The sequence below is a fragment of the Balaenoptera musculus genome, chromosome 8 (genome assembly GCF_009873245.2).
Source record: "Balaenoptera musculus isolate JJ_BM4_2016_0621 chromosome 8, mBalMus1.pri.v3, whole genome shotgun sequence".
In the NCBI taxonomy this organism is placed as follows: domain Eukaryota; kingdom Metazoa; phylum Chordata; class Mammalia; order Artiodactyla; family Balaenopteridae; genus Balaenoptera; species Balaenoptera musculus.
Genome location: NC_045792.1, coordinates 54,325,241 through 54,613,598, shown reverse-complemented (window position 1 = coordinate 54,613,598; position 288,358 = coordinate 54,325,241). Strand labels below are relative to the sequence as shown.

Here is a 288,358-nt window from a genome sequence, read left to right as displayed (position 1 = left end):
TTTGCCATAAAGAGGGGTGAGAGAGGATGGGCTGCAGGAGGAGGAATCGACTTAAAAACTGCTGTCTAGTCACACTCCCAGTTTCCCTTCTTAGAAATCCAACCAGAAGTCGATGGTTCCCTCCACGCACACACACAAAAAAGTCTGTTGCTTTCTGTCTCCTCTCTTGCCACCTTTTCTGCCCAAGCCTGGCTCTCTCCTCTCTGTCGGTTCGTCTTTCAGCCAGTCTTTCCCTGCTTCAGATTCCTGGACTCCCTCTCACTAACGTCTCTGGACCTCTGTCACCCGTTTTAAAAAACGGGGGGATGAACTCGAGAAGAGGGAACCCTCACCACCCAATCTCTTTCTCTCTCTGCCCCTCCCTCTCTCTCTCTCTCAACACAAACACACACACACACAACACACACACATACACACACACACAACACACACACATACACACACACACACACTCCAGCGACCTCCAGATGTTCCCGTCCCTGCGGCCATCTGCTGAGATGGCTCAGGCGGTCCGCGGAAGGGGGCAGGGACCCGGGATGCAAGAAGCTGGGAGCAAGGCCGACTGGAGTGGGCGGGAGCTGCGTGCGCACTTTTGAGACGCTCCCTATGGTGGAACCCGGGCTGGGCAAGGGCTCTGCCGGCGGGCGGGGGGCGGAGCGGGGAACGCGCCGGGAAAGGCCGGCACTTTGGCGACACTCCCTAAATCGCCCGGCGGCTGGCCAGAGCCACCACTGGGCGCGGGGCGGGCGGGGGAGCGCCCAGCGGCGGGCGGGGGCCGGGGGGCCGGGGGGCCGGGGGGCGGGCCGCGCCGCGCTGAGAAAAGCGCCGGCCAGAGGGCCCGCGATCGGGCCGCCTGGGTGAGCGTGCCGAGGCGGCTGCGGCGCAGGCTTCCAGGTGGGTGCGGGTCCCCGGGCGGAGAGGGGAGTCCGCGCAGCGGGCGAAGGACAGGAGCCCCCCCCCCCCCAACCTCGCAGTTCCATCCCGCGAGCGGACGGTGCTGGACCCAGGGGCGGGGCCGGGGCCCCTCAACTTTTCCTGGACCCAGGGCGTCGGCAGCGGCGGCCTGACGCCCGGGACTCGGCCAGAGTGGGGAACCCGGACCTAGAAGGGGGCTTCCAGGAGACAAAGGCTGTGACCGGGGGCCGTGGGCGTGGGCCGGCGCCTCTGGGGTCTTTGTGCGGACACGTGCATCTCGCGTTTGTGGGTCTTTGTGAATTTGGTCCGGGGACATGCATCTGCCTGTGCCTTTGTATGTCCGTGATTTGAGGAGGCTGTTTTGCGCCTGTGTCCACGTTTCGTGGGCCCGCGTTTGGTTGTGAGTGCTGGTGGGCGCATCGTTGTGTCCGCGTACGTGGTCTGTGCCTGTCGACGTGTCTGGGTTGGGTGTCCGTGGAGTATGTGCGCGCCGAGAGCCAGACACCGCCCCAACTCCTCGCTCCCTTGCTGTCCACCCGGGCCCAGACTTGGCTTCAAACTTTTCTCCCGGTTCCTCGGCAACAGAGCCCGTCCTCCTCCCCCTGCAGCCCGGGCGGGGGGCGCTGGCAGCCCTCCCCTCATTCACCTCCAGGGGTCCTTAGAGCCGCGAGGGGATGGGATAGGACTGGTGGGTGGGGCAATCGGCAGCGCCTGAGGACTGACCCGAGCCGAGGCTGGGCAGAGCGTGCCGCACACGCCAGCCGAACCGGCTGGGAGGAGAGAGGTAAGCAGCCGGTCCTGGCCCCCGATCGGGGGCTGAAGAGAAGAGAGGAGCGGGCAGCTGGTGTTGCCCGCCCCACGCTCCTCGGAGAGAGTGTATGTGACCGAGAGAGATGTGTCTGCTTGGCGGAAAGGCCAGCCACTGCCCCCGGCTCCGCTTTGAGATCCGCTCTCCGTTTGTATCCTGCCCCGGGAGGGGGGCGGGGGCGGGGGGTGTCGAGCCCTCCAATCCCGTAGGTGAGAAGGCGACGACGGCTGCCCGCGGCGCCGGCTCCCGGGACCTCCAACTGGGCTGCTGGGAGGAGGAACATTGCACACACTATAGTTTCGAATGGGATGTCCACTGGCCCACAATATGGCACTGGGCAAGTTGCTCAGCCTCTCTGAGCCGCAGTCACCTTGTAATGGAAGGGGCTGAGAACTCCCTCTCGGGGCAGAGCGTGCGGTGGAGATAACCAACGCAGGCAGAGACGGCCTGAGGTGCAGTGCCCGCCCACACTTGGCCTGGGTGAGGAGGTGACTCAGGAGCTTCTGATCCTCCCTGCCTGCTCTACCCTTCGGATAAGTCCAGACTTGCAGAGTTCAGGTCTGACCTGAGAAGGAGGGCTCAGGCTGCCGGGAGCCTCCTTTTGATCCTGGGCGGCAAAGATAACCCTAACACCTTCCCTCCCCTGCCCCTACCCCGCACCCGCCCCAGTCTCTAACCTAGAATTTTGCTTGATGCTGCAGACGTGAAGGATGGGCACAAGCCACTCGCCTCACTGTGGGCACTTTCCTTTCCCTCTTTGGGCCTCAGTTTCCCTTCTGGAAAGGGAGGTGCTGACAGCCTCTCTCCTCCCTTCCTGTTCTGGCTGACTGGTTGAGATCCTACAACCTGGAAACACTTTGATATTTAACACCTCCATTCTGACTTGACCAGTTCCCAGGCACTAATTTGCTCTTTTGAAGAGGGAGAGGGGAGGTGGCTTTGAAGTTAGGTAGGGATGAAGTAAGGTGGGCTGGAGCCCCTGCAGCCCAGGAAGGGAAGGCTGGAAAGCAGCAGGCTGGGGAAGCCAGGTGAATACACCCGGGAGGGAGGCAGAAAGTATCTCCCACAGAGGGAACTGCCCTGCCCGGCTCTGTGTGTTCTGAAACAGGGCAGGGGTGGTCAGCATTGTGGACTGTCAGATGCAAGGTTGGAGAGGGAGGGTTGGAATTCAACTTGAGGCTGGGAAGGAAGGCAGGGGCCAAATATGAGGGCCTTGAATGCCAGACTTAGGAGCTGGGATTTAGGCAGTGGAGAGCCGCTGGAGGGTTTTTTAAGCTGGCATGACAGGGTGGGGTTGGTAATTCTAGGAAACCTTCCTCTGGCTTGTGGGTGGTGCTGGAGCCTGGGAGACCAATCTGGAGGCTAAGTGCTCCAGCCTCTTAGAGTCAGAAGGAGATTTTCACTTACTTCATTGCTTCCTAGCTCTGTGGCCTTAGGCAAGTAACTCTACCTCTCTGATTCTCAGTCTCCTCATCCTTCAAATGAGGTTAGTAATTCTGGTCTCACTGATCTGTTGTGAATGTTAAATAGGATAATGAATTACATGTGCTAATAAAATGAGAAGAGGTTTGTAGTCTGTATTACATCATGCAGACATTTGTTGGATTGCACTGACAATAGAAGGCAGAGCCAGCATCTACTATGGTTCTAAACTTGATATCAGCCCCCGGGAAAGCCCTAAGTATCCTGCAAGCTTGGACCACTGGTAACCTCTCCTAAGCAGAGGGAAGCTTTTTGCCTAGGACATTTCACTCATCTGGTTTATCCCGTTCACATTGCCAGGCCCCACACAGGAGAGGAGATGGACGGTCAGATTTGGAGACGGCTACACAGCACAAAGTGTGTTGTATCTTGACGGGGCCACCCAGGGGCCACTGGAGCCCAGGGAGAGGGTGACCTTTTACTGGATGACGGGCAGGTTAGACTGGGAAGACCTCACAGAGGAGGTGACTTTTTTTTTTTTTTTTAACATCTTTATTGGAGTATAGTTGCTTTACAGTGTTGTGTTAGTTTCTGCTGTATAACAAAGTGAATCAGCTATGTGGTTGCCCACTCTCACCACTATTATTCAACATAGTTTTGGAAGTTTTAGCCACAGCAATCAGATAAGAAAAAAAAATAAAAGGAATCCAAATTGGAAAAGAAGTAAAACCATCACTGTTTGAAGATGACATGATACTTATACATGGAGGTGACTTTTGAATCGAATGAGTGAGAGTTTGCATGGAAAACAAAGAAAAGAAGGGTGTCTCTGTCATCTTCATCCGAGGGAACAGCCTGTGCAGAGATGTGGGGCCCGATGAGTAAGACAGGCCTCTAGACTGGCAAGCTGTCTTTGCAGGATAGGTTTTAAACCAGGAGCAGTGATGGGGTCCTGGTCTTCTGTCGGGATTGTACTCTGGTGCCCAGCAAGGCCGGCAGTTGGAAGCAGAGGGCCAGGAACAAGGCTGTTGGAGCAATCCAGGCCAGGAGGTCTCCTGAACCTGACCTGCGCAAGGTCGGGGGGTGAGGGAGGGGAAGACAGTGAGCCACCCACCCAGGGGTAGCTGCTGAGTCTCATTCTGTCCTCATTCTGTCACAGGTAACACAACTGCTTCAGCCTGCTTTGGCCTCTGCCACCTTTCCAAACTCCCTTACCAACTCCCTGGTAGAGCCTGGTCAGTGCTTGTAGCCCAAGCGGGATCCTGGATGGTGCACTGGGAGAGAATCCAAGGAAGAATCCATTTTGGAGTCTTCTCTGTCCTCTGCCCCTGTCTTGCTTTCAGATCTGCTGGTGTCACGGCTCCTTTTTCTTTCCTGGCCCCGGAAATCACCCACTGGGGGCAGGAACCCACATGCAGTGAGCACCAGTGTGTGCCAGGCCCAGGGCTGAGTCTTCACTTTACCTTGTGTAATCATCCCAGTGGCCTGCTGGGAGCAGTACTAGGTTTCTCACCATGTTACAGATGAAGACTCAGACTCAGAGGGGAGAGAGCCTCCTGGCAGGTGAGGTATGGTGGGGCTGGAACCTGGTGCGCCTGACCGTAAAACCCGTTTCCTCTGCCCCATACTGCCTGCCCGTGTGTCCACACACGCCTCAGACCAAAGGGAACTTGCGAAGCTTCAGAATGGAGAAAATAGTATTGGGAGCCTTGTCTATTTCCCTGTAGATTATCCTCCAGGGATGATGTCATGGAGGAGGCTAGGCACTGGCTGTCAGAACACCTGGATTCTGAGTCCAGCCTCTGACCCCACTGGCTGTGTGACTCTGGGCAGATCACCGAACCTCTCTGGGTCTCTACACAGCTGTAAAATAGATACAATGCCATGTAACCTGCAATCTTGCAGGGTGACTGAACAGATAAGAGTTGAGGAGGCATTGGGAAGGTTGAGAGGTATCCTTTGGCGAGGTGGTAGTATTCTAAATGCCTGGTATATCTTCATATAGTACCTGCTCTGTGCCAGACCCGGCACTCAGGCCCAAGGACATAAAAGTGAACCTAACCCCATTCCTGCCCACAGGAGGACAGACAGGTAAGTGTAATTATAGTCCAGCACGATCCACACGTGCCCATTTGTAAGTTGGGGCACAGCCATATAAGGAGCATTGGATCTGGAGCTCAGACATGTAGGTCTGAGACCTGGTTCCTCTCCTCCTCAGCTGAATGTCAGTCTCCTTGTCTGCAAAACAGGGACAGTAATCCTCATGGTCAAGGGCTGTGGTGAAGCAGAAACGAGATGCTGCTGTAGAAGTGCGTGGCGAGCTGACGTGTTTGTACAGATGTGCGGCATTAGTGCTTCTGTTGGGGGAGCCGGCCCGCAAGGCTCCGGGAGTTTGGCCCTGACGTTCTTTTTGCCTTGCGTTTCCAGAACTGACTAAGCCACTGGGGGCCGGGACGTTAATGGAATTTCCACCTGGGGATTTCGTTGGCGTCAGCTTGAGGGAGCTCACGATGAACATAAGTAGGGTTGGAGGCATCTCAGCATGGAGCAGCCGGTGGAGACAGAGCCCGTCTCAGGTGGGAGCTCGGCCCCCTGCCCACCTCGCCCCTTGGCCAGGGACTCCCCCTTGAAGTTGTGGTGAGGAGCTGGCAAATCTAGGGGCCAGAGATGCTGGGATACAGCACCACGGGCAGGCAGCTGGAGCCAGGAGGACCCGAGCTGGAATCCCTAACCCCAGGGAGCCCTCCTCAGAGGAGGAGGGAGGTTGGGGCCTTGTCAGCAGGCACCAGCACGGCGACCAGAGGATGTTAGCACAGGTAGTCACAGACCCGCTGGGTGCTGGCACCTCTTTGGGTAGCTGGGTAGGGAGGAACAGAACAAGGAATAACACGGTCATTGCCTTCAGGAAGCTTAATAAATCATCACCATCATTGTCTACTATGCGTTCAGCACTCAAGGCGTGGCAGTTGAGCTGACTATTTCACACGCTGTCCCCTAATGCTTTCACCAACCCTGTGTTGTTGCCCCCGTTGAGGACACTGAGCCTCAGCAAGGTTGAGACGCGCCCAAGGCTAGTAGGTACAGAGCTGAATTCACATCCGGGTCTGAGTCCCGTGGTTGACTCTAAATTCTGGGCTCTTCATTCATCCAGCGTGTTTGCCGGGCCTGCCAGGCCTGGCCATGGCCCCAGGTGGGGGAAGGGATGAACAGGTGAAGAAGGCAGGGTCACTGCCCCAAGCTGCTCACACTTCAAGTCAGGAAACGGGCGGGTAAATAACGGCAGAGAATTTACCTAGTGTGTGTCTGAAGGAGGTGTGTTGATAGTGTGGTGTGAGAGGCCCGGGGAGCAAGGAAAGGAGGGGGGCGTGGCCCAGGAGCCTGAGTGGACAGAACGGGCTTTGTTCCACTGGCAGGGCCGGGGCAGGCCTGGGGATGCGGCAGTCCTGGCAATAGTGTGAGGCATCAGAACCCAGGTCCTGGGTCTTGCTCTGCCGTTTACTTGCAATCACTGCCCGTCTCTGGGCCTCAGTTACTCGTGATCTCCGAGGGGCCTTCCAGCTCTCCAGCCCTGGAATTCTCTGAGTTTGGAAAAGTACGAGCAGAGGCTGAGAGTTGTCCAAAGGCCACCACCATAGGTTCAAATCAAGAGGGGAGTTCAGCCGAAGGAGGGAGGAAGGTGGGGACAACTTGCAGATACCTCTGTGCCAGAGAGAACTTGATTTCTGTAGGTAAAGTAGAAGTCAGGTGGTTTTTGAGAAGGGGGATGATGTAGCCAAAGCTGTTTTAGAGGTTCTCCCAGCAGGGTCTGGAGTGTGGCCGTGGGGAGACCTGCCTGGGGCCTGTTAGGGCCACACCGCTGACTCTTTTGACCTCACGGGCCATCTGTAAACTTTCCTTAGAGTCACAGTGGGCCCAGCCAGGAATAACTCATGGCCCTTGCCCAGAGGACCTTATGCTATATCCCCCTAACCAAGGGTGGGTACAGTTACTAAGCCTTCGTCCTGCTGCTCTTGTGTTCTATAACCTGGCTGATCAGTAGATGCCTTTCATCTGCAGGTCAGGGTTTGGAAAGTAAGTGATGTGTCCTGGGCCAGAGATCCTCCCTGGCCTTCCGTGGTGAATACCTGTCTGCCTTTCCCTTTCTCCCGAGGGTAGATCACAGGGTCCCAGAGGGAGGGAGGGAGGCAGAGTCAGTACTACACAGAAAAGAAAACTGAGGCTCCAGGAAAGAAAGAAAACTGTGAAGGTCACACAGTTAGTAGCAGATCCGGAACTAGAGTCCTGATCTCCTGGGTCTAAGGCAGGTGCTAGTGATCTTGTTATGAGTTGTTCTCCTGTCCCTGTTGCAGATTTGTAAGCCCCATGAGGACAGGGGCCCTGGGATCTCCCACCCTGACCCCAACATACACCTCACATGGCCTAGCACACTGCCTTGCACTTAGCGTTTTAGTGCTGTGGTTGATTAATTCTGTCTGCAGTGGCTATGGTATTATAGGTGGTATTATAGGTAGAATGAAAAGGTACAGTGTTTCCATTATGTGGCTTCTACCCCTTGGGGCCTCATTTCTCTACTGGGGCATTGGTCTTCTCAGTCTCATCTTCACAGCCATCCTCTCTGAGCCTGATAGGACCATCATTAGCATCCCAGGTTCACAGCTGAAGGAACTGGTCCAGGTAAAGTGACTTGCCCTGTTCACACTGCAAGTTGGTGTCCAAGGCCTTCTCACTCTCTAAGAAGGCCTTTCGTCTCCGTGGAGCTGAGGCTAGTGGTTTTTGTGAAGAGGAACTCACATGACTCATCCCTTCCCAGACCCAGCAGCCCTGTTGAGAAACAGCATAGTCATAGTGTGGCTTCCTAGGGAAGAACTGCTTTCCAGCAGGGCAGTGGTAAGAGCTTTGTCATGTTTGATACATATTTGCTGGAGGAAGGAGCAAGAGAGATGGGGTCAGGCCCACCCACTTATCCCCACCCCACCCACTCCCATCTGTGGAGGGAGGCAGGGGGTCCCCACTGCACCCTTCGCCTGTGCTGGGAACCCTGCTTGGGTGCCTTACTCCCACCGTTATGTTTCATCCTCGTGACAGGCCTGTGAGATGGCCCTTAACATCTCTATTTTACAGATGAGGAGACTGAGGCTCAGATTGTGGCTAGCCAAGATCAGAGAAAGCAGAGATGGCCATGAGGCAGTCCTATTAGGAAGCTTCATTACTCAGTGTGTTTTATAGATACTTTTTACTGTAAGAGAGGAAATAAGACGAGAAAAGGAGATTAAGACATGGTTAAACCACTCAAAAGTTCTACCATCTAAAGAAAGACCACTACTGGGTTGACATTTTCTTCTAGACTTTCTAAAATTACGATTTACAGTGTTTTTTTTTTTAATGCATAGTTATACTTTTCTTAGCATGCAATTTATCCTTATGATCTCTAGCATTATGGCATCAGCCCCCTCCTCCATGAGGTTGCAGACTCTTCTGAGCACTATTTTTGTTGACTCCATAAGATCCCTAGGAGATTCCACAGGCATCTTGAGTGGGCTGGAAAGCCTGGTCCTGGAGTCAGGAGTCAGAGCCTGAGCATCGCGGCCATCACCTCACTGAGGACCCAGGGACAAGTCACTGCATGCCCTCTGGGCCACAGCTTCCTCATCACTAAAGTGAGGGATTGCATGCACTGCTCTGCAGCCCTCACAGCTCAAGTGAGCAAAGGTCTTTTGGAAATTATCAGGGGCTGTGCCCCCGGCAGGGGTTTTCCTTATCTTCCCTCAGTTTCCTCCTGGGAAAGTTCTGCCCTCCCCTTGGCTCCTGGATCTTTTGCTCCAAGCAGCAGTGCCAGGCCCCAGCGTCTCGTGAGACACTCACAGGAAGGCACCCCACCTCATGTTACCCCAAAGGGGACATTGCCTCTAAGCAGAACAGAGGCACTGACCCTCAAAGACCACTAGCCCACACCTCTGCCTCTGCCCCCTTCTGGGTCCAAAGTTGTGAGGCATCTCAGAGATTTCTTCCTTCTCTTCTCCCAACAGCGTTGGACGGCCCTGAGAGGCCCCTGAGCTCCGCTGTGACCTCAGGAAAGCCCCAGAGCCACTGAGTATTAGAAAGCTTGGTACCTACCTGTCCCAGCAGCCGATGGCAGCTGGAGCGTGGCCCTAGGACTCTGGATGCTTAGCTCTTCTTTCCCCAGCAACACACAGAAGTACACGTTCCACTTGAACCAAGCCAGTTATGAGGTTACAAAGGCCTGAGTTCACCTCCTGGCTCTGCTACCTTCCTCTTGCCACCCTCGGTTTCCTCCACTGTAACATGGACATAAGACTGCTTACCTCCTGAAGTGACGGGATGGCATAAGGGAACATGTGTCCAGCACTTAGTGAGGGCAGGCTCTGTCACTGTCAGCACTTTCCACTTAACGTCCAGGCCTAGCACAGAACAGGGGCCCAGGGAGAGGTGTCCACTGTGCAGGGCTGAGCAGGGACCTTGTCCACGGTGCCCTGGGAGCATCACAAGCGCAGTTACCCAGGCGGGTCTCAATCTGCACTCCTGCTCCCTCTGTATCAGCTGTCACCACCATTGCCTCAGTGGCTCAGTGATGACCACTCAGCATGTGTGCACAGCTCTTCACAGTTTGCATTGCACTACAGTGAGAGTTGCGTCAACGTATGTGAGGAGGGCAGGAAATACTGCCTTGTGGTACAGAGGACGAAGCCGAGGCCTGAGAGGCCCCCTCTCTAGAAGGGGAGGGGAAGCGTTGGGCTGTGTTACATAAGCAGGAGCTCATGAGGGGCCGTTTGGCACTTAAGAGGCACATTGTATAATCACCTTTGGGAATCAAAGGGTAATCTTAGGGCCTTTTTGTGCGTCTCTGGTGTTTGTTTAAACCCCAGGAAGGGTGGGTATGAGCCGATCAGCCTAGCAGGGAAGAGGAGGCCCTAGGTGGTAATGAACCCCTGCGGTGAGAAGCTCACCAGGGGAACAAAGGGGGTGTGAGGTAACTTAATATGTTCCTTTCAGTTCCAGACACTGGAACACTCTGTCCTGCCTCAATTGGGACCAAGCCCAGGATGCACCTGGGCCGGGTTTAATCCTCAAATTGGACTCTACAGCAGAAGGGGGCAGGAGAGGAGGGGCCCACATAGGGGGGCAGGGGAGAATAGCCCCCCTTCTCCCTGCCTGTGCTCCGAGCCCAAGTGCAGATCAAGTGGCTGCCCCTTTAAAGTTTCATGTAGGGCTAGTAATGCTATCCTGCTGCGCCCTCCACACCCACCCCCAGTCCACAAGGTGGGCAAGTCCCTGGTCCACCCCTCCCTGAAGACCAGGGGGAGGAATAGGTGGGGGGAAGATGGGGCAGGGGGGCAAGGGTGCAGAGCTGAAGAACCTACTAGAGTGAGGCTTAGTTAGCGCCTTCTGTCTCCCGGGCTGAGTGGCTGCTTGCAGAGGCAAGAGTGTAGCCACAGACTGTCCAGTTAGAGGCTTTCACTGCTCAGCCCTCTCTCTCATCCTCCTGCGAGCGCCACTGTCCGAGGAGCTACAGACGTGCATGGGTATGAGGACTGAAGGTGACAGTGTACATGTAGTGCCCGGCATCAAAGGCAGCTGCTGGTACAATTGTCCAGGGAGAGAAACTGAAGCCAGGGGAGAGGCAGTGGCTTGCATCGTAGCCTGTGTCGGTGGGAAGAGCCCCTCTTGGACCCCATCTCTCCTGCCAGTCCTGCTGGAGGCAGCAGATGAAAATAGAGGAATTGGGACTGAGCGGGCCTGGGTTCTAATCCTGCCCTGCTTTTTACTGGTTTGGGGTAAAACCCTTTTCCTCTCTAAGCCTCTATTTCTTTATTTGTATAATGGGAGAACCAGCCCAGCTGCCTGCCCTAGGTTAAAGGAAGGGCCAAAGAGGTGTAACAGCTCTAACAGCTGGGGGGCAGGGCAGGGCAGGTCAAGGGGGAAGGGGCTTGGCACAGGGTCCCCAACTGGAATGAAGGATCCTGCCTCTGGAGGCCAGGCCGGGTGAGAGGGCTTAGGACTGTGGACCCAGCCGCTGTTACCCACAAAAGGAGTGAGGTGGGGACAGTCACTGCAGACCCCCCTTGCAGGAAGAGGCCTCTGTCTGGGAAGCTGGAGGGCGGGTCTCAGGCATGGCTCAGCCACTGCCAAACCACGACAGTGAGCCATGCTTCCTCTGTATGCCATTGGGTTCCACTCCCACTTACTTGTGGCCATGCATGACTTTCTGAACCTCTCTAAGTTTCAGTTCCCACAAGTATTGCTGCCTTGCAGTTTTTGTGGTTGTGAGAGTTAAGTGGGACCGTGCAGGGAGGCAGCTAGCACAGCACCCAGCACATAGCACCCAGCATGTAGCATATGCTCAGCAGAGGTAAATGGAGTACCCTAGCCCCTAAGCTGTGACCCCTCCGCAGTAGGGCCTGGGTCAAGATGAGCCCATGAACCCTAGACCCTCAGAGGTGGAGAGGTCAGCCAAAGACCCATCCTGTCCAGTGCATTTCCAACTGCGTTCCTTAACATCCAAGGAAGGCTCCAGGCCCTCACCTTCACTTCAACCAGAACAGGCCCACTTTCACCTGCTAATCTTGTTTAAGGAAGGGTTCTCCTGCTTCCAGTTTAAAATCCAGCCATCTGGCCTAACCCCCTTTACCATACAGATGGGGAGACTAAGGCCAGAGAGGAATAGGGACTAGGAACTATATAAGGAGGGGTATTCAGGGAAAGCATCTGGGGGCACTGAGGGGCTGGTGGCAATTTGCAGCTGTGCCTACACACATCGGCTGGTGTCTCACGAGGTGGGTTAGAACCATCTGGTATGGGGTGCCTGCCGCCAGCCCTCACCTTTAGCTCTCTTTCTAGCCCACACCATGCTGTGGCCCCTGCTGCTGTTGCTGGCCGCCGGTGAGGCCCAGACCACCCGGCCCTGCTTCCCTGGATGCCAGTGTGAGGTGGAGACCTTTGGCCTCTTCGACAGCTTCAGCCTGACGCGGGTGGATTGCAGCGGCCTGGGCCCTCACATCGTGCCCGTGCCCATCCCCCTGGACACAGCCCACCTGGACCTGTCCTCCAACCGGCTGGAGACGGTGAACGAGTCCGTGCTGGCAGGCCCGGGCTACACCACGCTGGCCGGCCTGGACCTCAGCCACAACCTGCTCACCAGCCTCTCGCCCACGGCCTTCTCCCGCCTTCGCTACCTGGAGTCGCTTGACCTCAGCCACAACGGCCTGGCCGCCCTGCCCGCCGAGAGCTTCACCAGCTCACCCCTGAGCGACGTGAACCTGAGCCACAACCGGCTCCGCGAGGTCTCCGTGTCCGCCTTCGCCACCCACAGCCCGGCCAGGGCGCTGCACGTGGACCTCTCGCACAACCTCCTCCACCGCCTCGTGCCCCACCCCGCGCGGGCCAGTCTGCCAGCGCCCACCATTCAGAGCCTGAACCTGGCCTGGAACCGGCTCCACACCGTGCCTGACCTCCGGGACTTGCCCCTGCGCTACCTGAGCTTGGACGGGAACCCACTGGCGGCCATCGGCCCAGGGGCCTTCGAGGGGCTGGCAGGCCTTACACACCTGTCGCTGGGCAGCCTGCAGCGTCTCCCCCAGCTGGCGCCCTATGGCTTCCGCGAGCTGCAGGGCCTGCAGGTCCTGGATTTGTCAAGCAACCCCAAGCTCAAGTGGGCAGGACCCGAGGTGTTCTCGGGCCTGGGCTCCCTGCAGGAGCTGGACCTGTCAGGCACCGGCCTGGTGCCCCTGCCCGAGAAGCTGCTCCTCCATCTCCCAGCGCTGCAGAGCGTCAGCGTGGGCCAGGGCGTGCAGTGCCGGCGCCTGGTGCGGGAGGGCACCTACCCCAGGCAGCCTGGCTCCACCCCCAAGGTGGCCCTGCACTGCATAGACACCCAGGAGTTAGCTGCCGGGGGCTCTGATGCCTTGTGACGAATGGTGTGGCCTGGGGCCATGTAACAGACTTCGCCCTGGGCTCCCTCGGGTCCTGGGTAATTTATATTTTAACGTGCCAATGCCAGCAGGGACGCTGCAGGCCTGTGTGGCAGCATCATTGAAAGAGAGGCTTTGGACCTGGGACCCACACCCAGGAGCAAGGTTTTGCCCGTTTGTCTATGTTGCTCCCCAGACCATAAGCCGAGGGTCTTCGATGCCAAACCAGACAGCAGTTCCCTGCTGTCCTTCCCTACTTGTCCCCAAAGTGCCTTCCCTGAGGCCTGGACCAACCTGACCCATGACAGGAGGAGGGCGGGCGGGAGGTAGTGCTGCGGGGCAAAGGTCCAGCCACTCAGGCATGGGTTTCTTTTACGACACAGCCCTCTCTTCGCCTCTGGGCGTGTGAGGCCTACTTCATCCTTTTTTCTTCCCCTAGAACTCTGGATAGAACTTTATAGAAAGGACTGGAGAAAAACACCTAGTCCACCTCCTCATGTGCCAGATGGGGAAACTCAGGCCTAGGGAAGGAAAAATGCTATTCTGAGGTCCTACAGTGGCAGAAGCATGGATGGACCCAATGTCCAGCCTCCCAGCAGGGCCCCTTTGCACTTTTCTCTCTTCTCTAAATCATGCCCTCCCTCTCCCCTTTCTGGGCTCCCCCTTGCTTCCAAGACTCACATCCTGCCATTTGTGCCCTTTCCCTGTCGTCCCCAGGAGGAGAGGCCTCTGGGCCCGGTAACCGGCTGTGGCACAAGCTAAGTCAGTTCACCTCGGAGCCTCTAGAAGCCTCAGGGATACCAGTCCCAGCCCTGCCGGTTTCCCACTCTGGGGTGGGGTCCCCCAGCATCAAGAATGGAAATGCGCCCATTGACCCCTGAGGTACTGCCTCTAGATGCAGTCCTGGAGCCCCCTCCAGGCCCTGAGCTCCTGAGCTCCCTCAGACCCCACTGGCCCTATGCCCGACAGCCCAGCTCATCCTACTGAGAATGCAGCGAAGGAGGTAAGGGAGACCCCACCCATGTTTATGCTCTGCCACCAGGGTGCCATCTCAGCTTCCCAGCCCTGGGCTCTCTCCTTAGTATGGGGTTAATAAAAGTTGTTGCCTTTTTAATGGACTGTCACTTTCGGCCACCCCCCGTCCAGGTCCCTGCTGGCAGGGGATGGAAACAGGCCATTTGTAAAAGAAGAAAGACATTGCATTTGTTCGCTTTTGTAATATTGTGTCCTGGGGATGGGTTGGGGGAGGAGGCATTGGGTGAAAGCCAGCCATATGTGGCCATGTGGGCGTCAGGGGGCTGGTCCCACAGGGACGCCCACAGGACAATGAGAGCTCTGTCTTCCCCCACCGGCCCTACCCAACACCTGGTCCTTGGTTTAATAAACACTATAAAGAGGCCCTCTTCCCATCATTTGACCAGCATCCACTGACATTCCCTAGACTGGGCCCTGGGGCCACAAGGATGAATTGAGACAAGGTTGTTCTCTCTGAAAAGCCCAATAACCTCCCAGGATTAGGGGAGTGAGGTGACGTGAGGGAGGGAGTTCCTCGGGGGTGGGTGGCACCTTTCACTGCAGCTAACACTGCCTGCCTTCCTTATTTCCCCTCTCCCTGATGCCCCAACTCCATGAACTTGTCAGGCCCTGCGTGCCTCTGCCTTTGCTCAGGCTGTTACTCTGGGACCTAGCCCTTGCCCCCATCCCTGCCTCTCTACTCCTTCCCAGCCTAACAGACCCAGTTCCCACCTCACCTCCTTGGAAGCTTTCCCTGAGGTCCCCATCCACCTCCTTCCACTGAGCTCCGACAGTACTGTGTTCCTTCTTGGCATCTGACTGCTGTGGTATCCTAACTCCTGTTTGCACACTTCCAGTGACAGGGAACCCACTTCCAGCTCATCTGAATGGCTCTGCTGTCAGCAAGTTCTTCCTTCTAACTAGCCAAGAACTGCAGGAATATCCATCACCATCACTACCACCAAGTTTTTCCTGCTGTCTACTCTGTGCCCTGAGACTCATGTTCCTGGGGTGGGAGGGAGAAGGACACATGGAGGACACCTAACTATAAGAGCAGTACAGGGACCTGTGAGAGCCCTGTGGTGGGATTAGGAAGGCTTCCTGGAGGAGGCTCATCCATGGAGTTGAGAAGGACAAGTGGACCTGGACAGAGGTGGCTGGCACTTGAGAGGGGTCATGGGTGAGCAATGGCACAGATCCCAGGACATTCAGGCCATGGGTATGGTTGGGGTGCTTGCCCATCATGTGGCTTAGGCCCCCCAGGGATTGGGCTCCCTGAGCCAGAGGCTGGCCCCTGCCAATATGGGAAGGATCTGAAGTATGGGGGACAGGGATGGGTCAGAGTGAGACCCCAGCCTTCACAGTCCTCAGATTGGTACTCCATCCTCCCACATGCCTTGGGACAAGAGAGGCCTCAAATACAGGGGTGAGGGAGAGATCCCTGGGACTTTCACCCAGTGGGGCTTTAAAGCCCCACTTGAAGAAGGCGTCCTTGGGGAGGGCCATGGAACATAGGGGTCTTAAACTTAAGTGGCGCTGAAAGCAGGGGAAGGGAGGGCGGGACTCCTGCTGTTCACCTCCGCCCAGAGCTGCAGCTTCCACATCTGCAAAACGGGGCGGGGGTGAAGCTCCAGCGGGAGGGTGGGCAGACGCCGCCACACCGTGCGGGCTTCTCCTTCCTCGTGGGGGCATCACCTCGCGCACACCCACAGCCCCTGCGTGCTGTAGGGAAAGCAGAAGCCCCGCGGGGCAGCCGGCCCGCGGCCCCTCCGGAGGCTCTCAGCCCGCAGCGCCACCTCGTGCTCACGCATGGCCAGACACCCCAGATCCGAGAGGTCGCGGAGCCCAGGGCCTCTGGAGGCCAAAGTGGATCTGCGCAGTTTGCGGAGCCAGCCCCTCTTTCCCCTCGCCGACCGCCTTCATCCGGCCACCCTCCGCCTTCCTGGAATCCCGGGACCGAGAATGAGGTCATTGGAATCTTACAGAATTACAGAGGTTAGTGCAAAGATTCCGTTTTGGAGTTCCCAGAAAAGAGTTAAAATCCTGATCCATCACGAGCCGGTTGTGTGACTTTGGCCACTGCCCATGAAGCCAGCCCTGCTGTGCTTTAATCGTATCATTACAGAGAAGGAAGAGGCAAACGCCCTGTGTTAGTCAATATGGCGAAAGAGCATCTGTAGGGATTTGTATGAAACCCAAACCCTCTGTAGCTCAGGGAGCTGATTAGACTCTTTCAAATCCAGTAATTTCCCTCCATGGGTGTTATCATACCACCCCCTGATTTCCCCAAATTGTCATGGCCAAGGGGCCAAAGGGTTGCCTTCTTGGAGAGAGAGGGCAGATGGCAATGGAGATACTAACACCTAGCAACTGCTTCCAAACCAGCTCATAGGATGTTTCTCTGGACAAGACTGCCAGGCATGTGGGGGACAGAGGCCTACCTCTACTCGTACCTAATGTCCACCAAGACACTAGAGGTCATCGTAGGCTAACAGGGCTTGCCCACTGATGCTCAATGTTCTGTGTGGGCTAATTTGACCAAGGAGCAAATGTCCACTGATACCTAATATTTATCAGTACCTAATGTCCGTCAATGACAGCCCTCACCAATGGCTGATATCCACAAAGGGAAAATGTCCAGTGGTGGCAACGTCCACTACTGCCCAACACACACCAATGCCAGTGCTTGCAGGTAGTTCCTTGCAATGATCATTGCTCTTCGTGTCACTACCTAATGTTGGTCCAGACTTAACATCTGGCAACAGCAAATAGCCGTCTAGTTAAGTTACATGCCCTGTGTTTATTTTTCTCTTTTATTTATTTAACTCCCAGTGGTTGTATTTATGGGGATTATTGTGTTTGTTGAGCTGGGTGGGAAAGCCTTCCTGTGTTTACTGTTTAATTCCAAAAGCTATTTATTATTTTATTTGGCATACCCATTAGTCAAAATTTTCCAAATTAGGAACACAAGCATACATTTATGTTTCTTGACATATACACATATGTACATGTAACATGTATATATAATTATTAAATACAGGAATGATACAGAAAGACAGAAAAAGAGAAACTGCTTTGAGAACAGAGGTGTCAAGACAAGAAAAATGTTCTAATTAGTTGATTCTTAGAGGAAGCAACTTTTCCAAAGTTGAGTGATAATTCGAGACATCGGCCCTCCTGCTCTGGCAAAGGACAAAAAGCCCTACACTGGGCTGAAAAAAGCTAGGTTCTCTAATAACATTAAGACACTGATGCAAGGACTCCTTCGGGCAGAAGAGCCAGTGGGTAAGGCACAGGCTCCAAAGGGAGGCTGCCTGGCTCAAGGGCAGCTCTGCTACTTCCAGCTAAGCCACTCAGCCTCTCTCTCTCTCTTTTTCTTTCTTTTTTTTTGGCTGCATCAGGTCTTCCTCACAGCATGTGGGATCTTCATTGTGGCGTGCGGGCTCTTCATTGCGGTGCATGGGCTTCTCTCTAGTTGTGGCACGCAGGCTCAGTAGTTGTGGCACACGGGCTTAGTTTCCCCACGGCATGTGGGATCTTAGTTCCCCCACCAGGGATCAAACCCACGTTCCCTGCATTGGAAGGCAGATTCCTTACCAGTGGACCACCAAGGAAGTCCCTCAGCTTCTCTCTGAGCCTCAGTTTCCACATCTGTATAATGGATATAGTAGCCACCTCAAAGGGTTGTTGTGGGAAAGTCAATGTACATAGAACATTTAGAATTGTGCCTGGCATATAATAAGTGCCATATAATAAATAATATGAAATACAGTTGACTCTTGAATAACTCAGGAGTTAGGGAAGCCAACCCGCCAAGCAGTCGAAGATCCTAGTATAACTTTACAGCCAGCCTTCTGTATCCATGGTTCCGCATCTGTGGTTTCAACCAACTATGGATCATGTAGTATGCATTTAGTGAAAGAAATCTGCATATAAGTGGACCCATGCAGTTCAAACACGTGTTGTTCAAGGGTCAACCTTACTTTTTTTTTTTTTTTTTTGAAAATTCTTTCTTTTGTCAAGCTTATAAGCATGCTGTGACTCAAAACATTCTCAGACAGGGTTTCTTTGGTGGCCATCGGCTCTCAGCAGGTGATCTCATAGAATCTGTTATGCTTAGGAATTTGACTGAAATGAGCTTCTACCCTCTGCACCAGAACATTTCGAAATGGCCTCACCACACAGCTTCCTCCCAACACTCAGTGCTGAGGAAACATCCCATGACCATCCTCCCCAGGCCTGGCAGTCAAAGATGGAATGGCTGACCTGCTGTAATTTGAGATGCAGGGAAAACTTGCTACTCTTCTCACTCTCCCAGACAGCCTCACTCTCTGTCTGAAATTCTACCATTACTCTTTGGCTTTAGCTGTGATTGTTGTCTGATGTCCTTGCTAGATAGGCAGGGGCCCAAATGTGATGTACTCTAAAAGCTGATTTGGGGACTTCTCTGGTGGCACAGTGCTTAAGAATCCGCCTGCCAATGCAGGGGACACAGGTTTGATCCCTGGTCCAGGAAGATCCCACATGCCACGGAGCAACTAAACCCATGCACCACAACTACTGAGCCTGCGTGCCAGAACTACTGAAGCCCGTGTGCCTAGAGCCCATGCTCCACGAAAAGAGAAGCCACTGCAATGAGAAGCTCGTGCACCGCAACGAAGAGTAGCCCCCGCTCGCTGCAACTAGAGAAAGCCCGCATGCAGCAACGAAGACCCAACACAGCCAAAAATAAATAAATAAATAAATAAATAAATAAATAAAAATAAAAATGTAAAAAGGACTTTAAAAAAGTGATTTTAAGGTGATATGTTGATAGGACAGTTGCTTAACATTATGATTCTAGAGGCAAGATTGTGAGACATAAAGAAGGTAGTTGAAGGATAAGGTGTTTTACATATGCTGCCTTCTCTACCAACCAATGTGATATCCTGTTATATTGGTGACCCCCAATGAACCACATCTGGTATTATCACCCTGTGTAGAACCATCCTCTTGAATCTGGGCTGGGCCTGTGATTTGCTTTAATCAATTGAATGCAACAGAAGTGGCTCTGGGTCAGTTCCAGACCTAAGTCTTAAATTCTGGCAGCTTTCCCTTTTGCAATCTTGGGAATCCAGAGCTGCCATGTTCAGAGTCTGGTGAGACCATGTGGAGAAGCCCTAAGGCCATATACAGAGAGAAAAGCTAAGCCATCCAGTATCCCAGCAGATAGCAAACCCCATCCAACCCTTTACACACATAAGTGACTGCAACAAAAGCAGCAGAAGAACCAACCAGCTGATCCCAGTCCTGACTGCAGAATAGTGAGCAAATAAAATGATTGCTGTGCTGAGCCATTATACGTTGGAGTGGTTTCTTACACAGCAGTAGATAACCAAAACAATCAAGTCACAGGCTGGGTTTCCCCAGCCCTGTCGCCCCTCCTCCACCCCCTCTGGCTTTCCTGGTGAAAGAACTGCTAACCTAGTCATGGGACATGAGCAGCTGAAGATGCAAAGATGCCAAATGACAAAGCCAGACAGCCAGAGCCTCCTTGAGGATGGTCAGTCTGAAGGGACCAGGCAGAGAAGCACAGTTGAAAGGAAACACATGTGCCCAGTATTTTAAAGTTTATGAGGTGCCACCCTGCACATGAGCTCATCTCTTGTTATGTTTTCGTCTCACGGCCACCCAGCAGGCTTGGCCTGTCTCCCCTCAGCCTCTCACTCTCCTCTCAGCCCAGACAAATGACTTGCAGGTCCCCAGACAGACACACCTCTCACGCCGAGACTCCCCTCGTCTCTCCACAGCCCCACCTGGGAACCTGGAGAGTAAAGACTTAGACCCACTGTCCTGCTGGGGGCCTTCTCCTTCCCTCAGAGCCTTTTCTCCAGACCCAGGGACTTACAAGCAGCGAACTGAGGCTGGTGGGAGGCCAGGCACTGGGTGGGGGCAGGTGAGAGCAGTCAGAGGAGAGCAGGGAAGAGGGAAGCCAGTCTGGAACACAGGGGACCCTGGGGAAGGTGTAGCTTTTTAGTACTTCCCGCAGACTGTGGACAAAGTCATACTTAGCTCAAGCTTTAAAAATAATCTCCCCACACACAGACACAAACACTGTAATTTCCCTGGCTGGCCCCATCCGACATCTGTGCAGACACATGGGGGTGGGGAACAGGATGGGTGTTGGGAGGGAGTGTGTCTTAGGTTTGGAGCAGACCCCTTGGGAGTGACTACACGGAACTTCCCTTTGCTAATATGTTCTAAAGGAAGGTGACGCTCGAAGGAGTAGGCGAGGAGTCAGTGAATGCCCACCTGTCCTCACACCCACCAGCCTGATTACCTCCCACTTATCCTTCCTGCCTCAGTGTTCCTGCCACCTCCTCTGGGAAGCCTCCCCTGACCACCTTCCCCATCCTACCCCAGGCAAGGTTAGATGCACCTCCTCTGTGCTCACCCAATCAATACCTCATCTTCCCTCCAGAGTGACACTCATCACGTTTATTTTCTGTTTATTTTTCCAGCTTCCACTTTACACTGAGGGCAAGAACTGTGCCTACATTTGCTCTTCAAAGGGTCCCTAGCACCCAGGCTGTTGCCTGGCACAAAGTTGGTTATCAATACACATTCAAAAAATAAAATACATCCATTTTATTGACGGTTAAATGGAGACCCAGAGAGGTTAAGGGACTTTCCTAAGGCTGCACAGCAAGCTCAGCAAGAAACCAGCTCTTGAGACTTCCAGTTGCGCAACAGGACCCTCCCTCCCCTGCCTCCTCCCCTACCCCTCAGGAGGCAGGTGTGTGCACTAACAGGCCTGAAGGGGCCAGAGTCCCCTGTGAGGGTCCAACTCTTCCTCTCCAGCTCCTTGGCAGGGTCCCACCTCTGCTCTGACTTGCACCCTGTGTCTAAGTCTGTGCCCCACCTCACCCACCCCAACAGCAGCCCCACTGGCTATAGAAGGGCAAGTCCCACCTCTCAGAGCATGCTTCCCCAGCTGAAAGATGATTCGGAGATCGGGAGGCTCCTTCTAACTGAGGGTCTGGGAACCCCTATGAAAGAGACTGCAGAAGCCTAGCTCGCGGCCAGCTCCACATTGCTTGCTGTGGGGCATGAAGCACAAACCTTCACCAAGTACCAGAAAGGCCCAGAAATCTTGTTTTTATCAAATGTACCAGAATTTTACTTCAATATTACATAAGTTTCTAACTTCCACTATTGTGTGTGTGTGTGTCTGTGTGTGTGTGTGTTGTGCGCATGTGATGGTAGTTTTCAGATTTTGAAAACAAACAAATCCAGATGATTCTACTGCATCATCAGGTCTGGGCAACACTTTAAAGTTTACACAGATCTTACATCTCACACCCATACCTCATGTACTCATCACAACCTTCTCATGAGGAAAGCAGGGCAGGGCCGATCACTAACCCATTTCACAGATGGGGAAAATGATGCCTGGAGAGTGGGTGGCAGAACCTGGGACTTGCACTCAAAAGCCCTATTCCAGACTCTGTCCTCTTCCCACTCCTCCGCAGAGTGATTCTGGTTCAAAAAAAAAAGGAGAATGAATATAATTACTTGATAGACCTGCCCATACAGCTTGCTTAGTCCTGGCAGGGAGCTAAATCATCTGGTGGGAAGCCCATTCTCTAGGAGATGGGGGTGAGAGATGACAGGAATAATAAAACTCTGGGACAAAGGCAACAGGATGCTGAGAGAGTGACTCAAAAGATTAGGGCAGCCCATGGGGTAAGCCCCAGGCCTCAGAGCTCAGGGTCCGCTCCCACACAATTTTAAGCCAGCGTTTGTTAGAAAAACACCACAGTCCTGGCCACAGTGCACCCAGAGGTGGAGCAAACCCAGCTCTGGCCCCCGCAGCTCCTCAGTCTTCGACTGCTATACAAGGTGGCAAGTGGCTACATAGGCGGGGCTGGAACGTGAGTTCCCATCTGAAGGATGGGCGAACCAGGGGCGCCGCCCCGCGCCGCAAGAACGGAGCTGCAGGCCAAGCTCCAGGCTGAGTGCAGGTCTCAGGCCGGCCACCAGAGGGCGCTGCCTGAGACACTCCCCTTTCCTTTCTCTGCGCCGCTCTTCCCCCTCGATTCCTGGAGTTGACGCTCTAGCCCCGGCCTGGGGGTGGGGGTGGGGACGTCGCGTAAGGACAGAGCCCAGAGCAAACTCAGAGAAGCAGGAGCCAGAACCAGCAGTGGTTTTCGACAGTCACCAAGGACTCCATTGCCTTCACATCGTCCCCTCTGATGAAATAACTTCCAATCTTTGTGCTTTACAGAATTTTAAAACTAACGTATTCAGGTGGGTTTTTTTTCCAATTCAACAAATGGTCAATGCTTATATATTGACTTATTTCATTCTCACTATACAAAAAGATGTTTGACAGTTGAGAACAGTGAGGCCCAAAGAGGTTAAATAATTTGCCCAAGGTCACACAGCAGGTAAATGACAGAGTATATAGATTTTAAAATAAGTCTGTCTGATTCTGGAGCCCAGAAATAAGCTAAGTGCATAGAATGTAAAAGTAGAATACTAACCTTACAGAATCAGAAACAGAGAATCCCAGAGTGCCAGCCTCCTTGGCTCTTTCCTTACAGAAGCCAAGATCGGCTTGGTGGGGACTTTAGAAGGAACTCTGGGTCCTGCAGGCCAGTGGTCCTGAAACCGTGCGCCTCAGATTGGGACTCGAACCCACGCAGCCAGGACTCAAACCCGGCCAAAACCCGCGGTCTTCCAACTGAGATCATACACCTGGTTTTAGGAGTTAATGAAGCTCAGGTTCTTGATGTCTCATCACAGAAAGAATTCAGTGAGAGGGGCTTCCCTGGTGGTGCAGTGGTTAGGAATCCACCTGATGATGCAGGGGTCATGGGTTCGATCCCTGGTCCGGGAAGATCCCACATGCTGTGGAGCCTAGAGAAAAGCCCGCCCGCAGCAACGAAGACCCAATGCAAGCATAAGTAAATAAATAAATTAAAAAAAAAAAATTCAGTGAGAGACAAAGTGATAGGTAAGAAGTGGATTTATTTAGAGAGAAACACACTCCACAGACAGAGTGTGGGCCATCTCAGAAGGTGAGAAAGGTACCAGGGTATGGGGTTGTCAGTTTTTATAGGGGTGGGTAATTGCATAGGCTAATGAGTGGGAGGGGTATTCCAGCTATTTTGTGAAGGGGCGGGGATTTTCAGAAATTGGGCTACCACCCACTTTTTGATCCTTATGATCCTGGCCTTGGAACTGTCATGGTGCCTGTGGGTGTGTCATTTAGCTTGCTGATGTGTTACAGTGAGCATATACTGAGGCTCAAGGTCTAGTGGAAGTTGACTTGTCCTCCATCTTGGACCCATTTGGTTCTAATCAGTTTATGTCATGTCCTAGGGCTATGGCATTCTTTCAAAGGTTGTACCCTGCCCCCTTCCCTCCTGTTTCATTTCCCCTTCAGAGATTTTACTCCCATATTCTTACGGGAAACAGAAGGTCTTCTGTAACTGCTTCAAGGCTGAGTAGGGGCATCGACCCTACCTGTCAGGGAGTAAAAATCTCTGGATGCCTGATCTAGGGACCCCAGGGACAGGAAAGCTCCTTGTTTTAGGTCAGTATGGGCTGGAATCTTCACATAGCTATCATCTTGGTGTGGAACTGTTGTAACTGCTTCCATAGCCTTTCTATGAATCTCCTTGATGATGAAGCAGGTTTTTTTTTTTCAGATAAAATATTATAGGTTTATTTAAAACTTAATTCTCACCTTGAGTATGCAAAATACAAACTCCACAAAATGTTCATTTTTTTACTTTGTAGTTTACAAATATACAAAATAGAAGTTTGCTTAAATTTACATTACATATTTATTAAGGCAAGGAACTATATAGAAAAAACAATTGTTCTGCTTAAGACATACTTGGGAATAAACCATTGTACAAATTATGGCACATCTGAAACCACAGTGCATAACAGACTGTCTGCATAAAAAGGTTAAAGTAAACCAGGTGTATTTACCTGAGTTAGGTCATAAATGTAGATCGGAAGACAAAAATAGATTTTCGTTGTCAAAGTATGCAGCAGTTTGAGAACTTTGGCCTCATTTGGTACCTTTAGAACCAAGACTCACCAAGCACCATCGTTTAGGCTATTAAAACACATTTTTTGTACCTGAATTTCTTCCTCTTCTTCTAAGATCATAGTAATGGCTTTTAGAAGGCAAAGAGAATACAAGGTGATCTTTATACTTATATTGCATTGAAACAATTCAAGGGATTTTGGTCTTCCCTCTCCCCAACTCACGGGTCTAATTTATATCCTGATACCCAAAACTTCCAGCCACCCCCTTGGCGCTTTGTCAGGAATATATATTCAAGTTGGATTTAGAATTGGAATGATAGAAGATCCAGTCACAGACCCCATCTGTTCTTTGTCATTTGGTTTCCTCATGTCTCCTGATTGTCCATTCACAAGTTGACTTGTTGGAAACTTGACCATGATTGTAGTGCTTTCCAGCTGGGTTCCTCCCCTCACCGGGAAGACAGTGTGAAAGGTAAAAAATACTGAATTCTCGTCTGGCAGTGTGGGTCATATCCACTGTTTTGGGATTTAAAAGTGCCTCTTCATGTGTAAGGCGAGGTGGTCGGACCTCAAAAATGCCCCGTCGCACTTCTGGCACTGGAAGGGGCGGTGTCCGGTATGTTTGCCGTAGTGCCTGGTCAGTTCATCTGAGCGGGCAGATTTCCACCCTCAGCCGTCCCAGTCACAGTGGTAAGGTTTCTCACCTGTGTGGGTTCGCAGGTGTGCCTTGAGAATTGCCTGAAGAGCAATTTGGCAGTACTTACCCAGTGCCCTAAAAATTGCCACAGTAATTCCATTTCTAAAACACTCTTCTTAGAAAACAATCATGGAAAAGTACAAAATTTAACTACAAGGATATTCATCATCTACTGATAACAGCAAAAATACTGAAAACAACCTAAAGATTCATCAATAGGGTGGCTGTTTAAGTAACTTATGATATGTCTAAGGATAGAATATTGGCCACTCATTAAAAATTAAGCTGTGCATAGGCAAAACCAAAAACAAACCAAAAAAACCAACCATTAATCCAAATTTCACACTTTATACAAATTAACTCAAATTAGGATCTAATTGTATCCTAATTGGATCACAGACCTAAATGTAAAACATAAACTTATATAAGTTTCAGGGAAAAAAACAAGAGAAAATCTTCAAGACCAAGGGCTAGCCAAAAAGATTTTTGACTTGATATCAAAAGCACAATCCATAAAATAAAAAATTGATAATTTAGACCTCATCAGAATTTTAATTTTTGCTCCATGAAAGACCCCCTAAAGAGGATGAAAAGACAAGATGTAAATTGGGAGAAAATAGTTGGACACCACATATCTGACAAAAGGCTTGTATCAAGAATATATAAAGAACTTTCAAATCTCAACAGAACGAGAACAGACACCCCAAGTAGAAAATGGGCAAAAAAAGAAGCAAAAGCAGAAGAAGTGCACTGAAGAAGATATACAGATGGCAAATAAATGTGAAAAGATGTTCAACTTCATTGGCCATCAGTAAAATGCAGATTAAAACCACGAGATGCCACCACACACATCTCAGAACAGCTAAAATGAAAAATAGTGATGATACCAAATACTGACAAGTATGTAGAGAAACTGGATCACTCGTGCATTGCTGGTGGGAATGCAAAAGGGAACAGCCATTCTGGAAAATAGTTAGACAGTTTGTTATAAAACTAAACAATGTACTTACCATATGCCCCAGCAATCACACCCTTCAGCATTTATCCCAGAGAAATGAAAACTTGTGTTTCACAGAAAACCTGTACACAAATATTCATAAAGGTGATTCACAATAGTCAAGAAATGGAAATAAATGTTCATCAATAGGTGACTGGTTAAACAAACAACGGTATACCCACACCATGGAATACTACATAGCAATAAAAAGGAATGAATTATTGATATATGCAACAGCTTGGGTGGATTTCAAGGGAATTATGCTGTGTTATAAAAGGCAATCCCAGGACTTCCCTGGTGGTCCAGCGGTTAAGAATCCACCCTCCAATGCAGGGCACGTGGGTTCTATCCCTGGTCGGGGAACTAAGATCCCACATGCCACAGAGCAACTGAGCCCGCATGCCACAACAAAGAGCCCACTCACTGCAACTAAGACCCAAGGCAGCCAAATAAATTAAGTAATTAATTAATTAAAAAAATAAAGCCAATCCCAAAGGTTATATGCTGTATGCTTCTATTTATATAATATTCTTGGAGAAACAAAATTATGGAGTACAGATGAGCAGTTGCCAGGGGTTAGGAGTGGGGGAGTGGATGTGGTTATAAAGGAGGAGCAGGAAGGAGCCTTGTGGAAATGGAACAATTAGGTATTTTTATTGTAATGGTGGTCACATGAATCTGTACCAGTGATAGTGTTGCATAGAACTACACACACACACATACACAGAAATGAGTATGTGTAAAACTGGTGAAATCTGAGTACTCAGTAGATGATACCAATGTCCATCTCTTGGTTTTGATACTGTGTTATAGTTACACAAAAATGTGGCCATTGGAGGAGACTGGGTGAAAGATACACTGGATCTCCCTGTACGTCTCTTTTGCAACTTCCTGTGAATCTATAATTATTTCAAAATAAAAATTTTGTATGAAGCTGCAACCCCAGGGGTGGGAGGTGGTGGCTGGGAGGGAGCCTGAGAGAACCCTCTGGGGGACGGGTAATTCTATTCTGTTGATCCGGGTGCTGGTTACACAGATGAGTTTGGTTTGTGAAAATTCAACGAGCCGTACATTTACAATCCATGAGCTTTTCTGTACCTATATTATATCAATACTTCAATAAAACATTTTCTTAAAGGTTAAACCCGCAGAAAAATATTTAAGGATGTGAGCAAATGTTCACTTAAATATAGATATCTTAAGTAGAAATAAAAGCAGAGTACAAAATAGTATATATTATTTGATACAATATTTGGTTTAAAAATTATATGAATGTATACACGCATAGGAAAGTGACTAAAGGAAGATATGCCCAAATGTTAACACTGGCTATCTCTGGGTGGTGGAATAATGGCTGATTCTAAATTTTCTCCTTTGGTCTTATTCATATTTGCTATGATAAATATGTATTACTTTTGGAAACACACACACAAAAAGTTGTTGTTGTTTTTTTTTTAGCAATTTCATGTATCTTTATTTATTTATTTATTTATGGCTGTGTTGGGTCTTCGTTTCTGTGTGAGGGCTTTCTCTAGTTGCGGCAAGTGGGGGCCACTCTTCATCGAGGTGTGCAGGCCCCTCATTATCGCGGCCTCTCTTGTTGCGGAGCACAGGCTCCAGACGCGCAAGCTCAGTAATTGTGCTTCACGGGCCTAGTTGCTCCGCGGCATGTGGGATCTTCCCAGACCAGGGCTCGAACCCGTGTCCCCTGCATTGGCAGGCAGATTCTCAACCACTGCGCCACCAGGGAAGCCCCAAAAAGTTGTTTTATATGCTAATCTTTGATATTTGTATGGAATTTCCTAGCTTACAAGTATTATTTAGAAAGATCAGGAAGACAGAGATCATTATTACAATTTTTAAGATCAGGCAATTGTAGCCCAGGGAGGAGGAGTCACTTATCCAAAGTCTCTCCACATTTACAAATCTGAGTGAAGACTAGTGCTCAGGTCTGCCAGCTCTGACCCTGAGCTTTCACCATCACTACCCTGCTAACATGGGCAAAAGACCATGCTGGGCACCAAGGGGACTTCCAAGGTAACTGAAATCATAGCTCTCTGAGTTAGACCTGACATGTCATTCAGTCCAATGCTACCATCCTCTACGTTATGCCCCCAAATGGCCACCTGGTCCTTACTTGCATACCTCCAGTCACGGGGAGCTTCTTCCATTCTAGAGCTGCTCTAGTGCTCAGTAAATGGCCCAGCGTTTCCACTGACCCCAAATCTACACTGCATTCCTCCACCTTGCTTCATCCATCTTAATCCTGCCCATTGGGCTGCACAAACAACTATGACCCCCTTTCCTTGTGGCAGTCCGGTAGAATTTGGGAGACAACAATCTGTCCCTGTCCCTAGTTCATAAGGATAGGACTCCAAGCTTCTAAATTTTCTAGATCCAGACCCTGATGCCCAGAGAAGTTGAGTGACTTACCTAAGGTCACACAGCAATTTAAATATATGATTAATGAGTGTCTGCCTTGGCACAGCACTCTGTCGACTCTGCTGACATGGGTGGAGCTATCTGGACACTGGGGGACCATCTGGGATCCCCCTTTCAGGACTAGGGAGTGGAAAGGAGACATAGGAGATATCTCTGTGCCAAATTTGTTCTGGGGTCCTCTGGGAGCCAGTATCGCCCTTCCCCCACAAACACACAGGGGAGTCTGCATGCACTCCACCCACAGACTTCACTGCCCAGAACTGCTTCCAGGCCTCTAAAATCCCTCACATCTCACCGGCAATCCCAGCTCTGCTCTTGTAGCCCTGAGGGAAATGAGTAAGGTGGGAGGAGCCAAGGAAGAGAAGGTGAGGGAGGAAGGAAACAGTTACTGGTCTCCCACAAGGGGTTCTGAAGTGACCTTGAGCAAGTCACTTCTCCTCTTGAGACCTCAGCTTCCTCATTTGCCAACCAGGGTGCAAGTTCCCACCCTAAACCACTTCAGGGCTGCTGTGAGGATCCAGTAGGATCGGGGATAAGGGAGGGCTTAAGAAAATCAGGGACCTGGGATAACAAAGGTGGTCCAGGAGTTCTTGCTGTTTAAAGTGGTCTGAGACCCTCCTTTCTTCCCTTCTCATCCATTCATTCAGGTGTTCTCTCTTGGCCAAGTCCTTGACCAGGCCCTAGGGACAGAGAAATGCATCAGCCTGGGTACCACCCTCAGAAGTGTCCATGGTGACAGGAGCGGGTAGAGGAGAGGGTCAGAATGTGGATGAGTAAACTAACAGTTGCAAATGAAAAAAGAGAAGCTCAGGACCCTGTGGGAGATCAACTCAGTCTGTGAGATACAAAGAAGGAGGAAGTGACCTTAGGCCAGGATTTGAAGAAGGAATGAGAGTTTGCCCTGGTGGACAAGATGGGGAAGGGCAGAGCCAACTTACAAAGCAAAGGCAAGGATGTGAGAAAGGGCCTCCCCCTCAGGGTTCAAGAAGAGCTTTCTAAAGATCTGAAAGCCTGAAAATGCTGAAAAGCCTTCCTGGAAAGGAAGGGCATGGGAAGGAGCTGGCTTTGTTTGGAATACTCTGGGGAGATAACATTAAATAGAGAACAGAGAGGCTGGAATAAAAGGCCTTTCATGTCTTTCTAAAGTCTGAGATTGCGAGTTGACCCTGATGAGAAGGAAAACATAAGGTCATTTTCCCTCTGCGCCCAAGAGGAAGTGTAACGTCTCAGGACTAAAGAAGGGTCTGGAGCCCAAGTTACAGGATTACCAAACTCCCAAGTGGAATTTGCATGCCACTGCAGGCAGCCTTAAACAGACACAGCCTCTGCTGCCCTGAGGGCCTTCATCTTCCCAGAATGGGGTTTTAGCTTCCCATTCTGAGCTTCTCCTGGGAGGGCCTGAGCCCCTGCCAGAGTGAGGACTTGTGAAAGAGCATATGCACAGGGGAAAGGCCTGGGAAGGGTGCCGGCCAGTGGCCAAAGGCTGAGCTCCTGGTAGCAGAGCCAGCCCAGCCAGTGCCCTGACTGACCCCCCGAGGCCTCCCAACAGGCACCCCGGAGATTCAGAAGAACATTCTCGTTCTGACACTCCATCACCAATTTCTCCCCTATGCCCAGAAGTTGGCCTCCTCAAAACATGGGTACAGCCATCCCCATTAAACACGGTTCTCCCCGCTCTGCCAAGACTAGGAGTTTTGGCTTCGTTCCCTGCCCCCAAGGACAGTAGATGAGCAAACTGAATATCATCCTGGTCCAAGATGATTCAGAGTGGGGAGGAGGAGGAATTGAGGGGGGGTCTCTGGGAGGCCAGACCTTTGTGATGGTCCAGAGAGAATGGACAAGGTCTGAGCTAGGACCTGGAGAAGAAGGGACCACTGGGTGACTGGTGACTGACTGGATGGGGAGGTGCGAGGCAGGGAGTGGGCAGGACTGACTCCAGAGTTCTGTCTTGGCTGACAAGCTGGTGGTGGAAACACAGAAGGAAAGACCAGGGGAGAGGGCTACACAGTGAGTTAACAAGAAATACCTACCATGTCTTTTAAAAATTCACCCTGCACACAGTAGGAAAAACATTGTAAGTAACTTAGATGTCAATAGAGAGTAAGTTAAATAAACTGTTACATCCATACTAGGCAATGTTATGAAATATGAGACATGGGGAAATAGTCGCAATAATTTATGCTTTGGAAGGGAGTCATAAAAAGTATTGCAGAATAATCCTATTTTTTGTAAAAATAGATGGATGTGTCTATATACAAATTTTTTTTAAAAAACTGAAATAGTAAACATAAAAATGTTAAAAGTGCTTATCTCTTGATGATGAATCACAGGGGATGTTTTACTATCTTTATGTATTTTCCTCATTCCTTCGTTGGGAACAAAAACAAATATTACTGCTCTGCTATGTCCTCCGCTGTGAAGATACGGATTCTGGACTGACAGTCCCTTAGAGCAACGCCAAAGGGTCTGAAGGTACTTCTGCCCCCATGTGTGTGCCCCCCACCCTGGGTGTTCTGACCAGTGAGGAAGCAGCCCCTTGTGCCTGGGCAGCGGCTGAGCAGCTGCTTCTCTGGGTCCTGAGTGGCACAATCCCTCTTGATTCTTAGACCCTGGTCCGGGTGGGACAGAGGCCACTAATGAATTGCATCAGGATCTCTGGCTTAGGAGGGTGCTGGGGACTCCTTCCAAGTGGGAGAGGAGAAGGACAAAGGTAAGATGCTGTCGAGCTGGCCCAGGAGCACATGATAGATGTGCAAGAAAAACATACTGAATGAATTAATGAAGGGGCGAGATCAACTTTGTGAATCTTTTTGGATACATTGGAAATTCTTTTTTTCAAACGATGAGTGAATTAGACAGAATTATAAAGAAATCAAATCATCAAATACGAGTCACTCTATATTAGCCGCCCCAGATTAGTAGAGCTCAGTCCTAGTAAAATCTAAAGGGTGAGAGACACCACTGACCCCTCGAGATTCCCCTGAGTTCTGGAGCAAGAAGGTCGCCTCTTCTCTCATGGCAGGACCCAGTCCGTGGGGGGTTCAGTTACATTCCACTAAGTGCAGAGAAGGGGATGGAACCAGGGGTCTCACTAGCTGTGTCTTGTCACCCCCCTGAGCTCACTAATCTCTCACTATTCCCCCCCAAAAGTTCTGAACACACAGGATGTCCTTGGACACTTGACTGAAATTGACAGAAAGCCCCTGACCTTTTCCTAGTGAGAGCATCATTCATGTCCTCTGATTAGAATGACAGCCCATTGTTTTTTTCTTCCTTTCCTGAAAACCTATTCATGGAGTAGCATCTGGGGGATCTCAAAGTTGGCCATGACCTTGACAGTTTCTCTCCCGCCACTCTGCCTGGGGAGCCCTCAGGCATTCAGTGGTATTTCATGGGGTCTTGTGAGCCTCCCAAGAAGTTCCACAATTTCTAGACCAATTTCCATCTAATCATTCTGACATCTTCTGAGCAGATGTGGTTGCCATTTCCTGGCATTTACTCTTTATCCTGCCTCCCTCTGTTGTACACGGCTGTGATTTCTGCACCCCAGCGTTGGCAGAGGTTTAGAATCAAACACTGGGGACTTCCCTTGTGGCGCAGTGGTTAAGAATCCGCCTGCCAATGCAGGGGACACGGGTTCGAGCCCTGGTCCGGGAAGATCCCACATGCCATGGAGCAACTAAGCCCTTACGCTACAACCACTGAGCCTGCGCTCTAGAGCCTGTGAGCCACAACTACTGAGCCCACATGCCACAACTACTGAGCCCATGTGCCTAGAGCCTATGCTCTGCAACAAGAGAAGCCACCGCAATGAGAAGCCCTTGCACCGCAACGAAGAGCAGCCCCCTTTCGCTGCCAACTAGAGAAAGCCTGCAACAATGAAGACCCAACACAGCCAATAAATATATAAATAAAAATTTTAAAATACAATCAAACACTGAGTCAAGCACTCATGAAGGTCAGAGCTGGGGTGGTCCTTGGAGGGCCTTGTGTCCAATCCCCTCACATTCAGTTCTTTTCGTCCATCATTACCGAGCTGCTCCTCTGTGCCTGGCTCAGTGCCAGGCTCTGGGGGCTCAGAGCCGATGCTCCTCAGTCTCCCCAGCAGCCCTTGAAGAATGTGTTCACAGTCTGAGAGTAGAGACAGATGGTAAACTTGCCAAATTCACTCATTAAGATAAGGCTTCAATAGAGGGCTGGATACAGTCCAGGAGTGGGGTTCAGAGGAGGGAATGGCCAATTGAACATGGTGAGGTCAAAGAAAGCAGCGTAAGCAGAGGTGATATTTGAAATTTAAAATTTGACATTTTTAAGGATAATAGTTAAGGTTTTTTCAGGAAGATGAGGGAGTAACAAACATTTCCAATAGAAACAGTGGCCTAGGAATTCCCTGGGGGTCCAGTGGTTAGGACTTGGCGCTTTCACTGCTGTGGGGACCTGGGTTCAATCCCTGATCAGAGAACTAAGGTCCCACAAGCCATGTGGCACAGCCAAAAAAAAAAAAGAGAGAGAGAAAGAAACAGTGATGGTGCACAGCCTGGGCTCTGGAGTCAGACTGGCTGGGTTTGAATCTACCTCTAACCGGCAGCGTGACCCTGGTCAAGTTATTTATTCATCCTCTCTCAGCTCAACTTCTTCATCTGTAAAATTCACAGACACCTGTAAGCAAGTATGTCCCACGCAGTCATGCAGCATGTCAGGGTGCCCTTCCTAAGGTCGTGCTCTTCCCCACTGAGAGTTGTATGTTTGTTATAACAGTTTTCCAGTGGATGGTAGTCAAGTGCTTGCTTTCTCATAATATCATGACAGTTTGTGACAGATGCAAGTTAAGGGTCTTGAGGAAGTGTGCATTTTTCTAATTTGCACAAAGACACCAAGTAGGCTACAGGTGACCTGGTACTCGTGGTGTTTTTCTTTCTCCTTTCAAAAGTGAAACTCTTTCTAACAGGCAGGGGTCAGAGGAACTTCAGTCTTCTTGCCTCTCTTAAACTGTCCACCCAGGAGCACTCCTGACTGTTTGGGCCACTATCCACTGGGCTACAGGTCTCTGCCTCGGGACCTGGGCTGTAGCCCCCTCAGTGGGATGTGAACACCTTTCTCCACAGAAGCCCTGGAGGAGATGGGAAGGAACAGGGCCCCTTTCCCCCCTCTTCTCTGCCCCTTCAGTCCCCCTAATTACACATCCAACTGGGCAGGGGATAAACCTTTCTGCACAGAAGGATTGGGACAATCCTAAAAGGTGCTACAGTGTCCAAGGGGAAGGTCAAGGCTCTCCCTCTCTTGACATTTCCCAGCATATGGAAGGGAAACCCTTAGGATTTTTCATAAAAGAGAGGTTCCCACCGGGCACACCCCAGTTTCTAACCTCCCCTCACTTGCTCTGAGATTCACACCTCTCTTCCTCCAAAAGCCTCCTTCTCACAAGCCTCTCACCTGCCTCCATTCCAGTCCCACAGAAATCCAGTCCCCACCACAGTCACCCCCTGGATCCATCTACTCAGTCCACCCTGACACCAGACCTGCTGAATCAAGTTCCTGGGGGGCTGAGAACACATATCTGTGCTTTTAACATGTTTCCGGGTAGTTTTTAGGTCCGTTGAGGCTTGGAAACTTCTGCCCCTTGGTTCTCTCCTTCAGATGAAGGAGGGACTCAGATTGACCATTCTAATAAGGATTTTATTAAATGCTTTAGTTCTCTTCTTGATGTATGTGAGGTGGGTACGTATGTGAGGTTTGTGCATGTGATGTGCATGCATGTGAGTGTTGTGGAAGTATGTGAGAGTGTGTGTTTGCGAGTGTGGTATATGTGCATGTGGTATGTGTGTGTGTGTGTGTGTGTGTGTGGAGGGCAGCAGGCAGGCAGGGGGAAGGTGGATCAGTTTTCCACACTACACACCAAAATGATAAAAGTTCTTATCTCTGGGTGATGATCTTAATAGCTATTTTTCTTTTGCTTTCTCTGTATTTTTCAACTTTCAACAAGGAGAAGTTGCTTATGTAATAATAAGAAATGTTTTTAAGGAATATTGCACTGTCATCCATCTTGAATCTCTTAGTCCCAGCAAATCCTGTAGGCACCCGCTATCCCAGCCTGATACGTCAGTGGGTGAGATCTGATGGACTGCTTTCAGAAACTGAGCTGTTCATAGGAGCCATCTGGAAATGTGGACCCCACCCTGTTCTGTCATCCAGGGCTTGCCCAGATGGCGTCGTAGGGCCTTGGCAGGGTCCTGAGCATTTGATTCCCAGGGTTCCTGGCAGCTTTGGAGCTGGACCCAGGCCAAGGTAGGGTAACCAGGTGCAGGCTCCAGCTCTGAGAGAGGCCTGGCGAGAGCCAGGATGGCACAGAGCCGTCCCATCCAAGATCTGCTCTAGCGCCTCACCTCCCAGACATGCATTATTCTCCTGGGACTGTTTTTTGAAATCGGGGTGTGTCTGAAAATTTGCATGTACATTTAGTGAAGTGATATTTCTTGTTCTCCCAAAAGGCTCTTATTAAATCTGCAAGTTATACACAGAATGGAGCACAGTGCCTGGCTCATAGTAAAATGTCTGTTAATAAATGAATACACATGTGAAAAGGAAAAACTAATATCTATTTTCTTGTAAGAGTAATATGCCTCCCACTCCTCCCAAAGTTAGTGATGTTCATTTTGGGGTCTCTCTGGGGCTTGATTAGCTGGACACAGTCTCCCTGGCAACCTCACAGAGATACGGTGACCTGTGAGCCTGCCTGAGGAGACAGGCATTTTCCTTCATGTTTTCATACACACAGTGCTCCTCAACCATCTCCCCAAGAGCAGGAGAAATTTCCTGGTACAAAGTTGAAGTTCAGTGCAGGGTTCCACCGTGTCCACGCCGCCTCCCATCTATGGCACGTGGAATTCCTGTCTAGAGCAGGCCTTTTCCTTCAGGAACACCTCTGCTCGAAAAAAGTAAGGGATGGAACTGAGCAGCCACAGTGTAGCCAGATGTTAATTTAAAGCAACAGGCACAAAAATAATGAATTTTTTAAAAAAAGCAACAGGCACCTCCTACTCCTATTGCAGGACAAAGGAGTGGCAATGCTTAAAGGGATACTAAAAAAGAAAAAGGTGATTTATTCCACATGTAGAGTATTTCATCGCTACAAGAAAATTAAGTATCTTGAATGATTATCCCTTTGGCCTCAGAAGGGAGTGGCTGAGTCCAGTGGTCTCTAAGTGGGTGCCCTTGGTGGGCTGGGCACCTCCACTCCCATTCTCTAGCTGCTGTTCCCTCCCACCCCCCCCCCCACGAACACACACACACTCTAAACCCCCCTTAGGTGGAAGTGGACGGGAGGTGAGATCCGAGCAGCCAAAGTCAAAATTGACAGGTGCAGACAGAACTTGGCATTGGGGCCCTCTTCAAGATAGCTGTCAGATCATTGGCATTTGTCTTGTGGGAGGGTCCATGGGCCCCTCACAGCCCTTCCCCATCCCTGGGGATCTCCCACCTATGGCACCTTGACATAGCTTTGCCTTTCTGACTGACAGTTCAGCTCCCATTCAACCCTTCTAGGGGTCACCTGCCCTTCTAGAAGGTCCTCTTAATCCTGCTCCTCTCCATGGAGACACACCTGGCCCTAGGAAAGACCCAGGCATCCTTGCCCAGCCAGAATCTGGGCCCTTCCCAAAGCACGCCATCTCACGACGTGGCCACGAGTGGGTACTCTAGCCAAGCCTCTCACCCATAGACATTTTCAGGTGTGGGTCAGGGACTAGTTCTACACCTGTTAAATGTTAAGGCACACAAAACACATTCTCCGGATGGTTCCCTGGAAGCCCCCTCAGTTGGTTTAAGAAAGAAAGAAGTTCCCCTTTACCCTTCCCACATGGGGGTCGGGATTGGACACAGGCGGGGCAGAGATGGACAATATTGTCCACTCTCCAGTGAAATCTTCATTTCTTCTTTTTCTGTCGAAGTCTCAGCTTTCGTGTATCTTCACAGTGGTTGTTTTAGTCTCTTAGCTTGTCACGGGTAGGTTGTCTTGCCCTTGGTCATTGGTGCCTCCAAGGACACTCCCAGACAAACAGGAAGCTGTCTCAGCCCTGTCAGGCTTCGTTGATTCCAGCAGCCCTTAGATGCACATGGAGTCAGTGGGATGTGGATTCAGATCCCAGCCCTTTGCTTAACAAGCCTTTGGGGCAAGTTACGGAACTCTTGGCTTCAAGTTCCTCACTTGCAAATCAGGTTTAAAAACCCTCAGTTCACAGGGCTTGGGAGAAGTTTAGGGAGATAATATTGCAAGGCATTTGGCACAGTGCCTGTCTTATGATAAATGTTCACTAAATAGAAATCGTTATTCTCACAGTCCTGCTGAGATGTGAGCTTCCTGCTCTCAGCCTGGGAGGCATTCAGGCTTTCAAGGGCTGTTCTGCAGCAGAGATAACCTCATCCATTTTGCTGCCAGTTGCTAGTTTGGCTCCCTGAGGCGTGGGGGAAAGACCACAGGGGTTATCTTCACACAAGGTCTGGTTCCCATCCTGCCCTATCACACCTCAGCTAGATGACCTTACTATCCCCAAGCTCCAGGTTCTTCCCCTGAAAAGTGAAGACAACATCAAACTGTCTTGGAAGTAAACCCTCCTTGGCCTCACTGGGCTGTCGTGAGGTTGAAATTAGGTGGCATATGGCAGGTGTCTGGCACAAGGCTTGTAGCCTGGGGGCCCTCAGCAGTGGATAATTTCATCACCCTCCCCACTAAGGTGGTATCTGTCACCTACATGTCTTAATCCACGAAACTGTTGTGAAGTTTGAAGAAAAGACTATGCAAGAGGGACTTCCCTGGTGGCACATTGGTTAAGAATCCACGCTCCCAATGCAGGGGGCCCGGGTTCAATCCCTGGTCAGGGAACTAGATCCCACATGCATGCCGCAGCTCAGAATTCGCATGCCGCAACTAAGGAGCCGGGGAGCCACAACTAAGGAGCCCGCCTGCTGCAACTAAGACCCGGCGCAACCAAATAAATAAATATTTAAAAAAAAAAAAAAGACTATGCAAGAGTGTACAGTATAAAGGGTCGCGTGCGTTGTAAAGGATGAGTGGGCTCTGATGATTAGCTGGAAGAATGGAGAGGCCAGAGGGTCTCTGAAAACTTCCTGAAGAAGAAACCACTTTATTTATTTATTTTTTTAATAAATTTATTTATTTATTTTTGGCTGTGTCAGGTCTTCGTTGCTGCGCACGGGCTTTCTCTAGTTGTGGTGAGCGGGGGCTACTCTTCGTTGCGGTGCGTGGGCGTCTCATTGCGGCGGCTTCTCTTGTTTTGGAGCACCGGCTCTAGGCGCGCAGGCTTCAGTAGTTGTAGCACACGGGCTCAGTAGTTGTGGCTCACGGGCTCTAGAGCGCAGGCTCAGTAGTTGTGGCACACGGGCTTAGTTGCTCCGCGGCATGTGGGATCTTCCCGGACCAGGGCTCGAACCCGTGTCTCCTGCATTGGCAGGCGGATTCTTAACCGCTGCGCCACCAGGGAAGTCCCAAGAAACCACTTTAAATTTCCTTCCTCAGGGAAGATTCAAAAGAGTCTGTTCTGCTGAAATGTGTATTCCTTTCATAGGAATAGCACACACATGATTGTAAAGGGGGTACAGTGTCCATATTATGTGGCAGTCATATTGATTCCTATGCAGTATATTCCAGCCTGTACATGTTTTGAAGCAATTAGGAGCACACCTTCTCACCACTAAAGAGGAAGCTGTAGTATTTTTATGAAGACCTTAAAAAACACGGAAAATCCTGCGGAAGTGCTTTTCTCTGGTACAAGTCGTCACTGGTTTAGTGGCTTCATGAACCACAATCCCTTCCAATGTTAGGCTCTCTGGGGAAGTGGAGAGTGCAGATACTTCCTCTGGTATTTAAGAAAAAAAATTTTGTTGTTTTTGAAGAAGTCTAAACCTTAGATTTTTCACTTCGGTGGACCTAGCCTCTGTTAGAGGCAAATGCCATAAAGATCCTACATCTGGGAGAAAATAAAAACCTCAGGTTTAAGGCTGCTAGGACAAAGTGACCATGAGTCTGGGTGCAAATGCTGCTGGTGATTTAGCCCCGCTGCTCTTTTATTGGTATCGGTGCTGTTTTTGTTAGAGCTCTGCTTACAAAGACCTGTAGGTTTTAAATGATCTGCTCCAAATTTGTTTGTTAAACCCTTTTGTGTTTACACCATGTGATTTTGCAAAAGGATTTTGTTTTACTTTGTTTTGTTTTGTTTTGTTTTCAGGATCATATATATGGCATTGTGGCAAAAATGCCCACATCAGGATCTGATCAGCAAATCAGAATTACCTAAACCTCCAAGAAGCAAAACTAAAGTGCTTTTGGGGGGTAGTTCATTTCCCCTCACCTACACATTTTCCAGGTTTGATGAAAGTCATGTTACCAGGGCAAGAGAATATTCCTCACACAGAAAAAAGTGAAACTCAGATATAACCTCCTCCAGGAAGCCCACCCCCGCCCCCCTTGCAGCCAAGTTGGTCTAGGTGCTCCTTCTCTGGTTCCCCCAGCTTCCTGTCTTTCTCTGTCTCTGCTCAGATTACATCGTGTGGTCATTGCCCATGTTCATATCTGTTCCCACCCCCTAATGTGATGTCACTGGTCTTCCAGGGTCCAGGGCTCAGCATAAGGCCAGCCACTGGGGTGGCATCAGGAAACATTATGAACTGAACAGAATGATATAGGAGCACAGTTGAGGGCTGGTGAATACAATAGTGTGACTCTTTGCCTGTACTTCTAGTCTTTGAGAATTTATTTCAGAGTTTACCATTGTAAGCCAGTTGTAAGCCTGTTGGAACACTTTTTATAAAGCTTGCAAAGTATTTCAGTTTTGTTTACTAGCTCTGGCACAGGCTTCCTCGCAGCCGAAATATCCCCCTGAGCCTCGGAGAGCTATGTGGATGCATACAAAACCAGGGACAGGACCCAGAACGCTGCGTGTGAACAATGAATAAAACCAGGGCAGCAGAGAATGGGAGGGGGGGTGATAAAAAAGCCTGGGGCTCTAAGTTAAGCCAAGCTCTAAGCCACACTCTGCCATTCACACACATTGTGTGTGAGAGTCACTTTGCCTCCCTGGGCTGTAGTTTCCTTCTCTGTGGAATGAGGGTCTTGGAGTAGTTTCCATTATTTGTTCAACATATACAGGTCTTCAGGACCCGCACAGTCCCACAGAGGAAAAACTGAAGACAAGGCTGCCCTCGGGAGGTCACAGCCTGGAGAGTGAGACAGGCTCGTGCCCACAAAGTCCCTGGGTGGATGTAGGAGGAATTAACATTTACTGAGCACCAGCTGTGTCCCCAGCACTTTATATCTAATGTCTAATTTAATGCCCCCTCTAAGGTAGCCATTATTACCCCCATTTTATAGTGGGGAAACTGAGGCTCAAGAGGTTAAGTGACCACGTGTGCTAGCAAGCAACAGAGCTGGCATTTGAACCCAGGTCTGCCTGACTCTAAAGACCAAGATGGTTCCCACCCAATTTGAACAGTCTATGACTTCATGATTTTTTAAAAAAAAATTAATTCAGGAGAATGCATGTTCACTTCCTTCCTTAAATCCAGGCTTTTAACTATTTAATTTTAAAAACAAATTTTTTTTTCTGATTCAGGGAGTGGATAATGTCCTGTTTTAGATTATATGTTACAAAAAGCTGAAAGATGGCTCATTTGTTCATTCATTCATTCACTCAATCATTCAACAAATACTTATCGAGCGTTTACTATGTACTGACCATGCACTGTTCTAAGCACTGGATATATCATAATGCACAAAGACAGACAAGGTCTCTGTTCTCATGGAACTGACTTTGTATTGGGAAGCAGATGATAAAGATGAAAACAACTAAATAAGATGATTTCGGTTTATTCTAAATTCTAGGAGAAATGTAATCTAGGAGAAGTGATATGGTAAATTTGGGTTCCCTCTAAGTTAAGGTAGTTAGAAATGGCCTGAGGAGATGAAATTTGAGCTGAGATCAGGTTGAGAAAGACCTAGCCAAGTGATGATCTAGGGAAAGTGCTTCCTGGGCTGAGGGAATAGTAGGTGAAAAAGCACTGAGGTAGGGCCAAGTGAGAGTCTCTGAGGAACAGAAAGAAAGCTGGTGTGTCTGGAGTAGATTAACAATAGGGAAAGTGGCAGAAAATGACGTAGGAGGGAGATGGGATCATACAGGGTCACGGCACGGAGTTTAGACAGCTAGAGAAAGTCACTGGCGAAAGGTAAGCAAGGTAGTGACATTCAGCCTTAGAGATGAGAGGAACAGTAGAGTCATTCTGACCCAAGCATCTCACCTCACATTGGTCTAGCCGAAGAGACCTGTCCAGAGACTAACAGGGTCAGTGAGTGGGAGAGCCAGGAGTTAGTGGGAGACCCCATTCAAGCAGAGCGCTCAGCCAAACCGCCGACTCCCTGTAATGCAACTGCCCAGCCACTGCCCTGGCCCGGGCCACCAGTGTGTCTTTCCCCTGATCTATTACACTAACCTTCACTGGTCTTCTGACTGTCACCCTCACCCTCCTAAGGTTTATTGTCCACACAGCAGGCTGAATGAGCATGGTAAACCTTAATTTACATAATGCCTCACCTCTGCTCAACCCCTCTGACGTCCTCCCTGTACCTCACTGTACCTGTTCATTTGTCTCCCCACCAACCCGGAGAGCAGGCCCTTGTCTTAAATATCCTTGGATCCTTGGTGTGCTGGATAGAGGATCTGGCACATAAAAGGCACTCGGTAAATGCTGAATGAATAAATAAACATGTAAATATAAAATCTGCAAACAAGCACACTAGGTGATTTAATTTCTGTCTACGTAGGGGAATCTATCTGGTTATTATTTATGGATAGCACATTGGTTAAGAGCATGGGCTTTGAACTGGACCTCCTGGGTTCAAATCCTTTCTCTTCCAGTTACCAATGCTTTGACCTTGGATAAGTCATTAACCCCTTTGAGTCTCAGTTTCCTTGTCTATCTAGTGGGGATAATAATAGTATCCAACTCACAGTGTTGTTACAAGTATTACATTAGTTGGTATACATAATAAACCATTCTTGGTACCTCTCAACTATTAGTCATTGATATCATTGTTGATATCTCCATATGCAGTGAGGGAAACGAATGCCAGAAAGGTCTGGATGGCTTCAGTGGAGACTCCTGGTATAGGAGACACAGTGCTGTCTTTGGAAGGTTCCCCTAATTTGCTGGGGCAACCTTGGGCAAGTCACTTCATGCTTCAGAGTCTGTTTCCACATCTGAAAAATGGAGATAATCTTACTCCAGCTGTAGCTTTGAGATTAAGTATATCAAGTTTCTGGCACAGTAACTAGCACCTAATTCCAAAGGCAACAAATGTTTCCTTTTGCTCTTCTCCCCACTGGCCTGTGAGCTTGCCAAGCACAGGATCCTTGTTAATGGTGCCTGAATCTGCCCACCCGCTCAGGCCTAGCACAGAGTCTGGCCCTGTGAACAGACAGTAAACAGTGAATAGAGAATTAATACTTGTGGACTCCGAAGTGGGCTCCCTTCTCCTGCTTCACACATCTGTCCCTTCAGTTTCGTTTTTTCTGCCAGAAATCTGGTCCAGAGAATCATCATCTCTCATGGTGGCTATGGCAACAACCACCTACTGATCTCCCCATTCAGAGAAGGGCTTGTCCCTCCAGCTTACTGAACATGGTGCCAGATTTGTCTTTTTAAAGCACAGACCATGTCCCTTGCCTTGCACAGAAGCCCTTCGTGGCCCACCAGAGCTGCCCCCCACCCCCAGCTCCTTAGGCTGGTGTTTAAGGCTCACCACAGACCACCCCTGGCTGCCCCTGCCATCATGTCTTCTCTCTCTCCCCCTCTAACCTTACACACAAACACACACACACACACACACACACACACACATACACACACACACAGGCACCAGACTGAATCATAGTTCCTTGGCACCACTGTGCCTTGCTCACATTGTGCCCCCTGTCTGGAGCGGCCTCTCAAGGCACCAAACCCCCATATCCCAAGGTCCCACTCTAATGCCACCTCTTCACCTGGCCTCACCCATTTGCACAAGCTAGAAGTGTCCCTCCTGCACCTAAGTTCCCACAGTGCTTCGTGGTGCAGCTCCTCGCCCACTTGCCGCCGCAGATGTCGTATTGTGTTTACCTCTGTGCCTGGGCTAAGTGGGCCCTCAGTGAACGTGATGGACGAACATGGTTGGCCTCCCCTCTGTAAGGGTAGGGATGTGTCTCCTTCATCTCTGCACCTTTCCTCTCTCACACACACACACGTTTTCCTGAACACAGCAGGAGCGTGATGCATACTTAATAGATGAGCCACCTAGCCTTGCTGTTCTAGTGCGCAGAGGTGTCTTTAATTGGTCTTTGCTCCTCAGTCCTGCTGATGGCCCTAGGGCAGACCACACCGTCGTTCACTTGGACTGTTCGAACAGGCTCCTAGCAGTCTCCCTTCTTTCCTTTTAAGCCTGCACAGACTATCAGAGTGACCTTTCTCAAACAGAAATCTCATCATGCCTTTCCGCCGCTGCAAACCTTTCATTAGCTCCAAGTGCCACAGGATAAAGCCTCTGCTGCCTTCCTCTTCAGCCTAGTCTTCTGCTCCCCCAGGTTCCCTTGCCCCCCGCCCCACATACTTCCTTGCATTCCTCCAGAGCTACTGTAATACCATGGCAACCCTGTGTTGTTTCAGGCCTCTGTGTCTTGACATACGCTGTTCCCTCTTCTTCAAATGACACCCACCTCCACTCACCGTCCCCCAACATCTGATAAACAGCTGCCCATGCCTCAAAACCCAGTTCTGACAAAAGCTTCCTCTGTGAAGGAGGAGATGGCTGACCGCATGAACAGCCCCCATACAAGCCATACATCCACCCCACAATACTGGGCATTCACTGTGCACCAGACATCCTCTCTAGGCAGCTGCTGCACTGGCCAGATTCCTGAGGTTGCAGTCGTCACTGTGTTGACATGAACTGTGCTTGTACCTGCCTCGTTTCCTCGCCCGGAGCCCTGAGGTCCGGGCTGCTGCTGGCTGTCATCACTGAGTGCCCCTTGTCCCCTAGTGCTCGCAAGGTGCCGGCAAACGTGGAAGACCTGTAAATGAGCCACACTGAGTGCAGGGGAGTGGAGGGGAGGAAGTCAAGTGGGGAATAGGGCGGGACAACGTCGAAGGTTCGACCCAAGGCCGCCAGGGCCTCTCGAATCTTATTTCAGAGTCCAGGATCCTCCTGGTTAATAGCAAAAGATGCTTCAGCTTCGGCTGTCCTGGGGCTCCTGCTCAGGCTTTGGGTGAGTGGTTCTCAGTGGCAAAGTCCTCAGGAAATTCCCTGCAACCCCCAAAATGCTAGGCCAATGAACAGGTCCCACAGGCTGCTGACAGCTCGGCACAGTGCGAAATGCGGCTTTGCTATCATCAGAGTGGCAAGAAATAAGTCAGTCTGGCATTGGCTTCAACCATTCAGACCCTCAATGTGTCATTCTTCTCTTTAACAAAGCTTGCCGATACTTGCTTTGTGCTTGGCACCGAGGACAGAGAGAGAAATTAGATGCTTCCTGACCTGGAGAAGCGGCTTGTCTGAGGAAGCAGGCTGTGTGATCCAAGACACTTCCCGGAACAGGTAAGTCAACACGTGGCTAAGTCCCAAATAGCAGGTTCCTGCAGGAAGAAGGAGTCTGGTGCATTCCAGGAACTGAGAAGACCAGTGGGGAGTACCTGGAGATCAGGGACAAGATACCAAGGTGAACCTGAAGAGACCCTGCAAGGTGGAGGTGGGGGAGGGGCACAGCCTTGTAACTATAATAACAGCTAACATTTGTGTGGCACTCATTATGTGCCAGGCACTCTTCTAGACGTTTTACGTGTTAACTCCTTTAATTGTCCCAATAACCTGTAAGGGTAATAATTGTGATTATTATCCTGTGAGTCAAGGGAAGCCATTGAATGGTGTCAAGCAGGGAAAAGAGATCAGATCTGTATATGAGAAACTTCCCTCTGGCTCTGGTATGGAGCAGTGAAGGGGGTCAGAGTAGATGCCAAGAGACCCATCAGGAGGCCCACACTAGTGGTCCAGGGTGGTGCTGGGGTGGGGGTGGAGAGAAGGGAGCATATCTGAGAGCTGTTAAGGGGGAGAGTTGACAGAACTGGTTAGCAGTTACTCATTAGCAGCACTCAGCCCAGGTCTCTGACAAACCTCCCCTCCTCCTCTAGGCAAGTTAAGGCCCCTCCCCCAGGCTGGCCCAGGCCTTGCTTCCTTCTAATAGTCCTGATCTACCCAACACCAGACTCCAGGTCAGTTTTCCAACAAGCAAGTCACAAAAAGTCAGCTGCCCAAATGAATAATTCCCCAAACCATCACTTTGCCAAATGGCTTATAAGCCAGAAACGAATTCATCAAAAGCCAAATCATTCAAAGTTAATTCCCTAAGTTTGCTTGTTTCTTTTGAAAACTCTTATGCAAGTTTATAGCAGTTGGTATTAGGTGGGATAGATTTTTTTTTGTATTAATATTAAGTAGGCAAAAAAGAAAACTTATAAAATATGCATAAAGTATTTAAAAATGATACAACAAAACTCCTGCACCCAAAACCAGTTTTTAAAAATGAACACTACCAAAAACAATTTTTATATTAAAAAAATGAACATTACCATTACCTTGGAAACCTCCTGAGTGCCCCTCCCTCATCCCATCGCCTTCCTTCTCATCCCAGAGATAATCACTCTCCCAAATGTTCTGCCTTTCTCTCTTGCTTTTCTTTATAACAACATAATTGTATCTTTAAAGAGTATCGTTTTTTTAGTTTTGCATGTTTTTTAACTTTATATAAAAGGAATTAGAGCACACCTGTTTTTCTGTGACATTTTTTTCATTCAACATTATGTTCCTGAGATTCGTACTTGTTAATGCATAGAGTCCTAATTCATTCATTTTCTTGGCTGTATAGTATTCTGTTTTATGAATACATTATAATTTATGTTTCCATTGGGTTGAGGAAAACTTAAGATGGTTCCAGTGTTTTTCCATTACACATAGTACTAGTAGGAACATTCTTGGATATGTCTCCTAGGGCACATATGCTAAGGAATTGATCTAGCTCATTCTTTACAACAATCATATGAGGTACGTATAATTAGCTTCATTTATAGATAAAGTAACTGAGGTTCAGAAAACGTCAATGACTAAAGATAGCAGTCTAATAAGAAGTGCGAGGCTTTTATATATTGAATCTCCCCGCCTCATGAAGTGGTCTCTCAGAGGAGAAACCCACCCTCTGACCCATTCCCTAAGCAAAGAGTTGCTCTCTGGACAACTTCTAATCCCTGCCCCCTCCCCCCACCCCCCTATCCCATTCCTCACAGCATCCCACCAGTCCCTCCCTCCAAACCTCATTTCTCCTTGTCACCTCCCTTTCTATCCCTAAACCCCACTACTGTCCAGGTTTCAAATTGATGCTGACCACCCCCTGAGTTAGAACCAAGATCAAGGACCCTATCTCCCACCTACTCTTCCCACCTTCCCTATCTCTCAGCCTCTTGCCCCCAGGCAGGCATCTTCCCTCCCCTTCTGACCACACACACCTCTGCCCTACTCTGAGAATCCTGATTACTCTGCCTAGGATGCAGTGTATCCCTCTCCCAGATGGAGCTCTTTGAGCAAGGGTCTTTCATGTCTATTTCCACAGCAGTTCCAGAGGACTTCTCTAGTGGTATTTACACCTTATATCTCATGTTATTAAGGACCTGTCTTAGTCTCCTTTATCTCCCCTGGGCCTTGCACAGAGTGAGTAACAAATATTGAATGAAAGGATTGATTTTCACCCAAACCACTTCCTGTGCCATGCCTGGATTAATTTCAGTTAATGTTTACTGATCTGCTTTAAAGTACCAAATGCTGTGCAAAGCCCTCCTGCTCTGAGCAAGCCGAGTCATTCTCTCCATCTCATCTCTCCAGGCTCAAGCAAAGGGCCTACCCTGCATTTGCATCTACAATACCTTGCTGGCAACAGTCTCCTCTGAGATATCCTAAAGTTCTAGCCCCTAACAAAAAGCACTAACATTCACACAGCTCTTTGGAGTTTAAGCAGCACTGTCAGATGCATTTGGTCTGTCCAACCATTCAGTGCTACCGGCGTCATGATCTCCATTTTGCAGATAAGAAAACCAAAGTCCACAAATATCAAGTGACTCACCCTGATCCACACAGAAAGTCTCCAGAATTGAAGCCAGTTTTTCTAATTTGAGAGCCCTTGCCTTTCCACTATATTTAGCCATCTTCGCCATGAAGCCTTTGTCAAGGCAATGGAAATTGACATGGTAGAGTGGTGTGGTGGGAAAGGATGCCAGCTTGGGGTAAGTTGGCCTTTAAGTTTGACTTTGAGTTTGAGCTTCGTCACTTAGTAACTGTGTGACCTTAATCAAGTCACCAACCTCCCTAATCCTGAGTGCTTCATCTGCAAATGGGGCAGTAGCACCTACCTCACAAAACTACAAGGATTCAATGAAAAAAATGTGTATAAATTGCCTTACATGTAGTCAGGGCTCAGTAAATCTTAGTCACTTACCTGGCCCTTCCCCCAAACTCTATGACAATAATCCAGTACTCCAAGTTCTGAGCCTTTTATGTGCATGCTGGGGACCGCTCACCCACAGAAGATGGGGACACTGAGTTGAGCACAATGGATAAATGCATAACTTCCTCACTCTTGGGTCCTGCTCTTTTATGTTCCTCTGGTTGGTTGGTTGGTTGCCTTTTGAGACTTTTGAGAGCATATATGTTTGGGTTTGCCCACAGCTTTATGCAGTGTGGTTTAGCTACAGAGTATAGTCTTAGCATTCCTTCTCCCATAATGAACCCTTCACCCTGCCCAACAGCTATCAAGCTGCAAAGGAGTTTGTGGTTCCTTGAAGCCCATATCACCTTCAGGGGATTTTTTTGTAGCTGCTTTTCATCTCAGAAATTATTCCCTGCCACACAAATGGTCTATCAGTCCATTTCTGGAGACTTAACTGAGTGCCAGCTCATGTACCACACATCAGAAATAATTACTATAATGACTGAGGCTGGCAGTTACTGGGCATTTATATGTGTGCAATAGCACTAAGTGCGTTATACACATGATCTCATCTATTCTTAATAAAATATTGGGATGGGTGGTTACTCCATTTCAAAGATGAGAAAACCGAGGATTAGAAAGGCTTGGTAACCTGCTCAAGACTGCACTAGTTGCAGAACTATGGTTCAAAACCCTGTCTGATTCCAAAGCTCAGAGTTCTTTCCCTGCCATAGGAATCTCCCCAGTCTCTTAATGGGAGATAGAAACCCAGAAACAAACACCTCATTCGTTGCAAATAGCCCTTTGTTTCTGATTATAAAAATTGGTTCAGAATATAAAGCCCTACTCTGGGGAGGAGGGTTAAGGAGCTGGGGTGAGAGGAAGACTTACTTTTTGAGTACTTTTTTGTACTTGGTGAATTTTTGAACTGTGTAGTTATTTTTCTTTTAACCTAATGACGGGAGGGGGGGAGGGAGGCGGGTAGAATATGCCACCCCCAAACGTGCCACTTTGACATGTGGGTTATTTTGAGCTGAAGGCAATCAAGACCCAGCACTTAGGAAAAGCTTTTTACCTCTCCCTTAACTGCCTAAAACAATTTAGAAAGGGGGCCTGTACCAAGAAGAGAGCTGTTACCAGAGACAAGTATTTCATCTAAGAGACATATCCGCATGGCAGGGCAAACATCTGCTCTTCTCACCTTTCTGTGAATTGCTTCCCCCTCTTTGAAGACCCAGACTCCTATCCCTTTCCTTAGTTCAGGATGGTAGATAAACCTCAATTGCCCGGTTGCCTTTGAGTCTCATATATTTGCAGAAATTTGTTTTTCTTCTATTAATCTGCCTTTTTATTATGGGGGGGGGGACGTCTCAGCCAAGAACCTAGAAGGGTAGAAGGAAAATTATTTTTCCTCCCCTACACCAGTTTTTTTAAACCAATTAAAACATAGTAGAACATTTAGAAAATACAGCTAGTAATAAAAATCATTCCTAACCCCACTTCACACAGATACTCACATCTGCCTTTTTCTCTAGGCACACGCTAAAAAATGGGATTATATTTACACATGCCGTTTTTTGTAACCTGCTTTTTTTCTCATATTACTATCTTATGACATTACTTTTCATGTCTATGAATATAGATCTGATGGTACTGATGAAGTTCAGGTGGCTTCCAAGCCCTTTTATATGTGAGAATGCTGAGATGAATTTTGAACGGGAATTTGCAGCATCCTGTCACAGCGGGAGGCAGGGATAGCGGGCTCACCGCAGGGCATGCTGGGCCCTGTGCTGCTGGCGCAGGGAACCGAGAGGCCAGGGGCGGGGCCCGGGCCGGGAGGCGGGCCCGAGGGTGGGTCCGGGCCGGGTCAGGGCTGGTGTCCGCTGGTCTCCCCACTTCAAGCTCTCTGGCGTGGCTAGAGTTGAGTGGAGTAGTGATCGAGCTGCGGAGGTTCATGGCTGGGACCGGCTCCTGGAGGGTAACTTTGGTTCTCCTCTGGCTCTAAACGCGGTGGCACCGGCGGGCAGGCGTCCCCGCCGGGAAGAGTTGCAGACTAGGTCACGCGAGTGCCCAGAGCTTGCTAGACTTCAGACCTGGGGGCGCCCATGGCGCAGGTCAGTCACTTTGACGCTGAGGCCCCCAGGCAGCCAGGAGGCTTGGGGAGGCGGCCACCATCAGGGATGGTGGTGGAGTGGCCCAAGGGGAGATTTAGGACGTTTCTGGACCCCAAAGTGTCTATTCTCTGTGTTCTTAATGAAACCTTTTAAAAATTAGGAAATAAGACATACACAAAAATAGAATAATATAACCAGTCTCTATGTACTCATTACCCAGCTTAGTCACATCTTAGTATTTTCCTATATTTGCTTCAGCTGCTTTGTTCTTTAGGCAATGAAGCATTAAATATATAGCTGAATGTCTCTGTGTAACCCTCCGTAATTCCATTTCCTTCTCTCCCTGTAGGTCATTGCCATCTTGAATTTGGGGCTTATCAATTTATCAACTCAATGTGTGTTTTTATGCCTCTAGTAGGTACGTATTTATCCACAAAAATAGATGGCATGTTTTGCATGTTTTAATCTTTATATAAACGGTATTCTCCTGTAACTATTCCTGAATTTCCTTTCATCCCCCCTCAACATTTTTGAGATTCATTCAATATAACTGCTGTATAATATTTCATTTTGTGATTATACCCCAGTTCATTTAAACATCCCTCTGTTCAATAAATAATCACAAAATGAACATTCTTGGACATGCCTCCAAATACACAGGTGTGATAATTTTTTAGAATATATTCCTAGGAGTGTATTTGCTGAATCATGGTGTACGCACAGCTTCCCCTTGGCCAGATAGTGCTCCCCAAAGTGATCATAAATCATTTTACATTCCTACCAGCAATGTATAAAAGTTCATATTGTTCTATGTGGTTGCCAAACTTGATTTACTTTAATAAAGCTTTAAAAAGTTTCTTTTTTAACCAAGTTCAAATTGCATCTCTTCTATTTGCTCTCAATTATACCTAGTATGAATTATTTTGCCTCTCTAAGCCTGGGTTTTCTTATCTGTAAAATGGGGATAATGATACTTACCTTGCTATGATGAGTAGGAGGATTAAAGAAAATAATGCATATAAAAATGCATACTCAAATGCCTGGCTAGAATTTGATAGGTACTCCAAAAATAGTAGTAGTAGGAGGAGTAATAGTAGTAGTAATAATAACAATAATAATAATAAATGGTAAATTTGTATTGAGTTCTTGCTATGTCAGGCGTTGTCCTATGTGCTTGAAGCTCATTGTCTCAATTACTTGTAATAGCAACCATATGAGGTTGGTATAAGTATTAGCGTAGTTTTTCAGGTGAGGGAGCCAAGGTGTATATGGTTCAAGCAAATTGCTCAAAGTCACAGAGATAGTAAGAGGTACTGCTGGATTCAAATCTCAGGTTTGTCAGAGAGTTTGGACTTTGAAACTGCAGACAACAGAGAATCACTGAAGGAGAATAATTCATTTATTTGCCTGACAGCGGTTTGTGCTACCCTATAAATAGTGATCATTATTATTATGTCGATGAGGCAGTGTAGAGAGGAGGAAGGAGAAAAGGTTGGAGTTAGATGACCCACTTTGTGCCTGGCTCTGTGCTAGGCATTAGGGATGCACTAGGGACCAAAACACTTTCCTTGAGGTTGCCTGGAGTCTGGTTCAGTGTTTCTCAAGACCTGGTTCCTGGACCATCTGCCTGTCAATGACCCTGGCTGCCTGTTCAACATGCAGATTCCCAACTCCCCCCTCCCCAGAGATTCTGATTCTGTTTCTGGAGGAACATTATGAGCAGAGATTCTGACATTCACATAAGTTTGAGAGTCACTGATCTTGCTGGTGAGGAAGACAAGTAAACAGATGGCTACAATACAGAATGATAAGAGTTACAAAGGCAGGTCCTGGAAGAGTTTCTGGAGGAAGTCTGGTCTGAGCTGAGACCTGTCAGATAAGAAAAAGCCAAGGGGGCAGAAAGGGTAGATTCAAGCTGAAGGAAAAATGAGAGAAGTGGCTCTTTTAGAGAAGAGAATTTTAAAGTATTTTAGTGTGACTGGAGTGCAGAATGAAGCAATGAGGCTGCAGAAGTGGGCAGAAATGTCACAAAGGTCACAGAGCCTTGCTGGTCATGTCAGGGAGTTTGGACTACCCTACAGGTAGTGGGAAATTTATTTTTTTGGGAGAGGGCATCGATAGTTTTGAATTTAAGAAAGAACCCTGTGGGGACTGCCCTGGTGGTCCAGTGGTTAAGACTCTGCGCTCCCAATGCAGGGGGCCCGGGTTCGATCCCTGGTCAAGGAACTAGATCCCGCATGCTGCAACTAAAAGCCCACATGCTGCAACTAAAAGATCCCGAACACTGAAAGGAAGATCCCTCACGCAGCAATGAAGATCCCGAGTGCCGCAAGTAAGACCCAGTGCAGCCAAATGAATAAATAAATAAATATTAAAAAAAGAAAAAAAAAGAAAGAACCCTGTGGTAGACACAATGTAAAGAATAGGCTGCAGGACTGGAATAGGGCAAGAATTTCCTCAGGGCAATCAGGAAGGGAACAGGCACTACTGACTAGGACTGAGACAATGGCAGGGAGAGAAGGTGGGAAGTAGACAGATATGATAATCCATACGGGTGATAACTGATTGGATACGGCTGGATGCGGATAGGGAGGAGTTAAGACTTTCTTTAGGAAACTGGGTCAATGGTTGTGAATTTCATCGTAGTTAAAAAAAACACTGGAAGAGAAACCAGTGTGGAGGGAAAATGACAAGATCACTTTAGGACATACTGAATTTGAGATCCTTATGAAATACCCAAGTAGAGCCCTCCAGAAGATAGGTGGAAATCTTGCTAGTTACTCACTCAATATCCTCTCCCCCTTCTTCTCTCCTAACAGAAGCCAGCGTTGTTTGGGACAGTGAAGTGCCCAGTTAAAACATTCACGCTCCTAGACTCTCTTGCCAGTCTTCCCAGACTGTCTGTGGTTGGTCATGAGATCCAGTTCCGACCAATAAGCTCTAAGTGGACATCCTCGAGTGGAGGTTCTGGAAAAGCTATTGTTTTCCTGATAACAATGTACAGGCCCAGGCGGCATTTGCGCTTCACCCTGTCCTTCCCTCTTACTGCCTAAACAGGGTTGCTATGCTTGGACAAGATACAACCATTTTGTAACCTTGAGGATGAAGGCTTATGCTAAGGAAGGTAGAGGAGGGAGACAGAAGGATTTGGACATTATGGAGCTGTTGTATGGCCCTGGGCTGTTTACCATCTGAGAAAAATAAACCCTAATTTAGTTAAGCCACGGGGACTGGTTTTCTGTCACCTGCACAAAACATGATCTTAATTGATTCAAGGGCGAAAGCTCTGGAGACCGATCTGGGTTAGAGATAGCGATTTAGGTCAGCATCTAGATGGTAACTGACAGTGTTTGGGTCGGTACAAGAAAACCAGGCACCCAAAATGCACAAAAGTAAGAGATTCTTATGGGTTAAAGGACAGAGAGGGCTCAGTTTGTGGGCAATGTTGAAAGGAGGAATTCCTGTTCACAGGGCAAGTGTCTTTAGGTTACTTTTTTGTTGTTGATGTTTCCATAACTTCATTCAAAACAAAACAATCAATTTAGGGCTATTCAATTCATACTCAACCCACCTGAAATTTATTTTGTAACAACTTTCCAGGTGCTTAAGCAAGGGCTGATGACTCTGGTCATAAGTGTGGTGACTTACTTCCCAGGGTGTGGCATGTTTGGGGCTCAGGAGCTGACTTGGTAAACCTCAGCTGTCCTCTGTTTTTCCTGGAGCAAGTACCCCCGGAGTTCCTTCTGGGAAGGTTGGTGCGAGGGCTGCTGCCCCAGGACCTGTGTTGCAATTTAACTGGCCTGTCCTATCTTTTGTCAAGATTATTTGTCACAGCGTCCTAATTGATTAAGAAGCCAATCAGGCTAATTTTCCTGATTCCTCTCTTCTCCCCACCTTGCCCCCAACAAAAAAAATCCCCAGGCCAAAAATCTATTCTCCCTAACACATGGAAACATGTTATTCCCTCTCTTGAACACTTTTGTGGTCTCTAGGATAAAGCCCAAATGCCTTATTACAGCATATTAAGCCCCAACCTTTCCATCCTCGATCCCTGATAATTGCCTCCACCACTCCCCCATCTCTGCACGCATGGGCAGCCACCCTGAATGTCTCATTCTGCCCACATTCCTCTTGCCCTTTCAAGCCCTTGCAGGCTGTTTTCTTGCCCAATAATGCTTTCTCCATCTCCTGCACTGACTGCCTACCCACACATACTCACTGCAGCCAGATTCATTTGCTGGTCTTCCAGCAGCCAGGAATAGCTGGAAACCCAGGAGCAATCCACTTCCTACTTCTCCCTCAGTCCCTCCCCCTACCACCCATCCCCAGTCTCTCTCCAACTCCTGTTGATTCTATCCCCTAAACATCTGTAAATTTGTCCTCTCCTCTCTGTCACTCCTGATACTAACCAAATCACTGCAAGTCTCTTTAGGAGCCTCCATGTCTTCAGTCTTTCCCAGTTCAATCAATCCGTCCTCCCCTCTGCACATTTACCCAGGTCGATCTCTTCCTTAAAACCCTCTAGGTCCCTAAGGGAATCGTCCCTGCAGAACTCTCAAGCCTCATTTTCTACCAGGAGCTGAGAGAATTCAAATCCAGTGTTGTCCACAGTCCTCTCGGTCCTGCACAGCCCCTCTTCTGAGCTCCTGCAGGACCAGCCTGGCACAGTAGTTAAGAACATGGCCGCTGGCACCAGAGTGCCTAGATTCCAGCCTCTGCTCAGCCACTATTAGCTGGGTGCTCTTGGGTGAAACCTCACCATCAGTCAGTTTCATTACTGGTAAACGAGAGCTAAAGGTAGCCCTCATTCATGGGATTGTTAGAAAGATTTTAGAAGGTAATGTTGAAAAGTCCTCAGAACAGTGTCAGGAACAGAGTAAACATCACATAAGTGTTAACTATTATAATTGTTTGTTACACCTCATTTCTATGCTTGAAATGTGTCTATTTTGTCCTCTTCTATTGTCTAGAATAGTGCCAGAGACACTGGCAGCAGGTGGCTGTGGCTAGAGTATGGGAGTGGGGGACAGACTGTGAGAGGAAATACAGGGAGACTAGGGGCCAAGGAAGTTTAGCTACCTCAAGGAGTGTGAAATTGGCTTTTTGTTCTCTGTAATCCAAGTTTCATCTTAGTTTAGAAACAGGTCTTATGGGAAAATCAGGCCCAAATGTTCCCCAGTATCTTCCCTGTGCCTGGTGGACTGTATGATTCCCTGCGCTTCACCAAGGAGGCTTTCTCCTCCCTTCAGAGTAATAATACCACAATACCCTGAGATGTATTGATCTCATTCCATTTCCAGGTACTGTATTTAGCAATTATTTTTTGAATTTAATCTAAACATGAAGTGGGTACTACTGCTTCCCCATTTTATAGATGGGGAAACCTTAGCGAGGTTAAATTACAGCTTTTTTTAAAAAATTAATTAATTTATTTTATTTATTTATTTTTGGCTGCGTTGGGTCTTCCTTGCTGCGTGCGTGCTTTCTCCAGTTGCGGTGAGCGGGGGCTACTCTTCGTTGCGGTGTGTGGGCTTCTCATTGCGGTGGCTTCTCTTGTTCCGGAGCACGGGCTCTAGGCTCGCGGGCTTCAGTAGTTGGGGCACGAGGACTCAGTAGTTGTGGCTTTTGGGCTCTAGAGCACAGGCTCAGTAGTTGTGGCGCACGGGCTTCATTGCTCCGCGGCATGTGGGAACTTCCCGGACCAGGGCTTGAACCCTTGTCCCCTGCATTGGCAGGCGGATTCTTAACCACTGCGCCACCAGGGAAGCCCCTAAAGTACAGCTTATTAAGAGGTGAGTTTGGGATACGAGGTCATGTTTGCCACTTTCCAAAGCCAATACCCTTAACTGCTATTCAGATTGCTTCATAAAAGTGGATTTGTCACTTAATCTGAAAAATATCTGCAGATTTGCTCACATGCTAGACCCAGTTCTGGGCACTGGGAACATAAATTGAATATAGGAGATCCTTTCTCTCCAGGAACTCATAGCTGCCTTGTGGGTACAAACTAGTCAACAGGCAATGAAGCCAAGTGTGGGAAATGCACAGGGGGCTAGAAAGCAAGGGTAAAGAAGCACTAACTCTGCCTGAATAGTGGGGCTTGGGGTCCAGCCATAGAAGTGGCAATTAAGTCTCAAAGTTTGGGATTGGGAGTGATGATCACACTAATGATGTTTCTGGAAACATAAGCATCGGCAGGTGCATAAAACATTTATTCTTTAATGCTTATCATGTACTGTAAGTGACAACAGGAAGCTCCAAAATGATCTGTATTATTTTATTCTATTTTAACAAAACAAATACATACACACACAGAAAAATGTTTGGCCAGTTATATACCAAAATATCAGTATTATCAGTGGTTACTACCAAGTGATGAAATTTCAAGTGATTCTTTATACATACATTTTTTATTGTGGATTATATTTTTATTTGTATAAATACATTTTATATTATGAAACATAATTTTATTGTAGAAATGTAAATTGGTACAACCACTTTAGAAAACTATTTGGTGTTATCTAATAAATTTGAAGATGCAAAGACACTTCCATTCACAGGTAACATGTTAAAGAAACTGTTGCACATGTGTATCAGAATTGCAAAAAAGGAAGGGTAGAATTGGTTGTAATAGCAAAAATGGGAAACAACTTATATCCATCTCAGGAAAATGGATAAATCCACTGTGGCTGTCATACAAGAGGAGACTTTTTTTATTTTTAATTTAAATTTTTTTTTTTTTTTTGCCACACTGCTTGCAGGATCTTAGTTCCCCGACCAGGGATTGAACCCGGGCCCACAGCAGTAAAAGCACAGTGTCTTAACCACTGGACTGCCAGGGAATTCCCCAGAAGACTTATTATAAAAGACTAAAAATGAAGAAACTACAGATTTATGGCATAACATGGATGACTCTTAAAAGAATAATGTGGAGCTTAAAAAAGCAAATCTCAGAAGAATACTTATTATATGAGTCCACTTTTATAAAATTCAAAAAATACAAAATTCATGCTCAGGGATATATTCATGTGATAAAAGTATATAGAAAAGTAAAGGAATGATAAAAACAAAATTCAGGAAGGTGGTTGCTTCTGGAAGGAGGAAAGTGATGAGATTGAAGGACACACAAGGGCTTAAGGAATCGAGTTCTGTCCCTTAAGCTGGGTGGTGGCTATATCAAGATTCACTTCATTATTATTCTTGATACTTTATATATAAGTGATATATTATTTTATATATCATATATTTCATCATAAAACTTTTCCTCGGGCTTCCCTGGTGGCACAGTGGTTGAGAATCTGCCTGCCAATGCAGGGGACACGGGTTCGAGCCCTCATCAGGGACGATCCCACATGCCGCGGAGCAACTAGGCCCGTGAGCCACAACTACTGAGCCTGCGCGTCTGGAGCCTGTGCTCCGCAACGAGAGGCCGCGACAGAGAGAGGCCCGCGCACCGCGATGAAGAGTGGCCCCCGCTCGCCACAACTAGAGAAAGTCCTCGCACAGAAACAAAGACCCAACACAGCCAAAAATAAATAAATAAATAAATTTATAAAAAAAACCCCAAACTTTTCCTCATCTACATTGTTAATTTTTTCATAATGAATGTGTATTGCTTGTTATATTAAACAGAGAAAGTAAATAACAAATGTAGTAACACTTTAAAAATTCTTCTCTTGTACCTTTTCCATCCTTGTCTTTTTATGTCATTTATTCACCACATATTCATTGAGGACTTAATCTGTATCAAACTGTGTGTTGGGGATACAGTGGTGTTACACAGTGCCTGTACTTGTGGAACTTACCTTCATGCGTGCCCTCCATATCCCTATAAAAGTCTCAGAGTTAGGCTTCATTCTCAATATTTTACAAATTCATTAGCAATTTTTCTTAACATAGCTGTTAAGCACCCATGCTGTGAAGCTAGAATGCCTAAATTCAAATCCTGGCTCTGCTGCCAACTAGTCATGTATATTCAGGCGAGTTACTCAACCTCCTTGTACTTTAATGTCCCTAACTATGAAATGGGGAAAAGAACAGTATCTAAATACCTCATAGGGTTGTTGTAAGATTTAACTAAGTTAATGTTTATAAAGGACTCAGAACAGGGCCTGGCCCATGGTTAAGTAATAAATTAATAAATTTAATAAATGTTACTTTATTATTATTATTGTTCTATGACTATTCCCTGAGCACCAATTCTGTGTCAGGCCTAAGTGAGGGACTGGAGATACGGAGGTAGAATGCAACAGGGGCTGGAGACCAGCTCCTAAACAGACTACTGTGAGGGGTGAGAAGGGCTATGGTGGAAGGAATCCCAAGGGCTGCAGGAACAGAGAGAGGCCCCAACCCAGGCTGGCTGTCAGGAGACTCTTCCCAGAGAGGCTTGGGGCTGTGTCCCCAGGTTGCAGTTTATTGCATTTGGGTGATGCTCTAATATCCCCTATGAATGGGGGCTTGGAAGTGTTGATAGGCTGCCATGACTGTGCCTCGCTGTTAGAGAGGCCAAGAGGTAACTTGTAGATCATAAGGTCACTTAATCTGTGGTGAGCCTACACACTCAGTCTTGGTGGATTCAAATTTTCCTTTGCAGTTATGAAGTTATGGCGCAATGTATCTTGTGTGGAAAAGATGGATTACAGCTGGGATTTCTTTAGTTGTTTTGGGAACTAGTAGAAAGGGTTTCCAGTAGGAATCTGGTTCAAAGCTTTCAAATTTGGGTTCTCATTTGTTAGTTGAAAAATAAATATAGGCTTTGGAAATAACCTAAATACCTAGTAGTAAGGGAAGAGTAACATGGATATTTAATAATTAAGTAAACTGTGGTTTATCTATAAAATTGAATATGACTATTAATATATTTACAAGGATTTTTTAATGGCATGAGAAATGCTTATGAAAAAATATGCTGTATAAAGGCATTATTAGCTCTATCATGTGAAAAGGAATCCATAGGTAAAACGCTCGAAGAAAATATACTTAAAGGTTGACAATGGTTATTGCTAGTTGGTGAGATTATAGGTGATTTCCTTTATTTTTTACACTTTTTTGGATATTTTCTAATTTTTCCAACATGAGAATGTATTTTAAAGAAAGCTTTATTAAGACATAACTCACATGCCACACAGTTCCACTATTTAGAACATTTAGTGTACAATTTAAAGTACACAATTTGGACTTCCCTGGTGGCGCAGTGGTTAAGAATCCACCTGCCAATGCAGGGGACACGGGTTCGAGCCCTGGTCCTGGAAGATCTCACATGCCATGGAGCAACTAAGCCCGTGAGCCACAACTACTGAGCCTGTGCGCTAGAGCCCGTGAGCCACAACTACTGAGCCTGTGTGCTGCAACTACTGAAGCCCGTGAGCCTAGGGCCCGTGCTCCGCAACAAGAGAAGCAACCACAACGAGAAGCCCCCGCACCGCGATGAAGAGTAGCCCTTGCTCACCGCAACTAGAGAAAGCCCACGCACAGCAACAAAACAGCCAAAAATAAAAATAATTAATTTAAAAAAAAGTATACAATTCATTTTTTTGTTGTTGCATATTTAGAGTTGTGCAACCATTACCACAAACTAATTTTAGAACACTTTCATCATCCCCGAAGAAACCAGTGGGTACCCACTAGCGGTCACTCTGCATTTCTATTCCCTCTCTCAGCCAACAACTGATTTATTTTCTATTCTATAGACTTGCCTGCTCTGGATGTTTTATATAAACAGAATCATACAATATGTACCCTTTAGTGTTTGACTTCTTTGATGCAGCATAGTTTTCTAGGCTCATCCACGTTGTAACATGTATCAGTATTTCATTTCTTTTTATTGCCAAATAATATTCCATTGTATGGCTATTCCACATTTTATTAATTCATTTATCAGTTGATGGAATTTGCTTTGTTTCCACTCTTTGGCTGTTGAGAGTAATGCTGCTATGAACATCCTTGTACAATTTTTTGTGGACATATGTTTTCAAGTCTTTTGAAGTAGAATTATATATATTTATATATATATATATACCTAAAAGTAGAATTGTTAGGTCATATGGTAACTCCACTTAGCATTTTAAGGAACTGTTTTTCAAAGTGGCTGCATCATTTTACATACCAGCAATGTATGAGTGTTCTAATTTCTCCATATCTTTGTTAACAATTGTTAATGCTTGTCTATTTATTTATTTATTTATTTGGCTGCACCTGGTCTTAGTTGCAGCGTGCAGGATCTTTGCTGCCACGTGCAGGATCTTCATTGTGGTGTGGGGAATCTTTAGTTGCGGCATGTGGGAACTTTAGTTGTGGCATGTGAACTCTTAGTTGCAGCATGTGGGATCTAGTTCCCTGACCAGGGATCAAACCAGGGGCCCCTGCATTGGGAGTGCAGAGCCTTAGCCACTGGACCACGAGGGAAATCCCATATTATTTGTCTTTTTGATTATAGCCATCTTATTGTATGTGAAGTAGCATCTGATTGTGGGTTATTTTTTTTGAATTTTAATTATTTTTTGTACAGCAGGTTCTTGTTATCCATTTTATACACATCAGTGTATACATGTCAATCCCAATCACCCAATTCATCACCCCCACCCCCACCCCCACTTCCCCCCTTGGTGTCCATACGTTTGTTCTCTACATCTGTGTCTCTATTTCTGCCTTTCAAACCAGTTCATCTGTACCATTTTTCTAGATTTCACATATATGTGTTAATATACAATATTTGTTTTTCTCTTTCTGACTTACTTCACTATGTATGACAGTCTCTAGGTTCATCCACGTCTCTGATTGTGGTTTTGATTTGCATTTCTAGTATGGCAAATATGAACATCTTTTCATGTGATTATAGGCCACTTGTATATCTTGCTTGGGGAAATGTCTATTCAGTTGCTTTCCCCATTTTTTAGGGTTATTTTTCTTTTTTTGAGTTGTAGGAGTTCTTTATATATTCAGAATATGTCTCTTATCAGATATCTGATTTGCAAATGTTTTCTCCTATTTTTGGTATCATTTGTATCAAAAGTTTTAAATTTTGTTGAAGTCCAGTTTATCTATTTTTTCTTTTGTCACCTGTGTTTTTGGTATTTTATAAAAGAAACTATTGTCTAACCCTAGGTTACATAATAGATTTTTACTTTTATATAAACTTCTAAGAGTTTATAGTTTTAGCTCTTACATGCAAGTCTATGATCCATTTTGAGTTAAATTTTGTTTATTATGGCAGGAAGGAAGGAATCTAATTTCATTCTTTTGCATATTGATATCCAGTTGTCACAGCACCAGTTGTTGAAAAGACTATTCATTCCCTTGGCATCCTTGTTGAGAATCAACTGACCATAAATTTACAGTTTTTATTTCTCAAATCTCAATTCTATTCCATTGATCTACATGTTTATCCTTATGCCAGTACTACACTGTCTTGATTAGTGTAGGTTTGTATTAAGTGTTGAAATCGGGAAGTGTAAGTCCTCCAATTTTGTTCTTTTTATTTATTTTTTTATTTTTATTTTATGGCTGTGTTGGGTCTTCGTTTCTGTGCGAGGGCTTTCTCCAGTTGTGGCAAGCGGGGGCCACTCCTCATCGCGGTGCGCGGGCCTCTCACTATCGCGGCCTCTCCTGTTGAGGAGCACAGGCTCCAGACGCGCAGGCTCAGTAACCATGGCTCACGGGCCCAGCCACTCCGCGGCATGTGGGATCCCCCCAGACCAGGGCACGAACCCGTGTGCCCTGCATTGGCAGGCAGATTCTCAACCACTGCGCCACTGGGGAAGCCCTCCAATTTTGTTCTTTTTCGAGATAGTTTTGGCTGTTCTGGGTTCCTTACATTTCCATGCATTGCATTTATACTAGGGGCTGGGGGGAGTTTTTTAGAAAAGAGAGAAAGGAGGACAGACATTGCTGAAGGACCTATGAAATACATTTGTGTTTTCTGAGCGATACTACTGCAGTGCACCTTTTGTCTTGGTGAGAAAAATTAATTTTTCTCTTCTAAATTTTGTCCTGGTCATGGTAGGTCCCACCCCCCTGTAACTGTTGATGTGGCAAGGTATTGATAAAGCCAAGGCCTCATCCCCTGCTTTGAGTCATTTGGCTGAGTTAGGGGTTCTTTCCACATAAGGGCTCCCGCAAAGCCCTAATTTTTGCTTTACTCCTAGCAAGTATTATCACAGTCTACGGTTGTGGTCTCTACAGTTTTTATTGCAATGTCATCAGCAAATCACTTTTAGTATGTATTTCTGCATATTCATTATGAGTATACAAATATATGTATATTTATTCATTTATAAATTATATATACTTATGATTAATATACATATTAAGAACACACGAGACAGAAATTTTAGAGGACAAGATAAAAAATGACTAGAAATAGAAGTTTTCCCACACCTCAATTTTATTGATCTCTCCAGAGACTGCCATCTTGAATCTTTACTGTTTACCTCCATGTGTTCCTAGCACTCAGCCAAAGGCAGGGTACATAGCAGAAGCTCAATGTCTGCTATTCAAAAGAAAAATTTCGATATCCCACTATTTCTATTAAAACACAGCCTCTATTCCTAGGTTTTGCACCCTGCAAGTAAAGGTTCTGCATCTATCATCCGGTAGGGTCACTTTGTAGAGAGGCTGTGGGTGCCTCATCTCTCCTTGTTTTTTCTTTTACCTTCGATTACACCTTAATTGACTTATTTCTTTAGGAAATAGCAGTTGTGTCATCCTTAACTATACTCTTCATTTCGAGCTGCTTGGTCAGGCGGAGTCCTGGGTGTTGGGACCATAAAGAATGGAAATCAAACTTTCAGATCAGGATGTATCTATCACTGGAGGATGTGAACAAAGGTCAAGGGAGCTCTTGGGGATGAGAGTCAGGGAGGGTTTCAGGAAGCTGGATTCTAAAGGACCAGTGGAAATTAGCTAAATGGAGAAGAGAGGAAGGCAGGCAGTCCCAGCTGAACTGCAGGAGCAAAGGCAGGAAGATGGGAGTGGACCCTGCACATTCTGAGCTAGGGAAGAGTTTGGTGTAGCTGAACACAAGTGGCAGGGGGCGGTTGCATTTGTGTTTTAAAAAGATCCTTGCAGCAGCTCTGAGGAGTATTCGGGTCTTGAGGCTGGTAGTAGGGGAGGCTGTTGGTTGCCTGAAGAGTAGGACACAATTATAGATTGCTAGAAGGTAGAAACTTCTGGGCTTGTAAGCCCAAACGGAAGCAAGTAAACTCTGCTTTACTGCTCTGGCTGCACTGTTTTTTAGGATCCCGAAGTCCCCCCCTCCCCCTTCTTTTTGCTCGGTCCGGGGTTTGTTGCCCTTTCCCTTTGTTCCCAGGTGACACACCTTTATCAGAAAATTATTATTTCCTGGGAGTCCCCGGCGGGGCTGGGAGTATTCGGTTCCTGAGCTCCTTTTCAGGCCTGCGGCCGAAGAAAGACACTGAGGTGCGTCTCTGCACTAGTTTAATCAAGCCAGGGCTTGATTGAAGCCTTCATCCCACCCCCGCCGCAGTAAAATCAACCCCCTTCCCCCTCCCCCTCCCCTCCCCTCCCTCCCCTCCCCTCCCCTCCCCCTCCCCTCCCCTCCCCTCCCCTCCCCTCCCCTCCCCCTCCCCTCCCCTCCCCCTCCCCTCCCCTCCCCCTCCCCCTCCCCCCCTCACCAGAAGCTCAAGCATCCAGATAGAAAACAGCCTCGGGGATGTCAGGAACGCCCAACCCACAGTCAAGGGCGTGTCGAGGCGGGGCCGGTGGCCCAGCTCACACCCCTTCCCTGGGAAGGAGGGGGCAGGGCAGTCCCGGCGCCCTCCGGCTGGGCCCTGCGCTGGCCGCGGTGGGCGGGGTCTCCGGCCGGGCGGGTCTCTGACGGCTCCGGGCCCCGCCCCTCGGGGAGGGAGAGCGGGTGGAGTGCGAGGCTAGCGCGCCAGCAGGGCCAGAGCCGGCCTGGGAACCCGCGGAACCAAGCGCAACGAGCGGAGCGCCTGGGCGGCGGCGGCGGCGCACGCTATGGCTCCCGCCGGAGACCGCGAGGGCTACTGGGGCCCCACGACCTCCACGCTGGACTGGTGCGAGGAGAACTACGCGGTGACCTGGTACATCGCCGAGTTCTGTGAGTGCGGGTGCCGGCCTGAGGCGGGAGCGAGGGAGGGAGGGCGCCGGTCTGAAGGGGAGACGCCGCGTGAGGAAGGGAGAGGGCGGACCTGGCCGCCGGGGGAGGCACGGGGCCTGGCCGGGGGAGGTGGCGTGGGGAGAGCGGGCCAGGGGACAGGAACGGGAATGCTGCGGAGGAAGGCAGCAGCTAGGGGAATCCAGTGTGGCGGGTGAGGAGGGCCGGTCTGGACGGGTTGAGGGGGGCCTCGAGGTTGGGGGGGCGGAAGATATGTGGAGAGCCCCTGCTGGACCTTAGGGGAAGCCTGAGGGGCAGGGTTGGGAATGGGGATTCCGCTGCCTGAGGGGCAAGTGGGGGCAGCCCGAGTAGAGCTTGGGACAGTGGGGGACTCTGCTTATTTGAATGAGGGCCCGGGACACCTGCTCCCACTGTTGCTGCCACCACCTTCGTCGCAAGGACACAGGAGAAGGGAACAGGTCCTAGCTCAATCTTCCCCCAAATACGTGAAAACGCGGTCTTTCCCTTCCTCGTTCTCTGTTCCTGTGAGTCCTCCTTCGGTCACCTCCAGTGAACGGTTTTCCCGGTCTCAGATACCTACCCCCACCCTTACCCCCCAGCCCACTCTCACCCAGGATATCTTCGGGTACCAGCGATCACCTCCTTTCTGAGTACGATCATTCAGCTCTCTCCTTGCACCAGGAGTAGAAGGCAGCATCTAGTCTGTACCTTCCGGCTCGTGCCAGGTTCCTAAGAGCACAAGGGATCAAGTCCCTACTCCACTCTGCCTCCTCTCCGACTACCTGACGAAGGTTAAGGTTCTTCTGAGGACGCTACTTCCACTGATTACACCTTCTGAGGACTTGGGGAAGAATCCTCCTCTAGCTGCTGCCCCTGACTGGCCCCTTGGGGTGCTGTGTGTGTGTGTGTGTGTGTGTGTGTGTGTGTGTGTGTGTGTGTGTATTTCCCCAGATGATTGTTCCTTCCAGGCTAGGAACAGGAAAAATCTGCCGCTTGTTTTTCTGTAGTTTACTGTGGTCAAGTTTTGAGAGCACAGCATTTGATCCTTCTTCAGGTACCTGCTTCTGGCAAGGTACAGAGAATATTTTTTGGCTCACTATTACTGCCTTCTTCTAATTGGCTCAACTTTCTCAGGACGTGAAGCAAAACTCTTTTTTAGCTAACCTTCCCATTGTTGGGTCTTTGTCCCAGACATGTGTTTGGCTTTGTAGGAAAGAGGCAAGACTTTCATGCCAGCTGATCCTACTTTATTGCATTCCCAGTAATTGGCTAGGATTAAAAAAAAAAAAAAAAAAAGAACTCTTTTGGTAGTTTTTAAGACTTTTAGTACTATTCCCTTTAAACTGTGATTTAGGCTGAGAGTTACTTTTCCTGAACTACTAGCTTAAATTAATAATTTTTATATAATAATGGATGAATATGGGCAAAGGGGTCATTTGTAGTATAATTACTCGTCAGCTCAGATGTTGGCAAAGGAAGTGCTTTACCAATTTGCTGTTAGATCACGTTGGCAAGCCCATACATGGTCCAGAGGAGGTCCACGAGAGAAGGGACTTAAAATTGTGCTTTCTGAACTAGAAATTTGTAATGTGGAAAAGTGAAACTCAGGGTTCTTAAAATGTTGAATGGGCTGTGATATAGAGCAGTTAAGCTTTCTGTATTTCTCTAGAATGTAGAATTAGAGCCTATGGGTGGAAACTGCCTGTAAGGAGAGAGGTTTTGCTTCAACGTAAGGAAAATTTTAAAGTTATAATCATTGATTGTGTTGATTTGAGAGGTAGAGGGCTTTCTGTCACTGAAAGTGTTCAAACAGACCTTGCTCAACTAACTCACATGGATATTTTAGGGGGAATTAATTGTTTGGTAGAGAAAAGGGGTTGGCTTTAGTTGGCCTTTAGGTCCTTTGCAGCTTTATGGGTCAATATAGGTAATAATGACTCTTAGTTTAGAATGAAGGATTAGAATCAAAAGAGAAAACTGACAGTTAAGTCATGTGAGTTATGAGACAGCAAGATACTACTGTTCTGACAGATAGCTCTGAGAAATGGGAAATGGCTTTAGTTCTTAATGACCTCAGAAGAGGAAACTCTGAGCAGCCGGCAGGGAGGGTTTTGACATAGGAATCAGGAGTTGCAAGAACAGGATGAGTGAGTGTTGGCAGCCCTTTGCACTTGTACCTTGGGAGAAAATGATCTGGAGGAGGTTGAGGTCAACCTTCTCACCCAGCAAGCGGTGTGTGTCTATCATATCTTTGAGTAAGAGACTTGATCTTTGAAAAATAGGCTGATTAATAATGTGTTTAAAACAAATGCAACTTTATCAACATTATAATATTTACAATAATGATAGAAATATTCAGGATAATAATAATGGTGATAATAGCTATATCTAAGTGCTTACTATGTACTACACTTTGCTAAGCACTTCATATATCTTATCTTTTTCGATATTTACCATAATTCCAAAAAGAAGGCATTATTATCCTTATTTCACAGATTAGGAAATTGAAACTCTAACAAGTAATTTATCTAAGGTTGCAAAAAGTGGGGTAGAGGTAGTATTCAAGTTGAGGTCTGACTCTAAAGCTACTATACCATATTACTTCTATCACACATTCATTGTTTTGCCCCTGCATGCAGGGGATGAGGACAAGCATGAAGTAGTACACTATCACAGATGACAAATTGAATAACTATTCAGGAAGCCTATCTTTCTGCATTGGGGTGTGTGTGTTTTGGGTAATCTAAGGACAAGTTTGGGAAATTGCATGTAAAGATGGCAACAGTTCTTAGTCACTGAAAAACCTGAAACGCTGTCTTCTTAACGTCATCCAAGATGAGCTCATATTCCTTTTTTGTTTGGGTGGATTGTCAGAATCAGGGGAAAAGGTAGCCAGTTTCTCTTCAGTTGTGAAATACTAAGTGCCTTGATGTGCTAGAAGTTACAGGTACTTTGCATGGTAGTATGGGACAGTACAAATGACCATGCAAGTTAAAACCTGGCAAAGTAATCTTCATAATCAATGAGAAAAGTTATGAGTATTCCGTGACCTTTACACATTTTTGTCAAACATTGTAAACCCTCTTATTGTTAGTCATAAATATATGGAGAAATGAAAAAAATGTTAAAACTAATATTTAGTACACTGTAATTGAAAACATTGAAAACACTGAGAATTAAAATGTGTTATTTCTTTGTAGAAGAACTTATCTAGAGTAATTTGAGTAGTACTTGCCTTCTTGTCATGTAACTTATGATATGGAATGAGTATTTTTTTCTGTGCCTTGGTGGATTGTCATGCTCCTTTCTAACTTTGGATCAGGTTCCAACATTTCATTCTTTGCACTTTCAATATTGTGAAATATTTCTGAGAGTTCCTGTAACGCAGAGTTTTTGCTGGTGTCACTTCTGTTCCATCTTCATCCTTTTCTCACATCCCCTTTCTTCGTGTCGATAAGTTTGCCTTCACTAAGTTCCTCTGGCTGCATATCTGGTCTCTCGAGTGGCAACAAGGTCAACATTGTCATGGTCAGTTATTTCTTCTATAACTCCGTTTATGTTTGATTGGGATTTTATTTCCAACACTATTACTTTTAAAAAAAATTTTATTTTATTGAAGTATAGTTGACTTACAATGTTGTATTAATTTCTACTGTAAAGCGAAGTGATTTGGTTATACATATATACATTCTTTTTCATATTCTTTTCCATCATGGTTTGTCACAGGATATTGAATATAGTTCCCTGTGCTGTACAGTAGGACCTTGTTGTTTATCCATTCTCTATATAATAGTTTGCATCTACTAATCCCAAACTTCCAATCCATCCCTCCCCCACCCCCTTAACACTATTACTTTTTGTTTCTTTGCTGCACTTTCATCATTGTTGGCCTGTTCCACCTTTCAATTATCCATTTTTGTAACATGTCACATACATTCATCACCAGGAGACAAGGAGGCAACTCAGCTACATGCTTTGCCGTCTGTACATGAACTGAATAACAGATGTGCAGTGACTAAACACCAACAGACTTTGCCCTGGTCTTTTGTCTATAGTTAGAAATTTAGGCAGAGAGATATTTTTCTGTCAGCACTTTGAAGATATTATTCCATTGTATCCTGGCTTTTACTGTTACTGATGAGGAGTCCACCAACGGCCTAATCGTTGTTCCTTTGCAATTTATTTTGTCAAATCCACCAACAAACTTTAAAAGAAGTGACTTGGTTAGTTACCGATCGTGATGTGCTTCTATTATTTACATAGTCATTTGTGGATTGAAGATCTAGTAGTGAAGTTTGTACTGTATTCAGTTATTCACAGTTAATATACTGTGGGAACTGAAATTTGAATTGTGTTGTTGGGGAATTGGTATTGTTTAACGAAACTGTGGTAACTGAAACTTGTGCATATTAGAACTCTGCAAAGTGAAGACTGCTTGTGTATTTCTAATCCTAGTAACATTCCTAGTAAGTAGGTGGTGTTATCCCCATTTTATAGGTGAGGGAACTGAGTCTTAGAGAAGTTAAGTAACTTGCTCAGTGTCATACAGCTATTAAGTGGCAGAAATGGTATTCAAATATAGGTCTGACAACTCTTTCTACCAAGAAACACTGTCACAGGAAGTGGAATTTCAGGTGCTGTCGTTTTTATGGAAGAAATATTTCCTAAAGGGAAGCAGAAGGGAATTCTGTGTTTTAATGATGACCTCAAGGGGGAATTACCCTTTTTTTTCCAGAATGTTTAATTTATTCAGCAAATATTTATTGAAAACTTATTTTGTCATTGACTTAAAATACAAAACTATACAAAGCTGTCTCTCTGTTCAAGGTAGCTAATAAGCCAGTAGAGGTATGAACAGATAAGTTCAAATAGGCATTTCCTACTTTCAAGGGAAATGCATTCCTAAAAATGTATTTGAAGAATGTTTAAAATTTGGTATATTATAAAGGAGGGTTTATTTATCAGAAAGCTAAAAAATATTTTTAAATCCTAATTATGGGTTTCATAGGAGCTACTTCAGTCTGAGGGGGTAACCTGGCTAGTAAGACTTTCATGGATGGGGAGAATGGATGGTAACTTCTGGTAGGACCATCTAGCTATCTCCCTTTTGCCCTTGGGCTAGGATGATTCAAGCTAGGTAGGTGTTGTCTCTTCTCACAGGTTTGCTGCCCCTCTCCCTATCTATTGATAGGAATTGGGCAGAAGGGAAGCAGGGCAACCCTCAGTCTTTACGCTTTTATGATAGGATTTGCTTAGATGGCATAAAGGAGTCTGTCCTTCATTGCCAGTGCAGCACAGGACTAGAGAGGCTTTAGTCAGCTGCCCCTGCCGTACACATTTGCCACTCAAGGCATCTAGCTGCTTGTACCTCCTTGCACCCTTTTCCTTTCGTTTTTTTCAGGCCCCTTCCCACTATCTTCTCTGAATAAGTAGCCTCAAGGAAGTGAGCGTGCTTCAGGCTTCTTTTGGCCATGGGATTCTGTGGGCTGGTGGAGTGACATCCTGTCACCTTAAGGAAGATAGTCTTTTTCCCGAGGGTTATTGATGAGCAAGCATCACTGCCTCTGACTCATAGCTCAGAAACACCATAAGTCCACTGAAGAATGAAGGCCACATGAAGGGTCAAATTTAGTGTACCAAAGGGTTCAGATTTAATTTATACAGTCAGAGACTGCCAGTAAATTGTTCCGGGTGCTGTGATGGACATATGTATATGGTACTTTGGAATGCAAGGAAGGGGTGCTTATTAAAAACTTAAAGCATAAAGGCTTTACAGTGTTAGTGCTGGAAGAACTGCCATACCAGCTAGCTGGTTGTTTGTTTGTGTATTTATTTATTTATTAATCATTGTGGAAAAATACATATAACATAAAATTTACCATCTTAACCATTTTTCAGTGTACAGTTCTGTAGTGTAGTGTTAAGTACACTGACACTGTTGTGCAACCAATCTCCAGAACTCTTTTCATCTTGTAAAACTGAAACTCCATTTAACAACTCCGTATTCCCTCCTCCCCCACAGACCCTGGCAACCAATCTTCTGCTTTTTGTCTCTATGAATTTATATAAGTGGAATCAACAGTGGGTTTTTTTTGTTTTTTGGGGGTTTTTTTTGGTGACTGGCGTATTTCACTTAGCATAATGTCCTTATGTAGCATTTTGTAGCATGTGTTAGAATGTCCTTCTTTCCAAAGGCTGAATAATATTTCATTGTATGTATACACTACATTTTCCTTATCCATTCATCCATTGATGGACACATGGGTTGCTTCCACCTCTTGGCTGTAGTGAATAGTGAGGCTGTGACATGGGTGTACAAATATCTCTTCAACCCAGAAGTGGAATTTCTGGATCATATGATGATGTAGTGTCTATTTTAACTTTTTCATTAGAAAGAAGCATTTTATTATTTTCTGTCAGGGGCCCCATGAATTTATTATTATTTTTATATAAATTGTAACTTATTATTATTTCTACATAAATTATAATTATTAATGCACTTTATCCCCATTTCAAATAATCAAAGGCACATGTGACTGTCAATTAGAGGAGATTTAGTCACTGTTACTACACTGTATTGATCCATATGAGATACATGCGATAAGGTAATGTATTACCTTAATATATTGATATAATTCTAGTCCAAAGCAAAATAGCATAATAATTTCATTGCAGCCTTATTTCAGATAAATATGATTTTTGAGATACTGAAAATAGCCAATAGAAATAATAAAAGCTAACATTATGGGACACAATGTGCAAAGCTCTATGTGTATATTATCTTATATGAACCCTTATTATAATCCTTATAACAACTCTTTTAAAGTTTAGGAAGGTTAAGTAACTTGCCCTAGGTCAACGTTATTAAGTGGCAGAGCCTAAGTGACCCAAGGGCCATTTGATTCTAAAACTATGCCCTTAACTATCATACTATCTTGCCTCCCTCCATTACTACTTTTTCAGACCCCAGTGGGTCCAGAGACCTCAGGTTGGTAACTAGTGGTCTAACCTTCTCATTTTACATGTAAGGAGAAGGACCTTGAGAGTTCACATGATTTGCTCAAGATTATATTGCCAATTAGTTGTGAAACCTAGACCAGAATCCACGTTCAGTAGTTTCTCAGTATGGGAAATGGTAGAGCTGAGGAGGATGATGTCAAATATTGTTGATGTCATATTGTTAATGAGTTACCAGGTCATAGGACTTCCTCAGAACAAAAAGAGCTCCTAATTAACTTTTTTTTTTTTATGGTGAAGATACCTAACATCTGTAGAGTACTTTATAGTAGTTCTGCTCAGATTTTAATGTGCATGTGAATTACCTGGAGGTCTTGTTAACATTCATATTCCAGTACAGTAGGTCTGGAATGTGGCCTTAGATTCTGCATTTCTTATAAGCTATCAGATGACTCCAGTGCTGTTGGTCTGGAGATTATACTTGGAGAAGCAAGACTTTATTGTTCAAAAGACACTGTTAATTCTTTTTTTCCTATGGGGTGTAAGCGTTATCACTGTCTGTATGTAAGGAACCAGGTTCAAAAGGATAAGTGACTTGTTCAGGATCACAGGGCTGGTACTGGAACCTAGGTTTCTAACTTGAAAATCAAGTTAGGTGTTGATCACCACCCCCCCTCCCCCACCCTGCCCCCAGCAGTAACAGGCCAAAAATACTGCATGTGAACCGAAGTTTGAAAATGATTGTTCTGGGTAATGAGCTAAATTGAATTTAAAATTGAACATATTACATTTTCATTTTAGAAACAGTTTTCTTTTCATTTGTTCCCAATACCTAAGCGAAGCTCAAACCAAACTATCTTTTAGACTTTGGTCTATAGTTAGTAATTAGTTGTAAGTGGATCTGCACAGTTCTAGCCTGTTTTGTTCAAGGGTCAACCGTATGTACTGTGTTTTTTCCTATACATACATACCTATGGTAAAATTTAATTTATAAATTAAGCACAATAAGAGATTAATAACAGCTAATAATAAAATAGAACAGTTATAACAATATACTGTAATAAAAGTTATGTGAATGTGGTCTCTCTCAAAATATCTTATTGTACTGTACTTACCCTTATTTTTGTGATAATCTGAGATGATAAAATGCCTACATGATGAGAAGGTATTGTGACCTAGTGTTAGGCTACTATTAATTTCTGATTATTCAGAGAAGGAGATTCATTTGCTTTGGGTGATCCTGGATCATTGAACCATAATGATGTGGATGGTTGGATGTCAGGAGCAGGTGATGTTGATGGTTGAGGATCCTAGGCGGGACAGAGCAGGACGGTGCAAGATTCATTATGCTACTCAGAATGGTGCACAGTTAAAACCTTATGAATTGTTTATTTCTGGAATTTTCCATTTAATATTTTCAGACTGCAGTTGACTATGGGTATTTGAAAGCTTGGAAGGTGAAACCGCAGATTAGGAGAAACTACTGTACTTGAAGGCTAAGTACAGTTTGAAGTCTAATCTTGATTTAGCATTTACCTAGGTCATCCAAGATTTTAACTAGGAAAAATTGTCATTTGGTAGCACCTGTTGGAAGAAATGATTTATTTCCTTTTTTTTTTTGGCTGCACTGTGCAGCATATGGGATCTTAGTTCCCTAACCAGGGATCAAACCTGTGCCCCCTGAAGTGGAAGCACAGAGTCTTAACCACTGGACTGCCAGAGAAGTCCCTATTTACTTATTTTAATGGAACAGTAATTGATGTATTGGTAAATAAGGAGAACAAATACCTCAAATTGTAATTTGGGCAACTTTGCTAACTGGAATACAGAAAATAGTAAACATTTAAAGTTTTGTCCAGTACACTATTAGTTCAGGTTGAAATTTTAAGTTGTTTCTTTGATTTTGGGGTTCTACCCTTGTTCCTTTGCCAACTGTTTCATAGTGGGCAGAAAAAAACACTCACCTGGAGAGTTTTCGGTAGTGCAACAAAGAGTGTTTTAAAATAAATAAGTAAGGGCGGCTTCCCTGGTGGCGCAGTGGTTGGGAGTCTGCTTGCCAATGCAGGCGACACGGGTTCAAGCCCTGGTCTGGGAGGATCCCACGTGCCGCGGAGCAACTAGACCCGTGCGCCACAACTACTGAGCCTGCGTTCTGGAGCCCGGGAGCCACAACTACTGAAGCCCGCGCACCTAGAGCCCGTGCTCGGCAACAAGAGAGGCCAATGCAATGAGAAGCCCGCGCGCCACAGTGAAGAGTAGCCCCGGCTCGCCACAACTGGAGAAAGCCCGCGCGCAGCAACGAAGACCCAACGCAGCCAAAAAAAAAAAAAAAAGTAAGGGCATGAAGAAACATTTTAGGACCCAGAAAAATGATTGAGCCCAAAAGAGACAGCAAAAGCAGTTTATGGTGACATGAAACCCTACATGCTTTCCTGTGGGAAAAGTAACTGACATAATGACTTGAAGTCAGAATCAGAATCCTCTCTGAATGTTGCTCCATTGAACATTGTGACTTTGGGCAAATCACTTAATCATTCTTTGTACCAGTTTATTTTCTATAAAATGAGAACAATGAATATTTGGTAGGGTTGTGAGAATTAAATGGCATTATACATGTGAAAACGCACAAGGAAGTGCCTGGCAAGTACTAGGTGCTCAATAAAAGTCGAATTGGAATCTACTCAAAATAAGTTTAAAAAATAAATCCTGCTTTGTTATAGTTGTGGCCTTCTTATCTGTGATGGTTAGTTTTATGTGTGAACTTGGCTTGGCTATAGTATCCAGTTACTTAATCAAATACTGATCTAGGTATTGCTCTGAAGGAATCTTGTAAATGTGGTTAACACCTACAGTCAGTTGACTTTAAGTGAAGATTACTAATGTGAGTGGGCCTCATTTAAACAGTTGAAAGGCCGTAAGAGCAAACACTGAGTTTAGGGATTGGGGTAGGGAAGTTAAGCCTTTATTTGGGGAGGTCTCCTATCTGACCCCTCACCTTGGTGGACCTCCCCTCCCTTCACCCCTCTTCCCTTTCTTCCTTCTTTGTTTCATTTATTTGAAAATTTTGTGAATATACCAGAATTTTTAGATGTTTTCAGTGGAAAGGTCAGTTGGAGTATTTAGTGTGCCGCACAACCTTAACCCGATTGCTTTTGCATCTGCTGTTCCCTTGTCATTTGTAGCTGCATTCCCAGTCAGTGGATACCTCTTTAAACCTTGACTGATTACTCCTTACAGAATTAGGTGCTTCTTCTGTTTCCATTTGAAGACTTTCTATTGACTGAAGGATAAAGGCCAAATAGTAAATATGGCATGAAAAGCCCCTTTTTTTAATGAATATTTTCACATGTACAGCAAAGTTAGAAGAATTTTGCTGTGATTATCCATTCACCTATTGCCTAAATCCTACCAATAACATTTTAGTATACAGTACTTATTTTATCATATATCTATTTATCCATTCCTCTCTCTATCAATTCATTTTATTTTTTGATACATTTTAAAGTAAATTGCAAACATCTGTATACTTTCCCTCTAAATACTTCAACATACATATCATTAACTAAAGTTCAATTCTCTGTTTTTTCTTTGGATGTATAATTTGTATTCAGTGTAAATGCACAAATCGTGTGTATTTGCTGAATTTTAAGAAGTGCATTTATATGCATAACCAAAACCCCTATCAAGATAGAGAACTTTTCCGTCAAACATGAAAGTTCCTCATGCCCCTTCCCTGTAATTCTCACCTTCACCTTTCCCCTTCTCTCCAGGGCAACTATCTGTTCTGATTTTTTTCTTCACCATACATTAGATTTGTTCATTCTAGGACTGCATGTGAGTAGAATTATATAATATTTACTATTTGGTGTCAGGCTTCTTTCACTCGCATAGTATTTTTGATATTCATGTTGTTGCATGTGTTGGTAGTTCCTTTTTATTGCCAATTAGTATTCCATTGTATGAATATAACATAGTTTATCTAGTTTCCTGTTGCTGGACACCTGGCTGTTTTCAGGTTTTGGTAACCATAAAGCTGTGATATACATTCTTGTACAGGTCTTCTTGTGGATATATATTTTCATTTCTCATAGGTAAATACCTAGACATTTAGGTTACTTCCATGTCTTGGCTGTTGTAAATAGTGCTGCTATGAACATTGTGGTAGTTTTTGTCTTTTCTGGATATATGCCCAGGAGTGGGACTCTGGATTATATGGTAACCCTATTTTTAGGTTTTTAAGGAACCTCCATACTGTTCTCTGCAGTGGCTGCACCAATTTATTGTACATTCCCACCAACAGTGTAGGAGGGTTCCTTTTCCTCCACACCCTCTCCAGCATTTATTATTTGTAGACTTTTTGATGATGGCCATTCTGATTGGTGTGAGGTGATGATACCTCATTGTAGTTTTGATTTGCATTTCTCTAATAATTAGTGATGTTGAGCATCTATTCATGTGCCTATTGGCCATCTGTATATCTTCTTTGGAGAAATACCTATTTAGGTCTAATGCCCATTTTTTGATTGGGTTGTTTGTTTTGTTGATATTGAGTTGTATGAGCTGTTTATATATTTTGGAAATTAAGTCCTTGCCAGTTGCATCGTTTGCAGATATTTTCTCCCATTCCATAAGTTGTCCCCATGTACACACGTGCTTTTTTAAAGTAGATGTGAGGGCAGTCTGGCTTTGTTGTCTGATATTCTGTTGATCTGTTGATCACTGGAGTTGATTCAGTTAGGCTTGCCAATCAAATGGATATTCTTTGTTCTCACTATTCTAGGAATGTCCAATTTAAAGCTTGGCAATTGAAGAGAATTATGACCTTGATAAAGGAAGACTATTCTTTGGTTAAGAACAGCCATCATTGGGTAAACATTTAGCTCCCTATGTGCCCTTCCCTCATCCCATCTTCTTTCTTTTTCTTCAGAGATAACCACTATCCTTAATTTAGTGTTTCGTTTCCTAGTCTTTTCCCACTTATGCATTCCTAGAAAATACAGTTTAGGCTTGCTTGTTTTACATTTTATGTGAGTAGAATTTTACTATATATACATTCTTCTACAACTCGTTTTTTTCACTCAAATTGTGGTCCTTAGTATCATCCATGTTCCTGAGAATTATCTACGTTGATAGTTCATTTTTTTTCTTACTGTTTAGAATTTCACTGTATGAATATATTGATTTATCCATTCTTCAATCGTTTGATGTTTTGTTGTTTCCAGGTGTTTGATATTACAAATAATGTTATGAACATTCTTGTACATCTTCTGGTACACACAAGTGTAAGAGTGTCTATATATTTAGGAGTATAATTATTAGATTGTAGGGCATGCCTATATTCAACTTTTATTAGATCAGCGGTTCTCAGACTTTTTGGTCTTCTGACCCCTTTACACATTTAAAATTATTGAGAACCCTGGAAAACTTTGTGAGTTAAGTCTATTAGTATTTACTATATTAGAAGTTAAAATTAAAAACAAATCTTTATTAGTCCATTTAAGATTCGTGTCTATGAGAAACAAGATTTGTCCTGCTGTTGAATCAGTAGTTTGTTCCTTTTTATTGCTGAGTAGTGTTTCATTGTATGAATGTACTATAGTTAGTTTATCCATTTACCTATTGATACTAGGACTGTTTCCAGTTTTTGGCTATTATGAATAAAGCTGCTATGAACATTCTTATACAAGTCTTTTTGTGAACATATATTTTTCATCTTTCTTGGGTAAATTCATAGAAGTGGAATTACCAGGTCATAGAGTTAGTTTATGTTTAGTTTTTTAAGGGACTGCAAGACTTTTTTCCAAAGTGATGTAACTTTTCATTCTCATCATGGAAGTTTTGGGTGCTCCACACACTCAAGGACATTTAGCATTGCCATACTTTTTAATTTTATCCATTCTGGAGTGGGTATAATGGCATCTCATTGTGATTTTAATTAGCATTTACCGATAACTAAAGATGCTGAGCACATTTTCATGTGCTTCTTGGACATTCATATATCTTCTTTTGTATATTGTCTTTTCAGATCTTTTGCCCATTAAAAAAAGTTGGGTTGTCTTTTTATTTTTAAAATTAATTAATTAATTAATTTTATTTTTGGCTGCGTTGAGTCTTCATTGCTGCGCGCGGACTTTCTCTAGTTGCGGCGAGCGGGGGCTACTCTTCATTGCAGTGTGCGGGCTTCTCATTGCGGTGGCTTCTCTTGTTGTGGAGCACAGGGTCTAGGTGCATGGGCTTCAGTAGTTGTGGCACACGGGCTCAGTAGTTGTGGCTCACGGGCTCTAGAGCGCAGGCTCAGTAGTTGTGGCACATGGGCTAAGTTGTCCGCGACATGTGGGATCTTCCCGGACCAGGGCTTGAACCCATGTCCCCTGCGTTGGCAGGCGGATTCTCAACCACTGTGCCACCAGGGTAGCCCGGGTTGTCTTTTTATTATTGAGTTGCAAGGGTTCCTTATATATTCTGGACGTAAGTCCTTTTATCAGATGGATGTTTTGTGACTGTTTTCTCCCTATGTTTCGTCTATTCATTTTCTAAAAAGTATCTTTTAATGAGGAGAAGTTTAAAATTTTTATGGAGTCTAATTTATCTTTTTTTTTTTTTATAGTTATTGCTTTCCTTATCCCGTTTAAAAACCTTTGTCTACCCTCAGATTATAAAGGTATTTTCCCATATTCTCTTATAGAAGTTTTATAGTTACAGCTTGATATTTAGGTCTATATCCATCTCAAATTCATTGTATATATGGTGTGAGGTAGGGATTGAAGTTTATTTTTTTCTCATATGCATGTCCAGTTGTTACAGCATTATTTGCTGAAAAAACATTTCCCCCCCATTGGATTGCTTTTGCTCCTTTGTCAAAAATCATGAGCTGTACATGTAGGTCTATTTCTGGGCTCTCTGCTCTGTTGATGTATTTGCATATCCTTATGCCATTACCACAGAGTCTTGATATATATATAGCTTTATAGTAGACCTTGAAATCAACTACCATAAATCTTCCAACTTGGTTCTTTTAAAATATTGTTTTGGATATTTAGGTCTTATGCATTTTCATATAAATTTTTGAATCAGTTTGTCTATTATGGTTTTAAAAGATGTGCACTTTGCTATTTCTCTGTAGAGCTTAATTACCTTCCCCTTGAGTGTGGTCCAAATTTAGTACCTTGCTTCTAATAAAATAAATTAGAAGTAATGTGATGAAACTTTGGATACTAGGTTATAAAAGGCATGACTGCTTCCCTCTTGGCCTCTTTCTTGGATCACTCACTCTGGGGAAGACAGCCCTCATGTCATTAAAGGTCTATGTGATGAGGAACTGAGGCCTCCAGCCAACAGACAGGTGAATTAGCCATCTTGAAAGTTGACCTTCCAGCTCCATTTAGGCCTTCAGATGACTTTGGAGCTGGCCAACATTTTGACTGCATCCCCATGAGAGATCCTGAGTCTGAACTGTTTCCATATTTTTGACTCTCAGAAATTACGTGAGATAATAAATGTCTGATGTTTTAAGCTGCGAAGTTTTGAGGTAATCTGTTTTATAAAATAGATAATACATCAATTTTTATTTTAAAAGCCTACTGGGATTGTATCATATCTATAAATCATCTTGGGGAAAACAGATATCTTAAAAATATGAGTCTTACAATCCACCATGTTGTATTTCTCCATTTATGTAGGTCTCCTTTAATTTCTCTCAGTAGTTTTCATTGTAGAGGTCTTAAACATCTTGTTAAATTTATTTCTAAGTATTTTATATTTTTTGATGTTCTTATACATTATATTTTAAAAATTTCATTTTCTCATTGTTTCTCTATTGCTAGCATAGATATTTAAATTGATTTTTGTCTATCATCCTTATATCTTCTACCTTGCTAAACTTATTAATTTTTTTGTCACTAAGTAAACATGTAATCTATGAATAGAAAGTTTCACTTCATCCCTTTCAATAATCTTTATGCATTATTTTTCTTCCCTTACTGTACTGGTTAGGACCTTCCAGTACATTGTTGAGTAGAAGTGATATGAGCAAACAGCTTTGCCTTTTTTATTTTTATTTTTTAATTTAAGGAGGAAAGCATTAAATATTTTATTATTAGATATGGTGGGGTTTTTTAATTATTAGGTAAGCTGTAGATTTTTTTTTTGAAATTTTAAGATTCTCTTTAAGAAGTCCTTTATTTTATTTTTTAATATTTTTTTTCTTTTTTAAAAAATTTATTTATTTTTATTTATTTTTGGCTGTGTTGGGTCTTCGTTTCTGTGTGAGGGCTTTCTCTAGTTGTGGCGAGCGGGGGCCCCTCTTCATCGAGGTGCGCGGGCCTCTCACTATCGTGGCCTCTCTGTTGCGGAGCACACGCTCCAGACGCGCAGGCTCAGTAGTTGTGGCTCACGGGCTTAGTTGCTCCGCGGCATGTGGGATCTTCCCAGACCAGGGCTCGAACCCATGTCCCCTGCATTGGCTCGCAGACTCTCAACCACTGCACCACCAGGGAAGCCCCCAGCTGTAGATTTTTTGTAGGACTTCTTGGTTGAGGAAATTCTTTTCTTTTCCTGACTTGCTTGAGTTTTATCATTAGTGGGTATTGAATTTTGTCAAATACTATTTTATATCTATTGAAGTGATTTTGTCCTTTCTGTTAATATGATGAATTCAATTGATTGATTTTTTTTTTTTTACAGATTATTTTTAAAATTTATTTATTTTTATTTATTTATGGCTGCGTTGGGTCTTTGTTTCTGTGCGAGGGCTCTCTCTAGTTGTGGCAAGCGGGGGCCACTCTTCATTGCGATGCGCAGGCCTCTCACTATCGCGGCCTCTCTTGTTGTGGAGCACAGGCTCCAGACGCGCAGGCTCAGTAGTTGTGGCTCACGGGCCTAGTTGCTCCGCGGCATGTGAGATCTTCCCAGACCAGGGTGCGAACCCGTGTCCCCTGCATTGACAGGCAGACTCTCAACCACTGCGCCACCAAGGAAGCCCTGATTGATTTTTTAATGTTGGACTAACTTTGCTTTCCTGGCCCATTTGGACATGATGTATTAACATCTCTATCTCTCCATCTCTGTCTCTGTCTATGTCCATGTCCATATCCATAGCTATATCTATAAATCTATATCTGGGTTTGATTTGCCAGTACAGTTGCCCCTTGAACAACATGGGTTTGAACTGTGCAAGTCCACTTATACAGGGATTTTTTTTCAGTGAATATGTGCTACAGTACTACATGATCCATGGTTGGTTGAACCCACTGATATTGAGCCCGTGGGTGCAGAGTGCGGACTGTAAAGTTATGCTCAGATTTTCAACTGCTTGGAGGGTTGGCTTCCCTAACCCCAGTGTTGCTCAAGGGTCAACTGTATTTTTGTTAAGGATTTTGTATCTTTGTTCATGAGAGAGACTGGTCTATAATTTTGTTTTCCATTATGTTTCTTTTGTCAGTTTTTTATAGGTTGTATTTTTCAAGAAATTTATTTTATGTAAATTGCTGAATTTTCTGATGTTCTCTTATTGGTCTTTTAATGTCTGTAGACTCTAAGGTGATCTCTGCTCTTTCATTCCTCATATTGGTAATTTGTGTATTCTCTATTTTTTTGTTGATTAATCATCTTAGTGGTTTATTAAATGTTATTAATCATGTCAGACGTACTTCTTGCTATGTTAATTTTCTCTACTTTTTTCTTATTCTTTTTTTTCTTTCACTTATCTTTTATTCAATTTATTATTTTTTTAGTTTCATGAGATAGCTTAGAACACTAATTTTAGACCTTATTTTAAAAAATTAGAATCATTTATAGTCATAAATTTCACTCTTAGCACTCTATAGCTGTGTGTCAACACATTTTAATATGCTTTATTTCCATTCTTCCTGTGATTTCTTTTACATAACCCATAGGTTAAAGAAGAAATCACAGGGGAAGTAGAAATAAACTATAGGTTATATAGAAGTGTGTTGTCTAATTACCAAATATTTGGAATTTGCAAGGTATCTTTTTGTTAGTCATTTCTAGTTTAATTTCATTATGTTCAGAAAACATATTTTTATTTTTTTAAAAAGTATTTATTTATTTATTTATTTTATTTTTGGCTGTGTTGGGTCTTAGTTGTGATGCGCGGGCTTCTCTCTCTGGTTGTGTCATGTGGGCTCTTTGTTGCAGTGCATGGGCTTCTCTAGTTGCAGCGTGCGGGCTCGGTAGTTGCGGTGCGCGGGCTTAATTGCCCTGCGGCATGTGAGATCTTAGTTCCCGACCAGGGATTGAACCCGCATCCCCTGCATTGGAAGGTGGATTCTTACCGCTGGACCACCAGGGAAGTTCCTCAAACATATTTTTAATTTAAATTCTTTTAAACTTATTGGCTTGTTTTATGGCTCTTCACATGTTTTACTTGGTGAATGTTCCACACGGATTTGAAAAGGATATATATTCTGCTGTTTATGCATGTAGTATTCTATAAATGTCAGGTCAAATTGGTTGCTAGTGTTATTCAAGTCTTCTGTATATTTACTGATATTTCTGTCTGTTTCTGTTAATTATTAAGAAGAGTATTGGAATCACCAATACTATACTACAACTTTAGTAGTATATTTTTCTATATCTCCTTTCTATTCTTATATGTTTTGACGCTACATTCTTAGGCATATACACTTCAGGATTGTCATGTAATCTTGAGGTATTCACCCTTTATCATCATGAAATGTCCTCCTTTTTCTCTGGCAATATCCTACGTTCTAAAGTCTATTTGGCCTGATATTAATGTAGCCATTCATCTTTCTTATAATTTGCATTGGCATGGTACTTCTTTTTTATCCTGTTAATTTTAACCTTTCTGTATCTTTACATTTAAAGTGCTTTTCTTGTAGTTGCTTATAGTTGGCTCTCTCTCTCTCTCCCTTTCTTTTCTTTTTTTCTTTCTGGTCTAGTCTGACAGTCTCTGATTTCTTTTTTTTTTTTGATTTTTGAATTTTATTTTATTTATTTTTTTACACAGCAAGTCCTTATTAGTCATCAATTTTATACACATCAGTGTATACATGTCAATCCCAATCGCCCAATTCATCACACCACCACCCCCACCCCCCGCCGCTTTCCCCCCTTGGTGTCCATACGTTTGTTCTCTACATCTGTGTTTCAACTTCTGCCCTGCAAACCGGTTCATCTGTACTATTTTTCTAGGTTCCACATATATGCGTTAATATACGATATTTGTTTTCCTCTTTCTGACTTACTTCACTCTGTATGACAGTCTCTAGATCCATCTACGTCTCTACAAATGACCCAATTTCGTTCCTTTTTATGGCTGAGTAATATTCCATTGTATATATGTACCACATCTTCTTTATCCATTCGCCTGTCGATGGGCATTTAGGTTGCTTCCATGACCTGGCTATTGTAAATAGTGCTGCAGTGAACATTGGGGTGCATGTGTCTTTTTGAATTATGGTTTTCTCTGGGTATATGCCCAGTAGTGGGATTGCTGGATCATATGGTAATTCTATTTTTAGTTTTTTAAGGAACCTCCATACGGTTCTCCGTAGTGGCTGTATCAATTTACATCCCCACCAACAGTGCAAGAGGGTTCCCTCTTCTCCACACCCTCTCCAGCATTTGTCGTTTGTAGATTTTCTGGTGATGCCCATTCTAGTTGGTGTGAGGTGATACCTCATTGTAGTTTTGATTTGTATTTCTCTAATAATTAGTGATGTTGAGCAGCTTTTCATGTGTTTCTTGGCCATCTGTATGTCTTCTTTGGAGAAAAATCTATTTAGTTCTTCTGCCCATTTTTGGATTGGGTTGTTTGTTTTTTTAATATAGAGCTGCATGAGCTGTTTATATATTTTGGGGATTAATCCTTTGTCCGTTGCTTCGTTTGTAAATATTTTCTCCCATTCTGAGGGTTGTCTTTTCATCTTGTTTATGGTTTCCTTTGCCATGCAAAACCTTTGAAGTTTCATTAGGTCCCATTTGTTTATTTTTGTTTTTATTTCCATTATTCTAGGAGGTGGATCAAAAAATATCTTGCTGTGACTTATGTCAAAGAGTGTTCTTCCTATGTTTTCCTCTAAGAGTTTTATAGTGTCCGGTCTTACATTTAGGTCTCGAATCCATTTTGAGTTTATTTTTGTGTATGGTGTTAGGGAGTGTTCTAATTTCATTCTTTTACATGTAGCTGTCCAGTTTTCCCAGCACCACTTATTGAAGAGACTGTCTTTTCTCCATTGTATATCCTTGCCTCCTTTGTCATAGATTAGCTGACCATAGGTGTGTGGGTTTATCTCTGGGCTTTCTATCTTGTTCCATTGATCTATATTTCTGTTTTTGTGTCAGTACCATATTGTCTTGATGACTGTAGCTTTGTAGTATAGTCTGAAGTCAGGGAGTCTGATTCCTCCAGCTCCGTTTTTTCCCCTCAAGACTGCTTTGGCTATTTGGGGTCTTTTGTGTCTCCATACAAATTTTAAGATATTTTGTTCTAGTTCTGTAAAAAATGCCATTGGTAATTTGATAGGGATTGCATTGAATCTGTAGATTGCTTTGGGTAGTGTAGTCATTTTCATAATATTGATTCTTCCAATCCAAGAACATGGTATATCTCTCCATCTGTTGGTATCATCTTTAATTTCTTTCATCAGTGTCTTATAGTTTTCTGCATACAAGTCTCTTGTCTCCCTAGGTAGGTTTATTCCTAGGTATTTTATTCTTTTTGTTGCAGTGGTAAATGGGAATGTTTCCTTAATTTCTCTTTCAGATTTTTCATCATTAGTGTATAGGAATGCAAGAGATTTCTGTGCATTAATTTTGTATCCTGCAACTTTACCAAATGCATTGATTAGCTCTAGTATTTTTTTGGTGGCATCTTTAGGATTCTCTATGTATAGTATCATGTCATCTGCAAACAGTGACAGTTTTACTTCTTCTTTTCCAATTTGTATTCCTTTTATTTCTTTTTCTTCTCTGATTGCTGTGGCTAGGACTTCCAAAACTATGTTGAATAATAGTGGTGAGAGTGGACATCCTGTCTTGTTCCTGATCTTAGAAGAAATACTTTCAGTTTTTCACCATTGAGAATGATGTTTGCTGTGGGTTTGTCGTATATGGCCTTTATTATGTTGAGGTAGGTTCCCTCTATGCCCACTTTCCGGAGAGTTTTTATCATAAATGGGTGTTGAATTTTGTCAAAAGCTTTTTCTGCATCTATTGAGATGATCATATGGTTTTTATTCTTCAATTTGTTAGTATGGTGTATCACATTGATTGATTTGCATATATTGAAGAAACCTTGCATCCCTGGGATAAATCCCACTTGATCATGGTGTATGATCCTTTTAATGTGTTGTTGGATTCTGTTTGCTAGTATTTTGTTGAGGATTTTTGCATCTGTATTCATCAGTGATACTGGTCTGTAGTTTTCTTTTTCTGTAGTATCTTTGTCTGGTTTTGGCATCAGGGTGATGGTGGCCTCATAGAATGAGTTTGGGAGTGTTCCTTCCTCTGCAATTTTTTGGAAGAGTTTGAGAAGGATGGGTGTTAGGTCTTCTCTAAATGTTTGATAGAATTCACCTGTGAAGCCATCTGGTCCTGGACTTTTGTTTGTTGGAAGATTTTGAATCACAGTTTCAATTTCATTACTTGTGATTGGTCTGTTCATATTTTCTATTTCTTCCTGGTTTAGTCTTGGAAGCTTATACCTTTCTAAGAATTTGCCCATTTCTTCCATGTTTTCCATTTTATTGGCATACTGTTGCTTGTAGTAGTCTCTTAGGATGCTTTGTATTTCTGCGGTGTCTGTTGTAACTTTTCCTTTTTCATTTCTAATTTTATTGATTTGAGTCCTCTCTCTCCTTTTCTTGATGAGTCAGGCTAATGGTTTATCAATTTTGTTTATCTTCTCAAAGAACCAGCTTTTCGCTTTATTGATCTTTGTTATTGTTTTCTTTTTTTCTATTTCATTTATTTCTACTCTGAAGTTTATGATTTCTTTCCTTCTGCTAACTTTGGGGTTTGTTTGTTCTTCTTTCTCTAGTTCCTTTAGATGTAAGGTTAGATTGTTTATTTGAGATTTTTCTTGTTTCTTGAGGTAGGCTTGTATAGCTATAAACTTCCCTCTTAGAAATGCTTTTGCTGCGTCGCATAGGTTTTGGATCGTCGTGTTTTTATTGTCATTTGTCTCTAGGTATTTTTTGATTTCCTCTTTGATTTCTTCAGTGATCTCTTGGTTATTTAGTAATGTAGTGTTTAGCCTCCATGTGTTTGTGTTTTTTACGTTTTTTTCCCTGTAATTCATTTCTAATCTTATAGCGTTGTGGTCAGAAAAGATGCTTGGTATGATTTCAATGTTCTTAAATTTACTGAGGCTTGATTTGTTTCCCAAGATGTGATCTGTCCTGGAGAATGTTCCGTGCACACTTGAGAAGAAAGTGTAATCTGCTGTTTTTGGATGGAATGTCCTATAAATATCAATTAAATTTATCTGGTTCATTGATTGTGTCATTTAAAGCTTCTGTTTCCTTATTTATTTTCATTTTGGATCATCTGTCCATTGGTGTAAGTGAGGTGTTAAAGTCTCCCACTATTATTGTGTTACTGTCGATTTCCTCTTTTATAGCTGTTAGCAGTTGCCTTATGTACTGAGGTGCTCCTTTGTTGGGTGCATATATATTTATAATTGTTATATCTTCTTCTGGGATTGATCCCTTGATCATTATGTAGTGTCCTTCCTTGTCTCTTGTAACATTCTTTATTTTAAAGTCTATTTTATCTGATATGAGTATAGCTACTCCAGCTTTCTTTTGATTTCCATTTGCATGGAATATCTTTTTCCATCCCCTCACTTTCAGTCTCTGTGTGTCCCTAGGTCTGAAGTGGGTCTCTTGTAGACAACATATATTTATGGGTCTTGTTTTTGTATCCATTCAGCAAGCCTGTGTCTTTTGGTTGGAGCATTTAATCCATTCACGTTTAAGGTAATGATTGATATGTATGTTCCTATGACCATTTTCTTAATTGTTTTGGGTTGGTTTTTGTAGGTCCTTTTCTTCTCTTGTGTTTCCCACTTAGAGAAGTTCCTTTAGCATTTGTTGGAGAGCTGGTTTGGTGGTGTTGAATTCTCTTAGCTTTTGCCTGTCTGTAAAGATTTTGATTTCCCCATCGAATCTGAATGAGATCCTTGCCAGGTAGAGTAATCTTGGTTTTAAGTTCTTCCCTTTCATCACTTTAAGTATATCATGCCACTCCCTTCTGGCTTGTAGAGTTTCTGCTGAGAAATCAGCTGTTAACCTTATGGGAGTTCCCTTGTATGTTATTTGTCATTCTTCCCTTGCTGCTTTCAATAATTTTTCTTTGTCTTTAATTTTTGCCAGTTTGATTATTACGTGTCTTGGCATGTTTCTCCTTGGGTTTATCCTGTATGGACTCTCTGCGCTTCCTGGAATTGGGTGGCTATTTCCCATGTTAGGACAGTTTTCGACTATAAGCTCTTCAGATGTTTTCTCAGGTCGTTTCTCTCTCTCTTCTCCTTCTGGGACCCCTATAATGCGAATGTTGTTGCATTTAATGTTGTCCCAGAGGTCTCTTTGGCTGTCTTCATTTCTTTTCATTCTTTTTTCTTTATTCTGTTCTGCAGCAGTGAATTCCACCATTCTGTCTTCCAGGTCACTTATCTGTTCTTCTGCCTCAGTTATTCTGCTACTGATTCCTTCTAGTGTAGTTTTCATTTCAGTTATTGTATTGTTCTTCTGTGTTTGTTTGTTCTTTAATTCTTCTAGGTCTTTGTTAAACATTTCTTGCATTTTCTTGATCTTTGCCTCCATTCTTATTCTGAGGTCCTGGATGATCTTCGCTATCATTATTCTGAATTGTTTTTCTGGAAGGTTGCCTATCTCCACTTCATTTAGTTGTTTTTCTGGGGTTTTATCTTGTTCCTTCATCTGGTACGTAGCCCTCTGCCTTTTCATCTTGTCTATCTTTCTGTGAATGTGATTTTTGTCCCACAGGCTGCAGGATTGTAGTTCTTGCTTCTGCTGTCTGCCCTTGGTGGTTGAGGCTATCTAAGAGGCTTGTGCAAGTTTCCTGATGGGAGGGACTGGTGGTGGGTAGAGCTGACTGTTGCTGTGGTGGGCAGAGCTCAGTAAAACTTTAATCTGCTTCACTGCTGATGGGTGGGGCTGGGTTCCCTCCCTGTTGGTTGTTTGGCCTGAGGCGACGCAACACTGGAGCCAGCAGGCTCTTTGGTGGGGCTAATGGTGGACTCTGGGAGGGCTCATGCCAAAGAGTACTTCCCAGAACTTCTGCTGCCAGCGTCCTTGTCCCCTCAGTGAGCCACAGCCACCGCCCGCCTCTGCAGGAGACCCTCCAACGCTAGCAGGTAGGTCTGATTCAGTCTCTGTGGGGTCACTGCTCCTTCCCCTGGGTCCCGATGTGCACACTACTTTGTGTGTGCCCTCCAAGAGTGGAGTCTCTGTTTCCCCCAGTCCTGTCGAAGTCCTGCAATCAAATCCCACTAGGCTTCAAAGTCTGATTCTCTAGGAATTCCTCCTCCCATTGCCGGACCCCCAGCTTGGGAACCTGACGTGGGGCTCAGAACCTTCACTCCAGTGGGTGGACTTCTGTGTTATAAGTGTTCTCCAGTCTGTGAGTCACCCACCCAGCAATTATGGGATTTGATTTTACTGTGATTGCACCCCTCCTGCCATCTCATTGTGGCTTCTCCTTTGTCTTTGGATGTGGGGTGTCTTTTTTGGTGAGTTCCAGTGTCTTGTTGTCGATGATTGTCCAGCAGCTAATTGTGATTCTGGTGTTCTCACAAGAGGGAGTGAGAGCACGTCCTTCTACTCTGCCATTTTGGTTCCAAATCTTTGATTTCTTTAAGTTTTTTTTGTTTTTTGGCCATGCTGCGTGGCTTGCAGGATCTCAGTTTCCCAATCAGGGATTGAACCTGGACCATGGCAGTGAAAGCCCCAGATCCTAACCACTAGGCCACCAGCGAACTCCCTGACCGCCTCTTTTTCTTAATTAGTGCATATAGTCCATTTACATTTAATGTAATTTTCAGTGTGATTAAGTTACTATCTTGCTGTTAATTTTATATTTTTTTCATCTCTTGTTTTTGGCTTTTTCCCCCTCACACTTTTCCTGGCTTCTTTTAAATTAATTTAGGGGTGTGTGTGTGTGTGTGTGTGTGTGTGTGTGTGTGTTTAGTGTTTTATTTCATCCTGTCTACTAGCTTCTCTGTTACATCTCTCTTTTATTTCATTAGAGTTTGCTAGGACTTTACAGTATATATTTTTAATTTATTATAGTTTACTCTCAAATAATATTATACCATTTAATGTATAATGTAATAACCTTAAATTGTGTACTTTAACTTTTCTTATAGTACACTTCTGTTGGCGATAAATTTTGTCAGCTTATATTTGTCTGAAAATGTCTTTTTTCACCTCCTTATTTGAAACATTTTTGCTGGGTATAGAATTCTTGTTGGATGGTTATTTTCTTTTAGCACCTAACAATTTGTTACATTGTCTTCTAGTTTGCATTTTGTTTATTTGTTTGTTTAAGAAGTCATTTATTACTATCTTTATTCCCCTTGCCATTTTTCTCTATCTGCTTTTAGAATTTTCTCTTTATCTTTGGTTTCAGCAGTTTATTATTATGTTCCTTAGTGATGGTATGGTGGTGGTGTTGGTGGTATTTGCGTGGTAATCTTGCTTGAAGTTTCTTGATCTTTTTAGGTCTGTGGCTTGATTTTTTAAAAAATAAAATTTGGAATATTTTAAGTCAGTATAGCTTTAATATTTTCCTACTTTGTTTTCTGTTTCCTCTTTTTTCCAGTACTCCAGTTATACATGTGTTAAATAGATATTATCTTACCTGTCATTTCATTCTTTTTTTTTTCTTGCCTTGTTTCTCTGTGCTTCAATTTGTGTAGTTTCTATTTCCTTAGGTTCAAGTTCACAGCTCCTTTTTTTAAAGCACATACAATGAATTTTTAAATTTCAGATACTGCATTTTTCAGCTTTAGAAGTTTCATTTGATTTTTAAAAAATAGTTTATATATTTCTCTTTGTTGTATTCATGTTTTTCTTTAAATCCTCAAACATATTTGTAATAGGTGTTTTAAATCCTCATCTGCTAGTTCTGCTCTTTTCTTCATTTCTAGGTCTGATTTTTTTCCCCTTGTAGTAAGTCACATTTTCCTGATTCTTTGCATGTAGAGTAAATATATAAATATATAAACATTTTTATCTATAGCTGTATCTGCTTTAGTGAAAAAAATACTTCGAAAGCAATCTCCAATGTAAAGAATAGTTTCAGGTACAGGACAAGTAACTTTTTCTAAGCCATTTGAAAGTAAATTGCCAATGTAATCCTCTGTTACCCTTCATATTTTATTGTATATTTCCTTCAAACAAGGATATTGTTCTACATAACCACAGTACAACCATTAAAATCAGAAAATGAGCATTGATATATTACTACCATCTAATCCTATAATCCCATTTAACATTTTTTAGTTGTCCCAATAATGCCCTTAATAGCAAGAGTATCCAGTCCAGAATCACATGTTACATTTAGATTTCATATGTATTTAGTCTCATTCTATCTGGAATAGTTCCTAAATCTTTTTTGACCATTATGACCTTGACAGTTTTCAAGATTATATACCAGTTACCTCGTAGAATGTCTGCTAGTTTGCTTGCAGTCTGGGGACACCTCCACTCGCTAGGATTGGGTTAGTTGTAATTCTTGCAAAGGAAAATAACTCTTTTCTTAGATCAGATTAAGATTCTACCCTGATCAGACTCTCAAAACCAGAACCCTAGACTTTCAGGGCACAACCCAGATAGTCACTCTTTTAACTCAATACACGTACTGTGCATCTTAATAATCGATAGAACCTCAAGATAACTGCAAGAGGAAAACCATGTAATTCTGTTATGCAATTGCCTTGGACACCTTCTGATAACTCTGAAGATTCTTTCAGTATAAACAGTTTGAAGTTCTGAACAAACAGAAACAGTGTAGAAACAAACTGTAGAAACAGGCAGGCTCCTCCGTGGGACCCCAGTGAAGGTCATTTTTACCTTTCTCTGCCAGCTGTTATCTGAGCCCCAGCTTGAGCCATTATTCTTCAGTTGCTGATCTCATATGGGTTGGTCTAGGCACTAATTGTTGAATTAAATGAACAGCAACCCTCAAACTTTTTGTTTAAGTAAGAAATCCATTAGAGTTACAGTTTTATTTTACTTTTAAGTATGAAAGGAGAAGGAAATTCCCAGAGCTCTTCTAACAAAGAAATATTGCAAGTTTTTATCTTTTTAAAAACAAACAAAACCCTGAACAGATAACAATGTAAATATTATCAACAGGGCAACAGACTATCAGGTTTACTATGGTTAATATGGCCAGGTGTGGGTCTGCCATTTTATTATTATTTTTATTTTCTCTGTTCTTTCTTACTTTAAAAAATTTTTTGACTATTTTTGAGAATTCCATTTTAACATTCCTATTGGCTTTTCAACTGTATTATTTATTTAGTGGTTTCTTGAGGGATTACAGTATCTATCCTTAACTTTTCACAGCTCACTTCATGAAAAATGTAGAAGCGTGCAGAATAAGACAGCTGTATGGGTCCATATCCTACTTACCATGTTCTTTATGTTATAGTTGTTATATTACATCTACATATGTTATGTTCACAACAGCTATATGTTAAAAGTAAATAAGTTATAAATAAATTTAAGGAAAACAAAATAATTAACTTTTGCATTTAACTGGGGGTTTACCATTTTAATGCTCTTCTTTCCTGTCTGAGGATCTGGATTTCCCTCTGGTATCATTTCCCTTCAGCAAGTTGAGAGTCATATCTATAAATTTCTGCCATTAAGCATATTTTGGGAAACTTTGTGCATTCTTTAAATATCCTTTTCTGCATCAGTCTCTCTCTTCTATCATTTGTTTCCAGTTACAAGTATGTTGGACTGTTCGTTATGTAACAGGCCTTTTAAGGTCAGTTCATTTTACAAAAAAATATATTTTTATCTCTCTGTGCATGTGCAGGTTGGATAATTTTGATTGATCTGTCTTCAGGTTCACTTACCTTTTTTTTCCCTGTCATTTCCATTTGTCTGTTAAGTCTATTCAGTGAATAATTTATTTCAGATACTGTATTTTTTCAGTTTTAGAACTTGCATCTAGTGCTTTTTTATCATTTCTATTTTTCTCCACAAATTCCCTATCTTTTCATTATTGTTAGCATATTTTGTTTTAATTCATTGAGGATAGTTATAATAGCCGCTTTAAAGCCCTTGTCTACCTGGGTGATCTCAGGGTCAGTCTCGGTTGACACTCTTTTCTCTTGAGAATGTGTTTCATTTTCCTGATTCTTCATATATTGAGTAATTTTAGATTTTATTTTAGATAGTAAGAATGTTAGGGCTTCCCTGGTGGCGCAGTGGTTAAGAATCCGCCTGTCAGTGCAGGGGACACGGGTTCGAGCCCTGGTCCAGGAAGATCCCACATGCTGTGGAGCAATGAAGCCCATGCGCCACAACTACTGAGCGTGTGCTCCAGAGCCCACGAGCCACAACTCCTGAAGCCCTGGCGCCTAGAGCCCGTGCTTTGCAACAAGAGAAGCCACCGCAATGAGACGCCTGTGCACCACAACGAAGAGTAGCCCCCGCTCACCGCAGCTAGAGAAAGCCCGCGCACAGCAACAAAGACCCAACGCAGCCAAAAGTAAATTAAAAAATAATAATAATATATAAAAAAAAAGAATATTAAATTGTGGAGATTCTGTTCTTTTTTGTCTTTTTGTTTGTTTTTTCCTGGTGAGTGTTGTTTCTTTGGTTTCAGTTGACAGTTATCTTGACTGACTTGACTTGAACTGTAAACTATGTTTTTGGCCAGCACCTTTTTTGCCTTTAGCTGAACTCCTTTCAATCTGTCATATATACATGCATGGGTCTCTAATGGTAGAGACATAAGCAGACAGAATTTGGGGGTACCTTCTCTGTCTTGTTCCCTTTAAGGATTTCTCCATTCTCTTTAGTGGTCATGTTTCTTCTGACTTCAATTTCTTGGTTCCCCAGGCTAGAAAGCCTGTAGTATTACATTCCACTGCTCCTTGTGTGTTGTACTTTGCCCAAGGCTGAAAGCTGTGAAAATGGGAACCCACTTTGTATAACTCCCCTTCTTCAAGTATGTACTCTCCATTGGAGTCTGTCTGCTTCTCTTTTACTCTCCAGTGCTTTCACATAAAATCTCTTTTTGTATTATTCCAGATTTTACCTTTTTTTTTGAGGGAGAATCAGACAATGGGATCTTACTCTGTCATTACTGGAAGCAGAAATGTATTTTGTCTTTTTTAATTTATTCCATTTCTCTCTTCATTATTTTCATGTTTTTCTTTATGTTCTTGAACATAGTTATAATAGCTGATTTAAAATCTTTGCCAGTTTCACCATCACTGTCATTTCTGGGTTATTTCTTTTGACTGATTTTCTTGCTTTTTAACCTTATATAGCAGCTTTTGTTTGGATGTTGGAATTGTGATGTTGTTGAGTGACTGAATTTTGTTGTCCTCTTTTAAAGGGTGTTTGACTTCTTTTTTGGCCAGTGATTAAATTTCTGGTCAGCTTATCTCTCATGGCTTGTTTTAAAACATGTGTTTGGGTGGGTTTAGAGTTGTTGTCTTTACTCTCTTGCTAGTTTTGCTTCCTTACTGAAATGTGACCTTTCTGGGATCCCTATTGAATTCTCTAGGTGTTCAGTGTGATCTGTATTCTGTCTGTGTGCTATGGTAGTTGTTCATTTTACACCTCTCTAGTAGCTTTTCTCCCCAGTACTTTTCTCTGCCTAATTGAGTCTTACTCTGTGCATGTGCAGCTTAGTATTCAACAACAGACTCAAGAGGATCCCTTTAAAGTTTTGGACCTCTTTCTCTGCAAAGCTACCTCCTTTGGTATTCTGTCCTATAAATCTTAATGGCTCAGTCTTTCTGAAGTCTAATCTCTGTCTCCTCAATTTAGTGAGATGGCTGTGCTATGTTTGGATTCCCTTTCCTTACACCAAGATCTGGAAAGTGTGTCCTCTAGAAAACTGGGGTAATCATATCGCTTACCTCATTTGCTTCCCTTTTCTCAGGGGTCACATTTCTGTACTACCTTGTTCAACGTCTGAAAGGAGGTTTTTCATACCTTTTGCCCTCTTTTCTAGTTGTTGACAGCAAGGGAAAGTCCAGTCCCAGTTACTCTATCATGGCTAGATGTGAAAGGCCCTCAGATTATTGTAGTGTTCTTATGTCTATTATGCTAATGTTTATTAGTTCAAGCCACTTGTGGTGTTAAAATCTTCTGGAACCCTGCTGATTTGGGGCTGGGGGTGGTGTGGAGAGGAGAATGGGGAAAGTTCCTTCATATTTCAAACACTGAGATGGGTATGTTGATGGATATGATTACTTTCCCTATATTATTCTGTTAGTTTTTGCTTTAAGTGTTTTGAAGCTATGCAATTAAATTAGATATGTATGTGATTAGGGTTATGATACCTTCTTGGTGAATTGGATCCCTATTTTTGTAATACTTTTTATTTTAAGGTTCTTTTTTGTCTGATATGATAGCTATACCAGTTTTTTTTTTCTGTAGTAGTTACAGATTATCTTTTCATTCTTTTATTTTCGACTTTTCTGCATTCTCATATCTTATTTGAAACTCTTATGAACAGAACATATCTATTTTTTATTCATCCCTGTATCTTTAGTACTTAGCATGATAACTATCTCTTATTGGGCAAAGAATACATGTTTTACAAATGATTTAATTATTAAAGTGTATTGAAGAATGATATGAGTAAACTCAGTCATGCTAGGAACTGAAAGGAAACAAAAGGAATTTATTCTCCAGGTGATACATTCAACAATATTTGTTGAGCATGTACTTTATGCTAGGCACTTATTTTAAAGGTACCTGGGATTTGTTTAATTAGGTATGATAAGACACACAAACATGGAAATGATTGCCATAAAGGAAGAATTTTTTATTACTCACAGTTCCTTAGAAGCAGGAGGCATAGCACACTGTGCAGTACCACATGGGGAAGCGCCAGGGTCAGTCTAGGGAGGGGAGGTTGTGGAGGGGAGATGTGGGTGAGAGCCTTTATTATGGCTTCTGTGGGAAGGAATGGGCAAGGTAGGGTAAGCAGGCCTGGGATTGGTTAGTTTGAATAATTTCAGTGGGCTCTGGGGCTTAGGGACTGTCTTTAGTTGTCTGATACATGGCCCAGAAGTGATTAGGGCAGGGGAATAGTGGCCTAGAGTCTGATAAAGGAGGTAGCTGGGGTTATGGGCTGTGATTGTTTGGTTTGCATATAAAAGGTGTGCTTACAGGCAAGTAGTATGCGAAATAGCTAGCCCTGGGAAGAGCAGTCCCACCAAGGTCAGCAAGACCCCACATGTCAAAGCAGAAATGACAAAAACCAGAACACATGGCTATTACAAGTACTGTTCTAGGAGTTTGTGATACAGCAGTGAAGAAAATAATTAAGATTGCTGTTGTCAAGAGATTGCATTCTAATGAGGGAAGATGACAAATATATAACTGACTATATAAAGGCTTCTAATTGTGATAAATGCTATGAAGAAATAAAACAAGGTAATATGATAGAGAATGGTTAGAGGACTTCTTTAGATAGGGTAATTAAGGAAGGCTTCTCTGAGTTGGTAGTATTTGGCATAATACCTAAAGAATGAGAAGGAATTACCCAGAGGTAAGCTGGGGTAATGATGTTCCAGGTAGTTCTGCTTATGGCCCTGAGACTGGAATGGACTTGGTTTGTTTTTAGGAGCATTAGGAAGGCTAGTGTTGGAATGGGTGGGCAAGAAGAATAGTTAGAAGAGGAAGGCAGAGGTCGATTGTGTTGGCTTTGTAGTCCATGGTAAGGTGTTTGGTTTTTATTTTATTTGTGATCAAAAGCCTTTGGAAGGTTTTAGCCGGAAGAGTAAATCTTTCTATACTCAGTTCAGAACAAGTCAGTATAGTACCAATGACAATGACAGTGTAACGCTTGGGAGATATATTAACATGTTACAATTATGTGATTAAAAATGAAGATGTTATTGGGAAAGTTTTCATGAAACAACCATCTTCTAAGGAGAATATTGATCATGGAGGGAGACTAGGATTGATGAAGGACGAGGATGAAATTTGAAAGGAGAAGAATCCGACAAAGCAGGCCTGTGTGCTCAGGTACCCTCGCTTTTTTTTTTTTTTTTTTTAATTTTTACTTTATTTATTTATGGCTGTGTTGGGTCTTCGTTTCTGTGCGAGGGCTTTCTCTAGTTGCAGCAAGTGGGGGCCACTCTTCATCACGGTGCGTGGGCCTCTCATTATTGTGGCCTCTCTTGTTGTGGAGCACAGGCTCCAGACGCGCAGGCTCAGTAATTGTGGTTCACGGGCCTACTTGCTCCGCGGCATGTGGGATCTTCCCAGACCAGGGCTCGAACCTGTGTCCCCTGCATTGGCAGGCAGATTCTCAACCACTGCGCCCCCAGGGAAGCCCAATCGCTTTCCTTTTTAAACACTTGCACATTATACTTCAGCAATATAATTCAGCTTTTATTTCCTCGAACACAGAATGCAGCTTCATGGTTTCATGTGTTTGCATACACTGTCTTTTCTGTCTGGGATGTCCTGCTTTCTCCCTCTCATCTCTCTTATTTGGTTAATTCAGCCTTATTTTTTTTCCTCCTAAATTCACTTTTTGTCTTTAGTATTTTTAATTATTATATTTTTTCATTTCTAAAGGTTCTGTTGTTTCTTTTTCAAATCTGCATGATGATTTTTGATGATTTTTTTCTTCTTTGGTTCTTTTTGTTGCTTTCATTTCTTTAAACATACTAGATATACTTAATATTCTGTATCCATTAATTTCAGTATCTTTCATCTTTGCATATTTGTTTCTGTTGCTTGTGCTTTTACTGATTCATTCTTTATGGGTGCATGTTCCCTCATGTGTTTTTGTGATATTTGACCATGAGTTCATTTTTCTGGAGACTTGGGAAGTCTTTGAGGCCATGTTAAATTATAAAGTCTGTGAGGGCAGGGACCCTAGAGTTTTGTTCATTGCTGTATCCCGGGCTTGTTACAGTGTTTGTTACATGAGGCTTTCAATAATATTTACTGAATGAATGATGTGTGTACACTTCACGCAGTGTTGTAATTATTTATATATGTGTCTATATTCTCCACTTTATTGATAATGCCTCAAGTTAAAAACTTTTTAACTCTAACCTTGTATCCACAGCACTTAGCATAGTGTCTAATATGGATTAAGTTCTCAGTAAATGTTTATTAAACCAGTGAGGAATTGTTTGGCATATTCTGCCCATTGTAATCTGCAGAATAAAAAAGATTTATTTTGCCTGGTTGTCATTCTGAAGCCATTTTGATAAAATGGAGAATACTAGAGAAATGATGAATCAACTCAGATAAACAGTAGTGTGTCTTGGTCATGATCGATTAAAATAGACCCCTTTTTCAAACTGAACTCCAAAACCAGAACTTTAAGACCAGTGTCCCTGAAGGCTAATATCATTAGCTATTTAGGTACTTAACTGATTTCAAGGCATTGTGAATATACAAAATATTCAACAAATATTTACTAAATACCTACTCTATGTGTATTACTTTGCAGTGCTGTATGATGGATTTTTTTCCCCAATAGGTTATGTGCTAGCTAGTATATAAACTTAAAAATGTGAAAAGATAAATAGCACAAAAGATAAATGATTCATTACACCAGTGAAGGAATTGTTTTTAAGACAGTATTGTTTCTTTACTCTTATGGATTACAAACGAGTAAATTCTGTAGAGGTTCAGATGAATCTAGTATAGTTGCCAGAATTATATGGTTTGCTTCCCTCTTAAGAATTATTAGAGGGACTTCCGTGGTGGCGCAGTGGTTAAGAATCTGCCTGCGAATGCAGAGAACACGGGTTCGAGCCCTGGTCTGGGAAAATCCCACATGCTGCAGAGCAACTAAGCCCGTGTGCCACAACTACTGAGCCTGTGCTCTAGAGCCCGTGAGCCACAACTACTGAGCCTGTGCGCCACAACTACTGAAGCCCCCACGCCCAGGAGCCCACACGCCGCAACTACTGAAGCCCGCATGCTCTAGGGCCTGCCTGCTGCAACTACTGAGCCCGTGCGCTGCAACTACTGAAGCCTGCACACCTAGAGCCCATGCTCCGCAACGAGAAGCCACCGCAATGAGTAGTCCGTGCACGGCAACGAAGAGTAGCCCCCACTCTCCACAACTAGAGAAAGCCCACGCACAGCAATGAAGACTCAACACAGCCGAAAAAAAAAAGAGTAAGGCTATTAAAGTTGAAAAAAAAAAGAGTAAGGCTATTAAAGTTAAAAAAAAAAAAGAATTATTAGAGTAGACCAATGCTCATGATTTTGTCTCTTTTGTCCTTTTTCTTCTCTTTTGCTTTTTGTTTTTGCATGATGTGGTAGGAGGACCACAGCTTGTTAAAGAGAAATGGTATGAGATTGAATGTAGATATTTCCATTTAGGAGCTATATGACACTGGGCAAGTTTCTTATTCATACTGTGTCTCAATTTCCTGATATGTAAAATAAGAATGTTAACACCAGCTCACAAGGTGATAGTTTGTATTAAGAGAAATTATGCAAATAAAGTCACCAGCATGATTCCAGGCATACAAGTTCAATAGATTTTAGTACTCTGTTTTATTCTTTTTCTTTTATTATCTAATTTGTGTGAATTTTATCACTGTTTCATTCTCTTTATTGTTTAATGTAAAATCAAAACCAAGTTTAAAAAAATAAATAAATTAGTATTTAGATTAAAGGTTAATGGGAACGACCATAGAAATATTCCAGTTATGTGTGTGTATGGGTATAACAGCACTGCTGCTTTATTTGGATCACAGAGAAACCACTGTTTGCTACATGGCACACTTGTCTTGGCTGGCCTATCTCATTTTCTCTGGCTTTCTTTAAAGCAGGTTTTTTCAGACCTTTAAAAGCTGACACTTGGGCAATGAATACCCTGGAAAAAAGACTTGTTCCAGTGGAACTTGGCCCAAAGGATTCAGATAGAACTAGAACAGTTCATTTGAGAGATTTGGAAATTAAAAAAATTTTAAAACTTGTGTTTTACAGTCTTTAATTTTTTCCTTACTGCTTAGGAATTTAGCATTAACACTGTTTAAGAATTTAAGTTAAATGAATTAACTTCATAAACTTATTTTTTACTTAATGTATTCTTTTGGAAAAAATATATTTAGTTGCTTACACTGTTTAAGAATGAGATACTGTTAAACATTAACAACTAATTATACATTTTCCAAAAATTCTGCAACTCAGAAAGCTTTTCATGTTTAGAAAATACATATCTAAATTTAGTTATTTGTTTTCATTATATTGATCTGCAGGCTGACTAAAAGAAATGAATGATTTTTATTTCATTTACCAAAAAACTGTTTAAAATTACCCAGAGGTTGAAGATGTGTCATTCAGTAAGTGTTTAAGAAACATATTTATAGTCATCAGCTAGAAAGAGAAGTAGATCAACTATACTTCAATTTAAAAAAAAGAGAGAAAGCAGAAAACCATCACTAGGACATTTAAATTATTTTACTTTAAATTCTGAATTATTAATAATTATCATGATAAGCAAATGTTTTACTTAATGATTTTCATTTTATGGATTTTTAAAACAAAAAGTGAAATAGCACATTTAAATCTAAATCAACATAAGAATAAGAGAAGTATAAAGTAGAAAGAAAATAAATTAATAGTACCCTTGTACTTGAATCCTGACTTTGCCTAATACAAGCTATGTGATTTTGTGTATATTAGGACAAATTACTTAATTTTTATTTTCACTTTCCTTAGCTGTCAAATTGGATTTAAAATGTCTCATAGGTTTGTTTTGAGGATGAAATTAGGCAAAGTAATGACCTTATACACTCTAAAGTACTATATAAATGTTGTTTAATGACTTAAGAATTTAGAATATCAGATTATGCACTTAAATTCGAACTTTCTTTTCATCCATGAACTGAAAAGGTATTCATTTTTCTTCTTTAAAATGTCTCACGTTTTCACTAAAACTGTAAACTCTACCTAACACAGTGCCTAAGCCCTATAATAGGTGCTCATATAATTGTGGAGTAAAGGGATTAATATGTTCAGCTTCTTGATATCAACATTGTATATTACTATTAACCTCTTTAATAGATGAATGCAGATATCTTTGTGACTTGTTTCAATAAACTTTATCAGGATACAGAGATATTACCTTAAATCCTCAAATTACAGCATAGGCATGTACAGTTGACCCTTGAGCAACATAGGGGTTAGGCTGCCGACCCCTGCATACTTGAAAATCCCTGTATAACTTTATACCTGTGTACAGGGTTCCACATCCACAGATTCAACTAACCGTGGATCGTGTACTACTGTAGTACCTACTTATTGAAAAAAATCAGTAAGTGGACCTGCGCAGTTCAAACCCATGTTGTTCAAGGGTCAACTATGATTGCTGCAAACACTGGGGGCAGCCTGGTACAGCTGAGAGGCCTAGACCTAGGCTTGAGTCCAGTTCTGCCCCTAACTGGTTGAGCTACTGTGGACAAGTCATTTAATGTTTTGAGCCTGAGTTTTTCTAGTAAATGGTGAGACTACCCCTCTACAGGTTTACTTTGGGAATTTAGTGTTAGTGGATGTGAAAGTATTTATAAAATGTAGAAATTTTTGTTTTGTTAAGATTGACACAGATATGAGCTGGGTCATGGGGCTTATTTTTACATTCATGAAAGTGTGTAAAGTATGCAGAAAGTATTATTGCAAGATTTCACAAGTTTGGATAGTTGAAGGACTCACAAATCTCCATAGAGCATATTCACCTAAGGCTTTTATTTAAAGGCAAAGGATATGGTGCAGCAAGAGAGAGGGCAGACAAGCATTGAGGATGTGGGGAATGTCAAAGGAAAACTCAGGATCCTAATTTGCACCCAGGTCCCTTTCATCTCTGGATTGAACCACCAAGATCTGTGTAATAAGTCTTGCGTTCAGGAGCGCTCAAGGCAGAAGATCCCAGTGGGGTATTTTTATGTCGCTCTGGTCATGTAGTCAAGGTAGGCTCGCTAATGAGTTCTGTCAGGTGAAAACCATCAGTAAACACTGATTCAGAGGCCACCAGGGCAGTTTTGGACTCTAAACAGCACATCATAAATCCAGCTGACTTTATCTTGTCCAAAAGCCAGACATCCAGGTGTCTCCAGAGATAAGGATAGGGCTTTCCTAGTCCAGCTATAAATTGACTATCCTACACAATTATATTGGAGTACCTACTGTGCACAAGGTATATGCTATGACTTCGGCATACCAAGAGGAGTAAGACAACTAGAGAGATCAGAGATTAGTGAAGAAAAAATAGAAAATCAACAAAGCGATATTGGCATTTAGAGGAATAAGCAGCTAACTCTGTTAGGGTGTCTGGTGAAGACTTACTTAAGGCTTCACAGAGGAAATAACAATTTAGATGAGTTCAAATGATGAATAGAATTTTGCCAATGTCTAGCACAAGTGGCTGACATTCAATTAATATTTGATATATTTAATTATAGGTCACCTAAGGTAGGGAACAGTATGTTCAAATCCATACATGATGAAAGTGCAAGCTTTTCTGGGGAACAGATAATCTAATGTGATTGTGCATAGAATGCATGGTGGTAATGGAAAAGTGATTTAGGGACAGATTATTAAAACTTTTATATGACATCTTAATAAGTTTAATTTTATCTTATAAGTAATAGTTTATCCTATAGACCAGCAGTTCTTTCTTTCTTCTTTCTTTCTTTCTTTCTTCCTTCCTTCCTTCCTTCCTTCCGCACCAGGTCTTTGTTGTGGCATGCAGGATCTTCGTTGCGGCATGTTTAGTTGTGGCATGCAGGATCTTTAGTTGCGGCATGCCGGCTCTTAGTTGCGGCACGCGAACTCTTAGTTGCAGCATGCATGTGGGATCTAGTTCCCTGACCAGGGATCGAACCCAGGCCCCCTGCCTTGGGAGCGTGGAGTCTTACCCACCGGACCACCAGGGAAGTCCCAGACCGGCAGTTCTTAAACAATTTGGTTTTGGAACCCCTTATACTCTGAAAACTTAATTGCGGACCTCAAAGAGCTTTTGTTTATATAGCAACGTTGTGTCTATCAACATTTGCCATATTTAGAAATAAACATACCAGCTCACTTCTCCAACCGTAGTTGCAAGCTGCTTTGAGTTGGCTCTGTGCATGCATAGCTCAGGGGTCTACCAGAGACTTGGGTAGAGTTCATACGCAGAATTTAGGGCTCCTCCATCTGTGTTTCTCCCCTCACTCTCAGGTGGCAGTGGTTTCCCTGGGCTCCACTCCCTGGTTCCTCAGGCCAAAGTGACTGTAGGCTTTCTCTCTGGAGGTTAGCTGCATCGTTATGATTGTGGCTTGCCCTTAGGCCAAACTGCAAAATTAGGAAATTCACTTCGTATCTGTCCCTCTGTACAGAAGGATTCTTGCTTTTAAATGTTTGAATCCTTGAAACATGTTTTACACATCTACCATCCATTGCATCCTTACTGTCTTACCAAAGCCCAAGTTCTGGAGCCGCATCTGGGGTTTTCATGACATTTTATTCTTCCTTTTTATCCTTCCATACAATGGTTAAGGGGAATAAAGAAGACTAGTGGAATCCTTCCTTCAGGGCTTCTCACTACTGTCCCACTAAGTGGAAATCTTTGAGACAGAAGTGCATTATGGGAACTTGGCTAAAGGAGACCTCCCTGACCTCAACTCCCAATTCTAGCTGTTTCTGAATAGAAGATTGGCTTGGGCTAGTGCTGTTCTCTCCTGTTCTCAAACTTTTTGCTTTCAGAACCTCTTTCCACTTTTAAAAATTAAGAATCCCAAAGAGTTTTTATTTATATGTGGGTTTTATCTATTGATATTTACCATATTAGAAATTAAAGCTGAGAAAAAATTTTAAATATTTATGTTTTAATTTATTTAAAAATAATAAATCTATTACATGTTAACATAAATAACATATTTTTATGAAAAATAGCCAAAACAAACAAATATACTGATAGAAGTGGCATTGCTTTACGTTTTGGGGGGGTCTTTTTTAAAGTATGGCTTAATAGAAGTCATCTAGGGCTTCCCTGGTGGTGCAGTGGTTAAGAATACGCCTGCCAATGCAGGGGACATGGGTTCGAACCCTGGTCCGGGAAGATCCCACACGCGGCAGAGCAACTAAGCCCGTGTGCCACCACTACTGAGCCTGCGCTCTAGAGCCCACATGCCACAATTACTGAAGCCCGCACACCTAGAGCCCATGCTCCGCAGCAAGAGAAGCCACCGCAACGAGAAGCCTGCGCACCGCAACAAAGAGCAGGCCCCACTTGCGGCAACTAGAGAAAGTCCTCACACAGCAACAAAGACCCAATGCAGCCAAAAATAAATTTAAAAAAAACAACAACAAAGTCATCTGGATTCTCACTTCTGATTTTGCATTTAGTCTCTTGTAATAATGTTTTGATTGAAGTGTATAAAGAAAATCAGGCTTTAAACAGACATGTGTAGCTGGAAGAGGGAGAATTATTTTAATAATAGCCTTTACAGGTAATTGTGGATATTCTTCTTTGATAGTATATCAAAACTTGACAAGTGGCCGTTCTGGGGTTAATTGGAATGTGGAATCTGAGGCTGTGTCATTGAACTTTTCTTAACTATGTTACATTAAAATTCATTGGTCTATCTTGCACTTTGAATGGACTTTTACCCAGGCATGATTTTGTAGCAGCATGCATCATTGGTCTTACGGAAAATATTAGTTCACTGTTGATGCCGATCTTTCAGATGTTGACATATTTCTTTATATAATATCAGAAGATCACATTTGTTAATATATCATCTCAGATTGCATTGGAAGGTCTTTTAAGTATTGGGAAGCTATCAGACTCACAGTGGCAGATGCAAAGTTTTCAAAATTCTAATTTTTGCCTGAAAGCTTGAATTTTATCATTGGCAAAAATACTGTTAGTTGTTTTTCTTGAAGTGACAGGCTCACGTTACTCATTTTTAGGAAAACGTCTTCCAAATACCCCAAAATGAATAATCATAGTTTACCTGTCAGTTCTTTTAAAATGGTGTTCTATGGAAAAAGTAGCTAATTGAGATCACAACTCAAAACAGTCACACAGATTTTCTTGAGATGACCATCATGCTTTAAAATCTTTAGTTCTTTATGCAAATTCCCATTTCATTGCAGAGAATATTAAAAAATTGTCTGCTCAAGAGTTGAGATTTAATACAATTAGTAATTTTTATTTTATCAAAATAAAAGGCATTATTTAAAGTCTTCATCAAAATGAAAGCCTTCATCAAAGGCATTGCTGATTGAAACTGCTTTTTTATTTTAACACTTTTTTCCCAGATTTATTGAGGTATAATTGACAAATAAAATTGTATATATTTAAAGTTCAGCATGATGATTTGATACTCATATATATTGTGAAATGATTACCATAATCAAGTTAATTAACACAGACATCACTTCACATGAAACTGCCTTTTAAAAAAACTGAATGTTCAGTGGTAGGGAAGAATACAATGATTATAGTATAGTTTGGTTGCTACTGCCCTGATTCGCGCAAAGATGCCAGCATTTGTACCCAGAATTACCTTCATGCCATCAGTGCAAATGTGAATACAGTGAATAAAGTAAATAACTCTCAGTATTATGAAAATAGTTTTGACCTCAAGGACCCCTTGAAGAATCCACAGACCACGTTTGAGAACTGTTGCTCTAACCTACTAAGAAAAGATTTATACACTTACACATAGTATTTAACATTTCGCTTTTTGAAGTCTAGTACTTCGTAGAAGCGTTTACATGGAGTAAACAGGAAGTAAGAAAATATAATTAATTAGTCGTTTCAGATAATGGGCCCTACTCTATGCATAGACATATTTAAAATGCTCATTGTTCGCCTCCCTACCACTGCTAGTTTTATGTACTTCCTGTTCTATTTAAGGACTCTTTCAGTGATTAGATCTGATGTAATTCCTTATGCCCTAGGCAGTAGGAAAGATTTAAATTCTGAGAACTCAGGCCAGTATTTCAAGGAGGAATCACTATTTGTTAAATATGCAGATGTCCAGGGGAAAATGAGTTCCTTTTGTGGCCTTTTTGATAATATTAAAAACAACAATATTAATACAGCAGCTCATATTTACTGGCACTTACTGTGTGCCAGCCACTATGCTAAGCACCTTGTTTAATTATAATGAAAAATCTGAATAGGGTATATTAATGATGATGGCCCTTCATGTTAAAAATTATTTCCTCCTTCTATGGAAAGAAAGCAGGTAACTTTCTTCACACTTGTGACATTTTATTAGTTTTTCAGTAGAGTAGTAATTACATACTTGCATGTTTTTATTTGCCTTTTGCATAATCAACTGGGAAACCAATTGGGAATGCATTCTTTCATCATAGAGAACTCTCTTAGTCAAATTTATGCCTGCTCTTCCGTTTTCCCCATCTTACAGCTATCTTAGTTCAAACCCTCATCATCACTTATTTGGACTATTGCTGTAGTGTCCTCTTTGTCCCCTTCCTACCATAACCAGTCTGTCAGGCTTATCTTAAAGTTACTTGTCTTTCTGTCATTCTTCTGCATCATTTGCTCTCCATTTGCTCCCTCTGGGATAGAGTTCAAATTTTTCAGTGTGATAGGGAGATCACAAACATGTTACCCATTTTTATATTAGTTCTAGTTTATCTTAGTAGCTTTATCTCCTTACACAACTTGCCTGCTAGACATAATATAGGTTATTTCTTGTGGTTTCATAGGCACACCGTGTTCTTTCTTGCTTTCGCATATCCATATTTTATCTCTTCCCTGAATACTGTTCTCTGCACCTGTCTAATTCCTATTCACCCTTTAAGGCACACACAAATATCTCTTCTGTGAAATTTTCATCAATTATACCAAACCAAGGTTTAATTAATTGATAACATTTTTTTATCAACCTCCATTATGGTATGTTACTTTTTTTTTTTTAATCAGTCATCAATTTTATACACATCAGTGTATACATGTCAATCCCAATCACCCAATTCATCACTCCACCACCCTCACCCCCCTGCCGCTTCCCTCCTTGGTGTCCATACGTTTGTTCTCTACATCTGTGTCTCAATTTCTGCCCTGCAAACCGGTTCATCTGTACCATTTTTCTAGGTTCCACATATATGCGTTAATATATGATATTTGTTTTTCTCTTTCTGACGTACTTCACTCTTTATGACAGTCTCTAGATCCATCCATGTCTCAACAAATGACCCAATTTTGTTTCTTTTTATGGCTGAGTAATATTCCATTGTATATATGTACCACATCTTCTTTATCCATTCGTCTGTCGATGGGCATTTAGGTTGCTTCCATGACCTGGCTATTGTAAATAGTGCTGCAGTGAACATTGGGGTGCATGTATCTTTTGGAATTATGATTTTCTCTGGGTATATGCCCAGTAGTGGGATTGCTGGATCATATGGTAATTCTATTTTTAGTTTTTTAAGGAACCTCCATACTGTTCTCCATAGTGGCTGTATCAATTTACATTCCCACCAACAGTGCAAGAGGGTTCCCTTTTCTTCACACCCTCTCCAGCATTTGTTGTGTGTAGATTTTCTGATGATGCCCATTCTAACTGGTGTGAGGTGATACCTAATTGTAGTTTTGATTTGCATTTCTCTAATAATTAGTGATGTTGAGCAGCTTATCGTGTGTTTCTTGGCCATCTGTATGTCTTCTTTGGAGAAATGTCTGTTTAGGTCTTCTGCCCATTTTTGGACTGGGTTGTTTCTTTTTTTAATATTGAGCTGCATGAGCTGTTTATATATTTTGGGGATTAATCCTTTGTCCGTTGATTTGTTTGCAAATATTTTCTACCATTCTGAGGGTTGCTTTTCGTCTTGTTTATGGTTTCCTTTGCCGTGCAAAAGCTTTGAAGTTTCATTAGGTCCCATTTGTTTATTTTTGTTTTTATTTCCATTATTCTAGGAGGTGGATCAAAAAATATCTTGCTGTGATTTATGTCAAAGAGTATTCTTCCTATGTTTTCTTTTAAGAGTTTTATAGTGTCCTGTCTTACATTTAGGTCTTGAATCCATTTTGAGTTTATTTTTGTGTATGATGTTACGGAGTGTTCTAATTTCATTCTTTTACATGTAGCTGTCCAGTTTTCCCAGCACCACTTATTGAAGAGACTGTCTTTTCTCCATTGTATATCCTTGCCTCCTTTGTCATAGATTAGCTGACCATAGGTGTGTGGGTTTATCTCTGGGCTTTCTATCTTGTTCCATTGATCTATATTTCTGTTTTTGTGCCAGTACCATATTGTCTTGATGACTGTAGCTTTATAGTATAGTCTGAAGTCAGGGAGTCTGATTCCTCCAGCTCCGCTTTTTTCCCTCAAGACTGCTTTGGCTATTCGGGGTCTTTTGTGTCTCCATACAAATTTTAAGATTTTTTGTTCTAGTTCTGTAAAAAATGCCATTGGTAATTTGATAGGGATTGCATTGAATCTGTAGATTGCTTTGGGTAGTGTAGTCATTTTCACAATATTGATTCTTCCAATCCAAGAACATGGTATATCTCTCCATCTATTTGTATCATCTTTAATTTCTTTCGTCAGTGTCTTATAGTTTTCTGCATACAGGTCTTTTGTCTCCCTAGGTAGGGTTTATTCCTAGGTATTTTATTCTTTTTGTTGCAATGGTAAATGGGAGTGTTTCCTTAATTTCTCTTTCAGATTTTTCATCATTAGTGTATAGGAATGCAAGAGATTTCTGTGCATTAATTTTGTATCCTGCAACTTTACCAAATGCATTGATTAGCTCTAGTAGTTTTCTGGTGGCATTTTTAGGATTCTCTATGTATAGTATCATGTCATCTGCAAACAGTGACAGTTTTACTTCTTCTTTTCCAATTTGTATTCCTTTTATTTCTTTTTCTTCTCTGATTGCCATGGCTAGGACTTCCAAAACTATGTTGAATAATGGTGGTGAGAGTGAACATCCTTGTCTTGTTCCTGATCTTAGAAGAAATACTTTCAGTTTTTCACCATTGAGGACAATGTTGGCTGTGGGTTTGTCATATATGGCCTTTATTATGTTGAGGAAAGTTCCCTCTATGCCTACTTTCTGCAGGGCTTTTATCATAAATGGGTGTTGAATTTTGTCGAAAGCTTTCTCTGCATCTATTGAGATGATCATATGGTTTTTCTTCTTCAATTTGTTAGTATGGTGTATCACATTGATTGATTTGCATATATTGAAGAATCCTTGCATCCCTGGGATAAATCCCACTTGATCATGGTGTATGATCCTTTTAATCTGTTGTTGGATTCTGTTTGTTAGTATTTTGTTGAGGATTTTTGCATCTATATTCATCAGTGATATTGGTCTGTAATTTTCTTTTTTTGTAGTGTCTTTGTCTGGTTTTGGTATCAGGGTGATGGTGGCCTCATAGAATGAGTTTGGGAGTGTTCCTTCCTCTGCAATTTTTTGGAAGAGTTTGAGAAGGATGGGTGTTAGCTCTTCTCTAAATGTTTGATAGAATTCACCTGTGAAGCCATCTGGTCCTGGACTTTTGTTTGTTGGAAGATTTTTAATCACAGTTTCAATTTCATTACTTGTGATTGGTCTGTTCATATTTTCTATTTCTTCCTGGTTCAGTCTTGGAAGGTTGTGTTTTTCTAAGAATTTGTCCATTTCTTCCAGGTTGTCCATTTTATTGGCATAGAGTTGCTTGTAGCAGTCTCTTCGGATGCTTTGTATTTCTGCGGTGTCTGTTGTAACTTCTCCTTTTTCATTTCTAATTTTATTGATTTGAGTCCTCTCCCTCTTTTTCCTGATGAGTCTCCATCCTGGAGAATGTTCTGTGTGCACTTGAGAAGAAAGTGTAATATGCTGTTTTTGGATGGAATGTCCTGTAAATATCAATTAAATCTATCTGGTTCATTGTGTCATTTAAAGCTTCTGTTTCCTTTTTTTATTTTCATTTTGGATGATCTGTCCATTGGTGTAAGTGAGGTGTTAAAGGCCCCCGCATTGTTGTGTTACTGTCGATTTCCTCTTTTATAGCTGTTAGCAGTTGCTTTATGTATTGAGGTGCTTCTATGTTGGGTGCATATATATTTATAATTGTTATATCTTCTTCTTGGATTGATCTCTTGATCATTATGTAGTGTCCTTCCTTGTCTCTTGTAACATTCTTTATTTTAAAGGCTATTTTATCTGATATGAGTATTGCTACTCCAGCTTTCTTTTGATTTCCATTTGCATGGAATATCTTTTTCCATCCCCTCACTTTCAGTCTCTATGTGTCCCTAGGTCTGAAGTGGGTCTCTTGTAGACAGCATATATATGGGTCTTGTTTTTGTATCCATTCAACAAGTCTGTGTCTATTGATTGGAGCATTTAATCCATTCACGTTTGAGGTAATTATCGATATGTATGTTCCTATGACCATTTTCTTAATTGTTTTGTGTTTGTGTTTGTAGGTCCTTTTCTTCTCTTGTGTTTCCTACTTAGAGAAGTTCCTTTAGCATTTGTTGTAGAGCTGGTTTGGTGGTGCTGAATTCTCTTAGCTTTTGCTTGTCTGTAAAGCTTTTGACTTGTCCATCGAATCTGAATGAGATCCTTGCCAGGTAGGTAATCTTGATTGTAAGTTCTTCCCTTTCATCACTTTAATTATATCATGCCACTCCCTTCTGGCTTGTAGAGTTTCTGCTGAGAAACCAGCTGTTAACCTTATGGGAGTTCCCTTGTATGTTATTTGTCATTCTTCCCTTGCTGCTTTCAATAATTTTTTTTTGTCTTTAATTTTTGCCAGTTTGATTATTACGTGTCTTGGCATGTTTCTCCTTGGGTTTATCCTGTATGGACTCTCTGCGCGTCCTGGAATTGGGTGGCCATTTTTCCATGTTAGGACAGTTTTCGACTATAAGCTCTTCAAATGTTTTCTCAGGTCGTTTCTCTCTCTCTTCTCCTTCTGGGACCCCTATAATGCGAATGTTGTTGTGTTTAATGTTGTCCCATAGGTCTCTTTGGCTGTCTTCATTTCTTTTCATTCTTTTTTCTTTATTCTGTTCTGCAGCAGTGAATTCCACCATTCTGTCTTCCAGGTCACTTATCCGTTCTTCTGCCTCAGTTATTCTGCTATTGATTCCTTCTAGTGTAGTTTTCATTTCAGTTATTGTATTGTTCATCTGTGTTTGTTTGTTCTTTAATTCTTCTAGGTCTTTGTTAAACGTTTCTTGCATTTTCTCGATCTTTGCCTCCATTCTTATTCTGAGGTCCTGGATGATCTTCGCTATCATTATTCTGAATTCTTTTTCTGGAAGGTTGCCTATCTCCACTTCATTATTTATTTTTCTGGGATTTTATCTTGTTCCTTCATCTGGTACGTAGCCCTCTGCCTTTTCATCTTGTCTATCTTTCTGTGAATGTGATTTTTGTCCCACAGGCTGCAGGATTGTAGTTCTTCCTTCTGCTGTCTGCCCTCTGGTGGATGAGGCTATCTAAGAGGCTTGTGCAAGTTTCCTGATGGGAGGGACTGTTGGTGGGTAGAGCTGGGTGTTGCTCTGGTGGGCAGAGCTCAGTAAAACTTTAATCTGCTTCACTGCTGATGGCTGGGGCTGGGTTCCCTCCCTGTTGGCTGTTTGGCCTGAGGTGACCCAACACTGGAGCCAGCAGGCTCTTTGATGGGGTAATGTTGGACTCTGGGAGGTCTCACGCCAAGGAGTACTTCCCAGAAGTTCTGCTGCCAGTGTCCTTGTCCCCACGGTGAGCCACAGCCACCGCCCGCCTCTGCAGGAGACCCTCCAACACTAGCAGGTAGGTCTGGTTCAGTCTCTATTGGGTCATTGCTCCTTCCCCTGGGTCCTGATGTACACACTGCTTTGTGTGTGCCCTCCAAGAGTGGAGTCTCTGTTTCCCCCAGTCCTGTCAGAGTCCTGCCAGAGTGCTGCAAGCAAATCCCTCTAGCCTTCAAAGTCTGATTCTGTAGGAATTCCTCCTCCTGTTGCTGGACCCCGAGGTTCAGAAGCCTGACATGGGGCTCAGAACCTTCACTCCAGTGGGTGGACTTCTGTGGTATGTGTTCTCCAGTTTGTGAGTCACCCACCCAGCAGTTATGGGATTTGATTTTATTGTGATTGTGCTCCTCCTACTGTCTCATTGTGGCTTCTCCTTTGTCTTTGGATGTGGGGTATCTTTTTTGGTGAGTTCCAGTGTCTTCCTGTCGATGATTGTTCAGCAGTTAGTTGTGATTCTGGTGTTCTCGCAGGAGGGAGTGAGAGCATGTCCTTCTACTCCACCATCTTGGTTCAGGCTCCACAATTTTCTGGTATGTTACATTTTAAAAATTGATATTGTGTCCATCGACAGATGAATGGATAAAGAAGATGTGGGACATATATACAATGGAATATTACTCAGCCATAAAAAGAGAAGAAATTGAGTTATTTGCAGTGAGGTGGATGGACCTAGAGTCTGTCATACAGAGTGAAGTACGTCAGAAAGAGAAAAACAAATACCATATGCTAACACATATATGTGGACTCTAAAAAAAAAATGGTTCCGAAGAACTTAGGGGCAGGACAGGAATAAAGACGCAGATGTAGAGAATGGACTTGACGACATGGGGAGGGGGAAGGGTAAGTTGGGACGATGTGAGAGAGTGGCATGGACTTATATATACTACCAAATGTAAAATAGTTGGCTAGTGAGAAGCAGCCACATAGCATAGGGAGATCAGATCAGTGCTTTGTGACCACCTAGAGGGGTGGGATAGAGAGGGTGGGAGGGAGACGCAGAGGGAGGGGATATGGGGATGTATGTATACATATAGCTGATTCACTTCATTATATGTTTTACAGCAGAAACTAACACAACAGTGTAAAGCAATTATACTCCAATAAAGATGTTAAAAATTTTTTTTTAAAATAATAAAAATTGATATTATGTTCATATGGATTTTCTTTGTGAAAACTACTTTTCTTGTTTTTCTTTTTTTTTAAATGTATTTTAATTAATTTATTTATTTGTATATTCATTTTTGGCTGTGTTGGGTCTTTGTTTCTGTGTGAGGGCTTTCTCTAGTTGTGGCGAGCGGGGGCCACTCTTCATTGCGGTGCGCGGGCCTCTCACTATCGTGGCCTCTCTTGTTGTGGAGCACAGGCTCCAGACGCGCAGGCTCAGTAGTTGTGGCTCATGGGCCTAGTTGCTCCATGGCATGTAGGATCTTCCCAGATCAGGGCTTGAACCCATGTCCCCTGCATTGGCAGGCAGATTCTCAACCACTGCGCCACCAGGGAAGCCCTGTTGTTTTTCTTATTAGAAAGTAATTATTTTCCTATTGTAGAACATTTTTAATTAGTCAGCAAATATTAATTGATTAATTTCAATATGCCAGGCACAATGCTAAGCCTGAGAGAAACAGTGGTAAAGTCTTTGTGGAGCTCATAGTAGACTTGGGGAAGTATTCAAACAAACAAATACTTTAACTCTTCAAAATACTGTGAAGGAAAAATTAAAGAAAATATAAAGAAGCAGAAAAAGAAAATGAAAAGCACCAGTAATCACTCTGCCCAGCATTATGTTATAAAATGAAATTGGTAAATATGGGACCTGACCCAAGCAGGTCCATGACGCACAATTAAACTGCCCAAGCAGGTGGCTTAGATTCCATGGTACCAGCTCCTACTGCTTCACCATCCCACCCTCATCCCACACCTGTGACCTCATGGAAAATTTCTTAAGACCAGTTAATTATTTGCTATAAATTTTCCAGACTCTTCTATTTCTGTATGTATATACACATATATTTTTTTTAAATAAAAATATGATTATGCATTATGTAATATTTTTGATGTGATTTTCTCACTTAATGAATATAATGAACACTTACATGCCTTTAAAAAGTAATTTAGAAGATAAGCTCCTAGAGAATAAAAAGAAAAGTTTACCTTTAAATTAAAAAAAATTGAGCCTACATTTCTCTATCAAAAGTGAAACAATATCTGTTGACTCCCTGCTTGTAAAATAATACTCTTAGCATGCATTGTTCTTTAAGTTTTCACTTACTTTCCTTTTTATCATACAAGTCAAGGTAAGGGCCTGAAATATGGCAGTGACAGTGAAGATGGATGTAAGGGAACTCTACTCCAGTGAGCATTCTCATCCTTTGTCCATTGACCTGCCTCCTGTGATAGCTAGGACCCCTTTCCATCCCTTTGCTCTTTTCCTTTCCTTCTTCCCCAACCAGAAAGATTCTTCCATATGTATATAAAGCATAAAGCAAGACACTTGTGTAAATGTACATAAATAAGGATTTCACCAAAATACTGTTTAATAGAAAAACATAGGAAACAACCTAGAATGTCCATTGGTATGAGGATAGACACATAAAATTTGGTATATTCCTGTGATAGCATACTATACAGCAATTTAAAGGAATGATCTAGAGCATCCTTTATCTAATGGATCTCTCAATTATAATTTTTATTAATAAAAACTATTGGTGGGGCAGGAATATACAATGGAGAAAAGACAGTCTCTTCAATAAGTGGTGCTTGGAAAACTAGACAGCTACATGTAAAATAATGAAATTAGAACATTTTCTACATTGACACATCATAATCACCCAAAGTCCATAGTTAATCTTAGGTTTCACTCTTGGCGTTGTACATTCTCTGGGCTTGGAAAAATGTATAATGACATATATCCAGCATTTTAATATCATACAAAGTACTTTTACTGCCCTAAAATTACTCTGTGTTATGATGTGTCAATGTAGATTTATTTTTGGTAAGAAATGTACCATTCTAGTGAGCAATGTGGATAATGGGGGAGGCCTTACATATGTGGGGGCAGGGAGCATATGGGAAAACTCTGTACCTCCCTCTCAATTTTGTTATAAAACCTAAAACTGCTCTTAAAAAAAAAGAATATTAAAAAAAATTTTTTTTAAGTGTAAAACATCTAAAAACATCTAAAAATGAATATCTAAAAAAAAAAAAAAAGAACATTCCCTAACACCATAATAAACTTAAAATGGATTAAAGACCTAAATGTAAGACCAGATACTATAAAACTCTTGGAGGAAAACATAGGCAGAACACTCTCTGACATAAATCACAGCAAGATCTTTTTTGATCCACCTTCAAGAGTAATGAAAATAAAAACAAAAATAAATAAATGGGACCTAATTAAACTTAAAAGCTTTTGCTCGGCAAAGGAAGCCATCAACAAAACAAAAAGAAAACCCACAGAATGGGAGAAAATATTTGCAAATAAAGCGACCGACAAGGGATTAATCTCCAAAATATACAAACAGCTCATGCAGGTCAATATCAAAAAAACAAACAACCCAATCAAAAATGGGCAGAAGAGCTAAATAGACGTTTCTCCAAAGAAGACATACTGATGGCCAAGAGGCACATGAAAAGATGTTCAACATCACTAATTATTAGAGAAATGCAAATCAAAACTACAATGAGATATTCCCTCACACTGGTTAGAATGGCCATCATCAAAAAATCTACAAACGATAAATGCTGGAGAGGGTGTGGTAAAAAGGGAACCCTCCTACACTGTTGGTGGGAATGTAAACTGGTACAACCACTATGGAGAACAGTATGGAGATTCCTTAATAAACTAAAAATAAAGCTACCATATGATCCAACAATCCCACTCCTGGCCATATATCCGGAGAAAACCATAATTCGAAAGGATACATGCATCCCAGTGTTCATAGCTTCTCTATACAGTTTAAAGAAACTACCCCCCGACCCCCCCACCCCCAGTGATGATACTGTGAGGTACAAATTCAGGAAGCAAACATTCTTTAAAATACATTGGGCCAGGAACCAGTTCTTATGAGAGATACCAATACTCCCTGTCTAGCAACTTTTGTGTTATTATCCAGTTATTTCTTCTGCACTTGAAAGTCTTTGTGTAAATTACAACTCACCGGACACTATTTCAAATGAATCTGTTGTGAAACCTGTGCTATTTAGCTAATTTGTTATTAGTGGTGTGATTATGTCTCTGTTTCTGTGGTTACCTCTTTCATATTGTTGGCAACAAGGATAACATACTCATCTGGTGACTTTCTTGAGTGCATTTATTTGTTTTCATCTTGATTTTTAACTGTTCAGATTTACAAGATTTTTTTTTTTAATTTTTAATTTTTAAATTTTTTTCCCTGTGTAGCATGCAGGATCCTAGTTCCCTGACCAGGGATCAAACCTGTGCCCCCTGCATTGGAAACGCGGAGGCTTAACCACTGGACCGCCAGGGAAGTCCACAAGATTATTTTTGAATCTGAGGAAATAAGCCCACAATGTCCAGTTTTATAAAACTATTGTTGCTTATCATGGTATACAAACTATAATTTTCACAGATAACCATTTCTTATTCCTTTTTTTTAAGATTACATGTAATTCCAGTGAATCTATTACTGTTTTATTTCTAACAAATGACTTATAGTTGTATATTTTTCTAAATTCTTTTACCTTATTAGAATAAAACTGTTTATCTTATTATAGAATAAAATCTTAGGAAGGGAACTAACATTTATTGTATACCTACTCAGTTTACTTTTGCAGTATTTTATCATCATAACGATAGGTATTGAGCCTAATCTACATATGAGAAGATTAAGCCTTAAGGTGGTTAAATAACCTGAATAAACATTTCATAAAATATAATATACTATTAATAAAAAAGAAAAATGAATAAACATAAAAGTAATTCAGTAACCCAAAGAAATATAATGATATATAATTTTTCACCTCTTAAATAAGACATTATATTGTTCAATTTTAGGGTTATACTGTGAGCCACTCAGCCTTACACACTGCTAATAGGAGAATGCTTGTTCCACCCATTCTGGAGAGCAGTTTGGTTGTGTTGTGTACTGTACCCACAAGTAAAATGATTAATAAAGTGATTATCATATGGTGGAACATTATACTGCCATCCAAATTATTATTTTCAAGATTATTAAGTTACATGGATGAATACTCACGTGATAATGTTAAGTACGAAAATTGGCATTCAGTACTATTGAAGTTATAGTATGATTCTAAATTATTGTACAATTCTAAATTTATTTTAATTAGGTGGAAATACATAAAAATATTAACAGTATGATGGAAGGCTTATGCATGATTTTGATTTTATATTTCTATGTTTTCCAGGTTTTTTTCCAATGGACATGTAGTGCCATTATATTCATAAAAACTATTTTTAGAGCTGTAAAGTTCTTTATAGTTATTAAGATTACTCTCTACAGTGTCTGCTACTATATGGTGTGTTATGTCTGCTACTCTCTGCCCATCTGCCCTTTTCCTCAGAACAACTTTCTCTGCTTCATTATACACTTTGCCTAAATATGGATGTTTTGACTTTAGCTTTATACTACCTTTCAGTACAAGTATCCAAAAGAGTGTTGCTTTTATTTGAGTCCTAATTTTAATTTTTCAGTCAAAAAGTCTGGAATTAGTGTGAGATTTGTCTGGGGGGATGAGGGAATTGGGAAGATCTTGTAACCTCCCATTACCTACTCCAGAAGGGGCTAGGGAGCCAACACTAAAAGAAAGCTGGACAATTTCTCCAAGGGAAGATTCTACTCCTAGAAATTTCATCCTGTGAACTTAATAAAATGCATAAACAAATAGTTCAAGGTTGTAGTGGCTTGAAAGTTATCCCCCCGATGTTTATGTCTACCCGGAGCCTTGGAATGTGACCTTATTTGGAAATAGGGCCCTTGTAGATATAATTACTTAAAGATCTTGAGATGAAGTCATACTGGATTTAGGGTGGGCTCTAAGTCCAATGACTGACAGTTTTATAAGAAGAAAACACCCAGAGACAGAGAGAGAAGAAAGCTGTGAAGATGAGGCTGAGATTGGAGTGATGTGTCTACAAGCCAAGTAACGCCAAGAATTGCCAGCAGCAGCTGCAAGCTAAGAGAAAAGTATGGGACAGATTTTCCCTCAGAGCCTTCAGAAGGAACCAGCCCTACTGACACCTTGATTTCTGACTTCTGGCCCCCCGAAGAATAAATTTTTGTTGTTTTAAGTCACCCAGTTTGTGGTAATTTGTTATGGTAGCCCTAGGAAACTAGTACAGATGTTTACAGCATTTTTGTTCCGAAGTAAAAACCTGGAAATAACATAACTGTCCACCAATAAGGGATTGATTACATAAATTATAATATATCCATAAACTGTAATACTATGTGATCATTTGTTAAAATGATAGGTCTCTATTTATAGATTAAAGAAGACAGTGGTATATCTCAGAAATAACTAATTTTCTTGTCAACTGCATTATTATGAACTTTCATCAAATCTTTAACCGTGGTCATTTTTAAGTCTTTTGTCATTTACAGACAGTTCTGGGTGTACTCTGATGATTTTGCAAATATGTTCCTATAAAAGGGTTTCATCTTCAAGAAATTCATGGAAAAGACTCTGACAAGTACAGGTTTCTGGTAACTGACTGTACTGCTGAACTGAATGAATAAGCATTTTCAGAACTCTAATGAAAAACTGATGAACTCATAAAAGTGCTAACAAAAGATCAAGATGAAAAAAAAATTAATTACATGGGACTGAGTGAACTGATGAGGATGAGTATAATTTTTGTGACTTTCTGTCTGAATTTAAAAAAAAAAAAAAAATCCCACAAGGACTCAGAGGCAAAGAATATACAAATCAATTTTCACTGCAAAGTAAAGGAGCTGTTACAGTGGAGGATTACTGGACTGAATGTCAATATTATGACATAGTATGAGTGTGTTTCATGTTTGGTAATTGCAATCATTGTTGCTTTTATTGTGGTCATCCATGTACAATGCTTGGTGTCAGTCTTTTTATGTCTTGTAAAAATAAAATACAGTGTGTGTGTGTGTGAAAAAAAAAAAAAAAAAAAAAAGAAGACAGTGACACATTTTTAAAAATTGTTCATCGTTCAGGTAATTTTTTTCTTTATTTTTATCTTCCAGTTTTATTAAGATATAATTGACATACAACACTGTATAAGTTTAAGGTATACAGCATAATGATTTGACTTCCATACCTCATGAAATGATTACCACAATAAGTTTAGTGAATATCCATCATCACATAGAGATACCAAATTAAAGAAATAGAAAAATTTTTTTCCTTGTGATGAGAACTCTTAGGATTTATTCTCTTAACACCTTTCATATGTAATATACAGCAGTGCTAGTTATATTTATCATGTTGTATGTTACATCACTAGTACTATTATAGTACAGTTATCGTATAACTGGAAGTTTGTACCTTTTGACTACCTTCATCCAATTCCACCTCCCCTTACCCCCCACCTCTGGGTAACCAAAATCTGATCTCTTTTTCTATGAATTTGTTTTTGAAGTATAATTGACCTACAACACTATGTTAGTTCCTGGCACACAACATAGTGATTTGATTATTTCTAGACATTTCAAAATGATCACAATAAGTCTAGTTACCATCTGTCACCGTACAAAGGTATTACATAATTATTAGCTGTATTCACCACACTGTACATTTCATACCTGTGACTCATTTATTTTGTAACTGGAAATTTGTACCTCTTGATCTCCCTCACCAATCCCTCTCCCCTCTGGCAACCACCTTTTTGTTCTCTTATCTATGAGTCTGTTTCTGTTTAGTTATGTTTGTTCATTTGTTTTTTAGATTTCACATATAAGTGAAATCGTATAGTATTTGTCTTTCTCTGACTTATTTCACTTAGCATAATATGCTCCAAGTCCATCCATGTTGTTGCAAATGTCAAAATTTCATTCATTTTTTATGGCTGAGTAGTATTTTAGTGTGTGTGTGTGTGTGTGCGCGCGCGTGCACATATCTCACATCTTATTTATTTGGGCTGAGCTGCTCAGCTTGTGGGATCTCAGTTCCTCGACCAGGAATTGAACCCAGGCCACAGAAGTGAAAGCCTGGAATCCTAACCACTAGCCACCAGGGAACTCCCACATCTTCTTTATCCATTCATTTGTTGATAGACACTTAGGTTGCTTCCATATTTTTGCAATTGTAAATAATGCTGCCATGAACATTGGGGTGTGTGTATCTTTTCAAATTAATGTTTCCTTTTTTTCAGATACATACCCAGGAGTGGAATTGCTCAGTCATATGGTGGTTCTATTTTTAGTTTTTTTGAGGAACCACTATACTGTTTTCCACAGTGGCTACACCAATTTACATTTCCACCAACAGTGTATGGGGGGTTCCCTTTTCTCCACATCCTCACCAACATTTGTTATTTGTGGGGTTTTTTTTAAAAAATAAATTTATTTACTTATTTATTTTTGGCTGTGTTGGGTCTTCATTGCTGCACACGGGCTTTCCCTAGTTGCAGTGAGCAGGGGCTACTCATTACAGTGCTTCTCTTGTTGCAAAGCATGGGCTCTAGGCACACGGGCTTCAGTAGTTGTGACATGCGGGCTCAGTAGTTGTCGCTCACGGGCTCTAGAGCACAGGCTCAGTAGTTGTGGCACACGGGCTTAGTTGCTTGTCAGCGTGTGGGAATCTTCCCAGACCAGGGATCGAACCCATGTCCCCTGCATAGGTAGGCGGATTCTCAACCACTGCGCCACCAGGGAAACACTTTTTTTTTTTTTTTTGATGATAGCCATTCTGACAGGTGTGTTGGGTGGTATCTTACTGTGGGTTTTTTTTTTTAATTAATTAATTTATTTATTTATTTTTGGCTGCATTGGGTCTTCGTTGCTGCATGTGGGCTTTCTCTAGTTGTAGCGAGCGGGGGCTATTCTTCGTTGCGGTGCACGGGCTTCTCATTGTGGTGGCTTCTCTTTGTTGCGGAGCATGGGCTCTAGGCGTGCGGGCTTCAGTAGTTGTGGCACACAGGCTCAGTAGTTGTGGTGCATGGGCTTAGTTGCTCCGCAGCATGTGGGATCTTCCCAGACCAGGGCTCAAACCTGTGTCCCCTGCATTGGCAAGCAGATTCTTAACCACTGCGCCACCAGGGGAGTACCTCACTCTGGTTTTAATTTGCACTTCTCTGATGATTAATGATGTTAAGCATCTTTTTATGTGCCTGTTGGCATCTGTATGTCTTTCTTGGAAAAATGTCTATTCAGGTCTTCTGCCCATTTAAAAAAAAAATTTTTTTTAATGTTGAGTTGTATGAGCTGTTTATATATTTTGGATATTAACCCCTTATAAGTCATACCATGTGTAAATATCTTCTCCCATTTGGTAGGTGGCCTTTTCTTTTTGTTGATGGTTTCCCTCGCTGTGCAAAAGCTTTTTAGTTTGATGTAGCCCCATTTGTTTATTTTTGCTTTTTGTTTCCCTTGCCTGGGGAGACATATCCAAAAAATATTGCTAAGACTGATGTCAAAGAGCATACTGCCTATCTTTTCTTCTAGAAGTTTTATGGTTTCAGGTCTTACATTTAAGTCTTTAATCCATTTTGATTTTATTTTTTTATATGGTATGAAAAAGTAATCCAGTTTGATTATTTTGCATGTAGCTGTCTGATTTTCCCAGCACCATTTATTGAAGAGACTATCTCTTCCCCATTGTATATTCTTGCCTCCTTGATCATAGATTAATTGCCCATATATGTGTGGGTTCATTTCTGGGCTCTCTGTTCTGTTCCATTGAGCTATGTGTCTGTTTTTGTGCCAGTACCATGCTGTTTTGATTACTGTAGCTTTGTAATATAGTTTGAAATCAGGGCACATGATAGCTCCAGCTTTATTCTTCTTTCTCAAGATTGTTTTGGCTATTCAGGGTCTTTTGTGTTTTCATACAAATTTTAGAATTATGTGTTCTAGCTTTGTGACAAATGCCATTGGTATTTTGATAGGGATTGCATTGAATTTGTAGATTGCCTTGAATAGAATGGTCATTTTAACAATATTAATTCTTCTAATCCATGAGCACAGTATATCTTTCCATCTGTGTTGTCTTTAATTTCTTTCATCAGTGTTTTATGGTTTTCCAAGTACAGGTCTTTTCTTCCTTAGTTAGATTTATTTGCAGGTATTTTATTCTTTTTGATGTGATTGTAAATGAGATTGTTTTCTTAATATCTCTTTCTGATAGTTCATTGTTAGTGTATAGAAATGCAACAAATTTCTATATATTAGTTTTGTATGTTACAACTTTACCAAATTCATTGATGAGTTCTAGCAGTTTTTTGGTGGTGTCTTTAGGATTTTATGTATAGTATTGATATTATGTCAGTTGTAAACAGTAATAGTTTTACTTCTTCCTTTCCAACTTTGATTCCTTTTATTTCTTTTTCTTGTCTTGATTGCTGTGGTTAGGACTTTCAATACTATGTTGAATAAAAGTGACAAGAGTGGGTATCCTTGTCTTTTTCCTGATCTTAGAGGAAATGCTTTCAGATTTTCACCCTTGAGTAAGATGTTAGCTGTGAGCTTATCGTATATGGCCTTTATCATGTTGAGGTATGTTCCCTCAGGGCAATGATACACTGTTAAAGAAAAAGGTTATAGCACCCTGATCACTCTTTGGGGGAGGGATCCCTGAATCTTGATCAGAGTAACTTGGAGGTAGTGTAACAGTCCAATTTTTTCCCCCTTGTGCCTAATATATATGAGAATGAGCTATTTTTAAAACATTTTTTGCATGTTTTAAGGCAGTTTGGGAAATTTTTTATGCCACTGGAGAAAACTTAATGAAAATAAATCATAAAAATGTGGACAGTGTCTTCAGTGAGATTTTAATAGTAATAAATAGCTTGCATTTTTATTAGAGTTAATTTAGTCTAAAATTTTAAATGCACTTTACAGGATTTGTACATTCATGATTTTTAAGTGATATATTTCAACTCTAAGTAAATGAAGGGTGAATGAAAAATTATAGTGAAATTAGTTTGGAGTGAAGGATGAATCTGTTAAATCAAATTAATTTGAGAGTAAAGAATGACTCCATTATATCATAATTGAACTGCATCTAAAATAAAGTCACTTAGGTTTTAAATATCTTTACTATTTTGTAAATTTGATACTAGTTTAATTTGCATGAGGGCAGAGTCTTCTGGTTTTCCTTTGTATTCCCTTACATACAATGCCTTTCAGAGTAGATGCTCAGTATTTGCTACTGAATGACTGGTTGAATGTAAGGCAACTGCTCTTAAGAAGTTTAACTTAAAGAGATAAGACAGAAATATCTATATTCTGATTTAGTGAAAAGAGAGCTATCTGAGGAAGGCAATCTGTGCTAAGTGCCAGATGAGAGGTTAGAATAAGTGCTGTAAGAAGAGAGTGATCATTTTCAGTAGGGTGATTAGGCAAAACTAACTTTATTTAGTTGGGCCCTGAAAAGAACATTTTAATAAAAATGGAGAGAAAGTAGAAATTATAAAAAATCTTGATTTCATCAAGTATTTCTCCAGAGAGTTTAAGACTGTCTTATTTCCCTTGTTCTGACTCTTTTCTTCTCCACCATGTTTATCTGTTAACTGTTTATTCTCACTGTTCAGCTCTCATCTTTGAACTTTCTTCAAAGTAGTATTATATACAGGTAATGCTCTTTTTGCTGTGAGTCTTTCCCCTCCCCTATAACCTCCGTCTGGTTAGGCTAGAGTTTACCTGAGCCATAATTGATATGGAGCTCCCAAGTTCTTCTCTTATCTCTTTACTGCTATGTATTTGACCTTTCTTCCCAAATCTAAAATGTACTTCCTCTTGAATGTAATATGATCATTTCCATTTTTATAATATGTGGTCTTAAAATATTTTTGTTACAACTTACATGCAATGTAAGTGCAAGTACATGCAAGTGAAAGTGTAACTTAGATGTTTTTTAAAAATAATGTGAAAAACCAGTTTTCATAAATTAAATAATGTTTTTGAAGCTACTTTCTGTGCTGCAGAGGAAGTAGGGTGCTTCTTGTATTGATAGTGATAAAGACTTCTTATCTTTCCCTCTTTCAAGGCATAGCTCAAGTGCCACCTGCTTAATGAAGCCTTTCTTGGGTTCCCTTCCTCCGTATGCTGTTTGTGCTCTTTGGTCCTGCTTTTCTCCCTTACTTGTTGTTTACCTGTCTGTCTTTCCTACTACATTGTATATATACTTTCTCAGGACAGCAACTAGGGTTGCTAACCTTTCTTCCTATCTCCTGATTCAGTGCCTTGCCCACAGAAAATTCTTAATGAATGTTTGTCAAATTGAATTGAATTTGTATTTATCCCTTTTTAAAGTAAGACATACCTACAATAGTTTCCTGTTTTTATTCTAATAATCTATCTTAATTAAAAGCTGCTAAGGAGCTCCTAGTACTATAACATGCATGTATATAATTTTTTTTTTTTTTAACTTAGTGAATAAGAGTACTAAACTTTCCTTGTTATTGGTCTGGATTGGAAGGCAAACTTTCTCCCTTGTGACAGCTGTTGAGCTGATCCAAGCACCAAGGCAATTCCCAGGCAGCACTTAATTCTTAACATAGCAAGATTGTGGAAGTTCCTATATAATGTTCAGTGGATCTTTCTCATATCAGAAATAATCTTTACATGTGTTATTTGGTCATATTTATTTTCATCATTTTAATTATTTAAAAAGTATTTTCCCACTTTTTATAGGTCAGGAAACTAAGACTTAAGCATAAATAAATTGCCCTCTTCACAGCTAAAAAGTGGTAGTAGGTATGAACACAATGTTGCCTTCTATAATTGAGGAGATTAAATTAGATGATCTCCCTGTCTTTTTCTAGCTCCAAAGACTCTGAAGTTCTGGGAATCTTTAACATTATTTGAGCACTTGCATAAACAATAAAATATTTGACAAAATGAACTTGCTTTGGGGAAAGTACTGGGTTGCTTTCAGGCTCAAACCAGTTACTGCTTTCATCTAGCTCATTTGCTGACTGTGCAGGAGGGATCCTCACAGTGGCAATGAAGCAGTATAGATCACTTTTTCAGCTTCACCAGGTTTTAATGCTACTATTTTTTTGGGTGGTGGTTACACAATTGTAAATACAACTGAGCTCTAAATTGTCTACCTGGTTGCCCCAGGGCTCTATGTATTTTGCCAAACTTGGGAGCACTTTTAAGACTGCTGAGCACACTAGCTCCACCTACTGTCAGGCTGAGGCAAACATCTTCCTACTGCATCTTCATTCAGAGTTGTTTCAAACTTACTCTTTTGCACATTACCTTTTCCCCCTGACCTTCTTTCTTATACTTTTGATATTTGAGTTTTCTTTTCACTTGCTAAAAGATGGCTTTACCTGTTAAGAAATCTTGAAATTATTGAAATGTCGTCAGCTTCACCCATAATTTGTACTGAGGGGAAAATTCAGAGATACTGTGTTTGGGAGTATAAAAATATGGTTTTCAGATTTTTTTTTTAAATCCCATAAGTTCATATCAAAACAGGATTCCCTGTAGAAAAAAAAAGATTTTTCTTACTTTCATGTTTTAGTACACTACTGTGTGGTATATGAATGAATCTCTAGTTTTCATTTCTGGAAAAAACCCTGTTTTAATTGAATCTTCTGGAAGCACCCCAAACTCAATTAAACTCTTATAGAAGAAATTTAGCCTTTATTTTCTATCATTCCCTTATATTATTAATATTTTAATTTTAAATTACAAGAACAATATAACCACATTGTAGAAAATATGAAAAAAAGAAGAGAAAAAATCCATCACTTTACCATCTTAAGACTCTCTTATTTTGATGCTTGGGGAAACCTCATCAAGCATAGTTTGACCCAGCAATGATAAACATATGTTTTGGTAAAAACAAGTTTTATAGTTGTTATCAGTAATAGTTATCAATTTATTCCCTCTCTGCTCCAAATTCATCATTTATCTCATGCTCTGTGAAAATGGACCTGGGCCCTTTAAATTTGTTTCCTTTGCCAACTAGCCGGATGTTAAGCTTTGTCAGTAGGGGGCGCTGGAGAGACGTTGCAAGAGGAAGAGTTTTCCTTCGTGGTGGTTGTGTGCTGGCTTGGTGGCTTCTTAAGTGCCTGGCTCTTGCAGTGCCAGTGGTTCATCCAGCCTCTGTCTCATACAATGGCCAGATCCTGAAGTTTGCTCAGTTTCTCCAGTGCCAGCTCATGCATTACTGCAGTCAGCAGCACCCAGTGGCCAGTAGCTCCCCACTCCAGGTGATCAGCTTTCCCCCGCATCCCAGAGGGCAGATTAAAGACAAGTTCCTAAGGGTGGATTTTCACTGAGGTCAGCAGGGGTGGCATCACAGCAACTTCTCTGCTATTTGTTGAGCTGTGGTCATGCCCTCTCCCACAGGGTCTGCATCTCAGCCTTGGCTGAGACCTCTTCTTTTAGTGTTGTCTCCATCTTAGGAGTAGGTGGCTGTTCCTTACATCTGCTCTTCCTATATTCTGTAGAGTTCTCTTTACTTACTACTAGCCAATCTCTCATTACTCCAGTTCCCTCTTATAGTTAATGATTCCTTATAGTAAACTTTTCCTGTTCAAATTACTCTGTGGCTTATCGCTCCTGATTGGACCCAGGCTGATAGCATTTTTTAACCAAAAATTTTCAGTCCATGATAATTTTTTGTGCATTCTTTTTGTTCAGCAAAGTTAAATTAGCTAGTATGCATATATCTCCTTATTTACAAAGCAATTTTGCATCTATTTTTCTTTAAATCAGCTTTTTAAAAAACAACCTTTTGGGCTTCCCTGGTGGCATAGTGGTTAAGAATCCGCCTGCCAATGCAGGGGACACGGGTTCAAGCCCTTGCCCGGGAAGATCCCACATGCCGCGGAGCAACTAAGCCCGTGTGCCACAACTACTGAGCCTGCACTCTAGAGCCCCCAAGCCACAACTACTGAGCCCACATGCCACAACTACTGAAGCCTGCGTGCCTAGAGCCTGTGCTCCGCAACAAGAGAAGCCACCACAGTGAGAAGCCTGCGCACCGCAATGAAGAGTAGCCCCCGCTCACCGCAACTAGAGAAAGCCCACGCACAGCCACGAAGACCCAATGCAGCCAATAAATAAATAAATAAATAAAAATAAAAACAACCTTTTATTCTTCTTGATTTTATTGTCTTAGCTTCTTGACATTTTTTGTCTTTTTGCTTTTGTGGTTCATCCTTTTTGTGTCCTATTGAAAAATTCTTTGCCACTCCAAGGTGGTGAAGATGTTCTCCCATGTTTTCTTCTAAAGATTATACTGTTTTACCTTTCACATTTAGATCTGCAGTACATCTGGAATTTATTTTTGTATAAGAAGTGTGAGGTTGGGGTCCAGATTCCTTTTTTTCCTGTGTAAATATCCAGTTGATCCAGTGCCCTTTATTGAAAAGAGTGTCCTTTTCATACTGCACTGCAGGGTCATGTTTGTCATAAATCAGGTGACTGTAAATGTTAGTTTGTTCTTGGAATCTTATCTGTTCTACTGTTTTGTTTATCTGTCTTTCCTAATAGGTCTTTATATCTAGTAGTATAAATATTCCAGTTTTGTTGTTGCTCAAGATTGTCTTGGCTCTTCTTGGCCTTTTAAATTTTCATATAAAGTTTAGAGTCAGTTTATCAATTTGTACCCAAAAAACCTGTTGGGAATCTTATTGATATTAGTATTATGTCTTGCACATCTTCTGTTAGATTTGTATCTAGGTATGTGACATGTTGAGGTTATTGTAAATTATATGTGTAGCATCACAGCGGCAGTTACAGGTTCAAGTTGTCAGTCTGACTTGAGTAAAAAATGTCTTCAATACTATATTTACTTACTTTTATATAGAGATAGAGTGGGTATAGCATCTCTATCTTATCTGGATGCCCAGTGGCTACTCAAATACACAGATTCAAGTATAAAGAAAGAATTCATTGGGAGTGCAGGCAAAAAAGCAAGTCATCTACAAGGGAAAAGTTCAGACTAGCTTCTAACTTCTTCATAGTAATATTCAATCTGGAAGACAACAGCACAGTACTTACAAACTTTTGAAAGAAAGAGAGACCCCAAAATTTTATAGCTAAGTTATCTTTTGAGTATAAAGGTAAAAGGCAATATTCTCACGCACTCAGGAAGTCAGGGAATACAGCACATATAAATCCTTGAAAAAACTATATGAAGATGAATGATGAAATCTAAACAAGTAAAACTTGGTTTAAAAAAAAACAAAGGCAAAATGGAAAGAAAAGCCATGGGGAAAAAGACGGGAGTTTGGCACTATATCCATTTAAATAGATACCTGAGACTAAAAACAAAGATGAACATAGAATCATGATATGACCCAGGAATTCCACTCCTAGGTATATACTAAAGAGAATTGAAAACATGACCACACAAAAACTTGTATATGAATGTTCATAGCAGCATTATTTATAATAGCCACAGAGTTGGAAACAACCCGGATGTCCAACTGATGAATGTATAAACAAAATGTGTTATATCCATACAGTGAACTTTTTGTCAATAAAAAAGAATGAAGTTCTGGACACATGCGTGCTACAACATGGATGAACCTTGAAGATGTTATGCTAACTGAGAAAAGACAAACACAGAAGCCTACCTATTGTATGATTTCATTTATATGAAGTGTCCAGGATAGCCAAATCCAGAGACAGAAATTAGATTAGTGGTCACCAAGGACTTTGGGGAGAAGAGATGGGGGAGTGACTGCTAATGGGTCTGGGGTTTCATTTTGGGCTGATGAAAATGTTCGAAAATTAGATAGTGATGATGGTTGCACAAATTCGTGAGTACATTATAAACCACTGAATTGTACACATGAAAAGGGTTATTTTTACGATATGTGAATTATATCTTGATAAATCTGTTATTTTTAAAAAACAAGGATGAAAAATGTGGTTTGCAGAACTAAATGTAAATCCTTGACAATGTGAAATATATAGTCCTTGAAAATGTAGATATGACTAATAAAAATCAGTACATAGTGGAAGGGAGGTGGGAGGAAGTTTAGGAGTGTGAATTTCTTTGTTTCATGGCAAGGCTGCATATGCTATAAAAATTAACCATGTAAAAATCAGGACTCTAATCTTTCAGTTGCTTCATACTCAGTTTTACTTTCTTTTGTTAAAACATTTTTATAAAAGAAGAACATGTCTAATAGCCTTTAAAACTTTGTCTTTTCTTTCTTAATTCCCATGCATTCATCTCTCTCTGTATATGTAAAACTTAGCAAATTTTTATTTTTTGGGGGGGTGCGTTGGGTCTTCGTTGCTGTGCACGGGCTTTCTCTAGTTGAGGCGAGCGGGGGCTGCACTTTGTTGCAATGCATGGGCTTCTCATTGCGGTGGCTTCTCTTGTTGTGGAGCACGGCCTGTAGGCGCACAGGCTTCAGTAGTTGCTGTGCGCAGGCTTAGTAGTCATGGCACATGGGCTCAGTTGCTCTGTGGCATGTGGGCTCTTCCCGGACCAGGGATCGAACCCATGTTCCTTGCATTGGCAGGCGGATTCTTAACCACTGCGCCACCAGGGAAGTCCCTTAACAAATATTAATGATGATAATCACTGGGTGTTAGGATATTTGATGATTTAATTTTTTTTACACTTTTCTGAATTGTTTAAATTTTTTACAATAAACGTTTGTCACTTTTTAAAAAAGAGTGAAGTTATGCTAAAATAAACAAGCTACCATCTACTATAACCATTGTTAAATCAAAAAAGTAAGAAACACGTAATTTTGTGAATAATACCAGGGGATAAAAGGAGAAACTGCTATACTCAGGTTTCAGTAAGCATGCATATATGAATTTATTCATTCTACCAGACTTTCCTGAGTGCCTGCTCTGTCCTTGGTGTTGTGCCAGTCAAAAGCATACAGATATGAGTAAGACATGGTCCCTGCCCCAAAAGTCCATGGTCTTGTTACTTTTTTTTTTTTTTGGACAGCTCTAATTTTAGAATGTTTTACCTTGTATTGAGCGGAAATATGCTTCTCTGTAACTTCATTGAATTTAATTTTGATGTTTTATAGCCATAGCAAGCCTCATTCACCTTTAGTTTAACATTTCTTTAAACTTTGAAGTTGATATTTGAAGACAGTTATGCAATTCCTCATGTGACACGTTTTATTTATTAAGTAAATGATTTCTTTGTTTTAGTATCTCTCTCAGTACTTAGGATCTCTATTTTGTTTAAAGTAGGGTTCCACAAATACGTAAGCGTTCTGAAAAGAAGCTGAATTAAAGCAGAGAGAAGTAGGATGGTCACTATCCAGCTCTTTCCATTTTTACCTCTAAGTATTGCTTTAAGGTAGTATATTGAGATTTTTCCCCCAAGAATAGTCTACTGTCATCTTTCTGTTTTGGATCTTTCTCTCAGAGTTGTCCTTATTCTGTCTGTCACAGTAGCCTGTATTTGTGGTCTGCAATTCCTCATTCTAATATGTAAAACTTCGTGTTATCCTTAATTGAGTTTAATGTAGTTTGTGGGACCGTCCCATATCCTCTACCTTCAGAAATGCATTTCTGACTTCCAGAGTATTGACATCTCAGCTAAATTTAATATTATCTGGACCTTTGGGCGTGTTTCATTTCCTTTATCTCAGTCATCAATAAAGATTTTCATTAGTTTGAATCCTAGGGCTCTCCTAAATGGCATAATATTCAACATCTTCCACAGGTTTACTTAAAGTTATTGATAACTGCTGTTTGGATATATATATTTCAATCTGCCTGGCTCTCCACCTTATATTTTCACACTTCACCTAGGCAAATTACTTTGTTATTTGTATAATTTGGAATTTACTTAAAACATTTTGAATAGAATACTCTTTGATATAATTTTTTAAATGTTAATAAGGATCTTCTTTGTGCAAACACTGTGCTAGTGCATTTAGGGAGAGGAACATTGGCTGTAAGGACAGATAGACCTGGAATAAAATCTTGGCTCCACCATTTGCTTATTGTGAGAATTTGGGAAAATTATATAATCCCGTAGCCTGACTTTGTTTGTTTAATTGGGCGATAATATTTCACAATATTGTTATGAAAAGCAAATGTTAGCATATGTAAAATGTGAATTCCAGTACTTGGTCCTTAATAATAGGCTCAGTAGATTTTATTGTTCCTTTCTCTCCTTTCAGGGTCTAGCTCAAATCTTATCACATCTGTGAAATTATCCCCAACTATTTTATTCCCTTTCTAAAAGTTTCTTTAACTTTTACTTTATTAAAGTAATGCATTAAAAATAGATAAAAATCCAGCCTGTGCTAAAAGACTTGTAACGAAACCAGAAAGCAGTGCCCTTTCCTAACTCTTTCCTCTCTACCCTCCAATTCTAATCCCCAGAGGCAAAACTTTTTTTAAAAAAAAAACAGCTATATTGGGGTATAGATGACATGCAATAGAAAGTGCCTATTTAAGGTGTACAAATTAAGTTTTGTCGTATGTGTACACATGTGAAACCATCACCACAATCAAGACAGTGAACAGATTCATCACCTCCGAGTTTTCTCATGTCCCTTTATAAGTCCTTCTCCATCCTGCTGTCTCTTCCACCCCAGCCCTACCCACAACCACTGATCTGCTTTCTGACACTATAGTATAGGTTAGTTTGTATTTTCTAGACTTATATGAACTGTTTTAATACTTGTCTGCCAATTCTAACATCTGTATCAGTTCTGGGTTGGTTTCAATTGAGTATTTTTTTGGGTTGGTTTCCTTCCTTTTTGTATGCTTGGTAATCTTTTTGGGGAGGGGGCTGTGCCATGCAGCTAGTGGGATCTTAGTTCCCTGACCAGGGATGGAACCCATGCCCCCTGCAGTGGAAGCACGGAGTCCTAACCACTGGACCGCCAGGGAATTCCCTGCCTGCTAATCTTTAATTGGATGTAAGACATTGTGCTTCTTACCTTATTGGGTCCTGGATATTTTTTGTATTACCATAAATAGGCTTGAATTTTGTTCTAGGATTCAGTTAAGTTACTTGAAAATAGTTTGATCCTTTCGGATTTTGTTCTAGCTTTACTGAGGTATAATTGAAATATAGCGTTATATAAATTTAAGATGTACAAGCTGTTGATTTGATACACATATTCGTAAAATGATTACTTCCATAGCATTAGCTAACACCTCCATCCCGTCACATAATTTCCATTTCTTTTTTGTGTTAAGAACATTTAAGATCTTCTCTCTCAGCAACTTTTAAGTATATAATACAGTATTATTAGCTGTAGTCACCATGCTATTCATTAGACCCCCAAACTTGTTAGTCATGTAACTGGAAGTTTGTATCCTTTGAAAACATCTCCCCCATTTCCCCCACCCTCAGCCCCTGGTAACTGCCACTCTATTCTCTGTTTCTCTGGGTTTGGTTTTTTTAGATTCCACATATATGTGATATCATATAGTATTTGTCTTTCTCTGGCATATTTCACTTAGCATAATTTCCTCAAGTTTCATCCAAGTTGTTGCAAACAGCAAGATTTCCTTCTTTCTCATGGCTGAAATAATATTCTGTTGTATATATATACCACACCTTCTTTATCTATTCATCTGTTGATGGACACTTAGGTTGTTTCCATATCTTGGCCATTGTGAATAATGCTGCAATGAACATGGGAGTGCAGGTGTCTCTTTGAGGTCCTGTTTCATTTCCTTTGGATATATACCAAGAAGTGGGATTGCTGAATCATATGGTAGTTCTATTTTTATTTTTTTGAGGAACCTCCATACTGTTTTATGTAGTGGCTATACCGTTTTACATCCCACCAACACACGTTTTACAACCCTTTTCTCCACATTCTTGCCAAAACTTATCTGTCTTTTTAAAAAAAATTATTTCATTGAAGTATAGTTGATTTACAGTATTATGTTAATTTCTGCTTACAGCAAGGTGACTGAGTTATACATATATATATATATATATATATATATATATATATATATATATTCCTTTTCATGTTCTTTTCCATTATGGTTTATCACAGGATATTGAATATAGTTCCCTGTGCTATATAGGGGGACCTTGTTGTTTATTCATTCTCTATGTAATAATTTGCATCTGCTAATCCCAAACTCCCAATCCCTCCCTCCCCCACCACACCTACCCCTTGGCAACCACAAGTCTGTTTTCTATGTCTGTGAATCTGTTTCTGTTTTGGTAGATAAGTTCATTTTTGTCATATTTTAGATTCCACATATAAGTGATATCATATGGTATTTGTCGTTCTCTTTCTGACTTCTCTTAGTATGGTAATCTCTAGGTCCATTAATTTTCCTGCAAATGGCATTATTTCGTTCTTTTTTCTGGCTGAGTAGTATTCCATTGTATATGTGTACCATATCTTCTTTATCCATTCATCTGTCAATGGACATTTAGGCTATTTCCATGTCTTGGCTATTGTGAATAGTGCTGCTATGAATATAAGGGTGCATGTATCTTTTTGAATTATAGCTTTGTCCGGATATATGCCCAGCAGTAGGATTGCTGGATCATATGGCAACTCTAGTTTTTTGAGGCACCTCCATACTGTTTTCCATAGTGGCTGCACCAGTTTACATTCCCACCAACAGTGTAGGAGGGTTCCCTTTTCTCCACACCCTCTCCAGCATTTGTTATTTGTAGACTTTTCAATGATGGCCATTCTGACCAGTGTGAGATGGTACCTCGCTGTAGTTTTGATTTGCATTTCTCTAATAATTAGCGATCAAGTGTGAGATGATATCTCACTGTGGTTTTGATTTGCATTTCCCTGGTGATTAGTGTTGTTGAGCATGTTTTTCATGTGTGCTTAAATCTTTAATCCAGTTTGAGTTCATTTTGTAAGATAGAGGTTCAGTCTCATTCTTCTGTGTGTGGTTATCTAGTTTTCCCAACACTATTTATTGAAGAGACTAACCTTTCCCCAGTGAGTGTTTCTGTGGTATTAGTTTTAATATCTTCTTTCTTTTCTGATTTTATTTATCTGAGTCTTCTTTTTTTGAGTTAGTCTAGCTAAAAGTTTGTCAATTTTGTTTATTGTTTCAAAAAACCAGCTCTTAGTTTCTTTATTTCCACTCTGATCTTTATTTCTTTCCTTCTCTTGACTTTGGGCTTAGTTTGTTCTTTTTCTGGTTCTTTGAGGTATAACGTCAGGTTGTTTATTTGCGATCTTTTTTCTTAATATAGACATTTATTACTATAAACTTTCCTCTTAGAACTACTTTAGCTGCATCCCATAAATTTTGGTATGTTGTGTTTCCATTTCCATTTGTTTCAAGATATTTTTTATTTACCTTTTGATTTCTTCTTTGCCCCGTTTGTTGTTCAGGAGTGTGTTGTTTAACTTCGACATATTTGTGAATTTCTAGTTTTCCTCCTATTGTTGATTTTTAGTTTTATGCCATTGTAGTTAGAAAAGATACTTCATATGATTTCAGATTTCTTAAATTTTCAAACACTTGTTTTGTGACCTATTATATCATCTGTCCTGGAGAATGTTCTGTGTGTGCTTGAGGAAAATATGTACTCTGCTGCCTCTTGGATGGAATGTTTTGCATATGTCTGTTAGATCCATTTGGTTCCAAGTGTAGTTGAAATCCAACTTTTCTGTGTTGATTTTCTGTCTGGATGATTCTATCCATTGTTGAAAGTAGGGTATTGAATTCCCCTACTATTGTTGTATTGTGGTCTATTTCTTCCTTCAGATCTGTTGATATTTGCTTAATATATTTAGATGCTCTGATTTAGGTACATATATATTTACAACTGATATATCCTTTTGATGAATTAACCCTTTATTATTACATAATGATCTTCTTTGTCTTGTTACAGTTTTTGGCTTAAAGTCTATTTTCTCTGATATAACTATAGCTACCTTTGCTCTCTTTTGGTTTTTACTTCCATAGAATATCTTTTTTAATGATTTCACTTTGAGCCCATGTACGTCTTTAAAGCTGAAGTAAATCTCTTGTAGCGAGCATGTAGTTGGATCTTGTTTTTTTATCCTTCCAGTCACTGTATGCCTTTTTTTTTTTTAATTTATTTATTTGTTTTATTTTTGGCTGCGTTGAGTCTTCGCTGCTGTGCGCGGGCTTTCTCCAGTTGCAGCGAGCAGGGGCCACTCTTCACTGCGGTGGGCGGGCCTCTCATTGCAGTGACCTCTCCCGTTGCGGAGCATGGGCTCTAGGCACACGGGCTCAGTAGTTGTGGCACACAGGCTTAGTTGCTCCATGGCATGTGGGATCTTCCTGGACCAGGGCTCGAACCCCTGTCCCCTGCATTGGCAGGCGGACTCCTAACCACTGTGCCACCAGGGAAGTCCCTGTATGCCTTTTAATTGGAGAATTTAACTCCTTTACATTTAGAGCAATTACTGATAGATACGGACTTACTAGTTTCATTTTATTAATTGTTTTCTGGCTGTTTTGTAGTTCCTGTATTCCTTTCTTGCTGCTTTCCTTTGTGAATTAACGATTTTCTGTAGTGGTATACTTCAATTCCCTCCTTTTTGATTCCCTCCAACAACAATCTTTTGTTGTGTCTAATGTAGGTTTTTGCTTTGTGGTTACCATGAGGCTTACATAAAACAACTTATAGATATAACTGTCTTTTTCACACTGATAGCAACCTTGCATACTAAAACTCTATCCTTTTACTACACCCTTTTAGGATTTTGATATCACAATTTACCTGCTTTTTATTTTGTATTTATTAACAAATTATTGTAGCTGTAGTTATTTTTAATACTTTTGTCCTTTCTTCATTGTACTAGACTTAAGTGATTAATACACCATCATATAACAGTATTACAGTATTCTGAACTTGATTATGCTTAGCTTTACCAGTGTGTTATACATTTTCATATATTTTCATGTTACTAAGTAACATTCTTTCATTTCACCTGGAAGATCTTAAATGTAAGCACTTACAGCTGTAAATTTCCCACTCAGCACTGCTTTTACTACATCCCATTAATTTTGGTATGTGTGTATTAATTTTAGTTCATCTCTTATGTATTTTCTAATTTGGTTGTTGATTTCTTCTTTGATACATTGGTTGTTTAATAATATTTTGTTTAATCTCCACAGGTTTGTGAATTTTCCAGTTTTCCTTCTGTTATTTTTTTCTAACGTCATTCTTTTGTGATTGGAGGAGATATTTTATATGATACTTTATATCTGCCTTTTTAAGTCTATTGAGACTTAATTTATGGCCTAACATATGCTCTATCCTGGAAAATGTTCATGTGCACTTGAGAAGAATGTATGTACTGTTGTTGTAGGGTAGAGTGTTTTGTATATGTCCATTAATTAATATTTGTCCTGATATCAGCTCCTATGTTGAAAATCACAAATTTGGAATTTTGAATGTATTGTGCCACTATATTCCCAGAATAAATGTATAAAATACTACCCAGAATCAATATACAAAATAGTTTAGCCATCTTTTTCCCCATTTTACTATTTATTTCTGCTATTACGGTTTCTATTGTTTCTTTGCTATTCATATTTCAGCTTTGTTTTTGTAAAGAGAGGATCAAAAATCACATCAAGATCCGTTGCCTTTTGTGTTCACTAGAAACAGAAACTAGGAACTAAAAACATTGCCACAAAAATTAAAGTTTAAGAAGAGATGCAAAATGCACGCTCTGATTTGTTGTCATTCATTTCAAGAGACAAATTAACTCAGTTCTGTATTTTATCTTGTCATACTGTTATCCATGGACCACCCTTTCAGTAGCATTGGTGTAAGCTGCTTTTTCCAACTCACTTTTTGCTTATCTTTGAGGTTCTTTCTGAGATTCTTTTGCTTTTTTACCTTGAGAATTTATAAGTTCCTTTAGTGGATGTTCTGGTTGAAAATTCTTAGTTTCATTTGTCTGAAGGTATCTGTATTTTACTTTGATTTTTGTAAGAAATTTTTGTTGAGTAGAGAACTATTTTCCTTTAGCACCTTGTAAATATCTTTCCATCACCTTTCTAAGAAGTCACCTGCTTAATTTTTGCTAAGGGCTAACTGTGTATATCTTTATTTAAAGTAGTATTGATTAATCTCATTATCTTCTTGTGTGTGTGTTTTTTTTCTATAGGGAATACAGTGAGTAACCTGATTATGATTATACCTCCAATTTTTGGTGCAATTCAGAGCATTAGAGGTGGACTGGAAAAGCGGTACATTGCTTCCTATTTAGCACTCACAGGTATGTATAACACTTCATCTAAAAAATGATGTGAAAAGAGATGATGTACCATATTCAGACAGACTGTTTTTCTCATTCTTTCCTAAAATTGTTTCTCAATTTTGTGTTGTTTATTATACAACTTGAGCATATTCTGAAACTTCTGAATTAAAACTCCACAAATCTTGCCAGTATTTGAACTGTATTTTGAATAAATTAAAAAAAAATAACAAGATATTTCAAGTATCCAGAAAAGAACAGGGATAATATAACAAATATATCCATGTATCTCACCATCCTTCTTTGTCAGATCTTAACACTTTGCAATATTTGTTTCAGTTTTTACTTTTTCTTTTTTAAAGAAATAAACTGCTATAGATAAAGTTGAAGCTCCCTTTCTACTCCTGCTTGATTTTATTCCCATCTTCCTCCCAGCTCACCCTGCTAGAGTTAACCTCTATACTGAATTTATCATTTTCTCACATGTTTTTGTGTTTATACTATATATGTATATATCCTTAAAAATATGAAAAATATCATTCACATATTTTAAAACTTTTTGTAAAGGATATTCTACTGTATCTGATCTTCTGCAACTTACTCCTGTTCCTCTACTTGTCTGTGAGACAGGGACTGTGTCTTAGTTATCTTTGTATCCCTATTGCCTGGCAAGTTAGTGGTCCTCAATATATGTTACATGGAGGGATGAGTGAACTTTACCAGAGCCTAAGATGGGAAAATCACTCTTTCATGTCCTTGCATTATCATCATAAAGACAAAAATAGCAAAGAAAGTAGATTCTAGTTTGCTTCTTTTATATAACTTTCTAAGTTAAACACAATTTCTTTTGTTTTAGTTCAAGGTAGATATTATTTACACATGGGCAGAAAGGACCTCTAATTACCACAAAACTGTAAGCTATAGTATATCATATCAGATTTTATATAATTATATTAGTCGTTGCATATGAGAGAGTTTAATTTCTGAATCTGTTTCTCATATATGTGGTGTTTTGAGAAAGTTACTTCATTCATCTTCAAAAGGAAGACTTGTCCACAAACTTAGCCCTTTGCTTTAATTCCTGGGATGTTTTAAGAATGTTTATAAAATACCAACAAATCACAATCAGTAATAACAATAAGAATAAAAAGATTTGAGGGACTTCAAGGTTGCACTAGGATAATACTGCCCTCCTGAGTTAGAATTTGTCCACTCATCCTTCTAGAAAACCATACAGATTAAGAAGGAAAGTAAATAAAACCACACTTAGCCCACACTTTCAGCCTTACTAAGAGAAAAATAATACCATGAATGTCAAATCATTTTTAAACAAGAAATAAACACCACATTCTAGCAGAACTGTCTTTAATGTTTTAGACTTGGGGAGGTTTGAAAAACTATATGGAAAAGAGGAGAGAAGAGTTGAGAGCTTAATCTGAGAAAACACCAATAGAAAGAGAAAGCTTCATGATAAATGCAAAATTTCTGAAAACATTATGAGACCGGGTAAATCATAGTACTTGATAAAGTACACAGTACTTTAAAGTACATAGTAAAGGACTTGAAAGTGTACAAGACCTAAAGTGGCAGTTTGGGAAAGGTATTACTTCTGGGAAAGAAATAACTAGAAAGAGGAAGATAGCCATTGGAGATGTGTAAGTGTAGAGAAAGAAGGAAGTTAGAGTGAGGAATTAAGATCCTACTGAAACAAAACAACTATAAAATACATTAGACCCTTCTCCCTGCACCCTGCCCTGCCACCAAAACAAATAAATGTATATGAAAAAGGACACTAACCTTTATTATTCAGAAGGGGGCAGGCTTGAACTTGAAATCTTTTAAGCCACCCCAAACCTTTACTCTTTCCATAAATTGGACCCCCCACAAAATCAGTCTGCATCCATGCAAAGCTACTGTAATAAAAAAACAGAAAATGAGAATCAATACCTTTTGGCTCATGGATGTTCTTTCCCCACCACTAATTATAAAGCAGAAAGAAACTGCAGCACAATACTCCTAACTGAATTAGCCTCAAACCAATAAATGAATAAATATTTAAAAACTAATAACACCAATAAAAATTAATTAAAAAAATAAAAAGTAATAACAGAAATAGCTTCCTCATCCCCCAAAATAAATAAAATTAGAATTGATTAAACTTAGGAAAGAAATTAAGCCTGAATTACAATGTGTTGAGTATTTAACAAGGGCTATTTAAGAAAGACAGAGAAGCAAGAGAATGAAAATGAGATAAAGAAATAAAAAGGGTCAGAGAGAAAGTGATTGAAATGGAAGACAGACTAAGAAGATTCAATACAACTGTAATTGGAGTCCCTGAAGAAGGAAAATAAAACAATGAAACAGATCTTATATTTAAAATTGTAATTTTCAGATTAATTTGAAAGAAGACTTTTTGGAAATGGAAGAAGACCCAAATCTAGATATTGAAAAGTCCATTTTGTCTCATAAAACTGACTTGGAATGGTCAACTCTGAAAGAGACTAGTAAAATTACTGGATTTTAAAAATGAAAAAAATCCTCACAGCTCAAGGGAAAAAGACCAGACTACTTATAAGGGCAAGAAAATTAGGCTGGCACTAGACCTCATCAGCAACATAAAAAGAAAGGCATCAGTGGAACTGCATTTTTAGTGCAAACCAAAGATTTTATATTCCAACCAAATTGTTTTTCAGTTATCCAGGTTATAGAAAGACAGTTTTAAACATACAAGTACTCATTGAAAACTGTACACATGACTCCTTCTGATGAATCCATGAGTACTGCTCTGTCTGATTTAGTAGCTGCTATCCACATGTGGTAATTTAAATTTAAATAAATGAAAATTAAATAAAACGCAAATTTCAGTTCCTCTGTCACACTAGCCACGTTTCAAGTGCTCAGTACCCATATGTGGCTTATGGCTACCGTATTGGGCAGTGCAGATATAGAACATTGCCTTCATCACAGAAAGTTCTACTGAATGCATTGTACTAGAGAATGATGTTCATCCAACTAAGAGAAGACTGGGCGAACTTGGGCAAAATGTCTGATGATGAACATTTAACACATTTAACTATAGATCTAAGACTAAAACAGATGTGATAAGGACTGAAGAATAGTATATGGACATTATATGGTCTGGCAAAGTAGAGAGAATGCAGTTTTTTAAATGGGAGAAGGAAAGGGCAAAGTAGAATAAGTTCATTGACTATTGCCTATGTAGTAAGTTGAGTATTGAAGAATATGATCTAAAAGTAACAAACTAAATAGTAAAAGGTTAAGAAAAAAAAGGGGAGAACTCAGGGTACTATAAAAGGCATAAGTACAAAAGTAACCCCTAGGCCAAAAAAGCCTCTTTTCTAAATACCAAAAGAATTAAGTGCAAAAAAGACATTTCACTTAGAGAAATACATTAAATATAAAGTAATATATGTAACTATTATAATGAAACAATATGACAGAGTTGAGATTAAACATCAGTCCTATGAATCAAAATGAATCAGCTTAACTTAATATCAAAAGAAAAAGATTTTTGAATTTGATCAGCAATTAGGATTGAACTTTATGCTATATACAAAAGACACATCTAAAACTAAAAGTGATTCAGAAAAGTTAGAAGCAGAAATAATACGAAAGCAAGGGTAGTGATCCTGATATCATATAAAGTAGAATTCCCTTCAAAAAGCATTGTGTGACAAAGAAGGATGTTTTTAATGTTGAAGCCATGATTCAAAGTGAAAATACAAGTTTTTAATAACTCTGTACCAAATAACACAACCACCACTATTATATGGCAGAAACTACAAGAGATACAAAGAGAAATAGATAGAAACATAAGAATAATAGAAGATTTTAATATGCCACACTCAGTACCAGACAGATGAAGTGAACAAAATATATCAGTAATATCTGGAAGACCTAAAGAGCATAACCAATAAAATAGATCTTATGGCTTTATGCTGAACTTTACACCCTTATAATACAGAATATACCCTCTTTTTGAAGTACACATAGAACATTCATAAAAACAAAACAGTAAGTTCTGTTAAGTAGAAATATTAAAACAACATCCTCTGGTCACAGTGCATCCATGCTAGAAATTAACAACAAATTCAAACCATAAAAAAACTCTTCCTCGAAATTTTAAATCCTCTGTTAACTCTTGGTTGAAAGGGAAAATAGAAATGGAAATTATAGGAGTCCTAAAATACAGTTGTAACAAAAAGTCTGCATATCAAAATCTATGGGGATTTATGTAAAGCAGCCATCAGAGGATAATCCATAGGCTTAAACAATTAAATAATAAAAGATAAAAACTAAAGGTGAAAAATTAATTAAAATCCCAACTCACAAGGCAAGAAAAAGACTGCAAAATAAACCAAATGAAAGTTTAAGGGAGGAAATTATAAAGATAAAAGCAGAAAGTAACAAGATAGAGAACAGAAAAACGTTCTAATTAATGAATCAAAATCTATTTTTCTTTAAGAAAAAGTAGACAACTAGCTAACTTTAGAAAAAAGGAAGCAAACATAAACATTAAAATAAGAAATGACAAAGAGGAAATATCCACTGAAACAAGAAAAAAAAATTTTTACCCTCTATGTAAATAAATAAATTTAGAATTGGATAATTTCCTAGGAAAATACAGTTTGTCAAAATTGACCCCAAAGATAGAAAGCTTTGAACAGACCAATTTCTGTATAGGAAATAGAGTAACTTATTAAGGAATTCCTGCACAAAAGTACCGGGTCCAGATAGTTTCACAGAGAGTTCCAATAAACCTTCAAAGACCAGATAGTCCCAATGCTACATAAATTTTTTCAAGCACAGATAATGAAAGAAAACTTCCAAATTCTTTTTATGAGGCAAACAACATTGTTATATAAACCTAATAAAAATGCCATAAAAAAGAAAATTAAGGACTAATATCGTGAATGAATATCAGTGCAGATATGCTAAGTAAATTATTAGCAAACAAAAAGGAATGATACTTTTTCTAAGTACTACTGATACATGTAACAACACGGATGAACCCTAAAAACATTATGTCAAGTGAAAGGAACCAAAACACACAAAGGACCACAGATTATATGATCCTATTCATATGAAATTTCTAGAAAAGGCAAAATTATCGAGTTAAAAACAAATAATTAGTTACTTGGGGTTTCGAGTGGATGTTGACTGCTAATAGGCATAAGGGAACTTTGGGGGGTGATGGAGTTATCACAGAACTGGATTGTGATGATGGTAGCACAACTCTTTAAATTTACTAAAACTCCTAAAACTGTACACTTACAATGAGTGAATTTAGTGGTATATCTCAGTACTTGTTTAAAAAATAAAAACCAGTGGACACAGGAAATGGAGGAATGTGCACACTGTGTGAAAGAAGGAGGGATATTTAGTCCTTACATCTCAGAGGTGGTGTTGAAGGAAGAAAGAAAATAGAGCAGAAAAACAAACAAACAAATAAACAAAAAAATATATATGTCAGTGCTAACATGTATAGGTGCTATAACTCTTCTCTAGTAGAATACAACTACTTTTCCTGTTGTCCTTGACAGGTAGAATCCAGGCAGCCACTCCTGATTGTTCAAGATTAGATGAATCCTATTTGTCACTCTGAGTCTGAGGATTTTCTGTTCTCTCTTAACAAGGATCCGTGTCTTATTAAGTGATTTCCTTTGCATGTTAAAGACCTAAAGTTATTTTTTGATCTTTATACAGGTACGATGATTTGAGAAACTATTCCACATACAGTAATCTGCCCTCTTCTAATATTCTTGTGAATATATGGAGGAACATATTTTCTAAATTATTTTTTCCTGTAACCTTCTTCCAACTGAAGAAAGTTGGGGGATAATTTTTAGACAGGTCTCTTTGTATCAGTATCTCTTCATGGAAAGTCATCCTTATAAAGTTCATTCTCTGAAGTTCAGAGAAAGCCCTTGAGCTCAATTTCTTTCTTATAATGTTTTCCAATTACATCACTAATATACATTAACAAGTCCTTATCCAAATCCTTGGGACCAGAAGTATTTCTGAACTCATATTGTTTTTGAATTCTAGAAAGTTAATAGACTGTGTTTGCTATAGTATACTAAGCCCACCAAAACCTGGGACAGCACCCTGTAGGTGAACATATCCATATTGCTGCTTAACGTGTGAATATTCACAGTAACTAGGCTAAATAATCACTATAAATAGCCTCATGTCCAATTAGGTCAGGTTTTGCTATCAAATGAATTTGTGCCAAACTTAAAGGACAAAACATCTTTTGGTTTTAAAAGATTTTTTGGGAATTGTATTATTAAACAAGATATGTAAGTTTATCTAACTCTCTGTTTTCTTCTTTTTAAAAGTAGTAAATAGTAAACAGAATCTAGTCCGACATTAGGGAAATAAAACACCAAGACAAATGGAGTTTGTTCCCAGAATGGAAGACAATTCAAATTTAGGAGATCCATTCATGCAATTTACTATATTAATTGATTTAAGAAGAAAAACCACGTGATTATCTCCATAGATGCTGTGAAAGCCTTTGTCAAAATTCAGCAACCATTTCTGATTTAAAAAGAAAAACTAAAGAAAACAGAAATTCACCAATCCTGTCTTAACATGATAATATACACACATCAGTCCTAAAGCTAGCATTTTACTCAGTGTGGAAGCCCTAGAAGCATTCCTATGAAGGTCAAAACAAGGCAAGTGTGTCTGTCTCCACTGCTATTTAACAAAGTACTGGAAGTATTAATCAATGCATTTATACCAGAGAAAATGATTAAGGACTGGAAAAGAAGGAAAACTATCTCTATTTACAGCTATCATGGTATTCCTGAAAACTCTAGCCTAGAAAATCAGTTATCAAGCAAACAATAATTATTCAAACAATAAAACTATTTAGTTCAGTATTAGGTTTAAAATGATCACAAAAAGCAATAGCCTTCATATGTACAAACAATCTCCCATTAGATATATAATAGAGAAGAAAATCCCATTTAAAATAACATCCAAAAGGATAAATATCAAAAAATAAGTTTAACAAGATATGTGTAAAACCTATATTAAGAAAACTTAAAACACGTCTGAAAGACATGAAAGTAAACCTGAACAAATGAAAAGTTGTTCTTGAATAACTTAAGAAAACTGAAAAATGTCAGTTATATCTAATAAATAATACTAATAAAAATACCAGTAAGTAGGGGGCTTCCCTGGTGGCGCAGTGGTTACAAGTCAGCCTGCCAATGCAGGGTACATGGGTTCGAGCCCCGGTCCGGGAAGATCCCACATGCCGTGGAGCAACTAAGCCTGTGCGCCACCACTACTGAGCCTGCGCTCTAGAGCCTGCGAGCCACAACTACTGAAGCCCGTGAGCCTAGAGACCACGCTCCGCAACAAGAGAAGCCACTGCAATGAGAAGCCCGCACACCGCAACGAAGACCCAACGCAGCCATAAATAAATAAATAAATAATTTTAAAAACCCAATAAGTATTTTTTAATTAAACAAGTTGATACTAAAGTTCATATTAAAATATAAACATGCAAAGATATCTAGGCAATCTTTAAAAAAGAAGAGCCAGAAGGATGTACTAATCCGCCTATATATTAAAACATACTGCAAAACCTGCCTCAGTAAAATAGTAGAGTACAGATATTTTGATAGATAATACAATGGAATTTAAAAGAAAAAGCATAAATAGACCCAAATCCATATTAGAGTTTAGTGTATGGTAAAGATGGCATCTCTGAGCATTGGAGCAAAGATGAATATTTTAATAAATGATATTTGGAAAAAGATAAAATAGATGTATACCTTACATTATACATGTGAATATGTTCTAAATTGATTAGAGACCTAAATGTAAAAACTAAAATCTTGTGGGACTTCCCTAGTGGTGTAGTGGTTAAGAATCGCCTGCCAATGCAGGGGACATGGGTTGGAGCACTAGTCCGGGAAGATCCCACATGCCGTGGAGCAACTAATCCCGTGCACCACAACTACTGAGCCCGCATGCCACAACCACTGAAGCCTACGCGCCTAGAGCCTGTGCTCCGCAACAAAAGAAACCACTGCAATGAGAAGCCCGCGTGCTGCAATGAAGAGTAGCCCCCACTCGCCGCAACTAGAGAAAGACAGCATGCAGCAACGAAGACCCAACGCAGCCAAAAATAGATAGATAGATTTAAAATCTTGTAAGTACTAGAAGAAAATATGTGAATTATTCTATATTCAGTGTGTGGGAAAGTATTTATAACTATCATTCAAAATCCAGATGTAATAAAATGTTGGCTAATTAAATAAATTAGCCAACCATACCTTTGGCATGGCAAAAAATACCATATGCAAAGTCCAAAGCAGAAGACCAAATTGTGAAAATATTTGTGATATACACTAAGGATAGAGGTTTAATATCCCTGATACAAAAATGACTTTTAAATATTGAGGATAAAAAGGACATCCTTTAGAAATAAAGACAGAATATTCTCCAAAAAAGATACTACAGAATAGCCAGCATATATAAGAAAAGATATCCAGCTACACTGATACATTATTTTTCTTTTATCAGATTGACAAAAAGTGAAACACTTGACAACACACTCTTGGCAAGGCTGTGGGAGAAATAGGTACTCTTCACACATTGCTGGTGAGAATGCAAAATTTTTGTAGGTGACTTTGTCAATATCAAAACTATATATGCATTTACCCTTTGACTCAGCAACCACATTTATTTTTTAAATTTTTTTATTATTTTTTTTAACTTATTTTATTTTTGGCTGCATTGGGTCTTCATTGCTGCATGTGGGCTTTTCTCTGGTTGCGGTGAGCGGGGACTACTCTTCATTGTGGTCCGTGTACTTATTGTGGTGGCTTCTCGTTGGGAACACGGGCTCTAGGCACACGGGCTTCAGTAGTTGTGGCACGTGGGCTCAGTAGTTGTGGCTCACGGGCTCTAGAGCACAGGCTCAGTAGTTGTGGTGCATGGGCTTAGTTGCTCTACGGCACGTGGGATCTTCCTGGACCAGGGCTCGAACCCGTGTCTCCTGCATCGGCAGGCGGATTCTTAACCACTGCGCCACCAGGGAAGTCCAGCAACCACATTTTTAAAAGTTTTCTGTGAAGATATATCGCCTGTAATTCAAAATTAAATGTGCACAAGATTATTTATCACAGAATTATTTTTAATTACAAAATAATGTAAACAACCTAAAAGCCCATATGTTGGAAATTGGTTGAATAAACTGGTGAATCTACACAGTGAGTATTATGAAGATACAGAAAGAATGAGGAATGACTCAGAACTGATATGGAGTGATTTCCAGGATTTATTGTTAAGTAAAAGATGCAGCATGTAAAAGTATGCGTGCGTGCGTGCGCACACACACACACACACACACACACACACACACGGTATATAATTTTTTTTCTTGGAGAAAGAGGGGAAATCAAATATACATACATCTGCTTAGTTTTTCAAAAAGAGACATAGAAAGCATGAACCAGAAAAATAATGAAATTAGTTTCTACAGGGGGGTGGGTGGAAAGGCTAGAGGAGAGAGTGACACTTCTCTGAGTAAACCCTTTTGTATTTTTATTTTTGCAACCTTATTATGATTTCACATATTCAAAGAATATAATTAGATCAACCAGAACAGGAGTTGGGGAAATTAGGAAGAGAGACCCTAAAATTGAATACAAAGAAAAACAAATTGCAAAAGACACATCTGATAAAGGACTGTTAATCCAAAATACACACAGAACTTTTTTGTACATAAAATATAAATGTAAAACTCAATAATAAGGAAACAAACAATCTGATTGAAAAAATGGACCAAATACCTTAAAGACACCTCATCAAAGAAGATACACAGATGGCAAATAATATGAAAAGTTGTTCCACATCATATGTCATCAGGGAAATGCAAATTAATACCACAATAAGATCCTACTGTACATCTATTAGAATGGCCAAAATTCAGAACACTGACAACACCAAATGCTGGCCAGGATGTGGAGCAACAGGAACTCTTACTCATTGCTGGTGGGAATGTAAAATGGTACAGCCACTTTGGAAGACAGTTTGGCAGTTTCTTACAAAACTAAATGTGTTCTCACCGTACTATGCAGCAATCACTCTCCTTGGTATTCACCCGAAGGAGTTGAAAACTTATGCCTACACAAAAGCAGCTTTATTCGTAAAGCCCAAACTTGGAAGCAACCAAGATGTCCTTCAGTAGGTGGATGGATTAGGAAACTGTGGTACCTCTAGACAATGGAATATTATTCAATGCCAAAAAGAAGTATGTTATCAAACTGAAAAGACATGGAGGAACCTTAAATGCATATTACTAAGTGGGAGAAACCAGTCTGAAAAGGCTACATACTGTATGATTCCGACTATATGACATTCTGGAAAAGACAGTACTGTGGAGACAGTTAAAAGATCAGTGGTTGCTAGGTGTTGGGGGGGAGAGAGATGATAGGCAGAGGACAAGATTTTTAGGATCATGAAACTATTGTGTATGATACTGTAATGGTGGATACATTTTTCCAAACCCATAGAATATACAAAACCAAGAGTGAACTATAATGTAAACTATGGATTTGGGGTGCTAATAATGTGTCAGTGTAGAGTCATCTATGGTAACAAATGTACCACTCTGGTGGGGGGGGTGATAATGGGGGAAGCCAGAGGGTTGGGGGGGGGTGAGGAGGACCGGCATTATATGGGAAATATATGTACCGTCTGCCTAATTTTGCTGTGAACCTAAAACTGTTCTAAAAGAAAGTCTTAATTTTTAAAGTGTATTGTACTCTTTATCAAACAGAGAACATAACCACATAAGAGGAAAGTTAATCCATTAATCCAGTTAACTTTGAAATGGTTTTCTCATATACCCAATTTGAAAACAGAAAGAGAATTCAGTGAGATATTGAACCTTACTTTACTAACTTTATTTACTATGTATTTATTTATTTACTTTTTATTGTCAGTAATGGTATGAATATAGCAATTCTGAAGTTATCTTTGCATTTTAGAATTAAGCAAATGTGGAAATATATTTATATTGTTGGGGGCTAGGGTTCTCATGTAGAAGAAGGAGATACAAATTTGGATGGAGGAAGGCAAGGAAGAACCCTGAAAGAACATTGAAATCTGAGGTATCAGCATGATTAAAAATAAAAAAAGATTTCACATGTTCTATCCTCTGAAAGGGTCTGGAAGCAATGAGTCTTAAGTAGCAATGAACACACCTAGTGCCCACACCTTGGTTTCTAAAAATCTTTCCTCACTAAAAGGAGCTAAGGCTTCTTGGAGAAATGCCTCATTTCTGGGATAAGGCAGGGAAAGCGCAAGATGAGTCTGGAACATCTTGTCACTCCAGAAAGTAAGACAGGGCTCAAAAAATGAGGGAATAATGTCAAAATGACACAGAAGACAGTTTGGCCAAAGTGAAAATTTGAGCTTCCAAATGGAAAATGACTGTAATGGGTTATGTAACACATGGTATAAAAAAAATGCACAAGCTCATACTGATACTAACAAACAAATGGTGTGAGAAGCGGAAAGCTTTTTTTTTAGAGAGTAGAATTGCCAACTAATAAATGTAAACAGAATGATAGGGTTTTTTCAAATCATCATTTTGCAACCATCATCGTATAATTGATTCAGGAGTCATCAGTGAATGCTAAAAATATTGGGTGAAAGTGTTTGGGAACATGATGATTACACAGCCTGAAAGTATCTCCTGATGAATTACTCATTAGTTACAGATGGAAAAATGGTAACAACACAGAAATCTGACAGATACCACCTAATTCAAGTAATCAATCCTAACATCATTAATAACAGTATAAACTAACAACTGATTCTTCTTGGTGTGATGCACTGAAAAGGAAACAACATCATTTATACAATATTATTACCAGAAGTGCATAACCTGAACCAAATGATGAGAAAACAATCAGAAAAACCCAGTTTGTGAGGGTTATTTTATAAAACAACCAACCTGTTTTTTTTTTTTTTTACAAATGTTAAAGTCATGAAAACGAAGGCTGAGGAACTGTTCCAGATTAAAAGAGACGGACAACTACATGCAGTATCTTCATTGGATCCTGAATTGGGGCACAAGGAGAAGGTCTAAAAGGCAATATTGGGCAAATCAGCAAAGTTTGAATAAGGATGGTTTTTAAGTCTGTCCCTTCTACAAGACTAAGCTTTGCTTCCTGAAAGCAGCTGAGTTATTACTCTTCTGGATTTCTGGCATTCAGCAATACCTGGTGCAAACCAAATACATGAGGCTGTTTGATGAATGAATGTATACTTTATTTTAAACAACAGGCATTTTTGCTAGGACTTCTTTTTCATGTACTTGTTTGAATTTTTCACTGAGATAAGTCTCCCCACCAAAAAAAAAATTTGTGTGTGTGTGTATGAGAGAGATTCACATATGCACACACACACACAGAGAACAAACTTTATCTGGAAACAGATTCGGTTAACAAATCAAGGACATTTACTGAATACCATATAAGATTTTTCAGTATTTTAATTTTATGACCAAAAATTTATAACTACTTAGTTGATACGAACTTTTTGGAGTTGAGGGAGATTTTGCAGAAAGAATTGAAAATTTGGCATTGTGTAGAAGTATATTAGGAACAGATTGTTAGTAATTTATGAGGGTCGTTGTGTTCTGGCTTAGAGCCTAGATTTACTAAGAATTTAGTCGTTTTTTAATTCATTCAACAAATTTTTACTGAGAATCAGTTATGTGCTAGGTCTAGCTCTCAAACCATTGTTCATTGGAGCTTAGAGTTTAGCAGGGGAAACAGAAATTAATCAAATAATTTTATAATTAAGTATGCACTAACAGTGTGGTAAGTGTTATAAAGAAAAGGTACCAAGTACAGTGAGGAAGAATTAGGGAAGTTAAGAGTTACAAACATTACTTTTAAAATATTTTTTCCCATTCCATGTCCATGAGCAATTGCCAGTTCTTCCAATAAGCCTGATTTCAGTTTAGTCCACCTGCCCAGTTACAGCTGTTTTGGAACCACCCAGTCCCTTTGTCTAATATTTTTCTCTTCCTCTTTGTTTATTTTTATCCCAAATATGCACATTTTATGAAAGGAAGAGATGCTCATAACACATCAATAGAAGAATCAAAGATGTCTTCTCTGATTATTTTTCTAATAGGTCTCTTAGTAAAACTTGCTATTAAAAGGTGGGGGGGAGCTTCCCTGGTGGTTCAGTGAGTAAGACTCCACGCTCCCAATGCAGGGGGCCAAGGTTCGATCCCTGGTCGGGGAACTAGATCCCGCACGCACCCCGTGACTGAGGGTTCGCATGCCCAACTAAGAGTCTGCATGCCTCAACTAAGAAGTCTGCATGCCACAATTAAAGATCCTGCATGCCGCAATGAAGATCCCACGTGCCGCTAGTAAGACCTGGGGCAGCTAAGATAAAAAAAAGGGGGGGGGGGATTAAGAACCTAATACTTGTTTTAAGTAAACATTTTTAAAATCAGCAAAATTATTTCTGCTTAAATATAGAGAAGGACGATAAAGAATTCAAGTGAATTTAATACTCCTTGTCCCATAATAAAACTAGGAGAATAAATTGAAAAGTAAAGACAAGTTATTTGATGCTAAATTCTGCCTGCCTAGTTGCTATTAGTATTTGACGTTAGGACTCTTAACATTTTCCAAGCTTCATGTGGTATTGGCTTAGTCATTACTTTTTATGAGGTCATTTGCTGCTAATGTTGGTGGAGTTTAGAGAGATAATAGTAATTGTCATTCATAGAGCATTTATTATATACCAGGCTCTGAGGGAAGTACATTAAATTATATTATTATGTCATTTAAAATTCTCTACAATCTATGAGGAACTCTTCAACTTCATTTTATAAAGGTAATATTTGAGAAGAGCAGTAACTTGACCAAGATCACACAATGAATAAATGGTAGAGCCATACCTTGAACCCAAATATATATGCTTTTAATCATTATGCCATAAGACAGTTATTTACAACTGTGCATTGTCTAAAATAGAACAAACCAAAAGAAGCCTTTTCCATGAGATTTGTTTTTTCATGAAATTTAATTTTTCTCTTTACTCCCAAAGTCACAAATTGTTGTTTATCTTATTCCTTTAAAATAGAAATAGGTTCACTTTCCTTTACAAATAATTTTGAGTACATACTATGTGCCAGCATAAAAAGACAAAGTCTGTCCCCAGAGAGCTTATACTACATTGAGGAGAGATGAATTGCATATAAACAACAAAATCTATTTGTAGTTGTACAAATGTATTTGTTATGCAGTTATCTAAATGAGTAGGTAATTGGCAACAAGAAAAAATGAGTGGTAAAATAGTCAAAACATTAATAAAGTAGAGCAGAAAAAGTCTGTTGAAGATAGACTTCGGTGCTGAAATAGAAATATCACAAAGTCATTTTCCCATGGAAAGGACCACTGGAAATTCTTTGCATGGAGTAGCTTAAGATTAGTGTGATCATACTTACAGTAGTTACTGCCATACTCAATCAAAGTCATCTGAAGTGATCTTAAGAATATTATACCAAACGAAGACCCAACACAACCATAAATAAATAAATAAATAAATAAAAATTAAACTTTAAAAAAAATATTATACCATTTGTCAAGGGGAAAGTGAGTGGACTGTGTACTAGACTAATAATCTTTTAGATTATAGCAATTACACTTAGCAGTGAAACAGAGATAAAATCAATATGCTGTGGAAAGGAACTTCAGAAATCATTTCATAACTTGTTTACTAACTTATTTATTCCCCTTTATTTAGTCCCAGTTTTCCAGACATTGCCAGAAACATCAATGGTCTTTTTTTCTAGTTAGTGGAAAAAGTAATATAGTAACATTGAAGACAAATTTGGAAGACAATGCAAAATACCCATAATCCCATCACCCAACAGAAACAGTATTTTCTTTTATTAGTTAATAGTTCCTAATCTTTGTGCATATGCAATTGTGGTTTTATATGACTACACTTTGAATAAACATGCCCAACCTAGAAGCCAAAACCCAGGGATAGGTTCAGCCAGAGAAGCAGGAACCAGTTAGCTAAGTAGCCTGTGTAGTCAGTGAACAGGAAGTGAGGAAGTGAAATGGCCAGGAAAATAGCCTGGTAGAAAGTAAAAGTAGAAAGGTAGAAAGCCAGGTGGAAAATAGCCTAAGCCAGAAAGCATGAGCTGTAAGGGCTCTTCATCTGCTTCCTGTGGCCTCAGTTGTGGTTTATGTTTCAGTGTTTTAGGCTGGAGCCAGAATAAGACAATAATTGAATGATAATTATTTTCTAAGAAAATAAGTATAAAATATCATAGTGTCATCTCATTTCTCTTATTATTATGTCTGTTATTATTATTGCTCTAGCTCCATTCTCTTTAACATACCTTAACCTCCCTTGGCAGTCCAAACATTCCCCTCATTTGACTACAGATATTCTTAAACAGAATTATTTTGGTTCTCCCTTCAATTACCATATTCTGTCTCATCCATTATTATCATTGTTATTTTGTGTTCTTACTTTTCCTCTACCTGTGGAACATTTGCTTGTTACTAACTTAACCTGCCTGAAGGCTTGGATAGAGTTGTTTCAGAAACAGTATGAAAAGTACTAAAGCAAATCACTTAAGGTGGGATAATTTTGACAGGCAAAGTATATTTGGAGCATTGCATGTGAAAGTTTCCCCCTCTAAATTCTTTCTTTTTTTAAATTGAGGTGTATTCCATAGACAGTAAAATGTACAAATCTTAAGTATACATACAGCTCAATGAGATTTTGCCTGTGTAATCACCACCCAGATCAAGATACAGAAATTTTCAGTCATCCCAGAAAGTTCCCTTGTGCCCCTTCTCAGTCAACACATCCCCAAAATGATAACTGATATTCTGACTTCCATGCCCATATATTAATTTGCATGTTCTTGAACTTTATATAGATGGAACCATATAGTGTGTACTCTGGCATCTGGCTTCTTTCACTCGATGTAATGTTTTTGACGTTCATCTATGTTGTTTCTATCAGTAGTTCATTCTTTTTTATTGATATATAATATTCCATTGTGTGAATGTAATTCATTTGCCCATTTTTCTGTTAATGGGCATTTGGGTTTTCAGTTGAGACTTTTATGAATAAAGATTCTATGGATATTCTTGTATATGTCTTTTGATGGACACTTGCGCTCATTTCTTTAGGGCTATATGTCTAGAATTAGAATTGCTAGATCATAGGGTAGTCTGTGTTTAAATTTATTAGAAACTGCCAAACAATTTTCTAAAATGTTTGGACCATTTACACTCCCACCAATAATATCTGAGAGTTCCAGTTATTCCACATTGTCATCTATACTTGTCTATCTTTTTTTTTTCCAATCTTTTTTTTTTTTTAATGTATTTATTTATTTATTTGGCTGCATTGGGTCTTCGTTGCTGCACGCGGGCTTTTCCTAGTTGTGGCAGGCGGGGGCTAATCTTCATTGTGGTGCACAGGCCTCTCATTGTGGTAGGTTCCTGCTGCATAGCACTGGTTCTAGGCACACGGGCTTCAGTAGTTGTGGCACGCAGGCTCAGTAGTTGTGGCTCACAGGCTCTAGAGCACAGGCTCAGTAGTTGTGGCACACGGGCTTAGTTGCTCCGTGGCATGTGGGATCTTCCCAGACCGGGGCTCAAACCCATGTCCCCTGCATTGGCAGGCAGATTCTTAACCACTGTGCCACCAGGGAAGTCCTATACTTGTCTATCTTTTTAATTTTAGTCATTCTGGGTTGCTCTGTGGTGATATCTCACTGAGGTTTAAATTTGTATTTCCCAATGAATAATGATGCTGAGCACTTGTTATTGACCCTTTGGGTATCATCTTTTGTGATGTGCCTCTACAAATCATCTGCCCATTTAAAAATTGGGCTGTCTTTTTCTATCTGATTTTTGTATCACATTTTCTGTATGTGAGCCTTTTGTTAGATATTATATGTATTGTGAATATTTCCTCCTAGTCTGTAGCTTGAGTTTTTACTTTACTTCAGAATCTTCAGATGAGCCAAAGTTCTTAGGCAAGAGTTTTAAGAGGCACTTCAGATACCAGTAACTAATAAACTAGCCATCTGTTAGTAATTGTATTGGTTTTCTCCTGCTACTGTAACAAAGTACCAAAAAAAGGATAAATTTATTATCTTGCAGTTCTTGAAATTAGAATTCTGATACAAGTCTCATTTAAGATTTAAGCAACTTGCCAAAGATGATAAGTAGTAAGTAACAGATTTGGGATGCTAGTTTAGGTCTGATTCCAAAGCCCTTGTACACTCTTTCCCCAGTGTGGTCAGTCAAATGGATCAAAATAAATGTGTATCAGAACACATCTGTATTCTGTTGTAACCTTGAAAAAGTTTGGTAGCATGCCAAAATATTTGAATCAAGAGGTTCCAACTTGGTGAAATTCTATTTATATGCTTGAGAGACTCTTAAAATTGTGGTAAAATGCTGTGAATATGAACATCTAGTTAGAAGATTCAAATGGTGCATTTGACCTCTTTATTCCGGTTCCATTACAATTTTGACTGCCTCAGTTTTCACTACGTATAGCCACAACCATGTAGGCAAATTTGTTTGTCCCTGTTACTTGTTTTTTGGAATGCTCTGGATAATTCCTAAAAATGTGAATTTTATTTTCACTTTGATGTCTCAGACTTTTTAAGGGAGACATTGTGATGAAATGTTGGCTGAGTCACCCTTATATTAATAATTGTTTTATTCTCCATGTGATTGAATCAATTACATTGCAAAAGAAGTAAAGGAAAATGCTTAGATCCCTTTAAGTATCTCTAGAATTTCTAATTTGTATAATTCAGGGATCAGTGAGTGTTGTTTTGCTTTCACACATTTAGCATTTGTTTCTTTGGCCTAAATAACTCAACTTTCCTATTCTTGAATTTCTTATTTGTGCCAATTTGGATAATATTTTAGAAAATATGTACCTGTTGATAAATTGTAGTGTGTCACTGGTGAAAACTGGCTTACTGTGCTAAATTTTACCAGTATTCTCCAGGCAGGGATGCCTCTTTTGATTCAACCATTTTCTCTTTGAATGAGGTAACCCATTTGAAAATCTGTTGATATATTCCTTGGCAGGTTGGTCCTAATCTGGACCCTCTGCCTTACTAGCCTCATTTTCCACAACTCTCACACATGTAGCTTACACTTTAGCTATATAAAACTATTTGCTGTTTTTAGTACCATATATATTTTTATATCTCTTCCTTTAACCTCTTTTGTGTGGTAAACTTGGCATGTCTGTCATTCAGGACTCAGTTAAGTGTCATTTCCTCTAGAAAGCCTTCCGTTAAACCTTCCTCAGCCTCTTGATAGAATTAGATGACCCACTGAATAAGATGCATGCCTTTATCACAGCACTTACTACACCATATTGTATTATCTGTTTACTTTTTGATTTTCCCCTAATATTCTTTAGTAGTTAAGGGGGAAAGTAGCAGAATATGAGGTTGGAGAGATTTAGGCAGGGACCAGATCACATAAGGTCTTAGGCCAGAGTAAAGAGTATGGATGTTATTGTAAAAGCCAATGGAGGGTTTTAGCAGGAGAGTGACATGATCCTATATGTGTTTTTAAAATATCTCCCTGGCTGCTCGGTGGAGAATGGATTTGTGGACAGTAAGAGTGCAAGCTGGAAAACCAGTCAACAGAGGCTACTGCAGTGGTCCAAGTGAGAGATGATAGTGGCTTAGACTAGGATAGCACCAGTGGAGACTGGAGAAAAGTGGATGACTCAGGATGTATTTTGGAGTTAGTGCCTATAGGACTCATTAATGCATTAAAAGTGGGGGTTGAAAAAAAGGAAAGATTTTCAAAGTTTATTTTCAGGTTTCTAGTTTGAGCAGCTGTGTAGAGAGAAAAGCTGGCATTCTGTTTTGATTATGTTTGAAATGCCTGTAAGACATTCAATGAAGAATCAAGTAGGCATTTAAATATGTGACATTGGAATTCAGAGGTGAGGTGTAGGCATCATTGTTATAATTGGTATTTAAAACCATGGGAACTGATGAGATCACCAAGAGGATGAATATAGAGAGAGAAGAGGGCCCAAAGATGAACATAAATACCACAAGTTCATCAACCAAGGCAGAATCTGGCATCCAGACATGTTTTAATTGCCATATTTAAAATTTAAAAATGCTTTAAACTGGTTTCTCACATTTGAAAATTGAGAGTTCCCATTAAAATTCGGATCTTTGCCTTCTCTTGAATAATCAGAAGGTGCAACATCACTGAGCCTGTATTTCCATGCAGTAACAATCAGCCTAAGCTATGCTCTTTAGTATGGTCTGTCCAGTTGACCACAGTCTGTACACTGTTCCTTATTTTTCTTTTACTTAGCCTGTTTTAGTCAAATGCCTCTCTGGGCATTTGAATTTACAGCCCCTGATTTACACGTTAAGGATAGAAGGAGCCAACAAAGGAACCTATGAGGAAGCAACACCAAGATAGGAAACCCAGGAGAATACGGTGTTACAGAAAACTAGAGAGGATGTGTTTCACTTATTAAATGCTATTAAGAGACTGAGGAGGATGAAGAGAGAGAAGGGCTGTTTCCGTGGTGTGAATAGAATTGAGGAGGGGATGCGGAAGAGAGGTGAGGAAGTGGAGGCAGTTCTTTTGAAAACTTAGGAAAGTGAAGAGGTGCAGGTAAATGGGACAGGAGATATTAGAGACTGTGTGAACAGTCCATTAGAGAGGTGGAGATGGCTGGTACAGGAGAGAAAGGTGATAAATAACGTGAAGATCTTAGAGACCAGGTGATATCCTAGAGCACAAGAGCCTGATTGGCCTTTGCACGGAAGAGGCACGCTGCCACAGGGAAGGAGGGAAGGAGCACACTGGTCCTGAGGTGGTGGCAACATGGAACACTAACTGATAACAATGAGAACAGAACCAGAGTGTTATTTTAGCTAAATATTTAGACTCACACTGTGTGTATGTTCTGTGTTTATAAGTTCTCCCTCACCGTCTCTGCCTGTGAATCTCTCTAGCTCCAGTGTCACCTTTCCAGGCAAGCCTTTCTGTTCTTGTTGTCCACATTCCGCCCAAATAACACTTTTTCCTCTTTGGAACTCATTTATTTCTTCTATTACATTTTCTCAGTTCATTCCTCACTTCCCTCTACTACACATACACATACTCTTACTTTAAAGTGAAATGCTGGCTCATCGAGAAGGAAGAAAAAAAAATATCAGCCAGTCACCAAATACTTAATAAGTGTTCTCTATATGCCTGGTTCTGTGCTAGGTTCTGGAGATTCTTTAGTGAACTGTAGAGACTTGGACCATGCCTTATGAATCTTAGAATTTAACAGTGATCTTTGGCTTTTGAGTTCAACAGAATCCTTGGCAGGCCTTTAAAATACAGGTACCAGGGCACCCACTGAATCAGGAGTTTCTGGGACGAGGGCCTAGCATTTACAGAGATCTCGAGGCAAAATAGTGTTTTTCAAAAACTGTAGCTACAGGCCTAGCCAAACATTATTTCTTAGATGCCTTGTATGGTTGACTTATGTGGGGAGGAAGCAGAGGAAGATTTAACTTAGGAGGTGACATTTAAAATGGATCTGGGATACACACTGAAGTATTAAGGGGTAAAGGGACATGACGTATCCAACTTACTCAAATGGTTCAGAAAAATAATAGTTTATATATCTATCAAAATATTAAAATTGATGAATCTGAATAGAACATATACAGGAGTTCATTATACTATTCTTTCAACATTTCTGAAGTTTGAAATTGTTTGAAAAGAAAAAAGCTGGAAGGAATGAAGATCAAAAATAAATTGGATCTAGAAGTTACATAAGATTCCAATAAGCAGAGACATAGGTAGAGGCAGGATTGGATAATGAAGGGGATAAGTATTCCAGGCTGAAAGGACAGGGTAGGCTCTGAACAAAAGCAGAACAGACTAGAATATGATAGTGTGAGATAAGAGACAGGTAAGCAGTCAGGTGTAACTGAATTACAAGTTCAGTAAAAAGTAATGAGTGGAGCCAGATTATGAAGCTCCATGTGTGCCCTGCAAGGAGTTTAGTTTTCATCATTAAAACTAGCAGTCACCAAGTAGGATGCTCATTCCCCAGGTGGTGAGAAAAATGATCTGTTGGGGTGCAGGAAGAAAACTTTGTAACTTCTGTTTGTATATATTTATATCATTTTTTAAAATTTCTATTTTTATGTATTAAAAAATATATGTAGTATCTTAACACAGCAGTATGTATACAATTTATAAATAAATATACATATATGGAGTTCCTAAAAAACTTTTTTGCTATCAAAGTTAGGAGACTACTCCTGTAGACATTTTCCTGCCTTGTAGCCAGAGTGATATTTTTTAAATGTAAAATCAGTCCTGTTAATCTCTCTATATGTGTGTGTGTGTATTTATGTGTTTGTGTATGTGTATGTAGTTTTTCAACAACTTACTTTGTGTTTAGGATAAAGTCCAAATCGTAACATGACTTTAAAGGCTCTTCTCAGTCTACTGCCTACAAATCATGCCAGTCTTCTCACTGGATGCAAGTGTTCATGGTCTAAGCCAAGCTCCTTTACTTCTTTGAATGCACTACCTTGCCTCTGTGTTAGATGATCCTTCTATGTAGGATGATCTCATTAAAAAAAATTCTTTTCACCTGGTTAACTCAGTTTATTTTTCAAGTCCTAGCTTATGCGTTACTTCCCCTGATAGCCCTCTTCTGACTCCCTAGACAAGGCAGTAACCCCTTTGCATAGCTTTGAAATGGCCCCTCTCATATTTTTAGTGGCTTGCTAAAAGTTCTTAAGACAGGAAACATATCTCTCTTGTTCACTCCTTTATCCCAGTGGAAATGCTTGGGACATTGTCAAGAGCCCAGTAAATATTTGTTGAAAAGAGAATGAGGTTGTGGAGCAACAGGAACTCTCATTCATTGCTGGTGGGAATGAAGAATGGCACAGCCACTTTGAAACAGTTTGGCGGTTTCTTTTAAAACATACTCTCACCATACAATCCAACAATCACGTTCCCTGACATTTTCCTGATAGAGATGAAAACTGTTGCCTACACAGAAACCTGCACACGGATAGCAGGTTTATTCATAATGCCATAACTTGGAAGCAACTAATATGCCCTTCAGCAGGTGAATGGATAAATAAACTGTGGTACCTCCAGACAATGGAATATTATTCAACACTAGAAAGAAGTGTGCTATAAAGCCATGGAAAGACATGGAGGAACCATAAATGTATATTATTAAGTGAAAGAAGCCAGTCTGAAAAGGCTACATACTGTATGATTCCAACTGTATGACATTCTGGAAAAGACAAAACTTTAAAGATCAGTGGTTACTAGGGGTTAGGGGAGAGGGAGAGTTGAAATGACAGGGCACATAGGATTTTCAGGACAATGAAACTATTCTGTATGATATTATAATGGTGGATACATGTCATTATAAATTTATCTATACTCAAGAGTGAACTGTAATATGAAATATGGACTTTGAGTGATAATGATGTGTCAGTATGAGTTCATCAACTGTAATAAGAAATGTACCACTGTGGTGGGGCATGTTGATAGTGGGGGAGACTATGTGTGTGTGGGAGTGGCGATTATATGGAAAATCTTTGTACCGTCTGCTCAATTTTGCTATGAATCTAAAACTGCTGTAAAAAATAAAGTCCATTAAACACACACACACACAGATTGTGAGACAAATCTGAAATATGGAACATTTAATAAGAAAAAAAAAAAGAGAATGGGGTAATCACTAGGGCAATGCCAATCAAAACCACAATACCACTTCAATCCATTAGGATGGCTATAATCACAAAGACAACCAACAACTAGTATAGGGAGGATGTGGAGAAATTCATATATTGCTAATGGGAGTATAAAATAGTACAGCCACTTTGAAAAACACTTTCACGGTTCTTCAGAATGCTAAACATAGAGTTTCCATATGACCCAGAAATTCCATCCTCAATATATACCCAAGAGAAATGAAAACATACGTCTGCACAAAAACTTATACATGAATTCTCACAGCAGCATTATTAATAATAGCCAAAATGTAGAAAAAGCCTAAATGTCTCTTAGTTAGCTCAAACTGCCATAACAAAATACCATAGACTTGAACAATAGACTTTATTTCTCAGAGTTCTGGAGATTAAGAAGTCCAAGATTAAGATGCTGACTAATTCCATTCCTGGTGAGAGCCCGCTTCTTGGCTTGCAGAGGGCCACCTTCTCCCTGTGTCCTCATGTGGCCTATCCTTGTTGCATGTAGGTGGGGAGAGAGAGTGAAGTCCTGTCTCTTCTTCTTATTAGGACCCTAATCCCATCATGGGGTCCCTACTCTCTTGACCTCATCTAAACCTATTTATTTTGCAAAGGCACCATGCCCAACTGCTGTCACATTGGGGGTTAGGGCTTCAACATGTGAATCTGGAGGGGACACAAATGTGCAGTCCTTAGCAATGTCCATCAACTGGTGAATAGATAAATAAAATGTAGCATGTTCATACAATGAAATGTTAGTCATCCATAAAAGGAAGGTATTATTGATACATGCTGTAATATGAATGAACCTTGAAAATATGCTAAATGAAAGAAACCAGACAGAAAAGACTGCATATTGTATGATTCCACTTATATGAAAAGTCCAGAACAGACAAATCTTTAGGGACAGAAAATAGATTAATGGTTGTCTAGGGCTGAGGAGGGAGGAGGTTTGAGGAGAAGTAGGGGTGACTGCTAATAGGCCTGGGGTTTCTCTTTGGGGTGATGAAAATGTTCTAATAATGATAACGGTTGCACAACTCTGTGAAAATATTAGAAACAATTGAATTGTGTACTTTAACTCTATAGTATGTGAATTACATCAGTAAAGCTAATAAATTTTAGCAAAAATTGGTAGTTTTCTTTAAAATGGCAAAATATAAAATACTGCATGGAGAAAGGTGATGTTCTTCTATTACATTTCTTTGCATTCTAAATGGAGTGTTGAAAGGAAATAAACTGTAGAGATTTTTTAAAAATCAGACTTTTAATGCGATATAATAAACAGTAACAAGAGGACATTTGGAAAGGTTTGGATAAAAGCAGTTCTTGAGTGAGACATGATTTAGTGGCCAGTCTGCCTTTCAGGATGAATAGTCATCCACCTCATTTTAATTTTTTTCCTTTATAGTATATTATGTGACTTTAAATAACTCACAGGGTTTGTTTTTTCCCCCTCCTTCCATTAATTTATTCTCCTTTGCACCTTCTAATTTCTCCTTTGGAGAAAAGACAGCAACCATCCACTTCCTCATTTCTTTAGTAAGATGAGTGCAGTAACTCTTTACTTCTCTCATCTCATTTTGAGCAGTAAATAATGTGATAATGTCTATAATGATTTTTTTAAAAAGCAAGAGTAACAAAGAGTTTGAAATTTTTCTCAAGTGGCTTCATACAAATGATTTGGTAACATCCACATTTACCATGTTTGTTGGGCTGACTCTTACATCCTTGAGGCTAACTCCTCTGACATCATTTTTGCTTTCTCTGACTTCTTTCATAAGTCCCCTCTTCTGTGCTCCTATGGTACTCTATGCGTATCTTTTTTTTTTTTTAATCATATCTCCACATACTGGCATCTTCTATTTATCTGCCTGTCTCCTCCATTAGCTTATAAACTTCATTAAGGCCAATGACTGGATCTTATCTTTGTACCTCAGCATCTGCAGTTGAATTTGGCAAATAGGAGGTATTCAGTAAAGGCCTGTTGAACTAAACTTAATCATAGTAGAAGCTGTGTTATCAGATGCGATAGGGAGTGATATTTAGTCCGTTAATTTTTAAAGAGTCAAAGCTATAATTATATTGAAAAAAATGTATTGTATACCCACCTTCAAGTTTTATTTTAATTAACATATAGTTGTATAATCTTTGACAATGATTTGATGTAGGGCATGGCCTTTGAATATGGGACCCTAATTATAGTTCTACTTAGTCTTTCTTGCATTGCAAAACAAACAAAAAATTTTAAACCCTAAAATGAAAACAGTTTATTTAAAATGGAAGCACTTGGGAAGAACTTTGAGAACTTTAGATTTTTACTGTTTTTCCCAATCTCTAACAGATATCTTATCCACAGCTAATTCAACAGCAATTTTTATTAGCAACTCAATTTTATTGAGTCTGTTTTAAACATTTTAAACAGTTTTCGTAGAAACAGTAGCTCTCTTTTTGCAGTCATACTTCTGCTAACTAAATACAGTGGCATTAACAAGTTTAGGAACAAATAGAAGTGACTGGCTCTTACTAAGCATCCACCTCAGCTATTTGGATTAGAACTAGCTAATCCAAAGGAAGTACTGAAGAGTAGCTAACCGGCTATGATCATTAAAGCTTACCCTGAGCATCTGTAATACATTTTATGCAAAAAATGGAGAATATTGATTAATCTAATAAATCACTTAGTGGAGGGGATTTACGAGAACTTGTACTTGTTTTTTTCTGTACCAAAATTTCATCAATTATAGATAGAGCTTAAGCAGGGTCTCCTATATCCTGCCACAAGATTTCATAAATTTGTCCTAAAACTCAGTGCTTTGAAATGTCTTACTGTCTTCTCAAGTCACTCTGGCCACCCCCAAAGAATTTCATGCTAATTGTTTTTTTTTTATTTGTTTGTTTTAATTTCAGTGGTAGGAATGGGATCCTGGTGCTTCCACATGACTCTGAAATATGAAATGCAGGTCAGTAATGACAAAATTGACTTAAATGCTTATTTCTCTTAATCCAGAGACACTTCAAATTTGAGGAAAGAGCACATTACTAGAGGATGATATTGAGGCAAGAAGAAAAAAAGATGGAATTTGTAATCCCTGGAGTTTTTTACTTCAGGCCAAAGGATCCAGGTTGAGTAAGTGAAGAGGCAAGCAAATAAGTTGTCCATAGAGAAAACAAGTGAAAGCAGAATGGGTTTTTGACCACCTCTGTGCAGGCAGGTACGATTTTAGAGCAGGATTAGAAAGTAGAGTCTCATGGAGACATCTTAAGAAGATAAAATCAGTTCACCAAAGTAATGTATTCTTATTCTTGGCTGCCTACATTCCCTTATGTCTCTCTTGTGGCATCCACTTGAATGGTCTGGTCCCCAATAGCAAGGTTTTAGAGCTATGCAAGGATTTTTATTTACTGTCCTTGCTCTAAGGGGGCCATATAGCTAGTCCTCAATCTTTTAACCTCTTTGTTCCCCATCACTAGCCCAGAAACTTCTAGAATAGCACTGTCCAGTAGAAGTATGATGTGAACTACGTATATAATTAAAAATCTCCAGTAGCCACATCTTAAAAAGCCACATTAAGAAGAAATAGGTGAAATTAATTTTAATAATATATTTTATTTAACCCAGTATATCCAAAGTGTTACTTCAACATGTAATCAGTATAAAAATTTATTAATGAAATGTTTCACAGCCTGAAACTGGATGTATGTTTCATACTTGCAGTGTATCTCAGTTAAGATTAGGTTTATTTCAAGTGCTCAATAGCCACATAAGGCTAGTGCCTACTGTATTGGATAGTGCTATTCTGGAAGGATCTGTTTATACAGTAGTCTATGAATTATTAATTACAGCTATATTAAAACGTAAGAATTAATTCTTAGAATTGATTTTAATATTCTACACATATTTATAGTAAGGTGTCATGTTTCCTGTGCATGCCATGCTTGACATGGAGAATACACAAATGAATAAGACACTGGTCTGACTTAATCGAGCATAGAACACATTTCTCACACTCTCTGGCTGGGAAAAAAGACTTATAAACAGTGATATAATATGGAAATTATTTTTAAAGAAGTACAAATACGCTATGTCAACACAGTGGAGCTTAGAAGAATCTATAATCGTTAAAGACATTTAAACAGAATCTGAAAGAATTTAGTTGAAACTTTTTAGGTAGCGAAAAGTGAAATGACATACTGCACTTGCACTATGACATAAACAGAAGCAGGGAGTCATTACAATGGTGGTGTATCTGACAACAGTGATAAAGCTAGAACTTAAAATGTGTTTGAAGAAATGACAAGAATGATATTCAAAAATTTTTAACTGTATGGCAAGAATACCAGCAATCAGAATGGTGATACCAGTGAGCAACAGCTAAATAATAACCCTGAAAATAAGGCTTTGTATTTTATCATACTAAAAAATAACTAGAATTTGTCCAGCTTTAGCAATCATCAAATGCTTCCATATATACTATCTTAGATAGTTATTACTCATGTTTTATAAATTCTAGTACTAGAACTGAAAGAGGCTAGTTGATTTGACCAAAATCATTCACAGTTTATAAATGATATACACACACCACATACACACACACACACACACACGCATGCAGATTTCTTTACACACACATACACACATCCATTCTATTCTCTGACTCTGTCCATGAGAGGACTTAGGAGCCGGGAACCCCAATACCAAAGAGCATACCTATCATCCAGATCGTTTGCCATTGAAAGGAATCTGGCTGGATTCTGAGGGTTGGGGCAGAAAAAAAGGACAGTATGAGCCTGAAACATCTTTTTGTGCCAGAAGGAATGGAAATGATAAAAGAATGATGGGAAGATGTCAAAAGGATACTGAAGCCAACTTGAAGGGCTTCTCTCAAATTTGAGACAATTTGAGCATCAGAATAAGCAATGATAGTAACAGATCATAACAGTTATTAAATCCATTGAAGACACAGCCCACTGAATAAAATGGGAAATCATGAGTCCATACTAAAATAATACATGATATAATAAATGAAACAGTAAGTGATTATGAATAAATGAATAGATTAAAAGTTTGATGTTGAATTTACATTGTTTCAAAGTACATTATTACAAAATAATTATAAAAGGAAAAAGGGTAACTTTACAGTGGAGGAGACTAGCAGACAACACCTTAGTCAAGCAGTCAGAATGAGTATCTTCATAATGGGACAAATCAAAATTGTATGCCACCGAAGGATTCAGTGGCAAAAACATAGCATCACCTCTCTGATATTCTTGCCAAAGATGCATAATCTGAATCTAGTCATATGGAACCATCAGGCAAAATAAAATTGAGTGACATTCTACAAAACAACTGGCATGTAGTCTTCAAAAGTATCCATGGTCATAAAATTAAAAGATTGAGGAACTGTTCAAGATTGAAGGAGACTAAAAAGATATGAGAAGTAAATACACTGTGTAATTCTGGGCTGGATCCTGTGTGTGTGGTGTGTGTGTGTGTGTGTGTGTGTGTGTGTGTGTGTGTGTGTGTATGTATGTATGTATGTGTGTATGCTTATACTTATATTATTGGGACACTTAGAAAAACTTGAATGGGGTCTGAGGATTACATGATAGTAATAAATCAATGTTAATTTCCTGATTTTGTTGGTAGTATTGTGGATAGGTAGGTGAATATCTTTTTTTAAAGATATAATTCACATATCATAAAATATACCCTTTTAAAGTATACGAGTTGTTTTAAGTATACGCACAGAATTATGGAACCATCACCACTCTCTAATTCCAGAATATTTTCATCACTCCAAAGAGAAATCCCATTCCCATTAGCAGTCATTCCCCTTAATCCCTCTACCTTGACAACCACTAATCTCCTCTTTCTCCATGGATTTGCCTATTCTGGACATTTCATGGCAATGGATCATACGATATGTGGCCTTTTGGTTCAATTAGGCTGAAATATTCCATTGTTTGGATACAGCACATTTTGTATATCCATTTATTAATTAGTGGATATTTGGGTTGTTTATGAGTTTTTGGTCTTTATATATAATGCTTCTATCAACATTCATATACAAGTTTTTGTGTAGATGTATGTTTTCAGTTCTCTTAGGTATATACTTAGGAGTGGAATTTCTAAGTCAAAGGGTAACTCTATGTTTAACCTTTTGAGGAGCTGCTAGACTGTTTTTCTTAAGTGACTACACCATTTTACATTCCTGCTGGCAATTCTCCATATCCTTGCCAATACTTGTTGTTGTCCGTCCCTTTGATTATAGCCATCCTAGTGGGTGTAATGTGGTATCTCATTGTGGTTTTGTTCTGCATTTCCCCAATAATAAGTGATATTGAGCATCTTTTCATGTGTATATTGACCATTTGTTTACCTTCTTAGGAGAAATGTCTATTCATATCCTTTTGCCTATTTTAAAATTGGGTTATTTGCCTTTTTGTCATTACATGGTAAGAGTTCTATACATATTCTGAATATAGACCCTTATCAAATATATGGTTTTCTAATATTTTCTTTCATTCTGTGGACTGTTTTTTCACTTTCTTGATAGCATTCTTTGAAGCAAAAAAAAGTTTTCAATTTTGCTGAAGTTCATTTTATCTATTTTTTCTTTGGTTGCTTTTGCTTTTGATGTTGTATCTAAGGAACCATTGCCTAATCCACGGTTATGAAGATTTATACCTATGTTTTCTTCTAACATAGTTAGAAGTTAGCTTTATAGTTTTAGCTCTTACATTTAGGTCTTTGGTCCATTTTTAATTAATTTTTGTATGTGGTGTGAGGTACAGGTCTAGCTTTATTCTTTTGCATGTGGATATCCAGTTGTCCCAAGTCATTTGTTGAAAAAACTGTTCTTTCCTCATTGAATTGTCTTGGCACCCCTGTCGAAAATCAATCAATTATAAATATATGAGTTTATTTCTTGATGCTCAGTTCAACTCTCAGTTCCATTGACCTATATGTACCTTGATTACTGTAGATTTGTAGTAAGTTTTGAAATTGGGAGCTGTGAATCCTCCAGATTTATTCTTTGTTTTAAAAACTGTTTAATCTATTCTGGGTCCCTTGAATGTCCATATGAATTTTAGGATCAGCTTATCAATTTCTGCAAAAAGTTAGCTGGGATTTTGAAAGGGATTGCATTGAATCCATACTTTGGAGAGTATTTCCATCTTAATATTAACTCCTCCAATCTATGAACACAGGATGTCTTCCCACTTATTCAAGTCTTTTTAATTCCTTTCAGTGATGTCTTATAGTTTTGACTTCTTTTGTTACATTATTTATAAGTATTCTTTTTGATGCTATTATAAATGAAATTGTTTTCGTAATTTCACTTTCTGATTTCTCATGCCTATTGTATAGAAGTACCAATGATTTTTGCATATTGCTCTTGTATCCTTGCTGAACTTGTTTTTTACCTCTTACAGTTTTATGTGTATGTGTATATAGATTTGTTAGGGTTTTTTGTGTGTACAAGATCATGTCATATGCAAATAGAGATAGTTTTACCTCTTCCTTGTGCATACAAGATCATGTCATATGCAAATAGAGATAGTTTTACCTCTTCCTTAGGAATTAGACACCTTATGCTTATTTTTCTTGCCTAACTGCCCTGACTAGAACTTCTAGCACAGTGTTTTTTTTTTAATTGAAATATAGTTGATTTACATAATTATTTTAGTTTCAGGTATACAGCATAATGATTCAGTATTTTTGCAGATTATACTCCATTATAAGTTATTACAAGATAATCGCTATAATTCCCTGTGCTATGCAATATATCCTTGTTGCTTATCTATTTTATATATAGTAGTTTGTTAATTCCATACCCTGATTTGTCCCAGCCCTCTTCTTCTCCTCTTCGGTAACCACAAGGTTGTTTTCTATATTTGTGAGTCTGTTTCTGTTTTGCATATATATTCATTTGTATTCTGGACACTGTTGAATAGAAGTGGAGAGAGCAGACATCCTTGTTTTGTTCCTGATCTTAGGAAGAGAGCTTTCAGTTTTTCACCATTAATTATAATGTTAGCTGGAGCTTTGTGTAGATGTCCTTTATTAGGCTGAGGAAGTTCCCTTCTATTCGTAGTTTGTTGAGTGTTTTTATCAAGAAAATGTGTTGGAATTTTTAAATGTTTTTTCTGCATCTCGAGATGACCATGTGGGTTTTCTTCTTTATTATATTAGTAAGGTCTAGTATGTTGATTTATTTTCATACGTTGAACCAAACTTGGATTCCTGTGATAAATCCCATTTGGTCAAGGCATGTAATCTGAGTGAATATCCTTGAAGGAAACATGCACTAAAGTACTTTGGAGTAATGGAACCTCATGTCAGCAGCTTACTCAGATGGTTCAGGGAGAAGAAAATTATTTGTATTGTACTTCAAACTTTTCTGTAGGTTGGAATTGTTTTAATATTTTCTTTTAAACAGAAAAGCAATATACATATCCTTTGACCCAGTAATTGCACTCGTAGGAATACTTCCTAAGAAAGTAATCAGAGACAGAGAAAAGATTTTCACAAGGGTGTTTATCACAGCATTACACGTGATAAAGACTTTTAAATGATCTAAATGTTTTAATAATAGGAAGATTGTTGGGAATTCCCTGGCGGTCCATTGGGACCGGTCAAGACTCAGCACTTTCAGTGCCGAGGCCCAGCTTCAATCCCTGGTCAGGGAACTAAGATCCCACAAGCTGCGCAGCATGGCCAAAAAAAGAAAAAAAAAAAGTAGGGAGATTGCTAAATATACTATGATATATCTAAATTAAAATAATATTTTGAAGACTATTTACATGGGAAAATGTTATAGAGACATAAAACTTTATGTAATATGATATCAATTTTATAAATAATAGTGAAAAAGACTGGAAGGAAGTACATTTTGCCTCACTTCTTGCCCCTTTCTACAAAGTTTGCAACCTATGGCCCCAAATTAATTATAACTCTTACCCACCCATGCAGATATCCTTAAAGCCCTTGCCCCTTGCTTTTTGAGTAATATTCAGCCCACATCCAGCTCAATTATCTGCCTATTCTGTGCCTGAACTGAGTAGCGAAGTATTGCTCATAGAAATTACATCCCTTTGTTAAATGATCTCACTTTTAAATTATTGAACAGAAATCGCAAATAAGCACTCAGTGCCACGAGGCAGTGCCATTACATTTCCCGGATAATTTCACTTCCCAGAACCATTATTTCACACCTGTTCCTTTCTTTAGATTTCTTTTTACATCTCTTTTGCCTCATACCCCATCCTCCTTGCTGATATCGTCTTCGATATTTCATGAGAATATAGACAGAATCAGTCAAGAACTCCCTCATCTTTCTATCACCACCTTCTTCCTCCTATTATTATGGAAGAAATGTATCAAATCCTGTGAAAGCCAGTGTCCCCTTCCTGGGGCTCTAAATTTATCCCCTCCCTCCTACTCAAAGACTTCACTCCTACAGTTACATACCCCACCGCAGTCTCTTGCTCCACCACAGTCTTTAGGAAGTCACTACATTCAGTCACTGCCATCTGCATCAAACATGCTCAAACAGTTCCTATCTTTTAAAAATTATTCCTCCATTGACCTTGTGTCCAGCCCTAGCTCTTGAGTCATTGTTCAGTTCCTTATCACATCAGAACCATTTGATTATCTCCTCTCTCTCTCCACTCACCTCCCTCTCTTTCCCTCCCATCCCAGTCAGGCATCTCTTCCCTTCACTTCACAGAAACTGCTTGTCAAGGTCAACAGTGACCTTCATCTTGCCAGATCCAATAGACACATTTTTATATTCTTCTTATTTGACCTCTCAGTAGCATTCCACACGTTGTTTGCTTTTTTTTTTTTTTTTTTAATTATTTATTTATTTATTTATTTTTGGCTGTGTTGGGTCTTCGTTTCTGTGCGAGGGCTTTCTCCAGCTGCGGCGAGCGGGGGCCGCTCTTCATCGCGGTGCGCGGGCCTCTCACCATCGCGGCCTCTCTTGTTGCGGAGCACAGGCTCCAGACGCGCATGCTCAGCAGCTGTGGCTCACGGGCCCAGCCGCTCCGCGGCACGTGGGATCCTCCCGGACCAGGGCTCGAACCCGTGTCCCCCGCATTGGCAGGCAGATTCTCAACCGCTGCGCCACCAGGGAAGCCCCGTTGTTTGCTTTTTTCTTCATGAAACATTTGTCTTGGCTTCCCAGTTTTCCTTGTTTATGGAAAGGGAAATTCCCCTAGCTTTCTTCCTTACCTCACTGGCTACTCTTTTGTCCTGGGCTACCTTCTCTGTATTCTCTCCTAGGTGATCTTATATAATCTCATGGCTTTGAATGTGATCTATATACTGATGATTCAAAACATCTATCTTCAGTTCTGACCTAACCTTTTAGCTCTAGATTTGTATATCCAATTGTATGTTTGACATATCATAGAAATCTCAACCTTTAATATGGACAATATATAATTCTTTATTTCTTTTCCCATACCTGTTCCTTCCTGGTGTTCCTCTGTGATGCCATCACCCACCCATTTGCTGAAGCCGAAAACCTAGACTCATCCCTGATTTCTTTCTTTCCCTCATCCCTCACATTTAATCTGTTCTTCTGGTTTTACTTTTAAAATATACCTGGATCTGCCTACTCTCCCTGTTTTTACTACTCCTACCTTAGTGTAAGGCATCACCATCGCATTTCTTGACTACTGCAGTAGTCAGCCGTTGCCTCTGCAATCAGCCAAGGTGATCGTTGAAACTTTAAATCAGGTCATGTCATTCTCCTGCTTAAAACTCTCTAAGAGGGACTTCCCTGGTGGTGCAGTGGATAAGAATCCACCTGCCAATGCAGGAGACACAGGTTCGAGCCCTCCCTGGTCCAGGAAGATCCCACATGCCGCGGAGCAACTAAGCCGGTGCGCCACAACTACTGACCCTGTGCTCTAGAGCCTGCGAGCCACAACTACTGAGCCTGCGTGCTGAAGCTACTGAAGCCCGCACACCTAGAGCCCATGCTCCACAACAAGAGAAGCCACTGCAAGGAGAAGCCCACACACCACAACAGAGAGTAACCCCTGCTCGCCATAGCTAGAAAAAGCCCTCCCGTAGCAACGAAGACCCAATGCAGCCAAAAATAAATAAAATTAAAAAAGAAAAAACCCACTCTCCAAGGCATCCAGTTGCATTAAAGTGAAATCCAGATTCTTTACCATGGCCTACATGATCCAATCCAGCTCTAGTTCTGCAGCTTCAGTTTTTACAATTCCTTTGCATTGTTCACTACACTCTAGCCACACTGGCCTTGTTGTTCTTCAGACAAGACCTCATGGCTTTGTAATTGCTATTTCCTCTGCCTGCAATACTTTTATCGCAAATTTTTGCATGTCTGGTCCCTTCTCACTCTTCAATACAAATGACATCTATTCAGACATCCTTTCTCTGACCATTTTATGTAAAGCAATCCCTTCCGTGAATTGCTTTTACTTTATGTTTTTCATAGCACTTATTGCTATTCGAAATTATCTTATTTGAACTTTCCCCTACTAGAATGTAAACTTGAGAGCAGGTATCTTACCTCTCTTAAATACTGCTCTATCTTAGCATATAAAATAGTGCTGACATATGCACAATAAAAACATACATGGAAGGGAGGAAGAAAGGGAGGAAGGAAGGGCATTTAATTAATCACACGAGTGAATGACTAAAGAGTTCTATTGAAATATTAAATTGTAGTTACCCCTGGTTTGTGGGGTTACAGGCAATTATATTTCTTTCTCTCTGCATTTCTATATTTAGCAAGTTTTCTACAATCAATATGAAGTACTTTTATGATAAAGAAAATACATGTTTATGTTTGTTGTAAAGAAAGGAGACTTTGAAAGACTCCAAAGTTTCTTTGGAGGAATAGTAATACTAATAAGCTAATCAGAATACCCTTCATCCTAAAGCAGACTGCCTCCTATTGTTGGGGACATTTAACTCAGTTTTGAGTTTTATTTATGTGGCAAGATTATTTTATTTTCCAAAGATGTTCACATCCATATATCCCATCCCACCTGCTTTTCTTACAAGGTGACACTGACTCTCCTCAAGAGGTGGAATCTCTTGTTTGTTGCCCTTGAATCTGGGCAGGATTGTGACTATAGTAGACCTGAAGCTATATGACATCCAAGACCGAGTCATAAAAAGCAGTACAGCTTCTGCCTAGTCTTCCTGGGGCATTTACCCTCAGAACCCAGCACCATATTGTAAAGAAGCCACTTGGAAGAGCCATGTGTAGGTGTTCTTGCTACACCTCACTGAAATCCCCAGACTTCAGCCAGCATCAACTGCCAGAAATTTGAGTGGGTGAATCTTTAGATGATTCCAGTTCCCAGCCTTTGAGCTATCCCAGCTCACAGTGAGTGAAGTAGAGATGGACCTTCCCTTCCCAACCCTGCTTTAAACACACATTAATGAGTAAAGTAAATACTGCTATTTTAAGCTGCTGAGTTTTGGGGTGGTTTTTTATACAGTGACAAATAGCCAGAAAAATTTACAAAGCTTCTAGTCTAATTCTGTGCATGCAGTATTCTCTGACATTCCCTTAACACATGTTTTCTAAGACTTAAATTTTAAAATCTCAAGGATCATTCTTGCTGTCCATTAGTCCTAAAATGTTTACCCTGGAAGTTAGTGTGTGTCTCTTCCATACATGAGGAAACAGCTGGATCAATGTGCTGAGACAAGCTGTCAGGCAAGACTAGGCATCTGAGTGAGGTGGGGCGGGAGGAATAAACTCCCCTGCTGTGCACTGATCAGATCATGACAGGAATATTGCATTCAGGTCTAAGGCCTGACCTGGCTATGTATTCAAATGAGAGACCCCAGAATGGTGAAAGAATTAAAAATCTAGTCATGATACCCGACTAGGGGAAGGAACTGGGAATGTTTAGCTTGAAGAAGAGAAGACATGTTCAGTTACCCCCACTCAGCTGTACACACCAGGCTTTCTCTCCATTCTAGTTCGTCCTTTAAACTCTCAGGCAGAGTGGCAGCTCTTCTAGGAAGCCTTCCATGGCCCCAGGGTGGCATATGTACCCCTCATGTGTTCTTCCATATCATGCTCCATGTATCACTATTACTTGCCCTTATCAGTGTTATTTTATGTATATTTATGTGTCTGACTACTCTATCAGAATGTGAGTTCCCAAGGAGCAGGGACTCTCTCTGCTTGACCTTGGCGTATCCTCTACTTTTCCCATGGATCTGGCATATAACACAACATAAATGTTTTACAAATCAGTATTTAAGGGTTGACACGTCGAAGAGGACCAGGTTTATTCTTTGTGGTCCTAGTGGGGTTAAAGACTAAGAGACATCTTGCTCAACATAGGGAATAATTTTCTGAGCCCGTAGATAGTAAGGCCTGCCTTAGAAGATCTGGAGTCCTCTGTCCCTGGAGGTACCCAAGCATAGGCTAGACAAACACTTTCATTAGTTCAATAAAATGGTTTTTGGTATCTGGGTAATAGCTATGCATAGGTAAAGATTATATAATCCTTCTTTCAAGGAATCTGTGGTCTAGGAATGAAGATAATATGCTAGTGAATACAGTGATTGGAAAGAGAAAGTGATTATTAGGGCGGGGAGGTCAGAAAAGGGGTTTCACACAGAAGACTCAGACACATGTTTGAATTGCATTGTCAAAGATGAATAGGAATTTGCCAAGCCAACTAGAACCCGCAGAGTTGTGAGAGTATGTTTGGCTTCTCAGAGCCCTGCAGGTAGTACATTATGGTTGTAGCCTTGGAGTGGGAGGATGTGGTGATGATGGTGACAGTTCTACCAGTAATAATAGCTAACATTTGTTACATTATTGAGCAGGCAGGCAATGAACTAAGTGGCAGGAGATGTGGTTTGGGGAACTAACCACAGGCGCATCAAAGCCTCATGGACTTTATCCCCTGTGAACCATTATTTTAACCTGTATTTTGAGCAGAGGTGGGACACACTTTTATTTGCATGTAAACTTAATACTTGGCAAGATTGTCACCAAGATAGCATAGCATTTGGATGGACAAGATGGCCTTTGATCCTCAGATCTTTGACACTATGCTTTATCATTATTATCATACTGCTTTATCAACTTCATGGATAAATTTTACACATGCCTTATTTCATTCCCCTTTTGGCCTACACGATGGTGGTTTTATGTGCTTGCCTAACATGGCAGAAATGACATGTGACCCATTTTCCCAGTGATTGAGGAGGAGGGGAGAATCATCAGTATTGAAGGATTTCTTTAAATAGCTTCTCCATTTCTTTAATCTAAACATAACATGATCATGGATATCCCTTACGGGTTCCCTGTCTTGTCTCCTTTCAGGATAAATTTGACTCAACAATGTTAGGCCATCATTTGTTACGCACAATCACTGAAGCAAAGTAAGAAATGGCAATGTTGCCACTTACCTGCCTCTGGTGGTCAGTGAACCATTTCACCAGCCTGAACTTGGCTTGTTGTAGCTATAGAGAAATTGGAGGCCTGTTTTTTATTCCTGCCTAAACTGAGCACAAGCAGATATTGACAGTTCTGTCTTCAGAATGATTTGGAGCTTGAATGGTATTTTCATCAGATTTATTGTTCCTGGGTGGCTGCTGCATGGGTTCCAGTTCTTATTCTATCACTTTACTATTTGAGCATAGACATGCCACTTAATCTTGCTGAGCTTTAGTTTTCTCATCTGTCTAATGGGTCTGATATGCCTGTAGGAGTATTATGAGGATCAGTTGATTGGCATATGTGAAAGGACATCCTTATTTAATAGGATCTATTAAATAAGTGTTTAATAAATGTTAGTTTCCTTCCTTTTTCTTCAGTCAGAATGTTTGAAACCACCATTATTGATTCATTGTTAGTGATTCATTCCTGTAAGTAGTGTTAAATTATGTGTGCCCCTGTGGAGGGTAACATTTTAAGCTATTACTAACTCCTTTCTCTTGATTAATGTGTCACATTCTTGTGGCAACCAGCCAAGAGCAATACATTTGGGAGTGAGATTGAGGACAACATTAGAGAAGGGGTAGAGATAACAGGAGTGAGCAGACGGCCTTCACATAAGGGGTAAAAGGTACCAAAGAACAATTTAGAATCATAGAACTTTAATATTAAAAGAGATTTTTGAAATTTAGTCTAAATCTATAAATTTTATAAATGGAAGAATAGCCCAAGAGAGGGAAAGTGATCTGACTAGAAGTTAGGGACAAGATTAGGACCCACATTTTGTTTTGTATTCTTTTGTTGCCTTTACCTGTTTTAGGATTTTATCTTGCGTTGATGGTGGTAGGAACTTTAAGTTTTTAGGAGACTTCTCCCAGATTTTCTTTTCATCTATTCACTCATTCAACTCATTCTTTTTTGCTTTCACTAACTGATATATACAGTTATTGATAATCACAGGGAGGGTAAAATTGAAGGTAATTTCTTAGTTTTTTCTTTCTGTTTTTCTGCTTTTTCCATGTATTCTATACTGAGCATGTAATATGTTTGATGTTAGGAAAAAATGCTAGTAAAAAAAAAGAATGTATTCATGTATTTCTTGTAAGTAAAAATAAATATATTTATCCTAGAAAATAAAACCAAAAAACTATTTTGTTCACTTATAACTTTATTTATAATACAAAGACAAAAATAGCTTAAATGTTAGGTAATGTAAGCTAAATCAGACTTTATAATGTTAACAGCAGATGTTCTGGTTATAAATACTACCCGTCTTGCTCCTTTGCTCCCTATCTCAGTAAATGAAACCACCTTACACCCAAAGCCCAAACCAAAAACCTATGATTCATCTCTGATTTCACCTCTATAAACTCTAAAACCTCTTGATTCAACTTCTGTAATAACTCTTAAATACGTCTACCTCTAGCTGTCTCCACTGCCACTGCCTTAATCCATCATCTTCAACCCAGATTCCTGTAACTGGTTCCTAATTGGTGTTCCTGCCTCCCCTATCTTTTTGTCACACTGGAATAGAAATACTCATCCTGTTTTCATTCTTTTAGCAATGTTTGCTAGGCTTTGTACGGAGTGTTGGGGATGAGATGCATAAATACAGTCCCTGCTCTTCAGATGGCATGTCACTTTTTAAACCTCTTTAATACTTCCCAGAGCTCAAGCGCATGAATTTAAACCACAGGCTTTGTGATCTGACCTCTGCCTACCTCTCCAGACTCATCTTCAAACACATACCCCACCCCACTGTAGAACTCTGTGTTCTTTTACCAGTCATAATTTTGCTAGTTACGGTTTGAAATAAGACTTTTGTATTTATATTAACCAGCTTTTAAAATCCATGCCATTTTAACATATGCTTAATTCAATTTAGTTTCTTTAAACAAATAAACAGAAAAGCAGCCAACATCTGGAGTCCAGACCTTTCTTCTCAGCTACAAATCTGTATTTCTAGTTGTCTGATTGACATTTCCACTTGGCTGTCTCACAGGTACCTCAAACCGAACACGTTGAAAATTGTTCTTGTAATTGTCTCTGTTTTCACAATCTCAGTAAACTATGCTTACCATCAACTGAAGTGTATAGGCAAGAAGCTTGGGAGCCATCCTTGAGAGTTTGTTCTTCCTCACCTTTATGTCAAATCAATCACAAATCTCTGTTTATTTTACTTCCTGAATATTTCTCAAGTCTGTTCACCGAGGTCTATTCCCAATTCTGTTACCTTAATCCAAGTAGCAACTTTGCTTAGTCTGACTTCTGTAACCTCCTAGCTAGTCACCCCACATCCATGTTTTTTCCCTTCAGAGCACTCTCCACACGTACCTGATCTGGCACCAAATGTTTACTACTGTATTGGTCATCTCGGGCTGCCATAACAAAATACCATAGAGTAGGTGGCTTAAACAATAGACATTTATTTTTTTCATAGTTTGGTGGCTGGAAGTCCGAGATCAGGATACCAGCATGGTCAGGTCTGGTGAGAGCTCTTCCTGGCTTGCAGGCAGCTACCTTCTCACAAGTTCTCTGGTGTCTCTTCTTAGAAGGGCATTAATCCCATCGTGAGGGCCCTACCCTCATGACCTCGTCTAACCCTAATTACCTCCCAAAGGACCCATCTACAAATACCATCAGATTTCGGGTTAGACCTTCAACATATGAATTTGTGTCTGACACAAGCATTCAGTTCATAACAACTATATTATCTTATGTATTCTTGATGTTCTAGCATCTGGGTCCTCGCTGATTAGTGAGAGCCTGCCCCTCCCAGGGATAGCCAGTTCTTAGGTATAGCAAACAGCTCAACCTGGTCTGTGCCTTTCATATGCAAACTAACCAATCCAGAGCCCATTCTCTAAACCACATCTTACACTCCAGGAGGCAGTATTCCTCTGCTCTAATCACCCCAGAGCCAGGTACCAGATAACTAAAGATAGCTCCTGTACCCCAGGGCCGCCTGAAGTTATTCAAATTAGCCAGTTCTAAACCTGCTTACCCTCCCTTGCCTTGCCTTTCTTAAGGAAACCGCAATAAAGGGTCTTGCCCACACTTTTCCTCTTGCTCCTTCTGCCTCCTCACTGACCCTGGTGCTTTCCTATGCTGTCCTGCATGGCATGGCGTACCCCCTCCTCTTGGGAACTGTGAATAACACACTTTTTCTTTTTTTAAGGGGGAAAGTTCCCCCTTAATTTTTACCTCCTATTTTGTTTATTTCCTTGTTTATTTGTTTTGGCCATGCCTCATGGCTTACGGGATCTTAGTTCCCTGACCAGGGATCAAACCTGGGCCCCCAGCAGTGGAAGCATGGAGTCCTAACCACTGGACCGCCAGGGAATTCCTTTTCAGTGGCAATCATCTCCTGATCTGTGGGCTTCACCATACTTGAATAATAATAAAATTTATATTTTGAAACACACTGCCACACTTCTGTGGACTGAATTGTGTCCCCTCAAAAATCACATGTTGACTGTTTGCAGATGACATGATATACTATACATAGAAAATCCTAAAGCAACATCAGAAAACTGTTAGAGCTCATCAATGAATTTGGTAAAGTTGAAGGATACAAAATAAATATACAGAAATCTGTTGCATTTCTATACACTAACAGTGAAGTATCAAAAAGAGAAATTAAGGAGACAATCCCATTTACCATCTCATCAAAAAGAATAAAATACCTAGGAATAAACCTATCTAAGGAGGCAAAAGACCTGTACTCCAAAAACTATAAGATGCTGATGAAAGAAACTAACAATGACACAAACAGATGGAAAGATATACCATGTTCTTGGATTGGAAGAAACAATACTGTTAGAAATGACCATACTACCCAAGGTAATCTATAGATTCAGTGCAATCCCTATCAAATTACCAGTGGCATTTTTCACAGAACTGGAACAAAAAATTTAAAAATTTATATAGAAACACAAAAGACCCATCTAAAGATGTTTAATGTAAAGTCAGTAGATCCTGGTTCAAAACTTTAAATAAAGGAATCTTCTGTATATCATAAAACTGTGGTAGATTTACCTGCAGTAAGTCACGATATTATACCAGTTTTTTTGAACATTTATAGGTGATTCAAGTGAATGGTTTTGGAGGCAACATAATATAGAGTCCGTTCAAAATCTGGCTCTGTTACATATTATCATGTGATCTTCAGAGGCTCAAGAGGGGGGGAATATGGGGATATATGTGTACATATAGCTGATTCACTTTGTTGTACAGCAGAAATTAACACACCATTGTAAGGCAATTATACTCCAATAAAGATGTGGAAAAAAAAAAGTTACTTAAACCTTCTAAGCCTCAGTGTTCTCATTTTGGAATGTAGATAATAGTTCCTACCTTAGAATTGTGAAAATTTAAATGAAATAATAAATGTGAAACATGTAATCATAAGACCTTGCACAAACACTGTCATTTTCATTATTCCAGTAATTTACTAGAATATATCACTTTGCATAAATTCTCTTCCTTCTTCCTAGAATGCCTTTCTCTGCCATCATTTCATTTCCTGCCACCACCTTTTCTGGCTTCTTTGTGCCCCCATTTTTGGAATCTTTACTGTGTATTTAATCACATGTTTTTCATTCCCTCTACCTCACTAGACTGTGAATTCCCTGAGGGCAGTGATTATGTCTTGTTTTTATCGTATCCTCAGCCCCTAACGTTGCCTGGCACATAGTAGATATATTATTAAACAATTCATCAAATGCATATCTAGTGAATAAATTCTATAGGATTGGTTTAAGTATTAGAAATAACCTATCACAACACTTAGCTGGACACTTAGTGTCCAGCTTGTAGTTTAATATGTAATAACTATAGTTGTTATTATTGCTAATAATATTATTATTTTTCAGAGACATACTTAGACATCACTTAGATTAAGTGACTTCCCCAACCATTACTATCTCTTTTTATGTATATGACTGAACATTTTATTTATCTTAGGTGCTATAGGATGGGGGGAAAATGCAAAAGAATACTAATAGGACCTATCACCTGTAGGTGGTGGACATCATTCTTTCCTGGAGGCATGTTATCATGGTTTATGATAGTGAATGATCCAAGCTGACCAGTGAGTCAGGCATCCTACTTAGGTGTGTAGATTAGGACAGATGGGTGGATAAGCTTCTTTGTTCAAAAACAATAAACTAAATATACACACTGAGAATAAATTAGATGATGATAAATATATGAAAATTAGTAAAAGATATCAGATAATAAGAGGTGACCATCTTAATCATTCTGATGTTTTATTTTGGATTTGCATAATAATTGCAGCTCTACAATATTCAAGTCCTGTTACCTTTGTTTCTTACAGCTATTGGATGAACTCCCAATGATTTACAGCTGTTGTATATTTGTATACTGCATGTAAGTATTTATGTTTAAAATTCATATGCTTGATATATTTTTAAATTCATGTTTGCTTCATAGGGAATTATGTAATATAACTAATCCAGTGATATTACTGGGAGATTGTAACAGTGTAGAAGATTGTAACTTTTGTGATTTCAATGTAGAGTATAATTTCTGGGAAGTTATAATAATATTGTTTATGAACTTGTTTGATCTCAAAACCTTATAGCCAATTTAGATAGAATCTTACTTAAATTAAGTAAGATTAACTAACTTACACAACTTGCCTTTCCTTGAGTTATGAATATATAAAAATTTAGGTAAAGATTTTATATATTATTCCATAATAACATTTCTCTACTTTGTACCTGTAATTGTGCTGGGCAGCACACGAAGTCATTTCTAAATTCTCACAGTTGTGCAAGATAAATAGTTATTGTCCCCATTTTATCTAAGAATATAAGCAGAGCTTATGCTTAGGTGACTTGCTTAAGGTCATGCAGTTAGTAAGTGTCAGAGTTGGAAATTGAACTACAGGTTTAATAAACTTAACTTTTAAAATATACCTTCTGTTTTCTAGTGTTAATTCTTGAGACTTCTCTGAACCTCTTATGTGATGGTTATCTGATTCTTTTTAACAGGATCATCATTGCTAGCTCAAGAATATCTTCTAAAGATATGTAAAAATAAAATTAGTTTGAAAAAAATATACTATTAAAAAGAGCTCATCAGAAACTTCTTCTGTAAAGGGCCAGACAGTAATTATTTCAGGCTCTCTAGGCCTGTGGTTTCTGTTGCAAGTCTTCAACTCTGCTGTTGTAGTGTGAAAGCAGCCATAGATAACATGTAAACCAATGGGTGTGACTGCCTTCCAGTGAATTTTATTTACAAAAACAGGCTTAGGTTGAGAAATTGCTTCCTACACTGTAGTTTGCTACCCCTGATCTAGAAAAATATTTTCAGATGACTCTTCTTAATAAGTCATCAGCCCATCACAGTCTGCATCTGTGACAAGCAGATTTGGGCAGTTAGAAAACAAGATCAAAAACAAGGAAATCCCATGCACCATTTTCTGAAAGCTATCCTCAAGACTGAGACTAAGGTCTTTGCTCTCCTTGACATTGTTTACTGATCTATCTTTTCTGTCAAAACTATATTTATTAAAAGAAAAATAAAGTAACAGTGAGCATTGATATGCTAATGTCCTGATGTACCTGTACCTGCATGAGACAAAGCTGAGAGCAGATACTTAAAAAGTACCCAGACAAGTACTACAAGAAAGGGAGAGCAGAAAGCAGAAGATGACTGCTTTCTTACCTCAGTTAATGTTTTGTTCCAAAAACATCCCTCTCAAGTAGTCTGGTTATGTATCTCATTAAATGAAGCAATAAACCATGGTAAAACCATCAAGCGCAACATGCACACACACAGAAAGTCATCAAGTCACAGAATTTAAAGGTAAAAGAGGTCTTAGTGCTAGTAAGACTTCTCTGAATCCTTTATGTGATGGTTATCTGATTCTTTTCAATATATGATCGCCGTTACTTTCCAGCCACCTTTCTTTACAGATAGGGAAATAGGAGTAGGGTCCAATTCCTATTAATTAGTAAACTGAGAGAACTCTCCTGCTGCTTATACAAAACATAGGCTCAAAGGTTGGATACTTAGCTGATAGCCAAATATATGTTCATATTTACTTATTCACTGAATGTTTCCTGTGTCAGACTTTCCTAGTGACTAGGTATATGAAAAAAAGATTTTATCCCTGCACACAAGAAATTCACAGTCTGGTTGGGGAGACGGATAAGCAAAGAGACAATGGTAATAGAGTGATATTTTCTATGACAGTGTGCGTTAATCAGGGATCATTAGTTCCAAGATGTGGAAACCTACTCAAGCCAGTTGATTTAGGAGAGACTTATTTACTGTAAGGACACGAGGGAATTATATGGCACCCAGTAGCAGGAAGTCCAGCTCACCAGAACTGGAAGGGCAGCTTCTCTCTCCCTCCCTCTTTTCTCTATTCCTTCCTCTCCACATGGCTTCAAGTCTTTGTATCTGCTTTCTTTTTCTCTTCCTGCAGATCACTTCTGTGCTCACTCATCTACTTTAAGTTAGTTGCCCAAATATAAGCATCAGACCTTGAGTCCACACGGCTTTATACTTTGATTCTCTACACTTGATTCAGTCTCTGGCTCCCATACTCCAAATTTTCAGAAGAGAGCCTCTCACTGGCCCAGTTTAAGTCAGGCATCTACTCCTGGTCCCCGTAGCCTCTTGGAGGCTGTAGGCAATGTGGGTTCTCTAAGATGAGTGTGTGGTTGAGAGGAAATGATGGGCATCACTAGACCCAGGGGCATGTATACGAGTGGTAAAACAGTGTTCTATTTGTTTTCCTAGTTATGTATTCTAAAACAAGTTTCTTTCTCTCTCTCTTTTTTCTTTTTAAGGTTTGAATGTTTCAAGACAAAGAACTCTGTAAACTACCATCTGCTTTTTACTTTAGTTCTGTTCAGTTTAATAGTAACCACAGTAAGTCATATTTTATTTCTAACAGATTAAGCATGTAAACTAGCCATTTATGGAGTTTGGTACATTTTGCTTCTAGTATTTGCTTCATGCTGTTCAAACTGAAATATTTCTACACAAAACTTACTTATAGATATTGCCCCTTTGTTTCCTATTTAGGTGTTATTTCTCAACAAAAAGTTGAAACAACTTTTTAAAAAATCTGTTTTTTTGTTTTTTTTGGTTTTTGTTTTTACAGAAGGGGAAAAAGTCAAAAGGCAAATATTTAGTAGCAATGGAAAACAATTAACTTTTCCTCATGGATTCACATATTACCTCCTATTTGTTAAAAAAAGAAATTGGCTCTGCTCCGTAGGGCCTAGTGTGACTCTTTTAATGGTTAACCTTTTCCAAATAGGTTGAGATAGCCAATCACTTCTGATCCTACCCTAGCGCTTTTTTCCTCAAGTGAATTACATTTTGTATTAGGAGATATTAATTTCAACAAACTTTTATCACAAATCTACCATATCAGGCAGTAGAAAATACAAAGATGACTAAGAAGTAGTCACTGTGCTTGAGGACCGCATTCTGGTGGGGAACTTAAACATGTAAACAAAGAATTGGATCGAAAGATGATAATTGCAGTCATACAGGTAAAAACCAGTTATATGATGATGAGATAAATGAGGATTAATGAATTGCTTGAGTGGGTCAAAGAAAGCTGCAGAGAGGTGTACTTGAGCTGGGTTTTAATTGATTAGGAGTTCACCAGGCCCCTGGGTAAGAGTGTTATGGAGCACTTCTAAATAGACCATTATGTTGTCCACAGGCCTAGAATCTTGGAACACATAGTGAACTATCGTTCTTAAGTGCTTAGTATGTGCCAGATACTCTACTGAGTACTTTACATTTATTTTCTCATTGAATCATCACTGCCAGTGGAATTGGGAGAGATTTAATATGACTGGATCAAAGTTAAGTGGTGAGTGAACAGGTGTAGTGAATCAGACAAATATCAGATTATGAAGACTCTTATATACCATGTTTAATTTTGGATTTTTATCCTCAAGGTAGCGTGGAGCCATTATTGGTTTAAAGTAGAGGAAAAACATCAATAGGTACATGTTTTAGAAAGATTTAATTATGGATGATGGATTAGAGGAGTATGAGCCTAGACCTAGGGATTTTTGCATTTGCTTAGGCAAGATATGAGACTCAGACTGAAGTAAAATAACTTTCATAAATAATCCATGGTACTTGTGACCCACTAAGTAGAAAGGGGTAGAAATGGAGTAAAAAGAAGGAATTGTCTACAATGATTCCTCAGTTTATGGCCTGGTCCTCAGAGTACGTAGTAAGTCCTTAACCAAGACAGGCAACTTGGAACATGAGCAGATTTTGCAGGAAAGATAATGAGTAGGTTTGTGTCACGGGGTAGGGGTAGATAAGTTCACTTTGGAATGTGCTGAGATTGAGGTGCCTGACATTAATGATATCTGAGGCTTAACAAGTAGGTTGGGCTAAAGATGTGGATTCGGTAGTTGTCAGGTTATAGGTAGTACTAGAAATGTGGGAATAGATGAACTGGCACAGAGATAGCATAGACCATTATGATAACCAAAGATACAACCCTTGGGGGGGACCTTCAAGATGGCAGAGGAGTAAGATGTGGAGATCACATTCCTCCCCACAAATACATCAAAAATACATCGACATGTGGAACAACTCCTACAGAACACCTACTGAATGCTGGCAGAAGACCTCAGACTTCCCAAAAGCCAAGAAAATTTCCACGTACCTGGGTAGGGCAAAAGAAGAAACAGAGACAAAAGAATAGGGACGGGACCTGCACCTCTGGGAGGAAGCTGTGAAGGAGGAAAGGTTTCCACTCACTAGGAAGCCCCTTCACTGGCAGAGACATGGGTGGGCATGGGGGAAGCTTCGGAGCCATGAAGGAGAGCACAGCAACAGGGGTGCAGAGGGCAAAGTGGAGAGATTCCTGCACAGAGAATTGGTGCCAACCAGCACTCACCAGCCTGAGAGGCTTGTCTGCTCACCCGCCGGGGTGGGTTGGGGCTGGGAGCTGATGCTCGGGCTTCGGAGGTCAGATCCCAGGGAGAGGACTGGGGTTGGCTGTGTGAACACAGCCTGAAGGGGGCTAGTGCACCACAGCTAGCTAGGAGAGTGTCCGGGAAAAAGTCTGGACATGCCTAAGAGGCAAGAAACCATTGTTTCGGGCTGCACCAGGGGAGGGGATTCCTTCCCTGTCTGAAGGCAGAGCGCTGGCTAAATGAGGTCCAGAGACAGTGCGAGCCACGGCTATTAGCTCAGACACCAGAGACGGGCATGAAACGCACAGGTCACTATCCACACGCGGCCCCCCCCAACCCCCCCCCGGCCCAGGAGCCACTACCAGGGTCCCGACACACAGCACACCTCAGGCTGTTGCAATGTCATGCTGGCCTCTGCCGCCGCAGGCTCACCCCGCATTCCAATGATAACTACCATACCCCTCCCTCCCCGTGGCATGAGTGAGCAGGAGCCCCCTAATCAGCTGCTGCTTTAATCCTCTCACGTCTGGGTAGGAACAGATGCCTGAGGGTGACCTATATGCAGAGGCGGGGCCAAAACCAAAGCTGAACCCCAGGAGCTGTGCAAACAAAGAAGAGAAAGGGAAATTTCTCCATGCAGCCTCAGGAGCAGCGGATTAAATCCCCACAATCAACTTGATGTACCCTGCATCTGTGGAATACCTAAATAGACAACGAATTGTCCCAAAATTGAAGCGATGGACTTTGGGAGCAACTGTAGACTTGGGGTTTGCTGTCTGCAACTGACTTGTTTCTGATTTTTATGTTTATCTTAGTATAGTTTTTAGCACTTGTTATCATTGGTGGATTTGTTTATTGGTTTCGTTGCTCTCTTCTTTTTTTATTATTATTTTTTATTTTTTTATTTTAATCTTTTTTATTTTAATAATCTATTTTTTTAAATTTTTTTATTATTATTTTTTCTTTCTTTTTTTCTCCCTTTTATTCTGAGCTGTGTTGCTGACAGGGTCTTGGTGCTCCGGCCTGGTGTCAGGCCTGAGCCTCTGAGGTGAGAGAGCCGAGTTCAGGACATTGGACCACCAGAGACCTCGAGCCACACGTAGTATCAATTGGCGAGAACTCTCCCAGAGATCTCTGTCTCAACGCTGAGACCCAGCTCCATCCAACGGCCAGCAAGCTCCAGTGCTGGACACCCCATGCCAAACAACTAGCAAGACAGGCACACAGCCCACCCATTAGAGAGGCTGCCTAAAATCATGCTAAGTTCACAGACACCCCAAAACACACCACTGGACGCATCTCTGCCCACCAGAAAGACAAGATCCAGCCCCACCCACCAGAACACAGGCACCAGTCCCTTCCACCAGGAAGCCTACACAAGCCACTGAACCAACCTCACCCACTGGGGGCAGACATCAAAAACAACAGGAACTACGAACCTGCAGCCTGTGAAAAGGAGACCCCAAACACAGTACGTTAAGCAAAATGAGAAGACAGAGAAATATGCAGCAGAGAAAGGAGCAAGGTGAAAACCCACCAAACCAAAAAAATTAAGAGGAAATAGGCAGTCTACTTGAAAAAGAATTCAGAGTAACGATAGTAAAGATGATCCAAAATCTTGGAAATAGAATGGAGAAAATACAAGATATGTTTAACAATGACCTAGAAGAACTAAAGAGCAAACAAACTGATGAACAACACAATAAATGAAATTAAAAATTCTCTAGAAGGAATCAGTAGCAGACTAACTGAGGCAGAAGAATGGATAAGTGACCTGGAAGATAAAATAATGGAAATAACTACCACAGAGCAGAATAAAGGAAAAAGAATGAAAAGAATTGAGAGTCTCAGAGACCTCTGGGACAACATTAAACGCTCCAACATTCGAATTATAGGGGTCCCAGAAGAAGAAGAGAAGAAGAAAGGGACTGAGAAAATATTTGAAGAGATTATAGTTGGAAACTTCCCTAATATGGGGAAGGAAATAGTCAAGTCCAGGAAGCACAGAGAGTCCCATACAGGATAAATCCAAGGAGAAACACGCCAAGACACATATTAATCAAGATATCAAAAATTAAATACAAAGAAGAAATATTAAAAGCAGCAAGGGAAAAGCAACAAATAACATACAAGGGAATCCCCATAAGGTTAACAGCTGATCTTTCAGCAGAAAATCTGCAAGCCAGAAGGGAGTGGCATGATATATTTAAAGTGATGGAAGGGAAAAACCTACAACCAAGATTACTCTACCCAGCAAGGATCTCATTCAGATTCAACACAGAAATTAAAACCTTTACAGACAAGCAAAAGTTAAGAGAATTCAGCACCACCAAACCAGCGTTAGAACAAATGCTAAAGGAACTTCTCTAGGCAGGAAACACAAGAGAAGGAAAAGACCTACAATAGCAAACCCGAAACAATTAAGAAAATGGTAATAGGAACATACATATCGATAACTACCTTAAATGTAAATGGATTAAATGCTCCCACCAAAAGACATAGAATGGCTGAATGGATACAAAAACAAGACCCATATATATGCTGTCTACAAGAGACCCTCTTCAGACCTAGGGTCACATACAGACTGAAAGTGAGGGGATGGAAAAAGATATTCCATGCAAATGGAAATCAAAAGAAAGCTGGAGTAGCAATTCTCATGTCAGACAAAATAAACTTTAAAACAAAGACGATTACAAGAGACAAAAGGACACTGCATAATGATCGAGGGATCGATCCAAGAAGATATAACAATTGTAAATATTTATGCACCCAACATAGGAGCACCTCAATACATAAGGAAAATGCTAACAGCCATAAAAGGGGAAATTGACAGTAACACATAGTAGGGGACTTTAACACCCCACTTTCACCAATCGACAGATCATCCAGACAGAAGATTGATAAGGAAACACAAGCTTTAAATGATACATTAAACAAGATGGACTTCATTGATACTTACAGGACATTCCATCCAAAAACAACAGAATACACTTTCTTCTCAAGTGCTCATGGAACATTCTCCAGGATAGATCATATCTTGGGTCACAAATCAAGCCTTGGTAAATTTAAGAAAATTGAAATCATATCACGTATCTTTTCCGACCACAATGCTATGAGACTAGATATCAATTACAGGAAAAAAAAATGTAAAAAATACAAACACGTGGAGGCTAAACAATACACTACTAAATAACCAAGAGATCACTGAAGAAATCAAAGAGGAAAACAAAAAATACCTAGAAACAAATGACAATGAAAACGCAATGACCCAAAACCTATGGGATGCAGCAAAAGCAGTTCTGAGAGGGAAGTTTATAGCAATACAATTCTACCTCAAGAAACAAGAGAAATCTCAAATAAACAACCTACCCTTACACCTAAAGCAATTAGAGGAACAAGAACAAAAAAACTCCAAAGTTAGCAGAAGGAAAGAAATTATAAAGATGAGATCAGAAATAAATGAAAAAGAAATGAAGAACACAATAGCAAAGATCAATAAAACTATAAAAGCTGGTTCTTTGAGAAGCTAAACAAAATTGATAAACCATTAGCCAGACTCATCAAGAGAAAAAGGGAGAAGACTCAAATCAACAGAATTAGAAGAAAAAGGAGAAGTAACAACTCACACTGCAGAAGTACAAAGGATCATGAGAGATTACTACAAGCAACTATATGCCAATAAAATGGGCAACCTGGAAGAAATGGACAAATTCTTAGAAAAGCACAACCTTCCGAGACTGAACCAGGGCAAAATAGAAAATATAAACAGACCAATCACAAGCAATGAAATTGAAACTGTGATTAAAAATCTTCCAGCAAACAAAAACCCAGGACCAGATGGCTTCACAGACGAGTTCTATCAAACATTTAGAGAAGAGCTGACACCTATCCTTCTCAAACTCTTCCAAAATATAGCAGAGGGAGGAATACTCCAAAACTCATTCTACGAGGCCACCATCACCCTGATACCAAAACCAGACAAAGATATCACAAGGAAAGAAAACTACAGGCCAATATCACTGATGAACATAGATGCAAAAATCCTCAACAAAATACTAGCAAACAGAATCCAACAGCACATTAAAAGGATCATACACCATGATCAAATGGGGTTTATCCCAGGAATGCAAGGATTCTTAAATATATGCAAATCAATCAATCTGATACACCATATTAACAAACTGAAGAATAAAAACCATATGAACATCTGAATAGATGCAGAAAAAGCTTTCAACAAAATTTAACACCAATTTATGATAAAAACTCTCCAGAAAGTAGGCATAGAGGGAACTTACCTCCACATAATAAAGGCCATATATGACAGACCCACAGCCAACATCATTCTCAGTGGTGAACACTGAAACCATTTCCTCTAAGATCAGGAACAAGACAAGGTTGCCCACTCTCACCACTGTTATTCAACATAGTTTTGAAAGTGTTAGCCACAGCAATCAGAGAAGAAAAAGAAATAAAAGGAATCCAAATCAGAAAAGAAGAAGTAAAGCTGTCACTGTTTGCAGATGACATGATACTATACATAGAGAATCCTAAAGATGCTACCAGAAAACTACTAGAGCTTATCAATGAATTTGCCAAAGTAGCAGGATACAAAATTAATGCACAGAAATCTCTTGCATTCATATTCACTAACGATGAAAAATCTGAAAGAGAAATTAAGGAAACACTCCCATTTACCACTGCAAGAAAAAGAGTAAAATACCTAGGAATAAACCTACCTAAGGAGACCAAAGACCTGTATGCAGAAAACTATAAGACACTGATGAAAGAAATTAAAGATGATACAAACTGATGGAGAGGTATACCATGTTCTTGGATTGGAAGAATCAACATTGTGAAAATGACTGTACTGCCCAAAACAATCTACAGATTCAATGCAATTCCTATCAAACTACCAATGGCATTTTTCACAGAACTAGAACAAAAATTTTCACAATTTGTATGGAAACACAAAAGACCCCAAATAGCCAAAGCAGTCATGAGAAAGAAAAAGGGAGCTGGAGGAATCAGGCTCCCTGGCTTCAGACTATACTACAAAGTTACAGTAATCAAGACAGTATGGTACTGGCACAAAACCAGAAATGTAGATCAATGGAACAGGATAGAAAGCCCAGAGATAAGCCCACGCACATATGGTCACCTTATCTTTGATAAAGGAGGCAAGAATATACAATGGAGGGAAAAAAAGCCTCTTCAATAAGTGGTGCTGGGAAAACTGGACAGCTACATGTAAAAGAATGAAATTAGAACACTCCCTAACACCATACACAAAAATAAACTCAAAATGGATTAAAGATCTAAATGTAAGGCCAGACACTATAAAACTCTTAGAGGAAAACCTAGGCAGAACACTCTTTGACATAAATCACAGCAAGATCCTTTTTGACCCACCTCCTAGAGAAATGGAAATAAAAACAAAAATAAACAAATGGGGGGGCTGCCCTGGTGGCGCAGTGGTTGAGAATCTGCCTGCCAATGCAGGGGACACGGGTTCGAGCCCTGGTCTGGGAAGATCCCACATGCCGCGGAGCAACAAGGCCCGTGAGCCACAACTACTGAGCCTGCGCGTCTGGAGCCTGTGCTCCGCAACTAGAGAGGCCGCGATAGTGAGAGGCCCGCGCACCGCGATGAAGAGTGGCCCCCGCTTGCCGCAACTGGAGAAAGCCCTCACACAGAAACGAAGACCCAACACAGCCAAAAATAAATAAAATAAAATAAATTAATTTAAAAAAAAAAAAACCTAGCTCCATCATTTAAAAAAAAAAACAAAAAAAAAAAAAACAAAAAAAAAACAAATGGGACCTAATGAAACTTATAAGCTTTTGCACGGCAAAGGAAACCATAAACAAGGCAAAAAGACAACCCTCAGAATGGAAGAAAATATTTGCAAACGAAGCAACTGTCAAAGGATTAATCTCCAAAGTATACAGGCAGCTCATGCAGCTCAATATCAAGAAAACAAACCACCCAGTCCAAAAATGGGCAGAAGATCTAAATAGACATTTCTCCGAAGAAGATAAACAGATTGAAAGGATGCTCAACGTCACTAATCATTAGAGAAATGCAAATCAAAACCACAATTAGGTATCACCTCAGATGGGTCAGAATGGCCATCATCAAGAAATCTACAAACAATAAATGCTGGAGAGGGTGTGGAGAAAAGGGAACCCTCTTGCACTGTTGATGGGAATGTAAATTGATACAGCCACTATGGAGAACAGTATGGAGGTTCCTTAAAAAACTAAAAATAGAACTATCATATGCCCCAGCAATCCCACTCACTACTGGGCATATACCCTGAGAAAACCATAATTCAAAAAGAGTCATGTACCACAGTGTTCACTGCAGGACTATTTACAGTAGCCAGGACATGAAAGCAACCTAAGTGTCCATCGACAGATGAATGGATAGAGAAGATGTGGCACATATATACAATGAAATATTACTCAGCTATAAAAAGAAACGAAATTGAGTTATTTTGTAGTGAGGTGGATGGACCTAGAGTCTGTCATACAGAGTGAAGTAAGTCAGAAAGAGAAAAACAAATACCGTATGCTAATACATATGTATGGAATCTAAAAAAAAAAAAATTGTTCTGATGAAGCTAGGGGCAGGACAGAAATAAAGACGCAGTCATAGAGAATGGACTTGAGGACATGGGGAGGGGGAAGGGTAAGCTGGGACGAAGTGAGAGAGTAGCATTGACATATATACACTACCAGATGTAAAATAGATAACTAATGGGAAGCAGCTGCATAACACAGGGAGATCAGCTCAGTGATTTGTGACCATCTAGAGGGGTGGGATATGTAGGGTGGGAGGGAGATGCAAGAGGGAGGGGCTATGGGGATATATGTATACATACAGCTGATTCACTTTGTTATACAGCAGAAACTAACACAACATAGTAAAGCAATTATACTCCAATAAAGATGTTAAAAAACAAAACAAAACAACCCTTTGGAACACTGGGCTTTTTTTTTCTCAGTAAGAACAAGAGAATATACATTTATGATATTATACCCTAAAAGTTACAATTGATTTGTCTGTGTGACATTTAAAACCTGTCAATATGCAAATTCTTTTTAAGGGGGAGGGATAGATTGGGAGTTTGGGATTGACATGTACACACTGCTGTATTTAAGGTGGGTAACCAACAAGGACCTACTTATAAAAAAATAAAATTTAAAAAGAGATAAAATGAGAATATCTCATTTTGTAATGTCTAAGGAATTCAATAAGAATCAACATTTTAAATAAAAATTTAAATATATACATTTAAGGTGTACCACATGATGATTTGATATACATATACATAGTGAAAATATTACTATAGTCAAGCTAATTAACATATCACATAGTTAACTGTTTTCTGTGTGTGTGATGAAAGCACCTGAAATCTACTCTTTCAGTAAATTTCCAGTATTCAGTCCAGTATTATTAACTATAGTCACCGTGCTGTACATTGTAACATTGACCACTTGAGGGTCAAGTGAAGGAGGTAGAGCCAACAAAGGAGGTAATCAGAGGTGTAGGAAAACCAGGAGAGCTTGATGTCACAGAGTACAAAGAGGTTCCTAGAAAGGGTGCCAGTTGCCTCTGAGAGGCTGAATAAAATGAAATTGAGGTTTGACCCATAAAAAAGACCAAGTAACCTTAATGAGGGTACTGTCCGCAACAGATTGATGAAGGCAGAAGCTAGATTTCAGTGAGTTGAGAAGGTGAAAAAGAGATTGAAAGAGCAAAGATATTGTATTTCCTTATGTTTCTACATTGCCCTGCATAGTCCTTTGCATAAACTACATACTTGTTAATCAGGAAAGTGTCCTAGAATTTCAGAGGTGAAAGGAAGTCTTGTTACTATATAGAAGAAGAGACTAATGCCCAGAGAGTTTTAGTGACTTGCCTGGCCAACCAAACTTATATGGAGAATTGGTGGTAGAGTCAAGACAACTTACCTTTGTAAGTTGAGAGCTGATGTGGTTGAAAACTTAGGCTTGGGAGTCAGTCATATCTGAGTTTTGACCGACACTGTTACTTAATAACTGTGGGACTTTGGGTAAGTTACTAAAGAGAGAGGTAACTCTCTGCTTTAGTTTTCCTCATCTGTAAAATTAAAATAATAATAGCATACATTTCACATTAGTTGTAAGAATTAATACCCAGCACATAGTAAGGACTCCATAATTCTTTTGCCTTAAAAAATGCTTTTAAGAGGCATTCCCTTCTGCATTTCTTTTATTAGTAACAATGAGATTCTGAAATTATGTAAAGGAAAATTCGTATTTTGAAAGAAATTTCAGAGATTAAAAGCATTCTGCCTTACTGAAATGTTTCCTACACATCTTACTTTTTTTTTAATTTTTTTTTTTAATTTTTGGCTGTATTGGGTCTTCGTTGCTATGCACGGGCTTTCTCTATTTGTGGTTAGTTGGGGCTACTCTTCGTTGCAGTGCGCAGGCTTCTCGTTGTCGTGGCTTCTCTTGTTGCAGAGCACGGACTCTAGGCACGAGGGCTTCAGTAGTTGTGGCTCGCGGGCTCTAGAGCACAGGCTCAGTAGTTGTGGCGCACGGGCTTAGTTGCTCTGTGGCATGTGGGATCTTCCCAGACCAGGGCTCGAACCCGTGTCCCCTGCATTGGCAGGTGGGTTCTTAACCACTGCGCCACTAGGGAAGCCCCTACACATCTTACTATTAAAGCTCTATGGGTGCTTCAAGGAAATAAGCTGCTCTTGCTGTGGTGAGGGAACTTCCTCCAGGAATAAGAAGTTCTACAGACAAATTATAAAATTACATAAAATTTATGAGATCAGCACTACATTAAATGAGGCTGTAGAGATATATAAGAACCGTCCTTTCTGTCAAAAAGATGATTGCCTTGTAGGGGAGAGAAACAAACTAATAAATGCCGTAAAGTTTATATATGGACAGTCGGGTAAAAAGGAGAATGAGTGATGCATTCTGCTAAGCAGAGAAGGAGTCAGAAAAGATTTCAAGAAAGAGGTATAGTTTGAGCTAAATCTGGAAAGATGAGTGTTTACCAGCAGGGGGCGATTTCTGAACAAAGTAAAGCACAGCATGTTTAAAGATACAGAAGCATGAAACTAGCATATTTGTTGGAGCCTAGGATGAGAAAGAGACAAGAGGAGAGGAATAAGACCAAGCAGAAAGGCCGGAGCAAGATTATGGAAGACTTTGAAATTTGGACTTTGTCTTGCAAGTGATGGGAGTCATTTTCAGGGTTATGATTTAAATTTTGACTCCTCTCTACCATGTCATTTTAAAGGTGTACTGTTTTTCTTTTTTTTAATTAATATATTTTTGGCTGCGTTGGGTCTTCGCTGCTGTGCGCGGACCCCTCACTGCGGCGCCCCTCCCGCTGCGGAGCACAGGCTCCAGGCGCAGGGGTCTCAGCAGCTGTGGCTCACGTGCTCTAGAGCAGGCTCAGCAGCTGTGGCACTCTGGCCCAGCTGCTCCGCGGCATGTGAGATCCTCCCGGACCCCAGCTCGAACCCATGTCCCCTGCACTGGCAGGCGGACTCCCAGCCACCGCGCCACCAGGGAAGTCCATAAAGGTGTACTCTTACAGGGCAATAAATGCATGCAATAAGTAGGCGTTGAACTTAATCACCCACATGACACTGGAGCCTAAAACTAAGGTTTGTGTAGCTTTCGTGTATCTAGGTGAATGAGTTAGAGGTTTTCAGAAGCAGAAGAAAGGACAAGAAATTTGTTTTAAATGTTTTCACCTATTAGCACATATTATGCGCTAGACACTTGCACATATTTTGGCTTATTATTGCTCACCGTTATTATTCCCATTATCCAGATAAGGAAAAGTGAGTCTTTTGGTTAAGTGACTTGCTCAGGCATGTAGCAATTAAGTGGCAGTTTGAAATTTAGCTCCTGTCTCTAAGTCCAGCGTTCTTGCTGCTGTAGAATAGATCTGCTGCAAGGATTGTCAGCACAACTTCTTCAGCCCTCCTGAGTTATCCACGCATCTCTGCCTCTCCTTGATGCTGATGCAGAGGCCAAGAGGCCAGAGTAATCCACAACAGCTTTGAAACATTTAGTTTACCATGATGAAGCCAGCACTGGGGCACCCCCACCTGTAGGTAACAGCCCTTTTGTGACATGCCACCTAATCTGGTTGGTTTTACCTGGCTGGAGTCAGATCTAAGAAGCAAGACTAAGGAAGCAGGACACGTTTGAGATTTGCAGAGTAGCAGGAATAGGTTTTCTTTCCCCTTTGTAATGCACTTCATTTACATGTATTTCTTTTAATATTTTTCAGGTTTACCTTAAGGTAAAGGAGCCTATATTCCATCAGGTAATTTTTAAAAATTATTACACATTTTATTATTTAACCTGCCTTGTGTTTTCCTTTTCTAGTAAATTATATGCATATACAACTTCTGTAAATGAAATGGTAGATGTTTTAGGAAAGAACAGTGTTTAAAACAGAGATTGCAAACAAGTTCCTACAGAAGCAGATGTAAGCAAAATAGGAATATACCAAGAACAGTCAATGCCCAGGCCCCACGGGCTATTGGTAGGTAGTCATGCAGGTGCAGCATTGCTCTTATAAGCAGAAAACAAAAACAGGAAGCATTATACACATGCACATGTAAACAGTCTTTTTTATGACATTATTTTCTAGAAAAGATAAGGGGAAAATACTCAAGGAATGTTCAGTCTAACATATCTTAAGTAGTTTTTTGAGGTGGGAGGTTATTTATATTGAGGGAAACAAACATAGGAAACTTTGGTGTAAGAAATAATAACTTAAGTGCATCCTAGAATGAAACCAGAGTAAAATGAAGTATCAGACCCTAAATAAAGAGAGCTCTTATTTATTGAGTGCTATGATGTGCCTGGTCACTATGCTTATTACTACATAGACTCTAATCTCCCCAGCAGTCCTACAAATTATGAATTACTGTCTACATTTTAAGGGAAATGAGCTCAGAGATATTAGGTAATTTGTGCCAGAGTTACACAGTTATTAAGGGACAGAGCCAGGGCTGTAACTAGATTTGTTTGACCCCTGTCATCATTCTTTTAACAAAGCAGGGTAGATAGATAGATAGATAGATAGATAGATAGATAGATAGATAGATAGATAGATAGATAGATAGATATGATAGATAGATAGATGTGATAGATAGGTAGATAGATAAAGGATAAATAACTAAATAAGCACGCAAACAAGCACACATTTCAGGAGGATTAGAGGCCTTGTACTTTTAGAATATTTTGTGCTTATATAAAAAAGTAAATGTTCCTATAATCTTTTAAACTTAAACTAGACAAACCACCTGAAATCTGTTTCTTGAAGAAATAAATTCCAAATCCACGTTATTGTGCCTTGCCTATTTCCACAGGCCAGCTGAAAGTAGATGTACTAATGTAGATATTATGGGGGGTGGGGCATTCTCACTTTCCTGTTTATTATAGCTTGAAGTGATGTCATTATATATTTACCCCTTTATTAGAAATATTTGTTGACACAGTGTAAAAAATGAAGTTTATGTGAATACTTCAGTTTTTATAAGCTTCTTATTTGCCTTTATAAGAAAGAAAAATCATAACCACAAAAGAACAAAATTTGGAAATTTTGAGTTAAGTTTTCTAAGTTTATTACCATTCAGTTTTCTGTTTTGTGTTTTTGACTTATTTGACACTGTGTTTATGTAATAAAAGGAACAAACTATTCATATAACTTTTCATGCTGCAATTTCCATGTGTTTTTCCAGTAATAAATATTTTCTTCTCTGTGTATAGCGAAGATATAGGGAAGATATCTGTGTATGCTGATAGGAAGGTAGACAGGATGAAAACTTATAGCTATGGCTTATATCCTAGGCTTAGAGATTAAAAATCAGGATAGGGAAGTGAAGAAGTAAAGGAATGCTAGGGTGAAGTGGATAAGCAATCTGAAGTTAAGACATTCATTCATTCATTCATCAGGTGTTTACTGTGTACTTTCTCATTACCAAATTTTGAGCTGGAATTTGGAAGTAAAGAGGCAGTAGAGCACAGACTTTTAAGATCTAAAGTGAGGCAGACCTGGATTCAAACTAGTCTCTCCGCTTATTCACAGTATACTCTGAATAAGTTACTTAACTTCTTTGAGCTTTGGTTTCCTCGTTATTCAGCAAACACTTTTTAAGTGCCTTCAGTATGCCCGGTGCTGTACTAGGCACAGGAGATATACTAGTCAGTGAAATAATGAGGTCTCTTGCTCTTATAGAGCTCATAGACCACATCTCTAAAGTTGGTATAATAATCTCCTAAAGTTGTCTGAGTATTAAATGAAATAATGCATTTAAACCTTAGCACATAGTAAAACACTCAGTAAATGTTAACTGATATTAATATACTAAAGCACATAAGACATGGCTGCTGGTCTCAAAGAACTCACTATCTGGTCAGGAAGATTGACTTGTAAAAACGTATTTGTAGTATATACGTTTTGTAATAAACATGTAAAAGAAGTACTAATGTAGGCAAGGGCACAGTCTGTCCGTTTAGATGACTCAAAATAGGATTACAAAATACACCTAGTGCATGTAGCTAAATTATTACTTACTCTAGTACTGAAGAACAAGTTAAGGAAAATAGCCCACTAGTTTGATACAATAGTATTCCTCGCTGCTTTGTAAAGTTTTATTTAAAGAGAACTTTGCCTCAAATGTCTAATCCAGAGTATCCTATGCTGGTCTGTTAAGTAATTAGAATTGATACTTTCTATTGATATTTATACTTAAGGCTTAAAAAAAAAATCTATCCCTAATTATTTTCTGGGTATCATTCTTAAGAAAAGAGAACTTCTTTTTCTGAGAATCTTCTAATTGTCAAAGTTTGGAGTATTACTCTCAGTTCTTTCAGGTAACTTGATATTTTTATGTGTAGAAACTTAGAAAAATTGTTTTACAATTTGTAAGTAGAAAATTGTTTTGGAATTTGTGACAGGATTTACAATATTTTTCAAGGTCTTAAAAATAATGGAAAAGGAAGGAAAAGCAATGTGGTCTAATCTAAAGGAGCTCTGATTAAGACTGGAATCTTGATTTCTTACCACTTTGATTTCTTGAAGTTCAGAATCTCGATTTCTTGCCATTTTGTTATCCACCGAAAAATTTCTTGCTGTACCTATTCTTCAGTATCTTCATCTGTAAAATGTTCAAAACAAGGAAAGGTACTAGTTCACAAGGATTATGTAAAAATAATTAATATAAGGTAATGCAAAGCACAAGGCAATAAACATACTAATACTGTGTGATACTAAAAGTACTTAGTAAGATGTGCATTAATTTCTGCCTATGATGATCATGGAAAGCTTCTAAAAGGAGATATTTGAGTTGAGCTAGAGAGATAAGTAGTGATAGTACAATTAAAAGTATCTGTCACAACAAGGATGATTGTCTTGCTAACCAGATTAGCTTCCCTGAGGGAGAATATACTGATAACAGTTCTACTTTACTGTATTAAATCCCAGGTGATCCAAACATCTCCAAAAGAGAGCCAAATGCCATTTATTCATTTTGATGGCCTTGCAAAGGATAATACTCAGATCACATAGCTGTCACGTTCAATAGAAACACCAACATATCTTAAGCAAGAAAACAAAAAGAAAAGCATACATGAGAATAGACTAAAAGAACATTTAAGAAGTTACTGAACCCTCTTAAAGTAGCTAATTGACAAATCAGTAGTTGAATATCTCAGATGAGATCTCATCTAATGTCTCAAAGTGTACTGTTGCTTAAAATCTTCTTGCCAAAGTAGATGTCTCCGAGAGATTGTTTCTAGACGTGACATACCAGTATTTTATTACTACCCCTTCTAATTTGACCTTCAAGGTTTGCAAGAAAGAACACTATGTAAACAATTTGAAAAACAGGAACCTAAGTAGATTTTTTAAAATTCTATTATGTTTCATTTGTGCCATTTTATTACAAATTAGGGTAGAAGGAAACTACTGTATAAGCACACTTGGAAAAGAAGATGATTTTTTTAGTGTCTACTATGTGCTAAATATTATATATTCTTTCATATAGTTTATATAGATTGACTAACTCATTATCTTACTAAAATATCAACAAACCTGTTTAGGAATTATCTTCATTTTATAGGTAAGATAACTGAGAGTCAGAAGGGTTAAGTAATCTGCCCAGTGTTTCTCAACTAGTTAGTGGCAGAACTGGAAATTGAAACCAGATCTTTTTTTTTTTCCCTCAAAGCCCATATTGCTTTTATGATATTATATGTCCTTATAGCAGATTACTTTGGAATCTAATTTATTGTCAGATGTTTTTCAAAAGAATGAAAAATACTATTTATATTTTTGTGCAATAATGAACTTGGAAAAATGTGAAGACTGAATATGTAAAACTTAGGTATAGCTGTGGTTTACTTTAAGTAAACCTCAATTCAGTTATCAATTCAAAAAACTGCCCAAAGTCAAATATAAGTGGAGTACTTTGGGAATCAAAAGAGATTAAGTAATTTTTATAGAAGGATTTCAGGCAGGCTTCACATAGGAAATGACATTTGAGCAGGATTTATTTGACCATGGAACCCTTTTTTATTGAATATCTCTTAATATCTCTCAGCACGGTGGTATTCTGGGGGACTGTTTGGGAAATCCTGTGCTAAATATGAGAGCCTGCAGAACATGAGAAGAGAAAGAAGGCTGGAACCAAATTGTGAATCACTGGCTGTCATGCTAGAGTTTGAAACTTATGATTTTGCCATTGACAGAGGCATAAGATTATAATATCTGTTTCAGATAATTCTGGCAGGTGTATGTAGGATGGATTAGAAGGCTGTATAGTTTGGGCAGAATTAAGATTTTAAACCAGTTCTGAATATACCTACAAAAACTATGTTTTTACCAATAGACCACATTGCCTTATGAGACTTATGAAATTGTTTTATAATTAAAAAGTAATACCTACATTTAGCTTATTACTATTTAAACTATCATCTAAGTATGTAGGAAGCACCAACCTTTTATCCTTATCATATGAGAATAATTTATATATTAACTCCCAAAATAAAATGCCTCTTACATCCCTATTTTGACTATGATTATAGAAATATGAAACCACAGTCACCTAGTTCAGTCCCTTCATTTTACAAATGGGAGTCCAAGGCTAAGATAAATGAAGTGACTTATACAAGGTCATATACTGAGGCAGTAATCAGGTGGTAGAAAAATGTAGAATCCAACTGCAGCCCTTGGCTTTTTCTGTTAGAGGTTCTCTTTACTATGTTTGGGCAATTGAATGAGTCCATTACAATCTCCAAATGCCTAAATCCCATTACCTATTACCACCATAGGTTCCCACTCACTGGGGCTTTATCCACAAATCCCTACCTGATCTCCCACCCTAATAAACTGTTCGTGACCACAGGTGAGCTGAGTGCCTTTCTCCTAGAGTGAAAGACTTGAGCTCCCTCTGGGCATTCAATGTGAAGCTAATAATTATTCTAGCGGGTTAGTATGGAATTCTTTCTTTATCTTTTAAATATCTTTTATTTTTAAACAATATGAAACTTACAGAAAGACTGCAAGAATGATAAAAAGAACTTTTCCACCTGAACCACTTGAAAGTATACTGTCAACCTGTTGGAGCATGATGACTTATGATAGTGTCTATTAGACTTCTCCATTGTAAAGTTATTCTCTGTCCCTTCATAATTAATAAGAACTTTGTAGTAAAGTACTCTGAGACTTACGAAAATACTCTTAATTATTAAGCTTTGAATTTATTTATTTTTATTTCTATGGACTCTCTCTTGTATTCCTATTTTATTCAATGAGTTATGATTTGTTACTATCATGGTTTATTTTGGTGTAAAAATTGTCTCAGATTTGGCAAGTGGAGCACTTTCAGGCCGGTGTCTGTGTCCTTTTGACCTGTTCCCATCATTCTTTGAATATCTCTTACTTTTTGGCACAAGAAGACGTTCTTGGCTCATCTTGTTCTTTCCCTGCTCCAGGCCTGATCTCCATGGAGGCTTGGTTTCTTTGAGTGGAGAATGGAATTTAGAAACCAGATCCAAGTACTAGATATGTGATTACATGTGTCTCTCCTTTATTAGACTGAGCTCTTTGAGGTCAGGAATAGGGTGTCTTTTCATCTTTGAATGACGAATGAATGCCTCATCCAATGGCTGTCATTCAGTCGGTGTTCAATAAGTATTGGGTTGACCAAAAAGTTTGTTTGGGTTTGTCCGTAAAATCTTACGAACAAACCCGAACGAACATTTTGGCCAGACCAATACTTGGTAGAAAATAAACTGATCAGTTATTTGGAACTCCTCTCTATGTTTTGACTTAATCCACGGAATAGACCATAAGGAATGAGTCTATTCCTTAGTGGAGAATGTTAGCTCTGAAGAAATATTTTAAGTCAGTCTCCCTCATTATCAAAATAATTATTGTATATCTACAGTTTCCAAGGTCCCACACTACAGCCCCATCCCACTTAATTTGCCCTCTTTTACCTCTCTGTTTTGTCTATCTTCAAATCTTTCCACACAGGCATCTTAATGCCAAGTCACAGAACAAAAAATTGTTTTTCTACTTTGCTCAAGATACTTTTCATTTTACTGATAAACAAAAACACAACATGCTTTTTTCCTAGGCTGTAGGCTCCTTAAGGATAAATACCAGGTCTCAGTTTACACACAGCATATTTCTATGATGCTTCAGCAGGGAGAAAACACTAATAATATTTTTATAGTCTTTGGAGTTCGAAGATCGAAAAAATTATTAAATATGGAAAGATATGAAAATTCCTTGTAAAAATATTTTTAGACAAAAATTGCAGGGAGTGGAAAAGTATGTATTCTGTTATCTTTTTATTTAAAAAATGACTTATCTTAAAATATGCATAGAAAAAAGATTATGTGGACACCTCTAACATCATCCCAGGCTGGATATTAGTTAACCCTTTACTCAGACCAGGAAAGCCTGGGAAATCAAGATTTTATAGCTGGACATATTGCCAGCCTAATAAAATCAGTCTTCTATAAAGACAGAGGCAAGAATAGATACTGAGTAGGCCACTAGCAGGGTCTGCTTCAGATTCCTAGGGGAGAATCAGAATGTATAGGGTAGAGGTGCTTGTGAAGAGAAGAAAATTCATTTGAAAAACCCCCGTTGCACTTCCAGTGCATACGTTCTTATCCAGCATTTGTTATGTTTAACATACTCCCTGAACAATCCATTTCTTTTGACTTCTCTATGCTGATGAGTCATAAATCTGTTAATTCAGCTCAGTTTTTTCTTCTAAGGTTTAGACCCAGATACCCAACTCCTGCTAGAGATCTCCACTTGGATATCTAACTGGCACCTCAAACTCGAAACATATCCAGAAATGAAGTCAACATTTTTATCCCCTGTCTTTCTTTTCAGATTATTCTGTAACACAATAAACAATTTCACTATGCACCCAACTGCCTAAGTCATAAACCAGGCCATCATTGATTTTTCCCAACTTATACGAACTCCCATACCAAATTAATTATCAGTCTAAGCCCTAAATATTTCCCTAATCTATCCATTTTTCTCCTTTCCCAGTAACACTACCCTAGTTCAGGCCCCATGTCTCACCTAGGTCACTGCAATACTTTGTCAGTGGTCTGTTTTCCATCAGTCTTACCTCCTCCTAACATGACAGGGACATCTTTCTAATACATGAGTGATCATTTTGAGCTACTGCTGAAACTTTCATTGACTTTGCATTGTTCTTAAGATAAAGTCCAACTCCTTAACATGACTTGAAAAGCCAGGCTTGACCTCTGCTTACATTTCTGACTTCATTTTTCCCACTCTTCTCTCCAACAATATATTCTAGACAGCATTACTTTTTTCTAGTCCCCAGAATGTAAGCTATGACCATTACTGTCTTCCACCTTCTCTTAATAATGTTTGTTATTATTAATAATGCTTGTCCTACTAATACTTCAGTTATAAAATTAAACATTAAATCCTTCAAAAAGTCCTTTTTTTCTTCCAGTTTTGTTGAGACATAATTGACATACAGCACTGTATAAGTTTAAGGTGTACATAATGATTTGACTTACATACAACATGAAATGATTATCACAGTAAATTTAGTAAGCATCCATCATCTCATATAGATACAACATTAAAGAAATAAAAAAAATTTTTTTTTCCTTGTGACAAGAACTCTTAGGATTTACTCTCTTAACAACTTTCATATATAACGTATAGCAGTGTTAATTATATTTCTCATGTTGTACATTACATCCCTAGTCCATGGAAGTCTTTCTGATCTGCATAAGTTTGGATTAGGTGGCCTTCCTATGTGCTTAGAAAATACTCTGTTCAGTCCCTGTCATAGAGTTAAAATACTACATTTTAACTGCCTGGTTACTTATACCTCTCTTTACTAGATTGTAATTGCAGTGAGGGCAGGGGTCGTGCCTTCTTGTTCACGATTATAGCAGCATGGCTGTAATTATTGATTGAGGTGGGCAATCAGTCTCTAATAGGCTTTCATCTAATACTGTGTTTACTTAGCTTTATTGTAGAATACTAGGTCGAGGATACAGCAAGTGTAACGTTTTCATCTCATCAGGAGATTCAGCGCTATCCTTATACACATCTTCTTTTGCCCTTTCATCCACGTAAGTTGTGTACATCTGCCAGGGATGAGAGCTAAGTGTAGTGGAAGTCACTGTAACATGCAGAAGCTACAGCCCCTTTTTTCTTTTTTTTTTCCCCTACCATTCTTTATAATAGGCATCTTTTATACTGTTCTAATGCAGGCCCCAAGCCTGCAACCTAGGTACAGTCCACAACAACAAAAGCAGACACAACATTCCCCATTTATCTTAACTGTTGTATTCAAGGCTGGAAGACTTGTGGTCATACGCAGCCAGGCCTACATCATCCCAGGCTGGATATTAGTTAACCCTTTACTCAGACCATGATGTCCCCAGGGTCTAGTACAATGCTCAATACATATTTGTTGGATTCCATTTAATAGAGAGACCACAAGTAGAAGGCTGGAGTCATAGCAGGGCCTTATAAGAGAGTCCACCTAAAACATCAGTGTATAGAAAGGTTGAAAGTGAAAGTATGGAAAAATATATACCATGCAAACACTAAGCAAAAGAAATATGGTATAGTTATTTTAATATCAGACAAAATAGACTTTAAGGGGAAAGTATTTCTATTGGTAGAGAAGGATTACTTTGTAGTATTAAAAGTATTCAATTCAGAAAATTGTATTAATTTAAAACTTGTATGTACCTTTAATATATATAATACCTCAACATATATAATGGAAAAAAATGACTGAACTAGAAGAAAAAATAGAAAAATCTATAATCTTTGGGGATTTTAATACACAACTCTCAGTAACTCAAGAAGATATAGAAGATTTAAACTACTTGATTAAAAAACTTAACCTACAGAGCAAATGTAAAATACTGCACCCAACAACTGCAGAAGCACTTTGTTTTTCCACATTTACAAAAATTGACCATATACTTGCTCATACAGTAAGTCTTAACAAATTTCAAAGGATTGTAATCAGAATATAATTTCTGACTGTAATGCAATTATGTTAGAATTTAAGTAATATAATTTTAAATAATATAGATCAAAGAAATATAGAAATTTCCAATCATAGAAATTGGAAAATATTTTGAATTGAATCAATGAAAATAAATACATGTTAAAACTTGGGGGACCTTCTGGTGGTCCAGTGGGTAAGACTCCGTGCTTCCAATGCAGGGGGTCCAGGTTCAATCCCTGGTCGGGGAACTAGAACCCGCATGCATGCCACAACTACGAGTCCACGTGCCGCAACCAAGAAGTCCGCATGCCACAACTAAAGATGCCACACGCCTCAACGAAGATCCCATGTGCAGCAGCCAAGACCCAGAGCAGCCAAAATAAATATATATATATATATATATATATAAAAGAATGGCTACATTAAAAAAAAAACTTGGATTCAGCAAAATTCGTATTTGGAGGGAAATATCTAGCCTTAAAATGTGTGTACCAGAAAAAAAAGGCTAAAAAAGGAAAGATATAACGTATATTTCAAGAAGTGAAAGATAAAAGCAAAAAGGAATACAATAGAAAACAAATATGCTATGGGGAGAATCAACAAAGCCAAAAGTTGCTTCTTTAAAGAGACAAGTAAAATTAACATACCCTTGGTGAATTTGATCAAGAGGGGAAAAGGCAAGCACAAACAATATCAGATATGAAGGGACTTCCCTGGTGGTCAGTGGTTAAGAATCCGTCTTGCAGTGCGGGGGATGCCAGTTCGATCCCTGGTCGGGGAACTAAGATCCCACATGCCACGGGGCAACTAAGCCTGCGCACCACAACTACTGAGGCCGTGCATCACAACTAGAGAGCCCACGTGCCACGACTAATCAGTCCATGTGCTCTTCAGCCCACACACCACAACTACAGAGCCTGTGCACCTCAACTAATGAGCCCGTGCACTGTGAGATCTCGCACACCACAGCTAACGAGCTCGTACGTCGCAACGAAAGATCCCATGTGCCGCAACTAAGACCTGACGCAGCCAAAAAATAAATAAATATTTAAAAAAAGAAGAAATGAAAAAGTGATATCACATCAAGTCCTGGTGACATTAAAAAGTTAATTGAATATTATGAACAACTTTATGTCAATAAATTTACATTTTTCATTTTTATTTTTTTAAATGGACAAATTCCTAAAAAGTATAACCTGTAGAAACTTAGAGAATACAAAACCTGAATTGTCCTATAAACAATGAAAAGTAGTTCAATCAGTAGTCAGAAATTTGTGTGCAAATATGACTTTGCTAGAATGTTTACCACACATTAAAAGAAGAAATAATTCCAGTCTTACGCAGATTCTCATAGTGAATAGAACAAAAAGAAGAGATACTCTCCAACTCATGTATGAGGCAAGCAAAACTTTAATACCAGTAAGGAGAGTTTGAAAGAGTTAAAATAACAGGCAGAAGTCCTAGGCAAAATATTTCCAAACCAAATCAGCCAATATAAACAAAAATAGGATAAAGCATCATGACTAAATTAGATATATCCCAGGAGTATCAAGTTGGTTAGACTATTAATCAGTATTAGAAAATTATATTAAAAGATTAAAGGACAAAAATTATATGATTATCTCAAGAGATACAGAAAAGTATTTGATAAAATATATTAATTCATGATTTTTAAAAACTCTTAGCAAACTAGAAATAAAAAAGGGCTTCTTAATCTGATAAAGATTATTAAAAAAAATATTTTTTTAATCCTACACTCAGTGTAACACTTAGTGATGAACCATGGAAAGCTTTCTCTTTGAGACTGAGCATGAGATAGCAGTACTTGTTATCACCAATTCTATTCATATTGTACTGGAGGACCAGGCCCACTCAGTTAAGCAAGAAAAAGAAGTGAAAATTATTGAATTAAAAAGGTGAGACAAAACTGTAAATATTCACAAGTGATATACAAATGTATATAGGGAAAACCTAAAGACTCTACAAATAAATTATTAGAAGAGATTTTAAAAGGTAAAGTCACATTATATAGAAGCAGTTTGCAAAAAAATGGTTGTATTTATATATAATAGCATCAAACAGGTAGAAAATGACATTTAAAAATTACTACTTATGATAATCATCTAAAAATATTTATAAAGTACCTAGGAGTAAATCTAGCATAAATGTCTAAGACCTATATATGGAAGAAATTATAAAACATATTTACAGACATTAAAGAATACCTAAATTAAATAGCTATACCATTATTACAAGACACAGACAACACTAATTTAATCTTAAAATTAAGAATTTAGGGTCATAACACATGAAAGAATGCTCAACATCATTAATCATTAGAGAAATGCAAATCAAAACTACAATGAGATATCATCTCACACCGGTCAGAATGGCCATCATCAAAAAATCTAGAAACAATAAATGCTGGAGAGGGTGTGGAGGAAAGGGAACTCTCTTGCACTGTTGGTGGGAATGTAAATTGATACAGCTACTATGGAGAACAGTATGGAGGTTCCTTAAAAAACTACAAATAGAACTACCATACGATCCAGCAATCCCACTACTGGGCATATACCCTGAGAAAACCATAGTTCAAAAAGAGTCATGTACCAAAATGTTCATTGCAGCTCTATTTACAATAGCCAGGACATGGAAGCAACCTAAATGTCCATCGACAGATGAATGGATAAAGAAGATGTGGCACTTATATACAATGGAATATTACTCAGCCATAAAAAGAAATGAAATGGAGGTATTTGTAATGAGGTGGATGGAGTTAGAGTCTGTCATACAGAGTGAAGTAAGTCAGAAAGAGAAAAACAAATACAGTATGCTAACACATATATACGGAATCTAAGGGGAAAAAAAGCCATGAAGAACCTAGTGGCAAGACGGGAATAAAGACACAGACCTACTAGAGAATGGACTTGAGGATATGGGGAGGGGGTGGGGTGAGATGTGACAGGGTGAGAGAGTGTCATGGACATATATACACTACCAAATGTAAAATAGATAGCTAGTGGGAAGCAGCCGCATAGCACAGGGAGATCAGCTCGGTGCTTTGTGACCACCTAGAGGGGTGGGATGGGGAGGGTGGGAGGGAGGGAGATGCAAGAGGGAAGAGATATGGGAACATATTGTATATGTATAACTGATTAACTTTGTTATAAAGCAGAAGCTAACACACCATTGTAAGGCAATTATACTTCAATAAAGATGTTTAAAAAAAATAAATAAAAAAATAAAAAAAAAAAAAAAAAAAAGAATTTAGGGTCATAAAAAGACAAAATAACGAGAGTGAACACATAACACTATAGAGTGGAATAAGATATTCACAACACGTATAATCAAGCAAAGACTAGTATATGTAAAGACCTCCTACAAACCAATAAAAAAAAGTAGGAGACCCAGTAGAAAAATGGATGAGACATTTCACAAAAGATTATATCCAAATGGCCAATAAACATATGAAGTGGTATTCAATCTATATTAATCATCATGGAAATGAAAATTGAAAACACAATGAAATACCACTACATACTCAACAGAATGGCTAAAATAAAAAAGACTTTATAGTACCAAGGGCTGACTAGCAAGGATATTAAGCAACACTCATACACTGCACGTGGGAGTGTTAATCGGTATAACCACCTTGGAAAAGCGTTTGTAAAAACTACTAAACTTGAATTTGTGCATATGCTATGATCCAGCAGCTTGGCTCCTGGGCATACGCCCAGTAGAAATCCCTGAACATGTACACCAAAAATTATATATATATATATATATATATATATATATATATATATATATACACACACACACACACATATTTTTTAACATCTTTATTGGAGTATAATTGCTTTACAATGTTGTGTTAGTTTCTGCTGTATAACAAAGTGAATTAGCTATATGTATACATATATCCCCATAGCCCCTCCCTCTTGCGTCTCCCTCCCACCCTCCCTATCCCACCTCTCTAGGTGGTCACAAAGCACCGAGCTGATCTCCCCGTGTGATACAGCTGCTTCCCACTAGCTATCTATTTTACATTTGGTAGTGTATATATGTCAGTGCTACTCTCTCACTTTGTCCCAGCTTACCCTTCCCCCTCCCCATGTCCTCAAGTCCGTTCTCTACGTCTGCATCTTTATTCCTGTCCTGCCCCTAGGTTCATCAGAACCATTGGTATTTTTAGATTCCATATATATGTGTTAGCATACGGTATTTGTTTTCCTCTTTCTGACTTACTTCACTGTATGACAGACTCTAGGTCCATCCACCTCACTACAAATAACTCAATTTCGTTTCTTTTTATGGCTGAGTAATATTTCATTGTATATATGTGTCACGTCTTCTCTATCCATTCATCTGTCGATGGACACTTAGGTTGCTTCCATGTCCTGGCTATTGTAAATAGTGCTGCAATGAATATTGTGGTACATGACTCTTTTTGAATTATGGTTTTCTCAGGGTATATTGCCCAGTAGTGGGATTGCTGGGTCATATGGTAGTTCTGTTTTTAGTTTTTTAAGGAACCTCCATACTGTTCTCCATAGTGGCTGTATCAATTTACATTCCCATCAATGGTGCAAGAGGGTTCCCTTTTCTCCACACCCTCTCCAGCATTTATCGTTTGTAGATTTCTTGATGATGGCCATTCTGACCCGTGTGAGGTGACACATTGTGGTTTTTATTTGCATTTCTCTAATGATTAGTGATGTTAAGCATTCTTTCAATCTGTGTATCTTCTTTGGAGAAACGTCTGTTTAGATCTTCTGCTCATTTTTGGATTAGGGATTAGGTTGTTTTTTTGATATTAAGCTTCATGAGCTGCTTGTATATTTTGGGGATTAATCCTTTGTCAGTTGCTTCGTTTGCAAATATTTTCTCCCATTCTGAGGGTTGTCTTTTCATCTTGTTTATGGTTTCCTTTGCCATGCAAAAGTTTTTAAGTTTCATTAGGTCCCATTTGTTTATTTTTGTTTTTATTTCCATTACTCTAGGAGGTGGGTCAAAAAGGATCTTGCTGTGATTTATATCAAAGAGTGTTCTTCCTATGTTATATATGTGTATAGCAGGGTTATTATAAATAGCTAAAACTTAGACCCCAATGTCCATCAGCAGTAGAATGGATATATAAAATATACATATTCAAATAATGGAATATTAGATAGCAATGAACACTGATATACCACAGCTCATATAACAAGTTGAATGAGGCTCACAAACACAATACTGAGTAAAAGAAGCTTGACACAAGTTTATAAAACGGAGTTCCATGTATATTGAGGTTCAAAACAGGCAAAACTGAACTCTAATGTGAGAAGTCAGCATAGTGGTAAACCTCAGGGAAGAGAAGTGTATAGAACTTGAGAGAGGGGTATGAGGTTGATTTTTGGTATTCTGCCAAAGTTCAGTTTTTTGACCTATGAAGTCAAAAATTGCAAAGATATTTGTTTTGTGATAATCCTCAAACAGTGTTTATGTTTTGAGCACTTTGTGTGTTATATTTTAATTTTAAAAGTTTTTTAAAGTTAAAACAGGAACAAGTAAGTAAGAAAATGACAGACAACCAAATAAAAAAATAGGTTTGAACAATAGCAGATATCAAATGGCCAGTGAACATAACATACAGTGTTCAACCTGTAATCGGAGAAATACATATTAAAAACCACATAGACTGACAAAACTTTAGAAGTCTGACTATATCATGTTTTGAGTATGTGACATAAAAGAAACACTCAGAATACACGTTGGTTGGAGTAAAGGTTGGTATAACCACTTTGGAAAACAGTTTGACATTTTTAGTAATTTTGATAATAATATACCCTCTGACCCAGCAGTTACATTCCTAGGTACATACCCTGGAGACACTTTTGTATGTGTGTACTAGAATATATGCGTAAAAATGTTCATAGCAGTGAAAACTGGAAATACCCTCAAAATGTCCATCAACACAAGAATTGGTAAATAAATTGTGGTAGTTATTTATGTGATATCAAAAATGAATGAACTATGGCTACGTATACAACATAATTGAATCCTAAAAGATAAAACAAAAACAAATGTATGTAACATTATTCTATTGTAAATTAAAATGAAAATTTTAAAAACTTATTTAGGAGTTCATATTTAGGATGCCAGTTTAAGTTAGTAAACACGTAAATAAAAGGAAGAAAATGTGTTTATTATAAAAGTCAGGAGAGTGGTTTCCTCTAAGGAGTAAGGGAGAGGGTTGGACTGGGAAGAGATAACATGTGTTTTGACCTAAATGGTACTTTCCCAGCTATTGGCTTTATAAATATTTAAGTTATACATTTATATTCTATGCAATTTTCTTGTATTTAATATTTCACACTTTTAAAAGTTAAATTTTCCCACTAGGTTCAGGTTTCCAGGTAGTAGTACCTATCCAGTGCTCAATATAGAAGAGAAAGAGGTTAGTTGTTGTAGCCAAGTCTGGGAAGATGTGGGAGCATATAGAATAAAGAACACAGGGGAGTCGATTAACCTCAGTCAAGAAGAAATGGGCACCTCTTTCTTTAGAAACTAGGAATGGGAGAAAGAATGCAGGGAGAGGGTGCATATGAATGCAGAAACACTTAGGAGGAGAGTTTAAAAGAGTTCAGATTTATAAGATGGGAAGTAGAATCATTTGCTGAAAGTGAAGCTAACAAGAAGGAAAGGATCTCTAGGGAATATGAGGCAAAAATACAGCATTTGTTCAGGTTTCAGCAGATATTTAAAATTTCATGTAACCATTCAGAATTAAAATTGACATGAGACTTCTGATATTGATTATTCACAAGCAGGCTGTTTCCTCAAAGGTTAGTATAACTCTTCATTACATAATTATACATCTGTTCTTTAAAATGTAATGAAAGATAATCAATGTTTACATTTAACTGGGAGGGCTATTTTTGTAGGCAAAATATACTTCCTTTGCTAAAGAATCATGATTTTACTAACTTCATTTTCCCTTTCTTCTTCAGGTCATGTATGGAATGTTGGTCTTCACATTAGTAGTTCGATCTATTTATATTGTTACATGGTAAGTAGTTTGGATCATCGAAAGAGTATATACTTAGGTGGTAAATCTGTAGCCTAAACTGAAATAACACATAAAACCCAACTCCAGAAAGGCTATTGATAGAAAACTTATAACCCAACATTTATTATGGTATATTGCAAGAAATACTAATTCTTTAAGTAAGTTGTTAATAGGCATCACGTGAAACCAGTAGTTGTAAAATTGAAGAAATTTGAGGAAAGCTATGTGTGATGGCCTCCTTTTGAATATTTATAATGTACATGAGTTTATTAAAGGCCTTGAAAAATCCTACAGTAGAAAAGAAAATAATTGTTTTTGTGTTTCTCAAACTACTTAACTAAGGAACCCTTTTTGCAGAACACCTCTCAAGGAAGACTATTAGTGTCACAGAGAAACAGTATTCCAGAAAGATCATTTAGGAAATAGGCATAATATTTATGGAGTTCATGAAAAATAAAATAAGAAGTATTTCATGTGAGTACTTGACATAGGGCCTGGCCATATAACAGATGCTCAGTAAGTAAATAGTATGATTTATGGGTTTGTTCCTGTTTTTTTCTTTCTTTTTTTTTTTTTTAAAGTTTATGTCCTTTTATTTTAGTTTTTTTTTTTTTTTAATTTAATTTATTTATGTCTGTGTTGGGTCCTCGTTTCTGTGTGAGGGCTTTCTCTAGTTGCGGCAAGTGGGGGCCACTCTTCATCACGGTGCGCGGGCCTCTCATTATCGCGGACTCTCTTGTTGCGGAGCACAGGCTCCAGACGCGCAGGCTCAGTAATTGTGGCCCACGGGCCCAGTTGCTCCGCGGCGTGTGGGATCTTCCCAGACCAGGGCTCGAACCTGTGTCCCCTGCATTGGCAGGCAGACTCTCAACCACTGCCCCACCAGGGAAGCCCTGTTTTTTTCTTTTTTAATTAAACTTTTTGTTTTGAGATAATTGTAGAAGCACATGCATTTGTAAGAAATAATAGAGATTGTCTGTACCCTTTACTAGTTTCCTCTAGTGATAATGTCTTCCAAAACTGTAGTACAATATCATAACCGTGATTTGACACTGACAGAGTCAAGATACAGAACAATTCTATCACCACAAGGATCCCTGTGTGGTCTTTCTGTAGCTACACCCAATTCCCTCCTACCCCGTTCCCTTACCCCCTATGCTTAACCCCTAGCAACTACTAATCTGCCCTTCATTTCTCCAATTTTTCATTTTCAGAGTGTTATATAAATGGAATCACACAGTATATATAACCATTGGGATTGGCCTTTTGCACTCAGCATAATTCACCGGAGATTAATACAAGTTGTTGAGTGTATCAATAGTTCACCCTTTCTATTGTGAATAGTATTCCATGATATGGATGTACCACAGTTTAATCATTCACCTGTTGAATAACATCTGGATTTCCAGTTTTTTATTTCTAGTTTTTTACTATTACAAATAAAGCTGCTATGAATATTTGTTTACAGGTTTTTATGTGAATATAAATTTTCATTTCTCTGGAATAAATGCCCAGAGTGGAATTGCTAGGTTGTATGATAATCATATGTTTAATTCTTTTTAAAACTTTCAGACTGTTTTTTTTTTAATTAATTTATTTTTGGCTGCGTTGGGTCTTCGTTGCTGCATGTGGGCTTTCTCTAGTTGTGGTGAGCGGGGGCTACTCTTCATTGCGGTATGCGGGCTTCTCATTGCGGTGGCATCTCTTGTGGAGCACAGGCTCTAGGGCGCACAGGCTTCAGTAGTTGTGGCTTGCGAGCTCTAGAGCACAGGCTCAGTAGTTGTGGCGCACGGGCTTAGTTGCTCCGCGGCATGTGGGATCTTCCCAGACCAGGGCTCGAACCCGTGTCCCCTGCATTGGCAGGAGAATTCTCAACCACTGCACCACCAGGGAAACCCAACTTCCAAACTGTTTTCCAGAGTGGCTCTACCATTTTACATTCCCACCAGCAGTGTATGTGTGACCCAGTTTCTCTGCATCCTTGCCAACATTTGGTGTTGTCACTATTTTTTATTTTAGTCATTCTTACAGATATGTACTGATATCTCATTGTGGTTTTAATTCTTCTTTCCCTAGTGGCTAATGATGTTGAACATATTTTCATGTGCTTATTTACCATCTATATATCCTCTTTGGTGAAATGTCTGTTCATGTCTTTGCCCATTTTCTAATGGGATTGTTTCTCTTTTTTTAATTTGAGTTTTGAGCATTCTTTACATATTCTAGATACTGATCCTTCATCAAATATGTGGCTCACAAATATTTTCTCACAGTCTGTACCTTGTCTTTCATGCTGTTCACAGGGCCTTTCACAAAGCAAAAGTTTTTAATTTTGATGAAATCAGTTTATCAATTTTCCTTTTACGTATCATGCTTGGGCATGCAGGCTAAGGACTCAATGCCTAACCCTAGGTTTTCCCGTTTTTTACCAAAAGTTTTGTATAGTTTTACATTTAAGTTTATGATTTATTTTGAGTTAATTTTTATGTAAGGGGTAAGGATTAGGTTGAGGTCCATTTTTTAACCTACAGAGGTCCAACTACTCCAGGACCACTGATTGAAAAGGCTGTTTCTTCACTGAATTGCTTTTGCACCTTTCTCAAAAATTACTTGGGTATATTTGTGTGGTTGTATTTTTGAGTTTTTTTATTCTGTTGCATTGATTTAGGTGTCTATTCTTCTACCGGTCCTACTCTCTGATAATTGATTACTCTACCTATAAAATAACTCTTCAAATCATATAGATTTATTCCTCTCACTTCTTTTTCAAAACTGTTTTTTCTATTTGGGTTCCTTTGCCTTTACATATAAATTTTAGAATAATAATGTCTATATTTAAAATCTTATTGGCATTTTGATAGGAATTGCATTAAACCTGCATATCAATTTGTGAAAAATTGATATCTTTACTATGTTCAGTCTTCCAGTCTATGAACACTGTGTGTCTTGTGTGTCTCTCCATTTATTTAGATCATCTCTGATTTCTTCCATTAGCATTTTGGAGTTTTGATTTTTTTTTTAATTTTTGAATTTTATTTCATTTTTTTATACAGCAGGTTCTTATTAGTCATCCATTTTATACACATCAGTGTATACATGTCAATCCCAATCTCCCAATTCATCCCACCACCACCCCCACCCCCCGCCGCTTTCCCCCCTTGGTGTCCATACGTTTGTTCTCTACATCTGTGTTTCAATTTCTGCCCTGCAAACCGGTTCATCTGTACCATTTTTCTAGATACCACATATATGTGTTAATATATATTTGTTTTTCTCTTTCTGACTTACTTCACTCTGTATAACAGTCTCTAGATCCATCCACGTCTCTACAAATGACCCAATTTCTTTCCTTTTTATGACTGAGTAATATTCCATTGTATATATGTACCACATCTTCTTTATCCATTCATCTGTCGATGGGCATTTAGGTTGCTTCCATGACCTGGCTATTGTAAATAGTGCTGCAGTGAACATTGGGGTGCATGTGTCTTTTTAAATTATGGTTTTCTCTGGGTATATGCCCAGTAGTGGGATTGCTGGGTCATATGGTAATTCTATTTTTAGTTTTTTAAGGAACCTCCATACTGTTCTCCATAGTGGCTGTATCAATTTACATCCCCACCAACAGTGCAAGAGGGTTCCCTTTTCTCCACACCCTCTCCAGCATTTGTTGTGTGTAGATTTTCTGATGATGCCCATTCTAACTGGTGTGAGGTGATACCTCATTGTAGTTTTGATTTGCATTTCTCTAATAATTAGTGATGCTGAGCAGCTTTTCATGTGCTTCTTGGCCATCTGTATGTCCTCTTTGGAGAAATGTCTATTTAGGTCTTCTGCCCATTTTTGGATTGGGTTATTTGTTTTTTTAATATTGAGCTGCATGAGCTGTTTATATATTTTGGAGATTAATCCTTTGTCCATTGATACGTTTGCAAATATTTTCTCACGTTTTGAGGATTGTCTTTTCGTCTTGTTTATGGTTTCCTTTGCTGTGCAAAAGCTTTTAAGTTGCATTAGGTCCCATTTGTTTATTTTTGTTTTTATTTCCATTACTCTAGGAGGTGGATCAAAAAAGGTCTTGCTGTGATTTATGTCAAAGAGTGTTCTTCCTGTTCTTCCTATGTTTTCCTCTAAGAGTTTTATAGTGTCTGGTCTTACATTTAGGTCTCTAATCCATTTTGAGTTTATTTTTGTGTATGGTGTTAGGGAGTGTTCTAATTTCATTCTTTTACATGTAGCTGTCCAGTTTTTCCAGCACCACTTGTTGAAGAGACTATCTTTTCTCCATTGTATATCCTTGCCTCCTTTGTCATAGATTAGTTGAACATAGGTGTGTGGGTTTATCTCTGGGCTTTCTATCCTGTTCCATTGATCTGTATTTCTGTTTTTGTGTCAGTACCATATTGTCTTGATTACTGTAGCTTTATAGTATAGTCTGAAGTCAGGGAGTCTGATTCCTCCAGCTCTGCTTTTTTCCCTCAAGACTGCTTTGGCTATTTGGGGTCTTTTCTGTCTCCATACAACTTTTAAGATTTTTTGTTCTAGTTCTGTAAAAAATGCCATTGGTAATTTGATAGGGGTTGCATTGAATCTGTAGATTGCTTTGGGTAGTGTAGTCATTTTCACAATATTGATTCTTCCAATCCAAGAACATGGTATATCTCTCCATCTGTTGGTATCATCTTTCATTTCTTTCATCAGTGTCTTATAGTTTTCTGCATACAGGTTTTTGTCTCCCTAGGTAGGTTTATTCCTAGGTATTTTATTCTTTTTGTTGCAATGGTAAATGGGAGTGTTTCCTTACTTTCTCCTTCAGATTCTTCATTAGTGTATAGGAATGCAAGAGATTTCTGTGCATTAATTTTGTATCCTGCAACTTTACCAGATTCATTGATTAGCTCTAGTAGTTTCCTGGTGGCATCTTTAGGATTCTCTATATATAGTATCATGTCATCTGCAAACAGTGACAGTTTTACTTCTTCTTTTCCAGTTTGTATTCCTTTTATTTCTTTTTCTTCTCTGATTGCCGTGGTTAAGACTTCCAAAACTATGTTGAATAATAGTGGCGAGAATGGGCAACCTTGTCTTGTTCCTGATCTTAGAGGAAATACATTTAGTTTTTCACCATTGAGAATGAAGTTTGCTGTGGGTTTGTCGTATATGGCCTTTATTACGTTGAGGTAGGTTCGCTCTATGCCCACTTTCTGGAGAGTTTTTATCATAAATGGGTATTGAATTTTGTCAAAAGCTTTTTCTGCATCTATTGAGATGATCATATGGTTTTTCTTCTTCACTTTGTTAATATGGTGTATCACATTGATTGATTTGCATATATTGAAGAATCCTTGCATCCCTGGGATAAATCCCACTTGATCGTGGTGTATGATCTTTTTAATGTGTTGTTGGATTCTGTTTGCTAGTATTTTGTTGAGGATTTTTGCATCTATATTCATCAGTGATATTGGTCTGTAATTTTCTTTTTTTGTAGTGTCTTTGTCTGGTTTTGGTATCAGGGTGATGGTGGCCTCATAGAATGAGTTTGGGAGTGTTCCTTCCTCTGCAATTTTTTGGAAGAGTTTGAGAAGGATGGTTGTTACCTCTTCTCTAAATGTTTGATAGAATTCACCTGTGAAGCCATCTGGTCCTGGACTTTTGTTTGTTGGAAGATTTTTAATCACAGTTTCAATTTCATTACTTGCGATTGGTCTGTTCATATTTTCTATTTCTTCCTGATTCAGTCTTGGAAGCTTATACCTTTCTAAGAGTTTGTCCATTTCTTCCAGGTTGTCCATTTTATTGGCATAGAGTTCCTTGTAGTAGTCTCTTAGGATGCTTTGTACTTCTGTGGTGTCTGCTGTAACTTCTCCTTTTTCATTTTTAATTTTATTGATTTGAGTCCTCTCCCTCTTTTTCTTGATGAGTCTGGCTAATGGTTTATCAATTTTGTTTATCTTCTCAAAGGACCAGGTTTTCATTTTATTGATCTTTGTTATTGTTTTCTTTTTTACTATTTCATTTATTTCTACTCTGATGTTTATGATTTCTTTCCTTCTGCTAACTTTGGGGTTTGTTTGTTCTTCTTTCTCTAGTTCCTTTAGATGTAAGGTTAGATTGTTTATTTGAGATTTTTCTTGTTTCTTGAGGTAGGCTTGTATAGTTATAAACTTCCCTCTTAGAACTGCTTTTGCCACATCCCATAGGTTTTGGATCGTCGTGTTTTCATTGTCATTTGTCTCTAGGTATTTTTTGATTTCCTCTTTGATTTCTTCAGTGATCTCTTGGTTATTTAGTAACGTATTGTTTAGCCTCCATGTGTTTGTGTTTTTTACGTTTTTTTCCCTGTAATTGATTTCTAATCTCATAGCATTGTGATCAGAAAATACGCTGGATATGATTTCAATGTTCTTAAATTTACTGAGGCTTGATTTGTGACCCAAGATGTTATGTATCCTGGAGAATGTTCTGTGCGCACTTGAGAAGAAAATGTAATCTGCTGTTTTTGGTTGGAATGTCTCATAAATATCAATTAAATCTATCTGGTCTGTTGTGTCATTTAAAGCTTGTGTTTCCTTATTAATTTTCTGTTTGGATGATCTGTCCATTGGTCTAAGTGAGGTGTTAAAGTCCCCCACTATTATTGTGTTACTGTCAATTTCCTCTTTTATAGCTGTTAGCAGTTGCCTTATGTATTGAGGTGCTTCTATGTTGGGTGCATATATATTTATAATTGTTATATTTTCTTCTTGGATTGATCCCTTGATCATTATGTAGTGTCCTTCCTTGTCTCTTGTAACATTCTTTATTTTAAAGTCTGTTTTATCTGATATGAGTATTGCTACTCCAGCTTTCTTTTGATTTCCATTTTCATGGAATATCTTTTTCCATCCCTCACTTTCAGTCTCTGTGTGTCCCTAGGTCTGAAGTGGGTCTCTTGTAGACAGCATATATATGGGTCGTTTTTGTATCCGTTCAGCAAGCCTTTGTCTTTTGGTTGGAGCATAATCCATTCACGTTTAAGGTAATTATTGATATGTATGTTCCTATGACCATTTTCTTAATTGTTTTGGGTTTGTTTTTATAGGTCCTTTTCTTGTCTTATGTTTCCCACTTAGAGAAGTTCCTTTAGCATTTGTTGTAGAGCTGGTTTTGTGGTGCTGAATTCTCTTAGCTTTTGCTTGTCTGTAAAACTTTTGATTTCTCCATCGAATCTGAATGAGATCCTTGCTGGGTAGTGTAATCTTGGTTGTAGGTTCTTCCCTTTCATCACTTTAAGTATATCATGACACTCCCTTCTGGCTTGTAAAGTTTCTGCTGAGAAATCAGCTGTTAACCTTATAGGGGTTCCCTTGTATGTTATTTGTCGTTTTTCCCTTGCTGCTTTCAATAATTTTTCTTTGTGTTTCATTTTTGCCAATTTGATTACTGTGTGTCTCGGTGTGTTTCTCCTTGGGTTTATCCTGTATGGGACTCTCTGCGCTTCCCGGACTTGGGTGGCTATTTCCTTTCCCATGTTAGGGAAGTTTTCAACTATAATCTCTTCAAATATTTTCTCGGGTCCTTTCTCTCTCTCTTTGCCTTCTGGGACCCCTATAATGCAAATGTTGTTGTGTTTAATGTTGTCCCAGATGTCTCTTAGGCCTCTGTCTTCATTTCTTTCCATTCTTTTTTCTTTATTCTGTTCTGCAGCAGTGAATTCCACCATTCTGTCTTCCATGTCACTTATCTGTTCTTCTGCCTCAGTTATTCTGCTATCAATTCCTTCTAGTGTATTTTTCATTTCAGTTATTGTATTGTTCATCTCTGTTTGTTTGCTCTTTAATTCTTCTAGGTCTTTGTTAAACATTTCTTGCATCTTCTCGATCTTCACCTCCATCCTTTTTCCGAGGTCCTGGATCATCTTCACTATCATCATTCTGAATTGTTTTTCTGGAAGGTTGCCTATCTCCACCTCATTTAGTTGTTTTCTGAGGTTTTATCTTGTTCCTTCATTTGGTACATAGCCCTCTGCCTTTCCATCTTGTGTAACTTTCTGTGTATGTGGTTTTTGTTCCACAGGCTGCAGGATTGTAGTTCTTCTTGCTTCTGCTGTCTGCCCTCTGGTGGATGAGGCTATCTAAGAGGCTTGTGCAAGTTTTGTGATGGGAGGGACTGGTGGTGGGTAGAGCTGGCTGTTGCTCTGGTGGGCAGAGCTCAGTAAAACTATAATCCGCTTGTTTGCTGATGGGTGGGGCTGGGTCCCCTCCCTGTTGGTTGTTTGGCCTGAGGCGACCCAACACTGGAGCCTACCCAGGCTCTTTGGTGGGGCTAAATACGGACTCTGGGAGGGCTCACGCCAAGGAGTACTTCCCAGAACTTCTGCTGCCAGTGTCCTTGTCCTCACGGTGAGACAGAACCACCCCCTGCCTCTCCAGGAGACCCTCCAACACTAGCAGGTAAGTCTGGTTCAGTCTCTATTGGGTCACTGCTCCTTCCCCTGGGTCCCGATGCGCACACTACTTTGTGTGTGCCCTCCAAGAGTGGAGTCTCTATTTCCCCCAGTCCTGTCAAAGTCCTGCAATCAAATCCACTAGCCTTCAAAGTCTGATTCTCTAGGAATTCCTCCTCCCATTGCTGGACCCCAGGTTCGGAAGCCTGACGTGGGACCCAGAACCTTCACTCCAGTGGGTGGACTTCTGTGGTATAAGTGTTCTCCAGTTTGTGAGTCACCCACCCAGTAGTTATGGGATTTGATTTTATTGTGATTGCGCCCCTCCTACTGTCTCATTGTGGCTTCTCCTTTGTCTTTGGATGTGGGGTATCTTTTTTGGTGAGTTCCAGTGTCTTCCTGTTGATGATTGTTCAGCAGTTAGTTGTGATTCTGGTGTTCTCGCAAGAGGGAGTGAGAGCATGTCCTTCTACTCCGCCATCTTGAACCAATCTCCGGAGACTTCTGCTAGGAAAATCACTGACTTGGTACTGAGAAGGAAGTGAACTAAAGCTTTGATTTTTTTTAAGCAGTTGTAAATGGTATTGTATTTTTAAATTTTGGTGTCCACACATTTATTGCTATTATATAGGAACACAGCATATTAATAACAGTACCAGAGAGATCAGGATGGCAGAATAGAAGGACATGGAGCTCACCTCCTCCCACAGATACATAAAAAATACACCTACATGTGGAACAGTTCTCACAGAATAACTACTGAACACTGGCAAAACATCTCATACAACCAGAGCCGCAAGAAACATCACCATGTAACTGAGCAGGATGAAAGAGAAAAAAAAAGGAATTGGGATTCAACCTATACCCTGGGAGGGTGCTGTGAAACAGGAGAGTTTCTCTCACCCTGGGAACCCCCATCTCTGGCTGGAAGATCAGCCAGGACAGAAAGGGAGCGTCAGAGGTTCAGAGGAGAGTGCAGCAACTGGCTTGCGGCAGGCAGGGTGGAGAGAGACCAGCACAGTCATGGCCACCTTGCTGCACTCCCCAGCCTGAGACATGCATCTGCTGGTGTGTGCAGGGGCTGGGTGCTGAAATTCGGGCTTCAGAGGACAAACCTGGGGAGAGGACTGGGGTTGGCTCTGCGGAGACAGCCCAAAGAGACTGGAGTGTGGCCCAGGCCACAACTTGGGGTATGCGCAGGACTGAGCCCAGGTATGCCATAGAAGCCCCATTGTTAACGCACACGCAAAGGGAGAGAAGGGGCTCTGCCACAGCAGCCTCATTTTCCTCATTGCTCACAGCAGGCACAACTCCACCTCTACAAGCTCTGGGAGCTTGCAAGTCCTGGCAGTTGCCCACACTCAGAGGCAGGGCTGAAATCTGGGCTTGCAGCTTTGGGACTGATGGATTTACAACATTCGTGCCTTTATTAGCTCAGTGCCTTCTGGACATCTCAGTGGATTACTGGTGCTCCTTAGCCTGGGGTGGGTCCAGATTTAGCACCTGTTGGCTTTGCAGGAATGTGCACACAGAGGCGGGCCAGGGTCTGTGCTGATTCCATAGCTCCCATGGCAGGTCCAGGTGCATGACTATGGCAGGTCCCTGTGTCTGACTTCGGCAGATCTGTGCCAGCAGCTTTGTGATCACAGCAGCTGAGGGACATTCAGGCCGATTGCCTGCATTCCCTTGACTGAGACGGGGCCCAGGGCAGTACCAACAGCAGTGTACTTTGTGAGCCCGCACAACCGGTGACAGACGACACCACAGAGCTCACTTTCTGGTGGACAGCTCCTGCGGAGGAATACTTAGTGGAAGCGCTCCAGTTCCACCTACCCCACACCGCACTTAAGAATTGGATCTGGGGGCTTCTATTCCAACAGCTGGGGAGCAGATCCTGCCCCTGACAGGGTTGTGACAGCCACAGAGCAAAGAGGAGGCCCCACTCAATATCCAGTATGGGCTCTGGTCACCACAACACCAGTCACACCACCTATCAACGGGATAGTGGCCAGCACACACTAAGGAAAGAGACAGCAGGCATCCATACTAAAAACAGCCCTCACACCAAAAATATTAGACTCATGCAGGCTCCACAGGAATGCTTCCACATAAAAACAGCCCTTAAAGACCAGAGTAGATAATGTTTCTCCTAAATTCATAGAGTCAGAGAAATATAAGTAAAAAGAACCGGAGGAAATAGTCCCAATTAAAAGAATGGGAGAAATTCCCTGAAAGAACAATGAAAGAGACCTCTCCAGTCTACTAGATCCCAAGTTCAAAAAGGAGGTAATAAAAATACTGAAGGAATTAAGAAAGGCTATTGACAGAAATGCAGATCATTATAACATGGAACTAGAAACTATAAAGAGGAGCCAATTAAAACTAGAAAACTCTTGCTGAGATGAAAACCAAGCTGAAAGCAATAAATAGAAAACTAAATAATGCAGAAGAACGAATAAGTGATCTGAAAGATAGAATAATGGAAATCACCCAATCAGAACAGCAGACAGAAAGACAAATGAAAAAAATCAAAGCAATATATGAGACCTATTGGATAACATAAAGTGAGCCAATCTATGCATAGTAGGAATCCAAGAAGGAGAAGAAAGAGAAAAGAGGATTGAAAGTATATTTGAAGAAATTATGACTGAAAACTTCCTAAACATAAAGAAGGAAACAGATATCCAGATACAGGAAGCCCAGACAAGATGAACCTGAACAGACCTACACCAAGACATGTTATAACTAAAATGGCAAAAGCTAAAGATAAAGAGAAGATTCTAAAAGCAGCAAGAGAAAAACAAAGAGTTAGTTACAAGGGAACCCCCATAAGGCTATCAGCTGATTTCCCTACAGAAACATTGCAGGCCAGAAGGGAGTTGCAATATATATTCAAAGTCCTCAAAATAAAAAGCCTGCAATCTGGGATCCTCTACACAGCAAGATTATTATCTAGAATAGAAGGAAAAAGAATTTCTCAGACAAGCAAAAACTAAAAGAATATAGCAATACTAAACCTAACGTAAAAGAAATATTGAAAGGTCTTTTCTAAATAGAAAAGAAGTAGGGAATTCCTTGGCAGTCCAGTGGTTAGGACTTGGCACTTTTACTGCTGGGGCCCAGGTTCAGTGCCTGGTCAGAGAACTAAGATCCTGCAAACTGCGCAGTGCAGCATAATTAAATACATACATACATAAATCAATAGAAAAGAAGCAAGAATCTATAGGAAAGAGAGAAATCACAATTGGAAAATAAATCCCTTAAATAAGGCAGTACGTAGATTTAAAAAAACTTTTTTGTGTGCAAGCAATGGTAACTATGATGAACAGCAAAAGTATAAACATGAAGATGTTAGAGAGGACATCAAAATCATAAAATGTCAGGGAGGGGAGTAAGAAAATGTGGGGGGTTTTTTTAGAGTGTGTTTGAGCCTGTATGACTACCAGTCTAAAGCAAGTAGTTATAGTAATGGGCTAACATACTTGAAAAAAAGGGTAACCACAAACCAAAAACATATAATTGATTCACAAAAACCAAAAAGTAGAGAACTCAAGCATAGTGCAAAAGAAAAACTTCAAACTACAAAATGAAAAACAGAAAAAGAAAGGAACAAAGAAGAAATACAAAATCCACTGGGAAACAAGGTTTAAAATGGCAATAAATACATATATATCAATAATTACCTTAAATATCAATGGACTAAATGCTCCAGTCAAAAGACATAGAGTGGCAGACCGGATAACAAAACAAGAGCCTACAATATGCTGCCTACACATAGATTGAAAAGTGAGGGAATGGAAAAAGATATTTCATGCAAATGGAAATGACAAGAAAGTGAGACTTGCAATACTCATATCAGACAAAATAGACTTTAAAGCAAAGGTTATAAAGAAAGATAAAGAAGGACACTATATAATGATAAAAGGATCAATACAGGAAGAGGATTTTACACTCATCATCATATATGCATCTAATATAGAAGCACCCAAATATATAAAACAAATACTAACAGACATAAAGGGAGAAATTGATGGGAATACAATAATAGTAGGAGACTTTAACACCCCACTGACATCAGTGGACAGATCTTCCAGACAGAAAATCAATAAGGCAACAGAGATCCTAAATGACATGTTAGAAAAGTTAGACTTAATTGATATTTTAATTTTGATACTATGACATTACATCCAAAAAACCCAAAAGGCACATTCTTTTCAAGTGCACATGGAACATTCTCTAGGATAGACCACATACTAGGACACAGAACAAGCCTCAACAAGTTTAAGAGGACAGAAATTATTTCAAGCATATTTTCTGACTACAATGGCATGAAACTAGCAATCAACTAGCAATCAATAGAAAGAGAAACAAGAAAAAAATCATTACTAAACAACACGCTATTAAAAAACCAGTGGGTCAACTTGAAATCAAAGAAGAAATTAAAAAATACCTTGAGACAAATGACAATGAAAACACAACCATAGAAAATCTATGGGATGCAGCAAAAGCAATCCTAAGAGGGAGGTTCATAGCAATGTAGGCTTTCCTCAAAAAATAAGAAAAATCTCAAACAACCTAACCTACCACCTAAAAGATTTAGAAAAACAAGAACAAACAAAACCTAAAGTTAGCAGAAGGAAGGAAATAATAAAGATCAGACAGGAAGTAAAAAAAAAAATAGAGATTTAAAAAAACAATAGAGAAAAATCAGTAAAACCCAGAGCTGGTTTTTTGAAAGGATAAACACAATTGACAAACCTCTGGCCAGGCTCACCAAGAAGAGGTCCCAAATAAACAAAATAAGAAATGAAAGAGGAGAAATAACATCTGATACCTCCACAGAAGTACAAAAAAATCATAAGAGGATACTATGAACAATTATATCCCAACAAATTGGGCAACCTAGAAGAAATGGATAAGTTTCTAGAAACATACAGCCCACTAAAACTGAATCAAGAAGAAATAGATAATTTGAACAGACTTATTACTAGAAGTGAAATAGAATCTGTAAAAACAAAAACAAACAAAAACAAAAAAACACCTCCCTGCAAACAGAAGTCCAGGATCAGATGGCTTCACTAGGGAACTCTACCAAACATACAAAGATGAACTTATACTAATCCTTCTTAAAGTCTTCTGAAAGATTGAAGAGGAAAGAAGACTCCCAAAGTCATTCATGAAGCCACCATCACCCCAATACCAAAACCAGACAAAGACACTACCAAAAAAAGAAAATTACAGGCCAGTAGCACTGATGAACATAGATGCAAAAATCCTCAACAAAATATTAACAAACCAAATCCAACAACACATAAAAGGATCAGACACCATTATCAAGGTGGATTCATCCCAGGGTCACAAGGATGGTTCAACATAGGCAAATCTATCAATGTGATACACCACATCAACAAAAGAAAAGACAAAAATGACCTCAATAGATGCAGAAAAGGCATTTGATAAAATTCAACATCCATTCATGATAAAAACTCTCCCCAAAGTGGGTATAAAGGGAACATATTTCAACATAATAAAAAGCTATTTATGACAAATATACAGCCAATATAATACTCAATGGTGAAAAGCTGAAAGCCTTCCCACTAAAATTTGGAACAAGACAGGGTTGCCCACTCTCACCACTTCTATTCAACATAGTATTGGAAGTCCTAGCCACAGCAGTCAGACAAGAAAAAGAAATAAAAGGTATCCAAATTGGAAGGGAAGAGTTAAAATTGTCATTATATGCAGATGACATGATACTATATGTAGAAAACCCTAAAGATTCCACACAAAAGCCACTCGAACTGATAAATTAAGCAAGGTAACACGCTACAAGATTAACCTACATTTCTTTACACTAACAATGTATTATCAGAAAGAGAAAGTAAAATAACAATCTCTTTTAAAATCACATCAAAAATATATATATATTTACAAATAAACCTGACCAAGGAGGTCAAAGACTTTATATGCTGAGAACTATAAAACGTTGATAAAGGAAACTGAAGATGATTGAAAGAAATGGAACAATATCCCATGCTCTTGGATTGGAATAATTAATATTGTTAAAATGGCCACACTACCCAAAGCAATCTACAGATTTAATGTGATCCCTATCAAACTACCCATGACATTTTTCCCAGAACTAGAACACATAATCCTAAAATTTATGTGGAACCATAAAAGACCCAGAATTGCTAAAGCAATCCTGAGGAAAAAGAACAAAGCTGGAGACGTAACCCTTCCAGACTTCAGACAATACTATTGATGCAAATGTACAGTAATCAAAACAGCATGGTGTTGGCACAACAACAGACATGGATCAGTAGAACAGAATAGAGAGCCCAGAAATAAAACCACATACCTATGATCAATTAATCTTTGAGAAATGAGGCAAGAATACACAATGGGGAAAAGAAAGTCCCTTCAGCAAGTGACGCTGGGAAAGCTGGACAGCCACATATAAATCAATGAAGTTAGAACCCTCCCTCACACCATACACAAAAATAAATTCAAAATGGATTAAGGACTTAATTATAAGACATGACACCATAAACTCCTAGAAAACAAGATAGGCAAAACATTCTCTGACATAAATCATACCAATGTTTTCTTAGGTCAGTCTCCCAAGGCAACAGAAATAAAAGCAAAGATAAATAAATGGGACCTAATCAAACTTATAAGCATTTGCACAGCAAAGGAAACCATAAACAAAGCAAAAAGACAACCTACAGACTGGGAGAAAATATTTTCAAATGATGCGACCAACAAAGGCTCAATTTCCAAAATATACAAACAGCTTATACAACTCAATAACAAAAAAGCAAACAACTTAATAACAAAAAAACAAACAACCCAATCAAAAAATGGCCAGAAAACCTAAATAGGTATTTCTCTAAAGAAGACATCCAGATGGCCAGTAAGACATGAAAAGATGCTCAACATTGCTAATTGTTAGAGAAATGCAGACAAAACTACAATGAGGTATCACCCCACACCAGTCAGAATGGCCATCATTAAAAAGTCTACAAATAAATTCTGGAGAGGATTTGGAGAAAAGGAAACCCTCTTACACTGTTGGTGGGAATGTAAATTGGAGCAGCCACTGTGGAAAACAGCATGGAAGTTCCTTAAAAAACTAAAAATTGAGTTACCATAGGATCCAGCAATCTCACTCCTGGGCATATATCTAGAGAATCGACTGATGAATGGATAAAGAAGATGTGATATGTGTGTGTCTGTGTGTGTGTATGTGTGTATATAAGGGAATATTATACAACCATAAAAAAGAATGAAATAATGCCATTTGCAGCAACATGGATAGACCTAGAGATTATCATACTGAGTGAAGTAAGTCAAGCAGAGAAAGACAAATATCATATGATATCACTTATATGTGGAATCTAAAATATGACACAAATGAACTTCTTTTTTTTTAATTTAATTTTATCTTCGGCTGCGTTGGGTCTTCTCTAGTTGCAGTGAGCAGGGGCTACTCTTCACTGCATTACATGGGCTTCTCATTGTGGTGGCTTCTGTTGTTGCAGAGCACAGGCTCTAGGCGCTTGGGCTTTAGTAGTTGTGGCTCGCGGGCTCTAGAGCGCAGGCTCAGTAGTTGTGGCACACAGGCTTAGTTGCTCCGTGGCATATGGGATCTTCCCAGACCAAGGATTGAACCTGTGTTCCCTGCATTGGCAGGGGGATTCTTAACCACTGTGCCACCAGGGAAGTCTCTGAACTTATTTTGAAAATAGAAACAGACTCACATAGAATACAAACTTATTGTTACCAAAGGGATACCAGAGGGATAAATTAGGAGTTTGGGATTAGGAGATACAAACTAGTATATATAAATAGATAACAACAAGGTCCTACTGTATAGCACAGGAAACTATATTCAGTATCTTATAATAAACTATAATGGAAAAGAAAAAAATAAAAAGAAATCAGTGAAATTTATTTTAATCCCGTTATATATAACCAGTATGTCAAGATATCATCAATTCATTGCGTAATCAATATAAAAAATATTGAAAATGTTAAAAAAAAATAGTGCCTACTTTGTAGGGTTCTTATGAGGCTTAAATGTAGAGTAATTCATGCAGAGCATTTTAAGCTCTATGAAGAATACCCAGAGCATAGGAGGCACTCAGTAAATATTAGCTCAAATTTTAAAAAGAGAAAAAAATATGATGGATTTTCTTTTTGTTTACCTTGTATTCTGCCACCTTGCTGAACTTAATAGTTCCAGGAGACTTTCGTAGATTCCTTGAGATTTGCTGCAAGTAGAGACAGTGGTTTATATCATCCTTTATAATGTATGTGCTTTTAATTTCTTCTTTTGCCTTATTGCCCTGACTAGAACTTCTAGGACTGTGTTGAATAACAGTGGTGAGAGCAGCTATCCTTGCATTGTTCCCAGTCTTAGGGGAAAAGTATTCAGTCTTTTACCATTAAGTACGATGTTATCTGTATAGATTTTATAGATGCTTTTTATCAAGTTGAAGAAGTTACTCTCTATGCCTAATTTTCTGAGAATCTTTATCATGAATTGTGCTGAATTTTGTCAGATGCTTTTTTCATATCACTCGATTTGATCATATGATTTTTTTCCTTTTAGTATAGTGTATTACACTGATTAATTTTCAAATACTGAACCAACTGTGTATTCTGAATGAACCCTACTCAGTCATGGTGTAAAAATCTTTATATATTGCTGAATGATACTTGTTAATATTTTGTTAAGGATTTTTATATCTATATTCAAGATACATATTGTTTTATAGTTTTATTTTTGTACTGTCTTTGTCTGCTTTTGATTTCAGGGTAATATTAGCTTCATAAAATCAATTGGGAAATGTTCCCTTCCCCTTCTATTTTCTGGAAGAAATTGCATAGAGTTGGTGTTAATTCTTCTTTAAATGTTAGGTAAAAATTCTCCACAGAAACCATCTGGACCTGTAGTTTTCTTGGGAGACCAGGATATGGCCTTTCTTGGCATATGTTCCATATGTGTGCTTGAAGAGAATACGTATTCAGCTGATGCTGGAGGAAATTTTCTATAAATATCTATTAGATCATGTTGTTTGATGGTTGTGTCAGGGATCCCCAAGACCACACTCAGGTTCAAAGATTTGCTAGAAAGACTCACAACGCTCAGAAAAAATGTTATACTCATGGTTACATTTAACCAGAGGTTAAACTGATACAGCATGACCCAGCACCCTAAGCAAAGAAACAAACAAAAAAAGGCATTTACTATTAGTCACATTATTAGTGTAAACTTTATGGTGTGGCCCTAGGTGTCAGGTATACAAAGACACTCTTATAGAACAGGATATTCGAAGGAATTAGATGTTATCTCCCAGGAAGCAGTCAAAGGCCAATCCTTTCTTTGGGATGTGCAGTATTTGCACAGCCCAACCCCAGTGAATTAGCCATTTGCTGCACAATGGTGTTTTTGAGGTTTTTTTTAATCCTTGTTGATTTTCTGGGTAGTTGTTCCATCAGTTGTTGAGAGGGAGGTGTTGAAGTCTCCAAATATACTTGTGGATTTATCTGTTTCTCATTCATTCTATCAATTTTTGCTTCATTCTGTCATCTATCCTATTTTGCAGTTCTCTTGTTTGATGCATAGACATTTAGAATTCCTATGTCTTCTTGGTGGATTGTCCCTTTTGTCATCATGTAATGTCCTTCTCTGTCTCTGGTCATTTTCTTTGGTCTGAACTCCACTTCATCTCTCATTAATATAGCCATATCAACATAGATTTCTTTTGATTAATGTTTGTATGATACACTTTTTTATACTCTTGCTTTCAACCTGCCTGTATTGGTATATTTGAATTGAGTTTCCTTTTGGATATCATATACTTGGGTCATGATTTTGAATCCACTTTTCCAGTCTCTTTTAATTGGTTTATTTAGATCATTTATATTAACATAATTTTTATATTAAGGATTCATTCTACTATTTTATGTTTTGTTTTCTGTTTGTTCTATATTTTCTTTTTCCTGCCTCCCTGTGAGTTACTTGAACATTTTTTAGATTTCCATTTTAGTATATCTCTAGTGTTTGTGAGTCTTTCTCCTTGTATAGTTTTTTTAGTGATTGTTCTTAGTATTACATTATATATACATGATGCCAAAATCTCACCCTGTGTACACTGGTGCCGAGTCAAATATCAGAGACAGAGTTTTGGGTGAAGTAGAAAAGAACAGCTATATTGCTTTCCCAGGCAAAGGGGGACACAGCAGGCTCCTGCCCTCGAAAACTATGTGTCCCAACCTGGGAGAATTTGGTGAGGGGTTTTATAGCAATAGTTCAAGGGTGGGGTTGCTGACAAGATTAGGGTGTGTGCAGCGCTTGCACTCCCTTCGACTTGTGTCAGGTGGTCTCCTAATCTGATGAGCTTCTCTGCTCCCTTTAATCTTGCCTCAGGTGGTTTCTTGGCTGTTCCTCCCTTGATTAGCAACTGTTCGAATCTGCCCTTTGGAACTCAGGGAAGGTCATGGAGGCTGGAGTCTTGCCTACAAGAAACGGGAGACAAAGCAGGCCTCCATGCCCGGGAACCCCACAGGGCCCTGCTCGGTTTCATACATAACATCACAGTCTAATGGTGTTAACATTTTACCAGTTCCAGTGAAGTGCAGAAATCTTACCTTCCCTTTACATACCTATATTAGTTTCCTAGGGCAACTGTAACAAAACACCACAAGCTGGATAGCTTAAAATAACTGAAATTCATTGTTCTGGAGGCTAGAAGTCCAAAATCAAGGTGTCAGTAGGGCCATGCTTCCTCTGAAACCTGTAGGGGGATTCATCCTCACCTCTTTCTAGGTTCTGGTGGTTTGCTGGCAATCTTTGGCATTCCTTGACTCTTATCTGAATAATTCCATTCTCTGCCTTTGTCAGGACGTGGTGTTCTCCCTGTGTCTCTGTGTCTTCACATGGCTGTCTTCTTACAAGGGTATGAGCCATATTGGATTAGGAGCCCATTCCACTACAGCATGACCTTATCTTAACTAGTTATATCTTCAATGACCCTATTTCCAAATAAGGGCACATTCTAAGATACTGGGGATTGGGACTTCAACATATCTTTTTTGAGGGAAAACACTTCAACCTCTAACACTGCCTTTTTCCTGCCCCATTTAAAATATAATTATCTTAAGTATTTTCTCTGCATGCATTTATAACCACATCAGATAGTATTTTGGTTTTTGCCCCACTCATAAATCATAATTTGGAAACTCAAGAGGAGAAGTAAAATATATTGTAATCTAACCAAATTTTTACTCTTTCCATTTCTCTTTCTTCCTGCCTAACATTCCAAGATTCCTTCTTTCATCATTTCCTTTCTGTTTTGAAAACTTCCTTAGCCATTCTCTTAGGGTAGATCTAGCAACATATCCTCTTAGTTTTCCTTCATCTGAGAATGTCCTGATTTCTGTTTCATTCCTGAAGAATATTTTCACTGGATATAGAATTCTAGGTTGACAGTTCTTTTCTTTTAAAACTTGAAAAATGTGCCACATCCGTCTGGCCTTCAAGTTTTCTGATGAGAAATCCTGTCATTCAGATTGTTTTTTGCACATGGTATAGGGTAAGGTATTGTTTCTCTCACTGCTTTCAACATTTTTCCCTTGTCTTTATTTTTCAGAAATTTGCCTATGTTGTATCTTGATGTGGATTTCTTTGGTTTTAACCTGTTTGACATAGGTTTAGCTTCTTGAATATGTGGGTTATAGTGTTGTTGTTTGTTTGTATTCGTTATGTGTGTGTGTATGCCAGATTTGAAAGTTTTCAGCCATTATTTCATGAAGTACTTTTTCATTCCTGCCCTCTTTTTCCTCTCCTTCTGGGACACCAATAACATGAATACTAGATCTTCCTTATAGTCCCACAGGTCCCTGAGTGCCACCTCATTATTGCCAGGTACTGGTAGGAGTCCAGGTTCTTCCTTGCCATCTCTTGACACACAAATGGGGGAAAGAGCTCCTCATTACTGCTGAACTGGGGTAGGAATTTACACTCTCTACTAGGCCTTTCTGATACCACCCTGCCTGGGAAGGGCAAGAGTGCCTAATTATTTCTCACCATGTGGCCTCCACTGACAGCTCAGTGGTATGACCTTGTTACCTCTGGTCAGTGGTAGAAATTCTGACTCCCCAGTAGCTCTACTCTCATACCACCGCAGTGAGGAGGGAGAACACCTCGTTATTACCACATGAAGATGGAAGTTCAGGCTCCCCATGTGGTCTCCACTGACACTGCAGGAAGTGGAGAGCTTGTTACTCCTGGGTGGGGAAAGATCCAGCCCCTCTCTGCTTGACATTACTGTGCAGGAGGTTGGGGCACTTTCTTAGGGCCTGATGAGGAATGAAGTCTAGGCTTCCCACTCAGGCTTTGAGAATGGATGGGGGTGAGGCCACAGTTTTTTCTGTAGTGTTTGGCTGTAGAGTGGTTATTGTGTAAGTTTTCTATCTTACTAGACTGCCTTTTTCCTGGTTCTTTGGAGAGAGAGCAGACTTTTGTTGGGCTGTTTTTTGTCTGTGCCTGGTGGTGTTTCTGGTTTACTAGCTTCTTCAGTTCCAACTCTCGGGTGTCTGAGGCAACAAGAAAACACATGGAATTTATCACAGTAGCATTACTCGGGTCCCAAAGTCCTGAACCAGTCTGCCTCCTTCTCTCCACCTTTCAGAGTCTTCTTATGTTTTTTATATATAATGTTCAAGGTTTTTAATTGTACTTAGTGGGAAAAATAGGGAAAATTATGTTCGTTTCATCTTCCCAGAAGCAGAAGTCTCCAGTTTTTAGTCTAGGCACCTTAGGGAAATGTAAAGAAGCATATAAAACACAGTCCTTGCCTTAAATTCAAGTCTGATAGATAGGGTACCAATACTTTTAGAAATAAATGGTGGACCTATATGAAATGGAAATCCTATGAAATAAAAACATCTTTCTTCCATCTGCTTTACCACAGCTTCTTTCTTATATCTCCATTTTGTGATCATTTTGTACTGTTCATTATTTACTTATCTCTTTGCCCAACTGGATTGTAAGTTTCTTGAAGTCTTAGTTGTCTTGATAACTCCTGGAACTCAGAATAGTGCTTATCAGTAAAGATTTTTTAAATCAAATTGAAACTCTGAAACTTCTGTTTCTTTTATTATGTCTGACAAAATATGTGAAAATCTCTCCTGTAACAAAACATCTAGAAATTCTGGATAAAATACAACAGATGTTCTTTTAAATGCATAGCTGAGCTCAAAAGAATGTAAAGAAAATTCCAAAGCATCAACTCCAAAGGTGGAGCTGCAGACTAGACTGACAAATGATCATGACAAATCATGATCAACTTGAAGGCATTTACAGATACCAGGAAATCAGAACTTTAGGTTTGAGATTGAAGGTAGATAGAAGACAAAGCTTAGGGCATGTTTAAGGTGAGCAGTTGGAACTCCCTCTCCACCACCACACGCACATGTACACATAAAGTCAGGACCATCAAAGAGATACTGTCAGTTGAAGCCTGGGCTAGAAAAAAATTTGCTCTTCAGTAACAGAAGATGACAAGGCAACTTGTCTTTCAGCCTCAGTCTTAGGTAGGAAATATTACTTCCCCGAGAATCTATAATCACTAATATGCCTTCACACATGTTTGAGATTCAAATGTACATAACCTTCATTGTCTGGGAAACCTCAAGATGTAAAATTAACTCAAACTGATCCACCTTTTATAGAGTCCCAATGTATCTAAGAGAAGCAAAAGCAAATTAACTTCAAAGAAATATACCTTAATGTAGGCCCCTCAGGATATCCACAGATTGGAGCTCAAACATATGCACACAATCAATAATTCTAAAACCAGAGGAGGAAATAAGCTACCATAAGCAAAAGTCAGGAGAAACAGAACAGCAGAAATAACCCCCCCAAATCAGATGCTGAAATATAAAGTAACTATTTTTAAAATATTTAATGAAAAAATAGAGAAAATGAAAATATGACCAAGGAACAGGAGATTATTAAAAATGAAATTACAGATTTGAAAAAGAATCAAAGACATTAAAAATAATCATTGAAATGAACCTATCCACAAAATAGAAACAGGCTCATAGACATAGAGAACAGACTTATGGTTGCCAAGGGGGAGGGGGAGAGGGAGAGGGAGAACGATGGACTGGGAGTTTGGGGTTGGTAGATTCAAACTATCACATTTAGAATGGATAAACAACAAGGTGCTAATATATAGCACAGGGAACTATATTCAATATCCTGTGATAAACCATAATGGAAAAGAATATTAAAAAAGAATGTCTGTGTGTGTGTAACTGAGTCACTTTGCTGTACAGCAGAGATTGCCACAACATTGTAAATCAACTTCAATAAAAAAAAACATTGAAATAAAAAACTCAATGGATAAGTTAAAAGTAGATTAGACAGTTGAAGAGAGAATTAATTAAATGGAAAGACAAGTATAAAGAAATAAGCCAGAAAGCATCACAGAGAAATAACATGTCTAATTGCAGTTCCAAAGAGAGAGAATAGCAAAAATGGGGAAAGAAGAGATATTCAAAGAGATAATAGGTGAGAATTTTCTAGAATTGGTAAAAGACATAACTCCTCAGCTTCAAAAATAATAATTCCCAAACAGGATAAATGAAAGAAAATCTTTCTCAGGTATGGCAGATTTGATAGATTAGCTCATTCAACTTTGTTTCAGCCTCTTTTAAGTGGGCCTTCCTGTAATGTAGATGCTAAAAAGCTAAAACCTATATTTCCCATCTTACCTTTACAGGTAAGTTTTCAGATACATTCAGGTGTTTTGCCAATCACATGTATTCACATGAGTCTTGAATTCAGAACCAAGTGGGAGGGAGAAGTGGTAGTATGTAGGCATCCATTTACTTATATGGATCTAGGGTGTGCATCATAGCTCTGGAACAAACAGGTGTGATGGCAGCTTCCTGACTGTGAATTATAGCTAAGATGGTATGATGGTATGATGCTGGATGCAGCAGTTGGTCCAGAGGCTTTCCAGTTCTCCAGCTTCATAAATGTGAAAAAGAAAAATATTCCTTTGGCAAGATAATTCTGTAGTAGTGTTCGTAAGTCATTCCCAGAGAGCCTAAATCTGTTGAGCATTTCTTTCCGAATTGAAATTATTAAATTATTTTCTGCTTTAGATAGAAGTATTACCTGCAGTTGAATCCTGATTGATACCTGTTTTCAAAAAGCACACTAAAATTGCTGAAATCCAAAGACTAAGATCTTAAAAACATCCAGAGATAAAAAACATATTACCAACAAAGGCATAACAAATAGTCTACAGAAGGCTTATCAACAGCAACAGTGGAAGCCAAAACACGGTAGACTATTATCTTCAAAGTGCTGAGAGAAATTAACCATCAAGTTAGAATTGTATACCCAAATATCTTTCAAGAACAAGGATAAGGTAGAAACATTTTGAGACAAATAGAAATGATGAAATTTTACTAGTACACCTCTCTAAAAGACCTTCTAAAAGATATTCTTTAGGAGGAAGAGTTGAGGTACAAGAAAGAACAGTGAAGGAGAAAAAGTGAAAAACCTATGGGACTATCTGAACAAAATATTATGACTTTAATAATATCTAATTTGAGAGATTTTTTTTTAAGGAATTAAAATGATGACAAAATAACATGTGAGACACAAGAGAATAATCTTAGTCCATAGTTCCTAAGGTCTTTCTTATTTGGGGTTAGGGTACATTCAGTGATTAATTTTGGATTTTACATGTGCTTTTTTGGTAACCACTAAAAACAGTCATTGATTTCACAATTTCAATTACAAAAACATGAAGGAGTAAATGGGATTATAAAAACCGAATCCAAAAGAAATCAGGAGAAGGGGGAAAAGGGAAGCAGAGAAAAGTGAGGACAAATACAAAGCAAAAAATGAAGGGGTAGAAATAATTCAAAATATATCAGTAGTCACAGTAAATATAAATGAACAGAGCTAAGCAATTAAAAGACAAAGACTCAAATGGGGAAAATTCCAGGTATCTACTGTTCATAAGAAACATGGTTAAAACATAAATACATAGTAATTTTGAAAGAAAAAGATACAAAAAGATACATGCCATGCAAGTATTGACTAAAAGAAGGCTGGACTAGCTATTTTAATAACAAAGAAATTTAAGGCATTATTCATAACAAGTGTGTTCATTACATTGTTATTATAAGATTCAATTTACCACACCCCAAAAAAAGACAACTCTAAACTTGTATGGAAAATTTTAAACAAAAATTGACAGAATTACAAAGGAGAGATAGGTAACTACTCTATCATGATGAGGTATTTTAACACAGTAACTCAGCACAAAAAATATGAATAAGATTGATAAAATTTGAGTAACATAACAAAATGATTTAATATACTCAACAATTAAAGGATACATGATCTTCTCAACCACGCATGGAGTAATTATTAAATCTGCCAATACTAGCTTTGAAGCAAAGTTCAACAAATTTTAGAGAACATGCATAGCATGTTCTCTGACTATTAGTTAAAACAAAACAGGATTAGTCAAAATAGCCCATATATTGGGAAACTTAAAACTACACTTGTAAATATGACTTAAAAAAGAAATCATAATAGAAATATTGAAATACTTAGAATGGAATCATAATGAAAATACTATAAACCAAAGTAAGATGTAGCTAAAGTGGTTCTTAGAGGGAAATGTTTACATTAGAAATAGGCTGAAGAATAATGAACTAAGTATTCAACTTGAGTAATTAGAAAACAGATGAATAGAATAAACCCAATGAGAAATGAAGAATGATACTGATAAAAGGCAGAAATTAATGGAAAAAAATAGGTACAATGTTGAAGATCAACAGGTATCTAATTTTGTTCCTTTCTGAAGCCCTAAGACTACAACAAAGGAATTTATTTATAAAGCATAAACCCACAAGGAGAAGACTCAATAAAATTTTAGAAGCTAGAAAGTAAATGGGTTACTGCTAACTGCCTTAACTAACCCAAGAAAGCCAAATTCTAAGTCAAGAACCTCCAGTTTACATCAGAGAATTGATTCTCGAGTATCAGGCATTAGCAGCAACAGGCAGTTTGGCAAAGGAGATGGAGGAGGCATCTAAAATAAAGAGGTTTGGTTAAAAGCTTTAAGAAACTGTTAATTGCTTAGGCTCTGTCACCCAGCTGCATGCCATGGAGCAACTGCAGAAGTCTGCAGGTTTATTCTCTGGAAAGGGTGAACAGTATCTCTAGATTGAATTTTGCTAGGCACAATTGAGCATGCAAATACTGTACTGAAATCAGGTAAATTGGGTGACTTTATGCATGCTTTATGAATGCTGAATGCAAAGACATCTAGGCAGAATATTGAAAGAATCTTCTTATAGAGAATATGAGCAACCTAAAAGACCTGATGATATTGAGGGTTCCCTAACAATTGGCCCAGAAAAGTAACCCTATGGTGAAGTTTACTAGTCTTAAAGCCCTCAATCATATGCTTAGAGCTTGTGATCACCTTTTTAGTTTTCTACTCTTTAAGAATGAGGAGACAGTGCCAGACATATGATGAATGCATTCAATATGAAAGAGGCCAAAACAAATAATAAGGGAATAAATCAGCTTAGAGTAAACAAATTTTGCATGAAGAAACTTCAAAAACAACAAAATGACAGCAAATATTATAATTCATTAATATTCCTAGATATATACTGTATCTATGAATCAAGAGTAAGATGCTATAAAAAAGGAACATTCAGAGAATCCCCCCAAAGAGGATATTAAAAATATGATAAAATGAAAAGCTGAAATGAAGGGTTTGAAAGATATAGTTAAAGAAGGCACTGGAATTCTTTCTCCTGAACATACATTGTTATTGTCTTATGGTCCATCACCCCCTATTCACCAGCAAGCATCTACCACAGGAGAGACACTAAACCCATGGTATGGTCCAGAGTAAACAGGACAGCTTGGGGCCTCAGGACCTTGGGCCCACTCACCACCACTGCTGTGGCCAAATAGCAAGTGTTTCCTTAAGTTCATGGACCACACCCTGGGGGCCATCAGAATTATGAGAAAGAAATGGAGAATAGAAGGGACTCAATGGAATTATTACTGAGCCGGAATAGAAGGACCAACATAAAAAAGGGGGAGGGGGTACTGTGCAGAGAAAATGGAAGGGAGGAAATCATCACCAAAATAATTCAAGAAAATATCCTACAATTGAAATATATGAGTTATTAGATTGAAAGAACCCACTGGGTACTAAGCATAGTGGGTGGAAATAGACCCATGCCAGTTTCAGAATTATAGACAAGGACAGTTCTACAAGTTTATAGAGTTAGAAGTCAGATATATACACAAAGGATCAGGGATCAGAATGGTTTGGGACTTACCAAAGCAAAACTGGAAGCCAGAATTATAGGATAATAACCTAGCCAAACTGTCGATAAAATATGGTGACAAAATACATTTTCATACATTCAAGTTCTCAAAAAAACTTATATTCCATAAACTATTGCTCAGGAACCTGTTGAAGGATGTGTTTGACCAAAATGAGAGAGAAAACCAAAAAGGAGGAAGACATAGGATGCAAGACATAGGAAATCCAACACAGAGAGAGGTGAAGGCAATTCCCAAGGTGAAGGCGAAGGGAAGGGATTTTTCAGATGATAGCAGTACACTAGACAGGCAGCCAGTCCAGAATGAAGCAGTGTGACTCCAAACACATATATGTTGAGGGCATTCTGTATTATACTACTCTTGACCTGATAGTATATAGGTAGTCTGTCCCCAGAATCTTATCTGTACTTAGCTTGCATGGACCATGTGCTGATGAAGTTCTTGCTCTCTCTCACGTGCCCTGCTACCTGGATAACCAAAGACATTCATTTCACCCCACAGAAGAATTTTGCTTTGAACTACTTCTGAGAGCTGAAGATTGGCCCTGGTAAGTAAGCTTAGAAGGAGAAAATAGAGAGTATCCCACCCCCACTGATCATATCCCTGTCACATCTCAGCACCTGGCCCACACTGCAGATCTGCCAAATGCCTTCACTATGCTGAACTCTGTGCTTCCTGGGACTCATTCTTGCCTCCCTCAAATGGGGCAATGATAAACTCAGAAAAGCTGAAGGCATACTATGACTCTCTTAAGCTCATCTCTGAGAACCTTCATCAAACAGTGGCAATAATGTCCTTTTCATGCACAGCCAGGTTTGTGCTTTCCTGATGATTTTTAAGTTAATCACCCCTTTCATTTGTTTAGATGCAAATACTTATAGTTAAAATAACAAAATATAAAAACTACATGATGATAGCAATAGATTCAGAGAAAGCATTCTGAAAAATTCAGCTGCTATTTATGATCTAAATAAACCACATAAACAAAATAAAACCCTTTACAAACTCAATAGAAGGAAACTTTCTCAACCTGTAAACTACAACATCTAACACATTTAGTCATGAAATGTTTTTAAAAGTTACCTTTAAAATCAAGAAAAAAACAAGGATATCCATTGTCACCACTTCTGTTCAACACTACACTGGTGGAAGTCCTGTCCAACATAGTGTTTGCAAATGACATGATCGTGTACAGAAAATACCACAGAACAGGTACCAAAAAACTACTAGAAGCAATAAGTGGAATTCAACAAGGTCACAAGATTCAAGTCAGTATTCAAAAATCATATTTCTATGTACTAGCAGCAAACAATTGGAAAGTGAAATTTTTGAAAGTACAATTTACAGTACCATCCAAAAACATCAGGGCTTCCCTGGTGGCACAGTGGTTGAGAATCTGCCTGCCAATGCAGGAGACATGGGTTCGAGCCCTGGTCTGGGAAGATCCCACATGCCACGGAGCAACTAGGCCCATGAGCCACAATTGCTGAGCCTGCGCGTCTGGAGCCTGTGCTCTGCAACAAGAGAGGCCGCGATAGTGAGAGGCCCGCGCACCACAATGAAGAGTGGCCCCCACTTGCCGCAACTGGAGAGGGCCTTCGCACAGAAACGAGGACCCAACACAGACATAAATAAATAAATAAATAGATAGATAGATAGATAGATAAATAAAAATTTAAAAACTACAGTGATCAACTATTAAAAAAAAACAGAACTTACCAACCGGTTCCTTTAAAAAATAAAAAAATCAAATGTTTAAGGATTAAATTTAGCAAATATATGCAAGCTCTGTATGTTAGAAATTGTGGTGAACGGTTTTTTGCTGAGCAAAATTAAAGAAGCCCTAAATAAATAGATGTATCATTTTCATGGGTGAGAAAACTTCAGTGTTATTAAGATGTCAGTTCTCTCCAAATTGATCTATAGGTTCAATGCAATCACAATCAAAATCTCTGCAGGCTTTCTGATAAAAATTGAGAAACAATTTATGAAATTTACATGGAATGCAAAGGACCTAGAAGAGCCAAAGCAATTTTGAAAAAGAGCAACAAAGAGGCTTATCTACAGAACAGAAACAGACTCACAGATGTAGAGAACAGACCTGTGGTTACCAAGGGCGGGGGGTGGGGGTGGGGAAAGGATTGGGAGTTTGGGATTAGTGGATGCAAACAATTATATATAGAATGGATAAACAACAAGGTCCTACTGTATAGCACAGGGAACTATATTCAATATCCTGTAATAAACCATAATGGATCAACGCAATCTCTATCAAATTACCAATGGCATTTTTACAGAACTAGAACAAAAAATCTTAAAATCTGTATGGAGACACAAAAGACCCCAAGTAACCAAAGCAATCTTGAGGGAAAAAAATGGAGCTGGAGGAATCAGACTCCCTGACTTCAGACTATACTACAAAACTACAGTAATTAAGACAATATCTTACTGGCACAAAAACAGAAATATAGATCAATGGAACAGGATAGAAAGCCCAGAGATAAACTCATGCACCTATGGTCAACTAATCTATGACAAAGGAAGCAAGAATACACAATGGAGAAAAGACAGTCTCTTCAATAAGTGGTGCTTGGAAAACTGGACAGCTACATGTAAAAGAATGAAATTAGAACACTCCCTAACACCATACACAAAACTAAACTCAAAATGGATTAAAGACCTAACTGTAAGACCAGACACTGTAAAACTCTAAGAGGAAAACATAGAACACTCTTTGACATAAATCACAGCAAGATCTTTTTTGACCCACTTCCTAGAACGATGGAAATAAAAACAAAAACAAATGGGACCTAATGAAACTTAAAAGCTTTGCACAGCAAAGGAAACTATAAACAAGACGAAAATACAACCCTCAGAACGGGAGAAAATATTTGCAAACAAATCAATGGACAAAGGATTAATCTCCAAAATATATAAACAGCTCATGCAGCTCAATGTATTTTTTTAATAAATTTATTTACATATTTATTTATTTTTATTTTTGGCTGCCTTCGGTCTTCGTTGCTGTGCACAGGCTTCTCTTGTTGCAGAGCACGGGCTCTAGGTGCACAGGCTTCAGTAGTTGTGGCACGTGGGCTCAGTAGTTGTGGCTCACAGGTTCTAGAGCGCAGGCTCAGTAGTTGTGGCACACGGGCTTAGTTGCTCTGCGGCATGTGGGATCTTCCCGGGCCAGGGCTCGAACCCATGTCCCCTGCATTTGCAGGTGGACTCTTAACCACTGCGCCACCAGGGAAACCCACAGCTCAATATTAATAAAACCCAATCAAACAATGGGCAGAAGACCTAAATAGACATTTCTCCAAAGAAGACATACAGATGGCCAAGAGGCACATGAAAAGCTGCTCAACATCACTAATAGAGAAATGCAAATCAAAACTACAATGAGGTATCACCTCACACCAGTTAGAATGGGCATCATCAGAAAATCTACATACAACAAATGCTGGAGAGGGTGTGGAGAAAAGGGAACCCTCTTGCACTGTTGGTGGGAATGTAAATTGATACAACCACTATGAAGATCAGTATGGAAGTTCCTTAAAAAACTAAAAATAGAATTACCATATGACCCAGCAATCCCACTACTGGGCATATACCCAGAGAAAACTATAATTCAAAAAGACATATGCACCCCAATGTTCACTGCAGCACTATTTACAATAGCCAGGTCATGGAAGCAACCTAAATGCCCGTTGACAGATGAATGGATAAAGAAGATGTGGTACATATATACAATGGAATATTACTCAGCCATAAAAAGGAATGAAATTGGGTCATTTGTAGAGACATGGATGGACCTAGAGGCTATCATACAGAGTGAAGTCAGAATGAGAAAAACAAATATCGTATTTTAATGCATATATGTGGAATCTAGAAAAATGGTACAGATGAACTGGTTTGCAAGACAGAAATAGAGACACAGATGTAGAGAACAAATGTATAGACACCAGGGCAGCAAAGTGGGGGTGGTGATGGTGGTGGTGTGATGAATTGGGAGATTGGGATTGACATATATACACTAATATGTATAAAATAGATAACTAATAAGAACCTGCTGTATTAAAAAAAATTCAAAAAATAAAAATAAAATAAACCTACATTAACACAACACAAAAAAACCATAATGGAAAAGAATATGAAAAAGTATATATATATAATATATATATATAACTGAATCACTTTGCTGTACACCAGAAACTAACAGAACATTGTAAATCAGCTATAATTCAATTAAAAGAAAATTTTTTTTTAAGAATCCAAAAAAAAGAAAATGAAAGGCAAGTCACAGACTTGGAGAAAATGTTTGCAAAATATATGTCCAACAAAGGACTTACAATTAGAATATATAAAGAACTCTTACAACTCAATAATAAGAAGGCAAATAACACTTTTTTTAATGGGTAAAGATTCAACAAACACCATATCAAAGAAGATACAGGGATGGCAAATAAACATATGAAAAGATGCTCAGTAGCAATCATTAAGGAAATAAAAATTAAAACCACAACGTGATACCTCTATACACCTACTGAGGCAACTAAAATGAAAAAGACTGATGTCATAGCAAGTGTTAGTGAGGATGTAGAACAAAAAAAGACTCCTACCCTGCTGGTGGGAATGTAAAATGATACAATCACTTAGTAAAACAGTTTAGCTGTCTTAAGTTTAACATTCACCTGCCAGACAATTCAGCTCTCCTCCTAGCTTTTTACCCAAGAGAAATGAAAGTATATGTCCATACAAAGACTTATTTATGAATGTTCATAGCTGCTTTATTTGTCATAGCAAAAAACGAAACAACACAAATGTCCACCAACATTTGGACAGATAAACAAATTGTGGTATATCCATATAGTGGAATACTACTCAGCAGTAAAAGGAAATGAGTATTGATACACATAACAACATGGATGAATTTCAGAATAATTATGCCAAATGAAAGAAGCCATGTAACAAAGAGAACATACTGTATTATTCCATTTATATAACATTCTAAAAAATATATAAACTAAGCTTTTGGAGGTGATGGATAAAGCTGTAAAAAATATGTTAGCTATACCTGTTATTTTGGATAACTCACCAAGCTTCAGTTCCCTCATCAGCGAAGCAAAAAGAATAATACCTGCCTCACAGAGTTTATTTGAAGGTTGTATTCATATGTGTGTGTTTATGTATATATATTGTGTGTATCTAATATACTGTAGTGCCTGACACAGCAAATGACTCAATTAATGTTCTTTCTGTTCCACCACCGCTCTGCCTCTTCCAAGTGACTGATAAAGTTACTGGGTACTTTCAGATTACTCTCTTGATACACTTAGTGGCACATTTTTTTCTTAGTACCTTTTAATGGCTAAGTGTAATAGGCAAATGTATTAGAGAATTTAATAGATAAGTTTGCTTTTAATACTTATGAAAACCTTTTCCTCTCATGACAGTGATGACTTCAAGCTCTCATCATGACATGACTTGACAAAATTTCATTTTGCTTTTTTCTTTTACCCACAGGGTTTATCCATGGCTTAGAGGACTGGGTTATACATCCTTGGGTGTATTTTTATTGGGATTTTTATTATGGAACATAGATAACATCTTTTGTGATTCACTGAGGTAAGATATATTTTCAATCTCTGAAAAATATTTTTGGAATCTATTAAGCAGACCATTTCATAGGCATATAGAATTATTAGTGCACTGAAGTGAACTTTTGCCATCATTGAAATTAAAAATATACATATAGCACAATAAAGCTAAATTCTGGGAATGCTTGTTTAAATTACCTAAAAATTTGGACCTAAGAATATTCCATAACATCTGTAGGGATTTTTTGTGTGTGCATTGCAGTACTATACAGTTAATCAAATATTGACTAGGGCTTTGAAATCTGCCCAATCTGCTTTACTGAAGAAATAAGAAATAGGAATGATTTGTAATAAGCATATGAAATACGTATATATAATTTTGTACTTTAATATGCTTAATGTTATTTTCTAAGAAAAGCAAGTATTCCTTTTTACTACCTTTTCAGCAATTATATATTCACTGGAATTTGAATCTTGGGTCTCTGGACTCTAGTCTGTCACCTAAGATACTGTCTGTCTGGGCCTCAGTTTCCATAAAATGAACATGTTAAGTAGGTTAAACTAGTGGATCCTTCCAACTCAAAATTCTGACTTAACAGTTTTGCATAATCATAGACAACAGAGGAATGTATTGAATAGCACCACAGAAAGGCAATCAGCAAAATTCAAACTGTGGGAAATCTATAGAATGAATAACCTAGTCTCTTCAGCAAATAAATTGCAGAGGGGGTAAAAAAGGGAAGAGGAACGTAAGATTAAAAGAGACTTAAGAGATATTATCAACCAAACTCAGTGTAATTACTTTTTTTTGGATCTTGATTCAAACAAAGTGTTTAAAAAAAAAAAGCTTATGATCAGTAGTCAAATATCTAATGATGTTAAGGGATTATTGTTAATCTTTTAGGTGTGAAAATGGTATTATAGTTACATTTTAAAGAAGTTTTAACCTTTTAGAGATATATACTGAAATATTTAGAGGTAAAATGATAACAATATCGGGGATTTGCTTCAAAATAATATGGGAGGGGAGAAGTTTAGATGATACAAGATTGACCATAAATTATAATTGTTGAAGCTGGGTAATGGGTACATTATTATTTTGCCTACTTTTGCATATGTTTGCATGTGTAAAATGATAACAATATCTGAGATTTGCTTCAAAATAATATGGGAGGGGAGAAGTTTAGATGATACAAGATTGGCCATAAATTATAATTGTTGAAGCTGGGTAATGGGTACATTATTATTTTGCCTACTTTTGCATATGTTTGAAATGTAGACTTTAAATGCACACAAACAAATAATACATCTTGCTTAAAAAACTAAGATCTAAGTGAGTGGTTCTGAATCAGTACCATAATATCCATCAGAACCCCAACTGGGGCTTTTACAACGCAGAGGTAAGTCATCATCCTCTGGGTGAGATCCTCTGTTTCTACTAAGAAATAAAGTAGGTTCTTAGAGATGTCCGCAAAATTTGTGGGGATATCTAGAAAATAATTTGGTGTTTCACACTGAATTTCCCCCCTCTAATAAATGAGAATATTAATATGATACACACTTAATCAAAAGATCTATAATTTGAGACTCAGCTGTACCACTAGCTGAGTGACTTGGGCAACTCAGTAATCTCTCTGCATTTTAGTTTCCTCATCTTCAAAGCAAAGCTTATAAAGCCACCTCAAAGACTCACTATGAAGTGAAATAATATTATAAATGCAAAAGGACTTTATAGACTGTTTGGTGCTCTTCTGAAATGATGGTTGTACATAGGGCATAGAAAAAGCTCGTGTCTAGTTTCTTGAGTGAATAGCTAAGCTGACCAGTGTTTCCCAAAGTGTTTTTCCAGGAAACACTTGTTCCATAAGGTGCTAATAAGATATTACCTGAAAGAAGGGTTCCATGTATTAGTAGGTTAACCTGAAAAAAATGAAGATAACCTGTTTAGTTACGGTAGGACTTTTTAAAGCCTATAATTTGTTAATATGCATTACAAATCTCCAAGAGGGCAATAAACTATGTACTATTTCCTACATTTATTTTGACCAAAGAGTCATTTCTTCATGGAACTTCTGTTAGGAATACTGTTCCTCAAAATACACTTTGGAAAACAATACAACAGACTACAGCAGACATAAGGAAATTAAATAATTGCCATGTTTGAGAATGACATTTCAAAATTTCAAAATGCTCTAAGACTGTCAGCAATAGTTGTTAAATATAAAAAATAATTGACATGCATATTTTCCCCCCCTCTCTACACAGGAACTTTCGAAAGAAGGTGCCACCTATCATAGCTGTTACCACACAGTTTCATGCATGGTGGCATATTTTAACTGGCCTTGGTTCTTATCTTCACATCCTTTTCAGGTAGGAAATAGAGACTTTTTTAGCCTAGTATTGGAGTGTTTCTTTCTCTACTCTTCAAATAGAACGGTGTAAATATAAAATGTCACAGACAGAATCAGAAACTTATGTTCCAGCTTTGCCTCTGCCACCGGGTGATCTTAAGCAAGTCCCTTACTCTCTCTGAAGCTCTGTTTTCTCATCTTTAAAGGGTGACAGCTCTAGTAACCGACCTCTGGCACATGATCTACATTTTAAGTAGATCATTCATCTCCTTTTTTAGCGCAAGTAGGATATAAACATTTCCATTTCTTGTTGATCATCATATCTTTGTGTATAGAGAACAAATTTAAGGGGGAAAAAGCAGCCAGATCCCCCGAGTGGGGACTGGGAAAGCATGAGTATCTGAAGTCCCCAACTTAATTTGTCTCCTTCCCTGAAATAAATTGGTTGCCACTTTTCTTTCCTTGTTCCCCTAATAAAGAACTTGTTGGGGCTTCTCTGGTGGCACAGTGGTTAAGAATCTGCCTACCAATGCAGGGGTCATGGGTTCAAGCCCTGGTCCGGGAAGATCCCACATGCCACGGAGCAACTAAGCCTGTGCGCCACAGCTACTGAGCCCATGTGCCACAACTACTGAAGACCACGTGCCTAGAGCCCATGCTCCGCAACAGGAGAAGCCACCACAACGAGAAGCCGATGCACCGCAGCGAGGAGTGGCCCCCACTCACCTCAACTAGAGAAAGCCCGCACGCAGCAATGAAGACCCAACACAGCCAAAAAATAAATAAAATAAATAAATTCAAGAATTCGTTGGAGGTCAGCCATTTATAGCAAAAATGGAATCAGAATTCTCTCTGATCACCCTGCTCAAATAATACATCTGTATCACTCTCTCCCCTTACCAAGCCTTATTTTTCTTCACGACATTTATAACCAGTCATGTGCTTACTTGTTTACCTCCCCCAACTAGACTGTAAGTTTCTTGAGAGCAAGGACTTTATCTTATTCACTGCTACTCTCCCAAGTGCTTAAATCAATGCCTGTCACATAGTAAGCACTCAGTATATATTGTTAAATGATTTAATGAATGAATGTGTACATATTGATCTCTTTGCCAGGGGATCAGTCTATGTTTAATCTCAAATTCACTCAAGAATTGAGAGAGCTGAAATATTTATAGAAAGGGAAAGAAAATTTTCCTTTGAACCAATGTGAAAATTTACTCAAGTGAAATTTTTAGAATACCTTTTAAAACATTTGCATCTCACCTGTCTAGAGATCAACTTATTTAGGCAACCTGAATTTAACTACTTGAGAATGATATAAAAAGAACTTCTGGGCAACTAAATAAGAATCACTGAATTCATACTGTGAAGAGCTCAAGGTTATTAATCATGGAAGAGTTCTTTAAACTCTGGCTCTAAGTATAATTATTTTATTTTTTGCCACTTCTTACTGCATTGATTATTTGGATTCTCAGCCCATAGCATATTAGAAATAACTATTTAAGAGGGAGGGTTATGGGAGGAAATGCTTGGGGAAACTGACAAATGATAGAAAAGGAGAAACAAAAATAACTATAAAGCAAACCCAAGAATTAAAAACTTGGCACTTTAACACTGCCCACGAAGTCCCAAGGACATAACTGCAGTGTAATATAATACAGCAATGAATACTTCTTACCTGACAGATGGCTTCCCTCAGAGGGAGCATCTCTAGGGAACCAGGTGGAAGCAGTGGGGCCTTTTATAACCTATTCTCAACTCAAATTGTATCACTCTCACCATACTCCATTGGTCAAAGTCATAGAGTCTATCTCTTGACAGGAGGAGTATTGAAGAATTTGGGGACTCCAAACTCATGTCTGAACAGGAGGCTCTGTTCAGCTGGAGCTGGTATCTGAGCTCAGAGGAAAGACCCCATGGGGCTGAGACCCAGGACTCTTAAGAAGGGTACTGCTGGGCTTCCCTGGTGAAACAGTGGTTAAGAATCCACCTGCCAATGCAGGGGACACGGGTTCAAGCCCTGGTCTGGGACGATCCCACATGCCATGGAGCAGCTAAGCCCGTGCGCCACAGCTACTGAGCCTGCACTCTAGAGCCCGTGAGCCACAACTGCTGAGCCTGCATGCCACAACTGCTGAAGCCCATGTGCCTAGAGCCCATGCTCCACAACAAGAGAAGCCACCACAATGAGAAGCCCATGCGCCGCAACGAAGAGTAGCCCCCGCTTGCCGCAACTAGAGAAAGCCCACGTGCAGCAGCAAAGACCCAATGCAGCCAAAAATAAATAAAATAAAAATAAATAAATGTATTAAAAAAAAAAGGGTACTGCTGCTACAGGAAGAAACTGTTGCTGCCATAGTGATGGAGTGTTGTTGGGATGCTGTTCACAAGAACCACAAGCCAGTGGCCCCTGATAAAAATGAAACAAAAATGAGAAGTCCTTTCTTTCTCCTCCAGCTTTTCAGTCTCTTTCAAATGCCCTAATTAGCAGAGCCTATTAGGGAGCATCTGGCAAGGCAGGAATGTAGTTTGTAGTCTCATCTCCTGCATCACAAACAGGATGGAATATAGAAGAGTGGATTTGGAGCTGAGATACATTAACTTAACAGCTGACCCATCTGGTGAGACTAAAAGAGAAAGGGGGAAAAGCATAAATAACCACTATCAGAAATGCAACAAGAAACATCACCACAGATGCTGCAAATATAAGGAAGATAAGGAGGTATTTTTAACAAATTTATGTGACAGGTACTTTTGTTTATGTTTGAAATTTTCCACAATAAAAAGTTTGAATTTTCAGCTCATAGCCTCATCTGGGCTTGATATATATTATTCCTTTAATACTCGTGATGGTCCTGTTTTACACTTGAGGAAAGACAGGCTCAGAGAAATCAGGTGCCTCACGCATGATCTTAGTGTTATTGCCTGGATTTGAGCCCAGGGTTTTCTGTCTCCCCAAACCAATCAAGACCTTAGAAATCAACTAATATAACTTCTTAATTTGATGGTGAAGGAAACTGGGGCCCAGAGAGAAGTGACACTCAAGGTAACTGGCTAGTTGGAGTAGAATATATTGGATAATGATTAGACAGCACCTGAATTCAATCCTGCTTCTAGCATTTACTAGCTGTAGCAACTTGAATGAAATATTTGACCTTTTTTGAGACTTTCTCATATGCAAAACAGGAATAATAATACCTACCTAGTAGGGTAGTTTAAGAATGAAGTGTGTATAAAGCTCTGGGTCCAGTGCTTGCCCCCATGTTGTAGGTACTTAACAAATAGTTGGGAGCGGTGGAGGTGACAACAAGGGTTGGAATCCAGGGCTCTGTGCCCCAGTCCAGGACTCTTCACTGAAGAGAAGAGAAAACATGGCAACTTTCTTTTAGAGATTAACATCTGAAAAATTGTCAGAGTAAGATTATATTCTAAGACAGTAAAGTATTCATAATATATGATGCTTCTCTTTATAGTTCCGGTTTTGGGTACATTAGAATGGCATCATAGCCACACTAAGTTACTCAAATTCAAAAATACGTGCTCGGGGCTTCCCTGGTGGCGCAGTGGTTGAGAATCTGCCTGCCAATGCAGGGGACACGGGTTCGAGCCCTGGTCTGGGAAGATCCCACATGCCGCGGAGCAACTGGGCCCGTGAGCCACAACTACTGAGCCTGTGCGTCTGGAGCCTGTGCTCCGCAACAAGAGAGGCTGCGATAGTGAGGGGCCCGTGCACCGCGATGAAGAGTGGCTCCTGCTTGCCGCAACTAGAGAAAGCCCACGCACAGAAACGAAGACCCAACACAGCCAAAAATAAATAAAATAATTAATTAATTTAAAAAAATATATATGTGCTCTTTTTCATTCTCTTATTTAAAGGAGAAAATTTTTCATGCTATAAAATTATGTTTTGCATATGTTCTTATACTGTATATTACTATTCAAATACACTTAAATCGTGTACTATATATAAACTGTGTATGCTGTTAAGTTATGGACAGTTTAATAAATTTTTCAGAGATAAATTTAACTTTATTTTTGCTGTACGGACTGATATATTAGAATCTGATCTCATCTTTTTTTTTTTTTTAATAAATTTATTTATTTATTTTTGGCTGCATTGGGTCTTTGTTGCTGCACGCGGGCTTTCTCTAGTTGCAGCGAGCAGGGGCTACTCTTCGTTACAGTGCACAGGCTTCTCATTGCGGTGGCTTCTCATGTTGCAGAGCACGGGCTCTAGGTGCGCGGGCTTCAGTAGTTGTGGCTTGCAGGCTCTAGAGCGCAGGCTCAGTAGTTGTAGCGCACGGGCTTAGTTGCTCCGTGGCATGTGGGTTCTTCCCGGACCAGGGCTTGAACCTGTGTCCCATGCATTGGCAGGCAGATTCTTAACCACTGTGCCACTAGGGAAGCCCAGAATCTGATCTCATGTTTAGAGGTGACTCATTTTAAAGGATTCTCTGAAGAAGTGATACCTTCCTGGTTATTTCATACCTGTATTGTATTCCTGATAGAGCTGGTATAACCGTTTCTAAAATATTCTAGGAATACTCTATCTTAATTCTTACTACCATATATCTTCAGAGATGAAACTGGCAATCATGACATGAATCACATCAAACATGAGCAGAATGCTCCCTACTAAACTACAAACATCCTGAGGTTACAGTCTGAGAGTTGATCATTTCTGTCTTCCTTAGGATCTTGCCAACTGTTCTGCATAGAGTAGGTCCTCAAAAAACGGTTGCTAAATGAACAAAGTTTATTTGTCAGTGTTGCTTTTTCTTTGTATATACAGAGGCACTGTGGTTAAATTTGTCAGTAAGCCAGTTTGCATGAATTTAAAATCTTGTCTGAACTTATTTACAAAACAGAAATAGACTCACAGATATAGAAAACAAACTTATGGTTTCCAAAGGGGAAAGGGGGTGGGGAGGGAGGGATAAATTAGGAGTTTGGGATTAACAGATACACACTACTATATATAAAATAGGTAAACAACAAGGATCTACTATATAGCACAGGGAACTATATTCAATATCTTATAATAACCTATAATGGCAAAGAATCTGAAAAAGAATATATATATATATATATATATATATATATATAAAAAACTATATATATCTGAATCACTTTGCTGTACACCTGAAACTAACACAGTATTGTAAATCAACTATACTTCAATTTTTAAAAAATTTGTCTGAAAAGCTTTCCCCCTCCCCTTTTCTTTCAGTTTATATACAAGAACACTTTACCTGAGATACAGGCCAAAGGTGAAGGTAAGTCCACTTCCTAGGGTGTGTGTGTGTGTGGAGGACGGAGGTAATGGGAGGATGGGATGGAGGTGGAAGAAGGGGGTGGGGTGGAGAGGTAGCAGAGAGAGTACAGGCCTTGGGACCAGATGCTCTTGAATCTTAAGTCTTCCACTTACTTTTCTATTACCTTGGGCAAGTCTCTTTTCTTTAAGCCTTAGTTTCTTCAATAGTAAAATGGAGCTGTTAATAGCTACATTGCAGAGTTATTTTAAAGATCTGAGATGATTTAAATGCCCAGCTCTATGCTTGACAAAGTAGATGCTTAATATATTTAAATAAATTAAATAAAAATAGTTTCTGAGATCTGGTGTAGACCTAGAAAGAATATGCTCTGCTCAGGTTATTAATACCAGGACAACCACTAGCAAACCACTGTAGTCATAGCCCATGGGTTCTTTTTCATTCTTTTTCAGGGATAACATGGAAAAATTTTATCTTCTTTCATTTTGTCCTAACTTGTTTCCAAACAGTTTCTCTTCGGAATCTGGCCGGTGATCCTGTTTGAGCCTCTCAGGAAGCACTGATGAATTATTTCACCAATAAAACAAAATAGCACGTACCATAGGCCTGGTCAAATGATTAAGGAAATCTTTAGAGATCTACACGTTCAAATATATCATGACCATCGCAGCAAAGGAGTGACTTTCTGACTAATGCTGCCAGCCATACAGAGAATGAGGAATGGGGCTTGTTGGATGTTTAGCTTGTGTCTTTATCTCATTTGTCTTCCTCCTCCTCACCGTCACTCTAAGATGTTTCAAAAGAAACAGACACGATTTGTATGTATATACTCCAATGCTGGAAATATTGGGCTTTTCTTAACAGGTTAACAGTTTGTGCTGATCATAGGAAATTAACCTTTTTCTCTTTTTTTGACAAGGCTTGCATGTGAATTAAACTTTTCTTAATATTTGATTAAATAATGAAAACAGCCAGCTAAGGACTGGCAAAACCCCATATCCAGATGGCCAGCTGTGAGGCAGCACTTAGCTATTTCAGCCTTGATTTATATTTTTGTCATAGTAACCTCATGGATGGTTTCCCAAGGTAAAAAAAAAAAGAAAAGAAAAGAAAAGAGCTATCTGTGGGATTCTGGTAGTTCTTCATTGTCTGCCTCTGTGCTGGTCCGAGTGTTATAAGCAAGCTCAGACCTGCCACTGGGTTCTATACTTGTCACATTCCAGATTTGCGGTGGGCTCTGGGATGTCGTTTGTGGTCACAGCCCGGCAGGGTGGGTGGGTCATCTTGTAACCTTTATGAAGGCCACCAGGACACCTGTAGAATGTTCCTCCTCCACCCAGTTAAAGGTGGTTGCTCCGTTTCCTTTGATCTTTGCAGATCTTTAAGTTGTCACTGTTTTTATGGCTAGGCAAACATGATTGGTGGGCAAACATATTTCATCCTCCTAGAATAACTCATTTGAAGTTACCAGTAAATGTCGTTATACTCTGACTTTTAAAATTATGCAATATTTTCCAGTTTTCAGAGAGGCCATGGTTATGCCCAGGGAAATGTGTTGGGTTAACTAGAGCTAAAATCATCAGGATCTTATGTACATAAAGCTTATTAGAATACCTGCTCCTTCATTTTGCTGAAGGAAAGAGATATAAGGGTTGAAAAGAGCTCTAACTTACTTGAACTTGTAACAGAACTACCAAAAATTAAAGTGCTAAGACATGGCAGTGAAATCTCATTGTAAGGCAGCTAGTTCTAATTTGGATTTGAATGTATAACAAATTGAATCACTCTTCACAAACATAACACCTGCCTGGAATAAAAACCTGATTTGACCCCTTTGTAGACCCCCTTTGTAGCTCTGTACCATTTAGCATTTTTACAACTTTTCCCTGCTTATACATTATTATAAAATCCAGGTTGTTTTTACTACATGGTGTCATTACCCCAGATTAAATTCTGAGCTACAGCTTCCAAAGGAAAGTCACTTTTTTCTTAAGCAAAGGTGTAAGACACTTCTGTTGTTTTTCTAGTATTCAGTAAGAAGCCTTGGTACAAATTTAAAACGAATACAGATTTTGTTGTTTTTCTTCACTTGCTGGCCTTAGTTTTAGTCCAAGTACTATTTTCCTTACTTTAGCGTGCCAACATGCCATTAGGCAGATACTTCCCACCTGCTTTTATGATCCTCCAGCAAGAAAAACACTTGCCAAAATATAAATCTAAAAGAACTTTGGTTGTGCCTTAGGAAAATATAAACTAAACAGTTCCAACACAAGCCTGTAAGACTGTTCTTTATTTTGCCACAAGATTCTGGCGTCTGGCTACATTCATGTGCAACTACCTAGGCTGTCAGTCATCTAACAATTTTTAATGAGTTCATTTGTTTCACGCCATTGTCGTTTTTGTACTTTTCACTAAGAAATACTTCTGTATAAAGAATCTGTATAAAAACAAAGGTACATCCTTCCTAACAATGCTAAATGCTGAGACTAAGGTTCTGCAGTATTAAGGTCAGATTAAGGGTACAGAGAACACGCCCTGACACTGAGGCCCTTTAGAGCAGTTTGTTGAATGAGCAATTCAGCCACTGCCACCTGTAGTTTCTTATTGAATAAAGCTGTCCAGCTCCTTAGAGACTTGTAACACTGTGGCCAAGTCTTCAAAGACCCTTGTTTCTGTTGTAAAAACAAACAGCATGAAACCGCTCAGCAAAGAAGTTTTAGAAGGGTTGAGCAGAAAGCAGAGCCTAAATCCAGGCTCTTTAATTTTCCAAGTTAGTTTTTGTCTCACACATGGCTGCCTTTTTAGCAACCTAAGTATTAGCACACTCAAGACTTTGTATCTGTGCCATATCAAGTATTGTGGAAATACTGGTGACCTTAGGATATTGCTAAATTGCCTTTATTTCAATATGGCTTAATTTTTTTCCCTTCTAGGACTCTGAGTTGTATTATTACAGGGTTGGGTTATTACCGTCTCCCCCCCACCACTTTATTTTCTTGAGAGAGTCACTGTTAACTAGAGTGTATAAAAAAACCTGTTTCCTTTTGAGCAGATAGTGGTTTGTGTGCATATCAACTGATGTGAAAGGTCCTCGTCTCTGAGCCCTATAGCAAATTGTATTCTAGAAAACATTAGTACTTTATGAGGATGTGAAAGAAGCAGTTAGCTTGCACATTTTATTATACTACCTATGCTGCCATTTTCACTCCAGAAAATTGAAAGCAGTTTGACTCTTTTATGGAAAAACTAGGTGAAGGGTGGTTGTGTTCATCTGATTGGTCACTCTACCTGCCTACCCCTTCGCACCTTGGTGCTTTCATGAAACATGGACACTCCTGAAGTGATCTCTTTTATCCTTGTGATATTATATAAATTAATGATGAACATGAGAAACATTTGTTTTTGAATAATACACAAATGAGACCCCCAAATAGTGGTATTTGGTTTAGAATTAGATCAAATATTATGGTTTAACCTCAGTGCAAAATTTCCAGGACTGGGCTTTCCTTACACCAAGAGGGTTTTTCGTATACCAAGGAGAGGAAGAGGTGTGAGTCAAAGAAAATCAAGAGACCAAAAACTTCAGGTACACGATGCATGAAAATCTTTAAATGCCTGAAAAAAATTAAGTTCTGTTTTAATGCCAACACCCTCAGAATTTAGCCAGTGTCCCTAGAGGTGACTAATAATTTAGTTCAAGGGTTTCTTATGAGTCCTATGGGTTGCATATTACTTTGCTCTTGAAAAAAATCATCTGTTGCTAAGTTTAACAGTTTTAGCTCTCAGTTCCGCATTTACATGACAGAAAAAATTATTCAAGCCCTGTGGTTTATGATGTGCTACTGGATAAGTGTTTATGTAAAACTGGTGTTTCAAAAAGAACCAGTTCTAATTGGAATTTGCAACTAAGTGGCAGTTTGCAGATCTACCTCTGTCTTACATTGTGCATCATATCAATACCATAATATAATTAGTTTGATCACTTTGTCTTATTTTTCAATGTCTAAAATTATGCTTACTCACCATGCTGTAAACATTTGGAAGTAATGACTGAAATTTGGCTAAGTGTCCGTTGTGCAGGGGGCAGTAAGTGAAAAAAAGGAACCGTCAAGACCCATCTGAATGGAAAATTTCAGTGCTGTTTTTTAAACTCCCGCACTTCCTTTAAGAATAAGGAAACTTATTTTATGTCTAATTGGAGTTGCTGGCTGGCGAAAAGCTGCCAGTGTTGCTGAGGTTTATGGGAGCATGCCACTGTACTTGACGGCTTCTCCAGTTTCGGGGGAACGCCTCTCCTCTACCCTCTTAGATTCAGTTGTTGAGGCCTGTGAAATAAACTGACAAAGGACAGATTAGCAAGAGAAAGGGCAGGTTTTTATTTACATATGTAAATGGGAGTTCAGAGAAAAATGTGACTTGAGGCAGAATTTGCAGTTTATATACCATCTTAATAAGAGAAGGGGACAGCGAGAAAGGGCACTTAGGGGAAAACAAATGACTTTTAGGAAAGATAAATGGGCCCTTAGGAGAATAGGTAGGAGTTAAGATAGTGTCTTTTTAGATGTGGCACTGAAACTCCCAGGAGAGGATTTGACAGTTGAGTCCTTTAGGGAGGTTCTGCTTTTAGTCAGATAAAGGGAATTCAGGAAAAAAGCCTCTTCCTGTCTGTTGATTCTCAGGTGCATTCAGCTCAAAATGTTTTTTTATGCCATAGTGGTGTATTCTGGACCCTTTTATTTCCCCTGTCTAAAACTTTCCAAGAAGTTTCACAGACCAGAAGCCAAGTTGGTGGCTGTAGAGAGAAGATTCAGGTTAGAAGTTAGGAGATAAGAGATCTGCAAAGGGAAGGAAGGCATAGATTTATGGAGAAACAAAAGGAAAAGCAAAAATTAATAGTTGGAGCAGATTATATAAACTCAGTTTTTGAGTACAGAGGGCAGTCAATCAAAAGGATTTCTAGATGTTGGTCTTACGGCATCTTTAAACAGTGGAGTCAGGATAGTAGTGGCAGTCTCACACACATGGTTATTTCCCAGAGCTCAAAGGACCATGTTCTGGTGAACTTCCTGAGTGGCCCAAACTGTTGTGGTGGTAAATCCCTTAAAGTTACATCCAGCTTCAGCTTGCAGGGCTTCAGGAAAAGGGCAGTTTTAGTTCTTAGTAATGCCAAGTCAGAAGGGTGGTAGAAAATTGGAAATGTTAATTAGTGACAAAATGCACAAGATGGCAGGATCCAGCTTACAAAGAGGTGAAAATGGCTCAAGGAGAATGAACAGGACTAGAATCTGATAATCCGCATGGGTATATTATAGTTCTCCATTGAAACATAAAATTTATCTTTATAATCACCCTAGTTTTGTCAAAGATAATCAAGGTAAGACGGTTTTTGTTTGCAAAACGAGTCTAGTCTCATCAAACTTGGCCTGATTGTTTATATAAGTGCAATGAGAATAGTAATTGATGACATTGGCCTTTTGAACTTTTATTAGGAATCCCAGATTGGACTTTTAAATTCCTCGAGTCTAGGAATCCAAGCTGAGAACTTGCCATCAGCCTTCTCTTGCATGCCTTCAGATTTGGATGAATCCCTCCTTCACCAGGTCCCCAAAATATCTTAAGCTTTCTGGTCCTGCCAGGAAATGGCCTTCCTAACTCACCCGTAAGGCTGGGACCCCTGTAAACCAGGTACTAGGCAGTTTTCCAGGGGGGCTTCGTAAGCACTGGCTCCTTAAAGTCAGCCTTATTAATTCCTTAAAACTGGTCATATCTATGCACATCATCCTCAAATACGACATTCCAGTCAAAGCCTTGGTAATATAATCAGTGTTTCCAGTTGTGTCCTGTTACAGGGAGAACAAATTCTTATTGAACTTATTCAAATAACTATATTGCCATGGAAATAAGTATTCAATAAGAGTTTTTTCCAAATTTTGGAGGGTTCAGACAGTGAGAAAAGATAAATGCTTCATATTTGTTTACAAAGATAATGATCTACTAAATTGCTGTAAGTGCTAGATAGCTTAAGAGAAAAGGCGTTCCTTAAATCCAGAAAATAGAACATTAAAGAACCAGCAATAAGGGACTTCCCTGGTGGTGCAGTGGTTAAGACTCCACGCTCTCAATGCAGGGGGGCCCGGGTTCCATCCCTGGCCAGGGAATTAACCAGGACTAAGGAGCCTCAACTAAGGAGCCTGCCTGCTGCAACTAAGGAACCTGCCTGCCGCAACTAGGACCCGGCGCAACCAAATAAATAAATATTAAAAAAAAAAATGAAGAACCAGCAATATTCCAAGCAAAAGTCATAGAAGGAATCATAATCATTCTTCATCACTCTACTCAGTCCCATGTGATAAATTCAGGTCTGTCTTGATTTCGGTTAGCAATTTCATGAACCCATGAGCTTCTCCGTTAGTTCTGGAAATCCTTATTAAGTCCAGTGGTGTGATCTTAAAGTTACGTAAGCCTGTACCTCAGGGTACCTATTACAGTCTTTTCCATGGATCTCTGAGAAGATCTTGAAAATGAAGCCTGTAGCTGATTATAAGAGTTCAGGAAGGCCTTAGAGTAAAACAATATCTGTGAATGACAAAAAGCTTAAAATGGCTATGGTTAAAGGTCTGATGAGTTCATTAAAATGCAGTTGACAAGGAAATTTGGTTGACTCTGTGACATTCAGCATTTCAAGATAAATGGAGTTATGACATTATACCAGGACATATCATGGACAGCTATGACATTAACAAACTTCTAGAAATTTCATACAGTTTCTGAAATACTTATATTAATAACACATACCCATGGAACTATAATCTAGGGAAGGTTAAGCATCACTTATTTGACAATGCTTGCCATGCAATTTAACATATCAAATAAACCTAATTAGTTTAACACCTCTCTTTTTACGAAGTGAGAACAAATCCTTTGAGGTTTTCCAGGGGCCGTCTGGGAAATCTCAAAGTCAGAGGTCAAGAAGACTTCATTTAGAATTTGATTTGGAGAAGTTGTTAAAAGGTTTGACCACTTAATTAAATAATATTGTAGGTCACTGTGAAAAAAATACTTACCTATGTGACCAAAGTGACAGTAATTGCTTTGTCTCATTAAATATAGACCAATAATCCAAGAAACTCCGTCTTTTTATTTTTTTTAATTTTATTTATTTATTTATTTATGGCTGTGTTGGGTCTTCGTTTCTGTGCAAGGGCTTTCTCCAGTTGCGGCAAGCGGGGGCCGCTCTTCATCGCAGTGCGCGGGCCTCTCACTATCCCGGCCTCTCTTGTTGCGGAGCACATGCTCCAGACGCTCAGGCTCAGTAGTTTTGGCTCACGGGCCTAGTTGCTCCGCAGCATGTGGGATCTTCCCAGACCAGGGCTCGAACCCGTGTCCCCTGCATTGGCAGGCAGATTCTCAACCACTGCGCCACCAGGGAAGCCCGAAACTCTGTCCTTTTAACAGGGAATTTCAACCTCTAGTTTTGCATTTGTACGCTATTGAGCTCTTTGTGTGTGTGTGTGTGGTGAAGGCAAGTACAGCATTTATTGCAGGCACCAAGCAAGGAGATCAGGCAGTTCATTGAGCTCATTTTTAAAAAATTATAAATAAATGCATTCAGTCTTAGCCAGCTTGATGACATGAATAAGATATTCTCCCCGCCCCCATGCCCTTCTCTACCTCTCCTCTTCCCCCCACCATCTGCAGACGCTTTACAACTTTCTATACCCATTCAGGTTTTTGTCTTTACTTTCCTCTTTCTCATTCTGGAAAACCATTTGACAACCTCTAAGCAACTATTTTAGGACAAAATTACTCTCCTTTTTTCCTTAACAAAAACACATCCTTCATTTCTTTCAGACCTTTCAAGATTGCTTCCCTTCTTTATTGTTTCTGGTATTTTTATTTATGTGTATTGATTAGAATTCTTAACCCTTAGTAACCTTAATTTCCAGTGAAAATGAGGAAGTAGACAATTGTGAACTCACATCAGAATTCTGTAGTAGATTAACAAATTTATGAATACACCACCTCAATTTATAGAAGCATGTTTCTTTTTTTTCTTAATTAATTTATTTATTTAGTTTTGTCTGAGTTGGGTCTTTGTTTCTGCACGTGGGCTTTCTCTAGTTGCAGCGAGCAGGGGCTGCTCTTCGTTGCCATGCGTGGGCTTCTCATTGTGGTGGCTTCTCTTGTTGCGGAGCACAGGATCTAGGCATGCAGGCTTCAGTAGTTGTGGCACACGTGCTCAGTAATTGTGGCTTGTGGGCTCTAGAGTGCAGGCTCAGTAGTTAGTTGCTCCGCGGCATGTGGGATCTTCCCAGACCAGGGCTCGAACCTGTGTCCCCTGCATTGGCAGGTGGATTCTTAACCCCTGCGCCACCAGGGAAGCCCAGCATATGTTTCTTAATAGTACAGTTTTTGAATGTGGTAAAAGAACATGTTTATCAACAAACCGAAACATCTTTAGTCCCTCTGTAAAAATAAGTCAAAAGTAGATAAATTTATGCTTAGTATTTAATGTTTCAGTATTTTGTCTTATTTGGACATTACCTAGACCCAGATAAAGACACTTCTTCACTTGAAATTCACACTGAAGATAAAACTCTAGCTTTAGACCATAACCTTTCACCTTGGGTAATGAAACCTTGACATATTTGAGGGAAAGTTTGGCAATCAGAGCAGCTAAGGAGAAGACAGATCACTAAGGAATTTAAGCAGTATTGTTACCTACAGAATTTCTGCTGTTGTTGATGCACATTTGGAATAAGCAGTAGTGACCACCATCTTTACACACTTTAAATATCTGGTATTGTTTCACAAGACCTTCATTATCATTAAGTCAGCAAATTGCTTCCTGTTTTGATTGGTAGCTAGCGTAGAAAATGATCACAAGAATATTTCCAACTAGAAAACCCTAAAACCCACTCAATTACAGGCCTGCAAGTGACCTAAAATTGTCCCACTCTGTTTAGCTCAGCAGCTGTCAATATTACAGCACCAATCACAGGTCACACTTTGCTCACAGTTCCTTTTTAACCCTTATTACGAGACCTGCTTCATGGCTTTTAAGGAGCACAGTGTTGCGATGTGGACCAGATTTAGTCATTGGTAATTTAAATATTTACGAAAATGTCATAAAGCTTCTGAAACTTCTCTGGCAAATGTCAGATCTGCAGATCATCACTTTTAAATCGAGTGTGCAGAAGTAACTCTTAGGTTGCAGCAGAGCACATTTATTAGAGAAATCTTTAAGCACGGAAATATGGTTCCCTACAAATATTCATCCTGACATCATCTGCACCTAAAAGAAAACAATGAAAGCTCTATGATATCAAATGGCTCTGGACCAGGGGTTGGTGAACTACAGCCCACAGACGAAATCCAGTCTGCAGTTGTGTGGCCTGCAAAGTAAGGATGATCTTTACACTTTAAAAGCATTGTTGAAACATACAATAATAAGAAGAGGAATATGTTACAGACGTGTGTGGCCGGCAAGGCATCAAATGTTCACTATCTGGTTCTGGGAGTTTGCCCCCCATTCTCTAGACCTTCCGCAAATATGGAAGGACAAAAGTCCTTCCCACTGCACTTCTCCACAGGGTGATTCCAGTGTGTATTTGTCAGAATGAAATATTTTATACATTTGAGACATCGCTAACTTCTTTGTTGAATGTAATCATATGGTTTGTGTTTAAATATTTACACTATAGAGTATTTCTTCATATCAGTTTTACTAGATTGGCAACAGCCTGCTGCAAAGTGCCTAAATCTTTGGGGAAAATTACATGATTTTGTTTTCATTTTAAAGGAAATTCCATTCCCTACTATAAAGTCCAAAAATGCTACTTGCATTCAGCTTTTGAGTTGACTTCCAGAAAGATGAGATCATTTGACCATTTTTTTCTCATGCCATATAAAATGTGTCATGTGGTAATGTCAAGGAACTAATAAACTATCATCGTCGTGTACACTTTTTTTACTTTCCAAAAGGAGAAGTTCAAAATCCTTTCCACAATGAGTACTTGTTTCTTTTGGCTCTTTTAGAACTGAATTACTTAATAGCAATTAATAAATGAATCATTTTAAGAAATAGGTATAATTTTTGTTTAATGTATTATAAGGCATTGTTTACTATCAAGCATTTCCATACTTTGGATATTTCTGAGTCACTTATCAGTGTGACCATTAGGTAAACTTTCCAAGCTAATACAGGGTTTCCTGGTTTCGTTTTGGTGCAGATATTTGTCCTACTAGCAATTATTTAATAAACATAGGTGGTCGTGAATCTATACAAGGAACTAACCATTTTCAGGTGATCTCAGACTTGCTTATTCACTTTTTCTATTTGATTGGCCAATGCCACCGTTATTTTTCTAGAAGATAGAATTGTGTAATTTTATACACAATTCTGCTATAATCTAGGCTATATTTCAGCATTAATCACCTCGCTATTGGTGAAAGTATTAAATGATACTGTTTTGAATAAGACTTCTGGTAATGTTTTATCCCTGGTTTATATTTAATATATCTATACATTTATGTAAAGGCAGGGCCACATGTTTAGTTATACAGTTTGTGCACTGCACAATGGTACCCAGTTGGGGGAGGGGGTTAGTACAGGCTGAAGCCTCACGGTATGTGCCTTGGAAGGGTTGCGTCTCACGACACATTTTTTTTCAATTTCTGAGTGAAGCGGGCTGTATAGGCCAGCAGCAATCCTGTTCATGGGAAGGATGTTTAGTAATTATGACTTTTTTTGTCATTAGTCTTAAGTGATACTGCAGTAAATTTCTATTCCAAGCCTGGGTGATTTACAAGGTTAAAAGCTAATAACTTTTCAATTAAACATTAATGATCCATGAGTACACAGCATTCTTAACTTTATGAGCTCTGGAGTAAATGCATGAACCTTCCAGCTTCACACAATGAAGGGGGACATATTGGAAACAGAAAAAACTTACTGCATGAACCACATATGTCTAGGGTCTTATCTTTGGCAATGACCAAAGTGCCTTATAAGATGTAAAACAAATTAGAATTTCCTACAAGTCACCTAGTTTTCCAAACAACATCTTTTCAAATACTAGCTTTCCTAGCCAAGCCTGCATGAATTGATCGTTTCTCTCACTGCCGACCATATGATATTCTTCAACTAGTCCCTCTTTTGTGTGTCAGGGAGGGACAGCCTTGCCTGGATCAACAGATAGACGCTGGCAAGAGGTGAACCAGGATCCTTGCCTGAGGACACAATTTGGACCGTGCTTTGTAAAAGGGATGACTGAAAAAGAGTTAAGATTGCTTCAATTCCACCTCTGAAGAGTACACACCTTTTTTTTTTTTTAAAGAATCTTGATAGATGGACTTTTTTAATATATAATTTATTTATTTGGTTGTGCCAGGTCTTAGTTGCGGCAGCCAGGCTCCTTAGTTGTGGCTCGTGGGCTCCTTAGTTGCGGCACATGTGCTCCTTCGTTGCGGCATGTGAACTCTCAGTTGTGGCACGCACATGGGATCTAGTTCCCTGACCAGGGATCGAACCCAGGCCCCCTGCATTTGGAGCGCAGAATCTTAACCACTGGACTGCCGGGGAAGTCCCAAGTACTTTTCTAAAGCCACCCTGCCATACACCCCCGCCCCCACACACACAAAGGCACAATCAATTTAGTCTATTGGATTTTTATTGAGCTTACTCTGGGATCAGCTGTGGCATGTCTGAGATATTTTTTCCCCTCTTCTTTTTTTTTTTTTTTTTTTTTTTGCTTCAACCCCTGACTAGGATGCAGAGTGGATCTACCTGAATGAGAGAGAAGTCAGGACCTGCTTCACTTGGTAAGGTGGCCTAGCCCCCAAATAAGGCTTGATTCTCAAAGGAAAATGTGGAGAAAGCACAAAAAGAGACAGAGGATTCATTTCATGAGCCCTACTATGTGGGGACCATATGGCACTGTGCCCTCCCGTCAACAAACTTTGGAAAGTTGTGTCGTGATAGGTGCTAGGAGTACAGTGAATAAGACACCTTGCCCTATGGCACTTACAATCTAGTGTCTGACAAATAATTGTGCCAGTCACGTTTGGGATGGGTATCACAGAGGAAGGGTATAGGGAGCTCTGGGAGTGTGCACAAGGGAACCAGAGAAGGGAAGACTTCCTTGAAGATGAACAGTACATTAAGAACTGAAGGATGAGAGGAATAAGGAAAGAAAAAAGAGGCTGGTTATCACAGAAGAACAAGTGATGGGTTTCTGGAGAGATGAACAGGAATTAAGTCACACAGGGCTTTCAAAGCCATGTTAAGAATTTGAATTTGGAAAGCTCTTGAAAGGGTGGAGAATGGAGTCAAAGGAGGAGGGATACCAGGGAGAAGGAGAATGTGGTAGTTCAAGTAAGAGATAATGGTGATAGAGGCACTGGAGATAGAAAATCAAATATATCTGAGTTATACAGGAAGAAGCAGATATGGGGTGAGTTATCAAGTAAGTTTGGGATTTGTTGAGTTTGAAGTCTGGGCGAGATACATATCCTGGTGGAGAGCTTAAGGAGAGTAAAAAATGCGGATCTGGAAGTCAGGTGAGAGATCTGGACTGAAAATATAAATTTGAGAATCAAAAGTATACATGGTATTTGAAGCTATGTGAGTGGATGATTTGTGGAAGAGGGTCTCAGACTGAGTCCTAGAAATCAAACTATTTAAGGATTAGAGGAATGTTGAAGGACATGGGCACCTCCAACCAAAGAGAGTCATCAGTCACTTGAAAAGGAAGCCTAGGGTATAGGCCTGAGTTCTAGTTCCTCGGGGTCTGTGGATGCCAGCTGCTGGGCTGGGTTCAGCTGTGGCTGTTGGCAGGGCTGGCTACGTGGTCCTTCACGAGGCCTGAGGGGTGGAGGGGAGTAACCTGACCCAGCACTGCATCAAGGTAGCAGGCTCTGAGTTGGAGCCCATTGGCATTAGTCCCGGCAGAGTGCTGTTACACACTTCATGTTCTTGTTGGTGTCTAACAGCCCTAGCTTAGGATCCTGGTCCTCCACTGAAAAGCTGTGTGATTGTGTCCAAGTCACTTAAATGTTGGATTCTATATATGTAAAATGTAGAATTGTCTTAAGGGTTAGCGCCATGGTGTAGTATGAATCTAATTATATTGGGTTTTCTGAATAGGAGCATTCCTGTAAGAGTGCCTGCCCAGGCTTGCCAGGGGTACTTCAAAACTGCTGGACAGACCTGAGGAGTCAACCCCTCTTCCACTGGCCAGTTCAACCTGGAACAACCAACTTTCCTCCCCTTCCTGGTCACCTGGCTGACCTATGCCCACAGAACCTGTTTGTCTTGGAGGTGGAGACGGGTTCCTCTGCCTTATCCCACTCCCCCGTTTTTCTGACGAAGGTGTGGCAGGACAAGCAATGGACCTTTTACACTAGGTGAAAACCTTATCCCACTCCCCCGTTTTTCTGACGAAGGTGTGGCAGGACAAGCAATGGACCTTTTACACTAGGTGAAAACAATCCCCCGTTGTAAAGGTGAGGGCTGAAAAGGAGTTAGGGTTGCTTTAATCCACCTCTTTTGTTCCACCTCTGAACAATACACCTTTCAGAAACCACCCTACCACCCACACCCAGTACATACATCTCACAAAGTTCCTCCCTGGCCATTCCAGAACCTTCCTAGAGAGGTCATCACTGCCTGTCCTAAAGTCTGGTCACTTTATTCCAATAAGCTTACCGCCATTTAACTTTCTCCCCACTTCAATTCACCCCCAAACTTCCTGAAAGACATTTCTGCTAAAGAGAAAAGATGAGTTTTTAGGGAGCTTGGAGAAAGTGAGTTAACAACATTAAGTCATTGGGCCAACCTGGATGGATGTCTGCTCTGTGCCAGGCCTTGGACTTAGCCATGGGTGGGACAGGAGTTGCTCAGTCTGGGGAGGAATATGGTCAGGCCTGTCCCACCACTCTCCCCTCATACGTATCCTCACTCTTCTCTCATCCAGACATCCCCCTTGCCCCTGCCCAGCCCCTCTAAATTAGCAAGGAAACAAGGAGCCTGAGAGGTAGAACATTCTTACAGAATCCAGTAAGTTATCAAGCTCTGAGGACACCATCGCTGCCCTTCTGATGACCCCTGCCCAGTTCAGGCCTGGCCTCACCTCCCTCTCATGGATCACTGTACCCGTCTCTGGGTTCCCTTCCTCCACTATTTCCCTCTTTGGCATCTGTACCACATATGGGCTGCTACAATGGACTCTTGAAAACAGATATGGACTGGTCAAAACTTTCAAAGGATCCAGTTAAAACTCCAGGTATGGCATTCAAGGCCCTTCTCAGGAACCTCTAATTTATCTTTGCACCTTCAACTCCCAATATTTACCCTTCCAACGACACTAAACGTGGAATGTTTCCCAGACATGTCCTGTTTAGTCCCACCTCTGTACCTCTGCCCGGAGTGCCCTCTCCCTCTTTACACCACTCCTTACCTGCTGGGAAAACTCCTTACCACCTCAAAAGCCATGTGGTAGGTTAAATATGGCCACAAATTTTTGGAACTCCTCCTCACCCCTTTTATCTGGGCTGGTCTTGTGACTTGCTTTGACCAACAGAATGTGGTAGAAGTGACATGATACAAGCTCTGAAGCCCAGGCCTCAAGAGGGCCTGTAGCCTCCACGGTCACCATCTTGGAACCCTGAGACCAACACGCCATGTGTTGTAGCAGCCCTGGATCAAAGAGCACAGGAGAGTGAGGCCCAGCCACCCCAGTTGAGCCCAGCTCCCAGCTTACACATTAGCTGAATAGAGCCACATGAGAGAGTCCAGGTGGGTCCAACACAAGAACCTCCCAGGTAACTCACAGAATCTTGAGAAATAAAAATGCTGGTTGTTTTAATCCATTAAGTTTTGGGATGGTTTATTACACAGCAGTAGATAACTGATACAATGCAGTTCTAATGTGAAGTCTTCCCTGGCTCAGTCAGGTTCCTTCCCTGAGTTCCCTCTGTGTTTTGTACACATCACATCACTTTATAGTCATTTACTAGCAGGCTCTCCCAAGTACAGTGAGCTCTGAGGACCAGGGCTGAGAGTCTGATTCATCTCCCTTCCAACCACTCACAGTGGTAATGGGATGAAGCCCTTGATCACTTGCCAAGTTCAGTATACTCAGATGTCATGAATTTGGCTAGAAAGTATGCCTAGATGAACATTTCACATGCAAATTACTCAACAAAAATTTTAAAGCATATCCTATGGTAACTCCCAGGCCCTGGAGTTGCTCTCAGTCTTGCAGGGAAACTACTCATTACAATACAGCATCAAAATGTTTCAGTCAAGTGTATTGCTGGGAGTGTACACGGCAGTTGGTTGGTGGGTGAGTCAAGAAAACACCTAGAAGAGGTAACATTTAGCTTTATCATAAAGGGTAAGCAAGCTGTCACTGTCGGAAGGAAGCTTGTAGCCGTCCCCCACTCCAAGGAGGAGGAGGGATGCATGGATTGGTCAGATTCAAGTATACTGACCTAAGCCACAGTCCTGGGTGTGGGGCCTCAACCTGTGAAAGAAGGGGGTTAAAGGTAAGTCCCTGTCTGGTGATGGCTCCTGTCTATTTCTTCTCTCTCAGACACTCAAGATAAGATGGGGGCTTGGGCTTCTTCCCATCAACAAGGAGGTGCATTTTCTCCCCCTCCCTGCCCCACTCTCCTTAGAGTGCTAAGCAAGAACCAGAGGGAGGCCAAGGGGAAAGGAACCAGGGCAAAGCCCCAGGCTTAGGGCTCCATGTTGGGGGTTGGAGCCAAAGGTAATAAAAGGTGTGTCTGCCTGCCATATCTGTGGTGCATATACAGGAATACCTTGGGGTGGTAGGGGGCTGGAGGAATCTATGTTCCAGCCATCTGTCACTTGGCATCAAGACAGAAGAGGAAATAACCAACAGGAACTTTTCCTGTTCCCAGGAAAATAAGGGACAGAATCCCAGGTAGAGTGAATAGCACTGCAAAGGCAAGTAAATGTGTGGAGCGATAAATGGAGTGAGAAAGGAGCACAGAAAGAGGGTCACAAAGGAACTCTATACAATCCTGCATGAGAAGGCTGAACTTAATCCATAAAAGATGACCTGCTTTGCCCCATAAACATTCCTGTGTTAGCCAACTGCTAACGTTACTATGGTACTATGTGCCAGGCATGGTTCTAAGTGCCTTACACCAATCAACTCACATTACCCTCTGAGGATATATATCTCATATATCCTCTTAGATAAATAACTTGCCCAGGGTCCTACAAATGAGGAATCTGAGGTTCGAAAGGTTCGCATAAGTGGCAGGTCTTTCCTCTTTCACCAACTTTGCTACTCAGCAGCTGTGGTATCAATCAACACTGACACAGGTTCTGCTGAGCTGGACTTACCAGGAGGCTTCCAGCAAGAGGTAGTAGTTGAGCTGAGTCCTGAGAGACAAGGGATCAGAGCCAGCAGAGACCGTGACAGCTTAAAGTTCAGGGACTCCAGGGTGCCTGGAAGAGTGGTTTGAGAATAGGGGGGAATCCAGCAAAAAGAACCACAGAGAAGACACCCAGAGCTTCACAGTGTCAGCACCCAAGAACAGAGCCCAGCAAACCAGTGACACCCTCAGGTACAGGACCTGGCCCAACCTTTTCCTTTCATATCAAAAGGTGGCTGAGATCCAGATTTCTGGATCAAGTTTATCCAAGTAAATGCAGGTTTAATTGAGACAAGAATTACTGTTGCATTGAAACTGAGATTATTTTCTTTCTAGAAATGATTGTGGGCAGGAAGAGGAGGTAGAGAATGCTTTTTAATTATTTTTTAAAACTAGCATTTGTATGGCACTTTTTAGCACTGACAATATTATTTCCTCGCTCCGTATTTCATTGAGAGATGAATGTTAACTTTCTCAATTTTTCAGATGAGAAAACTGAAACCTAGGAGGTTAACAAATTCATACAAAGTCACACAGCTAATGAAAGAAGCTGGGACTCATGCCCAAGGTATTCAGACTCCAAATTCCATTCTCATTCATTCTTTCATTCATCGGAAAAAATGTATTGCATGCCCCAAATGTGCCAAGTACAGGACTAGGCACTGAGCATATAGTGATGATAAAATCGTTTATTTTGCTGTTTCTCTTTCTCGGTGCATTAAACACTGAAGCAGGAATCCATTAAGAGCTATAGGAACCTACATCTAGTATTTCTAATGGGCCTCACTGATTACAACTTTTGCAAGGTTCTTCCACTTTTATTTGTAGTTAACTGCTGCCATTATTTCACGGTACACCAGCTTTGTGCCCATCTTGTGCTAGACATTGTGTACGGACTGTAACAGCCAAACACGAGAGTACGGTTCGATCTGGTAAAATATCTACTATGAGCAAACGACTCAATCCGAGAATAATTATTGAGCACATATTCTGGGCAAAGTATTCATTCAACAAATACTTATTGGTACTCTGATGATCATAATAGCTAATATTTACTGAACTCTTACTATTTGCCAAGGACCATGCTAAATTCTTTACAGACATTATTATCATTTCAGTAACTCTTAAGAGGTAGCTATTTGACAGTTTATATCAGCTTGCTCAGCACATGCAGTTTGAAAGTGGTAGAGGCAGAAATTTGAACCCAGGCAGCCAGTATTTTCCACCAGTATGTTGTCCCAACTCCCACCCTGGGCAGGGCACTGGGGAGACAGTAGTGAACAACACAGATGCCATCCCTGCCCTCCGGATGCTTACAGACTAGGAGGGAAGATGAAACTTTAAACAAATAACACTCTAGTCTCCTTTGAGTTAATGTTAAACCTTCCCCAACGACATGCCTATTCAGGTGGAACTAGAGGATGAAGAGGCCAAGCAGGTGCTAAGTAGGTGAAGGAGGGGAAGGGAGGTCCATCCCAGCAGCGGAACAGTGTGAGAGAAAGCTCCAAGGTAGGAAGAGGTTGGCAGTCCAAAGCTGTGACTTGGCTGATGGCCAGGGTAGGTGGATGACAGTGAGAAGTTGAGGAAAAGAGCATGAGGAGTGGCGTGCAAATCTTCATTGTTCAAAGGTTTTTCCAGCTGCTGTAGAGGATGGATCAGCTGAGAGCAAGAAAGTGTGTGGCGAAACCAAGCAGAGGCTAGTTCATCTGAGCAGCAGATGCTAGCTTAGATTCGTCTGTTGATGGTGGAAATGGAAGGGGACAGACTGATGAAATATTTAGGAGTTAGAACTGACCAGGCTTTGGTGGGGGGGATGAGGGAAAGGAGGCAGTCAATCACTGTTTGGGGCTTGAACAACATGGTGAGGGTGGAACTCTGGGACAACTCTGGGGAGGAAGATGAGAGCTCAGGCTGCACCCAAGGTGGCTGTGGACCACCACATGGATATGGTAAATAACAGGCTGTTAGTTGGACATATGGCTCTGGAGTTTGGAGGTGCTAAAAGCGAAGAAAATCATCTTGCGCAAAGGTGAAAAGAGTGTCTAGGACAGAGTCCTGGAGAACTGCCCCCCCATCCCCCGCCCAACCATTAAAGGACGTTAGAAAGGAAGAAATGAGCAAAGAAAACTGAGAGACATGGTTAAAGAGGGAGGAGAAAAGCCAGGAGAGAGTGGCGTCCCTGAAACAGACAGCAGTGTATTTCAAGAAGAGGAGGACCTGGTGTGGCTGAATTTAGCAGGGAATAAATACAGGAAAGGCTGTTGTGATCTGGGATTTGTCCTGAGGTGTCCTCATGAAGGCAGGGCTTGAGGTGCACCTGGGCAGGCCGGGGGATTTAGGTACACAGAGGAGAGGGCCTGACCTGGCATGTGTGGGAAACAGAAAATAACACCAACAGATAGAAATAGAAGGAGGTGGGGCCAGAGGATGCCAAAGAGGGTAAAGAATTGGTGCCATTAATTGACTGGCCAGTTCATGCTCATTTAATGCTCTCAACTACCCTGCAAAGTAGGAAGCTATCAACCCTTTGGTATAGAGGGGAACACTCAGCCCTAGAAATCTGAAATGACTTGTTCAAGATGATACATGTAAGTGGTAATGACTGAATTTTAACCTGGGTCTGTCACCTCATCCTTCCCAAGGAGGCATGGGCATCTATTTCCCTTTCCTTCCCAAGGAGGAAAATAGATCAGAGAGGGTCAGGGCTCGACAGGGGTGGAGAGGAGGGAATAAGCATGGAGAGATTTGGACGCAGTATCAACAAGATGTGGAAAGTCTACATAAGTTGAGGGTGGGGTAGAGAGTCAGGGCTTCCGGTTGGAGCAACTGGGCAGAGGGAGGTACCATTCACTGAAGTGGAAAAAGCAGCATATGGACTCACGGGAAGACGGAAGCTTTGACTTTGACTTGAGTCTGCCCAGCCTACCTGACATCCAGAGGAGATGTCAGGAGGCAACGAGATACACAGATCTGAAGGTCAGAACACTCCAGACTTGGGAGACGTGAAATGCTTCAGTTCTCGTTCCTTTATTTTATCTTCTTAACAACAGAGTTGAGAAGGGGGTGGTTCTCAGTTCTGGGAGAGACATGACGGGGGAAGGGTGTCATTCCGCTTATTCAAAGACGACTCCCGGCTCACCTTTGACTCGGTTCCCCCCACAGATGGCTTTTCCCCGCCGCAGGGCCGTGAAACCCAAGACCCTGACCTGCCTTCTAGTGGGTTGGAGTTTCTTGGGCCTGCATCTGTGGTTCCTCGAAGCCAAGTCCCAGCAGGAGAGGATGTCGGATGGCTCCCCGCAGATTGCCCGTGTGGCCCCTGTTGCCGCGCCGCCGTCCAGCCCAGGGCCTCAGTGCTTGGCCAACGCCTCGGCGAACGCCACGGCCAACTTCGAGCGGCTGGCCACGTGCATCCAAGACATCCTGCGGTACCTCCACTGCCGCCACTTCCCGCTGCTCTGGGATGCGCCGGCCAAGTGTGCGGGCAGCCGCGGGACCTTCCTGCTGCTGGCCGTGAAGTCGTCGCCTGCCAACTGCGGGCGTCACAAGCTCATCCGCCGCATGTGGGGCAGGAGCGCAGCTACGGCGGGCGGACGGGGCGCCGCCTCTTCCGGCTGGGCGCCGCCGCTCCCGAGGACGCCGAGCGCGCCGAGGGGTTGGCGGCGGTGGTGGCGCTGGAGGCGCGCGATCACGGCGGCGTGCTGCAGGAGGCCTCCGCGGACACCTTCCTCAACCTCACGCTCAAGCACGTGCACCTGATCCACTGGCTGGAGGCCCGCTGCCTGCACGCGCGCTTCCTGCTCAGCGGCGGCGACGACGTCTTAGTGCACACAGCCAACGTGCTCCGCTTCCTGTAGGCGCAGCCGCCCGACCGCTACCTCCTCGCCGGGCAGCTCATGAGCGGCTCCGTGCCCATCCACGACAGCGGGAGCGAGTACTTCGTGCCTCCGCAGCTCTGTCCCGGACCCGCCTACCCGGTGTACTGCAGCGACGGCGACTTCCGCCTGTCCGGCCGCACGATCCAGGCGCTGCGCCAAGCCGCCTGCCACACCCCACTCTTCCCTATCGACGACGCCTACGTGGGCATGTTTCTGGAGCGCGCCGGCTTGGCGCCAGTGGCCACGAGGGCATCCGGCCTTTCGGCGTGCAGCTGCCCGGCGCCCGGCAGCCCTCCTTCGACCCCTGCATGTACCGTGAGCTGCTGTTCGTGCACCGCTTCGCCCCCTACGAGATGCTGCTCACGTGGAAGGTGCTGCGCGACCCCGGGCTGAGCTGTGGCGGGGGGCACAGGGTCTTCTGAGGCCGGGTGGGCTGCGCTGGAGGCGGGGATGAGCAGCCTCCGCGCGTGATGCTTTTCGGGCTGAGCGCATCTTCCCTGCTCTGGATACCTTCTGTCCTACCCAGCGTGGTGCCCTTGAATCCTAACTGCACTTTGAAATCACCTGGGTGAAGGGGGTGGAAAATTCCTATATCCTGGCCTCATCTCCAAAGGTTCTGATTGTCTTGGGTGCCCCCAGACTTCTCGGTATTTTTTAAAGCTCCTCAGGCGATGGGAATGCGCAGCTAGGAATGAAGCCCACTGCACGAGGGATGGAGCCAGCTCCATCGCCCCCTTTATGAGCCTTCCAGGACACCCACCTCGAGTCACTGTGGGCAATGGAGCAACGGAGGTGTGAGGAGCCAGGATCAAATGTCGCCTGCAGGTGCAGGACACATGTGAGTTGTTACTTCATCGTTTCCTCCACAAATGTGTGGAGCTGGACTGACAGCCATCAGAGGGATTCCCCTCCCCAGAAGTCAGTCTGCACCTGGGACCTAGAAAGCAACCCCCCCTAGAGCCGGAGCTGAGGGTGTCTGGCAGCCCCCCTCCCACCTGGTGCTCCCCCACTACTCCCCAACCCCAATCCCTGTGAGGCCAAGACCCCCACTGTGCAAAGTGGAAACCGAGGCCCAGCCAGGGCAGTGACTAATCCAGGGCCGTGTGGTCACTGGCAGACAACACACCACGGGTCCCCTCCACACTCAACCTGACCACAGCTAATGGCCTGTTCGGGTCTGGCCCACGCACACCTGCCCTGCCAGCACTCACTCCCTGGGACAGAGACAGGCTCCTTGCCGGGGTCTGGGCCTCAGGGTCAGTCGGCCTTGGGGAACCAAGCTGGGAGTTCAGTTCAGGGGTCAGTGTGGGGATGCCGTGGGGGTCAGTCATGAGGAAACTAGGAAAGGCAGTGATTGGGGAATCTGGAGGACACTGTTGAGAAAGCCTGTGGAAGGTCAATGTAAGGGGCTATATTTGGGGGCTGGGGGGACCTGATCAGTAACCGTGAAGGACAGTGATTAGGGAGTGTGCAGGGGCGACTGGGGTCTGTTGTGAACATCGAACAGGAGACGGGGATTCAGTGGCCAGACTCCGAGGGTCAGGCTGTGGTCCTGACCTCCAGGAGCTGCCAGTTGTTGGCAAAGTACAAAAATCAAGGAAACAGCTTAAGAGTGAGGCAGGTATGTGTGCTGTCAAGGTCTCAACTATGTAAGATGGACAAGAAGGACTGAGCTTCAAGGAGGAAAGCCTGGATGAGAAGCCAGAAGACTGACCAGATGCCTCCCCTGCCCTCAGGTCCAGTCCTCCTTGCTGGGGGACTCCATCCAGCAGAACCACGTGCAGCGCCCTGCTTTGTCGGGCCCTCTCCTGCCCCTGCATCGTCGCACAGCTCTGATCCCTTTACTGGAAACATCCACCAACCACCGCTGTCTGTGTCTCTTGTATCAGTGAGGGTGCCTGCAGGGGAGGCTGGCCACCAAACTCTGCTACCCGCTTCCTCCTGGGCACACACCTAGACTACACTTCCCAGACCCCCTTGCAGTGAGGCGTGGGCATGCGACCAGGCTGTTTTCAGGGCTGTATGTGGTTGTGATGAGGACCCCTCCTGAACCCGGGCCTCACCTGTGCTCACTTTCCCCTTCCCCCGGATTGGAACACGGATGGGCCTGTGACCTTGCAGATGAGGACAACACCCCAGGCCTTGGCCTGGGTTTCTCAACCTTGACACTATTGCCATTTGGGGTAGGGCGGTTCCTGAGCGTGAGAGAACATTTAGCCGTATGCGTGTCGTCTGCCCAGTAGATGCCAGCATCACACCCCGAGTCATGACAACCAAATATATCTCCAAACGTTGCCAAATGTACTCTGGTGAGCAAAGTCACCTGTGGTGGGAACCACTGGCCTAGAGGAAGGCAGGGAAACAAGAGGGCTTCCCAGTTCACTCCAGGGAGTGGGGCTGCCCATGGACTGACCTGGAATACTCAGCTCAAACTATTGAGAAGAGCAAAATAAACCTTTATGTTTTTTGAGCCTCTGGGATTTTGTCAGCACTTTGTTAGGGCAGCCTTGCCTTATCCCAGGTAACCTAATGTGTCCTCTCTGATCCCTGTTTCCCCCCAACCAGACTGGCTGGTCCCAGAGGGAGGTACCATGTTTGAATCACATCAGGTGTTACCCCGTGGATGGAGGCCCTGGCATCTTGCAGGCTCATGCTTGGCTCTGGGAGGTGGAAAAAGCAGGAGGAAAAGGCACCATCCAAACACCCTTTCTGCAGTCCTGGCCATGGGTGCTCAGGAGCCATGGCCACTTGTCCCTTGCCGGCCTTGCTTCTGAGCAGGGTCTGGCTCATAGTAAGTACTTCCTAAATGCTTTAGGGGTGAACAAATGAATGGATGTGCCCACTCATTTGTGCCCATCTGTCTGAGTGGCGTGATCTGTATCCATCGGGAGAGTGTATTAGTTTCCTATTGCTGCTGTAACAAATTACCGCAGACTTTGTGACTTAAAAACACAAACACAGTTATTATCTTACAGCCCTACATATCAGAAGTCCAGAATGAGTCTTGCTGGGCTAAAAGTCAAGGTGTCAGCAGGCCTGCATTCCTTCTGGAGGTTCTAGGGCAGAATTTATTCCCCTGCCTTTTCCAGCTTCTAGAGTGTGCCCACATTCCTTGGCTTGTGGCCTCCCTTCATCTTCAAAGCCAGCAGTCACATCATTCTGACCTCTGCTTCCACTGTTCCCATATCCTCTGACTCTTCTGCCTCCCCTTTCATTTATAAGGACTCTTCGATCACACTGGGTCTGCCTGGGTAATTCAGGATTATCTTCCTGTTTTAAGGTCCGCTGATCAGCAACCTTCATTCCATCTATAACCTTAATTCCCTTTTCCCATGTAACCTAACATTTGCATAGGTTTCAGGGATTAGGGCCTATACATCTTTTGGGGGCCATTATTTCTCGTACGACGGTGTCCAATAAATATTTGTTGAATAAATGAACAATAATGAAATAATGAACAAAAATTAATAAATTAACAAATGTGATTCCTTCACACAGACCTCTGTGATGTGAACTCATTCTGGACAGCTGAGTATCATTAACCCTGAATTCTCTTCCCACACTTGCCATTTATCAAGTGCTTGTAACAGACAAGAAAACAAGAATGCTGAGGTGTCGGGAGAGGACACCTCTGTGTCCTTGGAAAAGTCTGAATTCTGTGCTGTGACAACTTCCTCCCATTTCCCTGACAGGCAGGTGGATTATCCCCACTTTATGGGTAAAGAGATTAAGATTCAGGAAACTCACAGCTCAGAAGAGTCAGAACGCCACATTTATAGGCCTACTTTGTCACTCTGGGTCCTGGTCAACCCATCTCTGAAGCTGGGCTGCTCACTGTCACCAGGCCCAGCGAAGGCCCACGGCCCGCGCAGCCCTGGCACCACCTGATGATGTTACCTGGTTCCCTTCCCCATGCCTGGCTCATTGGGCTCTTTTGCGCCCCGCAGCCGCCAGGGGGCGCGCCCTGCATACAGTTTCCGCACGGAGGCGGGCGGCTGGTCCTTGGGTCTGGGTAAATCTGGGCCTCAGGAGCCTGTGCTCCCAACTCCCTTCACCAGGCCGGCCTAGCTGACAAGAACCCCACGAGCAAGGAAAATGATAGGCCTGTCTCACTAACAAACACAGATGCAAAAATCCTACACGAAACGCTAGTAGACAATGAGGCAATATGTAAAAAGGATGTCAGAGCACCTAGATGGATTTATCCCAGAAATTTGAGGTGGGCTTAGCATTAGAAAAGGAATCAGAATACATGGATAAAAAAGGAATACCTGTCAATGTGGTACATCACACCAAGAGAAATATGAATATCTCAGATGTGGCAGGGGGAGGGAATGTTTGATAAAATTCAACATCTGTTCGTGATTTAAAGATAATCTTGGTAAAAGGTGAAAGCATTTCCTTTAAGAGTCAGAAAAGACTAGACGTGTCCATCATCACCACTGTTCAACATTGTCCAAGGCTTGAGAGCACAGCAAGGCAAGATAAAGATTTAAAATGATAATGAGGGAATTCCCTAGCCGTCCAGTAGGTAGGACTCCACGCTTTCACTGCCGAGGGCGTGGGTGGTCCAGGAACTAAGATTCCACAAGCCATGCAGGGCAGCCAAAAAATAAAAAAATAAAATGATAATGACTTGAAAAAAGAAAGAAAATTATCAGAACTTCAGAGGCTTGCAACCCTATCAGATCCAATTTCCCCACAAAATTAATGCTATACTCCCTATCCTGAAATGAAATTCTTAGAGAATATTATCTGTCCACACATATATTTTCCAAAAATCAATATAATTCTTTTATTGTAATATAAAAGGTTAATAAAAGACAAATAAAATTGTATGAATTATGATGTGTAAATTCTTGGGCACAACAAAAAACTCCCTTACAAATTTTCAAATCTCCCCCCAGGGGGCAGTACACCTCATTGAAAACCATTAGCCTACTTAGAAAACCCACCAAAACACCAAATCCTACAGTTAATTAATTAAAGTAATTTTTAAATGTACCAAGTCTTCCAGTACAAAATCAGTGTACAAAAATCAATTTAACTTCTATATAGTAGTAACAAGCAATCAGGAAAAGTCATTTGTGAAAGTACCATTTATAATAGAAATAAAAATGTACCTAGGACTGAATCTAAGAGCGATGCAAGAAAAAAAAGTTAAGATATTTTTAAACATCTAAATTAATGTGTAGAGATATCATGTTATAAAGCACCTCCAAGCCCCTGACTTCCTTGTATCCTCCCCCCATCCAGGGAACAGGGATTATTATCATCCCCATTGGGCAGTGGTGGAGACTGAGGCCCAGGTAAGTAAATGACCGGGCCTCCTGCCTGCCATTCCTGGGCCCTGACCACTGCCCCAGACACCGTGCCTGACGTCCACCACACCCAGAGCCGAAGGCTGCAGCTGCCCAAGGCCAGAGGCCAGGTCTCCAGGCTCCAGAGAGAAGGAGGCAGACAGCAGTTTGCCACACACACGCACGCACGCACACACACACACACACGCACACACAGCTATAACATTATTTGTGTCTTCAGCAAAGGAAAACCCCCTCAGCCCCACCCATCTCAGCGGCACTTGGGAGCAGGAGGCAGTAACCCTTCGAGGCAGGAGGGGAGGGTGAAGCTCAAAGGTAAGGCCCCCACCTCAGTTTCCTCCACCCCGATGCCATACCTATTCCCTCCCTCAAACCCGGAAGAAAAAGAGCAAATAATGATTCTGGGGAGACCAAGTCCGAGCCTGAGGGGCCCCGAGAGATGCCTTCCCTGCCCCCAGCCCCAGTGGAAGGAAGGGAAAGCGGGCCAGAAAGGAGCAGTGGCTCCAGCGTCGCACAGTGAGGGCCCCAGGCCCGACCCCAGCTCGGAATGCAGCCCTGGGGAGCAGACGCTCTGGGGTTTGAACGATAACTACTTCGAGTGTTTGTCTGCTCAGGCCGTGAGTGAAGCCCCTCCCGTCGCTGCCCAAGCAGAGTGAGGACTCCGCCCATCAAGGCTGGGCTCTGAGCCGGAGCCTGAACCCTGGAGAGCAGAACCACCGGCTTTGAAGGGGCCTCCCGGGCTGGGTGCCCGGGTTTCGGGGTGGGGGTGGGGAACTGCCAATCTCTTAGCCTTGACTCAACGTCGTAACAGTTGTTAGAGCTGGCCTCTCTCCACCCTGGGACGGTCATTTGCAGAATGATTCTGTAGTGGTGACGACTCTCTCCTCCCCTCCAGCCTAGACTCAGCCTGGCCTTGGAGGAACAAACAGGCCCATTAACCTATTTTCCCAGCAGAAGAGCAGTCTTTCCCGAAGGTTAGTTCTCATACTCCCAAGAACACAGAAATGACGTTTTTAAGATGTCTTTTTTTTTTCTTTCTTTACTCCTGGTCTCAAGAGTTTGGAGCTATAGATAAGAGATTGGATTTGTATTCTAGAAAGTTCAGTTGGCTGTGGGAGAAGGGATCTGAGGGGCAGAAGGGGTCCTGGGGAGAGTGAGGCAGTTGTTTATTTATTTGTTTATTTTATTTTTGGCTGCATTGGGTCTTCGTTACTGCGTGTGGGCTTTCTCTGGTTGCAGAGACCGGGGGCTACTCTTCGTTGCGGCGTGGGCTTCTCATTGCAGTGGCTTCTCTTGTTGCAAGCACAGGCTCTAGAGCGCAGGCTCAGTAGTTGTGGCGCACGGGCTTAGTTGCTCCATGGCATGTGGGATCTTCCTGGACCAGGGCTCGAACACGTGTCCCCTGCATTGGCAGGTGGATTCTTAACCACTGTGCCATCAGGGAAGTCTGCCACCCATTTTTAGTTATAGAAGCTTTTATTCTTTTATGTCTGCTAAAGCTATTTCCTCCTCATAGTATTACTTTTTCAGCGTTCCCATTCTTGCATGTTTATCTTTCCATATGGACTTTGCATCTCGTCTATCTTCATAAGAGAGCTTGCTGGTATTTTTATTGGGATTGCGTTGAATTTACAAATTAACTTAGGGAGAACTAACATCTTTATAATGTTGAGTCATAGAATCCAAGAACAGGGGATATCTTTCCATTTGTTCTTAGTTGGTGTCTTTCAAGAATGTTTTAAAATTTTCCTCATGTAGGTTTTATGCATTTCTCATTAAATTTGTTCCTAAGCACTTAATCTTTTTTTTGTTTTTATTATGAAAAGGGTTTTCTCTACCCTTATGACCTTTGTTTATTATTTGTATATATAAAGGCCATTGAATTTTGTATTTTAATTTTGAATCCTGCTACTTCACTGAACTCTTTCACTATTTGAATTAGTTTTATCATTGGTACTCTGGTTTGTTTTTTTTTTCAGGTATAACATTATATCATCTGCAAATGGATATAGTTTTTTTTCTTTACTCAATCTTAGGCCTTAAGTTGATTTATTTTGTTTAATTGCATTGGCTAATACCTCTAGTACAATGTGGAATAGTGGTGTAGATAGTGGCTATTCTTGCCTTGTTTCTGATCTTAGTGGAAGTACTTCCAGTGTTTCTTGATTAAATAAGATGTCGGCTTTAGGACTACATTTTATCGTGTTGAGAACGTATCCCTCACTTCCTATTTCATTGAATGTTTTTATTGTGAATCGGTGTTGAATTTTGTTACAGCCTTTCTTGGCATCTATAGAAAAAAATCATGGTTGTCCCCTTAGGTTCATTAATATGGTGCATACTTGTTATGGGTTGAATTGTGTCCCCCCAAAGATGTTGAAGTCTAACTTCCAGTGCCTCATAATGTAAATTTGGAAATAGGGTCTTTACAGAGGTGATCAAGTTAAAATGAGGTCATTAGGTGGACCCTAATCCAGTATGACTGGTGTCCTTATAAACAGGGGAAATTTGGACACAGAGATAGACAGACACACAGGGAGAACACATGTGAATATGAAGGCGTAGATCATGGTGTTGTGTCTACAAGCCAAGGAATGCCAAAGATTGCCAGCAAACCACCTGAAGCTAGGAGAAAGGCATGGAGCAGATTGTCCCTCACAGCCCTCAGAAGGACCCAACCCTGATGACACACTGATCTTGGACTTCTAGCCTCCAGATCTGTGAGAAACAATAAGTTTCTGTGTTTAAGCTGCCCAGTTTGTGGTACTTTCTTATGGCAGCCCTAGCAAACTAATGCTATTAATGGATTTCCTATTATTAAACCAACTTTGTATTCCTGAATAAATCCCACTTGGTTTTGGCTGGTTCTTAATAGTATCCAGGATACTAACAAAATATAAGCAGTGTTTCAGAGTAGCATGGAATTAAGAGCAACTCAAAATTCATTTTGTCCTTCATGTCCCTATTTTGCATGGTGTGTGCTCTCCCCTGGAGTCCAGTGTGACTCTCCCATTTCCCAAACTCTCAGGAGAAATACCATTAGTTCTGCATGTCCTGAAAAGTTCTGTATGTCCACCTCCACTCCTGTCCCTGCGATCCCGTCCCCTTGGCTAGATGGGTGTGGGGGAACTTGAATGGTTACTTGAATATTTTACCCCAAGACACCAGGCGTTAGGAGCCTCCATGTTGAGCCATTTCCCATGCCAAGGGGCTTCCTTTAGGGTTCTCAAACAATAGGTAGACAATTAGATCTGTTGGGATTTTTAAAAGAAATTATTATAAGGATTTCACTTGGGAAACTCGTTACATACAGGAGCAGTGAAGATAGGGGTTTGCTGGCCTGCAGCAGAGAAGATTCTCTCCAGGGCTCTGGTGGGGTGGAGGCTGTGGAGTCCTGCAGAACTAGGAAGAGGGAACTAGGTCAGCTCTGGGTGACAAAGACTCTCCCAAGACAAGTAGAAAGGGCTGCCCTGTGAGGAAATGAGCTCCCAGTTACAGGGAGATGCAGCAGAGGTTGGACAGCCAGTCAAGAAGCCATCAGAGGTGGCCTTTCCCTGGGGGAGAGAAGAGGAGGAGGGGGATAGAGGAGGAGGAAGAGGGGAAGGGCATGAGTGGAGTCAGACAGGGTAGGGAGGATCCCAGTTCTGCCATTTCCCGATTGTGTGACCGGGGCATCTCCTGAGGCTCAGTTCTATCATCTGTAAAATGGGGCTAATGAGGGCTCCTGCCAAGGGTGGTTGTGAGGATTACATGGGAAAACAACCTGCACAGGAGGCCCCGTGATGGCACCATTCGGTGAATCAGTTTACAGCAACTGACCAGCAGGGACCTGGGGCCAGAGCATCATCAAAGCCCCGCCTCTTCCCCAAATTTTTTGGGAGACCAAGCTCTTCCTGGCTTGTCTGGAAACCTCTCCATCTCAACGCCCAACAAGAGCAGGGCCAATGCCTCCCCCACTCCACCAGGCTGGGTGCCCTGGACAGGTCACGGTCCCTGTCTAGGTCTCTTTCCTCATCTGTCAGAGAAGGTGGGAGCTGCCAGAGTTGGGCTCTGAGGTGGGCCCTTCCAGTTCTAACATCCTATGATGGATGGGCTTCTAACCAGCCATGTGTACATGTCTCTGCTCTTGGGACCCAGTGTCTTCAGAAAATGAGGGGGTTGGGCTAGATTAAAATAACATCGAGAATACTTACTTTGAGCCAGGGCCCACTCTAGGGGTTTTACATGGCTCAGTCCATTTAATCCCCACAACAACACCATGGAGTGGGTGCTACTATAATAATTTTATAGGTGAGGTGACTGGGGCACAGAGAGTTTGGGTCACTTGTCCAAGTGACAATAATATGGGCTAATATGAGCCCAGGCAGTGAGTCCAGTGTACATTCTTGCAACCACCACGAAACACTCCTCTTGTGGCTCCAACAGTCTGAAATACAAAAGGGGGGCTGATTAGTCAGAGTGACTTAGAGGTACACTGGGAACACTGGAAGGAGAGATGAGTGGGTCTGAGCTTCTCCATCTGCGAAGTGGGCTGACACAGGCCTCGGATGAGCATAAACAAACACGTCTACCCTGCCGTCCCAGAGCCCCTACTATGTGCTAGTGCTGGTCACTCACAAACCTTCTCAGTCTTTTTTTTTTAATTGAATAGTACATTTATTTATTTATTTATTCATTCATTTTTGGCTGTGTTGGATCTTCGTTTCTGTGTGAGGGCTTTCTCCAGTTGCGGCAAGCGGGGGCCACTCTTCATCGCAGTGCGCGGGCCTCTCACTATCGCGGCCTCTCTTGTTGTGGAGCACAGGCTCCAGACGCGCAGGCTCAGTAGTTGTGGCTCACGGGCCTAGCTGCTCCGTGGCATGTGGGATCTTCCCAGACCAGGGCTCGAACCCGTGTCTCCTGCATTGGCAGGCAGATTCTCAACCACTGCGCCACCAGGGAAGCCCCCTTCTCAGTCTTATTTGGGAAATATGCCCCTCCTGCTGTCGCCCCATCACAGCATTTTGAGTAAATAAATACTCAATACGGGCCTGGAGCTTGCTTTCCCCATCTGACAAGGGCCCTCCTTGTGACTCCTGGGGTCTGGGTCCCGCTCCTCCATCCAGAATCTTGGGGATGGATATGGACATGGAGATAGGGAAGAGATGGGCGCTCGCCTCTTCGAGTCCTTCTTTTCCCAGCCCCCTGCCTCGGTGCCGACCTAGGCTGGTCTCTGGGGAACTCCCGGAGATGCTGGGAGGGAGGGACGGAGAACGCGGGCCCGATCAAGCCGAGAGGGGTCGGGCTGGGCCGCGCAGGCCCCCAAATCCTCGCCTACTCTCCAGCGGGAACTCTGCAGCCACCTCCCTGCCCGTTCACCTCACAGCTCGGCGCCAGTTCGCATGCGCTGTAATCCTGGCCCTCCCACCCGGCTGGAAGCCACGCCTCTGTCCCCCAATGGGCGGAGGCCGCTGGGCGGGCCCGGCCGCCCGGGAGTTCTAGCTCGAGCCCCGCCCCAGGACAGCCCCAGCTGATCTCCGGCCGGAGCCAGAGGCAGCTGAGGGGGCCGGTCCAGCCTCCGCTCCAGTGCCAGCGCCGAGCCCGGCATCCCCGAGTCCGCTGGGCCCGCGGCGGCGCGGCAGGTAGGAGGCGCTGCGCAGAGGGAGGCGTGTGCGAGCGCGCGTGTGTTCATGTGTGTTTCGGAGGTGTGTGCGTGTGTATGGGTGCAGAGAGGGCCAGCGCGTGCCCTGTGAGCACGAATCGGTGGGTGTGGGGTTGCACATCCTGCAGCCGGGGAGGAAGGAGGTGAGCGCTGGCTTTGAGGCCCGGGGGGGGGCGGGGCGGGGACCTCCAGGCTCCGCCCCGGCCCCGGGGGTTCGTCCCCATCCCCGCTCGAGGCTAGGGGCCTCTTCCCACTGCACCCGAGTGTTCCGGAGCTGGTTTCATGGTGCTTACGCGCTGGGGTTTACCTCCCGGGGCATGACCGGCTCTTCCCCTCCTCTTCCTCACAATTACCCTTTCGTGTCCCTTCCCAGGCCTCCACCCATTCAATTCCACAACCCCTCCCGGGTACCTCCCCATCCCCCGTCCCCCGGCTTGGGAAAGGGGGCAAGGCCACAGCCGATTCCCTTCCTGACCATCTTCCCAGGTTGAATAGGGGCCTTTTTCCTGGGCTGCTGGGCTTGGGTGTGTGTGTGAGGGGGCCAGGGAGGCAGGGAGAGCTGGGGGAGAATGGATCTTGGGCTGCTCTGATCCTGCCACCACCTTTCAGAGTTGGGAGTCTGAGGAGACCCACCTGGGTTCCGGAGGGGAAGCAGGACAGATCGTTAACAGGTGCCAAGTTCTCGCCAGGCTTCATTTCCTGTGGTGGGATTCAGCCCCAGACCCCACAGGGTGGAGGAGAGTGAGGCACAGAGGGTGAAGTGACCTACTCTCTCTCTCAGGGCTGCTGAACCAGAATTTGCACCTGGGTTGCCCTGGCTCTCAAACCAGAATCCTCTCCCTACACCAGCATTGAAGAGAGAAGTGCCGAGGGCAGTTATTCGTAGGATTCTGGGGGGGGAGAAATCTGGGCAGACTTCCTGGAAGAGAGGGTATTTGAGTGTGGGGCTCAGCCTACCCTATGAGTGCCGAGGCCTCCTGAAGGAACTATTGTATTCTGCTGCAAGGATTGAAAGCCTCCCACCCAGGGTCTTTGGGCCTGGCCTTTGCTGCAGTCCCCAGAGTCCTGGGGTGGGGGTGGGGAGGCCTGGCTGCTTTCCCAGGCTGAGGGCGGGGCAGGCTGGGCCCAGCTGTTGCTGCTTCAGGCCAGAGCTGGGAGCTTGGACGTCGAGGTGCTTAGGCGGGGTCATTGCCCTGAGGAACCTCTCTTCTGACTGACGAGGCAGATGGGTCAAACTGAGAAGCCCCTGCCGGGAGTTGCACCCAGTGCTGGGAGCCAGTCCCTGCCCAGGAGCTGGGGAAGGTTTCACTGCAAAGGATATATCGGTGCTGGGTGCTGAAGGATGAAAAGTTCACCAAGCAGAAAAGAGAGGGCAGGGCACTGCAGGCCCAAGGAATAGATGGGTAAAGGCCTGGAAGCATGTAACTGAATGATAGCCCATGGGGAGGGGCATTAAATCATCAGATGTGCATCCCAGAAGTGTCATCTTTGGCTCTGTGGTGGGTGAGTTGCTAAGGAGGCCCGAGCAGGGAGAGGCCCCTTCCTCCTTCCCCTCGCCTCTCCCCTCCCCAGCTCCCCACCCAGGGCTGGGCTTGGCACCTGAGGAGGGCATCTGATAGGGCTTCCCAGAGCCTGCACAGGAGGGGGTGGTGGAGCATGGGGAAGGGTGGGTAGGGGAGCCCTATCTGAGATGGAGCCACCACTGGGGGTGGAGCAGGTTTGGGGGAAGTCGATGAAGTGTGAGAGGCCTGTGGGCTTTTGGGGATGACATCCAGGCCACTGCTCCCAGGCCAGTGCTGTCTCTGCCTGCTTCTGCCCCTGCCTTCCCTGTGGGCTCTCAGGACAGCCCTGAAGCCCTGATCCCTGAACAGGTGGCCCTCCCGGAGCCCCCAGTGGCCACAGGGAAGCCTGTCTCCATGACCTGTCCTACCTGCAGGGCCTGTCATTGTGTCCAGCCTCCTCCTCGATGAGACTCGCTCTGCACGTGACCTTGAGGCAGGGAACTTCCCCTGTGAGTCTCAGTTTCCTCATATGCAAAATGGGGGTAAATGCTGCCTAATCATAGGGATTTAGGGGTTGATGATGAAGTTAAATCACGTCACTAAAAGTGTTTTACGAAGTACATGGTGTCTGGTAGTCATTATAACTAATAGTACCTAACAATCAGCATCACTTAATCCCTTCTTCCCTGGGGGAGGGACAACCCAGAGGAAGGAGGGGCCGACTTTGGGAGAAGAAGGGTGAAAGGAAACAGGGTCTCTCCCATTGAAGTGGAAGCCCCTCTTGGCTTCAGTGGTTGAGAACTGTGGCCTTCTCAGCCCTCCTGTGTCCGGGCTCACTATCTGGGGCCTGGCAGGTGAGAAGTCTGTCTGCTGCTGATCTTCTCACCTCACCCCTGCCTTTCTCTGCCCCAGGGTCCTCAAGTGTTTTGAGTGCCTTTAGAACCCCCTCCCCTCCACCCCTCCAGCCTCTCCAGAGACCTCTTCTGCCCCTTCATGCTTTGCCCTTTCTGCTCAAAACATTCCTTGTCTGGCAGTGGTCCTCCCAGGCCTTGCCTTGAGGGCCCCAGACTCTGCAGCTTCTCCTCCTCCCTGGGTTGATGGTGATGCCCTGGGATTGCCTCACTTTAGTTCACGCCCGAGCTGCTGACTTCACTTTGGCCTCAGGCCTTGCCTTTCCCTGCTCACTAATGGCAAAATGGGCCAAGTCCCTTTGGAGTTCTAATCCAGGTTTTTTTAGGAAGCCAGCCTTCAGGCTTGGATGTAGGAAGTTGCGAAATGTGAGCATTTGCTGGCCTGTAATGGCCCGAGTTATTGCTCCCCGTTCTAATTGTTCAAGGATGTGTTTCTAGGGGTCTCAGCTTTCCCAGGACTAGGGGTATGAGGGAGCTACTGGCTGAGGCTATGGTGGCCTGTGGGTGTGGACTGTGGTTTTCTGCCATAGTGGTGCATGTGGTCAGCTGTGAGACAGGGGACTGGTGGCCGGACTAGACCAAGCCCATTCACTGGTACCCAGCTGGCCAGCACTTTCAGGGTACGCCCAGGATGACCTCAGGATCTTGCAGCCTGGGGGACAAAAGGCAGAGAGCCTGCTGGCCTGACCTGCCTGCCCCTGCCCAGCCAGCCCCTGCCCCATTGCCCACGACTGGGTAACTTCTGCCAGTCAGGGTGAGGTGGTAGGACTCAACTGGTGTGTTACTAATAATATAGTAACTAAGACACTGAAGTTTGGGGTGACTTTGTTTTCCATTGGAGCAGTTCAAGGAGTAACAACTTCATCCTCACTCACTCACTTCCTTGAGCAGGAGAGAGGTGTGAGACTACATACTTACCCACAGGAATGATGCTAATGGTATTCATTTCCTTTCGCTGCTGTAATAAACTAACACAAATTTAGTGGCTTAAAATAACACAAATTTATTCTCTTACTGTTTTGGAGGTCAAAAGTCTGAAAAGAGTCTTAAGAGCTAAAATTAAGGTGTCAGGCTGGTTGCTTCTGGAGGCTCCAGGGGAGCCTCTGTTCCTTGTGGCTGTCGGCATTCCTCATGACCTCATCACCCCATTCTCTCTACTTCCATAACCTCATTGCCTTTTCCTCTTTTGGAGTCAAATCTCCCTCTGTCCCCCTCTTAAGGATACCTGTGATTACATCTAGGGCCCACCCGGATAATCCAGGATAATCTTTCCATCTCAAGATCCTTAATCACATCTACAAAGTCTTTTTTGCCGTATAAGGTAACATTCTCAGGTTCCAGGGATTGGGATGTTGACATCTTTGGGGGCAGTTATTCAGCCTACCACAGGAGCCAACTGCAGTGTCATTGCAGGCGCCATTCTCAGAGGTCCCCCTCCTGGGTGCCCACAGCTGCTGGCTTCCCCCAGGGGGTCACCCTCAGTGTCTGCTTCTGCCTCAGCCTAGGAGCCTTTGCCGGCAGAGCCTGGGCTGCTGCACCTCTGGCCCCGAGCCCAGCCTGAGGCCACGGTAGGCAGAGCTCAGGGATGTTTGGAAGAGGGGAGTGTGCTGGCGTGTCCCCACGGGTTGACCCAGAGACCAGACCCTATCCTGGGGTCCTTAACATAACAGTAGGTTAAGCCTTCCAGAGTGGAGTGCATCTCAGACATTCATTCAATAGCCCCAGTGCTGTGCAGGGTCACTTGATCCCCACCATCACCCTGTGAAGGCCAGGCCGGGAGCCCCATTTTGCAGATGAGTATACCAAGGACAATTGGGGCTAAGTCCTGCCTAGAGCAGAGTTGTGCGAGGGGAGCCAGGGGTGAGGGCAGGTTGGGCCAGCAGAGCAGGAGACCTGCATTTCATAGGTGAGAACTCTGAGGCACAAAGAGGTAACTGTTCTTGTCCAGTCCTGGCCCCATTCTCCCCCTCTGAGGATGCGGATGTGGACGGGACATTCTGAGGCTCTGATTCCTCCTCTGGGCGTGGGGAGGGGAGGCACTGGCGTTCAGGGCTGCCTTGGGCAGGAATGTGACATGGGGCAGAGCAGCGCCTGGAGCCCGGAAGTGCTGCCAACATGCTGCTCGCCCAGAGACGTGGTTGTCATCCTGGGAGGTCGTGAGCCTCCTGGTGCCTCCAAGGAAGGACCCCCAGCCAAACTCCCAGACAGCGCCTGGCTGTGTGCTGTGGACCCTGCCCCAGTGTGGGTCTCCATTGGATCTCCATGGCCAAGGCCATGCTTTGCAGGGCCATTTCTACAGCCTGGTCTCCCTGCCTGCGTCCTGGCCTCCTTTCCATCCAGACTTCTTGTGAATCCTCCAGGAGCCCAGCTCACACCCTGGCACGCTGCCGAGTCCTTAGCCTGGCTTTCAGGGTCCCCCATAACCTGGCTGTGGCAGTGTTGCCATGCTAGCCCTTTCTTTCTTCCTCTCCCGTGCACCCTGTCCTCCCGCCTTGCCTAAATGGTTTCCTCCTCCCAGAAGGTTCCGTCTTCCTCTGAACCTTCCACTTCTGTCTCTTAAAAATCACAGCCCACCCTATGAGCTCCTGCTTAGATGCCGCCTCCTCCTCGAGCCTTTCCTGCCCCGTCTGAATGCATCACTGCCCTCTTAGAGCAGATCTCTCTGGCTGGTACTGGGGTTGCTGTCTCTCCTTCACCAGGCTGACCTCCCGGGCTGAGCCCGGTCCGACTTTTCGCTGCCCCCTTGGCCAGGCACAGAGCAGGTGGGGGAAGGTTGAATGGGGGCATGCAGCTGAGTGGGACTCCTGGAGCTGATGAGTGGGTCACTGCCTTTGCTTGAGGGAGGGAGTGGTGGGCCAGGCAGAGCAGAGCTCTGACCTGAGACAGGCTCCTGACTGTCCTGAATGCATTTCTTCGCTCTCTGTGCCCCCTGGGCCTCATCTGTGCGATGAGAACAGTACAGCTCATTTCTGAGGGTGTGCAGGAATTTGACCTAGGAATTGAGCCTCAGTTTCCCAGTCTGAGAAATGGGCACCATCCCACCTGGTTTCCAACCTTGATTCTTGGAGGCAGGTGGTGCTAGAGGCACAGACTACCTATGCAGGAAGCAGGAAAAGAGGCTGTCCTGGTGACAAACATAGCTGATCGGAAAAGAGCAAGAAGTGTCCCCCTCTCCACCATTCAGTGGTGAGAGCCTGCAGGCCAGAGAGGGCAGGGTCTTGCCTGAGGTCACACAGCACAGTGGAGCTGAGGCAGCTTCTGTGACCTGATCAAGTCTCGTTTTTGTAGGTTGTTTCCCCTGTGGGGAGTGAGCAGCACCTGTGAGCTGCAGCTGCAGGTGTCAACCCCGCCCCAGTAGGCTAGGGAAGAGCCGCTGCTGCTGGGTGCTCAGCTGCACCTGCCCCTCCCTCTGCACTTTCTCACCAGATGTGCTGCTGGGCTGGGTTTCCCAGGCCCAGTGACTTTCAGTGCCCAAGCCAGCTGCTCACGCTGCCTGATGCTGAGCCTTGGCCAGCCTGCTGCCCACGAAGGTTCCCAGCTTCTTCCTGTCCCTGCTGATGCCCGGCAGATCCAGCTGGATCTCACCTGCTTACTGAGGCTTCCCGGCCCCCTCCTCACAACACCCAAGTCCCAGTGGGAACCGCTGAGGGGCAGAGGCCTCGGGACTCAGCCAGGGCCACACAGCGAGCCAGCCCCGAGGCTAGCTTCTCCCTCATATACACGGCCGGGGGACATCAGCGCCCCAGGACCGCTGTCCTCCAGGACCAGCGAGAGACCCTGAGCCCCAAACATGCCTGGCCCTGCCCTCCAGACCCACTTGTCTCTTAGCACAGAGCGCTTGGTCGGGTTTACGTATTAGAAAGATCACTGCAGCTGGGTGGAGACTGGATTGGACACAGACAGAAACCATAAGGGGAGGGCAGTGGAGAAGAAAGACAGGATTTCCCAGTCCCGGTGACGCCTGCTCGGCCTTGGCCAGAGTGACTCACTGGGCCTGGCCCCATGGTTCTGCTGCCGGAGCCCCGGTGGCCCCAGCGCAGCTCACCCTCCTCACCCCTTCTCCCCCCCGACCCTGCCATCTGTTCCTCAGCACACGGTGCATGGGGGAGATGGGGTCCTGGGAGGCCACAACACAACCACAGTCGGACAGAGAGAGATGTGTTGAGCATGTTATTGAAACGGTGGCTCGTGGGGCAAGAGAGGAGTGGGAGTGGCTCTACAATAAAAGAGAATGAACTCATAGATAAAGCCCAAACTCTGAGGCTCCAGGCCCCCTCCCTGGCCTCTGGCCTTCCCTGCCCTGGCTCTGGCTGAGGCTCTCCCTGGCCCGCGTTACTACTTCAGCACCTGACCCTCGGTCTCACCCCTCCACCCCTCCCTGGCTGCCCCCTGCCCTCAGTGAGAGCCCACTTCCAGAAGCCGAAGCCGGCATCCCAGTCTTGCAAAGCCGGTCCTGCCAGCTTTCCCCACTCAAAGCTCTGCACCCTGGCCTTCCGGCTGTTACCTGATGCTCTCCGCCTTCCCTCCACCTGGAGTGCATCCTGCCTGCGCGCTCCCCCTGCAGATTCCCGCCTAGCCTTCCAGCCCTGCCCTGTCCAGTTCCATCTTGAAGAGACACCACCATTCTTCCTGCCCCTATTGCCCCACCTGCAACATGCATCGCTTCTGGGACCACTGACCACAGTGTGTCTGGCTTAGTTCTTGGTCTGTGCCTGTCACCCTGTGCCTCTCCGCCCTGGGACTGCCGTGAGGATCTGACCCCCTCCTGCCAGCTCAGGACCAGCCCAGAGGGGTGCCAGAGAAGATGAGCACGTCAGAATTGACCGTTCCCTGAATTATAAGCTGCAGCTGTTCAGCCCTTCCCTGGTCATGTGGCATAGGGGAGGGGGGCTCTGTTGCTTGGAGTGGAATATGGTGGGAGGTTGAGGGAGTGGGGCCGGGGTCGGGGGGCTTTGTCTGTCGGGCATCCTTGGCTCCTTCGGCCAGCCCTGGATGACAATCACTCTGCCGGGCCATGCTGCGCCATGGGCACCCGCTGTGGGGTGTGGGAACTGGGGCACAGAGGAGGGACCCGCAGCAGGGCTCCTGCAGTCTCCTTTCACTCCCACAACTGGCTGGTCCCCAAGTAGAGTTGGGTCTGCCTCCCACCCAGCTCTGCGTTCACACGTGGGCACACAGGCTCTCCGACCTGCCTTCTGGTTTTTCTGCCCTGGTCGTGTCCTTTTCCAGTGCATTCTCCATGTGGCAGCCAGGTGGATCTCAAGTCCCTCCCCTGCTCAGCACCCTTCCCGCTCTCCATCACCTCAGGATGAAGCCCGATCCCTGCGCCTGGCCTTCTGGGACCTCTGGCTGGGATCCTGGGCAGCCTTGCCTGTGGTCTCCTCCCGCACCCGCACTGCCACTCTGCCTCAGCTCAGTTCCTTTCCCTGAGCGCCCTGCCTGCCTCAGGACTGAGAACATCTCCTGAGGATGGGGCCTGGCTGGTTGGTACCCCCTCCTCAGAGAGGAAGCTTTGGAGGTGTGTGCCCAGTGGGGTGTGGGGCTGCCACCCTGACCTTGTGGGATCCTCACTTGGACTTGAGCACCTCAAGGGTCAAAGCCACAGGTGTCCTGAGAGACGGAGGAGGCGCCTCGCAGGAGGTCACAGCCTGTGCATGAAAAAGGCCAAGCCCGGACTAGTGCTGTGACCTAGCCCGGGCTTCTTCCCTGCTTCACACCCCCTGGGTCTTCCCACCCTGGGTGCCAGGCAGGACCCTACGGGTATGTAATGTCCCCAAAACTGGTGAGATCGGGGTCACTAGATTCAGCTAGCCCTTCTTCCCAAGGCCCCTGCACAGGCTCTTTCTGTTTAAGATTTTATTAAAGCAGAACTGACCTACAGAACAATGCGTAAGTCATAGATACATAGCTCTGTGACCCTATCCATGCGGCCACCACCCAGATCAAGGAGCAGTGTTACTGGAACCCCAGAAGCCCCCCTCCTACCCCTTCCAGTCACTACCCCCAAAGGCAGCCACCATCCTGCCTTCAACTCACCATAGATGGCTTATATCTGCTTTTCAATTTTACCTCAGTGGAATCGAAGTACTGCTTCTCTTGTTTACTATTGTGCTCATGAGAGCCATCCATGAGTTGCATGCAGCAATAATTTGTCCATTTTCGTTGCTGTATAATATTCCATTAAACACCATATTCATCCTTTCTTCTGGTGATGGACATTTTGGGTTGTTTCTAATTTTTATCTATAACAAATACTACTACACTAAACATTCTTGTACTTGTTTTTTGGTGAACATGTGCACGTGTTTCTGTTCAGTATATACTTAGGAGTAGAATTACTGAATGAGTAATGAGTATGCATTTGTTCAGCTTTAATTGATGTGGTCAGATGGTTTTGCAAAGTGGTTGTATCAGTTGACACTCCCACCACCAACGTGAAAGAGCTGGACTTGGGAGAGAGAGAGTGTGTGTGTGTGTGGTGTTTTTCCCTGCAGCCATTCCAGTCAGGGCGTAGTGG

General features: G+C 41.0%; 4 protein-coding genes and 1 long non-coding RNA gene across 11 annotated transcripts in view; all 5 read left to right on the top strand.

Moving 5' to 3' along the window:
- Positions 1-762: 762 nt before the first annotated feature.
- TSKU (tsukushi, small leucine rich proteoglycan) lies at positions 763-14,469 on the top strand. Of its 4 annotated transcripts, XM_036860627.1 has the most exons (3): positions 783-894; positions 5,573-5,721; positions 12,002-14,469. In XM_036860627.1, exons 2-3 carry the CDS (start codon positions 5,688-5,690, stop codon positions 13,069-13,071), a joined length of 1,104 nt encoding a protein of 367 aa, XP_036716522.1. In that variant the 5' UTR covers positions 783-894; positions 5,573-5,687; the 3' UTR covers positions 13,072-14,469. The 4 variants fall into 4 exon arrangements, with proteins under 4 accessions (XP_036716523.1, XP_036716522.1, XP_036716524.1 ...); XM_036860628.1 differs by lacking the exon at positions 5,573-5,721 and having other exon boundaries at positions 763-894; XM_036860629.1 differs by lacking the exons at positions 783-894; positions 5,573-5,721 and adding an exon at positions 1,030-1,699.
- A 34,231-nt stretch (positions 14,470-48,700) lies between these two features.
- LOC118899978 lies at positions 48,701-52,136 on the top strand. Its single transcript, XR_005021018.1, has 3 exons — positions 48,701-48,812; positions 49,298-49,366; positions 51,768-52,136. It is a non-coding gene; the product is annotated as an uncharacterized LOC118899978 (long non-coding RNA).
- Positions 52,137-62,745: 10,609 nt separating this feature from the next.
- Positions 62,746-250,241, top strand: ACER3 (alkaline ceramidase 3). Of its 3 annotated transcripts, none has more exons than XM_036860118.1 (11): positions 62,746-63,025; positions 134,131-134,138; positions 159,986-160,038; positions 176,879-176,931; positions 179,367-179,448; positions 191,790-191,825; positions 208,053-208,111; positions 240,481-240,582; positions 242,820-242,924; positions 248,139-248,184; positions 248,691-250,241. In XM_036860118.1, coding segments are annotated over exons 2-11 (591 nt in total). In that variant the 5' UTR covers positions 62,746-63,025; positions 134,131-134,137; the 3' UTR covers positions 248,745-250,241. The 3 variants fall into 3 exon arrangements, with proteins under 3 accessions (XP_036716013.1, XP_036716012.1, XP_036716014.1); XM_036860117.1 differs by having other exon boundaries at positions 62,750-63,025; positions 134,131-134,241; XM_036860119.1 differs by lacking the exons at positions 62,746-63,025; positions 159,986-160,038 and having other exon boundaries at positions 134,131-134,241.
- Positions 250,242-265,081: 14,840 nt separating this feature from the next.
- B3GNT6 (UDP-GlcNAc:betaGal beta-1,3-N-acetylglucosaminyltransferase 6) lies at positions 265,082-268,888 on the top strand. Its single transcript, XM_036861290.1, is given in 4 exon segments — positions 265,082-265,159; positions 267,754-268,156; positions 268,159-268,701; positions 268,704-268,888. Coding segments are annotated over 4 exon segments (1,140 nt in total). The 5' UTR covers positions 265,082-265,150.
- A 5,789-nt stretch (positions 268,889-274,677) lies between these two features.
- Positions 274,678-288,358, top strand: part of CAPN5 (calpain 5) — a 57,294-nt gene continuing 43,613 nt past the window's right edge. Inside the window, exon 1 of one of the 2 annotated variants that reach the window (XM_036862164.1) lies at positions 274,678-274,761. The gene's annotated coding sequence lies outside the window, so the exon portion shown is untranslated. Of the gene's footprint in view, positions 274,762-279,300; positions 279,409-288,358 lie in introns of those variants that run through there. The other variant, XM_036862163.1, reaches the window with a different exon arrangement.

Excerpts from the sequence above, each read along its gene's own strand:
- ACER3 (XM_036860117.1), top strand. The coding sequence starts at position 62,923 with ATGGCTCCCGCCGGAGACCGCGAGGGCTACTGGGGCCCCACGACCTCC. Across the intron at positions 63,026-134,130 it reads CTGGTACATCGCCGAGTTCT|GGAATACAGTGAGTAACCTG; the intron begins GTGAGTGCGGGT and ends TTTTTTCTATAG. Across the intron at positions 134,242-159,985 it reads TTCCTATTTAGCACTCACAG|TGGTAGGAATGGGATCCTGG; the intron begins GTATGTATAACA and ends TTTTAATTTCAG.
- TSKU (XM_036860627.1), top strand. The coding sequence starts at position 5,688 with ATGGAGCAGCCGGTGGAGACAGAGCCCGTCTCAG. Across the intron at positions 5,722-12,001 it reads GGAGACAGAGCCCGTCTCAG|CCCACACCATGCTGTGGCCC; the intron begins GTGGGAGCTCGG and ends CTCTCTTTCTAG.